This window comes from Dromiciops gliroides, chromosome 6 (assembly GCF_019393635.1).
Source record: "Dromiciops gliroides isolate mDroGli1 chromosome 6, mDroGli1.pri, whole genome shotgun sequence".
In the NCBI taxonomy this organism is placed as follows: domain Eukaryota; kingdom Metazoa; phylum Chordata; class Mammalia; order Microbiotheria; family Microbiotheriidae; genus Dromiciops; species Dromiciops gliroides.
Genome location: NC_057866.1, coordinates 112427962 through 112671754, shown reverse-complemented (window position 1 = coordinate 112671754; position 243793 = coordinate 112427962). Strand labels below are relative to the sequence as shown.

At 39.2% G+C, this 243793-nt stretch overlaps 4 protein-coding genes across 10 annotated transcripts; 2 read left to right on the top strand and 2 right to left on the bottom strand.

Moving 5' to 3' along the window:
- Positions 1–1609: 1609 nt before the first annotated feature.
- On the bottom strand, positions 1610–80591 carry FAM114A1 (family with sequence similarity 114 member A1). Of its 2 annotated transcripts, XM_043969507.1 has the most exons (15): positions 80506–80551; positions 79788–79878; positions 65729–66090; positions 57579–57666; positions 38253–38366; positions 36403–36506; positions 30664–30798; positions 26287–26439; positions 21164–21287; positions 15791–15873; positions 13285–13443; positions 11643–11782; positions 8880–8952; positions 5047–5100; positions 1610–2387 (listed from the first exon to the last, which is right to left on the bottom strand). In XM_043969507.1, the coding sequence occupies exons 3-15, from the start codon at positions 66080–66082 to the stop codon at positions 2286–2288; spliced, it is 1683 nt and encodes a 560-aa protein (XP_043825442.1). In that variant the 5' UTR covers positions 66083–66090; positions 79788–79878; positions 80506–80551; the 3' UTR covers positions 1610–2285. The 2 variants fall into 2 exon arrangements, with proteins under 2 accessions (XP_043825442.1, XP_043825443.1); XM_043969508.1 differs by lacking the exon at positions 79788–79878 and having other exon boundaries at positions 80506–80591.
- Positions 80592–86659: 6068 nt separating this feature from the next.
- On the top strand, positions 86660–94518 carry TLR6 (toll like receptor 6). The gene is made up of 2 exons (XM_043971447.1): positions 86660–86778; positions 91583–94518. The coding sequence occupies exon 2, from the start codon at positions 91614–91616 to the stop codon at positions 94041–94043; it is 2430 nt and encodes an 809-aa protein (XP_043827382.1). The 5' UTR covers positions 86660–86778; positions 91583–91613; the 3' UTR covers positions 94044–94518.
- A 21717-nt stretch (positions 94519–116235) lies between these two features.
- TLR10 (toll like receptor 10) lies at positions 116236–126189 on the top strand. Its single transcript, XM_043969680.1, has 2 exons — positions 116236–116340; positions 123600–126189. Exon 2 carries the CDS (start codon positions 123660–123662, stop codon positions 126072–126074), a length of 2415 nt encoding a protein of 804 aa, XP_043825615.1. The 5' UTR covers positions 116236–116340; positions 123600–123659; the 3' UTR covers positions 126075–126189.
- Positions 126190–158803: 32614 nt separating this feature from the next.
- KLF3 (Kruppel like factor 3) lies at positions 158804–197124 on the bottom strand. Of its 6 annotated transcripts, none has more exons than XM_043971313.1 (6): positions 196960–197124; positions 180750–180842; positions 167192–167687; positions 166159–166312; positions 160556–160716; positions 158804–159362 (listed from the first exon to the last, which is right to left on the bottom strand). In XM_043971313.1, exons 1-6 carry the CDS (start codon positions 197050–197052, stop codon positions 159181–159183), a joined length of 1179 nt encoding a protein of 392 aa, XP_043827248.1. In that variant the 5' UTR covers positions 197053–197124; the 3' UTR covers positions 158804–159180. The 6 variants fall into 6 exon arrangements, with proteins under 6 accessions (XP_043827248.1, XP_043827252.1, XP_043827250.1 ...); XM_043971317.1 differs by lacking the exon at positions 196960–197124 and adding an exon at positions 196739–196864; XM_043971315.1 differs by lacking the exon at positions 196960–197124 and adding an exon at positions 196039–196543.
- Between the last annotated feature and the right edge of the window lie 46669 nt (positions 197125–243793).

The following is a 243793-nucleotide window of genomic DNA, read 5'->3' as shown; positions in this document are numbered from 1 at the left end:
CCCACAGTGAAACAGGTTTTTCAGACCCTTTAGCAAAGTTTCTTTATAGTCTCCTCTTTGGAGCTTCCCAGGCCATCATGGCCTTGATACAGGAAATTCTGAGGAATAGGACACTACACGATGGGGGTGTAAGGATGGGAGTTTGTGTGGGATGGAGATACCCTACCAGAGAGATAAAGAAAGGTATGTATGGTACAAAGGACTATGGAGCTCTGAGAACATTTTGTAAATCAGCTGGCCTTATGTGGTACTGAAGGAATTCACTGGACAAATCTTATGATCATCCTTTCTGGATTTTCAATAGAGCCCAAGAGGGAAGACAGTAGACAGAATATACAGTCACTATTGACTTTGAAGGCGATAGGTTCATAGGTGTGAGCAGCCATTTGCAGTGATGACCTATGAAGGTTTCCCAACATGTTTAAATGATATTTTATTTTTCCCCAATTACATGTAAAAATGATTTTAAACATTCATTTTTGTTTTGTTTTTTTCAGGGCAATGAGGGTTAAGTGACTTGCTAGTAAGTGTCCAGTGTCTGAGGTCAAATTTGAACTCAGATCCTCCTGAATGCAAGGCTGGTGCTTTATCTACTGCACCACCTAGCTGCCCTCTAATCATTCACTTTTTAAAAAAGTTTTAAGTTCCAAATTCTATCCTTCCCTCCCTTTTCCCCCTCCACCCTCCCTGAGACAGTAAGCAATCTGATACTGTTTCCTAAGGATTTTAATTATTATTCAAGTCATGTAGCATCATCTACACATATAAATGAATTCATAGATACTTAATAATACTTAGATAATTAAAATAAAACTTATTTTATAATAAAAAGACCATGATACTGATATTGATTCAATTCATTTTTATTATGCACCTTTTTTTTTAGGTCCTGTGTTAAGCTCTGGGGATAAAAAGCAAAATAAGCAAAATAAGACATAGTCCCTACCCTCAAGGAGCCTACAGTCTGGTAAAGCTATGTTGTCATGTACTTATCAAATCAATTCAGATTTATTCAGTTAAATAGCTGAATAGCTACAAATCTCTTCTTACATTAAAAAAATCATTTAATAGCACCAGGTTGATATTTTACATGTCAATTAGAAAAAATATATATAATGAAAAGAAACCAAGTATTAAAGACATTCTCTATTTTCCTTACTCTAATTTTTTTGTAGGAATACTGCTAATATATTTAGGCTCAATAAATTATAGATAAGTCAGATTGAAAGCTTTTTGCTTTATTGCACATCTGATTACATCTCAAGTACATGATTAGGCACAGTGTATATTGTCATAGAATTTTAAAACCAGGGATTTTTAGTCGGGGGCCTGTAAATTTTAAATTTTTTTTCGTACGGGGCAATGAGGGTTAAATGACTTGCCCAGGGTCACACAGCTAGTAAGTGTCAAGTGTCTGAGGCCGGATTTGAACTCAGGCCCTCCTGAATCCAGCATGGTGCTTTATCCACTGCACCACCTAGCTGCCCGAGAGCCTGTAAATTTTTTAAAAAATATTTTGATAACTGTGTTTCAATATAATTGGTTCCAATATATTTTATTTTGTGTATTTAAAAACATTCTGAGAATGGATCCATAAGCTTCACCAGACTGCTAGCAGAGTCCATGACACACACAAAAAAGGTTAAGAACCTATCATCTAGACTAACTGCCTTATTTTACAAATGGGAAACCTGAGATGTAGAGAAATTATTTAATAATTAATTAATTAATAACCCAAGGTTATTATAGGTCCCCTATATTTCAGTTTACTAGGTACTTTTTCCACTATACCATACTGCCTTACTATCTAAGATGAAAATTTCATAAGATTTGTGGGTTTTACATCACAATTTAGTATAAAATTTAAGTTAAATTTTTAGAAATTAATGCTTGAAGAGTGGGAATTTTGAAACTATCTGCATTCAGGATTTAAAGAATTCAAGATCCTGGGATCTCCTAACACACTGTGATTTACCAATTAAAGGACAGGAATTTTTTTGTGAACGGAAATAAAGTCAAGCCAACACTATTTTGAATATACTTGCTGTTTCAGTTTAAATTAATATGAAGAAAATATTACTATTTGCAAAAAAAAGCTGCTCTAACAACCATATACATTAAGAGAAATGTCTTTAAACATTTTCAGTACTGTCTGTGCAAAACTGCTGTAATGTCCTTCGATGGGCCTTCTGAGCCAGTTTTCTTTCAAGACACCCCCTTAACCACAAACACTATAAGGATGTGGCTGTGGCTTCCTTTTCCATGGTGATGGATTCTGGCAGCTGTCACTGCTCTTCTTTCAAACAATTGGTTTGGATATGTGAAATCTGCAGAACAGGAAGCAACAGCTGGAAAGCATCCTGGATGTATGTAGTACTATTGGCCCCCTAATGAGGGAGAGAAAAAAATGTGGTTGAAGAACTATTCTTAGAGTTGAGTGTTGGCATCATCCCTTTAAATTTGATAGCTTAACACCACCTCCTCCTCCCCCACATAATGCTTAATTCCATTTCCTCAATCATTTTGGAATATAAACAAAATCCAAGGACATCCTGTCAAACAGCCTCAACTCTTGATTATGAATTATCAGGCAGAAGGATTTCTACAAAATGGAACAATAATTAATATACGCTTCTGTGGTATAGTTAAAGAATTACACATTCACTAGCTTCTATACTTAACCTCTTCCTCCATCAATCCAGTTGTCTGGAAATCAAGGCAAGGAAGAAGTCTCACTTTGCCAGCAACAAAGCAGATATTTAACTTCTCTAAGGAGATCTGAAGCAAAGCACTTGAAGATCTTGGAAGTCCTGGGTAGTACTATCCTCTTCATCTGTGTCTACTCTGCTTTCAATTTGGATATATTATAGTTTTGCAAACCAGATTAATGTCCAGCGTTAGCCCAAGGAACACTTTATGGAGGGTCTTTTTTTTTTTTTTTTTGGCAGGGCAATGAGGGTTAAGTGACTTGCTCAGGGTCACCCAGGTAGTAAGTGTCAAGTGTCTGAGGCCGAATTTGAACTCAGGTCCTCCTGAATCCAGGGCTGGTGCTTTATCTACTGCGCCACTTAGCTGCCCCCATCTAAGGAACACTTTATGAAAAACAAACAAACAAACAAAGAAACCTAAATCAACCCCAAAATAAAACCCCTCCCAAACTCCAAATCTAAATGCTTGAAGTATGAATTCATCTTTGATTTTCTAACCCTTCCACCCCCCCCCCATTGATTTGTTATATCATAGTGTTGATGCCTTTGAGGAATAGAAAGTAGGGAAGATTTTATTAGTTTATATTACAAAACTAAAAGCTAACTTAGTTTAGGACATTAGCCACTTGCTAAAAATAACCTGCACTACACCTAATTGGCCAAAATATTGGCCACATTTCCCCCTCAAAACCCAAAGTTGGCCTTGAATTGGGCCTTTAGTGAAAGAATGACAATGCAAGTAACAAAGATGAAGCAAGCAGTGGGGACAAAATTAAATCAAACATTGCTATCTCAATTGGGGGAATAGTGTTTTAAATTTTTTTCCACGGGAAAGAAATATTTTAGTAGAGTAATTTTGCATGACTATTTTACACATCTTTCAAAGGGGTTCTCATATCAGGGGGGCACTATATTTGGGGAAAATTTAAATTCAGACCAATATAGTATATATAATTCTTGATGCTACTGTTCTGTATCTATCTGAGAACAACTCAGTCTTTTAGAATCATAGAAATATCCAAGCTGGAAAGGGCTTCCAAAGTCTGACATTTTACAGATGATAAGGACAATAATTAAGCAAGATCTCCAGGAAACATGGCTATGTATATGTAAGAAACTCCTGATTTGTGTTATGGCAATGAAAATATTCATAGTATGTAGTGTCAACCTATACATTCGGTGTTGCAGAAATTTGTATGTGTGTATATGTGTGCACATATGTATACACACTCATATATACAAAGTAAACACATACACACACACATATTTATAGATACACAGGTATGATATATTTCATAGATATTTCCTCAGTTGAATTATAATTGAATCGAGAGGCAAGTAAATTTAGTGAAAAGAAAGGTAAATTTGGTAGTCAGGGAACCTAAATTTAAATTCTGACTCCTCTACTTACTATACCCATGGGTTTAACCTCTCTGAGTTTTCTCATCTCTATGCTGGGGATAAGGATATCTGTATCAGCAACTTCAAAGAGTAGTTCAGGAAACTTAAATTCACTATATAAATGTGAAGTATTATCTTGTTAATGTCCTGTAGCTCTAGGCACTTGCCTATATAATAGACCAGATTTTCCTCATTAAAACCTCATTGATTCCTTTTACCTACCACAGATACAAAACAGTATGCAGGCAGAGTATTTCCAGAACTCTCTAGAACCCAGCACCATGAATGAGGAAAGGCTGCTATATTTCCTTTATCTTCTCACACACCGCAGCTCCTAGCAAGGTCACAGGTGACATTGGGGTTACCTTAGTTTAATGATTCTGCTACAGGAGATGACAGTTTGGGTCAGGGAAAAGCACGTCTCCTGAGTTTTGTGTTATAGATGAGAAAGCCTGGCTACTGTATCCTCTTTTTAAGCCAAAAGGCACCTATCACATCCGCCAACCTGGACTGGACCTCATTGGCCAAGAAGACCCAGCGGATGTGAAGAGGCAAAAGGTTCAGATTTTCATGGGACCAATTTCATGTTTTAGACTGCCACAGAAACCAGTAATTACAGTGTTAAAATTGGTGTCAAACTTTATATCAGCACATCCAGAACTATTTGATAAGCCTAAGGCAACAGTTTCAGAAATAACATGCAAGGTTAGCATTTCTCTTTGCACTCAGAAATCCTTGGAAATTTAGGTATTGTTGATTTACTTCAGGGTTTCCAGCTAGTTGCTGTACACCAAAAAAAGGGCTGTTGTTGAGATAGTGAAGAATCACAGTAACACTTTCTTCTTAAGAGAAAGCCATGGAAAATGTATCCTCCATAGCTGCTTCTTTTCAAAGGCACAGTTATCAAGCAATCTCCAGGTGACAGTTAAAAGCTTACCTCTAACAAAACACTATTGATCATTGGGTTAAGGACCTCGGCCTTCTGGTTGCTCTGTGAAATCAAAACACAAATCAGGTAGAGTGAAGTTTATACTGCAGGCTCAAACACATTGATATTAATGAGTAGAAATGCATTTGCTTTGTTAAGGGATTATTTGTGAACCATGGATTGGTGAATTAGGAACAAGAGAGGTCCTGAGACATCACAGGAAAATATTCTAATGCTTTCCATCTGCCTGATATCTTGAAAAAAAATCCTGGGTTAAGAATCAGAACATCTAGAATCTAGTCCCAGTTTAGTCACTAACTACTTATGTGACCTCAGGTAAGACACAACATCCCTGGGCTTTACTTCCCTAATCTGTAAAAATGGGGCTACAAATGAATGATCCATCTATTTTAGAGGCTTGTTGCAATGCTCAATTGAGAAATATAATGGCATGTTGAAGACAATACATGATCTTAAGTTGATATTCTTCTTAGTCCTGATGTCATGATTTTAAATTATTTCCATTATAGACCTTCAAAATATACATCATTTACACACTAACATGCAATTTGACTCAGGCCAGCAAACATTAGTCTTTACATTCTCACTTATAACGTGAGGTGCTAATGGTGGGTGATATAGTAAATGAATAATTAATTCAGTAAATATTTATGGAATATATACTATGTGTGAGGATCCATGCAAGATACAACATGTATGTAAAATTATACAAGATACAGAATCTGCCCTCAAGACATTTACAATTTAGTTGAAGAATTTCTAAACTAGTAAGCAAATACTTGTTGGATGACTAATGGTTGACAGTATCCCTAATGTTTATGTGAATTGGAAGGTAATACTAATATCTTTAGAGGCATGTTGTTATACTCAAATAAAAACCATTGCTTTCTGTGACAAGTCAAATGTCAAATTATATTGCTTTGATTGTGAAAAAGGTGGGTAATAGAATATAGAATAGGGATAGGGGCAGGGCCTGTGATGTGACTAGAATAGGAAATTCTTTTCATAGAAAAACTTCCTCTACCAATACAAGTCACCATCTTCTCTGCAATTTATAGTCTCAGAGAGTTTCCTAGAGTGCCAAGAGGTAAAGTTACTCCCCAAAGGTAACAGAGCTAGTATGTGTCAGAGATAGGACTTGAACCCAGGTCCACATGAACAATTAATGGAAAAAAGGAAATGGTTGGACATTTTCTCCCTCTTCTTGTACTTACCACCTTTGTTTATGAAGCCAAATTAGAGCTGCTGAATTAGAATGTGCACTTCAAGGAATTAAAACATGAGCATACTTGTGAGGGGTGGGTCATAACCTTAAGTAATGATGGCTATAGGATCTTAAAGTGGGAAGGGACCTCAGGGGTTACCCAGCTCATTTCTTACATATGAGAAAACTGAGGCAGGTTAAGTGACTTGTGCAAGATCACAAAGGTAACAAGTATGAGAAACAGGAATTGAACCCAGGTCATCTGGATCCAGTGTAAGTGTGCTCTTTCCACTGTACCATGAAATATCAATAGATCTCTGTTAAGATAGTGACTTTCTTCTAAAGAGCCTAAAGCACTTTCACTTGTCATCTGATCTGTCTTTACAATGGCATAGTATTTATGAAGTAGCTATTATTTTTTCCATGGTGTGTGTGTGTGTGGGGGGTCTGGACTCATAATTTCATTGGCACAGGGAATTTCTAGATGAGAAAATTGCCTCTACTAATGCAGATTGACACTTGCTCTACAATTTATAGTCTAGAAGAGCTGTCCAGGGTACTGAAAGGTTAAGTGACTTGACCAGAGTCACATATATGTTTCACAGGTTGGACTTGAACTCATGCTTTCCAGGCTCCAAGGTCAGCTCTCTGTCCACTACACCACAGTGTGGTTCAGTGGAAAGAGAGGTGGTTTATGTTAGAGGACCTAGGTTTAAATTTTTTTGCTGCCTATGTGACCTTGGACAAGTCTCTTTTCTTCTTTGGACCTCAGTTTCCTTATCTGTAAAATGAGGGGGTTGGACTAAGTAGCCTATAAGGTTCTGTTGACCTTTGAAACTATTCCATCATATGGAAACAGGATGTTAGGTCCCCTAAGTTATATAGATATTGGTGAGGCTGGGATTATAATAAGGATTTTCCCTCCCTCCAATCCGGTACTTGCTATCCATTATCATGGCACTATACAAAAAAAGGGAAAATAACCCAAAGGGCTGGTTTTTCTCACTGCATCTAAGATGATAGTCACAAAATTTGCCCCAACACAAGTAGCTTCACAAGCAGCCAGTTATAATTATTCTAATATAGGCAAAAGAATATACACTGCATATTATTTCTAGGGACACAAAAATAGATTCTGGGGAGAAACTCTTTTGAAATGTAATCCTTATTGTCAGTAATCAGAGAATCCATTATGATATTTGCTCTCAGTTTATCTGATTATCAATAAAATGTTGAAATATAATCAAAATGAGGGTAATAAAATGACATTGATTTCGAGAATATATAGGCAATCTGAAAGGAGTCTGGAGAGCAATATAAACCCATTAACTTCTCGTTATGAATAATGGCTGTGTTTGAAGAGCTAGAAAAAAAACTCACAGAAATGATAACTTAAAATTCCTGAATAATGGCTTTACAACAGAAGTGCCATTATACCACAAGATGGTACTTTCATTGTAAATAATATTTTAGATTTTTTCCTTACTTAAAATATAAAAACAACAAAAAACTCCACCATCTTTTGCTGAAACCTCATTGTCCTAGAATATTTCTAATGAACATTTTATTATAGGTATGGGAAAATTTATAAAACATTTAAATTTATGCATATAAAATACATATTCTATGAATCTATTATAACTATCCCTCCCCAAAAGCATACAAGCTCCTCAGAGACAAAAACTCTTTCACTTTTGTATTTGTAATCTCCAAGGCCTACTATAGTTCCTACTACATTGTAAGCATTTAATAAATGCCTGTTGACTGGGTGTTATGATGGCTAGGGAACTACAGAAGATGATAAATGAGCATTTGCCTAGAGGACTGTGAAATAATTTGCATAAAGTCATTAATAAACTAGGAAATATGAAGAATTGGTGTAAATAAAGAAACCAAACCAAGCATGACTCTAAAGTATTGGGGTATTCCCCCCCCCCCCCGTGGCTTGTAAACTGGCTCTGAAGGCCAATCCAAAGCAGAAGAAACAGCATAAAACATAGCAAAGGGAAGTATTCGAGTAAAGTAAAAAGTAAATGACATTAAAGAGGGATCCATGGACCTTAGATCATAAATATCCTTATTTTGCAGATGAGGAAACTGAGGCTTTGTGAGGTTAAATGATGCGCCCAATCAAACAACTAGCAACAATAGTGGCCAAGTCAGAACCAGAATTCCGGTCTCCTGACTCCTAATTCATTTCTTCTTATTTCCATGTCGTCTGGGAAAGAAATAAATTTGAAAACAAAACAAAACAGAAAAACACCCTGGGTTCAGAGCCCAGTCCTGACATTTACCTATTATGGGAATGACTTTAGGGAACACAGTTAATCTCTCTAAGCCTACTTTTCTTCATCTGCAAAGGGGGAATAATATGACTTGGAGTACTTATGTTGCAGGGTTGTTGTGAAGAAAACATTGTGGAAACCTTATAATGTAATACAAATGTGAATGATTATTACCTCCTACACTACCAGTATGTTATCTTTGCAGAGATGTTTTTCTAAGCTGCATTTTAGGGGTGTTATTTGGTTAAATCTTGTTGAAGACATAAATTTCAATATTGCAATCCCACCACTCTTCTCATTCCCTAAAATAAATAAATAAATATTATACTCACCCCAGTGGTGGTTAAAAAGTCAGAAAACTTCTTAGATAAGGAGGCAACTTCATTACACATTGCACTGGTTAATCTGAAGGAAAAACACGAGACCAATAGATTATTTTAAAGTTAATTTTTAAAAATAAACTGTTGAGTGAGATCAGACTCTTAAAATTTAATAGATTTGGGGCAGCTAGATGGTGCAGTAGATAGAGCACCGGCCCTGGAGTCAGGAGTACCTGAGTTCAAATCCGACCTCAGACACTTAACACTTACTAGCTGTGTGACCCTGGGCAAGTCACTTAACCCCAATTGCCTCACTTAAAAAAAATGTAATAGATTCGGTCTTGCCATTGGAGATATTTTTTCATTTCATGTTCTTTATAGAGTTCTGGCCAACTAGACAATGGGTTTACTATGCATTTTAGTTTATTTTAATATAAACATTATGAAAAATACATTTTGATTTGGATGCGTTTCCCCCATTTGAAATAGGGTAGAAGGTTGGCATATTCATTTGCTCATATTCTTTGGTATGGGGGTTAGAGTTTAGGGAGGAATAAAGGATTCCCTTTAAATACCATTTCTTATCATTCATAATTCGGATACACTTCTGACTTCTATAAAACATGAAAGCATTCCATAATTGATGTTTTCTTTTACTGTATATACCCCCATTTTTTTCTTTCAAAGAGACCTCATTCTAGGGAAATTGTCTCTACTGAGGGGAGATGGCCCCTGAGCACCATGTGCTAGGTGAGTCACATCACTGCCACCAACTTAACCACTACCTCTCATCAGGAACTAATGGATAGAGCCAAGGACCTGGAGGTTAAGAGCCCTAGGAAGAAGAGATACACTTTAAATTATTGGCCCTGCTTCTAGCCCAATCTCCATAGCCACAATCCAGGGAAGCAAACCCTTGGGAGAAGAGGAGAGCTATCCCCCACAGGGCAGGCAAGCCAGTTTGAGGCACCTTGAGGAGGAGAGAGAAATCCACATGTGCTAAAAAAGTCAAACCATCTGCCATCACCACTTTGACCAGTACTTCCTCTCACATCGGAGTGGAAATAGTCCAGGATACTGAGTACAAAGACCCAGAAAATAGCAGTGCCTCCATATTCTCTTTCCTTTCTGCCAACACCACCAGACTGGCTCCTGCATCTGTCATCCAGAGAAGCAAACCCTGTGAGTTGGCAACTGCTTCTGTATGTGCCATAGTGCTCAGGGGATATAGTTATGAAGACCCAGAAAAGAATATTCTAGCCCCAAAGTCCTTGATACTGTCAAATGGTTCAACATCAGAAACTGATATCGTTTAATTAATGGAAATGATACTAAGGAAATATGTTACCATCTGTTTTGCTACTGAAACCTAAGGACCACTGGGCCTTTCCATCTCACATGCTGCTGCAACCTCATATATGTGTTGCTTCCCCCATTAGAATGTGAAAATCTTGAGATCCAAGGCTGTCTTACTTTTTTATTTGTATCCTCAGCACTTAGCACAGTGCTTTACAAGAAGAACGGTAGAGTGCTGGCTGTGCACTTTCCTGGGGATCCATTCTGGCAAATGTAGCATTTGTAGAGGCTTTCCCATGCTCCTGAAGTATGTAAGTTGTTTTGTTTTTTGCAGGGCAATGAGGGTTAAGTGACTTGCCCAGGGTCACACAGCTAGTAAGTGTCAAGTGTCTGAGACCGGATTTGAACTCAGGTATTCCTGAATCCAGAGTTGGTGCTTTACTCACTGCACGACCTGGCTGCCCCTGAATTGTGTAAGTTAATTGCTATCACATAGGCAGCATCCACTAAGATTTTCAAGTAGAGGCTAGGAGACCAAGCCTTTGTCTCAGGGTAGTCTAAGTTGGAAGTTGGAAAGTATGGGGAATTTTCAACAAAGAGGAAAAGACAAAGTTGCCTTGAATAGGTCTCTTGGGACAAAGAACTATTTCATTTATTTTCTTTTTGTATCTTCAGTGCCTAGAACAGTACCTTGCACACAATAAGTGCTTAAAAATGATTGCTGACTTAATTCTACTATTATATACCCTAGGAGAACATAAAGATAAAGTCTGGGACTGTGTCCTCTCTTTATCTCCCATAACATAGCACATGAGACACTTAGTAAATGTTGTTGAGTTGAATTGAATTGTGAATGAAGTAAACTGCCTTGTTGAGTTGTAAAGGAGGGACAAGGGAAAAACTTTGAATGCTTCTCTCAGTCTAGCTTCAGACAATTTTTAGGTCCTTTTCTTTGGTTCCCAAGAATGTCTGTAACTAATGACTGGCCGAGGAAAACAGAATAAGGCTGACTCGTCAACCAAGAATCTGAGAATATGACTAGTGGAAACACTGTGAAAATCTGGGTGCCCTGGTAGATTTTGTCACTTCAGCTGTAAGACCAAATTAAGGAAGTCAGTTCTCAATTTGTGTGGTTAAAAACTTATTTACACTAAGAATGCATACATTTCAAAGCACTTGATCTTCTGAAACAATAAGTGGTGTAAGTATGGCCAAGGTCATATGTCTCCTAACACACTCCAGGTAATCTTGGTTTTGTAACTCCTAGAAAATAGCTATCACTTCTTATTTCCGTATTACTTCCATTATTTCCATAATGCATTTCCTATGGAATCACTGTAAGCATTTATTTTCATAGCAAAACAGATATTTGTTGATATAGGATCTTAATTTTTATGAACCCTGAGATGGAAGAAGATGGAAAAATAGTAAACTGTTATGGAAAACACTGAAATTTTTAAAAATGAAAGTTACATTTACTTTGTAAGAACTTTTGCTTGGTCCTGGGCTGGTTTTTCCACTTCTTGCCCATGAAGAATTAGTTCTGCAACCTTATGGAGTTGTTCAATACAACGTGCTGTTACTTCAGCAAGACTTTCAATTGATAACATGTACACTTCCTATAATGAAATAATAAACAAACAGCATAAATATTCATATGTAGAGTCTGAGAGGCTACTATTTATCTTGAGCCCAGGGAAAACACAAAATAAACTTTGATACTTCTGAATGATGAATTTCTAGAAGTGACTTAATATTATCTGTTATGGGGGGGGCAGCTAGGTGGCTCAGTGGATAGGGCACCGGCCCTGGATTTAGGAGGACCTGAGTTCAGGTCTAGTCTCAGACACTTACTAGCTGTGTGACCTTGGGCAAGTCACTTAACCCTCATTGCCCTGCAAAAAAACATATATCATCTGTTATGGCCTACTGAAATACCATGAGAAATTGTAAAAACTATTTACATGTAGAACTACCAATACTTTGAATTGGAGATATTGTCCTCAGTGTTGTCAAATTGAAAAATTATTTCTCCTTAAAATATTTATATTTCATGCCACCAAAATCTTTGGCACTGTCAAATGGTTCAACATCAGAAACTGATATGTTTTTAATCAGTGGAAATGACATTAAAGAATAGGCATTCCCATCTGCTTTGCTACTGTAACCATTTGACTTGCAGCTTCTTTCCATATGTTGTCTCCCTTCCCCTGCCCAGAATGTGAGCTCCCTGAACACAGGGATTGTCTTACTTGTCTACTTGTGTCCGCAGCACCTTAGCATAGTGATTCGCATGCAGTACAAATTAATAAATAAATGCTTTATCCATTCATTCACATTTCAATAGCTTTGAAAGCTCATGGGTGTGGGTACTTGCTTCTCTATGGATATTTCAATCCATCCACATATTTTCATCCTCTGCATCCATGTCCTCTTGTTAATATTTCATTGAATATATTATTGTCTCCAACATTTAAGTACAGTATTAAAAAATTATGGCACATAAGAAGGACATTGAAGACTATACTACATTATTTATAATATATAAAGACATGTGTGATGTTTTATAACGCTAAATTTATATATAAAATTGGACCTTTTCCTGAGGGTAAAGTTACTATGCCCTTAATAAAAAATGCTTTTCCTTTATAATTCTCATAAAACCAGGAAGAAACCATCAGACCTATAAAAATCTGCAAATTGACTTACCCTGAGAAAGTTATGTATTTATGAAATTATCACAAAGTTTCCTGGAATGGTGGAAAACCCAATGCTATCATAACTTAAAATAAGAAGTGTTGATTGTGAGAGTTGTTGTTTGGTTGTTTATTAATCATTTCTAACTCTTCATGACCCCATTTGGGGTTTCCTAGGCAAAGATACCGGAATGGTTTGCCATTTCCTCCTCCAGCTCATTTTGTGGCTTAGGAAACTGAGGCAAACAGGGTTAAGTGACTTGCCCAGGGTCACACAGCTAGTAAGTGTTTAAGGCGGGATTTGAACTCAGAAAGATAAGTCTTCCTGACTAAAGGCCTGGCATTTTATCCACTGTATGACCACCTAGATGGCCAATAAATTAACACAAAACAATTGTTCAAAGGATAGAAAAATTATTTTTTACCTCTACTGTCTTAGTTGTCTTTCCTTCTCCTTTATTTTCATCTTCAGGGACTTCAGGATTCTCTTCATCATCTAGAGGTTTCTCCACTGGCTGTTCCACCACATCAACTGATGTCATAGTTTGAGCTTCTTCTACCCAGTCATGAGCCTTTTTTCTAGCCTAGAACCACCCCCACCCAAAGAAATACATTCACAGTGTGAGAATGGAAGATAAGAAGTTGCTGTCGAATGCAAAAAGGTAGAGAAAAATCCAACCCCCTTGTCTAGAAATCAGGTTGTAACAAACCATTGGAGGGCACTCCTCAAGGGTGCACACACTGCGGGGGTGGGGTGGGGTGGGGAATTCTTTGGCCTCTTTAAAACACTCCTTTGAGACTTTGGAAGGAAAGCTTTCTTTCCTCTAAGGCTTCATTGTTCCCTAACTTTTCCATAGCATGTGTTAGTAAATAGTGTATATATTTGGAGAGGATACTATGTTTTTAAAAGCAATGGAAAAATTAAAGTTAAAAATTTTATGTATTTACATATTCATTCATTCATTTAATTATTCATTTAATAATTGATTGATTGATTTGTGGGACAATGAGGGTTAAGTGACTTGCCCAGGGTCACACAGCTAATAAAAGTCAAGTATCTGAAGCTGGGTTTGAACTCAGGTCCTCCTGAATCCAGGGACCGTGCTTTATCCACTGTGCCACCTAGCTGCCCCAAATTATATTTATTTTTAAAGAACTTTTGCTACCCTCTGGGTCAGCTCTTTGCTTCTTGCCCATGATGAAATAGTTCTGCTGCTTTGTGGAGTTGCTCAATATGATGTACAGAATGAAGAAAAGTAAAAGTATCAAAAGAAGGAAATCAGAATGGAAGAAGATGGTCTGGAGAGACCCAAGGACTCCCCAAAACCCCAATGGTTCCACTGACAGGACTGTGTGTGATTTTATCAGTTTAGGCAACTCCCAGTTTGGAAACTGCTCCCATTGAAGTAGTTAGTTAAGTCATCTGTGACTTAAGGTCTTAGAGAATTGCCTGTGGGTTCTCAGAATTTAAATGACTTGCTCATGGTCACTCATCTAGGATGTGCCAGGAGAAGAACCTAGGTTTTGCTGCCTCCAAGGCCAGTCCTCTATTAATAGTGCCATGTTGCTTCTATAACTAAGATAAAATAAAGTAAAAATGATAGGCACATCCAAAAAAAAAAAAGAAAAGAAAGAAAGTAAATATGGCTGTTTCCCACTTTTCTTGGCCAAGTAAGTATAAAAAAAAATTAGCCCTTCAAAAAATCAAGCAGAAACTTAGCTATGGTCATTACTGAAAAAAATTCTTTATTGGCTAGATCTCATAAAGCTACCAATGTTTCAAGAGCATAATAATATCCATCTAAGAAGATGAACGATGTCTCAGAGGCTATTGTACTCATGGACTTAAGAATTGTTACTGGAGTTCAAGTGATCTATGGGGTTAAATCATTCTTCTTTGCGATCTTGAGTCATCTAAACCATGCCTGGTTTTAGCTACTCCCTCCTTAACCCAACCCCAACCTTCTCTTTGGGTAGAGGACATAGATGGAGAAGGAAATTTCTAGGCTCTTTCAAGTCTTGGAGCGCCTAGAAATGATGCCTATTAGGATGAAGAAATCACTGATTTACCATCTTTCCCCACATTTTGCCTATTCCTCACTCAGTTGATTGAAGAAAGAAAGGAAGAAAGAAAGCAAAAGGAAAAGAAGGAAGGGAGAAAGAGAGAGGAGGGAGAAAGAGGAGGGAAGTAAGGAAGAAGGAAAGAAGAGAAGAAAAGACTTTGATACTTGAAAACAGGTGGTCTAGGCCAGAAGTGTCAAATAGCTACCTAGAATACTTCCCCCTCTATGAACCAGATTAAAATGTAATTGGAACACGATAGAATATAGGTAATGTTAATATGTAGTTTAATATGTAGTTTTCCAAGTCAATATGTTGCCAAGAGATCGCTAAGCAATACTTAGTGGCTCAGTTTCCATTTGAGTTTGACTTTATTGGCCTAGAACAGTAGTGCCGGATCTCTGTGGGCAGCATATTGACACAGAAAGCTATAAATTAAAATGATCTGTGTTGCACTGTATTCTTATTTATTTCCTTTAACATTTTAATTTGGTTCAGCTCGGGAGTTTTGTGGGCATTCAGGCCTCTATTTCAACACCTCCAATCTAGGCCAACTCTCTCATCTTTTCAGCAGTGAGGAAACAGAAGCTTATCTAGACTAAATGTTCCAGGTCATATAAAGAGTTAAAGGCAGTCAAGTCTCTGAATTCCCAGTCCAGTGCTCTTTCTAGAATACAAAGCAAACCCACAATATTTCATGATATGTTTTCCTATCTAAATAGTACCTGCTGAACTCAATAACCTGTACCACCCTCATATGATACAATTAGGCCCTACTTTTCTGTTCTGTTTTCATTTTTGTTTATTAAAGGATCTCTGGGATATAACTAAAGTAAGATTTCTATATGAAATGATTTTGATATGACCAACCTTATTGAGTTTGTCGGGAGTCGCTGCAACATGTAACTCAAAGAGAAGTTCCGTTAGCATGCTAACAAATTCTCCCTTTTCATCTACAAGTGCAAACGGAAAAAGACAGACATTAGAAACATAGCTTATTATTCTCTTTTCTGAGTACAGGGACTCCCTGTAACTTTATGTCAGGACAAAGCCGACTAAATTGGCCTCTGCAACAACTTTCCCTCCTGCTGCTGGGTGAATTTTTCCTCTTTTGACTTTGAAGTGAGCAAAGCAATTTTCCCAGTGGAACAGTAATGGATAGAAAATTATCACAGTTATGCTGCTGTTGGCTTTGCCTGTGGACTCTTCTAATAGCCTGGGAAATGTCCTTTTTCAGGGCTCTGTGACCTAGAAATGACTTAGTGGCACATTAGGACATGATTATAATCAGTCATATGGAGAAAGCCTAGGGATTCCTTTTAAGGTAATATTTGGTGCTCTCAAATCAAATGCTTTTTTCATAATCAACAAACAATAGATATCGTAGAAGCCTATATTGCTTCAATCTCTCTTCCAATTGTCTAATGTTAAGGCTGTGGTATACCATTGAATAATAGGATTTGGCAAAACCTGCCTGCTCTCTATTAATACTCTAATAAAGGATGTGCCTGCTAGGCATGTAGATGAATCTCAAACCAATTTAATGTGAATAGAAAAGTAGGCATATGGATCATTAGCTGTTGATAGTTTCTCAAAATGATCTATTTTACATTTTGTTTTACTCTCTATATCTTCTTTGGTCCTAAATTCTTCCCCTACCCATAAATCTGACAGATAAAAGATTCCATACTCCCTTAATTTGCTTATGGTATCATCCTTTATGTGTAAATCATGTACCCATTTTGACCTTATTTTAGTATACTGTGTGAGATGTGGGTCTATACCTAGTTTCTGCCATACTGTTTTCCAATTTTCCCAGCAGTTTTTGTTTCAAAAGCTAGGATCTTTGGGTTTATCATATACTAAACTACTATAGTCATTTACTATAGTCTAATTTGTACCTATTCTTTTCTACTGATCCACCTATCTATTTCTTAGCCAGTACCAGATTGTTTTGATAATTACTGCTTTATAATTCAGTTTAAGATCTGGTACTGCTAGACCATCTTCTTTTATGTTTTTTTTTTCTTTGATTCCCATGATATCCTTGAACTTTTGTTTTTCCAGATTAATTTTGTTATTATTTTTTCTAGGTCTATAAAATATTTTTGATAGTTTGATATAGCACTAAATAAATAAACTTAGGTAAGATTATCATTTTTATTATATTGGCTCAGCCTACCCATGAACAATTAATATTTTTTCAATTATTTAGATCTGTCTTTATCTGTGTGAGTAGTTCTGGTCTTATGGTTCCTGTGCTTGTCTTGGCAGGGTAGACTCCCAATATTTTATATTAGCCACAATTATTTTAAGTGGAATTTCTCTTTCTATCTGTACTTGCTGGGCTTTGTTAGTAACATATAGAAATGCTTATGATTTATATGGGTTTATTTTGTATCCTACAACTTTGCTAAAGTTGTTAATAATTTCAAGTAGCTTTTTAGTTGATTCTCTAGGATTTTCTAAGTATAATAACATCATCTTCAAAGACTGATAGTTTTGTTTCCTTATTACCTATTCTAATTCCTTTAATTTATTTTTCTTATCTTATTGCTATAGCTAACATTTCTAGTACAATATTAAATAAAGAGGTGATAATGGGCATCCTTGCTTCACCCCTGATTGATGGTTTCTCAATTACATTTTTCTTTCTTTTTTAGTTTTTTTTAAATCTTATTTTTAGTTGATGGAATAAAATAAGCATTTTCCATAACATAGCACAATAAAAAAGATGATTCACTATTAAGGGAATTAATATTTATATAGCACCTATTATGTATCAGTCACTGTGCTGAGTTTTTTACAAATATTATTTCACTTCATCTTTACCAACAACACTGCATGAAAGGGACTATTATTATCCCCATTTTACAATTGAGGAAACTGAGACAAATAGAGGTTAAGTGACTTGCCCAGGGGTCACACAGCTAGTAAGTGTCTAATACTGGATTTGAACTCTGGTCTTCCTGACTCCAGACCTATAGCTCTATCTACTGTGACACATACTATTTTTTAAAAACAATAAACATTTTTATTTAAAGTTTTGAGTTCCAAATTCTAGCCTTCCTTTCCTCCCTCCCCTCCCTGAGACAGTAAGCAATCAGATATAGGTTATATATGTTCAATTATGTAAAACATTACCATATTAGTAATTTTGTACAAGAAAACTTGAATAAAAGGAAAAAATTAAAGAAAGTGAAAAATAGCATGTTTCAGTCTGTGTTCAATCAATATCAGTTCTTTCTTTGGAGGTGGATAGTATGCTTCATCATTAGTCCTTTGGGATTATCTCAGATCATTGTATTTATGAGAATAGTTAAGTCATTCACAGTTTTTCATCAAACAATATTGTTGTCCCTGGCACAATGTTCTCCTGGTTCTGCTCACTTCACTATATATCAGTTCATAGAAGTCTTTCCAGGCTTTTCTGAAATCAACCTGCTTGTCATTTCTTATAGCACAATAATATTCCATCACCATCATATACCACAGCTTGTTTAGCTACTCCCCAATTAATGGGCATTCCTTTCATTTCCAATTCTTAGCCACCACAAAAAGAGCTGCTAGAAATATTTTTGGACAAATAGGTCTTTTTCTCTTTTGGGGGGATATAAACCCAGCAAGGATATTGCTGGATCAAAGGGTATTGTGCCACCTATTATTAACAAGGTCTATGACTTTTTCCATGTCTTTTGGTGTCTTCCCTTCCTTCAGATACTTAATGACTCAATCTCTTAATGCCTTCCTGATTATGTTTCTTCCTGCATGGATGTCCTATATATACAACTGGTTCAATCGGAATACTTTTCCAGTTTTTATTCCCATTAATACCATTCCTGCCTGCAATAGAATATTGAAGACTGTTAGGTTAAAATCCAAATGTACTGACTCTACTGTTTTTGATGGTGAAAACTGTTATCAAAGCCTTAGCAGATAATTTCCATTTTCCTTCTGTCATCTTCCTCTTTTACCCTTCAATGATGACATTGTTTTAGTTGGGTCTTTCATAAAGTTTTCTTTAAAGTAGTTTTGCCCTCCATAAACTATAACTAGTTTATGAGCTTGCTTCATAAAGTGACATTGCTTATTATTTTCCATTATCCTTTTTTGGGAGTGGGTGGGACAATGAGGGTTAAATGACTTGCCCAGGGTCACACAGCTACTAAGTGTCAAGTGTCTGAGGTCATATTTGAACTCCAGTCCTCCTGAATCCAGGGCTGGTACTTTATCCATTGTGCCACCTAGCTACCCAATTGTCCTTTTCTATGAGATTTGTCCAAAAAAAAATCTGATTGTAAACTGTTATTATTTTTGGCTGTTTCATTTCTTTCTGCTTGCCAATTATATCAAGTTCTTACCAACTAAGGTGCTTTTTAGGCTCTTTGGGTCCCTCCAAATGTCACTTCAGATGATCACCTCCTCCTTTATATTGTCTCCTCTCCAGACTTTCATGACATTGATTTCTCTTGGTTTTCCTCCTACCTGACTGACCACTCTTCATTTTCCTTTGCTGGTTCTTCTTAAAGGTCACATCTGCTAACAATAGGTGTCATCTACAGTTCTGTCCTGAGCATTCTTCTCTTTTCTCTTTTATACTATCTCATGTGGCAAGCTCATAAGAGGTGGAAGAACAAGGGAAGAAGGATCCAAGAGAAGAACACATTATTAAATCAAAACAGCTAATTATAGGGTTGAGAACTAGTTCCCCAAGAAAGTACTGAGGGGTAGAGAGATTGGAGCTCTTGATGAGAGTCAAGAATAGGTTTAGAAAGGGTGAGGCATAGGTAGAAATTGTTAGAAAGAGGTTATGGCTTGATAGCATAAGTAAATAGGTAGATAGAACGTCAGATTTTCTAATTAAGGAACTGGAACACTTATTGGTACCAGTGAGATTTAGCATGTAACCATCCCTATGTGAGGCCAAAGGAGAGTGAAAGAGTAGGTCGTGGGATTTATGGCAACTGAAGAATTGAAAGACAAAAGGGTTTGAGAGAGCATCAATGTGAATTTTAGAGAACCCTAACTTAAGGACAAGAGTTAGGGAAGAGAGAAAGGTGGTAAGCCAGGTGCTGAACTCCTTTGAGAAAAGAAGGAAACTGATCTCAAGGCCAATGTATAGACATCTGTCAATTAAGTCCTGTCAATTCTACCTAAACATTCCTCACATTGGAATATTGTAATAATACCCTAACTAGTCTCCTTCTTCCAGTTTCTCAAGTCGATCCATCTAGACATTCTTAACAAAGTAGCTTTCTTATAACAATGCTCCATCATATCATTTTCCTATTCAGAGTCCATTGCTAATCAAAAGTCCAAACATCATGACGTTCAGTGCCCTCTAACATCTTGCCCAATCTACCTTTCCATTCTTACTTCCCACTATTTCCCTTTATTCACCTAAATTCATTTACTCTCTATGTCTTGAAGAGGCCTTGTGCTTTTCATATATAAAAATCACAGACAGAATGTATAGAACTTAACATTTTATGAGCTATATGGATTAGTCTTTGATGATAGAATCAACTTTAGGCAATGGTAAGAGATCATACATTGTATTTACAGCATTAAAAATGAGAATATTCTGCTTCTAAATTAAACACCCATTCAAAAGAAACACCCATAGACTTACACTTCCACAAGAGAGGCAATGGGTTCTATTTTCATTAGATTATGAATTCCTTGAGGGCAGAGACTTTCTTTTTGCATCCTTTTGTATCCCCAAAGTTTTGCACAGTGTCTGGCACATAGTAGGCACTTAATAGTGTTTACTGACTGACTGGATGACTAATCTCCTTGATGCCTAAGTCTCTTCTGAGAAGTAGCACGGTTAAAGAGGCATTAATACTTTTAGGTCATTAGATGGCCTGCATCTCATACAGTGATAGAACCTTCATTAGTCTTGCATCTTTAAAAATCTAACAAAAAAACTCACCTAAAGAACATCCTAATGCTTAAATATATAACTTACATTTACACTATAAGAAAAATCCCCCAAAAGAAAGTACATCAAAAGACCTACCATTCCTAACACTAAGTCTCCTCTACTCCTTCCTGTAATACTCATACAAATACTGGAAGTTGGTCCATAAACAGTATCATGTTCTTAAGGTTCCATTTATGGTGCTCTTATTCTACTTCTATTATTTAACAAATTTGGAAGTTTTTTTTAAATAAAAATCAATTTTGCAAATGAATACAATAGCAGTATATCAGGTTGTAAGTCAGTGTTTTGCCCCTTACCCTTCTCTTCTTGATTTTCTTCACTCTGTGATTCCTTTGGTGTAAAGATGTCTTTAATGGAAATTAGGTCATTTTTTAAGATCTCCAGTTTCTCTCCATCAAGTGATGCTAAAAATGACTGAACCTGTAAACAAAAGGGTCAGCTTAATGTCCATCTACACCATTTCTCTTTATTAATAAGTATCAATTCCACTTTTCTTTATAAGCCTCATGTACCTGACCCTTAGTTATTGTCATCAAGTAATTTAGTTAGTGGGAGGAAGTTAGGATTTGGGGAACATGTTAGATAGTAAGTTAGGATTTTCAGCCATAGAGGCTACCATTTAATAAAACACTACCAATATAAATTCTTACTTTAATTTAGGAACTTAAAATACACTCTATCTTTTCTACAAAACTGGAAAGGGACAAGTCAACATAAGATCTAAAATGATTAATTCAAACACTTGACAGTAGCACATGAATTAATAATAAGGCATTTTTCCATCTTCCTCTTAGATATAAGTCTGATCCACATTTAAACATTTAATAAGTACCTATTTTACAACAAGAGAGGAACTGAGGAACTGTGAATAATGAAGCTTGAAAATAATCAGCAAGAAACACATTAACTGTTAGCTCTTCATCAGCTAGAATAAAATTTAATTGCAAGTCAATAGCTGAAAGCAAATCCGTACTTTGGGGTTTTTCTAACTCTTTTTTTTTTTTTGGATTAAAAGTCTTCATTTGTTTGTGCAAATGTCACTCATTTGTTTGCACAACTATCACTCATTTAGGCAAACTAGCATACATTTACATTACTGCCCATAAGTACAGCCACATTTTTAAAATGGTGTTGTAGGTTTTTGTTTTTGTTGTTGTTGTTTTATTTTTTTAAACATTTACTAAAATAAGTTTAAGACTAAGAGGCAGCAAGGTACAGTGGATAGAGAGCCTGTCTTGGAGTCAGGAAGACTCAGGTTCCATTCCTATTTCAAACATAGGCTGTCTGACCCCCACATTCTCATTTCAAACTTAAAAGACTTTTAGAAAGGTGTATTGGTTAAGATTAGGAGAATGGGGTGAATAGAGAAGGGAGGGACTTTTAGAGGGGAGGGTAAAAGAAGGAACAAGATGGTAAGGAGAGGAGATAAAGTAACAGGGATAGAATGAAAAGAGAGGCTGAGAAGGAAAATAGTAAAAATAAGATAGAGAGAAATTAATAAAAATTATATCTTTGAATGTGAATGGGATGAACTCACCCATAAAATGGAACAACTTGGCAGAATGGATTAAAAATCAGAATCCAACAATTTGTTGTTTATAAGAAACACATTTAAAAATGAAAGATACACACAGTTTAAAATGGTGGGTTGGAGTAGAATTCATTATTCTTCAGCTGATACAAAAAAGAGGGGTAGCAATTATGAACTCAGACAAAGTTATGGCTAAAATAGCTATAATTAAAAGAAACTACATTTTGATAAAGGTTATTTTAGTGTGCCAGTTTTGCTCAACTTGTTCATTTCATTTCAATTCAAGAAATATCAAGTTTCTACCATGTACAAGGTACTACTCTGTTAGGGAATGGGAAAACAAAGGAAAAAATAAGAATTTCTCTCCTCAAGGAGTTTACATTCTAAGTTTTGAGATGGATTTACCTCTTAGGATGGTATTAACTAGAATGCCACTCAAGTTTTATGCTCCCTGAACTAAACACTACTTTGTTTCAGTTCTTTGGATGTTTGTTGGGTGACAGGGATCTGACAACAGCTCCTTTAACTACTTTTCCTTTGTTGATTCAGGGTGTCAAATATAATTTATCTTTCTTTTTTATAGAGAATCTAAGTCAACAAGGAAAGTTAGAGTTGAAAGAGCGCTAGGGTTATAGTTAGACATAGTTAGAATACAGACTGTCAATAGCTAGGTTAAGTTACATGGAAACGTGAAAATTAGTATCTCTGAGCCTTATTTGCAAAATAGGAATAATAATAATATTTACACTATGTTCCTTATGGAATTGTGGCAGAGAAAACTTTTTATAAAGTTTAAAGTTTTATATCCATGAGCTATTATTATTCATTCATTTGACAAACACTTCTTTGGTGTTTACCATATACAATATACTATGGGTGAATATAAAGATAAGTTGTCATGGTTGCTAGTCGCAATAGAACATAAGCTCCTTGAAGGCAGGAATTATTTTTCATTTTGTCTTTGTATCCCCAGTACAGAGCATGATGACCAGCATATAGCGGCTGCTTAATAAATGTTTGTTGGATTGGTTTGGACTGAGGATCTTACAATAGAAAGTTGGTGATATTTATCTAAATCCAATTCATTCATCTATTTATTAACTTTTTCATTCATTCATTTGTGCAATAAATATTTCTTGAGGACTTACTATTTGCCTAACAAAAGCTAGGTGCTGTGGGGTACTCCTTACTCTTAAAAAATCTTACAGTTTAATTGGATAGACAGGGCAAACCACAAGAAAATTAAGTAACAGGAGTAAAATGATTATGTAAGGCACCATTTTAAGAGTTGTAATGAGGCAGTAGATGATTAAGTTATCCAATTAGTGGTACAGTTTTCTTTTACTGCTTAGGCTATTTCACCTATATTTCTAATTGTTTTAAGGTTTAGGATTCCAGGTAGTATTGGAATATTAGAATCATTTGTCTTAGAATCAACAATTATTGACGATTGCCAATGTATTTGGGGGTATTTCAGATTAAGCCTTGTAAATAAACTGTAAAATAACATGAATGAAGAGCAACACAACATTGAGAGGTTACAACTTATCAGTATAACATTTTACAAAATATAAATAGTAAATATACCTGCTTTAAAGAATCTTCCTCTTTTCACAGGAATGCTATAATGGGTACAAGTGTATAAGGTACAATGTGGTATGATAGGAAGAATGTCTAAGTATGGAGTTGGAATATCCTAACAATGTAACAGGAGGTGATGTGATACAGTAGAACAAATGTAAGAGGAGGTGATGTGATACAGTAGAAAGAGCACTGGTTCTGCTAAGAGGACCTGGGTCCGAATCTCACTTCTGACATTGTATGATCTTGGGCAAGCCACTTAACTTTCCTGGGCTTCTTCATCGGTAAAATGAAGGGGTTGGACTAAATGGCTTCTGAGGTCCCTGCCAGCTTTCTATGAGCCCAAGAGAAATTTTGTGTGTTGTGTTACAAAGCCCCTACCTGCCTGTGGTGCATACACCTCCAGTTAATGGAGTTATGGGCAGAGAGAGGAAAGAGCTCCAGAAAAAAGCTGTGTTTCATCAACTTAATCTCAGACCAGCTTCCCTAATAGGACTGTAATCTCTCACAATAATATATGTAAATATATTTTATATAACATGCATAAAAATATATATAAATACAAGTAAACCTTAAAGTGCTATATAAATACTAGCTATTAAAAAAAATTTTTACTATTAAACCAACATGGAATTTCTAGGTTCCTCTCTGTCACAAACCTTTATGGGGAGAAGAGCTCTAAATAAAAATGACAATAATATTGATTTAGAATCAAAAGACCTCAGTTCAAATGCTATATGCTAGCTATATTTTACCTTGGGTAAGTCAATTAACCTTTTTGGGCTTCAAAATTCTTATCTGTAAGATGAGTAGATTAAACTAGATGATCTCAGAGCTCCCTTTTAGCTCTAAGTCCTATGATGCCATTAAAATCTGGATGCTTTAGAGAGGCAATAAGTTGTGTGGGAGGGGGCAGCTAGGTGGCGTGGGCCCTGGATTCAGGAGGACCTAAGTTCACATCCAGCCTTAGACACTTGACACTTACTAGCTGTATGACCCTGGGCAAGTCACTTAACTCTCATTCACACACACACACACACACACACACACACACACACACACACACACAAAGTTATGTTGGAAAGGCCTTGCCTTAGAATGTGAGCTCCTTGAGGGCAGGGACCCTGTGTTTTGCTTTCTTTGTATCCCCAGTCCTTAATACAGTTCCTGGCATATGTTCAGTCATTCAGTCATGTCCAACTCCTTGTGACCCCTTGGACCATAATGGCACACCAATACTCTCCATGAGGTTTTCTTGGCAAAAATACTGGAGTAGTTTGCCATTTCTTTCTCCAGTGGATTATGGCAAATAGAGGTGAAGTGACTTGCTCAGGCTCACATAGCTAGTAAATATCTGAGTCTGCATTTGAACTCAGGCCTTCCCAACTTCAGGCCCAGCACTCTATCCACTGAAGCATCCAGCTATTTCTGCATGCCTGGCATACAGTAGGTGCTTAATAAATGATTATTGGATGAGCTTGTTGACTGACTGACTGAGCAGAATGGATACTTTAATGAAGATCAGTTCCCTTCAAGAATTGTAAATCCCTTTTCTTCCAGGTGCTAGACTGTATTTATTACCACAGCTGATAGCAGATAGCACTATCTAGTTCTTCATTAATAAGAGTTTTATTTTCCTGTGGCCAAAATGTTTGTAAGTAGGAGAATACTTGGCTCTCTTGTAGGATGAATTTGCCAAGTTTCTATTAGTTGGATAAATCAGAAATGTAACCTGGCCCTTCATGCCACAGGTATTTATTTTAACACAACCGTGATGCAAACACTGATACAATGTGTAAAACCAAATGTAGTCCCTTAGGATAAAACCTAAAAGGATGAGAACCTTCCCTGTTTTGCTGAGTGTCAAAACAAGAGCATAGGGAGCAGGGTAGTACTTCTGCAAACTGTCTCCAAGAGGGCCCTCCCTGCCTGCTTAAACCATGTGTCATCTCCCAGATAGCAAAGGCCTGATCCTTAAAGGATTGATCTTCCTCTGCTAAGCAGAGGGGGTCACACTTTTTGTAGCAACCCTTTTCCATTAAGTGCTGCTGGTCATGGCGACTTCTGCCCTGTTGCTGCTACTTTAGAGTCTGGATGTTGGGAGCAGAAGCAATAAAAATTGGAGAATATGGGTAAACTGTAAGTATTCATGGTTCATCATTGTCACTAACAAAGACAGTACCATAGAGACAGATGAGACTTTAAAAGAGAACTGATCCTGATGGTAGAAGTTCTGATATCCTTAATGTTTAAAGGAAGCATTTAAAGCAAGTATCATATTGAACATTTCCAGGATGAAATACATACCTTGATTTCACTTTCATTAGAGAGAATTTCTAGGGCTTCCAGGTGTGACAAACCTTGATATTCATCAAAAAGCATTCCATAGTGTGCTGTTCTTTCCGCTGTGAGCTGCTGAGCCAATCTCTGCTTCTCTTTTTCTTTTGCTTCCCTTAACATCTGCAGAAATATATAACATTTGCAAGCCCAACTGCTTATTTAAATACTCTCCATCCTCCTCTGATAGAAAAGAGAAATTTTAAACCACTGAACTTGCATTTGGAAAGATTAAAGTTTTAGTTACTCTGGCCTTTCTTAGAAGGCTTCCTTTTTGTTCTCCTCCTTAATAAAATATTTAGGTTGTGTTCTACTTTTGATTTTCCATGTGGCCACTTGCAAATGTCTTTATTTATTGATCCCATTTTAAAAAATGGTTTCGGCTACAACCTACAACTCTAATAAATGTTTTCATCACCAGGAATGGAATATAAATGAAAATCCTAGTTTGTAAATCTATTTCCTAGATTCTTAAAAGGTAGATTTTCTTCTCCAGAAATATGGCTGTGACTGAGTTCCTTTCTGTATTGGTGGATTTTGCTATTTTTTATTGATAACATTATCAAATAAAAAGACAATAAAATAGACACAAGGACAGCAGGCAGTTTCAATATGCTGCACTTGCTTTCTTTCCTTCTAAGCATGCTTTATTTGATTCCTCGTTAAATTTATGAGGGTATTAGGTTTATAGCTTTTATTCTTCTACCCATGACAGATAATATAAAAACACTGGGACCAAGCTCTGGCTCACACACAGATCATCAGGGGAAGAACTGTGCCTTCGTTGTTTATTTTATAACCACAAAATAAAAACCCCCCACAAAACCCTAATCAGCTTTATTCTCTTTTATGTACACAAGGTTAGTGGCCAGGACCCTCTGTGCATAGATTCTCTCTCCCATCTGTCTTTGAGACCAAATTGGTGCCAGCTTTTTTAATACTTTCCATCCAACCCAGTCTAGTTATTGCTGGGAATTCCTTTTAACTCCTTCAATATAATCTACTATGACTGATGAGCTCTGGGCCTGAGTTTGGAAAATGAACAAACAAAAAGGAAGATAAATGGCTGCCCAATTTTTCTAACCCCTCTATTGATTTCTACCTACCAAATTAAACTTTAGAGAATAGTAACCATAAGGGAAATGGGGGTTGAGGAGGAAAAGTCAACTGAAAGGGGGAAAATGAAGATCATAACTTGGGGATGGTTTGTACCACTCAGAAGTGAGATACTTCAGCTTTGATGAACCAATGAATCTGTGGACTTATCAGTGTGGGTATACCCCTCCAGCAATGTGTATCTTTCCAATCCATGCCTTCAGTTCCTGTTTCTACCCATATCCTTCCAAAGACAGATCTTACCAATATCCTTCCAAAAAAAATATCCACAAGGAGTCCATATAATGTGATGGGGTCCCTCCAGTAGTTTGGCATTGTATGCATATCAGTGAATTTCCAATTGATAGTGAAAGGATGTGAAAAGGCAGCTTTCAAAGGAAGATAAAACACAAGCTATCAAAAACGATTTGGAAAAAAATGCTCCCAAATCACCAATAATTAGAGAAATGCAACTCTGAGGCTCCACTTCATATTCACCAGAGTGGCAAATTTGACAGAAAAAGGAAAATGATAAGTGTTGGAGGGGCTATAGGGAAACAGGCAGATTAATGCACTATTGGTGGAGATATTAGGTTCAGCCATCCTGGAAAGCAATTGGAACTGTGCCCCAAAGTTATTCAACTGTTCATACCTTTTGACCCAGGGATCTATTAGGCTTATATAACAGAGGCATCAAAGACCATGGAAAATGACCCATAATGTCCAAAAATATTTAAATAGTTCTTTTTATGGTGGCAAAAACTAAAAACTAAGGGGAATCCATCAATCAGCAAGAGATAGAGAAATGCTTATTTCCGTCTAACCAAGGGAAACCATTGGCACTTTCTGGAAGTGTTTTTAAAAGACCAACATCTCTTCTTCTAGGATAATCTGTGTTAAATCCTACTATGAATCAATAGGACACACCATCCCAGGCTGCTTGAGCTGTATGATATTAATTGGACTCTAACCTTTTCTGTGTTAATTAAAACTGGAGAATGGCCAACATGTTTCCCTAGTATTAAAGATAGTGCCTGTAAGGCAAATTGTATATCCAGTCCCTTCCCATTTCTTTTACTTTAGGTTTATTGTCTGGTTCCCAACCACTGTTTTGAACTCCTGGCCAGTCTGTTTTGTCCCATCAAGTCTTTTGGTTATACTATTGATGGCTGCTGTTTACACTTTGCTTCTCTACTATTGCCTAACCCCTGCTGGTATAAGCAACTGCTTATCAATTGTCCCAGAAGCTGGATTTTTTACTCCCTGCCCCTATTCCTGGTCTTGCCTCTTATAAAAGCTAGGTTGGACTAGACAGTTACCAGAGAGGTTATACTTAAGTTCTACTACAAAAGAGTAGTTATGGCTGAAATAGATTTTGAGTTGTTGTTTGTAATTGTTCAGTCACTTCAGCTGCAACTGACTCTCTTTGACTCTGTTTGGGGTTTTCTTGGCAGAGATACTAGAGTGGTTTGCCATTTCCTTCTACAGTTTATTTTACAGATGAGGAAACTGAGATAAACAGGGTTAAGTGACTTCCCCAGGTTCATGCAGCTAGTACATGTCAGGCTGGATTTGAACTCAGGAAGACTCATCTTCCTGATTCCAGGACTGGAACTCTATCCACTGCACCATCTATCTGCCAAGATTTTTGAGGGTTGACTGCTAAGATGAAACCAATAAAAGCACTTAGAGAAAACAATTCTTATGGATTCCATTTATTGAATTGTGAAACTATATATTTATCTGCTAGTACTGGTACATACATGGAATGCATTATACCAGATGGTTCTTGTAACAAAACCATAAGTCCTAAGGGTAATATTTTTGATCTCAGGTAATTAACATCTTCAGCAGATGAGGCCCTCTCATTAGTTTACAAGTACAGTAATACCACTGGGAATGCTGACCTCCTGTCTAGATGATGGGCATGCTAATAAGATGAACATTGCTTCACAAGAGAAATGGATTGGGGAATTTACTATGTCTGCTCCAATGCAAATAAGCCAGTTTCTACTATGATTAACCAGCAAAGTGATGTGGTGTTTTGATTGTGATTACTGTCTCAATCTGCTGGATATATTTCTTATATATGGGAAAAGAAGTACCCCTTGAGTAGATATGGAATCCACCTCTTGGTTTTGTACTGGCTTACTGAATTGAAACTCCACTTCAATCACTAATAACACCACCAACCAAGCAACGGGCTTCAAGCACTAAGTTCAATGGACTGGAAGTAGAGATTGGAGCTTTGTGGTATTATATTATAGCTCATTTTCTGTCTTTAGTCAAATCATTGCAGTTTGGAGCTGGACTTGAATTCGGAAAGACCTTGGTTCATATGCCACCTCTGACATTTAGTAGTTATGGGACCAAGAGAAATTTACTAAGCCTGTTTCCTCATCTGTAAAGTGGAGATAATACCTGTAATAGCTATCTCCCAGAGTTGTTGTGAGGCTTGAGTGAGATTATATATCAGAAGTACTTTGTCCTTCAAATTGTTAAGGCATTATAGAAGGTGGCATCATCGCCATCATCACTACTCTCATTCCTGGAGTCCTCTCCAATAAAAGGGTAAATGATAATGTTAAGGATTAATGAAATAGTGTATGCAGAGTAGCCCTAGGCATTTGGATGTTGTACCTGTTACTATTGTTATTATTTACTAAAATAATAATTTCCCTCTGAGTTCATTGTTTCAGATGGAAATCTGACTCAGACATTTACAATCCTGTATTAACAGGAGCTAGATTGTGCAGTGGATATACCCGAGTACCAGATTCAGAGTCAGGAAGACCTAAAGTCAAGCTCTTTCACAGACACTTACTAGCTATGTGAGCCTGGGAAAGGTTCCTCAACTGTAAAAGGGGGCCTCTAATATTACCTAGTTTATAGACTATTGTGAGGGTCAAATGAAACAAAATATGTAAAGCATTTTTGCAAACTATGAAGTGTGGTATAGATGCTAGTAGTAGTAGTAGTAGTAGTAGTAGTAATAGTAAGGAGGTTGGACTGGATCAGAGGCTTTTAACCTTTTAATGTCATGGACCCCTTTGACAGTCTGGTTTTAAAGCCCATGAACCCTTTCTCAAATGCATAAAAAAACCACCGCACATAACAAAACATAAGGTAAACCAATGATATTATAATTCAGTTATTGAAATATTTTAAAAAACAATTTAATGGACTTCAGGTTAAAATCCTTGGAGTAAGGGGTCTCTAAAGTCCCTATCAGTTTTAAATCCATGATCCTACCTGAGATAAAGAAACTGTTCGTTCCATCAATATTTTGGTCCGCTTAAAACCCGGATCACTTTCTGCAAGGACATTCATGGTTTTCTTGCCGATAAATTCCAAAGCATCCAGGCCGCCACTTAAGACACTTTTGCCCTGCATAAGAGATGATGCAACAAGATTAGATTTTTACTCTATGTTGTCTCACAGGAGTGACAACTCAGTGTCAGTTACTGATCCTTAAATGTTAAACTCAATATAAATCCTCCACTTTGACTCATCACCAGGTTTATCACCCACCTAATTATCTCTTTTCCTAAGGGATCTCTATAAGCCATACTATGACTGTGTGGATAAAATAAAGAATAATGCTCAGTAAATATAAAAACATTACAGGTTAATTGTACTGGGTCCCTTTGTGTATTTAATACGTATTTATGATATGAAGCACTAGTAAGTCATAGGATTAATGACTTAGTAAAAAGAAAATTTGAACAAAAACAAAAGAATCATGTGGAGCAATCTATTAATATGTCACATATTCTTACCAATCTACTATAGTGTTCTCCAAACCATTACCCTAGGGTAAAAGACCCTCAGGCTATTTTTGATGGTCTTTATATGTCTCAGAAGTTAGCAGGGCCTGTGTGCAATTAGTATATTCATGAGCTAGCTTGAACATGCTGATTTCCAAGTGCTTTTGGGTTCAGAAGCCATCATTCTTTTGAATACAGTCTTCCCTATACAGTTCTAGCATTTTCTCTGGTAATTTCTTTTTGTTTTGTTTTGTTTTTTGTTTTTTTTGGTGAGGCAATAGGGCTTAAGTGACTTGCCCAGGGTCACACAGCTAGTAAGTGTCAAATGTCTGAGGCCAGATTTGAACTCAGGACCTCCTGAATCCAGGGCTGGTGCTCTATCCACTGTGCCACCTAGCTGCCCCATTCTCTGGTAATTTCATATTGAGTATCTTGAAGTTCTGTCTTCACCATCATTACCTTAAAGGTCAGCCAGGGAGCAGTCCATTCCTGGGGGTTGTATAACAACCCATAATAGGCCAGGACATCCATTAAAGTCTGTATTAGCCTTAACTGACTCAGCTAGGATGGTTGAGGTCAATTCCTGGAGGACTAGGCATACTTTAGGGCAGTTCTGATGGCCCGGTAATGTTGGAATCATTAGTTTGGGCTCAGAAATATCCAAGTTTCTCTTGGCTCCTGTACACTGCATGGCTGCCCCAGGCCTGTCTGTAAACGCTTATAGAAAACTTGAGCCCAGATTGATAGTGGACTGATCTATTCCTGGAGGTCTGAACTAGTCCCAAGGGAGTAAGCATAAAGTGCTATTAGGCACTCCTTTTCTATGCCCTTTCCATTAACTAAGATTGAAGCCATCTGGCCTGAGTTCTCTCAGAGTCCCCTCTTCCTTAAAACTTCCCTGTATCACATATTCTCTCCTACTTTCTTCTTGTCACAAAAGAGCCATTTTTATTCTTCAATAAAGCAAATTCTTCTATCTGTATCCTTAATCCCATTCCCTCTCGTTTCCTCCAGGACCTTATTCTAGCAGTCATTCCCTTTTGTCAGCATCTTCAATCTCTCCTCCATTGCTTCATTCCATGTTCAAGTTTTCCTACAGTTAAAAGAGGCTTCTTTAACCATCCTACCCTATCCAGTTACCATTTTATTTCACTTTTCTCTCTTACTGTTAAAACCTCTGGAATAAGTTGTCTAGATCTGATTCCTTTACTTTCTCACCACTCTACTCTTTCCCCAATCTTTTTGGGGAAATTCAGCTTTCACCTCAATCATTGTATTGAAAATGTTCACCAATGATTGCTAACTAACAAACCATTGGCTTCATCTTCTGTCACCTCTCAATCACATGATAATTGATACTCCTACCAGATAGTTCCTAATTCTTGGCTTTAGAGTCATATTCTCCAGGTTCTGCTATCTCTCTAAGCCTTTCTTGGTCTCTTTCACTGACTCCTCATCCTCTTGCTGACCATGTAAGGTAGATATTTCCCAATTTTTATCATTATTCTTCTCTTCATCACTGTATAATCTCCCTTAGCAATCTCATTTGTTTGAATATTGTCTTTCTCTGAGAAGGTGAGCTCCTTGGGGCAGCCAGGTGGTGCAATGGATAGAGCACTGGCCCTGGAGTTAGGAGAACTTGAGTTCAAATCCAACCTCAGATACTTGACACTTATTAGCTGTGTGACCCTGAGCAAGTCACTGAACCCCAATTGCCTCAAAAGGAAAAAAAAAGGTGAGCTCCTTGAGGAAAGGGAACACATTTTTGCCTTTCTTTTTATCCCTAGCACTTAACACAGTGCCTCAATAAGCACTTAATAAATTCTGGTTGACTGTCTCCAGCAGCTTCAAGTAAGTCCTCTATGCAGACAACTATGAAGTCAAGTCTCCATCACTGATGTCTCTTCTGAGTGCTACAACTGCATCTCTAGCAGTATTCAGGGCCATCCCACCAATACCTAAAGCTCAAAATATCCCAAACATAGCTTATTACTCTTCTCATTAAGTCTGTTCCTCCTTCTGAGTTCACTATTTTCTGCCAGCAGCCCATCATCTCTTTCCTATGTTTCTAACTTTGGAGTTATAGAGGGTTGATTAGGACAATTTGGACAATTTGAAAAGGGGCAAACATCCCCATCAATAAGACACTTTGATAGCAGCAAGACATTGATTGCCTCTCCCTATGGATGGCATGCATATGGCCACAAACACCTCCTTGAAAGCCTATTTAGGAGACTGTCTTGGTCCGGTGTATTTGTTGGCCCATGAGTGATGAGACCTCAGCATCTGGGGGTGGTTTGTTTGGGCCATGTTTTATGAATTGGGGCCAACCTTTTGTATATAATCTTTAGTCAGACTATGAGGAAGAGAGAGCACCCCAGCAAAGCTAAAAGTGGACTTGAATTAGCAAGGTATCCAGTTAGAAAAAGAGCTAAGGGTCCCCACCATGGGCCCCTAAGGGAAGATAGACTGTATTTCTTCCTGCTTCCCCCTACCCAGGATGTAAACTTCCTGAAGGCAGGGACTGTTTTATATTGAAATCTTCCCCCTCAGACATCACATAGCCCCCTGTTTTGCACCTATTTGATGTACTTACTGTGGAATGTTGTGTATTACTGTTAGCTTTGTGTTTTATCTATATACAGAAAGATGAGCTCAGTGACAACAAAGATCATGTCTCTGTCTCTGTCTCCCTGTTTCTCTGTCTCTCCTTTATATGCACCCCGCTGAGAAGCAGTATGGAATAGTGGTTAGAAAGTGTAACGATTGGAATGACACCACCTGCTGGAGACTTACTGTAGAAAAGCTCCTCCATGAAAGGAAGGTCTTTGAGGGCAAGGCCATGTGGCTTTTCTTTGGCGTCAGGAAGTGATGTTTGCTGGTGGGAGGAGGAAGGGGGATCTGGGCGCTCTGCCTCTTTCTCTTTTCCTGGGGACGCTGGTGGAGAAGGGAGCTAGAAATGCGCTCTCCCTTTAATAGATAGGAATCTAGGCCTTTTCTTCTCTCTTTACCAAATTCTTATTCTCCTTAATAAATGCTTAAAAGTCTAACTCTTGCTAAAGCTTATAATTTATTGGCGACCACTCATTAGATATTTTAGACAGTTTAGCTAGAATTTTAGCCCTTAACAAAAGCTTGCATTGGAATCAGTAATAACTGAGGTTCAAGTAATGGCTCTGATATGATCCTGAGCACGGCATGTAACCTCTTGATGACCTCGGCAGCTCTAAGAGTATAAACTGCACAGTAGTTCCCAATCTCTGTTGGAAGGAGTTCCCTCACTGGGAATTCCCTAAATTAATGAAATCATCTGTCTAGATAAAAAGAAAAAAAAAATCTTCAGAGCACCAAACAGACTCTGGCACCATGTTTTCACATTGTGTTGATTTGAGATTTGAATTGGAATAAAAGGGATTGGAGTGTGGGGGGGAACTTAGTAGACAAAAAGTTTTATTAAAACTCCTATCAAGACTCTTCCACAAATATAATCTCCAGAAGCATCCATGGCCCTGATGGCCCTGGTGATGGGGGCGGGGGGGGGGGGCGGGCAGCGCTTGTATATACCACTGGGGAGGAAAGCCTCAGTCCTGAACTAGGTTTTGTTTTGGGTATTTAAAAGTATAAGCAGTGGCCCCTCTCCTCAAGAAGCTGACAGTTTCCCTGGGGGAAAAATGGAGAATAACTAAGTGCTAAACAATATTTTGTTTTGGTTTGGTTTTTGCTAGACAATATTATAATGACTATAAGTGTAATAAGAATTCTGAGAAAAGGAAGGATGAGGATGGGGCTGGTATCATCATCAAAGACCTCTAGAACTGAAGTGGGGCTTTAAATGATAAGGAGGATTTAGCCAAATGGAAGGGTTGAAGAAGACACACCAGGTGTGGGGAACTGCATGAGCAAAAACACACTCTCTATTAATCAATAAATCCTGTTACTCCTAACTCCAAAATAGCACACATATCCAGCATCACCTCTCTCTATTCTCATTGCCCAGACCCTTATTACTTTTCTTTTATACCACGAAAATAATCCCTATCTATCTAGTCTCTTCTTGTTCCAATCCATCTTCCACCTTACTGCCATATTAATCTTCCTTAAGTCTGACCATGTGACTTTCCCACTCAAAACCTTCAGTGGGTCCCTTCTGCCAACCTGGCAGGCTTCTTTAAGAGGCAGTATGGCATAGTCAAGAGGGGCATGGCCTTGAACATATGTTGGTTGTGTGACCCTGGGCAAGTCACTTAACTTCTCAGTGCTTTAAGGAACTCTCTAATGTCAAATAGTGACAACCTGCATGAGTACGGAGGGTTCATTCATTGGGAGCATATATCCTATACCAATTAAATCATAGGTCCAGGCCCTATCCCTACTTGTATATATTGTCCATTCAACTCCCAATTTTCCAACTCAGGTTTGAAAGTGTCCATCCTAAAAGACAGACCATCTAAGAAAAAAAAAAGGCACCTCTCCTAACTGATAAGAATGACCCCTTTGGAGCCAACTCTTGCCTCATCCTAAGGCTTCCTCTTTACTTCTATAAACTGACTAATCTTGTGGTCTCTTTTTCTTCGTTATTTGTTTCTTCCATTTCTCTTAGCTTCTCCCTTCCTTGATATGTGTCAGTGCATGTGTATCACATGTATTTGGGTAATTTGGATGGAGGTTGTATTAAAGGGAAGGGGGAACCTATTTCCAGATTTCAGAGTACAAGTGGTTGTAAATGTGAGTGAAAAATTGTGAACTCAGGGCAGCTAGATAGCACAGTGGATAAAGCACTGGCCTTGGATTCAGGAGGACCTGAGTTCAAATCTAGCCTCAGACACTTGACACTAGCTATGTGACTTTGGGCAAGTGACTTAACCCTCATTGCCTCGGGGGAAAAAAGAAAAATTGTGAACTGAATGTTAGGAACCTCTCCCAACCCAGGGGGAAAAAACCACCATGGGATAAGCATAAGATTGAAGATAGATCATTTTTCAATCAGAACTTAAATGTTACCCCTAAGCTTATTCTTTCTTCCTGAATAAAGGTGATTTTTATTTTATTCCTATTATTTCTATATCAAGGTCATATTTTCTCTGAAGTTAAAATCATACAAAAAATATTTCCCACAGAGCTATGAGCAAGACCTTCTCTTCTTGGATGTCTCTGATCTAGGTCACAAGTAAATAGAAGTACTAAAAAAAGAACAGCAAGGTACAAAAGAAAACGTATGACTGACTGTGTTATGAACAACGGTGGTGATAGTTGATAGCATCCCTCGGGATCCTGATGGGGAAGAGGGCGGACCTTCTCCAGGGCTCTGATCTGTGCCAGCTTCTGTTACTAAAGAGAAAGAAAAAAAATGTTTTAGTGGATAGATCTAATGGTCTTAATGTGATATCCTCTTCATTATGAACATTAAATATTGAGAGATCTGTAAAGACAAGAAATTGACTAGAGTGCATTCAGAGAAGGGCAAAGGAATCAAGTCCATTCCATATGAGACTTGTTGAAGAGAAGACTCAGGGGAAACATGATAGCTGTCTTCAAGTATTTGAAGGGCCTTCATGGAGAAATAAGGTGAGGTTTATTGTGCTTGGTTTCTCAGAGCAGAAGTAGAAGCAAAGGGGCAGCTAGGTGGCACAGTGGATAGAGAACTGGCCCTGGATTCAGGATGACCTGAGTTCAAATCCTACCTCAGACACTTAACAATTGCTAGCTGTGTGACCCTGGGCAAGTCACTTAGCCCCAATTGCCTTACCAAAATAAATAAATAAATAAATAAATAAATAAACAAACAAACAAACAAACAAACAAACAAACAAACAAACAAACAAACAAATAAATAAATAAATAAATAAATAAATAAATAAAAATTTAAAAAGAAGTAGAAGCAAAGTGAGTAAATTGTTAAGAGGTACATTTTAGCTCTATGTATGAAAAACTTTCTAAACAATTAGAGCTGTCCCAAAGTGGAGTAAGCTCCATTGGGAAGTAGTGAGTTCCATACTACTGGAAGTGTTTAATTAGAGAATGGATGACCATTTGTCCAGAATAATGTAAGGGGGGGCGGTTCTTATTCAGGAACAGGCTGCATTAATTGGTCTCTGATATACCTTTCATTTCTGAGATTTTGCAATTCTTTGAATCACTCACCTAGTGAGGTAGCATAGTCACATTGTTACTGCATACTGAAGCCCTATTCCTCATACTTCTCATCTATAAACAAATTCTGGGATTTGCTTTACTCCTATAGACTTTGGGTTTCTACTGCTCTGTGGGTTCCTTGTCATTCTTGAAATTATGTTATCTATTCCCCAAATTCAACACTATCTCCTCGTCTTTACACATTTTTTTTTCTAACATGCCTGGAAGGCAATCCTTCCTCATCTTCACCTGTTAGAATCTTTCTTTTCTTATAAAGCAGCAGTCATCAAAACTATTTGATACTGGATAAGAAATAGCATCTTTATCTTCTTCAAGTCTCAAACCTGGTCTCACCCATGAATATTTAAGTAGATAGAGCCCTGGACCTGGAGTGAAGAGGACCTGAATTAAAATCTCACCTTAGACACTTACTAGCTGTGTGACTCTAGGTAAGTCACTTAACCCCAATTGCCTTAAACATCTGGGGCCATCTCCAGTCCTCCTGATATATATATATATATATATATGTCTTTGTTTGTTTTTGGTGGGGCAATGACGGTTAATTGACTTGCCCAGGGTCACACAGCTAGTGTCAAGTGTCTGAGGCTGGATTTGAATTCAGGTCCTCCTGAATCCAGGGCCAGTGCTTTATCCACTGCATCACCTAGCTGCCATGCTGATACATTGAATAGACCTCTTTCACTTAAATCCAATTCAGTGCAAACCATGACATCACCATAAAGTCATGGTTCTCTTTGAGAATGAAGGATAAAAGAAATGCTTATTCCATCCACTTCTCTGCTTTCTGAATTTCTTTCCCCAAAGGAGTTTTTTTTATACTTGAGGTGTATAATAAAGAAAAAAGTCCTTGCATACATAGTATTTATTAGTACTCCATTATCCCCCACCTCCCCCACCAAGATGAGTGCCAAGGTACCATACCTTGAAGCGTTTTGTTATCTGTATCCACTTGTTCACTTTCAGATAACCTAGAATTGGAATTATGGATCCTGAGGGTGGCTCCTGCTTTTTCTTTAACTGCTGTTAATCCTTGACCTGTCAGGAAATAAAAATATGATAGAGGTAGGAATTTAGATAGTTATGGTTTTATTAGAATGGGATTATTAGTATTGCAGATTTCAATACTGTACTCAAGGCTCTTTAATTTGATCAATATGAGTACTCCAGTGATGAAAACTGTGACCTCTACATGTCATAGTCAAAAGCTGTTGTAGCTGAAAAATTTATCACTCTATGTTGTTACAAAGTGAAAATGCATGTTCTAATTATAATAAAGAAAAGCTGCATGGTAGAGTGGATAGCTAGCCAGCCTTGGAGTCAAGAGGACTTGGGTTAAATCTGGCTCCTGACACATGTTAGCTGTGTATTCATGGGTAAATCATTTTATGGCTCAGTGCCCTAGAGGCAACCTTCAAAGATTCCAAAGAACAAATTCCTGATCCAGAATGGAGGAATTTTTCTACACTAGGAGCTCCCTACATTGAAGAACTCAGGGATATATTCAAACTAACAAGAGCCCCCAAAAGAAGAGTCTTTGATTAGCTGGAATTGGTTTTCTGCATTTAATTTTTTTGGAACAAGCAAATCATAAGAAAATAACTTAAAATGAGAAATTAAAACAGCATATTCCAAGGACTATGTTGTCATGATTTCAGATTCAATCCACTGTCCTATATTGTGGGGGAGGTGGTATTAAGTAGTGTTTTTCTAGCATTGGCAATATGGTGTAGTGGAATTCTTTCTACCCCATTTCCAAGAAGTAGTTATTTGTTCAATCACCATTTGATTCACCCCTATTGATGAAGAATACCTCCTAAGGCAGCCCATTTTATTTCCCATCATTCAAAAGATCCTTTTTGTATTTAGCTGAAATCTGCCACCTATGACTTCTAACCATTCATCCTAATTTTCCCTTTGGAGCTATGCAGAAAAAGTCTCTTTGAATACTTTAAACCCATCCCCATATGACATGGATTCCAGTGCCCCAACCATCCTGAGCACCAATGCCCAGGATACTGGTGATCAGTCTATGAATAGTAATTTTGTCTTTCTTTCATCTTCTCATAAGTTACAGACCTGTCTTCAGGAAAAGTCAGAAAAGAAAAAGGATGCTTAGCACAGTGCTTGGCACATTATAGGTGCTTAATGTTTATTGAATTGGGTTAGGTATAGTCAAACCTCCTTATGAGCTAGGTAAAGTGGGGGGCAAATTTACCAATACTGTTCAATTGTAGTAGAGAAGCAAGTATAACTTCAGAAAAAATAACTCTTTGTCATTTCAGCTTTTTTTTAAATCTAGAAAGTGAAGGTAACCAAGTAGATGAAAGGATGACAAGAAGACTAAGAAATGAATCAATTTGAAATCCTGTCAGATATACTAGACTGCAAAAGAAGTAACTAGCAATTATTAATATTCTATGACAGAATTCTCACTTTCTTTTTATGTATATAATATTCATCTCTCTCTCTCTCCTTCCCTCCCTCCCTCCCTCTCCCTCTCTCTCTCCTTTCTTCTCTCTTCTCCTCCCTCTCACTTTCTCTCTGTAACTGATACAAATGCCAGGAGCAATTTTTATAGAAAAGTGGTCACTGTTTCATTATGAATGCCTGGGTCTCCAGGTAAGAGTACTTTCCTCCCTACCTCCTCTTGTCTCAGTTATTTATAGAATGCTGAAAGGTATTAAGCAAAATCTTGAGGAAGAGTAAGTAGTATTGGCTATCATTCTAGTGTTCAAGAAATAATAACAAACACTTTGCATCCTCATACTTCCACCTGAACCTCCTTTTTTCTATTGAATCAACAGAGTAGAGGAAAGAAAGAAGACACATCCAACATCTGTCAATGTTCCTGTGTTCCCTTGTCATAAGATGACTAACTTCAATCATCATCAAATCATCCAGGTATGGTATAACAACCAATTAAAACCATAACTAGCTAGCCTAAGGCTGATTAAGATTAAGATTGATTGATTGGCTCAGTCAGTCAATGACACTGCAAACAATAAGGAATGAGTTTCTGGTTGGTTTTTTTTTTTTTGCAAATACATGGCATTTATGATTACTGCATGCAAAATATGGATTTTTATGTGTCCCTTTTTATGTAGCTATTTAGGGGACCATATCAGTATAAAATTCCTGTACATAGCCCTATTTTGATATTTTAACAAATCATTTCTAAGTATTAAGGTATTAATAGCATACTAAACAAAGGAAAGAATACTAGGAAATGACAATATGAATAACAAAACCAACATTTTATGTTTTTATGTCAGCTTCCATCAAAAAAATCTCTCCAAATCTTATTTGGTAACAAGTTACTTCCTTTTAGATTTGGACAAAAATCAAAAGGCAAGTTGATATTGAAGCCTGTTTGCTTTAGTTTCCTCATCTATAAAATGAAATGGAGAAAGAAATGGCAAACCACTCCACTATCTTTGCCAAGAAAACCCCAAATGGGGTCATAAAGAGATGGACATGATTGAAATGACTCAACAACTACAACAAAACTAAGTCTTGTGTGATAACAGTTTACTCCCTTTTAAGTTTAGACAAAAATCAAAAGGCAAGTTAGTAGTAAAGCCAGGAAGAAAATCTAACACATCCTGATGTCATGGTTCTCACCCTTCACTTACATGTTGGCCTGCCTTATTCAGTGTGTGGTCAAATCTGCGTTTAGAAGAGGAGCTGGCCAGTGGGAGCAACATTGGTTTCACATGAAATATCCTGTTAGAGACAGTGTAACAACTGCACACTGGGCAAAACCAACTTTAAGTTTAATGAAGAAATTTTATTTTGCAATTTTCCCCCCTCAGGGGACCCCATGTCAGGTGCCAACTTTGCTAGTCACTTTTCCAAAAGTTGTCTAAAAGTCCTGCCAACAGGAATTGATTACCAATGGATAACCTTAGATATAACCCTCAGTTTCCCACACAAACACAATAGATTACCATGACTAGAACAGATAGGAAGAGGGATTTTTTACTAGAGCCTGGATGATATCAGGACAAAGCTTCAACAAGCTAATTGTGGGATATTAATTTTTTATACATTAGCAATAATGCTAATGTTGAGAGGGAAAAGTCATAAGCTGTCACTGAATTTGAAAACTAAACTGTACTAGTCTCCTTCTCTTACTGAGTGCACAACCTATAATCAATAGCCCACAAACTAAAACAAAAGCTAAACATACCACAAATGAACCCCAAACCTAAATAGATGGACCTTAGTGATTACATTATTGTTCACCAATAGGATCTAAAACACACTCAGATCATAGCTATGCCCAAAATGATAAACTGAGTATAGGATATTCAGTTCAATTTACCTCAGCACTCATGTATTAAATGAAGAAGCCATGTAATGTAAAAAAAAAGAAAGAAAGAAAAAAAAGTAAGTTTTATTCAGTAGAAATCTTGGTATCTTGATAAATTTAATTAATATGGACATTCCTACTGGTACAGATTGCAATCCATTCGCACATTCCCATCTCATGCTACTCTTGTCCAAATCCTCCAATTACCCCTCCAGAAACATAACTCTAGGTCTTTTAACAGTCCATGGGTACTTGTGCAGCACACAGGCTTTCCATATGTTATCCTTTGTGCTTGATATGACTAGCCCACATCCTTTTCTAATCATACATTTCCTTAAGAATGGCATATATTGGGGGCAGGTAGGTGGCGCAGTGGATAGAGCACCAGCCCTGGATTCAGGAGGACCTGAGTTCAAATCCTGCCTCAGACACTTAACACTTACTAGCTATGTGACTCTGGGCAAGTCATTTAACCCCAATTGCCTCATCAAAAAAATTAAGAATGTCATATATTGGGGGCAGCTAGGTAGAGTAGTGGATAAAACATTGACCCTGGATTCAGGAGGACCTGAGTTCAAATCCGGTCTCAGACACTTGATACTTACTAGCTGTGTGACCCTGGGCAAGTCACTTAACCCTCATTGCCCCACCGAAAGAAAGAAAGAAAGAAAGAAAGAAAGAAAGAAAGAAAGAAAGAAAGAAAGAAAGAAAGAAAGAAAGAAAGAAAGAAAGAAAGAAAGAAAGAAAAGAATGTCATATTAATCTTGATCATGCAATGTTCCTACCACTATATATGTTGATATAAATTTCTGTGGTTACAGGGAAAGGATGTGAGCTATTAAGGGAGATTAGAGACTTTTGGGGGAAAGTGAATGGGAGAATATGGAACCAACCTACATGTTCCTTTCAGTGCTATCCAGGAGTTACATATTGGTAATATGCTATAGCTTATTGATATCCACTATGTATCTCTCCATTGCCCTTTAGGTTATGGGCATAACTTTGCTTCTTCAGAGATCATGGTATTCCAGATTCATGATCATAAAGCATCACTGAGATAATACTAAAGTGAAAAATATGGATTTTTTTTCTGTCCAGGAGAAATTTTACATCATGGCAAGGGTGGTACTATTTCTCGAATGCAATTCAGTCTACTATTTTCCTCCTATTCAATTTTGAAACTAATTCATCATCCAGATAATAAATAAATAAACAAATAAGGATAATTATAATATCTAACATTTGTATAGTGCCTGCTATGTGTCAGACACTGTGCTAAGTGCTTCACAATTATTATTATTTTTTATCCTCACAACCACCCTGGGAGGTAGATGCTATTATTATCCTCATTTTATAGATAAGGAACCTGAGGCAAACATGGATTAAGTGACTTGTCCAAGGTCACAGTGCTAGTAAGTGTCTGAGAATGGATTTGAACTTGGGTCCTCTTGACTCCAGGCCATGAGCTCTATCCACTGAGCCATCTAGCTGCCCCAGATGCAATGTCTGTTCAAAAAATATTTACTGAAAAAAAAAATTTACTGGTGGGGTAACACACAAGAGAAGTGGATTGGGGGTAAAGAAGAGAGCCAATGAGAATAGACCAACTTAAAAAAAGTTAAAGTTTAGTAACTAAAGGTGAGTAATACTGTTTACAAAAAATTATTAGAGACAGGTGAAGGAAAATATAAATTTAACTTTTATAACTTTAAATGTGAAGGGGGGACAGCTAGGTGACACAGTAGATAAAGCACTGGCCCTGGATTCAGGAGGACCTGAGTTCAAATCCAGCCTCAGACACTTGACACTTACTAGCTGTGTGACTCTGGGCAAGTTACTTAACCCTCATTGCCCTGCAAAAAAAAAAAGAAAGAAATGTAAATGGATGAAACAATCTAATACGTGACAAATTAGATAAAAAAAACCCAAAGCCCTATTTTGTTAGTTGTTGCTAACAAAATATATGTACTGATGACTAACTCAAAAAGATGCTTATCTAATTGGTTTATATGAATTTTTTCATCCATTTTGTCTTGGGTAAATTATTACACTCATTTCTGTTGTTTGGCCATGAATTGCATTGAGAACACCCTACAATATCTTACAGCTTTATACAATTAGCACAATGTTAACCACCAGCAGGAATATTAGGAACACTTTAGTATCTATAAAGTCAATTTGATGTCTGAAAGACAGCCTCCAAAATAGTGGAAAATGCCATTTGGAAACATATATGTCCCTGCTTTATGCTTTAATGTAAAAAAACCCCAAGATTACTGAAAAAAGTTATCTGTAGCTGCATCCATCAAGGAATATTGTTACCTTAACATTCATGGGAGCTACCTTAGTGGTGGCAGTATTCGTTCTTTTGAATCAAATGCTTTTTTGGTAATCATTAAACAATAAATGATAAAGGGTATTTTCCTATTGTATAAGAATGTGATCTAGTAAAGAAATATGTCTGCAAAAGGCTACTTACTCCCATTTCATATTATCATTAAGGATAACCTTAATATGTCCAAAAACAATTTTTAAAAAGTTTTACATAGCCAAAAAATATAAACAAGTAATATGCATAAGGAGTATCTGATGTCCTCTTTACTTCCTCATTTTGATAATACTACAATCTATTATTTGTTCCTGTTCTTTTATTATAACTGTGATATCCTGAAAATCATTCCATTACTACCTTCAAAACTAGATGGCCTCCAGCATAGATTTCTTTTGTATACTTGGTCTGCTGAAGCCATTCTTCTCAATTTCATCTTTTTAAATGATACTTAATTATATGGAATATTGGATATGGATATTCAGGAGCTGAGTCCAAATATGGGGGTTCCACTATCATTACTATTAAGAATAGAATCCTTTATAGAAATACAACCAAATCTGTTGCACTTCACATGTATTTGCTATCTTTCCACTTTTCATCTGTAAAGGTTCTCTGGGGTAATCTGCTTTAGCTGATCTCAAGCAAGCTTTATGCACTCATTTGCCACCCACATTCTCAAATGTTTTTCACTATTTTGTGATGATATAATGCTTATAGTCTTCTACTATCTTCTATTATGTTTAACAAATGAGGTTTTACTCTAAACTGGTCATTGCTTTGGCAGCGGTTTCTCTTCAGCTAGCAGAAATTAAGTACTTGCTAGATGAAGCAATTTCTGGGTTCTTTATGGCCGAAGGACTCAATACATTCAGCTTTGGAGCTACTATCTCTGGGGCCATGTTGTCTAGCTTAGTGAGTACACTAGCACTTGTGGACACGTCCACTTTATGGACATAGTCCCAGACTACAGACATACTTCGTATTCCATTTGACTGTCTAGCTTGACTATTTTCTTACCATCTATACCACAGCACTTGTGTAGCCCCTCACCTAATCCCTCCATCACTTTTTTTTCTACTTTTTTGCTCTGGGAACAGGGATCAAATTAATACTATGATTGCTTCTAGAGAGAATATGTCAATTGACTCTCCTGTGGCTCCACTCACTATCCCAGTGACTTCTTACACAAAAATACCCTTCTCTGGTCCGTATACACAAGAATATAAATTTCCTTGAGAGCAAGGACTTGCTCTTGAAGCCTAGGGTTTAGCACAGTACTTGTCACACAGTAAATACTTAATAAACACGTTTCTTTCTTTCATTTATTCATCCCTCATTATGGCAACTGCTCCTCCCTGGCTAAACTTTTTTTTTGAAGATGTTTACTTACAATTTTTTTTGGAAGCAGACCTATGTTTTCATTACTGGTAAAGGGACTCCTACAAATTTAGTTCAACAATTATTCTGCTTAGCTGTGTGACCCTGGGCAAGTCACTTAACTCCCATTGCCCCACAAAAACAAAACAAAAAACAATTACTCTGCTGTTTAGCTCCAGAGAGTTCTCTAGGGGCACTGAGTGACTAAGTGACTTTTTCAGGATCTTGAAGCCAATACATGTTTGAGTCAGTCTTTGAATCCAAGTCTTAATTCTGAAGCTAGCTCTTATATACCATGCTGCCTTTCTATACAAAAATTCTAAAGGCAGAAACATATGTCTACTCACAAAAAAGGCAACCAGCTGGTTCTCTGGATAGAGTGCTGGGCCTAAAGTTAGGAAGAACTGAGTTCAAATCTGGCCCCAAACACTTACTAGATGTATGACCTTGGGCCACTTAACTTCTATCTCCCTCGGTTTATTCAACTGTAAAAATGCAGATAATAATAACATAACACGTAGCGGGCAGCTAAGTAGCTCTGTGGATAGAGTGCCTAGAGTCAGGAAGATTCAATTTCCTGAGTTCAAATCTGGCCTCAGACACTTACCAGCTGTGTGAACCTGGGCAAATCAGTATTTCTGTCAAGAAAACCCCAAAAGGTATCACAAAGAATTGGACACAACTGAAATGACTGAACCTAACTCCCAGGGCTGTTATGAAGATAAAATGCAATATTTGGAAAGTGTATTATAAACCTTAAAGAACTAAATTGGAATAATAATAACACCTACCATCCAGGGTTTTCATAAGGATCAAATGGGATAATATGTATAAAAAGCATTTAGCACTGTGCATGGCTCATAGTAGGTGCTTAATAAATTCTTTCCTTCCTTTCTGGTATAAATCAACAGTGGCATAAACTTGACAATTTAGTTTAATTAAACTTAGTATAATTCCTTGCATTTCATTTTCCCTTGATTCATGTGAATTTTAATGGAATTCAATGGAAACAAGATTGGCCTCTTACCAGTGTGCCAGAAATATATTCTCTTTATGCAGTGCAGTAATTATCATTTTCTTGTTAGAGCACCTGTTTAAATACTAAATCTATATTCCAAATCATCTCAGATATTTTGCAAAAGGAAATTATCAGAATAGCTAATGAAATATTTTTTTAGCTAGATTACTGAGATATAGAATAACAGAATAATCTAATTTGAGGAACACTAAAGAGATCATACAGTTTATCCCTTCTTACCTCTAGGCAGTCCTAAAAAAAATTTGCATGATTATTTTGTTGTATATTTGGAAGGAATAGCAAGTTGTGCAGAGTGGATTTGCATTTTCATGTGCAATCATCTTTTTTATTGTACTATATTATAGAAATGTCTGTTTTATTTCATAAATTAAAAAAAATTTAAAAACCAACTACACCATTATAGAAAGGTGAGGTTTTCAGCTTATTAAAAAGAGAATTCTGTACTAATGCTGAGTAACCCATTCCAGTATTTAACTTCCTTGGCTGTCTTTATTTTTAAATCTCAATCCTTTAAGCCATGGGTACTTAGAATCACATAATATTAAAGCTGGAAGAAACTTTAGAGATGCCCTAGCTCAACTCCCTTTTCTTAGGGGAGAATAACTTGTTATGTTTTATGAAAAAATTGTTCCAAGTCACTGTGACTTTGGTCTGTCTCAAAGATGGGCACCTGAATCAGCACCATGCCACACATAGTAAGTGGCAAGAGAACTAGAACCCTGACGCGGTAGGTGAGAGAGAGGCAAAGTAATGATGTAAGGGGTGATATCAGGGATCAAAGAATGACCTTCAAGTCCCCTGGATCTCAAATAGCTCAAAACAAAACAAGATAAAAACCCTAACAGATACAATTATATGAGTGGAAATGATAGCTGCATTACAATTAGCAATGCAATAGCATCCGGGAGACTATGGATGGCGGAACCCTTCCATCTGAGGTGTAGCTAGCTCAGACTTCCTCTGTGTGTTGCTTCCTCCATTTGAATGAGAGCTGAATGAGAGAAGGGACTTTCTGTGCTTTCCTATTTCTATCCCCATTGCTTAACACAAGTACTCAATAAATGCTTTTTCCTTCATTAAGAGAGAATAGCTTATAGACTTTCAGAAAGTGCCTGGATAAATTGCTATTTTAAAAATCCTTTTGTTTCCAGAAGCAAATTTCATATGTGGTCAGTACTTAGGTATTATGACTACCACTGAGTAAAGAGATTACTGAAGTGTATTCACCGCTTAACTATGATCCCCATCATCGCTTTTTAGTGATTAATAAAATATGTTTTCCTGGAAAAAAGTCACATGAAATGTATTTTTATCTAATGGACTATTTTAGATACCTTATTAAATCTTCCCCCATTGGTGGGTTAGAGCTCTTAAAACTTTACTTAGAGTGACATCTAGTGTTTTTTAAATTAAGCAACTAAGCCTAAGGCCCTGTAGGGGCCATAGTGATTAAAAATCAGTGAATTATGTTATTTGTATACACATAGGTTTTCCCTCTACAAACTGTACTCCTGATGCTCCAAACTTTCTTCACCATGCCATGGAAACCTTTCACCCCAGAAGTTCATTTCATTCCTAGACCTCATGCATTGGAAGTACTCTCTAGCCCCCGTAGCCTTTCCCTCTGATTGGCTTGTTCTGTTCAGAACCTCCATTTTAAGGATGATACCAAAACCAATCATCTCTTCATTCCTCTCCAGACTATACTCTTGACTCTTCCAGATTTTCTACAAGGTACCTTCATCTTTTCATTCTTACTCCCCCCCTTTTTTTTAATGTATAAGGTATTTTATTTTTTCCATTACATGTAAAGATAGTTCTCAACTTTTGTTTATACAAGCTTTACAATTTCAGATTTTTCTCCCTCCCTCCCCTCCCTCCCCCCTCCCCTAGACAGCAGGTAATCTGATATAGGTTATATCTATATATCTCTATACATATAGATATAGATATAGATATATACACACACATATATATACACATAATAACATTAATCCTATTTCTGCATTAATCCTGTTACAAGAGAAAGAATCAGAGCAGTGATGCAAAACCTCAAAATAGAAAAAAATAACAACAGCACCCAAAACAAAAGAAATAATATGGTTCAATCAGCATCTATACTTCACAGTTCTTTCTTTCTTTTTTTTTCTTGGATTTGGAGATCCTCTTCTATCATGAGTTCCCTGGAACTCTTCTGTTCCATTGCATTGGTGAGAAGAATATAGTCCATCACAGTAGGTCAACTCTCAATGTTGATGATACTGTGTACAATGTTCTTCTGGTTCTGCTTATCTCACTCATCATCAGCTCACGTCTTACTCCCCTTTTAACTTTTTTTTAATGTGTTGCTTTTCCCATGTTCCTCCCCCCTATCTTTAGAAAGTAAGTTTCCTGAGGGCAAGAATTGTCTTTTTTTTCTACTTGTATTTGTATTTCCGGAACTTCTTAACAAACATTTATTAAGCACCTACTATGTTGCAGGAATTGTGCTAAGTACTGGGGATACAAAGGCAAAAACCAGTGTTTTTGAGTAACTCACAATCTAATGGGGGCAACTACATACAAACAAGAGATTTATAACACACACATGTATAGGTTATAGAATATATAAGGATAAAATGGAGATGATCAATATATAGGAAACATATATATATGTGCACATATATAAACACACACATGCATATATACATGCACATGTACATACACACATACATGCAGTGCACATACACAATGTACACACATGCACATATACACACATGCACACATACAAGATAATCAACAGAGAGAAGGAACTAGAATTAAGGGAAGGTGCCTGGCACACAGTACATATCTAAATGTTTGTTGCACATTATATTGCGACTGGGCTCAGACCCTTAGTAGCTGTGTGACCCTCAGCAAGTCACTTAAGTCACTTTGCCTCAGTTTCTCATCTATATATTCTTTTTTTTTCTTTTTTTGGTGAGGCATTTGGGGTTGAGTGACTTGCCCAGGGTCACACAGCTAGTAAGTGTCAAGTGTCTGAGGCTGAATTTGAACTCAGGTCCTCCCGAATCCAGGGCCAGTGCTCTATCCACTGCGCCACCTAGCTGCCCCCAGTTTCTCATCTATAAAATGAGCTAGAAAAGGAAATGGTAAACCACTCCAGTGTCTTTACAAGAAATGAAGAGTTGGATATGACTGAAATAAGTGAACAACAAAATATTATTACAAGTAGCATATGGAGTAGTCAGTGAACCAAAAGGAAGCACCTAATCAACTATAAAAAGTAGATGGAAAAAAAAAGGCCTCACTCAGAGGCCACCTAATCCAAATCTTTGCAGAACTTGCAGAATTTCCATCAGTAATATTTCTGCCAAGTGGTTACCTACATTCAACTTGAAAAACATCAACAATAAGGAACTAATTTAGCCTTTACTCTTTTTCACTCCTAAAAGTAATTCTCCTTGTCTCTAACCCTCAAACTGGAACTCTTCCACTATTAGACTGGTTCACTACTTGATTTTCCTACCAGGGAAATTTCTCCAGCTCTTTAAAAGCCCCCAGGGGTTTGTTTGATTAGCCAATGAGTTATTCTCTTCTTGACCCAATCAAAGAGGCTCAAAAGTGTTCATTTCTATTAAAACAAACAAACAAACAAACAAGCAAGCTAGGCATTGGGTTAGAAAACTAGTCTATTATAATATTGTTATAATGGAAACAATCAGATTTGATTTACATCTTATAATCCCTTTTTAAGTAACACATTAATACATGTAAAAACTCCCAGACTGTCCTTCAATATTTCAGCATCGTTCCATGTGGTTCGTGAGCAGTAAGGCCACAGTGGAAAGAAGAATGGATTTGGAGTCAGAGGATTTGAATTTGAATCTGGGCTCCTTTTACATGAGTCATTTTACCTTTCTGGGTTCAGTTCCATAAACTGTAAAACTAAAGGGTTAGACCAGATGACTTTTGAGCGCCTTCCCAATTCTGAATCTATAAATAAGCTTTTTACCCAAAACAACCCCCCAAAAGGAAAGAAAAATGTCTAATTTGGTGAGACTGGGAGAAGAGTACCTGTGTTAAGCCATTGACTCTCTAAGAGACAAACCCACAGACTAGAACCATTTTATTACTTGGACACTCAAATGTCATTTGTGCAGGTTCATGTAGCTATTGAAATTGGAATTCATAGTAAACATTCAGGCCAATACACAGTGTCTGTATATATTTTTCTGTGTTGCAAAGTTTCACTTTGATTGCTGGACTAATTATTCTCAAAATGCAGTATCAAAGATCCGGTCATCCACAGACAAGATCACAGAAAAGGGGCTGGATGAGGAAGTGGCCACAAAAGAGGCCAGGACAGTGGGAATGGCGTTCTGGAGGCCTGCCCAGCCCACAAACTTCACCAGCTTGCCAAGCTGGCCAAATGGGTCTGTGAGTCAAAGAAGGTTAAGAACTGTGGCTCTGTTGTGTTTATCGGGCTTGTAAGGGGTGCTCGCTGATAAGGACATTTCATGCTCTGTACCTTCCTTTAGCACAGGCATGGAAAGAATCTCAGGAAGAAGAAGCATTTTAGTGACTTTCCTTTGGGGAGAGGAAGAAAGAGGGATGGAGGAGGTAAATCAGGGAGGAGGAGGAGGAAGGGGGAATGTGAAAAGGGAACGGGGGGGGGGAGGGGGGGACATCTCTGTTCAAGGCTGGTCTCTTATACTAGCTGGGCATCCATTAGCAAGGCCTTAACCTCTCAGTGACCCAAACAACTTTCTAAAAATGTCCTCACAGGACATGTACTATCTGTATCAATGGAGTAATTTCTACACTGGGCTCTCCCCAATACCAGCAAAAGCACAGATCTGATAAAGACAAATAGCAAGGAAAGAAGGGAGGAAGGGAGAATGGGAAGAAGGGGAAAAGGTAAGGAGGAAATAAGGATGTGAGAATGGGAGGAAGGGAGAAAGGGAGGGGGAAAGAAAAAAGGGAGGAAGGGAAGGAAAGAAAGGGAGGGAGAAAGGAAAGGAGTAAGGGAGGGAGAAAGGGAGGGAGGGGAAGAAGGGGAGAGAAGGGAAGGAATGGAGAAAGGGAAGAAGGAAGGAAGGAAAGGAAAAAAGGAGGGAGGAAAGAAGAAATATGAAGTCCTTAGGTTCAATGACCCACTAAAGGAGAAGTATAAATAGGAAAGGGTGAGGATAAGGTTATGCCCATCAGACTTTCATTTCAATTTCTGGAGTAATGAGAAGAAAAAACCTTACTATCTTTTAAAAGACATTATCATTTTCACAATCAAAAGGGAAATGGTAAAGCAGACGGTAGCAGCTATCATGTGGTCTCAAGGGCAAGATCCTAGCCAGAGTTCTTCTGGATTAATTAACACACACACACACACACACACACACACAGACATGCATACAGAGTTTTGTTCACTGTGAGCCTCTGCAATCTGCAGAGTGGTGTGAGCTATAACACGATATGCTGAACATGATCTTTGTGGTGTATGAGAGACAGAAGTTCAATATTCACATGAAAAGTGATTATATGTGACAGAGAATGACATAAAACTACAGGTCCTATCCAGCTTCTTGAGTAGGGAAGCAAGTATCATCCCCCTTTCATGCTCTGTATCTGTTAGCAAAACACTGAGACCCTGGAGTAGGGCCAGTCTTTTCGTAGTAAAGTGCACCAGGCTAAGGTAAGGTGACAACAGGATACCCAAGAAGGGGCTGAATAGTAGAGCCAATAGAGGACAGTCCCAGTACCAGTTAGATATCACCAGCCTCCGTAAAGTTTTGAGAATGCCCCTGGAGAGGACAGAATGAAACAAGTACAAACTTGATACTTACCATGCAATGAAGCATAACTTTTGCTAGGCCCCGGAGGACAGAACTAATAGCAGAGAGGGAAAGGTGTGGAGAGCGAAATTTAGGCTTGATAAAGGAAAAACTATCTAACAATTACAACTATACAAAAGTTGAAGGGGCTGCCTCAGGAGGTTGTGACTTCTACACTTGAAGCAGTAAGGTTTCCCTGAGGGAGACACAGGAGGTAGTACATGCCAGGCAAGTCAAGCTACTACTACCACCTTGACCTTGACTACATCTCCCCTGACTCAAATGGGGGCAGCTCGGGACCCTGTACCCAAGAGCCTTGGGAAAAGGAGTGCTCCCCAAACCAGCAGACCTGCTTCTAGTCCAGCCCCCATTGAAGGGAGATATCAGTGTGGAGAGGGGCCTACCTCATCAGCACCAGAACAATTGCTCATCAGTTGCTATCAATGGGTAAACAGGTTCAGCAGCCCTGGGAATAGCAGTATCCTCCAGCCCACCATTCCTACTTTCAGCCCAGCCCTCACTGCTATCATCCAGGAAAGCAACTTCAGTGGAGAAGGGACCAGCCCTCCACACCTACTATCAACTAACTGCCACACACAAATCTGGTAAACTAGCCTTGCTGAAGCAACAAGGCACCCTGCGAGGAAGAGGCAGGAGGTAGCATGTACCTGGCACCAGAACCATGCAATTCCACTGTATCACTGAGACGGCTTCCTCAGGCTTCCTGTTAACTCCCCATGCCCTCTCTAAATGACTCTTTTCCAGAGATAGGTGACAACTTGGTTACTGATGCTTAGATAACTTCTGACTAAGTTACACTTGTGAGATGTCGAAACTTGGATCTACTTTGTATATGATGTAACAAGATGACTGCTGGAATGTAAGCAGACACCAAAAGGAGCCTCGAAGAGTCACAAGAGCTCTTGGTTACTTCTTCTACAGGGCAGTAGCCCTGTAAAGCCACCAAGAAGAAACTTAGAGCACAAGAGCAGTGCAGCCAAAACACCTCCAGAGTGAATATCATCAGAGACTGGTCAGTGCTCTTTATTCATTAGTGCTAAAGGAAATGCTATTCTTGCCTAAATACTTGCTCCTCTCTAAACCAAGTATGGGGAAACTGTCAGCATTCATCTGTAATGAATGACCCCAAGGATGTTCTTTGGTCTCTTCACCCATTCCTAACAGTGCTATAAGGTTCTAATCTAGCTATGTTGAGGACTGCCAGCACAGACAGCCAGGATTTTCACTGTTTCTATGTCCTGGCTGCAACTTCAGCTTAGGGGAAATGTAGATGCATTTCCTTAGAGCTTTCAACCACAGCTGCTGACTTGATGTCCCTGTTATGCTATTTCCCTCCATACTTTTAAGATGTGTTCTTTATTCTTTGCCTTCTCCATCAGAGGGTCTACTCAACTGAGGAAACTCTCTCCCTCTCCCCAAAATTGTTAACAATAAAAACAGCAGGGTGGATTGGAATGGGCGAATTTAATTCATGTGACCATTACATATACTACTGTGGGCAAGAATCCCTTAGAAGAAATAGAGTAGCCCTCATAGGCAACAAAAGGGTAAGAAAAGCTGGAGTATAATCTCAAAAATGACAGAATGATATTTGTTCAAATCTGAGGCAAATCATTCACCTTCACAGTAATACAAGTCTATGCTCTGATCACTGATGCCAAAGAGGCTAAAGTTGATCAGTTCTATGAAGCCCAAAAACATATTCTAGAAATAACACCATTAAAAGATGTCTCATTCATCAAAGGGGATTAGAATTCTAAAGAAGAAAATCAAGATAATTGGAATACAGGAAAGTTTGGCCTTGGAGTACAAAATGAAACAGGGCAGAAATTAATAGGTTTATCAAGACAACTCACTTGTCACAGAAAACACTCTTTTTCAACAACCCAAAAGGCAGCTCTACACCTGGACATCATACTATGGTCAATCTTGAAATAAGATTTATTATAATACTTTGCAGTTGAAGATAGGGAAGCTCTACACAGTAAGTTAAAACAAGACCTGGAGCTGATTGTAGCTCAGATCCTGAGTTTCTTGTTGCAAAATTCAGGCTTAAAGGAAGTAGGGAAAGCCATCAGACCACATAGGAATGACCTGAATAACATCCCTTATGAATATGAAGTGGTAAATAGATAGGTAGATCTGGTAGATAGAATGCCTGAAGAACTATAGGCAAAGGTTTGCAATATTGTGCAGGTTGTTTTTCAGTTTCAGTCATGTCCAACTCTTTGTGACCACATTTGGGGTTTTCTTAGCAGAGATACTGGAGTGGTTTGTCGTTTCCTTCTCGAGCTCATTTTACAGATGAAGAACTAAAGTGAACAGGGTTAAATGATTTGCCTGAGATCACACAGCTAGTAAGTGTCTGAAACCAGATTTGAACTCAGGAAGATGGTGACTTCAGACCTCACATTCTATCCATTGTGCGACCTAGCTGACCATTATATAGTAGGCAGTAACAAAAAACATTCCAAAGAAAAAGAAGAGAAAGAAAGTAAACTGGCAATCTGATGAGCTTTCACAAATAGCTGAGGAAAGAAAGAAAATGAAAAGTAAAGGAGAAAGGGAAAAATATACTCAACTGAATGCAGAATTGTTGAGAATAGCAAGAATACATAAGATTTTCTTAAATAAGGAATGCAAAGAAATAGAAAACAATAGAGTAGAAAAGGCACGAGATCTCTTCAAGAAAATTAGAGATCTCAAGGGAAAGTTTCATGAAAATGGGCATGATAAAAGACAAAAATGATAGGAATTTATCAAAAGTAAAAGAGATTAAGAAGAGGTGGCAAAAATATACAAAAGAACTACATAAGGGGGCAGCTAGGTGGTGCAGTGGGTAAAGCACTGGCCCTGGATTCAGGAGGACCTGAGTTCAAATCCAAACTCAGACACTTACTAGCTGTGTGACCCTGAGTAAGTCATTTAACTCTCCTTGCCCTGCAAAAAACAAACAAAAAAACCCCAAAAGAACTACACAAGAAAGATCTTAACATTGCCAATATCTATGATGTTATGGTTACTGATCTAGAGCCAGACATTCTGAAGAATGAAATCAAGTGGACCTTAGAAAGTATGGCTGACAATAAGGTTAGTGGAGATAACAAAATTCCAGCTGAGCTACTTAAAATCCAAAAACATAATGCTGTTCAAGTGCTGCATTCAATATGCCAGGAAATTTGGAAAACTCAATTTGGCCACCGGATTGGGAAGGGCAATGTCAAAGAATGTTCAAATAACTGAACAATTGCACTTATTTCATGCATCAGCAAGATTATGCTTAAGATTCTGTTACCTTGGCTTCAGTAACATATGAGCCAAGAATTATCAGAAGTACAGGCTGGTTTTCAAGGAGGCAGAAAAACTAGAGACCAAATTGCCAATGTTTGCTGGATTATGGAGAAAGCAAGGTAGTTCCAGAAAAACATTTACTTCTGCTTCATTGACTACACTAAAGCCTTTGACTGTATGAATCACAACAAAATGTGGCAAAGAGATGGGAGTACCAGATCATCTTGTCTCCTGAGGAGCTTCTATGCGGGTCAAGAACAATGGTTGGAATCAAACTTGAACAACTGATTGATTTGATATTGGGAAAGGAATACAATAACATATATTATCAGCTTATTTATTTAACTTGTATGTAGAGTACATTGTGCAAAATGCCAGATTGGACAAATCAAAAGCCAGAATTAAGGCTGCCAGGAGAAATATCAACAATCTTAGATATGCAGATAATACCACCCTGATGACAGAAAGTGAAGAATTAAGAAGCCTCCTGATGAGGGTGAAAGAGGAGAGTGTCAAAAGCTGGCTTGAAGCTTAATGTCAAAAAAACTAACATCATGGCAACTGATCCCATCACTTGCTAGCAAATAGAAGAAGAAATGAAAGCAGTGTCATATTTTATATTCTTGGGTTCAAAGATCACTGTAGACAGTGATTCTAGCCCTAAAATTAAAAGACACTTGCTTTTTGGAAGGAAAGCTATAACAAATCTGGACAGCATAATATAAAACAGAGACATCAACTCATCAACAAAGATCCATATAGTAAAAGCTATGGTTTTTCCAGTAGCAATAATATGGCTGTGAGAGCTGGACTATAAGGAAAGTTGAGCACAGCAGGATTATCACTTTCTAATTGTGGTGATTGAGGAAACTTTTAACAGTCCCTTGGAAAGCAAAGGGATCAAATCAGTCAATACTTCAAAAAAATTCAGATTAGTCATTGGAAGGTCAAATGCTAAAACTCAAGTTTAAGTACATTGGACCCATAATGATAAGACAGGACTCATTGTAAAAGACCCCAGTGTTGGGAAAGATTGAAGGCAAAAGGAGAAGGGGAAGGTAGAAGATGAGATAGATATTTAGCTTCATGGAGGCAAAGAACATGAGCTTGGAAAGACTTTGGCAGATGGTGAAGGATAGAAGAGCATAGTATGCTATGGTCCATGGTGTCATGAAAGGTCAGGCATGACTGAATGACTGAATAGCAAACAACATGGAGTAGTGGAAAGGACGCTGGCTATAGTTTAGAGAGACTTCAGTTTAAATTCTGTCTTTGACGTGTACTGGCCATATGGTCATGGATAGACAAGTCACTTAACATCCCTGTACTTCAGTTTCTTCATCTATAAAATGGGGATAATACCTACAGCATCTCCCTCACAGGATTGTTGTGAAGATAAACCAAGAAGTTTGTAAGCTTCAAATGCTATAGGATTATCAACTCTTATTTTACTCTCTGAGTCTCTTAAAAAGGTTGGTGGTTAGGTAGGTCGTTAATGGCAGCTCCTATTGACCTAAGAAGGCCAATGTTTGCTCCCCTTGTCTCTGGGCCATAAGGATACAGTGGCAAACACGCAAGACAAAGGTGCAGGCACTTTCCCCCAGGTAACACCATATGGGTTGTACCTGCTATATCATAAACCAAGCAAACACCTCCTGATGTGTCTAAAGCTGTTGGGGGTGGAGGCAGGGTGCAGGAGAATATTAGAGGGGAAAGGAAGAAGGATGAGTTGTCTTTGTCTGGGGCTCGATGAGTTGAGCTTGAAATGCCCTAAGGGAGAACAAATGACTCAGGGAATGCCATCTTGTATCTTCCCTATTCAGGTGAGCACCTCTGTGCCTTGGTTTAGTTTAATCCTCCTATTTGGAATACCTCCCCTTCTCCTGCTCTCTAATTTCTATTTGTGTACACTAAGGTCATAAATTTAAATAAATACTTAAGCTTTAAGGGTATATCACAAGAGGCAAAGGGTTGATGGAGATAATGCTTAACTCTACCAGCATATGGTACAGTCAATTTATCCAGTCCTATTAGAAAAGACTCCAGTGCATTGTATGATACTTACCAACTGTAGCAGATGCAGATGACAAAAGGGACTTTCCCCAGGATCCCCATCCTGTCCACCCACTTCCTTGAGAAGAAGAGTCCTCATCCTAATGGAGGACAAATTAATCACATTAGCCACCAGTTTATTTCCTCCAAAGAAAAAGAATAACAGCAAACCTTTAAAATGAAGATTATAAAAATCACTAACAGTTCTGATATAATGGTTTAAAGTTTAACAGGGTCATAAACGTACCCCAACACACTTTACAATGTGCACTTTGGTACCAAATCCAGACTGGTTGTATTAATGGTTTCTGAGAGCCAGATTAAAAAACAAACAAACTAACTAACTAACTAATTTATTGCTCCCTGTCTCCCAGTTCTCTGATTCTTTGGAATTTAATGGCAGGAAACATGAGGATTATGTGAAAGAAATAAGTGTCTTAAATAGGATGGAATGATCACTTAAAAATGTTTCCAACAACTTTATCCCTTGTAATATTTATAGAGCTGCATTTATATACCCCTCAAAATACAGTTAACCTTCAAATCTGCACCCAATGTGGGCATGAATACAAAATATCATAGGTAATCTGGGCAAGTGAATTAAAGGGAACCTTAATCAGTGAATTGAAGGGAACTTTGGCTATAGAAATGAAACAATGGAATATTCTTGTTGCCTGGATTTTTAACTAAAATTAAATTTTAATTAATCTTAATTAAAAGAAGGTAATCAAGAATTGGCTATGGGAAATATCAAACTCATTAACAATGACCCCCTACCCATATTTTCCCACCTTGACAATTTATCTTCTTAGTCTATTTCCATCATTTGCAGGCAGTTTTAAAAAATGTATATAATTGGGGGCAGCTAGATAGCACAAGGGGTAAAACACCAGCCCTGGATTCAGGAGGATCTGAGTTCAAACCCGACCTCAGACACTTGACACTTACTAGCTGTGTGACCCTGGGCAAGTCACTTAACCCTCATTGCCCTGCCCCACCCCCCAAATTTTTTTTAAAAATGTATGTAATTGAATTTATTTAGTCTTTTATCTTCACCTTATTCCCCTACAATAGAGTAATACATTATTTATACAATAATTTATTTTTGTTAAAGATACTCTCTTCCTTTCTCTATTTTGTATATTCATCTGGAGCTTACTGTGGTATATGATGTAAAATAGTGATCTATATCTGATTTTTACAATCTGCTTTCCAGTTTTCTAGTGGTTCTTGCCAAATAGTGAGTCATTCTCCCAGTACTTATGTTCTTGGATTTATCAAGCTAATTAACCATGAAAAGAGGAGTTAAAAAAATAAGGGAGGAAAATTAAAACATTTCTATAGATGTTATCATTTTTCTTTTTTTCTTCTTCTTTCTTTCTTTTTTTTGGGGGGGGGCAGGGCAATGAGGGTTAAGTGACTTGCCCAGGGTCACACAGCTAGTAAGTGTCAAGTGTCTGAAGCCGGATTTGAACTCAGGTCCTCCTGACTCCAGGGCAGGTGCTTTATCCATTGCACCACCTAGGTGCCTGAGGTTATAGTTTTTCTATATTTGTCCTGAGTAAATTTAAAATACCATCTGTCTGTAAACAAATATGATATTTTTACAACTAATAGGCTATAGAAATTGAAATACTGATTTATCATGTAAGAAAAAAGTGAGAAACATTTATAATGAGTAGGAGGGAAAAAGCTCATTACTTCTGAAAATGTAAAATGCAAGTAGAGTTTTTGGTTTATACTTTGATTTGACTCAACAGAACAATAGAATCTAGCAGCGATATTTTGCCATGGTAAGCACAGCTGAAAGTCTGATTAACAATATCCTTTCATTGGAACAAATCACTACTCAGGATCAGGGAGGACTAATATTGGCATGGGAGTAAGAGCTTTTGATTCAGACTGACAATATACTTAATATGATCTGACAGCTGGTAATTGACTAGCAAATGGAAATAAATGTTACCTGAATCTAGGGTTTGGTTGTTGTTGAGGTTTGTTTCCCCTTAAATAAAGGCTACTTATATTTTCTTGCTTAGAAAATTTTGATGGGCTATTCCTCCAGTTTTACTCATGGCTTCCTTCTCCTCCTATCCCAAACACAACCATTTTTAATGTTTAAAATATACCTGGATGGGGGGCAGCTAGGGGGTGCAGTGGATAAAGCACCGGCCCTGGATTCAGGAGTACCTGAGTTCAAATCCTGTCTCAGACACTTGACACTTACTAGCTGTGTGACCCTGGGCAAGTCACTTAACCCACATTGCCCCGCAAAACAAAAACAAAACAAAACATAAAATAAAATAAAATATACCTGGATGGCACAGTGGAAAAGATGCTGGATTTAGAATAAGGAGAACCCAGGATTAGAAACCAACACTTATTAGTTGGATAACTCTAGTTAAGTTACTTCTGAACCTTAGTTTCCTCCTTTTTCAAATGGGATAATGATACTTGTGCTTTTTAAATCACAGAGTTATTAAGCAAAAAGGATGTTCTAATCCTTAAAGCAGTGGAGAAATGTGAATTATTACTACTAGCATGAAGTATCTGGAGGTGTTTAATCTAGAGAAGTCTCAGGGAGAACATGATAGCAGTCTCCAAGCATTTGAAGGACTGTTACATGGGAGAGAGGTTAGATTTATTCAGAAAACTAAGAATCAAAAACTAAGAAGTTGCACCTTAGTGCAACTCTCTAAAAATTAGACTTGTTCAATGGCCTGGCTCCTGAGGGAGTGTATCTCTTTTACTAGAGTGGTTCAAATAGAAACATGCTAGTCATTGGTCAAAGATTCAATGCTGGGAATTCCTGTATCAAGCAAGGGATTGGACAAGATGACTTCTATGATCTCTCTGAACTCTAAGGATCTATTAATAATTCTAAATAAACATTTGTTCCTTTTGATTTTGAGGGGGAAATCCTGAGAACCTAAAAATGTTTTTTCTCTATAGTTCAATGAATCTTCAATCTGTTATGTATACTACCCAATTATTAGCACCTATATGTAAGCTTTGTCTACAGGTTCTAAAAAAGTGGAGCAGGGGGCATCTAGGTGGTGCAGTGGATAAAGCACCGGCCCTGAATTCAGGAGGACCTGAGTTCAAATCTGACCTCAGACACTTGACACTTACTAGCTGTGTGACTCTGGGCAAGTCACTTAACCCTCATTGCCCTGCAAAAAATAAAATAAAATAAAATAAAAAATAAAAAAGGGGCCAAAAAATGGAGGAGAGGTCAGAGAAGAGAATCAATGATAGGAGGGGCTTGTATTCTTCTTGGAAACTGGTCAGACTGGGAGAGGAGAGGGGAGACAAGTAGATAGAAACAGCCAAAATGACTGATTAGACCATATTATCAAAGGAATTCTACCAACACTTGCTTTTGTCCTACTACAACCTATTCATGATTGCTGTATGCAAATGTTGACCTTGTATTGACCTTAGGTCAATACATCTGTTCAAGCTGCAGCCAACCTTTGCCATAATCAGTATAAAACGTTAGGAACTCCACCCATAGTGCCCAGTTTTGGAGCCATAGCTGTGGATAGACCCGTCTTCCTGGACTAAGGTCATATAGGTAGCTTCACATTCCAGAACTAAAGGAAGGCAGTTGCCCAAGGTGCTTTGGTGAGGCACAAACAGGGATCACTTTGTCTTTTTGTATAAGCATGGTCTACTGGTGGTCTATATGCTATTTGTGAACCCTCTAGTTAGATTAGAGGTAGGTGTACCTATGTTTCTATTCCTTGAGAGCCATAACTAGACTATATCAATTCCATGTCTGTTTCTCCATTGTTACTGTGAGTAGAAATCCTTAGAAAATGCCAAGTGCCATATGCAGGATAATTGCAGTTTTATAAAGCACTTTCCTCACAATTTTGCAAAATAAGCCATTTTACTGATGAGGAACTGAAGTTCAACAATGCCAGTAAGACCAGTAATAATAATAGCTAATAATAATCACTAACATTTCTATAGTACTGCCTGTGTGCCAGGCACTGTGCTAAGTACTTTACATATTATCTCATTTGATCATCACAACAACCCTGGGAGATATGACCCCTATTTTACAGATGAAGAAACTGAGGCAAGCAGAGGTTAAGTGACTTCCCCAGTGTCACACAGCTAATAAATATCTGAGGTTAGATTTGAACTCAGGTCTTCCTGGCTTCACACCCAGTGCCACCTGCCTTTAACAAATATAAGAAATACAAAGGAATCTGCAGACTTATGCATTACTTTGTATTTCTTATATTTGTTTGATTGAACACATAAACACATCTTGCAAACCTTAAAGTGATATATAAATGTCTGCTGTTATATTCTTTGTGACAGATCATGACAAGGGGAAAGGGAAAGAGAAGTATCCTCAGTACAACCACAGCTGGAAAAAACCAACCACAGCTCTAAATTGAATGTGGGTGAGTTTCCATAGTGTTACTGTAAAAGTACTAAGTTTCAGCTATAATATGGGTTAAATTGGCATTTGAGGTCTAGACTGGGAAAGCCACATGTTGCAGTGCATAGAACATCAGACTTGAGCTGAGTCCAAATTGTGGCTCTAATATTTGCAAGCTGTATGACCTTAGGTAAATTACTGGATGTGTGTCTCTATTTCATCATTCAAAAGGAGGGACTTAGACCAGTGAGTCAAATGGAAATAGAAATGAATACCTCCAGGTGGATATTGACTTAGAAAACTATAAATGAACATTATCGATGTTGTATTGTATCTTTATTGCTACTATGAATGCCATTTGTTGCTATGGGAGAATTAATTCTGGATTTCAAACAATTAATTTATAAACAAACTCTTAGAAAACAGTTCATTTGCAAGTTTTGGAACACTCATATTTTAAGCAAAATTACATAAAGACCACACGTTTGTGAAAGTAGCAAAATGACCCAGGGAACATAATATCAAATGAAGTTAGAGACGTGATTTCCTTTTATTAATTCTACTATTAGCTACATGACCCAAGGAAAGATACTCTAATTGTCTTCGTTTATAAAATGAGAACAAATAAGTTTAACCTTGTGAAGGTGAAAAGAATACCAAGACAATGAGGTCCTTACATTCATATTACTGAACTTGTTTCCTCCTTTGGATCCAAGAGCATATGAACAAAAGTCTTCTAGGCTGGGGCATGGGAATGAGGAGGGTATGAAAGGAAAAATTTCTCTTAGTATTCATCTGTCCTGGGGCCAGCTAGGTGGTGCAGTGGATAAAGCACTGGCCCTGGATTTAGGAGGACCTGAGTTCAAATCAGGCCTCAGACACTTGACACTTGCTAGCTGTGTGACCCTGGGCAAGTCACTTAACTCTCATTGCCCCACCAAAAAAAAAAAAGGCATTAGCATTCATCTGCCCAGAATGGGTTGTTCACCCAAGGTTGTGAGGTTCCCTTCACTGGAAATATTGCATAGCATAGCATCATTAGATCTATAAGAGATCTTAGAGATGGAGATGATGACAATTGTGATAACTGGCATTTATCTAATACTTTAAGGTTTGTAAATGGCTTAAACATATTATCTTATTTTTTATGACAACAACCCTGGGTGTTAAGTGTTAGTATTATCTCCATTTTACAGACGAGGAAATTGAGACAGATATTAAGTGATTTGTCCAGGGTCATACAGCTAGAATAGTATTTGAGACAGGATTGGAACTCAGGTCTTTCTGCCTCCAGGTCCAGCTTTCTGTTCACTGCACTACCTAGCTGGTTTAACAAGATGCTTTTGTTTTAGATGCAGATGTTTTAGAGGATACTCAAGCCATACAAAAGAGGCAGAACTAGATGACCTCTAAGAGTATATTATTAAGGGGCAGCTAGGTGGTGCAGTGGATAAAGCACCGGCCCTGGATTCAGGAGAACCTGAGTTTAAATCTGACCTCAGATACTTAACACTTACTAGCTGTGTGACCCTGGGCAAGTCACTTAACCCTCATTGCCTTAAATCTTACCTGAGGTCGGGATAAGCCCCTCAGTCACAGCCAGCCAGCACAACTCTTGGTGGGCTGTACAATTCCAGTTCAAAGTAAGTAATGATAGAATGTTCTGGAGATCTAGGGTCTGGTAGTTGTGTAGCCAGAGGTCACTGACAAACACAGCTTATACACCTCCAAATAAAGATAAAACCCATTGTGTGACTTCCATGGAAATGTCAGTGATAAAATTCTATATAAAAATGTTAATATTTTCAAAGAAAAAAACATGTAAACATATTGTACATATTATACAATCCAATTGACTGTGGCCTATTTCCTAGCTATTCTGATAGGTTTTGAAATAAGGCAAATTCTCCTTCTGTAACTACTGAGAAAACAAAAAAGGAAAGAAAATGTTCATTTTCTATACACATTATTTTCTGATATGACTTAAGATACCTTTTTGTGGGTCAATGGTAAGAATGTTTTTCTTTTCTTCCCAGAGGCTAGACAATGGGTAAATAAAAGATAATAAATACATACTATTGTCAGGGATAGGATCTGTTTCTTCCAATCCACAAAAGCTTCTCCTCTACCAATGCAGATTACAAGCTCCCCCTCCAAATTGCTTTTATAATGTGTCTTCTCTGCAGCATTTGCCGCTGTTGAGTACCCTCTCCTAAATATTCCCTCTTCTATGAGTTTTTGTGACACTGCTATCTCTTGGTTCTTCTCCTAGCTCTCTGGCTGTGTTTTCTCAGTATCTTTTCCTGGATCATCATCCATGGCAGGCCCCCTAACTGAGGGGATCCTCGATGTTCTGTCTTGGGTCCTCTTTTCTTTCCCTCTATACTGTCTCACTTTGGTGATTTTATTAGCTTCTCTATGTTTTCTATGTAGATGACTCCCAGATATATCCATCCCTAGCCTCTCTCCTCAGCTCTGCTTTCACACCTAGGACTTCCTATGGGACATTTCAAATTGGATGCTTTATAGGAATCTCAAACTTGAGAAATCCAAAACAAAATTCACCATCTTTCTCCTCAAACCCATTTCTCTTCTGAACTTCCCTCTTTCTTTTTCAAGGTACCATTATTCTTCCAATGACCCAGGTATACAGCCTCAGAGTCAACCTTGACTCCTCATGCCTTCTCACTCCGTATATTCATTAAGTTCCCAAATTTTGAGGTTTCTAACGCTACATCTCTTGCACACATCTATATTTCCACTCATGTAGCAACTACCCTAGTTCAGACCCTCAGACCCTCTCACCTGGATTATTACAATGTTCTTCTAATTGGTCTTATGCCCTGTCTCTTCCCACTCCAAGTCATCTACATAGCTGCTAAAGTGAATTTCCCTAAACACAAGTCTGACTATATTTTCTATTCAAAAAATTTCAGTTGCTTCTTATTACCTCTGGGATCATTTATAAACTCCTCTGTTTGGTATTTAAACATCCTAGCATATTTTGCCTTCCCAGAATCATGACATATTACTTTCCTCCACAAATACCACAATCCAACCAAACTGACCTTGCTATTGCTCACATACTATATCCCATCTCCCATCTCAATGCCTTTGCATTGCCCCCATGGCTGGAATGCACTCCCTTGTCTCTTGGAATTCCTAGCTTCCTTCTAGGCTCAGTTTAAGCACTACCTTCTGCACAAGGCCTTTCCTTGTTCTCTCATCTGATAGGTTCTCCCCCAGGCTATCTTGTATCTCTGTGCAGCACATATTTTGTATATATCTATATGTGAATGTTGTCTCTCTCCACCCCCATTAGAATGCAAGCCCCTTGAGAAAAGGGACTATTTTGCTTTTGTCTCTATATCCTCAGAACCCAGGACAGCGTCTAGAGCTTAATAAATGCTTGTCAATTGATTGATGTCATGGACATATTGGCTTTTTGTGTACTGGAAAGAGGCTCTGTATGCTTGATTATAAGATGCAAATATATTGTTTTATTTACCCTTTCTCTAGTCACTTAAAAAAGCCCTTGAGTGTGTGTATGTGTGTGTGTGTGTGAATATATTATTTAAAGTAGTTGTTCTCTCGGGTTTTGTTTTCCAATAAAAAGGGTTGATTCTTTGAAGGCAAGGATAGCATTCTACACCATGTGAGTATATGTATGTATGTTATATCATCTACTGCTCCTAGCAGAGTGAGGAACAGAAAAATGTGTTATTTAGTAAAAATTTAAGTTGAATTATATAAATTCCACTTACCTGGTTGCTTTGCTCATTCAATAACACTTCAGATGCAGGGTCTGGCTCAAGACTTACAGACTCAATGCACTCAACAAGTACATCTTCTGTTATTCCCCCATTAGAAGGAGGTTCCTTTGCAACTGTGTCTTCTGCCAAGGGATTGGTATGATGCTGGGTACCAGCCACTTCTTCATCCTGTACTTTTATGGTTTTGTCTACCTCTTCTTTCAGTTCGATTGGTGGAGATTCATTCAAAATTTCAGGTGTTTCATGGTGTATTGCAGGATCTCCAAGTAAAGAATCCGTATCAGGGACCTTGCTTATTCCAGTTTTTTCTTCAGGTATTATAGTGTTACTTGTGTCTTCAGACATTTTTATTCCTGTTCAACATATAGATTTTTAAAAAATCATGTTAATTAATCTGTGATTGCAAAGTTTTTCATTGAAAATATCTAGCCATGTCTCTTTGTTGCAGACAAGTATACCCAGAAATAAAACCCAGAAATATCAAATGCCTTTCTACAAGTAAAAAAAAAGATCACTGGATCATGGGTTTAGCATTGAAAGGGACCTTAGATGCCATTAAGTCTAATCACCTCATTTGATAGATGAATAAACTGAAGCATAAGGCGGTAACTTGCCCCAGGTTACACAGTTAATAAGTATGTGAGGCAGGATTTAAATATAAGTCTTCCTTACTCCAAGGCCAAAGCCAAATCCATTACTTCATGCTGGCTCTCAAGGTTTCTATTATATAAGGTATAAAGATCTTGGAATTTTCATGGGGCTTTCTATTTGGTGTCAAGGAAAACATACTTGGAAACTGTCCGTTGAACTATATATGACTTGAACATATTAAACTAAGAGAATTATCTGTACTAATAAGTGGAAGAATCAACATAGATAAAAACCAAACAGACTGACACAAAATAACTTATATTAAGCTTTGAAATATAGTCAGAAGTAGTCACCTATTTGCTGTGACATAAACTTATACCAACCAATCCTCCCAAACTCATTCTTCTATTTGTAGTCTAAGATTTGACTGCGTAATGGCAAAGGAGGGAGGAGGAGGGAGAAATGAAAGGGACAGAGGGAAAAAAACAGTTCTTCAATTTTACCAATCCATAATTTTTTTTTTTTTTTTGCGGGGCAATGGGGGTTAAGTGACTTGCTCAGGGTCACACAGCTAGTAAGTGTCAAGTGTCTGAGGCCGGATTTGAACTCAGGTATTACTGAATCCAGGGCTGGTGCTTTATCCACTGCACCACCTAGCCACCCCCCATAATTTTTTTAAAGTCAGAAAATTCTACTTTTTGTGGTACACATACTTTTTGGGGTCATGTTAAGCTTCATATTACAGTGAGTAGTCAAAACCACTTGTATTCAATGACACACATAGGATGCATTTTTCAAATTTTGCCCAAGATACATAAATACCTTGGCCCTGCTCTGATCGGAGGTTTCTCCAAAAGGGGTTGATGTGGGGTAAATGAATTGTGGCAAGTATGGCACGTGCTCACTGACAATGTTTTAGATACAGAATCACAGGATGTGAGAGCTGAATGGGACTTTGGCAATCGCCCAGTCCAACACATATCTAAACGGGAATGTCCTCTACAATATATTGGGCAGGCAACAATGCAGCCCCTGCTAGAAGGTTCTCCTGGTAAGGGAGAAACCACTAATCCCATTGAAGCAACCAGTGCCACCTTTGGACAGCTCTATCAGGAAGCTTTTCTTTATATGAAGCCTAAATTCGCCTTACTGCAATCTCTACTCATTCCCACCTTTCCTTCCCTCCCGTTTTCTCTTCTGCAAGCATTCCAAATTCCTTCAATCCAACCTGATATTGAATGCTTTGTAATCTTCTTTCTATCTGGTCAGCCTCCTCTAGATGCTTTCCAGGTTATGGATACCCCTCCTAAAATGTGATACCTAAAACTGAACACAATACTTAGACGTTGTCCACTCAGGGCAGAGTGTAATGGAACCATCACCTCCTTCCTCATTTATGGATGTCAGGCCTCTCAGTGCAGCCTAAGATCACATTAGCATTTTGGGGGTGGGGTGGGGTAGGGGCTGCTATATCACTCTCCTTGGTCACAGGAATCATGAGATCCTGCAAGTACAAAGCGTTCTGGCTGTCCAGTGGAATGTGTTTCCAGGTTTCTAAGTTGGGGCTAAAGTGGAAAGAAATTAGATTAATCTCCCTGTTGTAGGCTAGGATGCTAGTACACCTCTGGCAGCTTGGATTAAGCCTGATCTCCAACCAAAAGCATCATGAGCCAGGATACTACAGAACAGACCTGGAGCAGTTTGAATTAATTCTGCACCAGGGAGATTGACCTGAAGCTCTTATGTGCACCCTTTGGACAAGGAGTCTATGAGGACAGCTCTTTGGCTAGAGCAGGGAGTTTCTGACACTCTTCCTTTCCTAACCCAACCTTGTTAAAGTCTATTTTTACATGAGGGTCTCCCAAAATATTTTTAGGAATTACTCCTACTAACCCTTGGGCTCTGAGTGGTCCATTGTATCAGGTGTGGAAACTCTTCCTATGATACCCCCATAAGTTAATCAGGATCCTTCCTAATATAGATGTCTCTGGCATAAAATGATAGGAATATTTATCTGACAATAATGTAGATAAGATTGAAGAGTGTCAGCAAGTAATTATTATTGAATGTCTACTATGTACAAGGACCCATATGTATGTTGCTTAAAGGTTTATGTGTGGGCTGAAGTGGGAAGTCTCCATACTGTTTTCTTACTTCATTTTCTATTTTAAAAACTATTATTTACTTTAAAGCATTATTTTCTTTTTAAATCTTGAGTTCCAAATTTTCTCCTTCCCCCCACAAGTCCACCTCCCTATACTGAAAAACAAGCAATATGATATCAGGTATACATGTGAAATCATGCAAAACGTTTCCATATTAGCCACATTGCAAAAAAGGCATAAAATAAAGAGTGAAAATTATACTTCAGTTTGCATGCAGAGTTCATCAGTTTTCTCTCTGGAGGTGGATAGCATTTTTTCATAATGAGTCCTTTGGAATTATATTAGATCCTTGTACTGATCAGAGTAGCAAAGTCTTTCACAGTTGAGCATCATTACAACATTGCTGTTGCTGTGCACAGTGATCTCCCAGCTCTTCTCATTTCACTTTGCATCAGTTCATATAGTTTTTGCCATATTTTTCTGAAACCACCTCATCATCATTTCTTATAGCACAATAGTATTCCATCATAATCATGTGCCACAACTCATTCAGCCATTCCCCAACTGATGAGCACAAAAAGAGCTGCTATAAACATTTTTGTATATATAGGTCCTTTTTTTCCTTTTCCTTTGATCTCTCTGGGATATAAACCTATAGTGTTATTTGTGGGTCAAAGGATATGCCTTTTGGGCATAATTCCGAATTGTTCTCCAAAATTTAGACTAGTTTGCTATTCCAACAATTCATCAGTGTCCCTATTTTTCCTCATAGCATTTGTCCTTTCTGATAGGTGTAAGATGATGCCTCAGAGTTGTTTTACTTTGTCTTTCTTTAATCAAGTGACATAGAGCATTTTTTCATATAATAGATAAGTTTGAGTTATCTTATGAAAACTGCCTGTTTATATCCTTTGACCATCTATCAATTAGGGAATGGCTCTCATTTTTATAAATTTCCCTCAGTTCTATACCCAGTATATATTTGAAAAATGAGGTCTTTTCAGAGAAACTTGCTGTAATTTTTATATTACTTTATTGTCTATGGTACTTTTAGCAAAATGTAGTTTCCCTGACTATCTCTTTTAATTAGGTCTGTTTTTACTTTTGCTTTGTCTGGGATCATTTTTGCTACCCCTGCCTTTTTTGGCCTCAGCTAAAACATATCAGATTTTGCTCTGGCCATTTATTTTAATTTTGTGTATGTATCTCTGTTTCAAGTGTGCCTCTTATAAACAATGTCTGCTTCCATTTTTATGGGTGAGTTTATTTCATTCATAATCACAGTTATGATTACTGTGTATTTCCCTCTATCCCATTTTCTTCTATTTCTTCTTCTCTCTCTCTTTATCCTATTCTATCCTTCCTCAAAATCTATTTGGTTTCTACCTACTTCTTACTCCACCCTCCTTTTTATCATCACTTTCCTTTCTCTTACCCCCTTCCCCTCCTATCTCCCTATTAGGTAAGATAAATTTCTATACACAACTGAGTATGTCCAGATATAAATATAATATAAATATATGTTCTGACTTCTTTGGACCAATTCTGATGAGAACGAGGTTCAAGCATTGTCAGCTACCCCTATTTCCCCCTCTACTATATAAGTTCTTCCTTGTGTGCCTCTTTTATGTGAGAAAAAATTCTCTATTCTACCTCTCCCTTCTTCCTTCTCCCAGTACATCCCTCTTTCTCCCACCTTCATTTTTTTTTTTTGGAGAGCATTCCAATATAATCAACTTACACCCATGCCCTCTGTCTATGTAAATTCCTTTGAACAGCCCTAATAATGATAAAAGTCTTAGGAGTTATATAAATCATTTTGACCTGTGGGAATGTGAACAGTTTAAGTCAATTAAATCCCTTATAATTTCTCTTTTTATGTTTCTCTTGGGTCTTGAATTTGAAGGTCAAATTTTCTATTTGATTCTGGTCTTTCATCAGGAATGCTTAAAAAACCCTCTATTTCATTTAATAGATTATACTTAGGGTGGGTGATTCTTGGTTGTAATCCTAGCTTCTTTGTTTTCTGGAATATCATATTCCAAGGACTGTTCTCCTTTAACATGTAAACCATTAAATATTGTGTGGTCCTGAGCATGGCTCCACAATATTTGAATTGTTTCTTTCTGACTGCTTTAAATATTTTTTCCTTGACTTGGGAGCTCTGGGATTTAACTATAATATTCCCAGGAATTTTCATTTTGGGATCTCTTTCAGGAGGTGATAGATTGATTCTTTCAATTTCTATTTTGTCCTCTGGATCTAAGATATTGGAGCAGTTTTCCTTTATAATTTCTTGAAATATGATGTCTAGGCTCCTTTTTTATCATGTTTTTCAGGTAATTCAGTAATTCTTTTTTTAATTCTTTTTTTTCTTTTTGAATAAAAGTATTTTATTATTTTCTAGTTACATGTAGAGATAGTTTTCAACATTTGTTTTTATAAGATTTCCAATTTCAAATTTTTCTCCCTCCCTCCCTTCCCTCCCCCCGCCCAAGTTAGCAGGTAATCTGATATATATATAATAACATTAAACATATTTCTGCATTAGTCATGCTATAAGAGAAGAATCAAAGCAAAAAGGAAAAACCTCAAAATAGAAAAACAACAGCACCAAAACCAAAAGAAATAGTATGGTTCAATCAGCATCCATATTCCACAGGTTTTTTTTTTCTGGATTTGGAGCTCCTTTTCCATCATGAGTCCTTTGGAACTTTCTTGTACTTTTGTATTGGGGAGAAGAATCTAGTCTATCACAGTTGATCAACACATAATGTTGATGATACTGTGTACAATGTTCTTCTGGTTCTGCTCATCTCACTCATCATCAGTTCATGCAAGTCCTTCCAGGTTTCTTTGAACTCCTCCTGCTCATCCTTTCTTACAGCACAATAGAATTCCATTACATTTATATACCACAACTTGTTCAGCCATTCTCCAATTGATGGACAGCCCCTCAATTTCCAGTTCTTTGCCACCACAAAAAGAACAGCTATAGATATTTTTGTACATGTGGGTCCTTTTCCCTTTTTTATGATCTCTTTGGGAAAAAGACCCAAAAGTGGTATTGCTGAGTCAAAGGGTATAAACAGCTTTGTAGCCCTTTGGGCATAGTTCCAAAATGCTCTCCAGAATGGTTGGTTCAGTTCACAGCTCCACCAACAATGCATTAGTGTTCCAATTTTTCCACAGCTTCTCCAACATTTATTATTTTCCTTTTTTGTAATTTTAGCCAATCTGATAGGTGTCAGGTGGTACCTCAGAGCCGTTTTAATTTGCATCTCTCTAATCAATAGTGATTTAGAGCATTTTTTCATATGGCAATAGATAGCTTTGATTTCGCCATCAGAAAACTGCCTGTTCATATCCTTTGACCATTTCTCAATTGGGGAATGACTTGGATTCTTATAAATTTGATTTAGTTCCCAATATATTTTTGGAATGAGGCCTTTATCAGAAGTACTGGCCATAAAAATTGTTTCCCAGCTTTCTGCCTCCCTTCTAATTTTGGGTGCATTGCTTCTGTTTGTACAAAAACTTTTAAATTTAATGTAATCAAAATCATCCATTTTGCATTTCATAATATTCTCTATCTCTTGTTTGGTCACAAACTGTTCTCCTTTCCAAAGATCTGAAAGGTAGACTATTCCTTCTTCTCCTAATTTACCTATGGTATCTCCTTTTATGTCTAAATCATGTACCCATTTTGGCCTTATTTTAGTATAAGGTGTAAGATGTTGGCCTATGCCTAATTTCTGCCATACTATCTTCCAGTTTTCCCAGCAGTTTTTGTCAAATACTAAATTACTATCCCAGAATCTGGAGTCTTTGGGTTTATCAAACAGTACATTACTAAAGTCATTTACTACTGTGTCTCCTGTGCCTAGCCTATTCCATTGATCTACCACTCTATTTCTTAGCCAGTACCAAATAGTTTTGATGACTGCCGCTTTATAGTAGACCTTCAGATTTGGTACAGCTAGCCCACCTTCCTGTGCATTTTTTTTTCATTATTTCCCTTGATATTCTTGACCTTTTGTTTTTCCAGATGAAATTTGTTATTATTTTTTCTAGCTCTATAAAATAATTTTTAGGTAGTCTGATTGGTATGGCAATTCAATAATTCTTAAGTTATTTCTCTTTGATTTATTTTCTAGGTCAGTTGTTTTTACAATAAGATAATTTGCATTTTCTTCTAAATTTTTATTCCTTTGATTTTGTTTTATTATTTTTGATGTCTCATGGAGTCATTAGCTTCTCATTGCCTAATTCCAACTTTTAAGGAATTATTTTCTTCAGTGAGCTTTTATACCTTTTTTTTTTAATTGACCAACTCTGCTTTTTAAGGAGTTCTTCAGTGAATTTTTGTGCCTCTTTTACCATTAGGCCAATTCTGCTTTTTGATGTGTTATTTTCTTTAGTATTTTATTGTCTCTTTTGCCAAGCTGTTAATTATCTTTTCATAATTTTCTTGCCTCATTCTCATCCTCCCCACCACCACCACCATTTTTCCTCTGCCACTCTTATTTGTTTCTTTAATTCTTCCAGGTATTCTTCCCGGGCTTGGGTCCAAATAGCATTTTTCTGAGGCTGATTGTAGCTGTTTTCACATTGCTGTCTTTTTCTGAGTTTTTGTCTTGTTTTCCCTGCCACCTTAGTAGCTTTTTATGATCAAGTTTTGTTGTTGTTTGCTTTTTGCTCATTTTCCCAGCCTAAAATTGGTCTCTGCTCACCTTGCAGTGGGGAAGCATTGTCCTAAGCTTCAGGGTTTTTCATGCTGCTCTTTTAAGAGCTAGTTCTGGGGGCAGCTAGATAGCAGTGGATAGAGCACTGGCCCTGAATTCAGGAGGACCTGAGTTCAAATCCGACCTTAGACACTTAACATTTACTAGCTGTGTGACCCTGGGCAAGTTATTTAAGCCCAATTGTCTCACCAAAAAAAAAAAAAGAGAGCTAGTTCTAGAGGTCTGCAAGTTTTTGGTGTTTCCAAGGTGCTGTGATATGGCAAGAGGTGTGGTCACAACTCTCCCTTTTTTGTACTCTGTTCCTTACCCAGAAAAGACCCCAGATCCCCTATAGCCACAAGCACAAGCTTGGAACTGTGTGTCAAGTCCCCTGCTCTCCTATGGCCACAAATGCTAGCATTCTTTTTTGTCTTAGAATGGAGACCAAGGCCTCTAATTCCTTGTGACTGACCACAAATGATCCTCTCTGCCCTGGAACTGGGACCCAGAACTGTATATGGGTGTTAGAGTTACCAATTGGTGCCAGCTGCATGCAGTGCCAGCAAAGGCCTGCAATCTACTTCTGATTAGTTGTCTGACCTCTTTACTTTCTCTGGGCTGAGAGCTCCCAAAGCTGCAGCTGTTGCTGCTGTGGTGCCAACTTCCAAGGCCCAACACAGTTGCTGCTGCCATGATCTGGGCTGGCTCCCATCCCAGTCACACAGACCTCTCTTGCTGACCTTCTAGGTTGGCTTAGGCTAGGGAAAATGTCTTGCCCTGATCTTTTTTTTGGCTCTGCCACTCCAAGATTTGAGGAGTTTTTAAAAAAAGATGTTTGGAGGGGGATGTTGGGAGGGTTCAGCTGGGTGGTTGGCTCTAATCTGTGATATCAGCACCACTATATTTCTTATTCCATTTCCAATGAAAGCATGGAGGATATTCTAAAAGCCAAATTTGCATCAGTCCTCAAGATACCATGAAATGCAGGGTTTGCAGGCACCTCCTATGAGCCATTACTTATATGCTTTCCTTGGCTACCAATGGAAATTCTAGAGCAAAAATTCAAAACAATCTTAAATAGTCAACACACTATTAACCATGTAGACAAGTATTTTTATAGGATTAGGTTTTTTGCCCATATATATAATTTCATAGGAGTAGGGAACTGCTACTGAGGAAACACTCTCTGCAAATATAGATGTAGTTTATAGTCTTAGAATATTGAAAGGGAAGGGAGGCACTACAAGATTACATGACCTATTTAGGGTCATACAACCAACTTGTATCACAAGTGAGAGCTGAACCCAGGTCTTTCTGACTCCAAGGTCTATTGTTTTTCTTTGTCTCTTTGTTTCTTTCTTGCAAGCCAGTGAGGGTTAAGTGACTTGCCCAAGATCACATAGCTAGTACATGTCAAGTGTCTGAATCCGGATTCGAGCTCAGATCCTCCTGAATCCAGGGCCAGTGCTTTATCTACTGAGCCACGTAGCTTCCCCCTCCAAGGTCTATTCTTTTTTTTTTTTTTTAGTGAGGCAATTGGTGTTAAGTGATTTGCCCAGGGTCACACAGCTAGTAAGTGTTAAGTGTCTGAAGCTAGATTTGAACTCGGGTCCTCCTGACTCCAGGGCCGGTGCTCTATCCACTGTACCACCTAGCTGCCCCAAGGCCTATTCTTGATCCACTACCCCATTGCCTCTTTTTTTTTTCTTATGGGGATAAAATAGATAAATCTATAGTTAATCCAAAGTCTCTTTTCAAACTAATAGTTGCAACTTTTCTCTTCCATCAATGTTTTTGACCAAAGCTAAAAAGTGACATGGACAGGTGATGTGATGTTGTGAATAGTAAAGTCCAAAAGTCAGGAGTTAAAATCCTCCCTTTAACACTTGATACCTGCATGACCTTGGGCAAGTCACTAAACCTTTGAGACTCAATTTTTCATCTATAAAATGGGAATAACAGTATCTTTAGTTTCTATTTCCCAGGGTTGTTGTGGGGCTCCAATGAGATTTATAAAAAAGCATGATGCAAATTTCTAGGTACCCTAAGAATGTAATTTTGCTCTCTTTCTCTGTTTCTGTTTCTCTGTGTTTCTCTCTGTATTCCCCCCCACACACACACACAATATATAAATGTCCAATAGCAATACAGATCTAGGGAAAGAGAGTGCCATATGGGAATTTGGTACTAAAAGACCAAATACTTCTGAGGTACATAAAAGCTTAAGAGATTGTTCCTCCTTCCTCTTTCCCCCACACTGTGCTAGTTTTAATTTGTTGCTAAACTATTAATACCTAGATTGATATTGATTGATGGTTTGGCCAGCAAAGGAAGGTTGGCATATGAGGGATATGAACTTAGAACTGACCCTTTCAGCATATGAAGGTCTGCTTTTCTCCAACCCAGCAAAAACAATTGCAAAAACAATTCTGAAAACTCAGATCGATACTTAAAATATCCTTTACTTCTACATAAGAAATGGCTACCAATGGAAATTCTAGAGGGATTGACAATAGAACTGAGAGGCTGACAGTTTATAGCTAGGGACAAAGCTTCCTCAAATGGTGAGCAATGTGATTATTTATTCTAACCCTGCAAGAGCAAAAGGTCTGGGCAATTGGATAGTCTGGCTCAGCATAACAGAGTTTGTTCCTTCAAATCTCAGCTCAAATATGACCTTCTATATTAGACCTTTCCTGATTCCCCCTAGAGATAGTGTTTCTCCCTTTCCTTCAAAATCGCCTTGTATTTACTTTGCATGAGAAGCAGCCATGTTTTGGGGAATAATGATCCAACCTTGGAGTCAGGAAACCTGGGTTCAAATCCTGCCTTTGGAATATAATCATCCTGTAACTCAGCAAGTCACTTAACCTATCAGTCCTCTAGGCAAACTTTGTATGACTATCAATTATAGATAAGGTGCCCTACCTGTGTTGGCAGAGGAAGTTGCCTTATCTGAGAGGTCTCTGTATCAATGAAATGACAGGTTCGGTCCTGGTCCTTTATTTACTTTGTATGTACTTAAATATATGGATAGATTGTTTCCCACAACACAGCATCAGGGGAAGCTAGGTGGTGCAGTGGATAAAGCACCAGCCCTGGATTCAGGAGTACCTGAGTTCAAATTTGGCCTCAGACACTTGACACTTACTAGCTGTGTGAGCCTGGGCAAGTCACTTAACCCCCATTGCCCCGCAAAAAAACAAAAACAAAACAAAACAAACAAACAAAAAATACAGCATCAGCTCTTTGGGGGCCAAAGATGGTTTCATTTTTTTACTTTGTATCCCTACTGCCTAGGATAGTATCTGGAACATAGCAGACACTTAGTAAATAATCTTTGATTAATTGAGTTTAGGTAAAGAAATCATTAGAGACACAGTATTGCATAGTGGATAGAGGATCAATTTTAGTGTCCAGAAGGCCTAGGTTCAAGTCTTCTGGCCACTTAAATTCTCAAGGGCTACTACATTCTTTAAGACTGACTTACAGAATTGCCCTGTTTCTACTCTGAGTTCCCTATACAGACGAAATGAAAGATCTAGACTAAAAAAAGGGAGGAAGGATTAAGAGTAAATTGTTCATGTTCATTTAATATAGATTGGTACTGTAGAAATTTATTTTGATTTGGGGACCCTACCTTTAGGCTGAGATTAGAAAGCCTTAGGCCCTCAGGGTCTCTTCTGTGTGGGAGGTGCTGGTGCCCCTCCCCCTCTGCTTCAGCTGAGCCAAAAATCCCCGTGGGCTGTCCAAGATACCAGGTCAAACAGCTGGGGGAAAAAAGCCCCCGACTTTCTCTGACCTGAGCGGATCTATCCAAGAGATCCTGGACTTGTCCAGGCCAGGCTCTGGTGTAGCCTGTGCTGAGGCACGGGATGCTCGAGCATCCCCCCAGCCCTAGCCACAGCCCTGACTGGTGGATTGGCTTGGTGTGTGGGAACAAAAAGCCCTGAGATTTGAGGGGAGATAGGAAATAAATATATATATATATATATATATATATATATATATATATATATAGAGAGAGAGAGAGAGAGAGAGAGAGAGAGAGAGAGAGAGAGAGAGAGAGAGAGAGAGAGAGAGAGAGACCTGGGGGTTAGACTCAAGGGGGCTGAGAAGAGGACTGGAGGCTAGCTGACAAGATTAGAGGGGCAGCAGATGAGAGACGGGGAGCTACAAGGACGCAGGAGAAGGCTAAAGGACTAGGAGCAGAGAAGAGAGGCCGAAGGACAAGACTGATGGAGCAGACAGACAGAACAGGAGGCAGTGGAGACAACAGAAGTGGTCAGCACAGGGTACAGGTTGGAAAAAGTGAAGTTTAAGAGGAGTTAGAAGAAAGTAGCTGAGCAAGTGAAAGTACCCTGAGGCAAGAGGTGGCTAAGGCCCTTATTGTATTAAAAAAGTTCCAGGCCCAGCGGGTGGAAAGAGACACAGTAGAAAGAGATGCACTGCAATGCAATCAGGTTGTACATTTTATTTCTCTGTATTCTTAATTTTAAATAGTATCTCATAAATAAACTCTGCTTTGATTATTTAGTTAAGAGGCTTCTTAATATTTTGCTTATCAATTTGGGAATGGAGCAGTGTGGTGGAACTTTATAAATGGCCCATGCTAAGTTAATAGCAGTCAGATAGCCAGTTAGTCAAAAGTCCCCAGATTAGTCCTCTAGTCAGCTTTAGCCCCCAAATTAGGCTAGTCATTCAAAATATTTTCACATTTGAATGGTGACCTCGGCAGGACTCACGGCCCAATTATAATTTTCCTAAACTTATCATTTTCCATATATATTATATTGTTTCATAAGTACAATTATATAATTTTCCCAGGTTAGTTATAGTTATTAATACTTAATTTTTACAGTACTAAGCATCACCCTTTAGGCATTAAGTAGTATTCCCCCAATTTTTATCAGTTTTATCATTTCTTTTACAAATTCCTAACTGTAGAACCAAATTTGCTACAGTAAGCATCTGATTATACTAGAACCTTAAGGGGGCAAGAAAGGAGAGGAAGCTACCTGATCCTTTCTCTTTCTCACCTGCAAGAAAGTACCAGTTCTGGGCAACTGGTATTAATCTTTAAACCAATTTTTACTTAACCTTTCCGGGGCCAATATAATACATGTAGGTACACACACATATGATTTTTAAAGACTGCATTAATTATGATAAAAAATACTGACACTTTCAAAAGAACCACAATTAAAATATAATGATGTTTTTGATGACAGTGGCTGCAGAAAAGCAACAAATGATATAGTGATGGCCTTATAAGGCATATAAGAAAGTGCCAATCCCTACCCTGCCTTTTAAATAGTAAGTCTCCCATTTGTTCCTTGATACTTGAAATTTTGCTGCTAGAAATTCATTCCATAGGCTTAAACTGTATACTTGGTACAGGGTTCTTAATTTTTGGGGGGGTATCATTGTACCTCTTTGGCATCTAGAGAAGTCTATGCAACCCTTTTCAGATCAAAGTTTTAAAACTCATATAATAAAATACCTAGGATGACAAAGGAGACTAATTATATTGAAATACAGTTATAATTGTTTAAAATCTACAGACCCCAGGTTAAAAACTCCAGCCTTAGTATGAATAAATTTATCAGAACTTTCCCTAAGAGCAGGTATTATTAGAAAAAAGAAGGTTGAGAGCATTGAGTGGAGGTTAGGGCAACTGAAGGATAAGCAGGATGATAGACAGGGGAATATATGAGTGCTAGATTTGTAGTCAGAGAATTTGGGTTCATGTTCTTAATTCTACCACTTAATACCTCTGTGACCTTTGGTAAGTTACTTATGCTTTCTGGGCCTCAGTTTCCTTTGTTTGTAAAAATGAGGTGGTTGGACTTTATAATCTCTAAAGTCTGTTCCAGTCTTAAATCTATGATCCTATGATACACGCAGGAGATACTAACAGCATTTTTTTTTTATTTTTCTTTTTTTGTGGGGCAATGAGGATTAAGCGACTTGACCAGGGTCACACAGCTAGTGAGTATTAAGTGTCTGAGGCCACATTTGAACTCAGGTCCTCCTGAATCCAGGGCCAGTCCCAACAGCATTTTTTTTTAAGATAAAGTTTGCCCAATCCAAAATCTTGTCTAGGACTGGCATAATATTCACACACATATACATACATACTTACCCATCATACACACAGACATATATACACATCTTTGGCATCTCTCGGCATTATCTGGCTAGGAATTTCCTATTTGAGGAGGGAGGTGGAAGACCAGCAGGGCATCAAGGAAATCCATGAAGAAGATTCTCCATGGAAATAGCCTCAGCAGCTTCCAGTATCCTAGAGAAGGAATGCAGCGGGAGCTGGCAGCAGGAAGGCCCTACCTGACCAAAACTTCCGGGAGAGAAAGACTTTCCAGAGAAAGGAACTTTAAATAGTTCCAAAGAAAGCCTTGCTCTAAAGACAACCGGAAATACTCCTCAGATCCCAGAGCAAATTTGATGAGAAGATGCGGGCTCTGCAAGGGGAGTGTCTGCCCTGGCAAAAAGGCGAGTCTTAGAGAAGAACCATGAGGTTGAAAAGCAGACAAAAGACCCCAAACTATGAGCGCAGAAGCCCGAAGGGAACGTGTCCCGGAGCGAAACCGGCTTAACTTTTCTTCCTACCTCTTCCCAGGCTCTCCGCTCCTCCTTTCCTCTCCTTCAGAAATCAAGGTGTCTTCGGCTCTACTAACACCTCCCGTCTCTCGCCTGCAAGCTAGAAGCGGGGAAACTTTGTAAAACTGCTCCCATAGAGACTCTCGAAATGGCGTGGACCGGTAGAGGCTGGGATGGACCTTGCAGACAAAACTAGTGGACGAAGGAGGTCCAGGGAGCATGTTGTGTCTGGGTACACACGTGTACACACACACACACACACACACACACACACACACGTTCCTTGAACTTTAAGGAATACGCCTCTGTCATCGCCTTTGCCTTCCTTTCCCCAGACCTTGATCTTAACCTCTCTCGAAAGTCTGAGTCTCCGCACCGTGGGAGCATCCCCGTTCTTGCCCGGTACCCTAGCCACCCCTCGTTAGGCGCAGCGATGGGACAGCAACACAGCAACGAGCTCCCTGCCTTTGGTGCCATGCCAGGGGCAGGCACCTGAAAGTAACAAATGGCAAAGTTTCGTACCCGGTTCGGTGCCAGAGCTTCTGCTGACACTGACCAGATACCCCACCCCTGGCCCTCCAACAGTCCCAGTGCGCCTGGGACGTGTCACCCAAGTTCCTGCAAAGGCCTGGAGCATTGGAGAATAGGGAAACGCGGGACAGTGACCTCCCCGCCGGGGGCGAGAGAAAGAAAAGGAAGAAAGAAAAGGGAGCTTGGGGCTCCTTACCGCTCGAGCCGGCTGAGCTGGTCCCCCGAGCGCCCCCTGGCCCTTCCCCGCCCCGCCACGTCGGCAGGGCCTTGGAGAAGCAGGGAGGACCCGGAGGGGGCGGGGCTGGGGCGGGAGCAGGGACGGACGGGGTCCGGCTGGGGCAACCGGCCCCGCCTCCCAGAAACCTTTAGCCTTCAATGAAAACCCTGCCCCGCCAGCGTAGGGAAGCCCTAATAAGCGGAGGTTAAAGAGCTGGAAGGGCCTTCAAATGCCATCTGGTTCAACCTCTTCCCAACCTCTTTGGAGCAAAGCTTCCGCCGCTGGAAGACTGCACTAAAGCCCTTATACTTTCGTTTAGTTGCTCTGACTCCGGATGAGGTTTGTTAGAACCCTGGAGTGTGGGAGGGACGGAGCCTCCCCTAGGAATGTGACCTCTGGAAGAATCCGTTCAGGACGTTCTTTTTTTTTCTTTCTTTCTTTCTTTTTTTTTTAGGGGGATTCATCCCTACTATCAAAGAGCGAGAGCTGGAAAGGACCCGAGAGAACTTTGTTCATTGTCTAGATGAGGAAATTAAGGCCCATGGAGGTTAGCTTGAATGAGGTCAAACCAGCTGACTATTGGGCAGAAGCCTAGGACTAGAACCTGACCCTCCTGCATTTCCAGCCGAGAGTTATTCACACTGTATCAACTTAGAATTGGAAAATTTGCCTACTAGTCTCGGTGACTCTTAGTTATCTTCTACTTGAACCTTTTCCCCCTGGGTTTGCTTCTTCCTTTCCTTGTGTAAATAATAATAATAATAATAATAATAATAATAATAATAATAATAATAATAATAATAATTTAAAAATGCCCAAATGGGTAGAGCACAGAAAAATTCTGCAGCCAATGCCACTGAGGATTGAGGGAATCCCACTTTGTTATTAAGCCTGATTTTGGTTGGGGACTGTCCCTCCAGGGCAGGAAAATGCTGTATTTTAGTCTCTGGATTTAAATCTTAGGAAACAAAAGGGAAATTTCTGTATATTTTAGAACCTCGTTACTACTTGTAGAAAAATAATGACTTTTTTTGTTTGTTAAATTCTGCTTATACTTAGAGCAATGTTCTGAAATCTGGCCCAGATATTTTTGTGAGAATATGAACCCCTTGAGGGCATGGGCTGTTGAATGTTTTTGTCTTTGTGATCTGAGCTCCTAGTACAGTGTCACTGTTGATAAACGCTTTCTGAACTTAATTAATTTTGTGATGTGACATCTCACAGGTTTAGTATGTTATAGTCACACCTGTTGTTTATCAAAGGTATTTGGTAAGGGCTATATTTGTTATTTGTTCAGGATAGTCCCATGGGTACTACAAGAGCATGACCAAGAATGATTTTGTTGTTGTTGTTGAGGATTTAAAATCTTTTCATATTTATGGCCAACTGTAAATTAGTGCCTTTTAATCAGAAAAGGAGTTGGAAAAAGAATGACCCACCCATTTGTCTTTGGGATTGGTCTGCTTGAGCTTAGTCTGGGTAAATTCTCCCTACCCATTGGCTAGCAGATCTATGAGGTTCAGGACCAGTGGTTTCTAGACTGTACTCTTGAAAGAATCAACTTATGATGGAATTTATTTTTTATTTTTTTTTTTTTTAGTGAGTCGATTGGTGTTAAATGAGTTGCCCAGGGTCACACAGCCAGTAACTGTTAAGTGTCTGAGGCCGGATTTGAACTCAGGTACTCCTGACTCCAGGGCCTGTGCTCTATCCACTGCGCCACCTAGCTGCCCCTACGATGGAATTTAAACTGTTTCTCTCCATCACCCCCCAATATGGCATGTTTCTTCTTTCCACAGTGTGCACCATCTCAGATTGTGTAAATTGCTATTTTCACCCAAACCTTGATTCCATCCTTCTAGCATCCAATTATATTATCAGAGGAAAACAATCTTTTTTTGGAAAGATATTAAAAAATAAAAGCCAATAAAAAACAACCTTTAGTGTCTGTTCATATTTTTACTTTCACATGCCTTTAGATTTCAAAATCTCATTTAATTCAGAATTAGACCATTTAATCAAAATTCTTTTCTATTGCCTGTACTTGATGCCTGCTATTTACATGGTGATCAAATTAAACCAAACTACCTCAAAAGTATTGCCCCTATTTCTTTTTTTTTTTTTTGCCCCTATTTCTTTACAGGAGTTTTGGTTTTTAGCGAGTTTCTAACATATACAGAATTGTCCCTTCTGTAGCACTAATTTTTCTTTTCAAGAAAAGTCCAGAGTCTGAAGAAATCTCACAAAGTTAAAGCATATACCACTTTCTCAAATGGATATACTTTGCCCTACAGATGCTAGCCTCTCTTAAGTCAGTCCTGATATGCCATGAAAGCTGCTAAAAAGGCCAAACTGTATTTCTTGCTGCCACCTGCAGAGAATTGAGAAGCCTCTTACATTTTTATGAGTAAGAATGAATAAGAGGAAGAAGCTGAGCCTTGGTCCTCCAAATAAATGAATAAGTGATGAAGCCCAGCTGCAGGGTATTATGTGTCTGTTTTCATTAGTGACCTTAGGCAAATCACTAAAAATTTTGTGTCTCTATAAAACTGGGAAAATACTGATTAATGAGATTGATTAGTGAATGATCACTCAACTAAAATATAAAATCCCATGTGCAGTAAAAGCTTTCATTGGAATGCTTATGATATTTTATTTCATTGAATTTTCAGGCACACTAGATGTTTCTTTTGATTTTGACCTTTGTTCATTTCAAATTCAACAAACATTCTTAATGGCCTAGTGTGTGTAGAGGCTCTGCTAAATAAGGTGTAGTTCCTGGCATGAAGGAACTTATAACTTAAATAGGGGAGGTAAGATGCATGTGATTTACTATAATACAAAATTATAGGTGGTACAAAATGTCATGTGAGATCAAAAGGAGAAAAGGTCCCTGCCAACTCAGGGAATCCTAGAAGACTTCTTGGAGGAGGTGTCATTTGACTCAGTCTTTAAGGGGTGGGGAGGACTTCAAAAGGCAGAAAATGGGTTGGGTACTCAAGACATATGAAATAATGTCAGCAAATGCATGGGAGGATGGTAAAGCATTGAGCATTTAGTGGAGGTAAAGTCTAAGTTATCTGGAACTAAGTATGTGACAGGAAAGAGTATGAGCTAAGACTGGAAAGCTAAGGTGCCATTAGATTGTGGAGGACTTTAAACATCAGTTTAAAGAGTCTAACATTTATTTAGGAGGCAATCTGGAGCCAATCGAGGGTATAGAGCAGACGAGTAACATGATCAGATCTCTGGATGAGAAAGAGAAATGTGACAGTAAGGTAAAGAATAAAAATCTTTTCACAGGATATGTTAGTCCTGAAAAGAACTGGTCCTTTCTTGGGGCCCACATGTACAAAAATATTTATAGCAGCTCTCTTTGTGGTGGCAAAGAATTGGAAATCGAGGGGATGCCCATCAATTGGGGAATGACTGAACAAGTTGTGGTGTATGAACGTATAGGAATACTATTATGCCATAAGAAATGATGAGCAGACAGATTTCAGACAAACCTGGAAAGATTTAAGTGGACTAATGCTGAGTGAAGTGAGCAGAACCATGGGAACATTGTACACAGTAACAGCAACATTGTTTGATGATCAACTGTGATAGACTTAGCTCTTCTCAGCAATACAATGATCTAAGACAATTCCAAAGGATTCATGATGGAAAATTCTCTCCATATCCATAATAAAGAACTGTGGAATCTGAATGCATATTGAACCATACTGTTTCTACTTTTTGGGGGGGGTTTCCCTTTTGTTCTGATTCTTCTTTTACAACATGACTAATGCAGAAATATGTTTAATGTGATTGTACACGTATAACCTATATTAGATTGCTTTCTGTCTTGAGGGGGGAAGGAAGGGAGGGAGGGAGAAAAATTTGGAACTCAAAATCTTATAAAAACAAATGTTAAAAACTATTTTTGCATGTAACTGGAAAGGAATAATAAAATACTTTTAAGATTGAAAAAAAGAACTGGTCCTTTCTTGAATGATTCAGGATTTTGCAGTACCTCGAGGCCATCATTATGAACTGGTTGTATAGAACTATAAATGTAAGTGCAGAAGGGATAAGAGATTAGAATAAAAATGCACAAATCTTTGGGAAAAATCCTGCAAGATACTTTTTAAAAAACTTGATATTGTTTTGTTATACTATGCCTCTGTCTCCTAAAAGGGGGGAGAGAGGAAATCTGGTTAATTAAAGGTTCTAGTAAATCAAAATTTTATTGAAATGCTAACAGCAGTAATAATATGGATAGGTCAATCTCCTACTCCAGGACACTGAAGCTGCCCAATATAAGACAATTTCAAATCCATTCTCCAACCTCTTTTAGCTAAATATTGCCCTAAGAAGATTTGCTTTGAGAAGTTGTGATTCTCTTCAGTGCTGGGTCAAATACAGTAGTTTAGTTTTGGGGAAGAATTTAAAAATGTAATCATTTAAAGTCTGCTTTTGTTTAGTAGGAACAAAGAGAGAATGGTATTTTCTTTTTGCCTGACACAAATTTCTATCCAAATTATCCATTTTAATTTTATAAGATCCATAGGATCGGATATTCAGAGCTAGAAGTAACCCTACAGGTCATCCAGTATGGTGGTATCAAACTTAAATAGAAACAGCTGCATGTTGATTTAGAAAACCACAAATTCACATGATGTTATATTGTAGTTTTATCTGTTTTATTAAACATTTCCCAGTTACATTTTAATGGGGTTCCCACTCAGCTACAAGTTTGATGCTTTTAACCTAGCCCAACTCCTTATTGTGCAGATGTAAGTAGTAAGGCCTGGAGAAGTGATACATTGCCCTCAAGGACACACAGGTGGTAAGGACCAAAGCGTGGATTCAGTTGTAGGACCCCTGACTCTAAAACCAGTTTCTTTCTCCCCCACTGCATTCCTCTAATAATAACAACAGCTTTCAGTTAAAGGAATTGGCTTAACAAATTCTGCAACCCATTTCCTGGTTATATATTTTGAACCACAGATTGTGTAATGAATACTTGAAATTTCAGCTAGAAGTGGTAAATATGAGGGTTTTACTGGAACTAACTCAAACTAACTAGAGAGAGCTGATTGTTCATTTTTCCATGAAAGTATTTCCACCTTGAAAATTGGCAAACACTACAAATCAGGGTTTGATTTATTAATTTACTGTCAAGACTTATGAAAGTGATGAAGAAAATATAAATAATGAATATCAAATGTAAAAGTATATGTTTTCCCCCTGCCCCATCCAGTTATTAAACATTTACCAGCACACTCCTGGCAAAAATCTCTTTACTCTTCTTTTTTCTTCAATTCTTCAGAGTAGCAGATTAAAATTTCTCCTTAGGTCTGAGAAGTCACAAAGTTCACCAGCCTCTTTTTCTTATTCTCTCTTATATGCTTTAACTAACTAGTTGAAAACACAAGGTTTTAGAGAAAAATTGTTGTACCTACTATTCAGAAAGATACAACAAGTTTTCCCTAATTAATCCATTGGAATCCCTGAAACAAGCAGGTTGTTATTATATTTCTGCAGCAAATAAGGTATTTAAATGACATTTGCTACCTCAAAAATATTAGTCTGTTGAGCAGAACCATGACCAATAATTCTTGTGTCATGGGCAAGCATCACAAAACAAGCTTGAAAGCTGTACAGATTTGGCTGGGTTAAGATCATGGTGAGAGACCTTGGACCTTAGAAGACAAGGCCTCATGTTGGGGAAAAAAAACACCTGGATATCATCCCAGGGTGGAGAAATAGGGACCACAGTTCAGCCATTGAGGGAAAGAACAGGGTAAAAACAGACCTGGGAGAAAGTCAACTAGAATGTGACCTGAAATGAATTATTCTTGCTAACTAGGTGGTAAACTCTGTTGTTTCTACCTGTTAAAAGAGCTCAAGTGTTATGTGTCCAATACGTTTTAGCACCATAGGGGGAAGCTCTGATTGCCTTCCCCTAGTTTTATGCCTGTACTATTGAGTAAGGGGCATGTATTGCTTCTAGATGAATGTAGGGAAAATTCATTTATAAGGTGTAGTTCCATTAATGTTCAATAGATGGCACAAAACCCTTCAAGGTCTTATTTTCTTACTTCCTGTATTTTGAACAGTCATCTTTATATTTTTTACGACAGTCAGAGGAAACTTCATTTCCTCTGAAGAGAAATCTGGATGAGTGGGGGCTCTTATATACCTTTTGTTCCAAATCAAAATGATGAAAGATGAAGAAAGAAGAGCTCAGAATTACACAGGAGACAAGTAGGTTTTCTTTACAGTGAGCATATTACTTGAATTTAGGAAATTCCGTTGCTTATAATCCTTTTCTCTGTAGTAAGAGAGAAGAGGAGGGTGTATGTAGTTGGGTGAGAAACTAAATGAACATTTGTTTGTTTTACTCCATAACATCATCCTTTCCCCTGGGCTTCTTAGTGCTGCCTTCTCTCACCTACTGTTGGTGTCCTCTTTCTTTATTCTATTTTCTTACATGATTTCTTAGAGTACATCGGTAATCCAGATATATAGCACTCATCACTTACTCCTTTGTGTGTCTTAGCTCCTCAAGTCAACTGTAAACTTCTTGTACAGCTTTGCAGTTGATACAGTTTGTAGTACTTTGCATGTGTTCAGTGCGGGCTTCTTTGTGGAACGTTTAATATAAATGAATGGTGGTTTCTCTTTTTTTTTTATTATGCCTCCTTTTTCTTCTTCTTGTTCTTTATCTTCTTCCTCTACTTAATTACTTTTTAGGCCTAAAAATTGTCCTTTTTTTTTTTTTTAATTTTTGTTTTTGGAGGGGCAATGAGGGTTAAGTGACTTGCCCAGGGTCACACAGCTAGTAACTGTCAAGTGTCTGAGGCTGGATTCGAACTCAGGTACTCCTGAATCCAAAGCCAGTGCTTTATCCACTGCGCCACCTAGCTGCCCCAAAAATTGTCCTTTTTTTTCTTTTTTCCCCCAATCTTTTCCCCCTCAATCTCCCTCTTGTTTTCTTCCTCTTTCCTTGTAGTTAAAGCTTTGATAGTTTATGCTCTCATTTTTTCCCCTTAGACTTCAGGAACTAATTGAATATGAACACATCCAAATGAACACCTGGGTTGACAAACCACATAGTACTAGGTGGATGCATGCGATCTTTCCTTAGAGAAGTCCAACCTTGTGTTCTGTGTCATCTACTAGGTCTAGGCAGGTAAGGAAGAGATATTCATGATGCTCCACAATGGAAATTAGACTCAAAAAGGTTTAGGGGGGCAGCTAGATGGCACAGTGGATAAAGCACCAGTCCTGGATTCATGAGGACCTGAGTTCAAATCCAACCTCAGACACTTGACACTTATTAGCTGTGTGACCCTGGGCAAATCACTTAACCCTCATTGCCCCACAAAAAAAAAAAGGTTTAGGGGACTGTCATTAAATACAAAGCTATCTATTATAACCAGATGAATAAAAATTCAAAAGGCAAGGTGGATCCATTGTCAGGATGCAAAGCAGAGGGTCCTACAACCAAGGAATCTGGTTGTCTTTGAGGGTTTCTGTCAGACTTTTCAATGAAAAAAAAAGTAGTGAGTTTTGGCTGGTGTCCAACATCAAAGAAGTGTGTTGGCAACAGAAATTGGGCCAGGATGGAAGCAAGACTTTCTAAGCCAAGATGACTGAGGACCTGTCTATGTTTCCCCATTTTAATTAACAATAACTGCTGGATTTCACCTTTGGTGTGTAAGATTTAAAATTGGATACTAGATAACCTCCCCTTTTAACCTTTCCCTTATTTATCTCCCAGACTAGTAAATGGAAGAAGCTTCTGATCTCTAGTTAGAGCTTTTATTATTTGGAAATTACAAGGTGATGTTGATTAGAGGGATAGGAAAATAGAAATACAAAACAAATAGTCTTAGGTGTAAGCTTAGTCTATATTCCGTATAAAACTCACCAAAAACCCAAGGCCACCTTTGAGGGGGAGAGCTGTGTCAAGCATGTGCTGCTACGGCGAGCCAGGCCGAGTAGAACTTCCGTCAGCGTCTGTGTGTGCAGCGCAACCATTGGACGAGGAGAGCGGATCAAAGACCTCACTTCCATTCTCTCCTTGCCTTTTAAGCTCGCACCCCGGAAGTGGAGTGCCTAGCAGATGGAGGTGGAGTGCACGGCCGTTGGTCATGGTCTCCTCCCCGAAAGGGTGGTCCTTCAAAAACTGGCGTCTTTCCATTATTGCTAACCGACTGTTAAAAACTTTCATTTTTTTACCACAGGTGCAATAGATCAGTGAAGGGAATCTCTGTTGCTTCCCATCTATGTGGGAACTTTTCAAGAAGAATACCATGGTTGTTAGACTTGTACTAACTAAAATTACTTTGGCAGCTATGGAGTGATAGGAGAGCGGTGAGGCTAGAGGCAGGGAGGTAGCAATCAAAGTCACCAAACTTCTTTTCTTTGAGTCCAACACTGTACTAATTTGGGTGCAGATGTGTGGCACCCATAATTGAATTGATCTGTGGTCTCATCTATGTGGGTACTCTCTCAAGTGGCACAGATTACAACTTATTCCTTCCCCTTCCTCAATCCTTATACTACCCATGTCCATGTCCTTCCACAAATGGACTGTGGCAGGGGGAGAAGGGGAAATAAGTCCATTGACCATGCTGAGAGATTTCTTCCCATTCTCTTGACATGGTAGTTTCATGACAGTGGAGTGTCCAGTCTATCCATTACTTACTCCCTGGTCTACACACATGACTAACTTCTGGTCTCCCCTGCTTATACATCATGTATGCCACAGGCTGTTCTTTATACAACTCCTCTTGCCCAATTCTTGCTTAGTAATATATCGCATCAGAATCACACCCTTGAATCGGCTTCTTGCCTTGCATGCTTCTTCTTTCTGTCTGTCTCCCTACACAGTGTTTCTACATCTGTGTTCCTTTCTGGATGTGTTGGTCTCTTCCTGGGTAAGTATCTGCACTGCAAGATTAGAGATAGGGAAGACATCCCCTAAAATACAAAAAGACCTATTTGTACAAAAATACTGATAACAACTCTTTTTGTGGTGGCTAAGAATTGGAAATCGAAGGGATGTCCATCAACTGGGGAATGGCTAAACAAGCTGTGGTTTATGATTGTGCTGGAATGTTATTGTACTATAAGAAATGACAAGCAGGACAACTTCAGAAAGTCCTGGAAAGACTTATACGAACTGATGTATAGTGAAGTGAGCAGAATCTGGAGAATATTGTGCATAGTGACAGTAATATTGTTTGATGAAGAACTGTGAATGGCTTAACTATTATCAGCAATATGAGCCAAGAAGATCCCAAAGGACTAATAATGAACCAATTCACCTCCTAAGAAGGAACTGGGGCAGCTAGGTGGCACAGTGTATAAAGCACTGGCCTTGGATTCAGGAGGACCTGAGTTCAAATCCAGCCTCAGACACTTGACACTTAACTAGCTGTGTGACCCTGGGCAAGTCACTTAACCCTCATTGCCCTGGAAAAAAAAAAGAAAGAAAGAACTGATGTTGATTAAACAGAGACTGAAGCATGCTATTTTTGCACTTTCCTTTTTTCTTTTATTCAAGTTTTCTTATACAAAAGGACTAATATAGTAATGTTTTACATAATTGCACATGTATAACCTATATCTGATTGCTTACCACCTCAGGGAGGGGGAAAGGGGATAGAGGGAAGGGAGGAGGTATAGAACTTGGAACCTAAAACTTTAAATAAAAATGTTTATTATAAAAAATATTAGAGATGGGGAAAATAAAAGAACAAGAGAGAATATACTTCTCCCTTTTTTCCCCACCCCCTGCTGCAGCCTTTTGGTACATGTGTGGGAGCCCTACACCACCAAGCTGCTCTCTGTATTGAAATGGCAGGTCTGGTAGATTCCAAATTGGGGTGGGGTGGGGCAATGAGGGTTAAGTGACTTACTCGAGGTCACACAGCTAGTAAGTGTCAAGTGTCTGAGGCTGGATTTTAACTCAGGTCCTCCTGAATCCAGGGCTGGTACTTTATCTACTGTGCCACCTAGAGGCCGCCCATAGATTCCATTTTTAAAGGCCACCATGGGCATCACCAATATTCAACTAGCTAGTAGCCAGCTGTCCTTTCCATTTTATCTTGGAATCTCCTTCATACTTTATGAGGGGATACCCAGGCTTAGATTGTACTTTGTTAACATGTTACCATCATGCTACTTCTGTTATTGAGATAAAGCAGTAGTAAATAAAATAGTAGTTATACCTGTAGTATCCACCTCACAGCATTGTTGTAAGGTAAGTACTCTAGGTATCATTATTTTATTTCACAGATGAGAAAACTAAGGTTCAGAGAGGTTAAATGTTTCACCTGTGTTCAAACAGTGTCAAAGATAGGATTTACAAACAAAACAAAACAAAACAAGATAGGATTTGCACCTAAGGCATATTGACTCAAAGATAAACTTCTTCTATGCAATGCTGCCTCTATAATTTATATATAAGGAAACTGAGGTACAGAGAAGTTAAATAATTTGTCTAAAATCATTTAATTAGAAAGTTATATGGAGTACTAGATATAAAATTTGCAGGCACCTGGGTACCTCTGACACTTGTTAGATGTGTAATTATGGGCAAGTCACCTGAGAAATAGTGTGGCAAAGAGAATAAGATGTAGACCTGGAATCAGGAAGATGTAGGTTTAAGTACCACATCAGACACTTACTAACTGTGTGACCCTAGGCTATTCACATAATCTCTCTAAGCCTCAGTTTCTTCATCTACAAAGTGAGGGGATTGGACAAGATGGTCTTTGAGATCCCCACCAGTGCTAAATCTATTATCCTCTGAAGCCACTTAGCCTCTCTCCACCTCAGTTTTTCTATACACAAAATAGGGATAGCAATACCTTTGCTTCTAACAAGGTTCCAGTGGGAATCAAATGAGCTATCATATTATTGTAAGAACTTTGGGGGCTTTAAATTGCCCTATAAACTTCAGCCATGTTGTATTGGGTGGGGTGGGAGTAACATCAGAACTTTATTATTATGTATTGGTATTCATTCAACAAATGTCATGTGGATTTTGTTCTAGAATTTGGACCTGTGTTAAGATGCTCTGAAGAATGACAGTGACCCTTAGGGATGTCCACTGCAACACTATGGCTAATCCCAGGCCATCAATCATCAGAATATTTCATTTTGTCCACATCTTTATGCTGATCCTTGGGAGTGGAATCCCATACTCTTTGGAAAATGAATTTGTGGGCAATTATTCAAACAGCTTTCTCAGTCATGTTCCAAGACTCCTATCATCAAAAACAACAGTCTTAGATCTTTCCCTAAATAATATAACTGGGCTTCAGATTAAGGACTTCAAATCTCTACCAAAGCTGAGAGTTTTAAAACTTTCTCATAATGAGATCCAGTATCTTGATATCAGTGTTTTCAAATTCAACCAGAATCTGGAATACTTGGATTTGTCCCACAACAAGTTATGGAAGATTTCTTGCCATCCTCTCATGAATCTCACATATTTAGACCTCTCGTTCAATGAATTTGAAGCCCTCCCCATCTGTGAGGAATTTGCCAACATGTCTCAACTAGATTTCCTGGGACTGAGTGCTACAAGAATACAAAAATCTGACTTACTACCAATTTGCCATTTGAATCTAAGTCATATCCTGCTAGACCTACAAAGATTTCATGAAAAAAAAGAGAAATTGGAGAGCCTTCCAGTTTTGAGCACAAAGATATTGCAAATTATCTTCCCTCCAAATAGAGCATTCTCTGTTCAATTAGATATGTCAGTGAACAATGTAAGAGAATTAGGACTAACTAATATTAATTTAGATGATGATAAATGTTCAATTTTCATTGATTTTTTATCAAAAGTCATGAATAATTTAAGATTTCTGAACCTTACACTCCACAATGTTGAAATTACTTGGAAATGCTTTGTGGGAATTCTTCAATTTCTTTGGCACAAACCCTTGGAATATCTCTTTATCTACAACTTAACATTGGTGGAAAAAATTAATGAAGAACCATTTATATATTATGAAACTTCTCTGAAAGGACTAAAAATAGAACTTCTTACCAACAAAGTTTATTTATTTTTACAAACATATTTGTATCAAATCTTTTCAGAAATGAACATAAAAATGTTAACAATGTCAGATACTGCTTTGTTATATATGCTTTGTCCTTCTAAGCCTAGTCCATTTCAGTATTTGGACTTTACTAACAATCTTTTCACAGACAACATTTTCCAAGGTTGTAGAAACTTAAGCCTCTTACAAACACTTATTTTACAAAAGAACAAATTGAAACACCTTTCCAATATAGTTCACATGACAGAGACAATGATGTCACTGAAACATCTGGATTTAAGCCAGAATTCCATCAGTTATAATGCAGATAATAGCAACTGCCATTGGGCTGAAAGTCTACTGGTCCTAAATTTGTCTTCCAATGAGCTCACAGACTCAGTCTTCAGATGTTTACCTCCCAGTATCACAGTGCTTGATCTCCACAGAAACAAAATCAGGAGCATCCCTAAAGAGATGTCTAGTCTGGAAACTTTGCAAGAACTAAATATTGCTTTTAATTCTTTATCCGATCTTCCAGGGTGCGATACCTTTAGTAGCCTTTCTAGATTGGTCATCCGATATAATTCAGTTTCCCGCCCATCGGCTCACTTCTTCAACAGCTGCCAGAATATTAAATCACTACACGCAGGAGACAACCCATTCCTGTGTACCTGTGAGCTAAGAGAATTTAGCAAAAATATGGCCACATTATCGAAGAGAGTGGTAAGTGGATGGCCATCCTCGTATAAGTGTGCCTTTCCAGATAGCTATAAGGGGACACAGTTAAAGGACTTTCACTTGTCTCCCTTATCATGTAATTTAGTTCTGTTGATTATCACTATCAGCATCACTGGGTTAGTTCTAATGATTGTTACAATCTTTTTGTGCATCCATTTTGACTTGCCATGGTATCTGAGGATGATATTTCAGTGGACTCAGACACGACGAAGAACTAGGAACATTAGCATAGACAAACTTGAAAGAACATTCCAGTTTCATGCTTTTATTTCATACAGTGAACTGGACTCTGGCTGGGTGAAGTATGAGCTGCTTCCAAAACTAGAGGACGAAGACATAAGGATTTGCCTTCATGAGAGAAACTTTGTCCCTGGAAAGAGTATTGTGGAAAACATTATAAACTGTATAGAGAAAAGTCACAAGTCCATCTTTATTTTGTCCCCCAACTTCATTCAGAGTGAATGGTGCCATTATGAGCTTTATTTTGCTCATCACAAACTTTTTCATGAAGGTTCTGATAACTTAATCCTCATTTTACTGGAGCCAATCTCACAGTACACCATTCCTGCCAAGTATCACAAGCTGAAAGCTCTCATGGCCCAGAGAACCTATTTGGAATGGCCCACAGAGAAGAGTAAGCAGGTGCTTTTTTGGGCTAACATCAGAGCAGCATTTAACATGAAATTAGCATTAGTTGAAGAAGATAATGACACTGAGATAAGATAATTTAAAATTTTTATTATTTTAAATCATTATAAATCAAATCTATTTTGTATCTACTGTGGTAAAAATTATTTGTGGTAAAAATTTTAACACGCCATATATTAGATTTGGCCCTCACACTATTTAATTGTGTTACTCACTTGGTGTTTGGGGGTCTATAGTAATATTATAGTTGATTTTATATTGTTTATTTGGTTTAATGAGATTGGACTGGACCTCGGATTTCAGAGAACTCCATCTACGAGTTAGCTGGGGGCACTTAGAAACTAAGCAAATGACTCATGGTCACACCCTATTTGTCAGAGTTGGGACTTGAAGCTAAGTCCTCCTGTCTCTGAAGCTCTCTATCTACTACATAATGTTCCCCCTGAAATTTCATTTAATACTTTAAAAAGTCTGTGGGTTTGATGGTGTGAGTACTATGTCTTCTGGTATAGATTCTAACTCTACCTTACTTTTTTTTTTTTTTTGTGGGGCAATGAGGGTTAAGTGACTTGCCCAGGGTCACACAGCTAGAATGTGTGAAGTGTCTGAGGCTGGATTTGAACTCAGGTCCTCCTGAATCCAGGGACAATGCCTTATCCACTGTGCCACCTAGCTGCCCCCTCTACCCTACTGTCTTAAGAGGTATGACTTCTCCATAGTTTTTTTTTTCATTTTGTTTTGTTTTTTGCAGGGTAATGAGGGTTAACCCCAATTGCCTCAAACATCTGGGCCATCTCCAGTCATCCTGATGTATATCTTTTTTGTTGTACTTGTTGTTTTGTTTTTTTGTTTTGTGGGGCATTGAGGGTTAAGTGACTTGCCCAAGGTCACACAACTAGTAAGTGTCAAGTGTCTGAGGCCAGATTTGAACTCAGGTTCTTCTGAATCCAGGGCCAGCTGATGTATTTCTTGCCACTGGAGGAGAGAGTGAGACTGGTGACTTTGCACAGTTGTCCCTCACTTAAATCCAATTTACTGCAAATCATGACATCAGCATGGTCCTCTTTGAGAATATAAGACAAACAATCTCTTTATGCCTCTGTCAATAGCAAATCAAATGAGATTGTGTGTATAGTAGTAGTAGTAGTTGTTGTAGGAGACAGAATTTGAATTCAGGTCTTCCTGATTCTAAGTCCTCCAGTGTGGCTAACTTCATTAATAATAAATATGCTTAAAAATATGAATAAGGAGGCAGTTCTGGTGCAGTGGAGAGAAGGAGACTTGCCCTTGGAGTCAAAAAGACACATACACACATATGTATATATGTGTTATATATAGTACATATATACTATATGTGTGTGTTCTATGGGTAGTTCCTACTTTCTTGTCATATTATATTCCTGCAAAGTCACCAGAAAACTAAACAGGAAACAAAATCGTTTTACTGTATTCATTCACCACTTTGGATAGAAAACTTAGAAGTATCCTCTTCTTTGTGAGTAGCCTCCTCACCTTTTTCATTGCTGCTAGATTGGACTTGTATATCTACAAAGAAAAATGTTGATAATGCTATCTTAGAATCACAGAATTTAAGGCTCAGAGTGGGCTTCAGATGTCACTGAATTAGACTCTTTAATGCATATCAGACTTGCTTTTATTACCTCCCTGGCTGCTGGTCAACCATTCTCTGCTTGGATGAAGAGAAATGAACTTAACACTCCCCAAAGCTGTCCACTCCATTTATGAACGCTATTCATTATTAGAAAATTCTTCCTTAGAAAATCCTTTTAGGCTAGTCATGTGTTGGGAGCGGGCAGTAAAGGAGGAGAATACAGCATATATGACATATGCAGAAAGAAATACAATGTTGTCTAAGGTAGGGAATGATTAGAGAAAAGAGGTACAGACTAAATGCTTTAGGAAGATGGAAGAAGAGATCAGCTTGGGGATCAGAGACTGGCGGATGCTTGGTGGGAAAAGAGGGAGTATCAAGTAAAAATTTCCCATTCCTCCTACTATTTCTTATCATCCTCCCACCCTCTAGGCACATTCTATTTTCTCTGGGTTCCTCATATAATATGGTGCCCCGAACTAAGCACAAACCTACAGGTAAGGTCTGATCAGTTCAGAATACCCTGGGACTATTGTTTATTGTCTTAGATCCTTAGTTCAAAAGAGATGCGAGATGCACAAATTTAGAGAATCCAACCCAAATGTTCATATGGATTATGTGTGCCTGACCTGTGGTAGAGCATTCCAAGCTCATAATGGTTTGATTAGCCACAGCCAGACACAGAGTAACTTGCACACTGTCGTGTTGTTCCTCTTCAAGAATGAAGGACAACAACAGCCAGTTCTGCTCTCTGTACTTCTATCAACACAGTCTAATAATATTAGTAAATACAATAGCTTATAGTTACAAAATGGTTTACACACTTTCACTGGATGGCATTTACAATTCCATTACACACTCATCAAATTTTCATTATATTAAACCATCAAATCTTTATATAGATATACATACACACATATACACATACACACACAGACATATATATACACACATATACACATACACATATATATATGTATATATATATATATATATATATATATATATATATATATGTATATATGAACTGCTAACCAAGCTAAATCTCTCCCAGTCTGTACTTGGGAAATTGATATTTTGAATCTGTGCTTAGGAAGGGCAGCTAGGTGGTACAGTAGATAAAGCTTTGGGCTTGGCATTAGGAAGATTCATCTTTGTGAGTTCAAATCTGGCCTTAAACCACTCTGACTATATGATCCTGGAGGCTTAACCCTGGTTGCCTCAGTTTCTTACACTGTAAAATGAGCTGGAGAAAGAAATGGCAAATTGCTCCAATGTCTTTGCCACAAAAACCCCAAATAGGGTCAGGAAGAATTAGATATGACTGAAAAATGACTCAACAACAAAAGGAATTTGCATTTATTCTTATTCATTCCAACACTTCATCTCATTAAATTTAATTCATTGATTCCATCCTCTCTGTTATAATCTTGATGTTATTATCTACCTTACTAGTCACACTTCCCAGTTTTTGTGGGATGAACTCCTTTATGCAAATTCCTTCATTCCTTCCTACAAAAGTACTGAGCAAGATGAATGAATGGATAGATGGATGAAAAAGTAGTCATTAGGTGCTGAGTATGTACAGAGGCTCAAAGGCTCAGGGGATAGAGTGTTGGGCCTAGAATCAGGAAGACATGAGTTCAAATCCAGCTGCAGACACTTATTAGTTGTGTGACCCTAAACAAGTCACTTAATCTCTGCCTTTATCCATTGGAAAAGACACTCCAGTATCTTTGCCAAGAAAACTCCGTGGACGATATTAGTGTGCTATGGTCCATGGGGTCACAAAGAGTAGGACATGACTGAACCACTAGACAAACAAACACACACACAAAAAATGTGCAGGACACTGTGCCAAGCTGTGTGACCCTGGGCAAGTCACTTAACCCTGTTTGCCTCTGTTTTCTCATCTGTAAAATGAGCTGGAGAAGGAAATGGCAAACCACTCCAGTACCTTTGCCAAGAAAGCCTTAAATGGTGTCACAGAGAGTCAGACACAACTCAAATGTGACCAAACAGCAATAAGAAATGGCTATATATGCACCTTCTTTTTTTTCTCTTTATTTTTTTTAAATTAATAAAGTATTTTATTTTTATTCCGTTACATGTAAAGATAGTTCTCATCTTTTGTTTATACAATATATGCACCTTCATCTTTGTGAGTTCAAATCTGGCCTTAAACCACTCTGACTATATGATCCTGGAGGCTTAACTCTGGTTGCCTCAGTTTCTTACTCTGTAAAATGAGCTGGAGAAAGAAATGGGAAAAAATCCTATATTGTCAGAAGTATGTTTCAAAAGAGAGGTAGCATGGTGGGAGGAATAGAGAACTCACTTCAGAATCAAGAAGATGTGGGTTCAAGTCCTGACTCTGATACATACTGTATGTGTGACCCTGGCCAAATCACTTAATCTCACATTGCCCTAGATAATTCTATAAGACTATAAATTACAGATCAGTCACAGATCTGCAATAATAGAGGGAATTTCCTTACCAATGAACTTATAGTTCCAAAAGCCCCCCCATTACTCCCAAATAATTTTCAGAAAAAAAATAAGATAGGAGGAGAATGTATTAAGGAGAGAGAATTTGCTGGTGAGAAGAAATGAGTTTAAACTACATCATGAATAATATATATTAGATATAATGAAGATTTGTCTTGACAGTAGAATAGATTAAGGGATGTTGTGAAAAGCTCTTTGTCATAAAAAAACAACCTAATTATGACAAGACCTTCCTTCTAAGTATGGTCCTGTCTAGATGGATAGATTAAATGTCTTTTCATGGTCTTTTCCCTATATTTTGGATTTAGTTTCCTTAATTTCATTGTTTTTCCCTCCAATCTCTTTAATTAAAAACAAATATTGCAGAACTTTGAGAAGCATAATGGTCTATTCAAAATAGCTTGACATTTGAAGATACTACTATTCTCCAGTCAACTACATAACCTATTTTAAAAAAATAAAATCTTCAGATAATCTGTACTTGGTTAATTCAGAATCCATTCCTACTATGAACTCCTGTGTTTAAATTAATGAGGCATTTGATACAAAAAAAAAAAGCTTTTCAGTCTGATATTTATACTTCCCCCCCCCCTTTTTGGGGTAATGAGGGTTAAGTGACTTGCCCAGGGTCACACAGCTAGTAAGTGTCAAGTGTCTGAGGCCAGATTTGAACTCAGGTCCTCCTGAATCTAGGGTCGGTGCTTTATCCAGTGCACCACCTAGCTGCCCCTTGTTATCTACACTATTTTTTAAAATTGCAAGCTAGAAAATTATCAACAGCATGAACAGTTTCATACACAAAGAAAACCATGTGTTTGGCTGAACTTCCTTAAGCTTTCCTCTGTATATTTTTAGATATTTCATTTATACTTTTTTTCCCTCTGCATATATCACTTCTCTCCTAATTACTACCCTCCCCTCCCCAAAGCCTTCCATTGTAAGAAATTAATATAATTTATAGCTTCTCTTTTTGTGGTGGCAAGGAATTGGAAATTGAGGGGTTGCTCATCAGTTGGGGAATGGCTGAACAAGTTGTGGTATATTAACGTAATGAATTCTACTGTGCTGCAAGAAATGATGAGCAGAAGTTCAAAGAAACCTGGAAGGACTTGTATGAACTGATGATGAGTGAGATGAGCAGAATCAGAACATTATACACAGTATCATCAACATTGTGTGTTGATTAACTGTGATGGACTGGATTCTTCTCACCAATACAATGGTACAAGAGAGTTCCAGGGGACTCATGATGGAAAAGGCTCTCCAAATCCAGAAAAAAATAACAACTATGGAATATGGATGCTGATTGAACCATACTATTTCTTTTGTTTTTGGTGCTGTTGTTTTTCTATTTTGAGGTTTTTCCTTATTGCTCTGATTCTTCTCTTATAACATGACTGATGCAGAAATATGTTTAATGTTGTTATGTATGTGTATGTGTGTATATATGTATATCTATAAGTGTATAGATATATGTATAGATATATAGAGATATATAACCTATATCAGATTGCCTGCTGTCTGGGGGAGGGGGGAGGGAGAGGAGGGAGGGAGAAAAATTTGAAATTGGAAATCTTATGTAAACAAATGCTGAAAGCTATCTCTACATGTAACTGGAAAATAATAAAATACTTTTATTTTAAAAAAAGAAATGAATATAGACCAACAAAACAAATTGGGGTTATGTTAATTGTATCTGAAAATCTGTCTCCTTCTGTACCCCCACAACCCCCCTGAAGAAGGAATTCTTCATCATTAGTCTTCTGGAGGCAAGATTAGATTGCTTAAAAAAAAAAAAAAAAAAAGATTAGGGGCAGCTAGGTGGCGCAGTGGATAGAGCACCGGCCCTGAATTCAGGAGTACCTGAGTTCAAATCCGGCCTCAGACACTTAACACTTACTAGCTGTGTGACCCTGGGCAAGTCACTTAAACCCAATTGCCTCACTAAAAAAAAAAAAAATTAAAAAAAAAAAGATTAGATTGCTTCAATCAGAGTTCTTAAGTTTCTCCAAGTTGTTTTCATTTATGATATTGTGGTCACTGTAGAAATCATTCTTCTTCTTCTGAACATGCTCCATCAGTTCATTTAAGTCTTCTCAGGATAAATCCAACTTGGTCATAGTATATATTTTTTAAATAGGTTGCAATAGACTCTTTGTCAATATTTTATACAATATTTTTGCATCCGTATTCATTAAAAATATTGACCTAATTCTCAAAACAGCCCATTTCACTTTGAGGCCAATTGTAATTGTTAGGAAGCTTTTCTTTACATTGAGCTGAATTCTGACTTTCTCCAACTTCTACCCATTGCTCCTGGTTCTGCCCTCTGGGGTCAGATTCAGGCCAGAACAGTCGAATATATCTCTTCTAGATTTTTGTGGTTTGGTCATTTGTCAGTCCTGTTCAACTCTTTATGACCCCATTTGGGGTTTCCTTGGCAAAGATACTGGGGCAGTTTGCCATTTCCTTCTCCAAATCATTTTAGAGATGAAGAAACTGAGGCAAACAGGGTTAAGTGACTTGCCCAGGGTCACATGGCTAGTAACTGGGGCCAGATTTGAACTCATGAAAATGAGTCTTCTTGACTCCAGGCCAGGCACTCTATCCACTGCACCACCTAGCTGCCCTCTCTTCCATATACATATTTTTTTAAAAATGCAAACGATTCACAGTTTTATTTAAATCATCTTTTTCTCTTCTACTTTTTTATGGAAATGTCCTCTTTTGGTGTTTGTAAAGTCAATTAACATTTATTAAATGCCCACTATGTGCCAGTACTGGGGCTATAAAAGAGGTATAAGACATCCCCTGACCCCAAGGAACTCCCAGTCTAATGCGGATAACAAGCAAACAAGTGCATATAAACAAGCCACATGCCGGAAAAATAGGGAATAATTAAAAGAATTAAGAGGGTTTGGGAAGTGCTTCCTGTAGAAGATAGGATTCTAGGTATGATTTGAAAGAAGTCAGGGAAACCAGGAGGTAAAGATGAGGGAGAGCACTCCAGGTATGAGATACAGCCAGAGAAAATGCCAATCACCCATTTTACAAAACAAGAAAATGAAGACCAGGGAGGTTAAATAATTTGCCCAAGGTCACAGTTAGTAATTATCAGAGGCCGGAATTGAACCTAAGTCCTCTGATTTCAGAGAATTGTCTCTATTATTTTTCTAAATTTAATTTTTAAAATTTTGAACTGAAACATGCCTAAAAGGCATTTACATATACACAGCAGAACACAAAAAGAGGTTTCTCTACAAAATTGTGAATCTCCATTTCATATCACTTAGATTTTTAAGTACATAATTCTATACATTACTTTTATAACTGTCTTGCTTAAGTTGCAAAATACAAAATAAACCCATGTAAATCACCAGCATTTCTAAATATTACCAACAAAGTCCAGCAACAAAAGATAGAGAAACTCCATTTAAAATAACTATAGACAATATAAAATAGTTGGGAGTGTACCTGCCAAGAAAAACCCAGGAACTGTATGAATACAACTATAAAACACTTCTCACACAAATAATGTCACATTTAAACAATTGGAAAAATATTAATTGCTCATGGGTGGGCTGAGCTAATATAACAAAAATGACAATCCTACCTAAATTAATCTATTTATTCAGTGCCATGTCAATCAAACTATCAAAAATTATTTTATAGATCTAGAAAAGATAACAAAATTCATGGAAGAACAAAAGCTCAAGGATATCAAGGGAATCAATGAAAGAAATACAAAAGAAGGTGGTCTATCCATACCAGATCTCAAACTATATTATAAAGCAATAATTATAAAAAAACAATCTGTTACTGGCTAAGAAATAGAGTGGTGGGTCAGTGGAATAGAATAAGTAAGAATTACACTACAGTCAATGACCATAGTAATCTAGTGTTTGATAAACCCAAAGATCCAAGCTTTTAGAACAAAAACTCATTATTTGACAAAAACTGTTAGGTAAACTGGGAAACAGTATGACAAAAGCTACATATAGACCAACATCTCACACTGTGTAACAAAATAAGGTCAAAATGGTTACATGATTTACACATAAAGGATGATACCATAAGCAAATTAAGAAAGCATGGGGGGCAGCTAGGTGGCGTAGTGGATAAAGCACCGGCCCTGAAGTCAGGAGTACCTGAGTTCAAATCCGGCCTCAGACACTTAACACTTGCTAGCTGTGTGACCCTCGGCAAGTCACTTAATCCCAATTGCCTCACCAAAAAAAAAAAAAAAAAAAAAAAAAAGCATGGAATAGTTTATCTGTCAGATTTGTGGACAGAAGAATTTGGGACCAAAGAAGATATAGAGAACATTACTGAATGTAAAATATCTAATCTGATTATATAAAATTAGAAAACTTTTTCACAAACAAAACTAATGCAATAAAAATTATAAGGAAAGCAGAAAACTGGGGAAAAAATTTTCAACAGGTATCTCTGATAAAGGCCTCATTTCTCAAATATATAAAGAACTGAGTCAAATTTATAAATGATCAAAGAATATGAACAGGCAGTTTTCAGACAAAGAAATCAAAGCTATCTATAGTCATATGAAAAAATGCTCTAAATCACTACTGATCAGAGAAATGCAAATTAAAACAACGCTGAAGTACCACCTCACACCTATCAGATTAGCTAATATGACAAAAAAGGAAAATGTTGGATGTTAGAGGGGATGTGGGAGAACTGGGACACTATTCCATTGTGAGTGGAGTTGTGAACTGGTCCAACCATTCTGGAGAACAATTTGGAAGCATGCCCAAAGGGCTATAAAACTGTGCATATGCTTTGATCCAGCAATACCACTGCTAGGTTTATATCCCAAAGACATCCCCCAAAAAAGAAAAAGACCTGTTTGTACAAAAATATTTACAGCAGCTCTTTTTGTGGTAGCTAAGAATTGGAAATCAAGGGAATGCCCATCAATTGGGGAACAGCTAAACAAGTGGTGGTGATGGAATGTTATTGTGCTATAAGAAATGACAAGCAGGATGATTTCAGAAAGGTTTGGAAAGACTTATATGAATTGATGTATAGTGAAGTGAGCAGAACCAAGAGAATATTGTGCACAGTGACAGTAATAATGTTTGATGAAGAACTGTGAATGGCTTAACTATTAACTATTCTTAACAATTCAAATGATCCAAGACAATCCCAAAGAAAGAATTGATATTGATTGAACACAGACTGAAGCATACTATTGTTCACTTTATTTCATTTGTTTCCTTTGATTCAAGTTTTATTATACAAAATCACTAATATGGAAATGTTTTACATAATTGCACATGTATAACCTATATCTGATTGCTTACTGCCTTTGGGAGGAGGGAGGGAAGGGAGGGAAAGAGGAATAGAATTTGGAACTCAAAACTTTAAATAAAAAATTTTTTTAAAAACCTTTTCTGGGGGCGGCTAGGTGGTGCAGTGGATAAAGCACCAGCCCTGGAGTCAGGAGTACCTGAGTTCAAATCCGGCCTCAGACACTTAACACTTACTAGCAGTGTGACCCTGGGCAAGTCACTTAACCCCAATTGCCTCACTAAAAAACAAAAACAAAACAAAACACCTTTTCTGCTTGTATGTATTGTACTTCCTTCTGAACTTCATCCTGTTCACTTCTGTGCATTAAAAAAAATATTTTGATAGCCCTCTTTTCGGGGGGGTGGAACTATTATTAGTTTGCTTTTCTCTCAACCCCCCATTAAAAAATAAGAGAAAGGAAAAAAATCATTGTTTAAAAATAAGCATAGTCAAACAAAATGAATCTCTACAGTGGCCATATCTAAAAATGTAGGTTTCTTTTTGCACCTTGAATCTATCACCTCTCTGTCAGGAGATGGATATTGATTGGGATTCACCACTGACCCTCTGGAGATATGGTTGATCATTGCATTAATCATAGTTCTTTAAACTTTTTTCACTGATTTTCTTGACAATGTTGTTGTCCTTGTGTGAATAGAGCTAGCTGATCTTTAAAGTCCTTTCTACTCTAAAATTCCATGATCTTATGAAATTGATTTCTATGGTATAATTCCAATACATTTCAGGAGATGGTACAAGAAAACAGATGACTCTGGTTCTCTTTAAAGTTAATGCAGGGAGCAGCTAGGTGGTGCAGTGGTTAAAGTACCAGCCCTGGGTTCAGGAGGACCTGAGTTCAAATTTGACCTCAGATATTTGACACTTACTAGCTGTGTGACCCTGGGCAAGTTACTTAACCCTCCTTGCCCTGCAAAAAAATAATTAATTTAAAGTTAACAAAGGCTTGGTTTTTGAGAAATGCTCAGATTCTTTTCTCATATCCTTAGACAACTCCAGGAAGAGAATGGTGACTTAGGTGGCTTTTGATGTGAACATCAAAAACTAATATAATATGGGGCAGCTAGGTGGTGCAGTGGATAAAGCACCAGTCCTGGGTTCAGGAGAACCTGATTTCAAATAAGGCCTCAGACACTTGACACTTACTAGCTGTGTGACCCTGGTCAAGTCACTTAGCCCCCATTGCCCTGCAAAACAAAAACAGAAACAAAAACAAAAAACTAATATAATAAATATTGTTGTCTATAAACAAGTAAGTCTAGGGGATCATGAAGGACAACAAAAATCTATGCTGGATTCAGAATCATCTCATATTTCTTCATAACCATTTTTGGAAGGAAAGCTGGGCTTTTGTTTGGCCTACTTACAAATATCCTTTTGACCACAAAACTCCTCCCCTTGCCTGACCTCATAATTCCTCCTCTCCTACACCTGCATTCATTCCTTTAGCTTTTCAGTTTCTTCTCTCTCCTTTTTTCTAATGCCATGTCATTGTTTATGTTGCCTGCTTGATTTTCTCACCTTTATATCTTAGTCATTCACCACTTTTTCTTTTTTCCTTTCACATTAAATTTTTCCCTCAGGGCCCATCCCAATTTTTTTTCCTTTTTTTCCTTTTTTTTTTTCTCTTTTCCTTTTGAATTCCTGCACCCTTTGTGGCCTCATCAATCGCCTCTCCCCATCCTCTTCACTCTCTTGTTTTTATTCTACTCACTCATTTTCTCCCTTCTTTTCTTTCCCTCCTCTAACCTCCTTCTTTGCTTCTTTCTCTAGAAAGGCTTTGAGTCACTTGCAAAGTGAGCAAACCTTGGCGATTTGGTGGTGAGTACAGTGGGATCTTTGGCAGAGATAGCAGGATTATCTTGGGGAACAGGAAAAGAATCAAGACCTAGGTAAAAGCCAAGGCAAGCGGAAGAGGGAGGAGGGAGGAAGAACAACTAATACTTGTGATTGCTGGGGAGACCTTCTTTGGGGGAAACAGTTTTTGTTCTGCTACTGTTATGGATAGTTACTTATTAGCTTAACTAAAACCTTTGATTTCAGTGCAAACTAAAGGTGTGAAAATATTTCTTGTGACTCTTCAAATTGTTAGACCTCTGTTTTGGGTCTCAGTTGTTAACTACAGTCATTTATTTGTTTGAACTGCTCTTCCCCTTTACTTTGGCATATTAGTGGCTTTAAGAAAATAAGAACCTATTTGAATTTAGCAAGTAGGTTAGAATTTCCCAGTCTTTGATCCCTTGGCTTTAGCCAGTACTTTCATACATTGATATAGGAAGTAAAGGCCTGAGATTATAGTTAACATTCGATTCAATAAATATTTAATAGAGCATGATGGCAAATACTCAAAAGCAGCTGTGATTTCACCATCATGGATATCCTTTCCAATTGCCCAGCCATACCTGTTCATTGCCTCCTATAAGTACAAACTCAAGAGATCCTTCCAACTATCAAGGGGCAATCCTTTCTTGATTTCTCTTGACATTATCAGGATGCTGGTGGAGACTCCAGGCTGTCTATCAGTTATCCTTTACTCATATGCTTGGAGAACATGTGCCTATATAGGAAGGAAGGAAGGTGTTATTTACTATTCCTTTTTTACAAATGAAGAAACTGAGGCTGGCAGAGGTTAAATGACTTGCCCAAGGGTCATACACTGCTAGTAAGTGTCTGAGGCTGGATTTGAACTCAGGTCTGGCAGACCTGAGGCCTACCACTCTATCTATTGTATGACAAAGGTACCTACTACACAGACACACAGACACACAGACACACACACATCTACATTTTTTTTCCCCCTGTATCTGTGGTTTTGTTGTTGTGGAGAGTTCTTGGTGAAGAACTTCCTCTATCAATGCAGATCAGTTTATGTGCCTGGGCACTGTGACAGTAAGTGACTGGCTCAGGGTCAGATAGCCAGTACATGTTAGAGACAGGACATGAACCTAAGACCTTCTGACTCTGGCCAGCTCTCTCTATTCACTATACCACACTGCCTCTCACACTGATTTCTTATACTATCTTATTTATAATATAAACACACACACACACACACACACACACACACACACACACACTTCCATTCCTCTCCTCATTGCTTGAGTGAAGTATAAATCTATCAGGGAGATTCAGTGTCTGACCACCATCTTTTCCCAGCTAGGTATTCCATAAAGAGACACTGAGTACTCTAAGTAAGTGAAGGGTGCATGATTCATGGCGTGGGGGAATGCAATAAAGGATAAAATAGGACGTCTACCTTTCAGGGGCTTATACAGGGTGAGCCAAAAGTCACAAAGGGATTTCAATATTTAATAATTCCTCTATTTTTTGTTTTTAATGTACAATACCATAGCATCATGTATAGCACATATAGGAAGTAAATTTACATTATATGGAAAAATAAAATCTTGTAAATGGCAAAAAATAAAGAAAAAAAATTTTTCAAAAAGTTTTTAAAAGATGGTGACTTTTGGCCTACCCTATATAACCCTGAGTAGGAAAATAAGATCTAAGTACCCTAAGGACATAACGATTTGTCCTGGTGGTAGTTTTTCTTGAACTTAAGGCCTTAGAGAGTAACCTGAGGCTCAAAAAAATTAAGTGACTTCTCCATAGTCTTATAACTAGTACTTACTACACTCAATCTACAATGCCTGACAACCTCTCTAACAATACAAGACAACAATGAAAAGTGCCGGGTGAGGGGAACAGACAACAACAGTAATATGAGGGTTCAGAAGAGGGATAGATCACTACAGGTTAGGTGGTAGGTCAAAAAAGTAGACTTCATCTGGCTTCTTAAGAAATTAATAGAGTTCTAAAACAATGTATTAGTTGTTGGAGGGGTTACAGGACAGGTATACTACTTTGTGGGGGGGGCGGGGAATCTGTGAATTGGTCTACTAGTTCTAGAAAACAATTGGGAATTATGTAAGGAAAGTATTTATATCCTTTGGCCCAATGATCCCACAACTGGGTTCATACCTCCAAGGAAATTATTGCTTGCAAGAAAAGGCCTATGTGTACAAAAATATTCATATTTATAATAGTAAAAATTTGGAAACAAACTTGCAAATGATTTGGGAATGGCTAAACAAACTGCTATGTATAAATGTTATTGCCCTATAAAAATGATGAATATGAAAATTTTAGAGAAACTTAGGAAAACCTGTATAAAATGATACAGAGTGAAGAAAGCAAAACCAAAACAATATACATAATAACTATAACAGTATAAATGAAGACAACTCTAGACGGTAACAGACAGGTAAAATACAGCAAACCAGGTTGGATCCAAATCATTTAAACGAAATCATGGGGCAGCTAGGTGGCACAGTGGTTAAAGCAGCAGTCCTGGATTCAGGAGGACCTAAGTTCAAATCTAGCCTCAGACACTTGACACTTACTAGCTGTGTGACCCTGGGCAAGTCACTTAACCCTCATTGCCCCGGAAAAAACAAAAAACAACAAAAAAGTAAACTAAATCACATGTTCCTCCCATCTGTTTAAAAAACCCTCTAAATCACAAAAGTAAAAATTGTCAGGCACTCTCGTTCATAACCACTTTCAGTTTTGCTTAACTGTTTCATGGAGTACATTTTGTAGGACAGCTTTGTTGGGATGGTATCTGATGAGTCAAAACTAAAACTGCCAATAAAAAAGATGTTGTATCAGTATGAAATTTGAATGTAGGATTGAAGTTCCATTTGACATTAGAATCTTAGGGTTTAGCAAATACAAAACAAGGGTGACTAGATTCTGTGATCTAATTGTAATCAAACAGGAAAGACAAAATGGAAGATAGGCACAAAGAGAAGACAGTTGGAACTCTTTGGTATCAGTCTGTTACTACCAACCAAGCAAGAAAGACTTATGAAAGGGTCTTTGAGGTATGAAAAAGAGAATAAGATGGAGTGGAGGGTTATTGAAGATACAGGAAACGGAATTCAAATCAGTTCCATCCAACAAACACCTACTATGTACAATTAATACTGTTAGGCTCTGGGACTAAAAGGACAAAAATGAAGTTCTTTGCCCTCAAATAACTTATATTTTAGTTGTGGGGAGATTAGGAGGAAGATAATATGATATAAAATAAATAATATACATGATATAATAAAATAAAAGTAAAACCAAAAGTAAATAAATGAACAAAAGTAAAACCAGTACCCACAACAAATTAATTCAGGGGAAGAGTACTCAAACAACTAGGGGTAAGGGGAGGGGGAGAAATCAAGAAAGACCCCATATAGGAAGTAACATTTTGGATTAGATTTGAAGGGAACTGTTGTTATTGTTCAGTTGTTTCAGTCATATCCAACTCTGTGACCCCTTTTGGGGTTTCCTTGGCAAAGATACTGGAGGAAACGAAGGCAAACAAGGTTGAGTGACTTGGTCACACAGCACTCTATCCATTTCACCACCTAGCTGACCTTGAAGGGGACTAGGGATTCTAAAAAGGAGAGGTGAGGAAGGAGATCGTTCTAGACTTGGAAGACAACCTAAACAAATGAACAGAAATGGGAGTCGGAGTGTTGTATATAGTAATGCATAAGGCAGAGAAATGTGTAATCAGTCTAGAGAGATAGGTTGGAGCCAGATCATGAAGGGATTTAAATGCCAAACAAGATTGTTTCTTATCCTAGAGGCAATAGGTAGTTTCCTGAATAAAGGAGTGGAAGGGAGAATGTTGTGCATGAGTAACAGTAAGTAGACTAATAATTTACTTTGCTATTCTGTAGCATCTTCAGGCCTTTTGGAACAGGGCAATGAAGCTACCAGTTGTCATCACCTCTTCAAAGACCAAGGGAAGTTACAAAAGTTTTACTCTTTCCCTTAATTCCCTTCTAGCAATGGGATACATATATTCTGTTCACTTTTCCCTCAACATTTCCTACATTGTTTCAAATATAAAGAAGGCAGTGGTTAGCTGGCAATAAACAAACATTTAGTTAGGGCAGAGACCCAAACCTCTGTCCAAATGTTAGGAATTTTTCTTACTTGGGATTCTGAGCTATTGTGATTCCATTAATAATTTTGTTATAAACTCCACAAAATAGAAGACAAATGGCCCTGAGGACTATTATGTTGTCCCCAGGCCCACAGAGATCTAATTGTTGTTATAGGCTGGGGTTGATTAAATCTCCAGTGGTTTATGAGAATGGAAAAGGTCAGGGGGAAGACATGCAAGGCCTGGTTTATGAGGCTTGGGTGGGATTTTGTTTTTCCTCTTCCAGCAGTGGGGAAGGAGCAGAAAGGATTGAATACTTTCCCTAATGCCATCCACATATGGAGGAGAGACTAGACTTGGGTTGTTTGGTCACCAAGCATGGGGAGCATGGGGTGAGGATGGGGGGAGGGAGAGTTTCAAAGCAACAACTTTAGGCTCAATGTCAGAAATACCTTCTTGACAATTAGAATTGTCCAAAAGCAGAATGCTCTGCCTTGAGAGTTTATAGTTCACCCTTCATGTAGGTCTTCATTCTGAGGTTGGATGATCATTTATCAGTGGTGTTATAGTGAGCATTACTTTTCAGTATTGGTTGAACTACATGGCCACTAAGAGCTCTTCCAATTCTGAAATTTTATGATTCTAAGATTCTATGAAGTGATGAGGGATTGAATGAGTTTGGTGGTCATGACAAAAAGAAGAGGATGGATGCAAGAAGTGTTGGAGGCAGAATCAAGTAGACTTATTCAACTGGTTGGATAAGGGGGAAAGGGGAAGGGAGAAAAGGTGATAAAGAAGAGAGAAGACTTAGGGATGAACCCAGGTTACTGGAAGGATAGTGGTATCCTATGTAGAAATAGGTAAGTTATGAAGAGAGGTGGTTTGGAAATATTGCGTTGCATTTTTGATGTGTTAAGTTTGAGATGCCTATGGGACATACTAATGAAGACAGCTAGCGAACAGTTGGTGATTTGGGACTAGAGCTGAGTAGAGAGACTAGGGTTGGATATGCTGGTTTGGATGCCCTTGGCATATTGATGATAATTCAACTCCAAAGAGTAAATGAGACCATAGAGTGTGGAGAGAGGAAAGAAGACCTGTTCTGTAGAAAACTGGATAAAGAGGTATGTTTGGGGTCTAAGCAGAAGGGGACAGGCTAACACTAAAGGGCAGATAAAAGCAAAGCTTTTAAAATTGTGAGTTGTGACCCCATATGGGGCTGTGTAATTAAACTCAGGGGTTGTGAAAAATTTTGTAACAGTAAAAGGTTATGGGGGACAGCTAGATGGCACAGTGGATAAAGCACTGGCTCTGGATTCAGGAGGACCTGAGTTCAAATCCGGCCTCAGACACTTGAGACTTACTAGTTGTGTGACCCTGGACAAGTCATTTAACCCATTGCCCCTCCCCCCATAAACCTGGGGTCATGTAAAAATTTCTCAGGTGAAAAGGGGTTGCTAGTTGAAAAAGTCTAAGAAGCCCTGAATAAGAGGGCTTGAGGTTTTTTTTTTTTAAATAGACTTATGGGTGGCCTAGATAACATATAGCTGATGGAGAGTGATGTGTGCTCTTGTGGTTTTTTTTTGGGGGGGGGGGGGGTGGTGAGGCAATTGGGGTTAAGTGACTTGCCCAGGGTCACACAGCTAGTAAGTGTTGTGTCTGAGGTTGGATTTGAACTCAGGTACTCCTAAATCCAGGGCCAGTGCTCTTTCTACTGTGCCACCTGGCTGCCCCGGCAACTGTGTTTTAAAACAAGGAGCATCACCTACTGATTGTCTGCAATGATCTGAGGATAAATTCTGTCACTGAAGATAAATGAAAGCCAATTCCAAGTCATGGAATAGTCAGAATCCATGAGGAAGAGAGTGTTACAAGTTGCCATTCAAAGCAGAAAAAAGATGGAACCATTAGAGGAAATTGAATAGTAGATGTAACAATTTGGAGGTTAAAGAGCTTAAGTTAAAGGCATAAGGAAACAAAGTGAATATTTTCACCTCAATGACATCTTGAGACCTGGTTCAAAGTCTTCCACTCCTTAAAACTTGTCCTCAAACTAGGGGATTTGAACATGCATATTTGGATGTTCCTACAAACACCCTGGCCTCCCACCTCATCCATCTTCTTAACTTCATGATCTACTTCTTCTACTTCAGTCATACAGAGACAGTGACACCCTTGATCTCAGTAGTACCTACAAATGTCCCATGTCCATAATCTAGAATTCTCCAATTCCTCTGACTATAACTTTGTATCATTCTCTCTTTCCCTATCTCCCTCTCCTTCTCACCTCTTTTAAACCTATTTTGTGTCCTGTGATTTTATAGTCTCTCTACTTCTACTCTTCTCAATCTCAATTCTATGGCTAACCAGTGAATTTTACACAGAACTCTACCCTCAAATTGTCTGAATTCCTTGTCTTATTCTCCTCACACCTTTACAATCTCCAACCCTCAAGTATTCCTACCATCTGCTTCCTCCACTTCTATTCACATGCTGCTGAATAGTGCTAGAGGAAGCCATGAAATTGGGTTCTGACTGGGTCCACTAATTACTATTATCGACTAATTACTTATCTCATCTCAAATGGGCCCTGATAACTTTTCCTAATTGTCTCTTTATGAAATTCTCCTAAAATTCTAAAATTCTTCTTCTCTCCTCAAGTTTCCCATACCATTCCCCCTACCCTTCAGGAGAAGATTTCATCTCACACTTGATGAAGAAAATAAAAACTTTTCATCTGGAGCACCTTCTTCTTCCCTTCTCTACATCTTTAAACCCTTTGACAGCAGCTTTTGCCATCTCCCCCTTTACTCCCATCTCTGATGAAGAAATAGTCCTTCCCTATACCAACCTTTCTATTTGTGCCCTTGATCTCATTGCCTCCCATCTCTTCAGGTAGATTGCCTCCATAATTGTTTTCCCTCTCTCTAATCTTTAATCTCTTCCTACAGACTGACTCCTTCCTTATCACCTACAAACATAAGCCGGGGTTGCCTTAGCCTTAAAAAACAAAGCCCCAAACTTGCTAAAAGCCTACCATCCTTCTCTCCTACAAGCTGTCATTCTGTCTCTCCTCCTTTTCATAGCTAGACTAGAAAAAACAGACTTTACACATTGCTTCCATTTCCTATCCTCTTATTCTTCAGACTCTTGAAATCTGACTTCAAACTAACTGAAGCCTCTTTACAAAGTTACCAACAATTTCTTAATTGTTAAATCTGATTGTCTTGTGTCATTCTTTTTTTTTTTTTTAAGTGAGGCAATTGGGGTTAAGTGACTCACCCAGGATCACACAGCTAGTGTCAACTGTCTGAGGCCAGATTTGAACTCAGGTCCTCCTGAATCCAGGGCTGGTGCTCTATCCACTGCGCCACCTAGCTGCCCCATCTTGTCTCATTCCTTATCCCCCTTGACCTCTTTGCTGTATTTGACACTGTTGACCACTCTCTCTTCCTGGTTCTCTCTCCTCTATGAGTTTTTGTGACTTCCCTCCTTGGTTTTCCTCCTTCCTGCCTGTCTGCTGCTTCTAGATCTGCTTTTCTGGACCTTTATCCATGCTTTAAGAGTTCCCAAGGCTCTGTCTTGAGCCCCCTTCTTTTTTCACTCTATACTTTGTCAGCTAGGGGGCAGCTGGGCTAACTGGCCCCAAAGTTGGGAGGACCTGAGTTCAAATCTGACCTCAGATACTTACTAGCTATGTGACTGTAGACAAATTACTTAACCTCGATCGCCTCAAACAGACAGGGCCATCTCCAGGTGTCCTAATGTATATCTTCCCACTGGACCCAGATGGCTCTAGAGAGAGTGAAGCTAGGGACTTTGCACAGCCTTGCCTCACTTCAATCCAATTCACTGCAAGTTATGACATCACCCCAATATCATAGTCCTCTTCAAGAATAAAGGACAGGGGGCAGCTAGGTGGCACAGTGGATAAAGCACTGGCCCTAGATTCATAAGTATCTGAGTTCAAATCTGGCCTCAGACATATATGACACTTACTAGCTGTGTGACCTTGGGCAAGTCACTTAACCCTCATTGCCCCACCAAAAAAAAAAAAGAAAGAAAGAAAAGAAAAGAATAAAGGACAAACAACACCTTTGTCAGTTGGTGATCACATCAACTCCCATAAGGTTCAATTATTATCTTTATATAGATGACTCCCAGATCTATATCAACAACCCTAGCTTCTTTACTGAGATCCAATCCCACATCACCAACTAACTGCCTATTGGACATTTCACACTGAATGACCAATAGGTAAACTGGGTTTGCTTCAGTTGGTTCAAATAGAGTTTCAAACTGGAATTCAGTATTTCAAAAACAGAACTCAGTATCTTTCCTTTGAACCTCCTCTTCTGAATCCCCTTATTTCTATCAAGGATACCACCATCCTTTCAGTCACCCAGATTTTTAACCTCTGCATCTTCCTCAGGTACTCCCTCTCCCTCACTTTACATATCTAGTTTCCAAATATTATCAATTCTGTCTCCACATTTCTCTCATCACAAATGCATTTACCATCCTAATTCAAGCAATTATCACCTCTCAGCTGTACTGATTGCATTAGTTTCCACATCATTCTCTTCAGATCACCCTTTATGCAACTATCCAAAGACATTCCTGTACCACAGGTGTGGCCATGTCACTTCCCTTCTCAAAAAGTCCCATTGTCTCTCTATTGCCACCTGGAAAAAAATACAGATTTTTTCAGTTTGACATTTAAAGCCCTTCACAAGACTTACTGCTCATTAAATTCTTTCACACTTTCTATGGTCCAGCCAAACTGGCCTTTTTGTTTTTCTCACACATGAGATTCCATTTCCCACCTCCATGCCTTTAGAGACGCCTTTCCTTATCCCTCAACATGACACTCCCCCCACCACCACCTCAGTTCCATCTCTAGTTTGCTTACAAGCTCAGCTTACACATGACAGTCTTGTTAAGCCTTTCCTGCTTCCCCTAATGCCAGTGCCTCCCCCTCCCAAATCAGTCCACATTTTGTATTTACTCTTATGTGTATGCATTATTTTTCCCAATGGAATGTATCTTCCTTCACTGAGAAGGAGGGGACTTTATTAAGTGCCTCCTATGTGCCAGGCACTATGTTTAGCACTTTACAAATAACAACTCATTTGAGAGCAGAGACTGTTTAATTTTTGTCTCTATAGCCCTTGGTGCCTAGCCCTGGCACTGTGTCTAACACATTGTAAGAACTTACTAAAGGGTTGTTGATTAATTGAAAGAGGAAGAAGGAACACAAAATGAAGGTATTTTTTAAAAAATTGAAAGTTTTCACATTCCTAAGGTGTGAGGTAAGGGAAGAGAGCTTCACCACTGTTATTGTCCAGTGAAGAAGAGCTATGGGAAATCTCCAATACTTAGACCTCTCCAAACATGGAACAGACTGCCTCAGAAAGTAGTGAGATCTCTGTCACTGGAGATGACTCAAGCCAAGTCTGCATGGCCAATTGTCAGTGATGTTGTAGAGACTGATTCTTATTTTAGGTCCAGATTGTATAACATAACCTTTGAGATCCTTTCCAACTCTTAAAGATTCTAGAGGTCCAAGGGAGAAGGTGAGTGCAGCAAAAGGTCATCTACTTGTTGGCATACTAGGTAAAAATATAGTATCTGGGGTTACATGTCAAATCTTAGCCATGCATATAATAATTTTTTTACACAGTTGGGGTTAATAAGACAGAAAAATAGTAAAATAATTACACAGACTAGTTCTGCTTTTGCCTATGCCCAACTCTTTCAGTTTTTATTTTGCTGTGTAGATTAATTAATGTGAACTATTCTTCATTGACAGGGTTAAAATAGGCTGAATTTAGCTGAGTTCAGAGAAATCAAAGGATATCAAGCTGCCATTTTTTGTGGTGGTTAAAAAATGCTAAACCAAGTAAGTGCCAATCAGTCAGAGAATGAACAAATGCTGCTTTATGAATGTTATAGAATAATTTTTTTGCCACAAGAAACAATAAATGGGTGAAATTCTGAGAAACTTGGGAAGGCTTATCTAAACTGATGCAGAATGAAGAAATCAGAACCCAGAAAACAATATAAACAATGACTACAAATGTGAAGGTAAATAATGCCAAAAGCATTAGAATTCAGATGAGTGGAATGACTAATCTTGATTCCAAGAAACTGACAATAAAATGTATTCCCCTCTCCACTATTCCATTCCTTTCAATAAAGAAATAGTGAATAGAGAATGTTGTATATAATCAGACATAATAGGTGATAAGCTAATAAGATTGTGCTTACCTGTTTCTCTGTTACAGGGAGGGTACAGTTCTAGGGTGGGGTGTGTGTGTGTATGTAGGGGAGAGGATTGGGAAGTGACGGTGATGTTAAAAAAATTTTAAATGAAGAGATTTTTAAAAAGTTGTTGGAAAGTCATTAACTGGCCTAAAGTATGCATTTTTGACACTAAAGTCTGATTGAATGTAATTATCCTCCCTCAGAGAACCAGTCCACAGCAAGCCGACTGTTACTTCTTATCTTTGTATATAGAGTTTATTTTTCTTCTTTCTACACAAGAAATTAGCCTCTCCTGTCACCCAAGAAAATACTCAAATTCTTGATCCAAGAAACAAATAAATTTCCTTCCCTGATTTGTGTTTTCTTCTTGTAATCCCTTAAAAAATGTAGTTTTACTTATAATGCCCAATACTTTGACCTGGACAGGGTCATTTTAAGATTTTATTCCTATTTGGACATGTGTTCAGCTGCCCCACCCATTCTGACTGCTTAAAAATATTTCCTAAAGGATACAGTAAAACTGAAGTTCAAGAATTCAGCATGTGCATCATGTAGAATACTGCAAATGACCAATAGATGGCTCTCTTTCCCTCAAAGGGCCAAGATTTCATCATAACTCTTGGTAGACTTTTGTTCTGCAGGAGCAAACTGGTCTTATTTTCACATACGGACCTGCTGCTTCTTCTGAGACAGTTGCAAACTTATGGGTAAGAATTCTTCATTTTACTTATTTGTCTACTAACATGGTTCTTAACCTGGGGTCCACAGAGTTCCAAGAGGATCTTTGGATAAATTTCAGGGTTGGGGGTAGGGGGTGACCTATGAATTTGGATGGGAAAAATAATTTCTACTTTTACTTTCACTAATCTTTAACTGGAATTGAGCATTTTCTTTAGAAAATAGACAGCAAACCACAGTTAGACTAAGCTTCACCAGATTGCCAAAGGGGTCCGTGGCACAAAAAAATAGATTAAGAAACCCTGACATAAAGATCTTAAATTGCTCAGGGCTTTCTGAACTGCATAATCTTGGCTCTAAGAGGGAAGAAATGTGAATTTTAAAACAAGATTTTACTATTCACTTTTTTTTCCTCTCATATTGATCCATGAGTGGTAAACTTGGATTTCTTAAAAATCGGTAAACTGAGGATTTCTTTAAAAAAAAAAAGTTCTAGATTAATGTAGGCTTGAATTAGAAACTGATTAAGTCTTAAATTAAATAAAACTTGAAATTAAAGAAATTAAATTTTAAATTAAATTAAGATATTTTACTGTTTTTTAGAAAAGGAAGTCAGAGTTCCGGCATTGGTGGTCAGTTTTACTGGTAGTCTCTCTTCTCTTACTTTTCCTGTTCTTAATTCAAAATTTATCATCATCATCTGTTTAATGCAGCTTTTTGCACTTTGGAACTTATCTGGTGCCATGTGACCCAATTAATATTATGTCTTTGTGCTTTGTTTTTTGGGTTTTTTTTTAAAGGGAGGAAAGCCTGATATTTTTAAAATGATGACTCTGATCTAGCCCATTATAATAGGAAATTAACTCCAGTATTATGAAAGATTATTAATATTTAACCAGGGGTAGACATCTAGTTCTCAAACAGTCTTTTCTCTTGGGAGAGCATGAAATACTCAAATTGAATTATGAGATGCTTATTCACTCCCTATGTTTTATGTTCATATTCATTTGATCCACATTTTGGTCATCTTGGAGGAAATTCCCAGCAAGTAATCTCCTTTTCCTAATACACACTGATAATTCCTCTGTGAATTACAGAGTTAGAGAGACCATGGAGATGTTAAGTGACCTGTCATGGTCATATAGTCAATATGTATCTGTAAGAAAATAATTATTAATAACTGAGATCTCTCTTTCTTAGTCCTTTTTCCACCCCCACCCCCACTCCAGAAAGTCTAGTTCTCCTTCAGAAACTTTATTGAATCTCTTGAGACATACCCAAGGGAACAAAAGGAATGAAGATAGCTTCTTTTGTCTAGATTATTGAAGGACTGATTGGAATAAACTGCACCTAGATAATGGACTTTGCCTTGAACAACTTGAGCAAGGTTTTGTTTTTGTTTTTTGGCATGCTCCCCCCCCCCCCATCCCTAGAGTTCATTTTAATGTAGACCACCTTCAAGTCTTAGCATAATGATGCTAATTAGATTTGTTTGATGTATAATGACCCAATTAGCTTTGATCAATGTATAATGACCCTACTCTATTTTTTTAAAAAGGATAAAAACCCTTGAAAAAACACCATACAGGGACATATGGGGCTTCTGGGGAATCTGAGTCTCCCCTGGTTCTCTGAAACCACTTGGTCTCTGTCTTACTCTCCTCCTCTCTCTTGGATCTCCTTGAGACCATGTGCTCTCTCCCTGGGAGACCACAAGGATCTCTTTGGGGTTTTTCTCCTGCTTAAGCTAACTGGCATGCTGAAGCTCTCTCTGCCTTCTTTACCATGGGGCCTGAGACTGTGAGAAGTTACTGGTCAATCCTTTACTGACTAATATTGATAAATTAACATATACTTACCCAAAATTGGTGTCTAAAGTAATTAATTTTCAACACAACATGTCCAAGGCAGGAGCTGAGCTCAGACATTCCAGGGACTTCCTCCACTATGCCCTACCACATCTATGTTCATATTTATTAAGGTTAGGGGCTGGATCTGTGATTTCACGGATATAGGGAACTTTCCCTATCACTGCAAGTTAGAACCCTCAGAGATTAAATGACTTGTCCAAGGTTACACAGGCAGTTTGTGTCAGAGGAAGGACTTGAATCCAGGTCTTGCTCATTTTTAAGACTAGCTTTCTATACACTATAGGGCAGTTAGGTCGTGCAGTGGTTAGAGTGCTCAACCTGAAATCAGAAAGACCCGAGTTCCAATGTGACCTCAGATACTTACCAGGTGTGTCACTCTGGGCAAGTCACTTAAGTCTGCTTGCCTCAGTTTCCTCATCTGTAAAATGAGCTGGAGAAAAGAAAGGGCAAACCATTCTAGTATCTTTACCAAGACAACCCCAAATTGGGTCACAAAGAGTCTGACACAACTGAACAACAACTCTATACATTACTCCACACTATTCCTCACATTCATATTTATAACTTAATTTTTCTCTAAATGACACCCTTCCAGATGGGCAAAGACCTTTGAAATCTACAACTACACACTGTAGATGCTCAATAATAAATGTTGATGAATAACATCACATCTTGATGATTGCTCTTTCTACAGTAGCTCCTATTATAGAAAACCTAACAATAATAATGCCCTCTATATAACATAGCACTCTGATACTCAGAATGAGGCATCTTTTATTTAAAAAAAAAAAAATCAATGAAACCGATTCTGCCTAATGAGAGATAATGTCAAAACAATCTGTGATGGCAAGAAGCCAGCAAAAACTATAGGGATGATATCTTTAAGGCATATAAATGCCACCATTTAAAAAAAAAAATCTGAGAGGCAACAGAACCTCAGATGAATGAATCATCATGCCTGAACTGAAAAATAAATATCCCATACTTTAACTTTCATTCCTTTTTCATAGCTACCACTCAAGTCTAAAACATTATCTAATCTTCTAACTCTTACATCTAGCACAGCACCTTTTGAATATAACAGTCAACTAATAAATATTTGCAAAATGACATTAGATTGAATTAAACTGTTCTCTTAGCTCTTTGTCTTCTGCCTTTCTAAATTTTTTCTGCATGTGGCTGCCAAATTAATCTTCCAAACATACTACTTCAATCAGGTTCCTCCTCCTTGCTCAAAAGTCAGACTACAAAAGCTCAAAATATGTCTTTATGGAAACTGAGATTGTTATTATACCTGAGTCTCTAAGAATGTGAGTGTAGCCTGGCTTGAGTACTCCTGGGATGTGCTTGCTAAATCCAAAGAATGGGCACCTGAAACCAAAAGTCATCAGAAAAATTGCTGAAGTTTGTAGCTAATAAGCTGTCAATGAGGTAGTAGAGATATTATCTCATTGGTGTTTTCAACACACCATCTCCTATCTGCATTCTTTCTCACACACAGCCTGTCCCCCCTCCTCCATGACTGGAATTTACTTTGCCTCCTATATTCCCTAGCTTCCTCAAGACTCAGGTCAGGAGTCTCTAATTGAACTCTAATCCATTTCAATAGTTTCTTTCTGTTCTCCCTAGCTATTAATGTGCTCTCTCTCCTTCCCCCCCCTCTCTCCCCTCCCCCCCCCAACTATCTGGTGTTTACTTCTCTGTGTGTATGTTGCATGATCCTAAACAAAATGAAAGCTTCTTCTTCTTTTTTTTTTTTGCTGGGCAATGGGGGTTAAGTGACTTGCCCAGGATCACACAGCTAATAAATGTCAAGTGTCTGAGGCCAGATTTGAACTCAGGTCCTTCTGAATCCAGGGCCGGTGTTCTATCCACTGCGCCACCCAGCTGCCCCCAAATGAAAGCTTCTTGAGAATGGATACCAACTTTTCTTTTGTCTCTGTATCCCCAAACACCTAGCACAATGCTATGCACATAGAAGTTTAGTTAATGTTTGGATTGAATTTATTGATGGATCATGCATGTGGGGACAGGACTAGGCTGATAGCTGATTTGAGTGTAACCAGTGTGATGTCTCCCCAAAGACATTTGCAGAGACCGAATTAGGAAGAATCCAATGACATCCTGTAAGGGGGAGGGGAAAAGATGTACATTTTGCCTTCTTAAAATGGCCTAAATTTTGGTTTAAGAACTAGTCACATTGGTAAACTCTTTGATGAGTTTGGATGTTTTTCCTCTAAAAACATTTTTATTTTCTGTGGCTGGTCCAGTCCATCCTTTCAGAGGAACAGAGCAATGGAAAAATATTTAAACCTAATATAAGCCATGGGAGGGGCAAGGTAACTAATCATAACTAGAGCATGAGATTCCAGGAGCCAAATTTCTCTATCTCCCTGAAATTAGCCTTGGGCATCCCAAATGAGTCACCCCTCCTCCAGTAACTGCCCTCCTCAAAACCACCCCAGGCATGTAAGCCTCCAGCACCACACCCAGCCCACACCCTGCTCAGCCAGGATGTGCACTAAGGGCCTCAGAAAAGCTGGAGCTTCCTTGGGGGCTGCCTGCCCTGGGGGCGCCAATGAATTCCCTTGGTGTGTGTGTGAGCATGGCCAGCCTGAGTTTCAGGAGGACAAAAAAGGATTATATAGCCTGGGGAGCAGACAGTGAAAAGGACATTATGGAGACAGAGAAGTGAAGAGAGATGGCTAGGAGGTCAGTTGATAATGAAAGCCCATCAGGGTCAAGTTCACAGGTCATATTTCTTGCTTATTTATACATTTATCTCTAAGTTTATTCAGTTAAATAAACTCTTTTTTGTTAAATTGAAAGAGACTTTTTAATCTTTTTCCTTATCAGGCTGGGAGAGGCAGTAGCAGAGGGAAAGCCTCCCAATTTGCTCTTCCCATATTAAATTAAAAGCAGTCAGATAGCCAGCTAATTTGAGTTATAAAAGTTCACAGATTAGGGCCCAGTTAATATAATTTTTACATGAATGGTGACCGTGGCAGGACTTACAGGCCAGTTATAATTTTTTAGCTGTTTATAATTTTTCAGATAGCTTACAGATACAAATTTCTCAGATTAGCTAAGCAAGTTAATAATATATTTTTACAGAACAGAACAGCTCTTCCAGTGGGTATGAATAAGACTTTATTTTCTCTTTCCTTTTATGTTCCAGAAACTTTTAGGTGGAGCAGTTAAGTTGGTGTCCCTTTGTTATAAATTGGGCTTTTCCTGTGAAAGATGAAATCCCTTAACAATGAACTATTGGTTAGAAAAAAAAATTAGTAAAAGGAGTGAAGAACAAAGACTGAGGACCCAGAGTGAGCTGAGGGTAGTCTTTGAGGAAGCTGCAGTGGGGAAATTCCAAACTTAAACTTCTACCCATAAAGGCATTGTGATGTCATGTCAGTTCATGGCAAATTTTTGTATCTGTTGTCTATGGTTTTACTCTGTCTTTGTAGCCTGCTAACTTTATGTCATCTGTTACCAACAATGGACCTAGCTTTGCTGTTTGTTTTCTTACCCCAAACTCAAGCTTTAAAAACCACTTTTATGTCTCTGTCTCTTTTTCTTTCCAGCCTCACCTCATTTCATTAGGGGTCTGTCATACTCATTTGCAGTTTTCTTTGGTTACCTGATCCTCCATGCTTGTTAGATCTCTTTTTTTCATTCTTAAGCTTTTTTACCCACCTTATTCATCTGAATTTAGTGGAGAGCTGACAAGGAAGCCACTTTGGTCTCCTTCAATACCAATCCCTCTTTCATAGGATCATAGATTTTGAGCTTGAGAAAGCATATAGTCCAACCCCCTCATTTTCTGGCCTTAGAGATTGCAAAAGCTTGTTAAAATCTATGTTTCTATCTGAGCCCATTAGCATGATTTAATGTTGGATATGGAATCAAGAAACTGGGGCCCAAAGAATTGAACTGACTTGTCCAAAATCACAGAGCTAGTGATGTCAGGAAAACAGGTTGAATGAAGTCATGTCCTGTAACTACAAATTGAGTGCTCTTTCTTGTGATCAATTGAGATAAGTCCTTTGGCTATCCTTACTTCATTATTCAGTATTTTCTGAGAATCTTCCTTTCTTTTTGATCTGTATTCTTAGAGCATGGATCACACCTACCTTTTTGATGAACTTTATGAAATCTCTTTTCCTAAAGTCCAGGGACTATGTCTAACTATTCCCCTCTCTGGCTGTCAAGGCTCTATGATGAATATAACTTTTTCCAAGGTACCAGTTCCTCTACTCCAATCATTCAATAAGCTCTCTTTCTTTGAAGTTGATGTCATCTGATGGTTCCAATCCTTGTCTCCACCATTCCACCACTGACTTTTGGCTTTTGTGACCCAGATAATTCCCAACTGTAGGTTTAGCCTGACCTTCTGCCATCTCTGCTACTGTTCCTGAATAATAGAGCAGTGAGTACCAGAGGAAATAGCAACCCCTTGCTCACTTGATCCACTACAATTGTACTGTATCCTGCACCTTGCACAATCCCTGACACAAAGTAGGTACTTAATAAACACTGGTTGATTCACTGATTGACTTCAGTAAGACCCACATTGCTTCATGACAATGTTTTCATTCATTCCTTATTTTTTCCTTATCAGATTTTCCTACAGTAATTGTCTCCAACATTCTTGTTTTCTGCTGCCTCCAACTCTAGCCCTAACTCTCTGTACTCTCAGCAAATCTCATCTCCTACTTTACCAAGAATATTAAAGCCATCCAATGGGAGCCCTTTCATTTCTTTTCCTCCTCATCTCAAAGTCTCCATCTTCCCTCTGGCCTTAGAGATTGCAAAACTTTGCTAAAATCAATGCTTCCATCTGGGTCCTTGATGCCCTAGGACCCTTCAGCATGGTTTAATATTGAACTTGGAATCAGAAAGATGTGTATTCTAATACCACTAACTTTGTGAAGATGGACAAGTCACTCAACTTTTAACTAGACAGTCAATTAGCATTTATTCAGCATTTACTATATGCCAGGTAATGTGCTAAGTGCTGTGTGGGTTCTCTTCCCATGATCCTTCACTACTTTTTTCCATTTCAGAAAAAAACTAGCATCTACGCCAACCTCACAGCCTGTCCCTCATGCCTGGAATGCTTTGCTGCCTAGCCTCTACCTCTTGACATCCGGGACTTAATTCACAACTCACATTTAACACTACCTTCTGCAGGAGGCCTTCCCTACCTCTCCTCACCCTCTGCCCCCAAACTCCCAGTCACATGAGTCTCCTTTAAGATTACCAGTCTTCTGCTCTGTATGTGTCTTGGGTGCACTTGTTTACATGTCTCCCCCGTCAGCATAGAAACTCCTTGAAGGTTCAGTCTATTCTTGTGTTCTATCTTTCTACGAGATGTAATTAGCCAAATAGCCAGCTAATGTTACAAATTGTTTTTCTAGGCTTTGATTCATCCTCATCTGTGACTTGAGAGAACCAGTGATAGCAATCAGAAGACTATAATGGGAATCATCAGAAACATTTACATTCTGTATTGTATTGATCTGCCTGTGCTATGTGGGGCTCTGCTACTGCCTGAAGAGAACGAATTAACTGCCAACTGTTCTCAGGACTATCTTAAAAATGCTTTGATGGATATGTCACCCCAAACTACCACAATGGATCTATCCAACAAATTCACGTGTCAGCCTCAGAACTTGGACCTTAGTCCTTTCTCTAAGCTCAGAGTTTTAATTCTCTCTCATAACAGAATCCATCACCTGGATATGAGCATCTTCCAGTTCAATAAGGAGTTAGAATACTTAGATTTGTCTTACAATAACCTGAAGAATATTTCTTGTTATTCACTTCTGGCCCTCAAACATTTAGATCTTTCTTTTAATGACTTTAACAATATTCCCATTTGTCAAGAGTTTGGTAGCATGTCACAACTGGAATTTTTAGGATTGAGCGGAGCACAGATACAAAAGTCAGATTTGCAGAAAGCGGCTCATTTGCACCTAAGCACTGTCTTCCTGGGCTTAAAGCACCTTTCTTTTTATGAGGAAGGCAGCTTACTCCTCTTAAACACCGAAAGACTTCATGTAGTCTTTCCAGAGAATGCTGAATATAGGGTTATTTTGCGTGATGGAATCCAGACTTCAAAAATCTTGGAAATGACCAATATCACTATGGATCAATTTACAAGCCATGAAAGTCAGAAGAATCCTCTTTTGGAGAGCCCCAAATACTCTAAAACTTCTCATCTGTTACTCAATAATGTAGATGGACCCTGGCAGGAGTTTTCCCAAACATTGCAGTTTGTTTGGCACTCATCAATTCAACAATTACAAATACAAAATTTGACCATTGGTGCCCAAAGTAAATTTAAACTCAAACCATTTAACTACTCTAATACCTCGATGAAAGCCCTAAAGATAGAGCATGTGACTGTTAAGATATTTTCCTTCCGACAGGATACCATCTACTTGTTCTTTACCAACATGGACATTGAAAACTTGACAATATCAGGTGGGGGGATGCCACATGTACTTTTTCCTCCTTATCCCACGAAATTTCAGCACTTGAATTTTGCCAACAATGCCTTAACAGATGAGTTATTTACAAACAATCCTCAGTTGCCATATTTGAAAACATTCATTTTGCAAAGGAACAAATTAGATACACTTTCCACAGTGTGTTCCTTTGCTAACAAAACATCCTTGGTACACTTAGATCTAAGTCAGAATCAACTACAGTATGCTGATGGAGAAGATTGCTACTGGCCAGAAACCCTCAGTATCATGAATTTGTCATCCAATAAATTTATTGGCTCTGTTTTCAAATGCATACCGAAGAGCATCCAAGTACTTGATCTGAATGATAATGACATTAGAACCATCCCCAGAGAAATTTCAAGTCTGAAAGCTTTACGGGAGCTAAATATTGCATCCAATTCTCTAACTGATCTTCCTGGGTGTGGTCATTTCCAAAGGCTTTCTGTGCTGAATATTGAAATGAATTCTATTATTAGCCCATCTCTTGATTTCTTCCAGACTTGTCAGGAAGTGCAATCACTAAAAGCAGGAGGCAACCCATTCAGATGTACCTGTGATTTAAGAAACTTCATCAACCTAGAAAAAAAATCCCAGGGCTTGATGATTGGATGGCCAGATGCATATACCTGTGAATATCCTCCAGACCTAAAGGGATTTCTATTAGGAAATGTTGATCTGCCAGAATTATCCTGTAATACACCTCTCTTGATTGCTGTCATTCTGATAGTTGCATTAATTTGGACAGTTGTCATAGCATTTCTCTGCATCCGCTTTGATTTGCTCTGGTACCTGAGGATGATAGCCCAGTGGACACAGACCCAGCATAGAGTTAGGCATGTGCCTCTAGAAGAACTCAAAAGAACAATCCAATTTCATGCTTTCATTTCATACAGTGAAGGGGATTCTCTCTGGGTAAAGAATGAGCTGATACCAAACCTAGAGAAAGAAGATAGGTCCATATCAATTTGTCTCCATGAGAGACACTTCATTCCTGGCAAGAGTATTGTTGAAAATATTATAAACTGTATTGAGAAAAGCTACAAATCTATCTTTGTCTTGTCCCCTAACTTTGTTCAGAGTGAATGGTGCCATTATGAACTTTACTTTGCTCATCACAAACTATTTCATGAAGGTTCTAATAATTTAATTCTCATATTACTGGAAGCAATTCCCCAGTACAGCATTCCTACCAGGTATCATAAGTTAAAAGATCTCATGGCACAAAGAACCTATTTGGAATGGCCCAAGGAGAAGAATAAACATGGACTTTTCTGGGCTAACCTTAGGGCTGCCATTAACATTAATTTATCAGAATCTGGAAAGATGAACAAATCACAGCCAATTTCAGAGTTACCAGAAGAGTCAAAAGCATCTTCATGAAAGAGAAAAAAGTCAACAGCTTGAAAAGTCAAATTGGCCAAATGGAAAAGGAGGTACAAAAGCTCTCTGATGAAAATAATTGCCTAAGAATTAGGATTGAACAAATGGAAGCCAGTGACTTTATGAGAAACCAAGACACAATAAAGCAAATCCAAATGAATAAAAAAAATAGAGGGTAATGTGAAATGCCTTCTGGGAAAAACTGCTGACCTGGAAAATAGGTCCAGGAGAGATCATTTGAAAATTATTGGTCTACCTGAAAACCATGATCAAGGAAAGATCTTAGACATCATCTTCCAAGATATTCTCAGGGAAAATTGCCCTGAAATTCTAGAAGAAGAAGCTAAAATAGAAATTGAAAGAATCCACCAATCACCTCCAGAAAGAGATCCCCAAAGGAAAACTCCTAGTAATATTATAGCCAAATTTCAGAGCTCTCAGGTCAAGGAGAAAATATTGCAAGCTACCAAAAAGAAAGAATTCAAGTACTGTGGAGCCCCAGTCAGGCTAGCACAAGATCTAGCAGCTTCTACATTAAAGGACCGGAAGGAATGGAATATGATATTCCAAAGGGCAAAGGAAATGGGATTACAACCAAGAATCACCTACCCAGCAAAATTCAGCATAATCTTTCAGGGGAAAAATGGGACTTTAATGAAAAAGAAGACTTTCAGATATTTATGATGAAAAGACCTGAACTCAATGGCAAATTTGACTTTCAAATACAAGATCCTAGAGAACCATAAAAAATTGGAGCTGGGGGACATACCTGGGGTTGTACAGTGGGTGACTGTCTTGTGTCTGAGGCTGGGTTTTGGCTGGGATCCCCCTGGGTCCAGGAGTGATGCTTTGTCCACTGTGTCACTTAGCTAGGTGATGATATCTTTAGGGTTAAATTGAGGGGTGAAGGGAATTCACTGGGGGAGGGGGAAGGGCAAAGGTGAAATCCTACGTGAAAGAAACAGGAAAAGGCTTATGGAGTGGGGGAAGAGATGGGAGAGAAGCAGGGCAGTAAATGAATTTTACACTCATCAGAAAAGTCTCAGACCTTAAACTCATCAGAGCTGCCTCAAGGAGGGACTAACAGACACACCCAACTGGGTGGAGTAATCTGTTTAATCTGGGCAGTAAATGAGCCTAACACTCATCAGAATTGGCTCAAAGACCTCAATCTCATAAGAATTGGCTCAAGGAGGAAACTCACTCAATTGGGTGGAGTAATCTTTCTAACCCTGCAGGAAAATAGGAGGGGAAGGGGATAAAGAGGGAGGGACAAAAGAAGGAAGGGCAGAGTGGGGGAGGGGACAGACAGAAGCAAATACCTTTGGAAGAGTGATAGGATGAAAGAAGATGGATAATAGAATAAATATCATGGGGAAGGGAATAGGATGGAAGGAAAACAGTTAACAATAGTAATCATGAAAAAGAGAATGGGGGAAAATTGTACAAAAAATATTTATAGCAACTCTTGGTGGAGGCTAAGAATTGAGAATCAAGGGAATGTCCATTAATTGAGGAATGATGGAAAAAGCTGTGCTATATTTTTGTAGTGAAGTGGTCTTGTGCTACAGGAAATGACAAACAGGATGATCCCAGAAAAACCTAGAAAGACTAATGAACGTTTATGTATAGTGAAGTGAGCAGAATGGGAGGACATTGTGCGTAATGACAGCAGTATTGTTCAATGAGCAATTGTGAATGACTTAACTACTCTCAGCAATGCAATGATTCAAGACAATCCCAAGGAACTAATGAGGAAGCTTACTATGCACCCCTATAGAAAGAACTGACAAAAAGAACACTTGTGGATTGTACATATATAACCTGGTTGTGATCTTGTGGAGGGAGGAGGAAAGGGAAGGAGGGAGGGAGAAAAAATTTGGAACTCTATATCTTATGAAAATGAATGTTGAAAACTACCCTTACATGTAACTGGAAAATAAAATAAATGTTTGTTGCTAAAATATTAATAAATGAATGAATGAATGAATGAATGAATAAAAGAAAAGACAAGAATGGGGGCAGCTAGGTGGTACAGTGGATAGAGCACTGGCCCTGGAGTCAAGAGGACCTGAGTTCAAATCTGACCTTGGACACTTACTAGTTGTATGACCCTGGGTAAGACAATAACTCCAATTGCCTCCCCCAAAAGAGAAAAAAATAAAGCAACTGGTCATCATTAGGAAGTTGGAGAACATCATAAAAGAAAAAGGAGGAAAGAAATTTACTTTGCTAGGACATCATAAAATTAAAAACCCTGTATATGTCATGTTTTTTCCAGAGGAGGAAGTTAAGCACTTGGAGAGTGTTTAAGCTTTATCAGGCTTAAGTTAAGTGTGATGATTAAAAAGGTTCAAGAGACATAGTGTCTGGATAATTTTAATCATTTTATTAATAAGGCCTGCAAGTTTATTAATAAAAGGATGGTTATCTGGAAAACTCTTAGACCAAAGACAATCAAAGAGACCTAGAAATCACCTAGTCTGACAGCTTCATTTTACAAGGCAGGAAACTGAGGCCCAGAGATAGAAAGTGACTTGCCCAAGGTCACAAGCAAAAACACTTGGGCTTTAAACACAAATGCCAAGTCTTCTAGTTCTTAAGTCCAATGCTCTTTCTTTTGGCTTTGCTGTTGATTTTTTTTAACTTTGTATCTCTAGCCCTCTTTTTGCCCTGGGTAGTTAGTTGCTTATTTCTGTAGTAGTAAGAACAAGCAAAATTGCCTAATACTCTAAAAAGGGAAAGTAGATGACTGGGTGGTGTAATTCTATCCTCTTTCCTTATTGTTTCACATCCTGTCAGAATCCATTTCCCATGGGGGTGGAAGAGGAGAAGCTTGCCTTATCCCTCACCCCAGAAACCATAAATTGGTGCTCTCGTGGCAGATAAAGCATATGTCCTGTTTAATCAAGCCTAAGTTTGGGTTTGTTTGAAGATGCCTGTTTTATGTGCATTCTTCCTTGACCCTTGGTAAACCAGTATCTACTCTGAGCCATATGTGTTCAGGCTTGGAAATGACCTTGTGAGTTTGAAAGGTTCTGAGCTACTGAGTCCTTTGGGCTGTAGCTGACTGGCAGCAAGGGGAGGTGTCCCCAGCAACTACACCAGCACTCTTAGAGAAAATGACAGGCCTATTTTGCCAGAAAATAGAGGAAGAATTATTTGGACAGTGCAGAAGCAAGGTGAAATGTAAAATACCTAATTCATAGTCCCACAAACTGATTCATGTTTAGATGAGATGTCTCCTGATAAATTGTAATAATAATTGTAAATTAAATGATAAATATGGTAATGTTTTACATAAACATACATGTATAACCCATATCTGTTTGCTGCCTCAGGGAAGGGGGAAGGAAGGGAGAGAAAGAGGGATAAAAATTGGAACCCCAAACTATAAATAAAAATGTTTATTATTTTAAAAATAATAATTGTAAGTTAAGTAAGTTAAGAATCCTGTTTTAAGTCATTCTGTTAATGTGTTTTTCAGTATTTCTTTTGGGTATGGGAAATAAATATGTGTTGCATAGGAAACAGGGACCACACTTGTGATTTCATTAGTATAGGAAACTTCCAGATGAAGGAAACTGTTTCTATCAATGCAAGTCCACATGCTCTCTGAAACATAATGTCTTAAATAATAGCCTAGAACACTTAGAGATTAAGTGATTTACCCAAGGTTACACAGCTGGGATGTATCAAATGCTAGACTTGAACTAAGGTTTTCCTGGCATCAAGTCTGACTCTCTATTCACTAACCCATGCTGCCTTTCATCTGCCTCATATCTTAATTATATTGTACATTGAGTATTTTTCTATGCTTTCCTTTGGAAAGACTCTAGAGATGAGCTACAACCTAAACTTTAAGTAAATTTGTCCTTGGGGTGCCAGGGTTAAGGTTTTATGAACTGAAGCATATAAGAAAAGGGAATCTAGCCCCATCTTATTAGAGGACAGACTTTCCCCTGACTGAACATGGTCCAAATCACATTCCTGGGTTCAGAGTTTAAATGAGAGAAAGAAATAAGGGCAGTGCCCAACCTCTTGGGTCCAGAAGTAGTTTCTAATGTTTTACACACACACATACACAAACATGTGTGTATATGTAGATAGATAAAGAATTCTAGAAATCATATGAGAATCTATATATACAGATACCTACATCTGCACACACATATACATATATGTGTGTTTGTATATATAAGCTTTATTGTATGGGTTGATGAAAGAAGTCATTAGCATGGGAATATTAAGGGGGCAATTGTCTAAATCCGGGAAAGATACCAACCCTTTCATTCAATGTTGTTTTTTTTTTTAAAGCACTGGAGATCTAAAGAAAGGCAAAAGAGATTCCCTGTTCTGAAGGAGCTCCCGGTCTAATTGGGACTACAACATGCAAATAACTACATACAAACAAGATGCATAAAGGATAAATTAGAAACAATCAACAGATGGGAAGGCATTAGACTTAAGGGAAGGGGACTGGAAAAGGCTTCCACCTATATGTCGTCATTACTGACTTTACCATATGCATATTAGCAGTAACAGAAGGGGCTAACCCTTGACATCATCTCCTATTTTCTCTTCTTTTAATTCAGTTTCTGGTGAGAAAATGACCCTTGCTCTAGCCAAGGTCAAAGCTTTCACATGAACCCTTGTTGTCATCTGCATAAACACACACACATATGCCTCCATCCCTAATCTCTTTCCTAGCTCTATCACTAGCTGCTTGATAAATTTCTCCACTTGGATGTGCCATAGGTATCTCAAACTCAGTATCTCAAAAATGCAGCCCTACCTCCAGCCTTCCCTAATTCTGTTAAGGGAACCACCATCTTCTAATCAACCGACCAACAAGCATTTATTAAGTACCTACTATGTGCTGAGCATTGTACAAGGCGTTGCAGATCCAACAAGAAAAAGGAAAAAATCCCTGTCCTCAAAGAGATTGTATTCTGTGATGGGAGACAACATAGGCATAAGTAAGTATATACAAATACACACCAAGGAGGTTATTAGCAGCTGGGGGCATCAGGTCAGTCAGTAAAGTCTTATTTTATTTTTTTATTTTTAGTCAGGCAATTGGGTTTAAGTGACTTGCCCAGGGTCACACAGCTAGTAAGTGTTAAGTGTCTGAGGCCGGATCTGAACTCAGGTACTCCTGAATCCAGGGCTAGTGCTCCATCCACTGCTGCCCTCAATAAAGTCTAATTAAGCATTTGCTGTGTGCCAAGCAGCATGCCCAATGGTGGGAATACAAAGAAATGCAAAAACACTGTCCCTGACTTCCAGAAGCTCACATTCTGGGAAGAAGGGGAATTATGCAAATAACTATTCCACACAAGAAGAGATGGAGGTCATCTTAGAGGGAAGGCTGGAAAGGCTTCATATAGAAAATGGTTCTTGAGCTGTGTTTTGTAAGAACAGGGGAGAAAGAACTACATCCCAGTGATGGGGATAGCCAGTAGAAAGGCACAAATGGAATGTTACATGTGAAGGACAAAGGAAGATAAGTTTGACTGGCCCAGAGAATGTGTGAGAGGAAGTAATTTAGAGTACAACTGGACCAGGTTGGGACCAGGTTATAATGGACTATAAGTACTAAAGTAGTTTATATTTGATCCTAAAACCAATAGAAAGACATTGGAGTTTACTTAGGGAGAGAGAGATAGATCATACCCGGGCATTAGGAAAATCCCTGTGGTAGTTGTGTGGACCATTGGAAGGGAAGAAATAAAGCCCTACGGAAGAGAGTTCAGGTGAAGCCTATTATGTTAGTCTAGGAGAGCTGTGATGAAGGCCTGAACTAAGTTAGTAGCTATGGAAATAGAGAGGAAGGAATGACTGTGAGTGATGTAGAAATAAAGTGAAAAGATTTGGCAGTTTGGAATGAGGGTGATTAAGGAGCCAAGGAAAATGCCAAGGTTATGAACCTGGGATTCACTGTGAATCTTTCAGTGAAGGATGGTTGTGCTCATCACAGAAATAGAGAAGTTAAGAAGAAGGGTGGGTTTAGTAGATGGGGAGGGAGGGAGAAAGAACTCATGAATTGTGTTTTGGGCATGTTGAGTGTGAGATGCCTCTAAGCACCCAGAATGTCCAATGGGCAGTTGGTGATAAGGGCCAGAGCTTAGGATAGTTGGATGTATAGACTGGGAACTATTTGCTTAGAGATGATCACTGAAACCATAGGAATTGATGAGGTTATTAGATGAGAGAGGGACTCAGGATGGGCTATTGAGATATAACCATGATTAAAGGACATGCCATGAATGAATATCTAACAAAGAAGACCAAGAAGAAGCAGTCAGATGGGTAGGAGGAAAAGTAGGAAAAAACAGTTTCAGTAAAACCCAGAGGGGAAAGAGTATCCTAGAGGGGATGGTGTTCAACACTGTCAAATATGATTGAAAAGTTAAGAATAATTAGAATTAGGAAAAGGACATTAGCTATGACAATTAAGAGACCACTTGTAATTTTTGAGAGTAATTTTAGTTCAGTGATGAGGTCAGAAGCCAGATGGCAAAGGGTTGAGAAACTAGCAAAAGGAGAAGTGTGTACAGACAGCTATTTTGGGGAATTTGGCTGTGAGAGCAGAGTACTTGCCACATAATGATCAGATAAATACTTGTTGACTGACTGAAAGAGAGGAGAGATATGGGTTGATTGCTAGTAAGAATGGTAGGATCTAGGGGCAGCTAGGTGGCACGGTGGATAGAGCACCAGCCCTGAAGTCAGGAGGACCTGAGTTCAAATTCAGCCTCAGACACTTAATGCTTACTACCAGGTATGTGACCCTGGGCAAGTCACTTAACCCCAATTGCGTCACCAAAAAAAAAAAAAAAAAAGAATGGTAGGGTCTACTGAGGGTTTTTTAAATAATGATCTAGGAGACTTGGGAGTATAGGCAGCAGGGAAGGAAGTAGACATAAAAAGCCTGAAGATTATATAGAGGAGATGATTGTGAGGGCATCATGCAAGACAAGATGGGAGCATAGGGCATTAAGTATATTATTAAAGCTTTGGTCTTATCTAAAATAAGGCTTACTTCCTTACCAGAGATGGAATTAAAGCAAGAGAGAATGTCAAATGAGGTCAAGGGGTCTGCTGGGTTCACAACCTTCTCAGAGTCACACTCAAGAGGTCCTTTCCTTCATTCCTCCCTAGTCAACTTTTGTCAGTTCTACTACCAGTAAACTCTCTGGTTCACAAATCTTCAGGGGCTCCCAACTACCTATAAGATAAAATACAAATCCCTTAGCATAGACTATAAAGCCCTCCACAACATGGCTCCAATCTACCTTTCCAGACTTATTCTACACTACTTCCCCTAACATACTTGGCATTTCGGCCAAAATCGCCTACTAGCTCTTCCTCAAACTTGGCACTTGCAGACTTCACATAGCCTCAACGCACATCTCTGGAAGCACTTCTTTCTCACTTTTTAGGAGAGAATCTTTAGTTTTCTTTAAGACTCAACTCAGAAGCCACTTCCTACATGAAGTTGCTCCTGGTTCTCCCATTGCTATTGTTCCTTCCCTCCTAAAATTACTCTGAACTTACTTTTGTACATCGTGGGTTCCCAAACTTGTTTGTTCATGGTGCAGGATACTTTGTTAGAGGAATTATGGCACACTAAATGTTTAAGTTGGCAGTGCTATAAAAAAGACAGGCTATTCAAGCATGCATAGTTTCCTTCCCTTTAGAGCCCCTTTTATTGAATTATTTAAGATGTTCAATATCTGCCATGTTTTGAGGTTAAGTATGTGCAATAGGCAAGTTTCATTTGTTTTATAAATAATGTACTTAACATATATTTGATGTGAAAGTAAAATTTGTATTTAGCAAAATTATTTCTATGTTCTTTTATCTGCAATAACATCAAATCCAGTTTCACAGTATGCCTAGTCAAACCACTCTTGTACTTGTTACATCTCTCTCCTCTTGTACCCCTATGAAGAATACAAGCTCCTTGAAGTCAGAAACTTTTTTTATTTTGTCTACTCCTAACATCTAGCCCAGTGCATTTCACCTAGTAGGCACTCAATAAGTTCTTGTCAGATTGAATTGGACTAGAAGATCTCTAATGTTCCTTTGACCTCTGAAATTCTCTGATTCTACAACCCCTATGCACCAAGAACAAAACCACATTACAGCCAAAACCTAATCTAACATGGTTACCTTAAAAACCTAAGTTAGTTCAAGCAGATCAACTAGATTTCTGTCTCTTTGTAGATCTCCTATTGGGTGGGGAAAAAATGTCTTCAGATAACGAAAATAGAACTCATACCCTATAGGAAAGTAACGGCATTGAAGCATGCCTTCCTGTCAGATGACTTCTCGAATTCTTAGGCTGGATGGTTCCTACTTCCTCCAAATTAAGCTCTCTTTGAAACCACCATTTTCTGTTCTACATTGGAACTTTCAAAACATTTGTAACTGCAATCCTCTGGTATTTCAAACTCAAAAAATTATTTTTTTACTAAGTTTTAATAGGAAGTCTCTTTTAAAAGGTCTCTATTTTCTTTCTTTTTTTGTTTTTTGGTGAGGCAATTGGGGTTAAGTGACTTGCCCAGGGTCACACAGCTAGTAAGTGTCAAGTGTCTGAGCCAGATTTGAACTCAGGTCCTCCTGAATCCAGGGCTGATGCTTTATCCACTGCACCGCCTAGCTGCCCCGGTCTCTATTTTCTATTAAATGTAACAGAATTGGGGGCAGCTAGAGCACCAGCCCTGGAGTCAGGAGGACCTGAGTTACACTTGACCCTTACTAGCTGTGTGACCCTAGGCAAGTCACTTAAGCTCACAAAAATAAAATAAATGTAACAATGAAAGGTATTAGTCCACCCATCACACCCTCAAGTCAGGAAACCAAAGTCAAGGTCATTCAGTATTTAGGGTCAATTCTCAGAAATCACAAGAGAATAGGAATGTTCAGATAAAACTGAGGTTGTTCCTAACCTTTCCCGCCCTTCCACTCTTCTACCGAAGTGGCATTAACATTGGATGTGAAGGGCTGGGAGGGGTGGGAATCCTATATAATTCTTGCCTTTGGAGGCTGAAACAATGAGCTAAAATCTGCGCTTGCCACGTTTCAGAAAAACAATTGAATTTCCATTTTATCCATCCCAGCTTCCACTTTGCCTAAAATTTGTGGGTAATGAGTGCCACCTTGTGGTAGCTCTAGCAACTAGCTTTCCTGAACAATTGTGGCCCTCGAAAAAAGGAGTAATTCACTCATCCGAGAGTAAAACCAGATGGTCATTGTACTAGGCCCTAAAAGTCAACAAGCTTAACCTTTCTTCTCCTCACAATGGAAACAGATTAGAGAATTATAGGCCCTCCACCAAGGATGCCTTCTTTCAGTCCTTTGAAGTTAACTAATAAGCTTAGCAACTGCCTCCGCTAAAAATTGTCACAGTCCAAAAGGATCTATTTCACCTTTGTATTGTGTCCCAAGAAAGTTATCGTGGCCTATACTTTGCAAGTGGTTGTACTCGAAGACAGACTATATAAACTGTAATAGAATTATAATCTCTGAGAGTTGAAGGGGGCTTTCCCACTATTTGGTCTAACTTCCTCACTTTACTGATCTGGAAACTATGGCCCAGAATGACTAAGTGACTTGCTTAAGACAAGGGTGGTTGACAAGAATATCCAAATAATCTGCAGGTTTCAGGAAACTCCCTCCACTATGGAAGATTGTGGCTTGTCAGTAACTTTATTAAATAAGTATTAGGGGAGTACTAAAGATACTTCTAGGTTTAGTGGCTTCTGGGCTAACAAGTGTCACAGCTAGAATTTGAATCCTGGTCTGGCTGATGGATCCAGGCCCAGTGCTCTCTCCATTTTCCCAAGTCACCCAAACTGACCAAATAATAGGGTGTGCCAAAAGTCTGAGCAGAGTTCAAAGCTATTATAATCTAACTGATGTTTTTGTTCATTTATATCTGACTCTACATGACCCTTCGAGCAAAGTCCATGGAATTTTCTTGGGAAAGATACGGGAGTGGTTAGCCATTTCCTTCTCCAGTGTGCCCCATTTTACAGATGAGGAAATGAGGCAAATATTTGTCTTGGGTCACACAGCTAGTAAGTGTCTGCAGCCAAATTTGAACTCAGATCTTCCTGCCTCCATGCCCATTGCTCTATCCACCACACCCCCTAGCTTCCCATTACAGCCGACTACCCTGTATATAAACTAGACAAATAAAATGTTTATAGGCAGTAACAGATGTGGCAAGTATTTGTATGCAGGGACAGAGTCCATGAAAAACAGCATTTTCTCAGGGGGTAGGAATTGGAGAATGATCACATCTCTTTCAGCTTTCCTGAGGAGCAAAGCATTTTATGCACAACATTGCTTACCAAGCCAAGCCAGGACCTCCTCAGAGAGAAGAGTCCAGAATAAAAAGGAGGGCATAGTTCCAAGCACAAGAATGGTGTCAAATACCAGACTTTCCCCTTCCCCACTAACTACCCCCAGACTCAAGATGGATCAAAGGATTATTTTGTCCCTATCTCTCACTGACCCAGGTAGTTGGGGTGATCCCCTGGGGCTAAGGAAAGTAGCAATCACATGAGCCTGTGCACTCAAATGTCTTGTTCTGGAGCCAGGATATACTTGGCTCAAGTAACACCCACATTATTTTTCTGGTGCTATAAAAGAATAGCTATTAGACACAGTGAAAGTGAGAGGGCTGAAGGGACAAGGAATTGTTCTTGCAGACTAATGAGTGAATAGAGAAATAAAACCATTTTTGGTGTACCGTGATTGGGAAAAACGACCAAGCCCAAACACTTAAAAACAAGTTAAACCAACAAATCATTCAGCAGGATTTTCAGCCCCCTTTCTCACTCCCCCTCCCCCACCCCACTCCTGATATTGACTTCCTTGCCATCCTTTAATTGTTCAGAGCTGTAACAGGAGGCCAATCAGGCAGAGAAGCCTTGGGAAGTATTGTGATGCGGTGGAAAGCTAGAGGTAGAGGTGGAGGACTTGGGTTTAAATTCCAAGTAGTAAGAACTCCTTTGTTTGATCTTGGTCAAACCACTTAACCTCAGTTTCCTCATTTATAAAATGGATAATAATAGCACCTACTTCTCAAGGTTGTTGAGAGGATAAAATGAGATATTAGTTGTAAAGAGCTTGGCCAACCTTCAAGCATTATATAAATGCTAGCTACTATTATTAGCCTCTCAATGTCTCAGTTTCCTCATCTGTAAAATGAGGGAGTGGATGACCTCTAAAATCTCTTCCAACTCTAAATTTATAATCATATGATCCTTTTTTTTTTTTTTTTAGTGAGGCAATTGGGGTTAAGTGACTTGCCCAGGGTCACACAGCTAGTAAGTGTTAAGTGTCTGAGGCCGGATTTGAACTCAGGTACTCCTGACTCCAGGACTGGTGCTTTATCCACTGCGCCACCTAGCCGCCCCTCATATGATCCTTTTGCATTAGAGGGGCATCAGGGTATGTGGAAGAAGAGGATATTTGTGTAAAAACAAAAAACCAAAACAAACTTCCTTCTTTGTGTGAAAGACCTTGGGTTAAAATTGGCTTTATATTGCATAAGACCCTAGCGTTCTATACAAGGTATGTAGAAGTTAGATTAGAAAATTTTGAATATAACAGTATTTTCTCCTTCAGAATGTTAAATTTGAAACTGTGTATGTATCCAAAAGTGCTTCTTTCAACAAGTAGAAAATTTGTTTTCTATTCTATCGTAAAATTTTTGGTTTGTATCCTATTCTATTAAAACAAATGAAAATAGAAATATATAATGAAAATAGAAAATAGAAAATAGAATTTATTTCCTCTATTTTGCTGCAAAATGTGTGAATATTTCCCAAGGTTCTGTCCTAGGCTTTTTCTCTTCTTTTTTTTTTTTTGGCAGGCAATGAGGGTTAAGTGATTTGCCCAAGTTCACACAGCTAGTAAGTGGCAAGTGTCTGAGGCTGAATTTGAACATAGGTCCTCCTTTATCCACTGCACCACCCAGCTGTCCTCTTCCCCTCTTCTTTCTTTCTTTCTTTCTTTCTTTCTTTCTTTCTTTCTTTCTTTCTTTCTTTCTTTCTTTCTTTCTTTCTTTCTTTCTTTCTTTCTTTCTTTCTTTCTTTCTTTCTTTCTTTCTTCTTTTTTTTGTGAGGCAATGAGGGTTATGTGACTTACCCAGGGTCACAGAGCCAGTAAGTATCAAGTGTCTGAGGTCAGATTTGAACTCACGTACTCCTGAATCCAGGGCCGGTGCTTTATTCCCCTCTTCTTTCTATGCCAGGAATTCCTAACTTGGGTTCTCCGGACCCTTATAAAGCCTGTAGATAGAGTTCATGGAGTTCATCAACTCAAATAGGAAAAAAGAATACATATTTATTTTCCCTTTACTTTGGTTTCCTTTGTATTTTTTTCCTACGTATTTTGTTTTATGCATTTGAAAAAACATTATTAGGGGCAGCTAGGTGGCGCAGGGGATAAAGCACTGGCCTTGGATTCAGGAGGACCTGAGTTCAAATTCAGCCTCAGACACTTGACACTAGCTGTGTGACCCTGGGCAAGTCACTTAACCCTCATTGCCCCACAAAACAAAAAACCAAAATATCATTTTGAGAAGGGACCCATGGATTCTACTGAACTGCCAAAGGTATCCATGAGACAAAAGAAGGTTAAGTAGTCCTGCTCTGTGTATTATCAGTGATCTCAGCTGCTCCCACCAATTCTTATCATCTCTGTGCAGACCTGCATCACCAGCTGTCTGGTAGTTTTAGCCACCTGGATGCTCCATCAGCATCTCAGACTCAATATGACAGAAACAGAATTCATTATCTCCTCCCCAAAGGTGCTCACCATCTATATTTTCCTATTTCTGTCAAACACACCATTCTCCTTTCAGTTACCCAGGTCCAAAACCTCAAAGAGATCCTTGAATCCTTCCCCCATCCTCCCACCCCCTGCAATCTCCCATATTCAATCAGTTAACACATATTTCCATTTTTCTACTTTTCCTGAAGTCTCTATACCCTGCTGCTATGCCTAGCTCTCCTTCCTCTTCTTCCTTCTTTTTCCATCTCTTAATCAAACCAATACTAACATTCCGGTAAAGGAGAAGGTAAAACAATTGCCTTCTGACTTCACTTACTGTCTTTGTGACTTTCCAGACCAACCCTCCCCCCTCCCCAACTACCAATCCCCTATATGTGTTCCCTGCTCATATTAAAATGTAGAGTCCTTGAGGGCAAGGACTGTTTCATGTTTTGTATTTAGTACTTAGCATAGTGCCTGGCCCATAGCACTTAATATGTACTTTTTCATTCATTCATTCATTCACTCATTCATTCATTCATACATTATCTCAAGTTGCCAATACCTTAGTTAAGAACCTTTCATCTCTTACCTGGACAGTTATTAGTCTCCCTGCTTCTGGGCTCTCCCTTTCTCCTCATAGCTGTCAAAGTAGTCTTTGTGAAAGATAGGTCTTACTATTCTACTCCCCACCATTGAAAAATATTCATTGGCTTCCTATTTCTTCAAATACGTAAATACGTATTCAAATACGTCTGGCATTTCAAGCCCTAGTAAGTATCTGAAGCCAGATTTGAACTCGGGAAGATGACTCTTCCTGACTCCAGACCCAGTACGGCGCCATCTAGCTGCTGACTTTTCTCCTGTCATTCCTATTTACATACTCTGCATTCTAACCAAATTGACCTACTGGCTATCCCCTGAACTCAGCTGTCATCTATTTCCCATCTCTGTGACGCAGACAGGGCCCTTATGCCCAGAAGGCACTACAGTTTGGCCTTAGCTCCTCAGAATACTAAACTTCCTTCAGTCATAATCTCAGGTGCTCCCTCCTGTATAAGTTTTTCCTGGTCCTTCTACCTTTCTCTGCTTTTCTGGTTATCTATTTCTGCCTTCTCAGATTGCTTTACACTTACACACATACACACACAGACACACACACATAGATAGACAGACACAGACAGACATACACACAAACACAGACACACACACACACACAAACACATTATCTCATTTGATTCTCACAACAACACTGAGTGTTATTGTTATCTTTATTTTACCTGTCCAGAGTCACACAGCCAGTAAGTGTCTGAGGCAGGATTTGAACTCAAGTCTTCTTGACTCCAGGCAGAGCACTCTATCCACTGTGCTGCTTAGCATGTGTGCATGTGTGTTTAAGAGTGTGTGCATGGGACAGCTAGGTGGCGCAGCGGATAGAGCACCTGCCCTGAATTCAGGAGGACCTGAGTTCAAATGCGGCCTCAGACACTCAATACTTACTAGCTGTGTGACCCTGGGCAAGTCACTTAATCCCAATTGCCTCACCAAAAAAAAAAAATAAAAAAAAATAGATAGATAAATAAATGAATAAATAAATAAATAGATAAATGAATGAATGAATAAATGAATAAATAAATAAATAAGTGAATGAATGAATAAATAAATAAATAGATAAATAAATAAATAAATAAATGAATGAATGAATGAATGAATGAATAAATAAATAAATAAATAAATAACTAAAAGTGTGTGCATACCCAAGTGTGTGTTATATCCCTACTGTAGACTATGTTTCTTAATGACACAGGCTGTTTTGATTTTGTCTTAGTAACTCCAGTGTCTAACATAGTGACTTGCACATAGTAGGAATTTAAATATTCATTGAGTTGAAAATTTCTCCAACTTTCTTGAGTCTCAGGGGTGTTCTATTCTCCTAGACTCCTGACCAGCTTTTATTGTTTCTATCACTATATTTTATTTTATTTTATTTTATTTTAGCGGGGCAATGACGGTTTGATGAGTAAAATTAAATGTGTGGTCACCTTATTCCTGTCCCAAGTGTAGGGAAAGCTAGCTAGGGTTTACTTATAAATTAGAAGCTTTAGCACCAGTTTTGGGGCAATAAGCATTTATTAAAGCATAGTAAAGAGAGGACACATGGAGTTCAGAAAGTTAAGAAACCTATCTACCCTAGAGGAGAGATAAGAATTCAGCCTGGCCTGCTTCTTCCAAGAGTCCTCTGCCACTAAGAGACTGTTTGAGCCATGAACTGAGAGAGCAAGCTTCCTCTCTGTCCCAAGGAGAGGCCATCCTTCCATCCTGCTTCAAGCTAATTGGCTAGCATCACCCAAATCCATTGATTCACTGGACTTGAGGGTGGTCCCATGTTGAGATCAGAATCCACAGTCTCTTCAGAGTCAGGCAGGCATAGTTTCAATTGAATTAACTTTATGTTAATCAGCAAAGTCAGTCAATCCAATCAAGCTGGAGGCGTTGGCAAAGGCCATTATTTTCTTACAAGGGTTAAGTGACTTGCCCAGGGTCACACAGCTAGTAAGTGTCAAGTATCTGAGGTCGAATTGGAACTCAGGTCCTCCTGAATCCAGGGCCAGTGCTTTATCCACTGCACCACCTAGCTGCACCCTCTATCACTATATTTTAGGCTAAAGAGTATCCTGCAACCAAACTAGTTTGTAAAATGCAGGCTTGAAGACATTTCTGATTTGTTTATTTTACAAATTCTGCTCAACATCTCTCATCAAATGGCTGATACAATCACACATGGAAGATGAGTTCACACATCACAGGGTATCTTGGTTGATAGAATATTGAGCTTTGCCAGTCTCTCATCTAATGTTGGGCAGCATTCTGCTGCTGAGTATTAGCTGTAACACATAATTCAATATATTCTATATAGACAGACACATTTATGTTATATATGTATATATACACACACGTTGTTGTTGTTGTTGTTGTTGAGTTATTTAAGTTCTGTCTGATTCTTCACAACCCCATTTGGGGTTTTCTTGGCAAAGATACTGGAGTGGTTTGCCACTTCCTTCTCCAGCTCTTTTTATAGATGAGGAAACTGAAACACACAGGGGTTAAGTGACTTGCCCAGGGATACATGGCTAGTAAAGTGTCTGAGGCCAGATTGAAACTCAGGAAGATGAGCCTTCCTGACTCCAGGCCCAACACTCTATCCACTACATCACAACAAATATTAAAGCTCACACAATGAAGAGGTTGTTTACACATGGTCAGGCTGAGCCTGTGAAGAAAAAAAATCTGGAGTTTCAAAGAAAGTACATTTAAAAACAGCTTCTATTGGGGGCAGCTAGGTGGCGCAGTGGATAGAGCACCGGCCCTTGATTCAGAAGGACCTGAGTTCAAATCTGACCTCAGACACTTGACACTTACTAGCTGTGTGACCCTGGGCAAGTCACTTAACCCCAATTGCCTCACCAAAAAAAAAAAAAAAAAGAAAGACAGAAAAACAGCTTCTATTGAATTGAAAAGTAATTAAGTTAGTAAATATTTCAGCTCTTTTTCAAGTGAATGATAATTTAAAAATTGGTTTTGGGGGCAGCTAGGTGGTGCAGTGGATAAAACACCGGCCCTGACTTACTAGCTGTGTGACCCTGGGCAAGTCACTTAACCCTCATTGCCCTGCAAAAAAAAAAAATTGGTTTTGAATTCAATAAAGATAGATTTTATTTACTTCTGCTACAGATCAACAAAAAATAAATTAGATTATGCCCATTTTGTTTATGCCCACCATGCCTATTCTTAAGGTGTTGGGTTTTTTAAATTTTATTTTAACCATCCTCACGAGGGACTCCCAGAATATTCAACAACTACTTAAAATAATATTTATTAGCCTCATGTGCCAAAAAGCACAAATTATCATTTGTTGGATTCAACAAATACTATTTTAAATTATTAACACCTACAAATGAAGCCAACAACTATTAATTTAGTTGGCAAATAAGTAGCTTAAGAATAAATCATTGTACATTACCCAGCTAATGGACATTAACTGTAATTCAAATCAGGTGTGACTAGAAAGTAGCATGACTGGTTTTTAAACAAACATACCAGAGCCTAGGCATCAAAATTGAGCCTTGAACCCCTTGAAATGATTGTAGTTACTCCTCCCAACACTGAGGTGAAATGACCTCCCCAGTTTCATATAGCTAATGAGTGACAGGTCCATGACTAAATCCCAGTTTTCTTAATTCCCAATCCAGAACTTTGTCACTTCAGTGTAGTTGCCCACTACTTTAAAACACATCCTTTTAAATGTCCTCAGAAGTGACATATTTTCATCTTTTGAGATAGATTTGTTTGTTAGACATTAACATCAATTTTAATAGCTTTTCCCATGGAGACTATAGTTTTTTTTAAACTATGTCTTTAAGAGAGATTTTAAAGGAGAGGCATTTTTACTATTTGTGGAGAGTTAATGATTGTGGCTGGAGAGAGACTATGTGAGGGTCTTAGAAAAAGTACCAAAAGAACTTCTTTCCTGAGAAGTTAGGTGAGTTAACTGTCAAGGGAAAAAAAAATGAAGACACATTTCTAGAAAGAGTTGATTTTGGCTTTTATTTTGTGGAGAAGGTATATCAAATATAATTTTTGAGAAACTTTGACTATTACTCTGAGAGAGCTGAATGATGGGACTTTATTTCCAAAGTGTAAGAGAAGTCAGTAGTTATAATTAATGACCAGAGATGAATATGACTGTTAGCTTTCTCACTGAGATCCACTGTTGAAATATTTTATAAGATCTTTGAATTATTTGTAACATTGTTAAGAAACTTTTTACCAGTAACAATGATGTTTACTTGAACTTGAGCCAAGGGTGTTTGAGAAGGAGTGAGGAAAAAGAGTGAATGGGTAGCAGGGTCAAAAGAATGTTTGTTTGTTTGTTTGTGTTTAGGCTAAGGGAGATCTGAGTGAAGGCAAAGAGATAGGAGATGGAACGCTCAGTTTGAAGACTAGATGGTAGGCCAGTTTGGCTAGAATGTAAAATGTGTTAAGGGCTGTTTTATTAAATAAGTCTGAAAACTAGGCTAGGACCAAATTGTAGAGGCCTTTAAATGCAGACAGAGAACTTTACATTTTATTCTAGAGGGAATAGAGATCCAATGAAAATCTTTTGAACCAGATAATGATAGATTCAGACCTCTGTCTTAGGAAGAATATTTTGGCAGCTCTATGGGGAAGGATGAATTAGAGAAGAGAGAGACTAGAAGCAGGAAAACCAATTAGTAGGCTCTTATAATAGTCTAGGTCTTGAGATGATTATAGACTTTAAAATAGCCTAGGTTTGTAATAGTAGAGGTGATAAATGCCTCAACTAAGGTGGGATCATGTGATCATAGACTCAGAGCTGGAAGATAACTTACAGGTCAATGAGTCCAACTCCCTCACTTTAATTTAAAGACAAGGAAACTGGGGCAGCTAGGTGATGCAGTGGATAAAGCACCAGCCCTGGATTCAGGAGGACCTGAGTTCAAATCCGGCCTTAGACACTTGACACTTACTAGCTGTGTGACCCTGGGCAAGTCACTTAATCTTCATTGCCCCCCCCGAAAAGTTTTTCTGTTACTAACTTTTTAAGTGGGTGAGTTTTCTTTATGGGGAAAAAAAAAGAATTAAGTTGCTTTTTTTACTTATGAGTAACTTGATTGACTTTTTTCCCCTCCTTCATATTAGTGATCCCTGGTAGAAAAAAAAATTCTCTACTATCAAAATAAATGCACATGAATTTAAGAACTTATGAGGACAAAAGTCAAGCTTGTCTAGGGACTACATAAAAATCAGCTCTGTTTTTCAAAATATATATCAATACTTTCCTAAGAATTGAGATTTAGTGTTTGAATAATAAATTATTAGCCTAGCTTCCTTATGTAGGGTAATAGCTGGACACAAGTCCAATTCCATTGGTTCCAGAGCCGATGCACTGGCCACCTGTAACACTTACAAAGTCTTTTCTGGTCAAGGTTTTTCTAGACCTTGAATGAGAGTAAATTCCAAAAAAAAGTATTTTGCAAATGATGTCCCAAATGCTATATTCAATCTATTTTTCTTAACATTTTTAGCAGGGATAGGGTATTAATCAAGGATTCTAGCAGGTCATTCATTTGTGGCTTATAAAAACAGTAACAGAGACACACCCATTTCTCTGTGGGGACTGTGCTTGGCATAGATTCTCATATATCCAATGAGCCTCTTTCTCAAACCTATGCTGCAGGATTCAAGCTTGTCTAAGCATGCAGAGACTCTATACAACTCCAAAAGGGGACAGCCATAGGGTTTTGCCCGCCATGTTTTGTCATACTCTCCAGAATGCATCAGACAGGGAAAAAAAGGGGGGGAGGGAACTCTTCATCTATTTTTATTATCATAGGACTCCATACATTATTTCCATTACCTTTTTCAAATTCTGGTGCTTTTCTTCTCCCAAACTATCATTTCTAGGAAATTAGTTTGGAGGAGCAACTCATACAGATCAAGCCCTGAATTTTGTTAGGAAATAAGCAGGGAGGCCAAAGGAGACAATGGAATTCAAGTACCGTAACTTGGTTGCAAAGGATTTTCTCTTTTTAGAGGAGGCACAGGCTATGGAGCAGCAGTTTCTTTGTTCCAAGTCTGCCACTCCATTCAAATGACCTTCCATTATACTTTTTTGACATTCAGAGTCCTGAATGACCTGAGCCCATATAATGAGAATTTAATGAGCTCCTTGTGTCCTTCCTAGTAATTCTGACAACCTCACCAACCCTCTTTACTCTTCTTTCCTTAGTTCTATATGTCAGCCTCCATTTCTGCTAAATGCTTTGGTGTGAGAAATAATGGAAATACAGTGTTAGAGATAGAAGGGGCCTTGTGGATCACTTAGTCCAACCTTTCATTTTCCAAATAAGGAAACCAAGGCCTAGAGAGCAGAAGTGATTTGTCTAAAGTTACAAAGTGAGTTAGCGTCAGAGCTAGACTCCCAGTTCAATGTTCTTTCCAACAAATCTAGCACAATATTGGATGAGAAGAGAGCAATATAAAACAATGCCAGCCTCCAGGGTAATAAGAAGAATAGTTTAATTTCTGAGTTATTCTGAGAATGGGCCACACGATCCAGGAAAGCATGTGTGCATTATGTAAGAATGCAATTCAACAAGCATTTTAGTGCCTCCTATGTTGCAGACACTGCGCTAGGCACTTGAGACAATGAAATCTGGGAATTAAATGCAAATCAACTTTTAACCCTTAACCATCTGGCCCTACCTTACATTTCTAGACTTATAGCATATTACTACCCTTACAAACTCAACATTCTAGTTAAACTGGCCTACTTGTCACCTCTCACAACACTCCATCTCTCGCCTTCCTCACTTTTGCAGAGACGGTGCCTTATGCCTGGAATGCCCTCACTCCTTACTTCTACCTCTTCAAAGCCTTAGCTTCCTTTAGAGTTTCTATGCTGATCTCCCCTATTTGCAAATTCACCCCCTCCCCGTTATTTTGTATTTACTGGTCTGTTTACATGTTGTTTTCTTCCAGTTGGATGTGAGCTTTCTGAAAGTTGGGACCGTTTTGTTTCCCTCTGTAACCCTAGCACCTAGCTCAGTGCCTGCCATTTGATGCTTGTTGGATGGATGGATGGATGGATGGATGGATGGATGGATGAATGAATGAATGAATGAATATGCCACACACTGGATGAGGCCCTCAGCAAAATCCTAGTGGAGACCACAATTGTAAGGAAAAGTCAGCTAGAACCAGCTAAGTAACATTGGCAAAGTTTGTACTTCAAAAAGAGATTGCAATCCTATTCTTCAGTATATGTCTCCTGAATAACTTTGATTCCTCAGTAATTAGGGGCATTTTACTTTCTCACAAACAAGTAGAGCCAGAGAACAGTGTTAGGATAAAATGAAAACTCATATAAAAATAAAATTGCTTTTTAAAAAACAGTTGTATCTGGTTGAAATACAGAAATTCTCTGCCATCTCATTTTCTTTTCTTTGTTATTTAACATTGTGATTAACTGACTGTGAAGTAGAGGTCAACTAAAGTTCAGAAGTTCCTTCATTCCTACCTACAACTTTTATTATGTTTATTGATTTGTGGGATATTTTCCCCCTGAATGTGCTCATCATCAAGGTCTCTCAGGATATGTACACAATGCACAACAATGGGGCCCTTTTCTGTCTTGCTTACCTTTCCTGTAAAGTCAGGGTGTGGCAAGAATGTTTCAGAGTGCGAGAAATTAGACAGGCACAGAATTGCTTAGGCACAAGGAAAGCAGGTACAGTCAGAGACAATTCTTCTCGTTCTGACTTCTAAAGACAAAAACAACCAAATCCCCAAGGCTGAAAGGCCTTGGAAATGAAAAGTTAAGTAAGTAGAGCTTAAAGAAAGAGCTATGGATTTGGGGGAGCAGGCCAGGCCTCTGGGTTTGAATCCTAGGCTTTGACACTTACTATCTGTGTGACCCTGGGCAAGTCACTTACCCTCATTGCCCTGCCAAAATATATATATATATATAGTCACAGAATTGTCACCTGTGCATATTCTGAATTGAGGGATTTTTGTTATTTTTCAGTTGTTTCCTTGTATCTGATTCTTCATGACCCTATTTGGGATTTTCTTGGCAAAGATACTGGAGCAATTTGCCATTTCCTTCTCCTGCTCATTTTACAAGTGAGGAAACTGAGGCAAACAGGGTTAAGTGACTTGCCCAGGGTTACACAGCTAAGTATCTGAGTTTGGATTTGAACTTAGGTTTTCCTGATTGTGGGCCCAGTGCTCTATCCACCTAGCTGCCCCTGAATTGAGGGTTGGATCCCTCTATTACCTGTCACCTTATACTTACAGGAATTTCACCAGCTCTCCCCTCCCCACCATCCCTCATGCTGTGCAGCAGTCAGAGTCCCCTTCACATACTTTAAGGAGTGAACCCCCATTGACTAGTCCCTCATACATATATATACAGAGCAAACCAGGGTGAAGAGATCTCTGGACTTGAAGTCAGGAGAGCCCTGGGCTTGAATCCTTCCAACCCTTGTTTGCTATGTGAACATAGACAAGTCTCAGTTTCTCTTCCTGCAAAAGGAGGATAATAACACCTATAGTTATTGTTGGCCCCTAAATGTTAGCTGCTATATGATATGGAACAAGAAGGGCTGGACTTAGAAACAGGTCAAACCAAAAAACAAAACAAAACAAAACAAAAAAACCCTTGGCTTGAATTCTTCCTTTGACACTTTTTCAAGACATGATTGGCCAAGTCACTCAACTCTTCAATCCTCAGTTTCCTCAGCTGCAAAATGAGGATAATAATATATTGATTATAATATAACATTAATATGATCTGCAAAACAAGGATAATACTACTTCCCTCACAAGGTTGTTGTGAAGATCAATGACTTAAAATCGATAAAATCTCTGCAAACGATAAAACCTTATATGGATCTTGAAGGCAGCTGCTAAAACACTAATCCTCTCTGGAAAAGTTATGTCCTTTATACCTTAGCTTGAATGACTTTGTCATCCAGCATTGAGGAGACAGGTTGATTTTGATGGGAGGAGAGGGGAAGAAAGAAAAGAAAAAGGGAAAGAGCTCAGTAGCTGGTAAGCTCCTCGAGGATAGAAACTGTGTCTTATTCAGCTTTGTGTCTCCATTTCCTGCACTCTCCCCACCCCCAGTACTTGTCATAGTACATCTCATGTAACAAGCACTTAGGGTATATGGATGATGAATGAATGAAACTGGCGATGCTTACTTAGCCCTGTTTGGGAACAGGGACATCCCTGACTGCAGGAGGGAATTCTGGGAACCTGAGTAGTAGTAGTAGTAGTAGTAGTAGTAGTAGTAGTAGTAGTAGTAGTAGTAGAAGAAGAAGAAGAAGAAGAAGAAGAAGATAGAGGAGAGGAAGAAGCATTTATGCAACACTTTAAGGTTTGCAGAGTGTTTTACATATGTTTTCTCATGTGACCCTCATAACAACCCTGGGAGGCAAATGTTATCCCCCATTTTACAGATGAGGAAACTGAGGCTGGGATGTTAAGTGACTTTACGCAGAGTCATGCAGCTAGTGAGGTGGTATAAGGGTACTGACTGTGGAAGATATGAGGGTGTCAAAAAAAAGAGACTTACAGAGTAGAGAGGGAAATGGAAGGCAAATTCTTTTTCTTTCTTTTCAGTTCTTTCTAGGGTGCTTGATGATTTCAAATTTATTTTACACACAGCTTATCTGTATGTAGTTGTTTGTACATCATCACTCCCATTAGACTGTGAGCTCCTTGAGAGCAAGGACTGTCTTTTACCTTTCTTTGTATCCCTAGTGCTTAGCACAGTGCTTGTCACAATAGTAGGTATTTAATGTTTATTGACTGACTGACTGCCTTCCTTGCAGGACAGTTCCAAGGACGAAATGAGTATGAAAACACTTTGGAGAAGTTAAAAGAGAGAGAGAGAGAGAGAGAGAGAGAGAGAGAGAGAGAGAGAGAGAGAGAGAGAGAGATGCAAACGCAATGTATCACTATTTCCCCCATCCTGTTATGCTTTGTACAATGTTAGATGAGATGTTGGCAAAGCACTTTAGTACAGTGCCTAGCACATAGTAGGTACTTAATAAATAAATCCTTGTTACTTTCTCTTCCCTTCTCTTGTCAAAAATTCTACCTAGGATATTTGGTATTCCTTGTCTGGCAATGATTTCTACTCATACCTGTCTTCCCCAAATACTCATGCCTCACTGGATCCATCCCTCCCAATGCCTTCCTAGTGTGACATGAGGCTCTTAGAATCAGAATTCTAGAACCTGGAAGGGACTTTAGAGGCAATCTAGTCCAGCCTAACCCATCCCATCTTATGGATAAGGAAACTGAGACCCAGAGAGAAAAATGATTTAGATGTCTCCAACTACATTGGGGCCCAAGGCAGGATGAGAAGAACCCCCCCCCCCCCCGGCCCAGGCTAGCACTTTTTCCTTTCAATAAAGGCCTCTGAGGATTGCCCTGTCAGCTCACATTTTGGACCCCACAGCCAGAAGTCCCAGAAACCTCCTAAGGCAAAGCACTGATGAAGTGGTGGATAGACGTGCGTTTTCAAAGGAAAGAAGCTTTAGAAAGTTTATGGGCAAAGACAAACACAGACGAGCATGTCATCTATCACCTACAATAATAGGAAAAAGCCATAATAAAGCATTTAAAGTTTAAAAATGTTTTCCTCATATGAGGGTGGTGATGCAAGTATTATTATCACCTCTTTATGGAGGAGGAATGCACATCTCAGAGATGTGTGGCACCTTGTGTCAGAACTGGAACCCAGGTCTCATGACTTTAACCTCAGTGTCATAACTACTACAACATAAGTGCTGTTATGGTCCATTCTGTGTTTCGTGGCTTCTAGTTTAGAGGATCAGGTACCATCTCCTAACAATTATCTATTATTTTTAGGGAGGCAGCATTGATATGCAGTAGAAATAAGCATTGCCTCTGGAGTCGATGGTCCCAGTTTCAAATCCTGCCTCTCATCATTGCTACTTGTATAATTTTGGACAAATCATTTATTTTCCCTGGACCCCAAGGGATCTGTTCTTGGCCCTGTGCTTTTGATGACTTGGACAAAGGTAGGGGGGGTATAGCTAACATGTTGGAATGCTGAACCAGTACCCAAAATTTATCAACAGGTTAGCATTTTAAGATCAATCTAATTAGTTGAAATTGAGATAAATTTAAATTCTTATGCTTGGATAATATGAATAAAATAAAATAATTTTTAAAAATTTAAAAATTTCTTATGCTTGGGTTCATAAATCAAGTCCACAGGTATAAAATGGAAAAGGTCTGGCCAGCCAGTAATCTGTGTAAAAAAGACCTTGGAATGTTCGTGGATCACAGTTGTTGTTCCTCTTTGTCCTTTGTTTTTGAATAGAACCAATGACATCATAGGGCGATGTCTTGCATCATGTGTGAATTAGATTTAAGTGAGGCAGTTGCACAAAGTCATCAGCCTCCATCTCTCTTCCAGAATCATTGAAGTCCAGTGGCAGGACAAAAGTCAGGTGATGGCCCTGGATACTGTGGATGACCTTGGTATCTTGATGCCTGACTAAGCTCTAAACACTCCACAGCCCCTGCTTTGGCCACCTTCATGGACTTTGGAACAAATTGTTCTCATCTGCCCATTCCTCTGAAGGAAGTCTTCACGTACTTGGGGTAGACATCCCCTAACCCTCAACCTTGTTTAGCCTGTCTGCCAAGAGTTTACTGAGCTGCACTTGCTACAGCTTCTTGGAGCCACACACAGGTGAGAGCTGGATTCCAGGTAGACAACAAAGGTGGATGAACAGCTTTGCAAAGGGCTTGGCAAGCCCTCCTTGATCACCCCATACTCCCCTCATTGTCTGCAAGCTCTATTTGAATGAAGAGTGTGACAGAGCAGCTAAGAAAGCTAATGCAATTTATATAATATGCAGAGCCTAAACACAAGGTATTCATCTAGGACTTAGGAGATGATAGTCCCACCATATTTTGTCTTGGGAAGGCCACATGTGGAATATTATATTCAGTTATGGGTGGCACATTTTGGGAAAAGCATCAATAAAATGGAAGGCATTCAGAAGATGGCGACCAAGGTGCTGAAGAGCCTAGAAAGCATGGCCTAGGAGGATTGAATAGGGGTAGGGAGGGGAGGGGAGGGGGAAGAGTAGACCTAGGCAAGACACCATGTTTGCTGCAAGTTTTGGAAGAGGTATCAGACTTGTTCTGCCTTTCCCCCACAGAGCTGAGCTAGGAGCAATGGGTAGAAGTTGTGAGGATGGAAATTTAGCCTCAACGTCAGGGAGATGTACCCCAGGGGCATCGACTGCCTTAGGAGGCAGTGGGCATCTCTTCACTTGAGATCTTCAATCAAACATTAGTGGTCACCTATACTGTAGAAGAGATTCTAATTCAGTACCCTTGTTCTAGGAGCAGCTAGGTGGAGCCACAGTGCATAGAGTCCTGGGCCTGAAGTCAGGAAGATTCTTGTTCCTGAGTTCAAATATGGCCTCAGACACTCAGTTTCCTCATCTGTCAAATGAGCTGGAAAAGGAAAAGACAAACCACTCTACTATCTTTGACAAGAAAACCCCAAATGGAGGCACAAAGAGTCAGAAACAACTGAACAACAAAGGCAACATTCTTGTTCTAGAACATTGAACAGATGGCTTCTGAGGGCATGGGATGGAAAGGACCTCTGAGGGCTCTAATCCAATTCCTACATTTTACAGATGAGGGAACTAAGGTCTGTGGAGGTTGGATGACTTGCCCAAGATCACAGAGGTAAAAAGGGCCAGAGGTGGTGTCTGAAGTGCCGTCTTGATTCCAGACCCGTGATTGTACCAGCTTCTTCCGACTTTTTTTTTTGAGACTCTGGGATTCTAGACAAATAATAAACAAGCAAACAAACACCCATGAATAGATTCATTGATTTAGTAGTAATGGGAATTTCAGAAGCCTGTTTTTCCTATGCAGTCTCATCCAGGGCCTTATGAATTGTATTTAATCTTTTTTTTTTTTGGTGAGGCAATTGGAGTTAAGTGACTTGCCCAGGGTCACACAGCTAGTAAGTGTTAAGTGTCTGAGGCCAGATTTAAACTCAGGTCCTCCTGACTCCAGGGCCAGAGCTTTAACCACTGTGCCACCTAGCTGCCCTCCCCTCCCTTTTTTTTTTTTAAGGGAGACATTCCACCCTATTTAGAGAGCTTTTGAGGAGCTCAAAGAACAGCTCATTGTATCATTTATCTGTACCAAATTCTTGAAGAGGAAGCAATGCATGCATTTTACAGCCTTGAGAAATCTCTAAGCCAAGGTTAGATAGCTAGTCACTGGCCAAGGAAACAGATCCTCAAGATCAGAATCTGGAGCTTCTAGAGCATTCCTCAGTGTTTGCTCTTTCCCATGGGTATAACTAGTAAGGATGGGAAAGAGGCAGATGTCCTTTGCTAGTAAACTTCCTGGGAAAACCGTGAAATGATAGGATGCAATTAGATGGTGCAATGGGTTGTCAGGAACACCTGAATTCAAATCCCACCTGTGACATGTGCTCGTGGTGTATCTGGTCACTTAACCTCTGTCTGCCTCAGTGTCCTCCTCGGTAAGATGGGTATAATAATAGCACCTATTTCCCAAGGTTGTTTTGAGGATCAAATGAAGTAATATTTGTAAAGTGCATTGCAAACCTTAAATAAATGTTAGCCATTATTATTCTTTTCATTTTATCTTATATTTTGAAATGCCGTTAGTGTTATATTGAGCCTAGACATCAACATGAAGAATAAGATTATACTTCCAGGTAGTTCTGTAAGTCCATCAGGATCCTGTCTGTTCTCCTTCCTATGAAGTTTCCCCCACCCCAACCCACTTTCCCATATAATTAGAGCACTACTTCTTCCTGCTTGATTACACTGCTTTTTCTTAGATTAATCCATAGTTTGTCTTCCTCCCTTCCTTCTTTCCTCTCTCCCTTTCTGCCATTCCAAGGTTGTATCAGATGGTACCCATTTGTCCCTCTTCAAATATTTGGGGTGGGGTGGGGTGGTGCAGCTAGGTGGTGCAGTGGATAAAGTACTGGCCCTGGATTCAGGAGCACGAGTTCAAATCTGGCCTCAGACATTTGACACTTAGCTGTGTGACCCTGGGCAAGTCAGTTAACCGTCATTGCCACCTGCCCCCAAATCAAAAAACAAATATTTTGAGGATTGCACTGTATACTTTATATATAAATATGCCTCTGCCACTCTGGTCTTCATCCGCACTGGAAACTTGGAATCTACCACTCTTTCCTGCCACTAGCTCTAAACCAATGTACTACCTACATTGACAACCCCCCCCCCCCATCCTGCTCTCCTTTATGTATTTATTTATGTTCTTCAACTAGAACATAAACTCCCCAAGGGCAGCTCTTGCTTGTACTTATAGTCTCAGGGTTTAACTCAGTGGATGGCATGTAGCAAATGCTTCAGTAACAGAATGTGTTTTCGACTGTTTACCACTATTCTTATTTATTATTTTTTTGTGGGGCATTGAGGGTTAAGTGACTTGCCCAGGGTCACAGAGCTAGTGTCAAGTATCTGAGGCTGGATTTGAACTCAGGTCCTCCTGAATCCAGGGCTGGCTGTTTTATCCACTATACCACCTAGCTGCCCCCTACCACCATTCTTGATGTACATCTTTTGAGGACAGGCTCTACCAGTGATCTGCAATTTACAGAATATGCTCACATGTCTGTTATAACACTCAGTAACAGGGTGAAAACTGCATCCCTGCCCAAGAAACAATCTCTTTCCCCTCCACTGTAAGCAGTAAGCCATGCCACCCACTCCTTTTTCTTCCTTGCCCTAGCACAAAAGCAGATCTGCTGTGTGTGAAATTCACAGTGGTGCTCATCTGAAGACTATGCCTCATACCTTCCCAGCAGCATCCTTTTCTTCTTGACCCTATGGGTTCTGACCCATTTGTCTTACTTTTATACCTCCCACTTACCTTGAATGTATGGCTGTAGCAAAAATTTCAATGAGTTCATTTTTAAAAAATCCTACTTCTTTTCAGATATGTAGCTTCAAGTGAAGTTAAGTAGGTTAAGCTTCTTAAAGGAACAGTATCTTAGTTCCAATTAATAAGATTAAAAAACATTTTAGTTCAAAAAACAATACAAAGTTACTCATTTAACATTACCAGCACCTTCCCAGGCTGCCAATTGTATCTGGCCTGAAAAGGGTCTCTCTGGGAGCAGGATTAGAGTATGCTGACACAATATTCTGAAGAACATTTGGTATCCCAACACAACCACAGGAGTTTAAGCAGAAAAGAAACCAAAGTCCACAGTCACACAGGCAGTCAAGAAGCATGCCAAGATCTTTTACCTAAAGGCAGCTAGGTGCAACAGTGGTGTTACAATGCTGGGCCGGGTCAGGAAGGTCTAAGCTTAGAACCAGCCACAGATGCTTACTAGCTGTAACCCTAGGCAGATCACTTAACCTGTTTGCCTCAGTTTCCTCAACTCTAAAACAGGGATAATACCACCTAACTTCCAAGGTGGTTGAGGACCAAATGAGATATTTGTGAAACACCTGGCACCTAACAGATGCTATAGTAATTGTAGCTATTATTACTTATAAAACTTTCTACTATCTCACCATTTTGTTGCCTTTCCCTACCTAGGTAACTAGTTGTGTAAGCTAAGGAAAATCTCCAGCAGTGCACCAATTTTTTTTCTCCTTTAAGGAAGTGTCTTTTATCCCCTCTGATCTTTGTGGGTCATGTAATAATCATGTGATCACACTTAATATTCAGATGGTTTTATTAACAAGTTTATAATACATATATTGCATATGGTATATAGTATATGAGGACTGTACAGTACAAATTTATGTTCACAGTTTGACATGACAAAATGTCATTACTGAATTCCCATTGGACTACCAAAGTACAAACAGTGAAGGTACATTAAACATTCACATCTTTAGTAAGAAAGATTACCAAAATGTTTCAGTATTTGCAAGGTATACTAATGCATGCTAAAAACCTTTTACCCATTCAGTCTTATTAGCTTATAAAATATATTACACTTTATTAAAAATTTCTGCATAGTTTACACAAGTATTAAAGTAATGTAAATGTAATAATCCTGCAATATTGGCAGGTATGGTTTAAGAGATGCTAAGCAGAAAGATTATTTTGACCCTCTAACATTAAGTACATAAATAGCAAAAAAAAAAGTGCTAGTATTTGTAAAACATAACATTGTTGTAGCCCTTGTTTTAATGTGTGTGAAATGGCTTTATTTTAGAAAGAATTTTCAGTCATTTTAGAAGTTGTTAACCTTGACTGGGAGGAGAAAGACAACATATTCTGACCAACTTTATGTACTCCAGGGATTAATCGAGAACTATGGTATATTTTTCAAACAAACCAAATCTCTGCCAAGCCTGTTTCCTTTGATGAGATTGTCTTTAAAAATAAACTGATCACCAATGACACACGGCTATACAGTATCAGCAAAAACCATCTAGAATTCCTTGTTAGTGCAATACTGATAGTGCAGATGAGTGTTTCATTTAAAAAAATATACGTCTAGTTCTACCATGAATCTGTTTCAAGGCTCTAGAGAACCTTCTGCTAATTTAGCATCTCCTTAGTTGCATGTAGTAGCTATTGCTAATACATTCCCCAACCCAAAAGTCCATTAGAAAGTTAATGCCCATTGAAGATGTAGATTCACATTTTAAAACTCTAATATAAGACAGATTTATTGTCAATTTCCTGACTTCTTCCCCATGACACTTAAGTTTTAATATGAGAAATCCTATAGCAAATGGAATTAAAAAAAATTCCATGTGTACAATTATATAGTCGATTAAGGATGTTGTTACTAAAACCACCATTGAGAATGATAGGGTATATAACAAAAATATGTTCAAGGGCATTTCAAGATTATGCTGCATTTGAGTCCTTCCACAATAAACAGCTAAAAATTGCTAAGAGACTAGAATTTTCATCTATGACAGTAAAATACAATATATTTATAAAGGAAAATTTGGTAAAAGGCCAAATATTAAACTAAAGATACAGAGAGTAACATGAGAACACATCATCACGTCTCAGGGTTGCTTTCCTTTTGAAGTTGATTGTTGATGGCTCTTTATTACTAAAACAAACCGATACTAAGCAGATTAAAAGCATTGGCGATTACCTTTGAAAGCTTGTGTTCACTATTTCTAACATAATTGAAGTACGCCAAATATGCAAACCACAAATTTCAACGCACCCCATTCTATCATACAGACCCATACAAGTAATAAAATCATACAGGTTACTTTTTTGAGGGTAGAATGACACAAATTATCTTCATTTGGTCAGATATGCTCTTTCTATTCCATTCCATCTTCATTCTTGAGGATGTAACTGAAATTCGAGCTGGTGTTCTAGCATGAATGTGCTATCACCCACATGTCAACACACCTCTTCCAAGGTTTTTTTTTTTTTGGTGGTGGTGGTGGTGGTTGGGGGGGCCCGAAGGAGAAACCAAATTGTGAATTTTTTAATCCATACATAAACTGAATCAAATTCTGCATTACTTAGGTGGAAAAAACCAAAATAATTCAGATAAACCAAGATAATATATTCATTCCCAAAACATCTTATCAATTGACCAAAATGTAGTAATCTTACTCTTAAATGATGCTGGAGAAATTGGGCACAGATTTGAAAAATATACAACTATTCCATATTTGGATTTCCTGCCATCGCAATCGGCTGTCCCATGTAACTCATCCAGGATTCAAAAGATGATGCAATCTTCAAGATGGCCGATCACACAAGGCCTCTTTTGGTCATTGTGGAACCCAAGTTACACTTGTCTTTTTTTTTCAACATTAGAAGTTGAATGGTACCGAGGGATAGTTAAACCTTTCCCATGCTCCTCTCCTCTCCCTACTTCTGCCAAAGAACAGCAACATTATTTGATCATAGGTGCCCATTTTTAGTCCTGGTTGCCCCCATTTGCTAAGAACACAATGTTTGTACTCCCAAATATCTCAGAATCGTGACAGTATTGCTCAAAAGCCAGCTTTTGAGGAAGAACTTCCTCACGGGATCAGAGCTGCTTATTTCGATCCCAATCCAAATAGGGGTCATGACTTTGGTACATTCATCCCAGTTTTAGCATACCTAGTATGGATGGAGTCTTGCCAGTTCCAATGATCATTGTGTTGGAAATCTCCAAAGCATGCTACTCACTAATGAAGGGGAATAATTGTGAATCGACACACATCAATCCCTGAATGGTGGTTTGCTAAATTATTTGGAAATCTGTTACAGAAGTATGGTGTGTGTGTGTGTGTGTGTGTGTGTGTGTGTGTGTGTGTGCGCTTTGTATTAACTAATTATATTTACGAAGTGTCACTTAGAGGTCTTAAATTGAATGAGTCTACCAAAGCATTAACAGATGCTTCTTATAAACAGAGATGAGAGCCAGGTTAGCACATTATAGCTCTTGCAGAATCCAATTTCTGCATAAAAGTGTGTGGGTAACCTATTAGGTTATGGGAATATCGTTTTTAATATTTTGTTCTTTAAAAACTATGTGCAGATACAAGAAGATGCCTTCTGGAACCCAAGGAAGTATTTTTTGTGGTGTTACCCTGATCAACTCTTCAATTATTTATCTGTATGGCCGCACAGGTGACCCAATGATAAAGAACTTAGGACCCAATGATAAAGAACTTAGGGAGGTGGTTTGTGCTTTATCATGGCATGAGTGCGTACAGGCAGGCACAGAACATGGTATGTCGGAAAACCCCAGGGGTGAGGGTGAGGGAGTGGGAGAGCATTTTCATTCACCTTTGCTATCAGAGCAAACATAAGAGTCAACGAAAACGCTTTCCAGGACACATCAGCCCATGCCAGAAGCATGCTTATGTTGGTGTGTCTGATTCTGGGCATTTGAAGCACTTCAAATAAACGAGTCAGAGAGGCAGTCTTAATACCAAGTTATCTGGACCTTCTAGTCTCCCCTCGATCCCTGATCCTCCTCACCTTCTCCTTGACCCCACTTTACAGTGGACACAGAGGGTATTCACTCTAGGGCTTGATGCCCCAGACTGGCTCATCTGCCCAGTTTTAAACACTCTACTGGGCTGAATACAGGAGGCTGAGACAATGAATACTGTCAAAGAAAATAATTTAGATGAGGCGATAAATCCAACTTCTGACAAAAGTTGAGAATAATGAAGAGTTGACTGTATTAGCATCTCATCTTGCAACAGTTCTAGTTAACCCATGTTGTTGGGAAGGTTCCACTCTTTTCGACGTTGAGCATAAAACAAGATTCTAGGGCACATACGCACAAAGATCTCTGGCAAGAACTAGCAGTCTGGATATTGAATTTCTAATACATTTACTGGTTTGTCAATATATGATGACTGAATACATGGAGAAACCAACAAATGGCTATGTTAATTTACACATTCCCTTATTCGCAGTACATTAAACATGTCTATAGGAAGGGTTTGCTTAGCATCCCCAGGAAAAAAAAAAAAGTGTTCACATTCTTTAGGTCTGACCCGTGGTAAGGAAAAAAGAGGGTTACATACCATCTATTACTGACCATATGGAAGTTTTGAATGGTATAAACTCAGTGATTCAGACCAGCTGAATCAAAATTAAAATGTACGTGTAAAAAAATGAGTTAGAGAAAGGGAGGGAGACGGCAAGAAGTGGGAGAGAAGGGAGTTGTTGATCCAGGAGCCGGATGCATTCAGACTAGCATGTGGCGCTTCCTATGTAGAGCAAGGTGATCAGAGCGAGAGAAGCTTCGGTCACAGTCCGGGCATTGGAAAGGCTTGATCCCAGTATGCTTTCGAAAATGCCTTGTTAGTTCATCAGACCGAGCAAACTTCCACGTACATCCCTCCCACGTGCATTTGTAGGGTTTTTCTCCTGCAAAAGAAAAAAGAGAGAACACGACTATTTTTTTAAAAGAAAAAAAAATATACAAAATCAACAACAGAGCCAAATATAGCTGAACGCTGCGTCTGTGAGGTTCGGTGAATATTGCTTCCAGGCCATTTCCCCTGTAGAGTATTTTAAAACACAGTTCCTTAGAAGGATGGGCAAATGGATTTGTTCTCTAATGTTTAACTGAATCTGTGCCAAGAAATGGAATTTTTCAAGTTATTGCTAAAGCAAAGGGCAGGACTGAATTCTGTCCTGGGGGCATTACAAGATGCAGCAGGTTTGGGGTTTATCCTCGCCAGGAAGTGTGAATATTTGCTACAATTGATAAATACACTTGATTCAGACTCTTCAGCGTATTTGAGAGCCAATGTGGTGTGGCAGAAAGAGCATTGGATTTAGCATCAGAAAAACCTGGGTTCAAATATGTGGTACCTAGTATTTCCTGTGGCCTGTCTAATCTTAGACAAATTCACAACCTCTTTGGGCTTCAGCTCCCTTATCTGCAAAGATAAGGAGGGCAGGGGAGGGGATTGGATTAAATTATCTCTTAGGTCCTGGTTCCAAGACTAAAACTCTATGTTCCTAGATTCACTGTATTTACCATCACTGTTTTGAGAAATGCCAAAACAGATGGACTTTTCCAGGTCTGGATCATTAGATAAACCAAATTTCTTATCAATCTCAAGGATTCATCAAAAACTCAAAACGTTTCCTTTGCTAATTTTGAAGTGACAGACCTTTTATGCCTGATGTAGTACCTTAAATCAAGAAGGTGCTTTATCCACTGTGCCACCTAGCTGCCCCATTGCTATTATTTTTATGTTTAATTATTTTGATAGATCTTTCAAGGTCAATAGGTCCAGAGCTCCAGTTTGAAATGATGCCTTTAGATTATTACTATCATCACTTTCCCCCCAAAGCTCAAACAAGAAGCTAAAAATTGTATCTGGGTCACTCTGGTCAAGTCCTTCTTCAAAGGAAAATAAAGGGCAGCTAGATGGCGCAGTGGATAAAGCACCAGCCCTGGATTCAGGAGGACCTGAGTTCAAATCCGGCCTCAGACACTTGACACTTACTAGCTGTGTGACCTTGGGAAAGTCACTTAACCCCTCCTGCCCTGCAAAAAAAAACCCCAACCCCCCCCCCAAAAAAAACAACTCTGTGCACATTAGTACCTGTATGTGTTCTTCTGTGGGCTTTCAAGTGAGAGCTCTTAGTGTAGACTTTGTTGCATCCCTCATAATCGCATCTGTGTATCCTGCGTTTTCTTTGCGTATCTGGAGACTCCACAGGTAAAGGTCTCTTTCCAGGCTGTACTATGACTGAAGGGTGGTTCCTGTTAAAAGTTAATTTAAAAAAAATCTTAAAATTCCATACAAGTCTAACCTTCGGTTCTTCTATCAAAACAGTATTTCTATGCCAATCTTGGCTAATTAGCATCAGCAATCATCACCTTTTGTTTAGTTCTGTCCACTTACAGTCACTGAAGCAAAATTATTAGATACTTTTCATAAGCTGCCTAGAGTTTAGCTTAGTTGTGTTAATAAAACCATAGGCTAAATTCTCGTCTCAGGCAACTATCCTTTAAGATCTGCCTTGGGGAGGGGGATGGGGAGCAGTTCTCTAATAAAAGAAAATTTGCTTTTAATTTTTAAATAATAGCTTTTCTGTATCATCAAAGTAATCATTCCTTTGTCTCCGAGAAGGCAAGGCTTTATGGTCAACTGCCACTCCTTGTAGAGAGTAGCTGAGAATTTCCTGTTTGGTGTTGGCAGGCGGGTGTGGTCTCCCTTTTACCCCAGGCATCAACTCCTAAAAGTAGAGTTCAGGCGGCCATCACGCCCACAGGATGTCTGAAGTTGGCTTTCCACCTTCACAAAGAGCACATGCTGGCTTTTAACCCCACAGGTACATATATTCCTGTGAATACGTACCTCTTAAATGGGACTCTGAAGTAACATCATTAATGGTACTCATTACTAAAGGCTGCTGGTCAAGGATTTTTGGTTTTCATTTTTTGCATCTCTACCACTATACACATAGTAGGTGCTTATAAGAGCTCAAATGAGATAACTGTGAGAAAAGTGCTCTGTAAACTCTAAAACACCATATAACCAGCAGCTATTTATTATTCAATAGGAATAGGAAGGGAAGTTTCCCCCTGCTGCTTAAGAAAAAGCTGAAATCCAGCTTGGCAACTCAGCTAACTTTAAAAAATGTATTTTTTCTAAGGATGGGAGATTAATCCAGAGTTCATATATGTACACTTGATACTTTTAAAACTTTTAATTAAAAGATCACATGCTCATCCAGCATCTGGCTCTAATGTCAATGAAAACCCTTTTCCATTTTTATATCTGACAACACAGACACTGAAATGTGAACAAGTCTCAACTTGTCCCTAGCAGAATTAGTTTTTACCTTTTATGCTTTTGTGTTTACAGAATGGAAAAAAAGAAATAGTTACAAAACTGGGGGGGAGAGGAGAAATAAGGTCCTTAACTAAAGTGGAGACCCCTGGGGATGACTTCTGATCTCATCCCTTGGGAGTCTCTTTCATTCCCTCTAGCTCACGTTGGTAGCTGTCTTATGCACCTTTTACATTACAGACATTTGTTCTGTATCTTATTTTCCCTACTAGACTCTAAGATCCTTGAGGGCAGGGATCATGTTTTATCTATCTTCCTTACTTTCTGAGAACCTGGAGTAAGTAGGTATTTAACAAATGTTTAAGAAATGAATCAGGGAGCAGCTAGGTGGCACAGTCGATAAAGCACCAGCCCTGGAGTCAGGAGGACCTGAGTTAAAATTCAGCTTCAGACACTTGACACTTACTAGCTGTGTGACCCTCCTCACTTCCCCGTTAAAAAAAAAAGAAAAAAAAAGAAGAGCTCAGGAATACACTAGGTTAGAGTTACAACTGGAGACAATATTCTACAAGAAAAGATCAGAGTATACATGAGAATTACCTAAGGAAGGAGCAAGAACGAAAGAGGAAAGGAAACTGGAGGAATTTCGAATCAATATTTATTAAGCTTCTACCACATTGTGTGGAAAATGCAATGACTGTTCATGCATAAAGAGATGAGAAATGAGAAACCAAGATATATAAAAAAAACAGAAACACTTCCACTCCAATGACATAATTTTTCCTCTATGCTTACTTAGAGCAAGGCTTTATAGAGGAAAATGTTGGCACCTCTTAAAAATCAATAGCTGGGGGTGGGGTGGCAGCTAAGTGGCGCAGTGGATAAAGTACCAGCCCTGGATTCAGGAGGACCTGAGTTCAAATCAGTGTACAGATAACATGTGAACTAGTATGGACAACTGAGGTAAACCTTTTAAGGTTTCCTTTTGTGGGGGGAACTTTTCAGCTTTTCTGATGTTTTCTACTTTAACACAATACTTCAATCTCTATTAAGACAAAAAGAAAAGCCAATAACCTTCAGGGAAGTTTCTTTTTTTTTTTTTTTTTGACGGGGGGGGGGGGGGGGGGGAGAGGAAGAGAGGCAATTTTAAGTGACTTGCCCAGGGTCACACAGCTAGTAAGTGTCAAGCATCTGAGGCCGGATTTGAACTCAGGTACTCCTGAATCCAGGGCTGGTACTCTATCCACTGCACCACCTAGTTGCCTCAGTTGTGTGTCTTTAATTTCATGAATCAATATTTAAATATTTCACATCTATAGGCTAATTAGTACCTATTCTTAGTATTTTTGTGTACCTCAGATTCAGTAATTCAGATTCTTTCCTCACTAAATTTTTAGTAGCTACTTTTATGCTCTGCGGGCAGTCCGATATTCCTTACCCCCTTTTAAAGCTAGCAATGTACTACTGGTACATTTTTAAAACTGTTTTGAGAAAAAAACCCTCAAGAATATTTTAAGGGTATGCCAAAATCTTAGATGAGAATCACTGTCTGAGTTGGTATTTCCAGTCCAGAAGTACAGGGACCTACTTAACAGTAAGAAGGTACTCCTTCAAATTCACACTTACTACAAGCTGTGCTTCCGAGATGAGTGAGGGTCTGGTGGGCTCCCTTCTCACTCTAAGAGTCGCATTCTTAAGATGGGATCTTGGGGCAGCTAGATGGCACAGTGGATAGAGCAACGGTCCTGGAGTCAGGAGTACCTGAGTTCAAATCTGGCCTCAGACACTTAACACTTATTACCTGTGTGACCCTGGACAAGTCACTTAACCCCAACTGCCTTACTTAAAAAAAAAAAAAAAAAAAAAGATGGGATCTTGGGATAATTGTTGAAAAGTTGGCAATCTTTAAGCTCTGTATCAGGATAAATGTCCTAACTGAGTTTTCTAAGTTGGCTTTACTTAAGTTTGCTAGACTATAAAAAAGTAAAAAAATGTAAGACATCCCCATCCTCTAAAACCTTTCCTTCCAAATATGGATGTGTATGTATAAAAACGAACTCTCACACAAAAAGTATCTTCACATAATACTTGAGTACAGTTTAAAAAAACCCCAAACCTTAAACATTCTGAAACATGCTATGTCAGCATCAAAGAAATTAGTTTTGAAGTCTTATTCAGTGCCTCCAGAGAAAGGAATACATAATGGAAAGATCACTGGAACGGTTTGAAGCAATGCTATTAAGCTATAGGCTGAGGCGTACAAGTGATTCTTTCCTGGCTAGCTGATTTACAATGTGGGACACCACTGGTTATGTTCCAAGACATGACTTAATCACATCTGTGTGTGTGTGAACATTTCTCCAGGAGCACACTGGCCGAGTGGTGGAAGACTTATTTGTTAAGTTTTTGGGAGTGTATCACAAAGTAATACAAAGTATAACAACTACTCATTTATATAGTGCTTCAACCAGTATTTAAGTTAAGTTTTTGATAGTGTTAAAACTCAGTATTTTATCACTAGGAAGTAATAAATATATAGTATAACAATCTCTCACGTATAGAGCACTTTTAAGGTTTGCAAATATTTTAGTGAATGGATCACTGAAAGACACTCAGGTTTTTGCTATCAGTTACAATAATAAAAATTAGCATAGGTTAGAGATCTTAAAGAACAGAAATAAAAAGTTTTACAAGTTGTGGTGTAGTTGGAATTAGGAGAAGCCAGCTCTGCAATTTACTTCCTGAGTGATGAAATCACTTAAGACAACTGAACTCTGGTATTCCTCAATAAAACAAGGGATTTTTAACCAAGTGGTCTCTTAAGTCCATTCAACTTTAAATATGAGATCCTGAAAGTATGGGGTGCTTTTTTCAAAATAGCCCTTTAAAATTAAAAATCATAATAATCACTATCTGGGAATAGCGTTGCACTTGCTTTTAATCATCATGGACTTCTTCTGGAAGTCTGGTGAAACATATGGACCCTTTCTCAAAAAAAAAAAAAAGTTTTTGCATAAAACACCCCAAAAATTATTCTCTCCTCCCTGATGAATTTCTGTTTATACAACCAAAATAAGAAAGCTGAGGCTTATCCTGTCTGTAACGATCAAAGCACAATTTATTATGAATATGACTGACAATATTAGATTTACTAGGAAATACTGTGGTCTTGAGTCTGAAAAACTCTGGTGTTAAAAATGGAAAATAAGGCTCTCTTTGCTCTGAGAAATGGCTTTAATAAAAAGGAAAGCATGTCTTTTTGTGGTGGCAAAGAATTGGAAATTGAGGGGATGCCCATCAATTGGGGAATGACTGAACAAGTATATGAATGTCATGGAATATTATTGTACTGTAAGAAACAATAAGCAGGCAGATTTCAGAAAAACCTGGAAAAACTTACATGATGCTGAGTGAAATGAGCAGAACCAGGTGAACATTGTACATAGCATCAAAAACACTGTGTGATGATCAACTGTGATAGTCTTAGCTCTTCTCAGCAATACAATGATCCAAGACAATTCCAAAGGACTCATGATGGAAAATGCTCTCCACATCCAGAAAAAAGGACTGTGGAATCTGGATGCAGATTGAACCATACTGTTTCTACTTTTTTTTGAGGTTTTTCCCTTTTGTTCTGATTCTTCTTTCACAACACGACTAATGCAGAAATATGTTTAATGTGATTGTACATATATTGCTTGTTGTCTTGGGGAGGGGAAAAAATTTGGAACTAGAAACCTTAAAAAGCAAATGTTGAAAACTCTCTACATGTAACTGGAAAATAATAAAATACTTTTATGATTTAAAAAAAAGGAGAGCATGAAACGGAAAAGGAGATAGATATAGGCAGACAAAGGTGGAAAGGATGTTGGAGGCTGCAATTTTGTTCCTCTAGTACAAAGTTAGATGAGCTGCAACCCCATATGGGGTCATGTAACTGAATGTGGTTGTGAAAAATTCAGCAACAGTAAAAGGTCAGTAAACCTATTTTATATGCCTATATATCCGGGGTCCCATAAAAATTTCTTCAGCAAAAACAGTAGCAAGTGGAAAAATTTTAAGAAGCCCCACTCTATGTAGTAAAAACTATACATTGAACTTAATTACGTAACCCTGGATGGCCCAAAGAGCAATGCATTACAATGGGGTTAAAAAGGCAAAAGATGGAAAGTTTGTAGTGGAAATCCCTTCAGGTTCTTTGATTTGTAACTGTTGTCATTATTTAGTTAGCCTATGTGTAGAATTCCTTTAATTTGTAGTCAGACACAAGACACCTTCCACACTAACCCATTCCTGGCTATAGTACGCATCATCATGTTACGGTTGATTGGTCCTGCCGCTACCGTGTCCTCTGCCACCTGATGGCAAATGGTTTTGTGCAAATGACAGGAAGCTCCAAATATACTTACTCTTGCAACATTGCAACTTGTGGAGGGGATACTGAGTTCATTAGGGGGGGTGACATTTCTTCAGGATAATAATCTGTCCTCTGTGGTTCAATCCCAGGCTCTACTTTTATTTTTTTCTGTAAAATAGGCTTCTCATATGATTCAATTACAGGTACTGTAAAAAGAGAAAGTGAATTCAATTTTAAGTGCCCTTGTTGAAAAATGACTGCAATTCACCAATCTCACAGCGAAAACACTTTTTGAATAGCCACTCTCTCCAACGATCTACCTGTCTATCACAAAAATGACAGAAAGAATGAGGCACTGGCTAAAATCTCACTGAAACAACTAATTATTTTGCCAGAAAGAAGCATCCAAGAAGAGAAATTCTTCTGAAATTCTAGTCCTGGCATGATTCTCTACCTTGGTTTTTAAAATATCCCCCCTACCTTCAAGCCTCCTGCCACTGACCACATGAATAAAGGATGTAAACATGTGCATAGTTATTCTTACAATTCCCTACTTTTGAAAGGTATTGGGGGCAGCTAGGTGGTGCAGTGGATAAAGCACTGGCCCTGGATTCAGGAGGATCTGAGTTCAAATTTGACCCCAGACACTTGACGCTTACTAGCTGTGTGACCCTGGGCAAGTCACTTAACCCTCACTGCCCCACCAAAAAAAAGAAAGAAAGGTATTTACTAAGTGACTACTGGCTTTATATTAAATGCCTATAGGCACATGGAGCTGTCCCCTAAGCATTCTAGAGAGCAATTCATAGCCATGATTCCCAATAATCTCAGAAATTCCATCTTCTACAGCATTTGAAGTCATGTTGATGTGTTTTATTAGGCTTTCCACCATCAACACTTTAACAAAGATATTCTTTATACATCTCAGGTGAAGTTGACCATCAACATCATTTATTGCTTCAACTCTTCCTGGCTCCTTTACTTCCTCATCCAGAATTTCTTTCTCAGATGTGCACCTCAAGTCTACGAGTTATCAGCCGGGAAGGACCTACACAGGATCCTCCTAGCTCTGGAGCAGGTCTTACCTTGCATGCTACTTGTATTTTCCAATTCATCTGCTAGAACAGTAGAAACCATCAGAGGCTGCTGAAGGTGACTTGCGTACATGAAAGGAACAGGTTGCACAACAACCGGCTGAATAACTGGAAGGATTCCAGGGCTTCGAATTCCGTGTCTAGAAAGAGCCGCCATCACTGGCGGGATTGACAACGGCACGCTGAAGGGCTGTACACCAGGTGGAGGCGGTGTGAACTTTTTCATAGGTGGGCTAGGCGAAGGCAGAGTTAGTCCAGGTGAGGCTCGCCTATGAGAAGTCTGAAATTTCAGTGGGGAAGGTGAACTTCCGGCTGAAGGTGGGGAACTTCGCTTGTTCACTGTGAGATCAACTGGTTCCATCTGGATTCCATTAGAACTAAGGCCTTCCGGGGTCGGATAGAATTTATTGTGTAACATGTTCGGTGCAGAATAAATGACACTGTACTTGTTTGACTTCATATGTTCCATGAAATTAGATGGATATGACTATTGAGGGAGAAAAAAGAACAGTGTAAACAAAACATTTATGCATATCGGAAAACCTATTAGGAAAAAAAATACTGATTAAAAAAACAAACAAGTTTATGGGGCAGCTAGGTGGCGCAGTGGATAGAGCACCAGCCCTGGAGTCAGGAGTACCTGAGTTCAAAATCCAGCTTCAGACACTTAACATTTAGTAGCTGTGTGACCCTGGGCAAGTCACTTAATCCCAATTGCCTAAAAAAACCCCCAAAAAAAACCCCAAACCAAGTTTGACAGTTTTAAATTTGGTACTACACCCCAAAGTTGCTAAATTGTATAAACCTTTGACCCATGCAGTACTATATCCCAGAGGAAAAGGATTTGTTTACAGCAACCAATCCACAAAATGGAAACTGACGTGGTGCTAACTTATTGGAGAGGGGCTAAATATATTGTGATATATGAATGTAATGGACCCTTTGTTTTGTCCTAAGTAACGATGAAATGAACAGTTTGGGAAGGAAGTGAAGGGAAGACATCTATCATCTGATGCAGATGAAGTGAGCAGAACTAGGAGAACAATTTAAATTTCATGAAAAACAACTTTGAAAGACTTTAGAACTCTGATTAATGCAATGATAAACCCTGAGTCCAGAGAACTGAAGATGAATCACACCACCCGCCTCCTGCCAGAGATGTGAGGGACTTAAAATCCAGGATATGACCTGGCCAATGTGGGAATTTGTTTTGCTGGACTGTGCACTTTTGCTGTGAGTGTTTTTGTTTGGTTTTGTTATGTTTAATGGAGTTGAGGGGAAAGCAGTGAGAGGGAGAAAATTCAAAAAGAAAAAAAAAAGTTTTAAGTGCTTCAGTGCCCACAAATAACTACATAAACACACTATCCTAAGATACACTTTTTGAGTGAGGTCAACAAAAATTAGAAGGCCAAAGAAGTATGGACAACATGATTATCCTTTGCAGATTCCCCTATTTCTAATTAAGTTGAGCAGCCTAGTGCTGAAGAAACAAGATGGCACAGGAGATAAAGTACTGAGCCTGGAGAGAAGATCTGAGTTCAAATCCAGATTCAGACACTTATGAGTTGATAATGATGATAGTAATTGTTATTACTAATGTGAAACTGGACAATTTCCCTTAACCCTCTCTTTGCTTAAGCTTCACCTTATGAAATAGGGATAAGAGCACCTACCTCCAAGGGCTGTTGTAAGGATCAAATGAGATAATCTATGTAAAGCAGTCTTGATTTTAGCATCTGACAAAAATCACTTAAGGTCTATCTTGTGGATAAAATGGAAAAATGTAGGCTAGACTTAAATGAATTCTGAGTAGGAGGAAGAACTGCAGCCAAAGAGTACTGAGTAACCTCAGGATGATGGAGGGTATTCTAGTTATCTGTTCTTGACTCTGTCCAGGTTCAACATTTTTAACAACTACCAGGATCAAGATATGGAAGATCTACTTATTAAATATGTAAATGAAACAAAATTGGACATGACAGCTCAACATGAAGCAATAGCATGATGCAACTATTAAAAAAAAAAGGAAAAGAAAAGGAAAAAAGGTAACGCAATCATAGGCTACGTGAATATTGGTAGGGTGTCCAAACTATGGGAGGTATAGTCTGACACCCATAATGCTGTAATTAATTCTGGGCGCTACATTTTCAGAACACTGACAAACTGGAATACAATGAGGAGGGTAAACTATTCTGTGTGGCTTCAAAAGACAGAACGAGGTCCGATGACTCCACATACACATATAACAGGAAGGCAGATTCTGTTTCAATATAAGTTAAGAACATTCTAATAACCAGAGCACAAATGATGCAGAATCATGGAACATTAGAACTGAAAGGGACTGTAAAATCCAAGTCCAATTTCCAGTTTTATGGGTGAGGAAAATGAGTCTCAGGGCCGTTCAGTAGCCTGCTCTCAGGTCTGTGGACTTGCAATCCCGGGCTCTTTCCCCAGCATCAGATTGCCGTCCTATCCCTAGAAATAGTAATCAAACAGAAGCTGGCTGACCATATCTATGTATAATGTACATATGCATGTGTCCACTTCATGGCAACCAATATTTTCATGGCACTTGTCTTATCACTGTCAGTAATAATAACACCTGGGGGCAGCTAGGTGGTGCAGTAGATAAAGCACCAGCCCTGGATTCAGGAGGACCTGAGTTCAAATCTGGTCTCAGACACTTGATGCTTATTAGCTGTGTGACCTTGGGCAAGTCATTTAACCTTCACTGCCCTGTGCAAAAAAAAAAATACATTAAGTAATAATAACAGCTAGCCTTTATGTGGCTATTTAGGGTTTGCAAAGTGTTCTCATTTGAGGATGGATGGCTGTTCCCAAGAGCATGCATGCGTGCGTGCGTGTGTCTCTCTATAAAACCATGAGTGTATAAATGATATGACTGCGTTACACAGCGGCATACATCTATGTACTTTTCATTTAAAATGTACAATTTTCTTGCAAAACTCACATAATAATCTACCCAGCCAGTCTAATTGCGTCATCCAGACTTGAGTAGGACAGTACCATGTATGCATTTCTGATGTTAATTCTTCAATTCTGCTTTTATTCTCACAGTCCATACCAATCTACCTTATAGTCTAGGCTCCCAAAGAGCTGAGCTTCACACTCAAACACACACATAAGTATTTTTGGACGAGGGAACCCACTCCTCTATTCCCAGAATGAATTTTAACATGTTAACTCCTTAGCTGCGCTAGTGGGAGAGAGAAGGTTTAAAGAACATCAAAGTGTGGACTGTCTAGTTTCAGGTGGTGAGGAAAGTCAGGTCTTGGCAGCTAATCTATTAGTAGATAAGAGTGTTTAACAAATGACTACAGCTGCATATAATGCTATAAGTTAGCTCTCCCAGCCTAAAGCAGTTGCCACACCCATAGCATAGGCAAGTTCCTTAATTATAGACCTGGTTCTTAAAAGAGTTTCAGAGTAATCTAATTTTGGTGTAGTTCAGACTCTTCAGAAAGACAAAGGACCATCCAGTTGTCCTGGTGTACTGAGTTTAGGTGTACCCCATGTTGTCAGACAAGAATCAGAGAATTCTGGTATTTGAAACCAGCCCATCTCTTCCACTTACTAGTTGTGTGACCTTAGACCAGCCAATTAACTTGTTTGGGTCTCAATCTCTTCATCCAAACCAATGCAGGTGTTGGCCTAGATGACTGACCAACCCCTAAATGGAGGGATCTTGTGAAATCAGGCTCATTGCCATGAAGTTGGATATTCTTATGGGAGAGGGGATAAAAACACTTTTAAACAAAACTGAAAGAAGGCAAATTTTCAAAAATGACCCTGCCTTGTTGGTTTACGCCCTTTCCAATTCAAAATAAGTAAGATGCAATGAGAGCCAGCCTTGAAGCTAGGGAGACCTAGGTTCATGTTCCTGCCTCTCTCATATATTGAGTGATCCTCAATAAGTCTTTGCTTTTCAGGGCTCTAGGCAATTCACTGAGCTGTAGAGAAGGGGCCTAACCGCAATGGTTGAAGGAATTTCCCATACCAATGAAATAAATCATAGGTCCAGCCATAGGCAATGTGGAAAACCAACCTTAAAACGCACAAATTTCCATTTTAAAAATCAGCTACATGCTTCAAGGGTCTATGATTTTGCAGGTGTGGATGCTCCCTCCACCTTGTAAATCTCTGTGACTCGGTAGGGTAGGTAGTCATCAAGAACATTCATGCTGGTTTTTGGCTAAGCCAGTCCTCCAACAGCCGACACAAGGCCTCCATCACTGGCACAGACCTGAAGTCTTTCCAGCTTGGTAGGGCCTGTTAGAGCCTGTATTCAAACGTCAACCTTTGAGAACACAGGGTCACCTCCAGGCCACAAGGATGCAGGAGGACTTCTGTGGCGGCCGCTATGATTTATACAGAACCCCCCATCCCACCCCCAAAGATATTATAGGACCAAGATCCTAGTATCATAATAGAAGGCATGAAGCCAAAATTGGCACCAGGTTCACTGCAAAGTCAACAAAAGAATATAATAATAAGGAATGTACGGTGAGGGTTTAAGCTTATGACACTGCAATTAAAAACAGAACAATGGGAACCAAAACACAAGTTTTCATCAATCTGAGGTCTCACTAAAGACAAAAGATTTTGCTTGGATCATAAACTTTTACAAAAATGAAGAACAATTTCTAATTGTTTTGATTCAACGTTGCCCTCCTGTTTTCAACTCTGTCCTTAATAAAATTGCAAGTATCTAGAACCTCAAATTAAGTGGAATCCCCCCCCCTTTATGTGGCCCAAAGGAAAAGCAACAGTAGATTAAAAAAAAAAAAACACAAAACACCCCCCCAATCTAATTTTAATTTATATCTTTAGAGATATCCCTTTTGTATCTAAAGGAAGACCCCCATTCTGAGTATTGAATTCCATTTGGTCTACTGCTTAAATGTGTTAGACAGTGCTGGGTCTGGCGTTAGGAAGAGTTCAAATCTGACCTCTAACACTTACTAGCTGTGACCCTGGGCAAGTCAATTAACCCTGTTTGCCTCAATTCCTCATCTGTATAAAATGAACTGGAGAAGGAAAGGGCAAACCAATTCAGGATCTTTACCAAGAAAACCCCAAACGGGGTCAGGAAGACGACAGAAACAACTGAACAACTAAGTCACAAAAACATATATCTGAAGAAAATTTTTAATAAAAGGTTGAGACTAAAAGGGTTTCTGTTTAACTCTCAATAAAGGCAGGAAATTAAAATCATCCAGATCAACCCATTCCTTGAGTATTTTGGTCAATCCAAATATGGAAATGGCTTTACAAAGGACTCTACTCACAGGATTTAGAACTAAAATAATCTCTTAAAAAGGAACCTTCTGGAGGCAGCTAGGTGATGCAGTGGATAAAGCACCGGCCCTGAATTCAGGAGTACCTGAGTTCAAATCCGACCTCAGCCACTTGACACATAGTAGCTGTGTGACCCTGGGCAAGTCACCTAACTCCCATTGCCTCACAAAAAAACAAAAACAAAAAGGGACCTTCGTAATTTAATTCCCCTCATTTTATAGACTGTGGAAACCCAGGTCCAGAGAGCAATTTGCCAAGATCCTACAAGTAGTAAACTTCTAGCCTTGGAGAGTCAGTCTAGAGAACCAGGCTCACACAGTCCTGTGTAAGTCAAAGGCAAGCACTGAACTCAGAGGCCTTCCTGGCTCCAAGGATGGCAATCCATCCAGTATGTGGCAGCTAGGTGCAGAGGATAGAGCCTAGGGCCTGGAGTCAGGAAGACTTGAGCTGTGTGGCCCTGGGCAAGTCACCTAGCTGCTGCTACTTGCCTCAGCTTTTTCATCTGTAAAATGGATAATAATGACAGCTACCTCCCAGGGTTGTTGTGAGGACCAAATGAGATAATAATTGTAAAGGGCTTAGCACAGCGCCTGGCATAGAGTAAGCCCTATATAAATGTTAGTCACCATCACCCTGCCTGTTATGATGAAAGATGAAAGACTTCATTAATCCTCTGGAGGTACCAATCCATAAGAATGACTATAGCACACACACACACATATATGTGTACCATACATACATAGAATACCTAATAAACACACAGAGAATACCTAATATACATTTATATATGCTCACATGCATGTCTGTGTGTATACACACACACACACAAAATGCTAAAGCACAAAAACATCATGAAAATGTTTCTAATTTATTCAAATCAATGATTTTTTTTCCTACTTGAGACTAATTAGGAGTCTAATAGAGTGACAGAAATCAGAAATACCTGCCAACCTGTGAAGTTCATATGGTACTGCCTTCCCTACATGTCTGTAGAAGCCTTGGATGGGCAGCCAAGAAGCCGGGGCATAGGATAAGCTCTGTGGGTCCTCTGCAGCATCCTAAGCTGATGGACTTCCTTGTGGCTCCTCGTGTTACTGCCAGGCAAATAGGACACTCTTTGGTCGTACTTATTGGCTTCCACTATCCAATGTGGCAAGTTTCAGGGAACTGGGAATTTCGGCTAGGGAGGATTTTCAAATTTAATAACATTCTCACATTTTTCAAACAATACACTATTAAGGGAGAAAAAAAACCCCTAAGAGTAAGCTTCATAAGCATCACAGGAAGTATCTTGGCTTGCATATTGGTTTCAAATAAATGTCCTCTTCTCTTTCTACAACTCGTTTTCTCCCTTGATTACTGGGAACCATTTTGTGACACTGGGGGTCACATGGACAAATCAGTAACTTTAAGACTTCTATTTTATTTCACATATGATTTAGCTACACAGGGGGAGGTAGGTGGCGCAGTGGATAAAGCACCGGCCCTGGATCCAGGAGGACCTGAGTTCAAATCCGGCCTCAGACACTTAATACTTACTAGCTGTGTGACCCTAGGCAAGTCACTTAACCCCAATTGCCTCACCCCATCCCCCCAAATTTTAGCTACACAGGTCTGTGTACATGACTAATTATTTCAAGTCTTATTGCACCACAAAAGGCAAGCAATTGTCATTAATAAAACTGTCTTGCTAAAGAATGTTGCTGAGATGTTTACCTGGACCTTATAAAAGATGCATTTCTTTTAATTATTTAGGTGGAGCTAATAAGCAATTATAATTAGCTTGGTTTTACACCACCACTTAGTATTAATATTATAGAGAATTCTCTATGTGCAATAGAGTTCTCCCTACTGTATGACTGATAAAAAGTTCAGAGGGCGTGTGCCTTGGGCGTGTACCCTGATCACCTGAGAAGCATCCTTATAGTTGATTGCCTACCCAACTTGAAACACTCCCTTTAGAACAAAGTCAGGCAAATTGCCATGAGGGTACTGGCTCAGAAAGAAATCAAATTAAAAGCAGGAATGTTACTAAAAAGTGAAAAAGAACTAGCATTTATCCCTGGCTACTAACAGCCATAAAATATATCACTGATACAATATTTGAAAGGGGAGGGAAAAAAGAGCAGGCCTTTAAAAAAAATTAGTTTGCTCAAAACTTTTTTAAAAGGAAAACAGTACAAAGGAACCTTCTCATGCCCTCCACTGACCAAACTAAATAAGATGGCATGCAGCAAGAACAAAAAAAACCTCATATTAAGGAAAAAAATGGGGGCTGCTAGGTGGTACAGTGGATAGGGCACCGGCCCTGGATTCAGGAGGATCTGAATTCAAATCTGGCCTCAGACATTTGATACTTCCTAGCTGTGTGACCCTCACTGCCTGCAAAAAAAAAAAAAAAAAAAACCAAAAAACCAAAACCCTTCACTTTAGTTACAACATGCATCCAAGTATTAGTTTTGGGTTTAACTGTTACAATTAAGGTCAAAAGTCTGTTTTATCCTAATTCCTATGCATGTCTTTTAAAAAATCCCTTAAACGGGGAAGATGCCTAAGATTTTAAAATATGAAGGCTTTCCCCCCATCTGCAAGACCAGTCACGACCCTCCCTTACTTAAGATCCCACATAGTACTTTGTTCCATAACTGTTTATAATGATCATGTCACACATTGCAGATGTCTGTGGTTATGCTCTTTAAAGCATATCAATGCTCAGCAGTGTCTGGCACATAGTAGGTGCTTAATATAGGCTAACTAATTGATTACAACCAGAGCATCCCTCTCCATACTTCCAGACAGTTCATGGGGGTGGGGGGCGGGGGGGGGGGGGGGAGAGAAGGGGGGGTGTCTCAAAAAGTGACCCAGAAAAAACCCAACCAAGTTAATCCCAGAAACAGAGAAAGAAAAATGCCAACAAAACATGTATATCACTTAATGTTTGTCTTTTTGAATTAGTAAAAACTGACATAAAAAAAAAGAAGCTAGCAACAGATCTCTGCCTCAGTTTGCCTCACCTAGTCTGTTTCTTTGTCAAATGAGGGTGGTGGGATGACAACCTCTAAGGTCCTTCACAATTTTCATCTATGACCCCATGTTACTTAAGAGGTCCTTTCTTTGTTAGAGCTAAAACACCAACTGGAAACTGTAATGGATAGTAGGGATGTCCCCAGCAATGTCCAAGGTGAAACAGGAGTAAGATAGAGGGGGCATGGCGTGCTGAATAAAGTACTAGACTTGAACTGGAGATCTGGGTTCAAATCCTGTATATGTGACAAACTCCCTAAGCACAAGCTTCCTTATCTATAAAAATGAGGCTAATGGAGAAACACTTAGCTCCCAGGGTGACTGTGAAGATAAAATGAATATACAAAAAGAGCTTGACAAGTTTTAAAGGGCCACATAAACATGACTGATTATCAAGCTTGTCCACTAGTACCATAATGCCAATAAAAAGTATGGAAGTCTCAGAATCATAATGTTAACTTTTTTTGGGGGGGTGAGGCAATTGGGGTTAAGTGACTTGCCCAGGGTCACACAGCTAGTAACTGTCAAGCATCTGAGGCCAGATTTGAACTCAGGTACTCCTGACTCCAGGGCTGATGCTCTATCCACTGCGACCTGTAATGTTAACTTTTACTTTTAATATTTAATTGTCATTACAAGAATGAAAAGTCAAGACTATCAGAGGACCAAAGTTCAAATCTCAGGTCCGCTTGCTGACTGTTACCTAACTGTGTAACCTTTGACAATTTACTTAATCTCTCCAGGCCTCAGTTTCTTCACTTGTAAAATATGGGGAGTTAAGTAGGGGTTCTTAACCCACGGACCATGAATGTTTTTTTAAAAATATGTTGTTAAAATGCATTGCATTCTCATTGCATTCCTTTGTCATCCTACTAAAAACCATTCTGAGAAGGGATTCACAGATATTACTGTGTTGCCAATCTATGGCACAAATACTGATTTGAGAAGGCCAGATCTATATGGCCATCTTCAGCTCTAAATGCACTATCCTTTGTTAAATATCCCCAATGGCAGTTGAGCTTGCATGGCTCCTCTCAAAGGCTCCTCACTTTCTTTCTCACAGTACAACTTCTCTGCTGGGAGGAGGAATTGCAGCCCCCTAGACGGTGAAGCTGACAACAAAGAAAAGGTCCTGGGCGGTTGGGGGCACCTGGACCTGCCGTCCCAGCCTTGGGATTATTCTTCTCCTTTCTTTTCTTTTTCCAAGGCTCCCAGCAGAAGTGATGGCTAACTGCAAGCTGGGGAATTCCAACTCTCTGTGGGGAAGAGGGCTCAGAGAGGTAAAAGAAAACTTGGTGCCTCTCATTTTACAGAAGGAAAATGAATATTAGAGAGGCTAAGTGACTTAGCCCAAGATATTTGAAAATATTTTTATTTGTATTTAAAAAAACAAGTTTATGGTCCTCAAAAGTTAAGATCAAGCCCCATATCTTACAGGTGAAGAAACTGATTAAGTGAATTGCTGAAGGTTATACAGAATAGCAGAGGCAGGACTGAAATCCAACTGGGGGGGAGGGGGGGCAATTTCACTCATTCAGTTGTCCACCCAAGAAAGGGGTGGACTTTTTTCATATAACCACTTGCAACTGAGAAACATAAAGAGGCATCACCTCTTAACAAATTTGAAATATGTTGTAATAGTAATGGACCATTTCCATCCTTTTTACTTATATCTGAAAAAGATTTAGCCCAGAAGAACCAAAATTATGAGACTGCTTTTAACAGCCTACACAGGATCCCTGCCAAAGATATTCACTGGTTGGTTTAAAACAACCACATCAACACCCATACTCTGAAATTTCATAGTAAATGCTATTCTCCCTCCTCCACTTTTTACTAATAAAAGTGCACTTTTTGATTCAGAATAAGGAATAAGAAGTGAGTGCAACTATTATGCTAGATAGCACAGGATTCCAGTTATCAAAGGAATCTTGGAGGCCAGGGTGGAGTTCCCATACCAGGAAGGTGTGGTTTATTTATAAACAAACAGAATGTAGGAAGAGCAAATGTCACACCCTTCTAGGTAAACTCCACTAGAGAAAAAGGTCTCTTTTTACCAGACTCACCAACTTCATATAAAATTTCTCTGTTAGAAAAGAGTAGAGAAAAGCAATAAATATTTTAGTTCTAGGAGAGGCTTGTTGGGTCAGAGGGATTCTTTCTTTATTATCATAAAAGAAACAAGACTTCAGATATCATTCTCCAGGAGAACTCCATAAAAAAGAACTTATTTAATACTTTTTTCTCCCTTTCCACCTCCTTCAATTTCAGTAACATTCCTCCAGGGCTTTGTTTTAGTTACAATGGAACCCCAGGGGCACCCATTCCACTCTCAATTTGGCAGGTTTTATAGAATCCTTTAACTTTGTCCCAGTTCACAGAGCTCAGGGTGGCATAAAAGGGTAGTAGTATTCTATTATAAAGCCAAAAATTTTATTTTTCTCTCCTAACTCTTGAGGTTGAAACCACAAGAAAAACTGATTAAATAAGTACCTACTGGACCAGGGTTTTTTGTTTTGTTTTGTTTTTTAAATGTGTGTTTCATTCTGCTCCTAAGACAAAGAGTCAAATCAGAAGAGAACAAGCTTGTTATTTGAAACTGGGGATGGTCATTCTGGGCACATAATTGAGTAACCACCTTCAGCACAAACTTCCTAAATTCACATTTCTGTTGAATAAGCAAGAATGAAGACTCTGTGGACACTGTAAGGTCACAGAGATCAAAGTTAAATCTCACTGTCTAGGGGCAGCTAGGTGGTGCAGTAGATAAAGCACTGGCCCTGGAGTCAAGAGGACCCGAGTTCAAATGCGGCCTCAGACACTTAGCACTTACTAGCTGTGTGACCCTGGGCAAGTCACTTAACCCCAATTGCCTGCCCCCCTCCCAAAGATAGGGCCTTAAAACTCACTGTCTTCTACCCATAAAAGGAATATCCCTATTTTAGAGAGATGTTCAATCCCTATTCCCTTAAGAATTCTAATATACGTTCATTTTTATTGTATCTAAACAGTTGCCCTGAAATTTTAAACATTCCAAATCTATTTCTTGGTAAAACAAAAACACATATGGAAAGGAACCTGGTTTCATTTATGAGCACAAGTTAGGATGTTAAAGAAACCAGTAACAACTTCAATTCATCTTATTTTCAATTTTTTCATTAGGTGAATATTCTTGCTCTCAATTATCATATTAATTTAGCAATGCAGGTCTTTGTTTTTGCTCTAATTTAGACCCCTGAGACCTATTTCCATGCTTGATTTTTTTTTTTTTGGTGGGGCAATGGGGGTTAAGTGACTTGCCCAGGGTCACACAGCTAGTAAGTGTCAAGTGTCTGAGGCCGCATTTGAACTTGGGTCCTCTTGACTCCAGGGCCAGTGCTTTATCTACTGCACCAACCTAGCTGCCCTATGCTTGATTTTCAAAGCCCTTGGAAGCACTCTGGATAAAATCCATCATTTGATAGTTCTGCATCATTTACAAAATCATATTTTCTGGTACTGAAAAGTTATTTGTGTCTTAATGTAGTACATCACACATTTAGAGATTGTCAGCATGTCTGGGGAAATTTTAAACCTTGATTTTCTCTAGTGTTATTCAAAAGCTCAGAGAGAAGATCCTTCAAGAGTTGGAGAAAGAAAAGTGGAAGTGTTAAGTAGAATAACTTTTTCTACAAATGCTAAACAATTCTAAGAGTCTCCATTTAAATATTAATTTTCATTGCTAGTTTCCCTGAACCTGTTTCAATAATAAAGTATTATTTCTTCCAAGACAATTATTGCTTTATGCTTAATTGCAGGCAATCGTATTAAATTTCCCTGGGCTACTTTATGAAGATTTTCTACCAAAAATGACAAATAGTCATATATATCCATGGCAACTCAGTTTCTGTAGCCTCAGAGTGACCCCGTGTGTCTTGTATAATAAACACTTTTGGCAGGAATAACCATGGCCAATACATAAAGATGATCTAATTTTAAAAGCTTCTCATTACCAGCCTTTGGTCCAAGTTTTTCCCCTTGTGAATATTTTCTAAGCACATGGAAGTAAAGGAAGGAGGGAGAACAAGAGAGAGTTAAGATTTGTTATTTAACATTGACTAATAAGTTGGATCCTCCCAAAGCTCAACTACTCCCCCTTCTTTGAAGTCCGAGACCTTTGCCTTGTTAACTCATTCAGGTTACTCTAAGGCCAAATAGCTAATCAGACAAATGACTGGCAGCCAAAGCCGCCTAAAATTTTCTAAAGGTATTTATGACAACAAAGACATTCAACTTGGTGGACCAGAGTCTACAGATATTAATTCTGTATTAGGTGTTACAAGGAACAAATGAACAACAATAAGAGCTTGGATTGATATAGCGCTTTATGGTTAACAAAGTACTCTTTTTACAACAACCCTGTGCAAGTGTCAACATCCCAATTTTGCAGATGGAAAAAATGAGGCAAAGTCATTCATTGAGTTGCTCAAGGTTACTCCACTAGAAATCCTTGCTGTCACAAGGTTAGTACCATGCACAAAGCCAAGGTGTCCTGGCCTGTCTTTCCTCCTTCCACTTTTTCTTCAACAGTTACAGCTGCATAGGCTTCTGAACTGATCTGTTGTTTTAAGCTAGGCATTTTATAATTAACCCCTTTTTACATTTAAAGGAGAAACAAAAAACAGAAGTGCTAGTTGCAAAGTACTATCTATAAGTCACTACCAGATTTTCCCTACTATGTAGTGTCTAAAAGAAGACAAGTCTTGAGTCCATCCACAGTCACATCTACCTTGCTATCTATGGAAGCTTATTACCCACTTTTCACTACCAGTTGTAATGAGAGGCAGCATAGTATAGAGAACTACCCCTGAAATCAGAGAGATCTGGGTTCAGGACCCACCTTTGACCTATATTGGCTGTGTTGCCCTGGGCAAGTCACTTAACTTCTCAGGTCTCTAGGCAACCAGCTATAAATTACAGAGAAGGTGACTACCTGAATCAGTAGAGGGACTTTGCCCACTTGGGAGTTCTTTACAACAATGAAGTCACAGGGCCAGTCCTATTACCAGTTATCCAAGTATTTATCTGAGTTAGCCCTGGTGGCTTTGGGAAACTTTCTACCCACAAAAAAACTCAGGTAGCTACCAATAATTTAAAGCAGGAACATAACAAGAGCCCTTTTGTAACAGAATTAGGAAAGTGAAGCTTTCATCTCTGAAGGCCTTACCACCGAGACAGGATCCATCTCTTGCTTAACAGGGACAGGGTCAAACATCAGCATTCTTTTAGTTAGATCCTCTAAGTTGCTCTTGTGTTTCGTCTAGAAAACAAAAAGATATACGGCTGAAAGCTAAATTGATTTCAAACATAAACTGGCACCCCCAAATGAAAATGAAAATATACCCCCCCAAAAAATATATACACTACTAGGAATGTCTGGAATTTGCTTCCTTTACTTAAGAAAGATGCCATTTTAGATAATCAAAACCAGACTGTAAGGTCAACCAGTATTTCCTTCAGTGAAAACATATAACACCCCTTCTCTTTCCCACCCCAATCCTCAAAGTGCGTTTGCAGCCACTTCTGAAAAGACAAGGCGGCCTAGCTTTTTCTTATTACAGATAAAGACCTAATCTTAAAGCATTTTATGCCAACAAAGAGATTCTTAGTCTGGGTCTATATGCAAAATGAAGCTCACAGGATATCTTGATGCATCACATCACTTTAGATACAGGAACTACTACAGAATTGGAATTATCTGGAATACTGGTGTAGGCAAAGGTGAACTTTGTCCTGGGGCTCACACCCTGTATGAGGTCCAAGTCTTACACATGCATGTGAAATAGACCGAATTTATATACCATCTCCAACAGCCCCAGAAGAAAGAATTCTGAGGTTAGCAATCAGGAGCCCCAATGGAAGAGCTAGTTTGACTTCAGTATGATCTCCCTTGTAAAACAAGGTTCCCACTTGCGCCCTAGCTCACAGGGCTGTTGCTAAGGATTAAATTAGATAATGGATATAAAAGTTCACACCTCAATCAGTCCCTCAGCAAGATGGTAAATTTTACTTTAATGGCGAAATTAGCAAGTAACTAGGCCTTCAATCCCAGGTACTTGAGAGCAAAGTTGGCCCTAAATAATTGGGAAACATGGATCAGTAGAGAAGGCCCTGGATTTGGAGCCAAGACATGATCAAATTCTACCTTTCCCATTTATTCTAATCTGAATGACCTTGGGGCAAGTTAATCAGTCTCTCTGGGACTCATCCATAAAATAAGGGAGATGGATTAGATGATCTCTAAAAGTTCTTTTACTATCTAGAATCTAGAATCCTTAGGAGTTTATATTAAAAAGAAGGCAATTCCTTCAACTCATCTTGTACCTTTCTATTACATCTAATTTCCAATACTGTAGGTATCCCACTACCTACCTACCTACCTACACACACACACACACACACACACACACACACACACACACACACTATCTCTCAAATGCGCACAGAATAAATAGACACCTTGGTTTGCTTTTCCAGCCCCTCCATAATCCATCCAGCCAGTCTTATCTCCATTACTCACCTTCAAGAACCCTCCACTCCAGCCAAACTAGTTTACTCACTATCTCCCTAAAACCTGTCTTGCCTTTCCTATCCTCAGTCCTTTTGCCCACAACTATTTTTGCTTCTAGAAACCTCCCTATTCTTCTTCTTTTTTTTTTTTTTTTGCGAGGCAATTGGGGTTAAGCGACTTGCCCAGGGTCACGCAGCTAGTAAGTGTTAAGTGTCTGAGGTCGGATTTGAACTCTGGTACTCCTGACTCCAGGGCCGGTGCTCTATCCACTGCGCCATCTAGCTGCCCCCCTATTCTTCTTAATAATACCAATACTTCAAATCCCACATGAGAACCCATCTCCTCTAGAAGAACTTGAACTTCCCCACCCCAAATGGATAATTCATTTCTCTGCTCCTCTAGAAATTACTCTCCATGGAAATGATTGATTAAATAGCACACACAGCCTGAAATTTCTCCTGTTTTCTTGAATCATTATTTAAACTTCCAATTTAACTGCTGTCTTATCTTTACAACTAAAAGTTAAGCCCTTTAAGTGTGGTAATATACTTAATAAATCTACCTCAATACCTAGACTTAATAAACATTTTCTGCTTCAGCTGATGCTTTTATTTAGTATTAATATTATAGTTCCATGGCAGAAATTAACCAACTTTTCAGAAATATATGCACAGTAAAATACCGTGCCTTCAGGATACTGGTCTATGCCATCACAACCGAGTTCTTTATACTGGAGAGGCTGATGTTCTACTCATGCTGAAGCATTATCCCAGCTCATATCTATCATGTTTAACAAAAAGGCCCAAGTGTGTTATCTGCCTTACTCCATGCATAAACCCAACAGCATTTTGTTAGAAATTAGTTTTTTTTCCCTGTAAAACTAATATAATTTTTAAAGCAGACTGTTACAGGATATAAATACATCAAGACATATATATTTACTGATGGAATATTTAAAAAAAAAAAGACCAGGGAACAGGGGAGAAGTCAAGGGATAATGGTCAAACAGAACATCTGCATCTATCATGAATAAAAAGAAATACAGGGGCAGCTAGGTGGCGCAGTGGATAGAGCACCGGCCCTGGAGTCAGGAGTACCTGAGTTCAGATCCAGCCTCAGACACCTAACACTTACTAGCTGTGTGACCCTGGGCAAGTCACTTAACCCCTCACTAAAAAAAAAAAGAAAAGAAAAGAAAAGAAAAGAAAAGAAAAGAAAAGAAAAGAAAAGAAAAGAAAAGAAAAAAAAAGAAATACAGGAATTATTAACAATTTATAAAGAATCAATCTCTGACTTGGTTTGGAATTTTTAGAAACAACATTAACCTTTTAACTAAAGTTCTCTTGGCCCCAAAGAGTTGATGGACTTCTCCCCAAAGTGTCTAGCCTATATCTCAGAAGTAATTTAGGCACTGGAAGAGCCTGGGTTGTTTATGTAACATGGTTTTAAATAAGGCTTGTGTGGTGTAGTGCCCTAGGGTTGTTTTATTAAATGGAATGCTAATCTTCCTGTGTAAGACCTTATAACCAGTTGCCTTTCCTCTTATTTCCAGTAGGTGGCAGGCTATATCCATATATACATCATGTTGTACATCAAGTAAGGTTGATTTATGTAGGGGAATTTTAAATCACTTAACTTTAGTTGTTATAGACTCCATTAATGAGGTCACCGGAGATATGTAATATGCCTCCAAGTGTATATAATGCTGTTTCCCCCCTTATGAAAGCTTCCTAATCAGTTACACTTGTGTTTTAACTTTAATCAATTTATCCACAACCAAACCACAAAGTAAAAAAAAAAAAAAAATTTTAGGACAAAAAAAAAAAAACCCTCCCCTAATTTACAGGGATTTAAAAAGTTGAATATAATTTACACTTTAAGCTTTCAAGGAGAAAGGAGTCTAAAGTGAAAATTTAGGCCAAGAAACACTAAGGTAACAGGAAAATAGAAACAAATGTTTGTTTCCTTTTTCAACAATTTGAGGAAGCCTGGGGAAAGGGAAAAGGGGTTAAAAAAAATCCGATGAATCCTATTATTCCCCCCACCACCCCCACCAAAAGGGGGAAAGGTAGCTTTGGAACTCCCTTTATCTTTATCAAGTTCTTATCTTTCAAAGTTTTCAAGGCAAGAGCCAGTGTTTTGCTAAAAATTGAGTAAAATGCTTGTTACCCATTCAGTGAACTTTTAGAAACGGGACAATTCACATTATCTTGTCTCCAATTCCTTTCCAAGACTCCAAAGTGGCTACAGAAGTTCAAAGTACAAGGCAGCCTCCAGTTTATGAAAGGATTGTACTCCAAGATTTTAGAAGTCAGCTTTTTGGAAGTCAAAAATGCACTTTCCCAAAGAAAAAAATGTTATAATTTTCTCATTAGGTCCTCAGAAAGCCTGCATAACCCACAGCGTTCTGAGAGCAGGGGGCCACATTTGGTGAAGAAGTGGGAGGTGGTTTTTTTGTAATTCTCTGCCTCCTGGTGTCTGGTCTTCCTCTCCAGACCACGTGCCCTCCCACTGCCCCTGGCCTTAAGTCTTCTTCCTACAGCAGAATCCCACAAAGACACAGACGGCCCTCTCCCAACCCAGACACCCACCGTATGCTGCAGAATTATTTCCCCCTTTTAGTCAAAACCCATTCTTCCACAAGTACAGCTGGTCTTAACTAGGTATTAGGAAGAAAGCAATTTGAATGAACCAATATGTAAATGGATAGAAGAGCCTTTAATCTTCCTAGTCCAGTTATAAATTTTAAAAGAGGATGTTAATATAGCAAATAAAAAAACAAGTTAGGGTTACAAAATCAAAACAAATTCTGCCAATGTAGGGGAAGGTATTCTTGAGCAAGAGAATCACCAGCAAGGTCGGCCAGTTTCATATTAGCCTCCCCCCCCAACCTCCCCCCAATATGTCCCCCACTTACTTGACTGCCAAAGACTGTAAAAGGTCCAAGTTTTCTTCACTCTAGTTCCCACGAGAGTAGGATCTCCCATCCCAAACATCATCTTAAATGAGGCCCCATTCTCACCAATATTACAATGGAAAAAAAGAGCCTATAGCAACTTGGAAATTAACTTTACTTTGGTGACTTACTGTCTTCAGAAACCACAAGCCTGGACTGTTTGCATGAAACTAAAAACCATATGGAACATTTTGGGAGTCTACTCCTCATAAATTAAACCAGTTCTTTTTGCATTAAAATGTCTTAAATGGAGAGAATAGTTAATTATCTAGTTTCAGATTAGATACAATGATCCACACTAAGCAAACTTTCCCATCCTGTCTCCTTTCTGTTGCCCTCTCTCTCCTTTCGAACAAGCCACCCAATTTTACTTTCCGGGCTCCCACCCATTTTGCTACACCCAATGGATCCGGGCCAAAGCAGTCCAACTTGTCCAAACAGGACATGGCTTTTGATAAGATTCTGCCCACACCCTGTACTTCGGAAAGACAAGTGAAGCAATTGATTTTGCATGTAAATAAGGACAGGTGCAAAGGTAAAGTCCAAGCAAAATCCCTCCCCATTTCTAGACCTAAGTCTCAGAAAAGGAAAGAAAAATCCACACACAGAACTCCTTTATCAAAGGTCAACTCTCAAATTCAATGCCACCTTGTTAGTAGCAATCCACACCTTAAAGAAACTTTAGTGAGCACTAATCATTTTCCCTACTAAGGTTACATGCTGGTTTTCTTTAAGTTGTTGGACAATTTTGCCTTTTAGGTTCCAGGGAAGCTAAGATTAACTACCTATCATTTGTAGCCTGCTTTATATAAACCCTTTCCTCTGACTGTATCTCACAGGGCTTACAGTGAGAGTTAATTATTCTCTTCTGTAAAGTATTATATAATCAATTCTAGAAGGCTCACAGCAACCCTTCAGCAGACCACATCATTCCTCATCTTTCCCTGGTGTATTTCATTTCTCATCTTTGCCTACCACATCTCACTTGAACTGAAGTCCCACCCTGCTCCACCCTGCAGGGGACCCCACCCAGTGTCCCACCCTGCTGGGAGTGGGAGGATGGGAGGGCCTAATTGGCTTCAGTCAGTAGCCAGTTCCTGGAAATTCCGGCCTGAACAGGGATAGCTGGCAACCTTGTAAATAACCAAAATATATCATCTGGGACTGTGGTAATTTATTGAAGGCTCCTGAAAATTAAAAAAAACAACATCCAATGGCTTAAGTTTATTTGACTTATGACCAAAAGCAAGGGTCTATTTTTTATAATTGCCCCTACCCTCTAAGAAACACCGTAAAGCTTAAAATAAAAACAGGATATAAAAACAAAAACATAAATTTCAGTCTGTCTCTAAATTAATCCCTTATCTTTCCCCTCTTCCTCATCTCCGTCCTCCAGTTTCCCTCTTTTTTCATCAATATCACACAATTCTCCCAATTACCCAGGCTGGAAACCGTGGGGACATCCTTAACTCTTCCCCTAGGGTTCTCCCCTTCCCTTCTACCCCAAAAAGAACCAACCAGGCCTTCACAATTCTTCCTTTGTCTTTCCATTTCTAAAGCCAAAAACCTAATCCAAGACCATATTACCTCGAGCTGAGATCAGTGCCACCCGATTATAGCCTCTCCCACAAGTAGCCATCTTGCCCTAATCATGTAAGATAGAACATGATCAAAGGTCATTGTGTTCAAAAACCTTTTACCAATTTACCTCCTCTCCCTTCCTCTCACATTTAGAATGTGCATAGCAATGCACAATGAGTTTGATATTAGGCAAAGCTAGAATGGCAGAAATATTTGAAAAAAAAATTGAATTTTCAAGCAAAGGAGTGACATGACCAAATCTACACACACAGTAATGATAATGGAATGTCAGAAGTGAAAAAGAACTTAAATATTTTGTTTTCCCCACCATCCAACTCTCTTTCCTACTTTGATGGTGTCTGAAGGTTTCCAAAATGCTTTCCTTACAAATACCTTGGGAGGTACATAGGCTATGTAGTATTAGTCCCTATTTTTACAGTCAACAAGCACTTATTAAACCAAGTGTGCCTTAGGATAATTTGAGCTGAGGCTCCAACCCCCTCATAAAAAACTGGTCAAGTCCAGAACTCAGGAAAAAGGAATGGAGAAGAGGGCAGCTAGGTGGGGAAGTGGATAAAGCACCGGCACTGGATTCAGGAGGACCTGAGTTCAAATCCAGCCTCAGACATGTGACACTTACTAGCTGTGTGACCCTGGGCAAGTCACTTAACCCTCATTCCCCCACCAAAAAAAAAAGGGGGGGGGGCAGAATGGAGAAGAGATGATCTGTTTGATCATCAGGCCATACAATACAGGGTTGTTGTTGGTGTTGTGGGGGAAAAACGTGCTCTACAAACTTCAGAGTTCATAAAATGTGAATCATTATTTGGAAATTATTAGAATGGTCCAGGTAATAAAACTCAACAAATATTTAGTATGCATCTTCTATATAGATGACTGTCAGGTACCTGAGATGCAAAAGCAAAGACAATGGTCAAAGTTCTCAAGGAGCTTATGTTCAAAGGATGGGGGTGGGGCAACAAATGACACAGGTAAGTTTATGAGGGAGACAGAAAGTTTAGGTAAAACAGTTTCAGCCCTCACAGGTTACATATAGCCCAGTGGACCCAGGAGCTCCTCTGTAGAAAACTAAAACTCCATCCCCTATTCCCCCAATCAATCAGGTCCAGTAGATTTCTTGATCATCTCCTAAATTGTTAATGCCTTGAAGGCCAGACCAAGTGATAATACATTTCATATTTCATTCCGTTCTTTTGTGGGTTTTGTTGCTCCAGGAATTGTCCTATGGCATTATTTGGAGGTTTTTTTGGAGCGATGTAGTGGTGAGTTCTGAGAGCTTACTGACTTTCCTCTGACATCTTGGCTCCGCCCCGGAAAAAAGTGATAATACATTTCAGCAACTTCTTTGCACAGACCCATCATCTTACATTTAGAAGAAACCAATCAAAATTCTTGAGGAGAAAGTTATTACCACTAACTTTAGCATACCTCATCCACCTATATCATCATCATCATCATGTTTGTTAAAGCTCCCTCCCCCAAGTACCATTCAAAGGAAGTTTGAAGCCATTCTCTAAAGGTATAAGATCTACAAGGAGTAAATGTGAGAAAATTGACAGAAAAAATGGGCAAATAGATATAAAGCCAATCCAATGAGGAAAGAAAGATAAGAATGGTGACTTCTAGAGGCTTTTCAATGTTATCATCTTAACCAAAAAGAACTGAATCAGTACACTTCTCTTCTCCAAGGACGGGGGAATGGCCCTTTCTAAAAAATGTAATCAGGTACACTTGTAGGACTAGCATCCACAGCTCCTAGGTCCACCTATCCCTCTGAGGACATGTAGGAATTTAATATTAATGAAGCCCCTAAAATAATTCCAGGGAGCACACACACACATAAAGGGGAAAAAAGATATATGGATGACTTTGGGCTTAAGCTTAAGTTGGAGGGGCAGCTAGGTGGTACAGTGGATAAAGCACCAGCCCTGGATTCAGGAGGATCTGAGTTCAAATCCATCCTCTGACACTTGACACTTACTAGCTGTGTGACTCTAGGCAAGTCACTTAACCCCCACTGCCCCACCCAAAAAGAAAAAAAAAAAGAAAAGCTCAAGTTGGGCAGTGCCCCAATGCCACCCCTCCCCCAAAGCAGTTAATTACAGCCCCAGTCCCACCATTCTTGGATTAATAAGCAAAAGAAACAATCTAGGGACCCAGACTTCAAACTATCTATTATTCTGCCTTTCTGACACACCTGTACTTTTGTCCATAAAAATCCAAGAGAAAAATTGGCAGCTTTATCTAAGTCAATACGGAAATCCTCACTCTAATTCTCTGAAGTTAGAAGGGTCAGGCACTTTTCATCCCCATTTTAGAAATGAGGAAATAAGAGGGACAGAGGTGGAAAGACTTGCCCAAGATCAAACAGCTTGTCTGAACTGCAGCCAGGACTAGATTATTTTAGATCCTTCTATGTAATGAGGATCTTGCAAGCCCATGCTGTGGCCCTGTTTTTTAGGTGAAATCATCCTCTAAAGAGGCTCTTTTTGAGCACTTCAGTAATGACACCTCGCTGGATGGGGTCCAAGAAAAACTTGCCTTCCTCTGAACTCTGTTCTTTATCAGTATCATAGCAAAGTTCCAGGGCAAGAAATCAGATTGTAAATGCCTTTTTCAGGTCTGATCCCTGAAGAACTTCACACATCTCAACCTTACACGTAATAGGTCACTCCTGAATGAAATGAACCTGAAAATAGACTCCCCACCCCAATCTGGTTATGAAGGGTATATCGATAAGCCTACATTCCTGTTGCTTGATGAAGAAAGCTTTCTAGTGTCCTTTTGTAAGATAGAGATTATGTCTAGTCTAAAATGATTAAAATTAGAATTTCATTTAATTAATAAATTATTTTTACTATTACTAAAGATCATCCTGAACGACTAACAGGAACAAAGTTAGAGAAAAGGTTCTAGATTATATAACATATGGCCTTCACTTTTTAGAATGTTTTCATAAAGTAGTATTGGAAAGAGGAGCTTTGGGGAGTGTCAGGATGCAAAATACTGAAACAGATAAGGGAACTGAGTTAAGGAACAGTAGTTAGGAAAAGGAATAAAGATTAGGAGCAGGAAAGGGGGAAAAAACCCCTTTATTTACAAACAGCTCTTTTTTGTGTAGAATGTACTGAGCTAAATGACTGACTCACTGATGTTCTGAGGTCAGTCTGGTTCTGACTAAATTCCTTAGATTTAGGTCTAGACTGGCCCCAAGTCATCCCTGGGGACATCTCAGGCGTGCCAAAGATTGTCAACAATCTCAAGGGTGTTCCAGAACCAACCTAGGTCCCTCTAGATCCTTCAAAAGAGGATGGGGGGGGGGGGCGCAGCTAGGTGGCGCAGTGGCCCTGGATTCTGAAGGAACTGAGTTCAAATGTGACCTCAGAGACTTGACACTTACTAGCTGTGTGACCCTGGGCAAGTTACTTAATCCTCATTGCCCCGAAAAAAAAAAAAAAAAAGATGATTCACATTCCCCTCTCTCTAATCCTGGCTTAGACCCAGGGATTTGGCTGGAATGGGCCAGCCTGAAACATGTAAATGGTTTAATGCTCAATTAATTTACTACATTTTACTACTGTCTCTCATCCTTTCTTTTTCTTTGGAGGTGGGAAAGATGATGGTAAAAGATGGGACAGAAAGAAAAATTAAAGAATGAGGTAATACTTTGCTTGAGTATGCAATTGGGGGGTGTGGGGTGTAGGGTGTGGGGGTGGAAGCTTCCCTGCCTTGTCCTGTTTTTTAAATATCAGTTTAATCTAGGACATAAAATTTTCACCTGAATTATAAATATACTGATAACTTCAAAACTGCACAGAAATATGTCACATTTTCTAGCGTTTATGTAAGACTGGTTAAAAATCAATACATTCTTTTATATATATAAGATTTGTACAGCACTGTGTCTCCTTTATTTTAATAACCACTAGACTCCAAGGAAGGAGGAGAATGGAGGAGGGAAAAAGCAGTGGCTACCTTCCTTAGACAATACCCTGCCTTATCAGGGCAGACTGCTGTCTGGTTTCCTGTCTCTGCACTGGAGAGGAGAAACAAAGTCTAGTAAAGTGAACAGATCAGACTTCTAAAAGCAAGTATGCTGAATACTCTAATAATCCTCTCATGCACATAACTTTAAAATTAATTTGGTATGGAATCACATAGATAAATAAACCAGGTCTCAAGTTTTAAGGAAGAAATCTTGGGAAATAAAGGAGCTGAATGTCTGGGTCAATTTCAACCCCTCTTAAAAGAAAAATACCAAAATAATGCCATTTCCTAGTTTTTAAGGATGAATTTGCCTTTTTTTTAAACTTGCTCAAAACTGGGTCACCCATGAATAGCATCTAGGAAAGCTGCAGAACAAACAATTCAACTTGTTAATTTTATAGAAAGATGGGGGTTTAGAGATAGAAAGGAGGTGGGAGATAAGTATCCAAGGGGATTTCACTGGGGGAGAAAAAAGATGAATGGAAAAATGATTGAGTAAATGTGGATTTTTCTCAAGAGCCTGTTGTTCTCCAGCATACCAATGTTTGCTAGTAATTAGAATGACTGTGTACCAGACATCACTAAAATTTCCCCCCATTATTTTTGAGTTTATCATTTAGAAGTTTGCTAAAGTTTTTATCTTGCTGGTTATCTATTATGTTACCTCTAAACCCAAAGATCATTATTAGAACCCCTAAAAGGAAACAATAATTAGGGAAACCTATTCTGGAAGGGTTAAACTTCTGTCTGAAATCATGTCTGCCAAATACCATATTTTGGACTGGAAGCAAGCAGCTTTAGAATGAAAACACAAGTTTTCATTTTAAGGGCTCACTGCCCAAAGGATGGCTTAATTTCTAATGCTTGCTTTCATTCGCCCAAAAAGAGAGCATAATTTTAGACAGTTTCCAAAATCACATTTTCTGCTGAAGAAAAGCTTACTTTTTACTCAACATACTAGTTTCTAACATCTTTCTTACATTTAAGTCATAAAATGAAGATGAGATGGAAAACGTACTGTTTAAAAGCAGTCTCCTAGATTGTCACAGGTATTAATGAGATTTTTCTGATACTGAATATAAATGATAGAAAATGATTTTCTATAAAACTTTATGGATGAATACTACTACACAGAAGGATCTAATCTCATATTATAATTCTCTCCTACTGAAAGAAAATTTAAGACCCACTTAAAGGTTAACAGTCATAAAAACTTACCAAAAATTAAATTATTTCTCTTCCAACCAAAATCTTTCCTTTTAAAAATTAGTTTCTGTAGAGGTAAGAGGAAAATAATTTGTAAATGTACATTTTTTTTAAAAAGGCTAAACTGAAGTGTTAAGCTGCAAATAATGTAGAAAAAAATCCATGGAATTATATATAAAAGTGGTAAATGCTCCAAATAGCAAGATTCTCCTTATGAAGTTCTTAAATGGACCAAGAGTTTGCAAAGCATCATGAATAAGTTTCTCTATTTCCAGCTTTCCTTTTCTTCTCCTTTTCCACTTTTAATCCTTTTCTGAAGTCAGACTCAGAATAATAAAAAATCTTGACATTCCCTTAAAAAATTTATCTTGGTTTTTCTTCAGTCATGCAATACAATTAAAGAAAAAAAAAGATGTATTCTTCAAATGCAAGTAGAGAATTCAAGATGGCCAAGAGCACTTGAACCCTCCAATCAAAGAGTAACCACCTATGTCTGAATAGTATATCTTGTGTTCAAACTGAACAAAGTAGACCATTTTTTTCCCAGATGAGTCTTCTGTCCATCATTTGCACAAAACTATACAGGGTTAATCTCAATCCAAAAGTGCTATCTTCAGGGTAGATAGAACACATTTCTCAAAACAAAAACTGCCCCATGAAAAAACAAACCCAAAAAATCCCTTTCAGAAACCTCCCCAAATAATGCATATGTATCAAAAATCATAATTTGGGATTAAAATAAAAGTGGAAAATTTATCCACACATATAAACACAATGAAGTGAAGGGTGTGTGTAAAAAGGTTAACTGACTTCTCATTATGACATAAGACAGGCATCTTAAGCAATCATGAGTGTGTGGAGACATGATAACTCCCTGGGTGGGGATTGGGAGTTAAGGGGCAGGGACAAGGGGCCTGGTCTGGGCTACTGATCTACCAGAAAACAGCCTGAAACAGGAAAGAGCACACATATGCCACTAGGAATGTATGACGCAAACCCCAGCCTTGAAACAAAGAACAGGAAACAGCTCTGCTGGCTGTGCTGGAGAGAAAGCACAGAGAAACATTTAGCCGGCCCTCCCTGACCCTATATTCATGAGCAGCTGGAGTTTTTAAAACAACAACAGGGGGTGGAGGTGTTTGTTCGATGGGTGTGAATAACAACACCAGCCTATACATGGGACCTACCCTATTTACAAATATAAGCAACCACATACAGTAAACATCATAAGTGAACATTCAGATAGGAGAGACCATCATAATTAACACCAGCCTTCCCTCCGTTGATTTCTTTTGTCCCTTTCTCCTTCCTCTCAAGGAGCAAGTACCAAGGGGTGCACGGGATTTCTCAATCCAATTACCCATTACTTTTATTATGGCTCCAAACAGGTTTATTTGTGGTTGGGGTTTTTTTTTTGGGGGGGGGGGAGGCAAAGACTGAACAAATCAGTGAAAAACAGCATTACTATAATCACAACGGGATCACAGTTACTAAAATACTCATCAAATCAGGTTCATTCATTCATTCATTCATTCATAGTTCTGAATTGCCAAAGCAAAAAAAAAAGGTAGGAAGCTCAGAACAACCCTAAATTTCACTGTATTAAGTCACATACACACATAAACACACACATAATACCTGGGATTTTATTAGTAGAGATGTTATGTAATTGGTTAGATGATACTAAATTTACTGGAAAAATGGTGATTTAAAAAATTTTTTTAACTAATATGACCCTCCCACCCTCACATTACCTTTCTTTACTTCAATTATTCCTTTGTTGCTTCTTGGAAATATCTGACTCTGCTTTCTTTAGTTAGACATTTAGGAAGCCATGTGTGGAGAGGAAATGAAAAGTCCCAAAAAATGGCATCATTGTGACCATAGTAACCAAAAACACTGATCTAGATTTAGAAACTTTCCAAATTACAAACAAAGTAGATAATTTCTATATAGATTGCCATATTGTTATTTTGCTATTTGCCCTAATATCTGGATTTTGTTATATTATTCTCAAATTGTGGTTTTTATATACTTGTTTTCCTTTATTCAAAGGAAGTCAAACATACACAAAATGATTTACATTTTACAGTACATCTTTGTGGACCACATTACAGAAGAATATATTTGATGTACAAATATTTTGCAGAATAAAAGCATCCTAGCTTGGAAAATGTGTAAATTTGGTACTCAAAAACTTTAAGGGAATTTTTAAAAATCTCTTCAGGTTTTTACAACTACTAAAGTCAGCAAATATTATCTAGGTTTCAAATAGTCACCCAAGAAACGTGTCCCTCCAAAAAAAAAAATCCCCCCACAAAACAAGCCTGCCCCCCCAACTACTGAACTGAACTCTCAATACTTTAGGGATGTGTTAATACTTTCAGACTAACCCCCCCTCCCCCCCAATCTTTCATAGGGGTAGGCAGGTAGGTAATCAAATCCAGATGTTATTCACCAATATGTAAAACACTAACAACATGTCATTACTATTTTGTGGGAAAACCTGTTAGGAGCAGTAGTTCTATTCATCTGATAATGCAGAATATATAGGGCAGCTAAATCTAAATGAAATCAAAGTACATTTTTCACCAAGATTAAAAAAAAAGTTGAGGGGGGGTTACCGAATGGTGCAAAGAAAACCCTTTAGACTAATAACGAATATAACAAAGTACATGAGGTGGAGAACAGGAGTTAAAATTTGAATTCCCAAGAAATTCCATCCAAAGGGACCAGTTGAATCTGAGGTAAGGTAATGCCTGACCGCTGCTCCAATCAATATCCAAGGTTTCCTTTCCAGTTACCCTGAAAGTGAGCTACTTCTTCAAAAGCTAAGTCTCTTTCTCATTTTCTCCAACTAGCGTGGAGGAGTCACAATTAAAAAAAAAATTGTAGTAGGGATTAAAGAGAAATCCTATTTTCCCTGTCCTATATGAAGTCATGGGGGGGGGGGGTACCTCTAATATATGCATTTATATAATACTATAGAAGCTTATGATGGCCACACACATGCAATACACAGATTTCAGTCCCTGAAAATACTCTGAAATTTTAGGTGGTACTTTCTAGGAGTCATTAGGCGCCCCCCCACCCCATCCCCCAGCGCCAAGAGTGTCCACAAAGCGCACGATGCAAAGGCAGGCACTGCGGCAGCTTCTCCACGCAGGATACAGCAAGCTCCACGGAAGACAATCCAAAGCACATCAAAGTCGTCGTCGCCCCCCCCCCCCCCACTAGCTGGGTTTCGAGAAGCGGGACGAGCGCCTGCCAATTCCAACCCCCTCCTCCCCTCGATTTTCCCCCCTCCCCCAGCCGTCCCGGGTTCCGCGTCCTGGAAAAGTGCTCAGGAGTCCCCCACCAAGTTCCTTCTCGTCTCTCTCTAAGCAGAGGCAAAGCCCGGAGGAAAACTTCCGACACTGTCCGAGGCAGCCAACCCGGCGAGGGAGGCAGGGAGAAAGGGGGAGGGGGTCTGTGAAGGGGAGATGGGGGGAGGAGCAGGAGGGAGAGGGAGGGGGCGCGCGCGCGCGTGTGTGTATATGTGTATGTGTGTGTGTGTGTGTGTGTGTGTGTGTGTGTGTGTGTCCAGTCTACCTTCCTTGAAACAAGGTTGGAACACAAGCACAGAGATTTCGGCTCGGGAGAGAGGAAGAAACGAGGAAGGCAGGGCCGGGATGGGGGGGGGGGGGCGGTAGTTAAAGACCACACAGGTGTAAGTAACATCTTGGGTTCCCTCCTCCCGGCTCCTTCCAACTGCGCCCCCTCCCCCCCACTTCCCACATTAAGCAAGGTCCCTCTCATCAACTTCAGCACCATCTCTTCTCTCCCCCCAGGACCCCTTCCCCGCCCCCTCTCCCCCCCAAAGCGCGCACACCACCCGCTCCACCGCAGCGGGGTAAACCCCCGGATTTGCACGGTCTCTCTCACCAATCCCACACTTTCGACCACGAAACCAGGGGCCCTATCCTCTCCCTCCAATATAATTATCTGTTGCACTTTTCACTGGAGCTTAAAAAAAAATTGCAACCCCCCCCCCCTCCTCTCTCCAGACACATCCACGAAGGGGGAGATGCACAGCGAGCGAGAAGCGCGCAGCTCCGTGGGTCGGTCTGGAGGAATACTGTCTCTATAATTGTGTATGTATACGTGCATACATAAATACATATATATGTATATGTATAGTCAGGGAAAACTTACTTTGAGCGCCGTAGTGCTGAGCGCAGCAGGCAGGATATAAAAGCCCAGGATCAGGGTTTCCTTTAATCCCCCAAATGCAACAGTGTCAGCGGAAAAGTCCTGCGACCACGCACGCCGCCAAGGATGGGCAGGAGGAGGGGGGGGGAATCGAACGGGGTCAGGAGGCAGGCGCGGGGGGCGGCGGGCCCCGTCTGCGGCGGGGATGGCGGTGGATGCGCGGCTCGGGCTCGGGCTCGGGCTCGGGCTCGGGCTCCGGCTCCGTCTCGGCTCGGCGCGCTGCGTGCAGGGCTCTCGCTGCTCGCTCTCCCTCTCCCCGCGGCGCTCAGTCTCCCTGGCTCCTGGCACCAAGTCCGGGGCCGTCACATGACGCCGGCGCCGCTCGCTCTGCGAGCCTCCCAGGGCTGGCCGGGTAAGTAGAGGCTGGGACCTCGGGTGGGAGGGTCAGGGAGGGGGAGAGAGGGAGCCGCCGCCGCAGCCCGGGCAGGGCGGGGCGGGGTCCCCACCCACTAGGGTGGAGGCAGCGGCGGCGGCGGCGGCCGAGAGGGGTCGGACGAGTCACTCACACAAACACGCACGGACTCCCTCCGCCCCTCCCTGCCACCCCGCCCTTCCCTCCTCCTCCTCTCCCCCTCCCCCTCCTCCTCCCTGCCACCCCGCCCTCTCCTCCTCCCCCTTCCCAGTCACCCAGGGACAGACTTACAGACACTCATTATTATCCGGAGCCGGGGTTCCGCCCCAGATGCCAAACTTGCCCTTCCCTGCGCTGCTGCTGCCGTCGCCGCTGCTGCCGGGGGCCGCGGGGCATTAGGCGTGCGTCCGGCACCGCGCTCCGAAGGATCCCCCTCCCTCCTTTACCTCCCCTCCATGCACACACCCACACCCCCACCCAGCCTTCCCCTCACCCCACCCCGCCTCCCAAACCTGCTGCTGCAACACCGCCCAGGGCCCAAGGGGAAGGAAGGGTGGTGCTGCCCGTTCCGAGGCGTAATGGGGCTGCTGCTGCTGCTGCAGCATAGCTTCCAAAAAACACACAGAGGTTGTGGGACATGGGGCTGTCTAGAAGAATAAATCATATGTCGCCCGATGGGAGGGGTGGTCCGGGCGGAGAGCAAAGGGCCGAGCCCTGTGGCTAATTCGGGCCCCTCCTTGGGATGATGAAGAAATTAAATTTTAAAAAACCTGTAAAAAGAGCCCAGGGGGGCGCGCAAGTGGATAGAGGAAAATTCATCTGGAAGAGAAGGTTGGGGAGAGGGGGGAATAAGATTTGACCTAACCAAATCTAAGGAAACTCAAGAGTTTCAGGTTAATACAACATCCTGTTTGCAAGCTGCCTTTGTGCACTGGGGCTCTGGGAAAACTCTGCTCTGTCCCAGTGAATGAGGAAGGGATGGGGGAGGGGGAGGGGGAGGACTGGTGACCGCCCGGCCCTCGAGTCCCTGTTTTGCAGCTTTTCTGTCTCCCTTCCCCCCACCTACCTCCAGGGGTTTCTCTTTCAAGAGCATTGGAGACCCTTAGGCAAAGCATCTTTGAGTTCAGCTCTGGAGTCGAAGATAAAAATCCTCTGTGATAGTTAATCAGTACCTTTTTCTTCCTGCTACACGTTAGCCTGAAAACTTTCCCAAAAGTGGGTTCAGGTTCACCCCCTTATAAAACGCGAACTCTTGTAAGTTTGGTAAGCTGGGGTGGGGGTGGGGGGTGGGGTGGGGGGCGGGAGGTTAGCCTCCGCACCATTTCATCTCCTGCCACTCCAGTGGGAAGAGACCATGCCCTGAGTGTACTTTATTCAGCTTGCTTCACCATGTGAGTTCCAAGGATGGCTGCAGATACTGGCTCTATTTTATTCGGAGTCGGCCTGGAGAGTAGCTTGCTTGTATATTTAATGCCTTTTGATTTTCTTTTAAAACAGTATTAGCGTAATAAAGAATGCAATAAAAAGAACAAAGGACAAATTGGTTCAATTGTTTTAGTACTGTGTAATATTTGAAAACACCCCTGCTTCCATCTATGGCTTTTTTATTGATTCAAGATGTTTTAAAAGGCCTTTAAGTTCACCCGTATTCTGCTCCTTCCTCTGGGCCCAATACTACTTAACACGTAGAAATATATTATGAACCTAGTCCTGGAGCTATACGCTATTCTAACAATAGAGGATCATCTTAGCATAGTGAAATTTTATAAGTATCTTGTAACATATTAGAAATTACACTTAAAGACACAAAAATTACTGAGTCAGTGTTACAGCATGGTAGAGATTTTGTAGGCATACCTCTGAAATTTGCATACCTATAACTCTTATCTTTGAAATCTGTCCATAAAATATGTATAACCTATGACATTTAAAACTTAAATTAGTCTTTTGGTTGGGTAAAAGACAAATCCAAAGTAAAAACCAAGTTCCCACAAAAATGCATGCAATTGATTTACAAACCTGTAAACTTGACTTAGAAAATGTGGGGTCTAGTCATTAAGTAATTTAGGGCAAGTCAATTACCTTTCTTAAGCCCAAATTTCCTTATCTATAAAACAAGGATAATAATATTTACCCTCTTTACCTAACTCACAGGATTAAAAGAAACCACTTTATAAAATGTGAAGTGCTATGTAAATGTGGGCAATAAATATTATTTAAATGCTGGGCATTATTATTATTAGCTCAAATCCATTGAATATTGGTGACTGTTAGATTGATGGAGTTTATTTGCATTATGTATTTACTCATGGGATAATTCAAGGTAGGCTTAGAGTTGGAAACTTTTGTCTATAAAAATCTCATTTCTGTTGCTCATAAGGGTGAACGGACCAGAACTAGTCAAGAGGCATTTATTAAGTGCCTTCTGTATAGATGTATTGATTGAAAGCATGATCCAAGAAAAGTAGAGATGAAATTCAAATAGGAAAGAGGGTGAATTTGGAGACCAACCTCTGGAAATGAATTCATGATTTAGCAATGAATATTTATTTAGCACCCACTCCATCCAAGGTAGTATGGAAATAAAAGAAATACAAGTCATAGTACCTACCTTCCAAGAGACTTACAATTTAGTTGGGTCAACAAGAAAACTGCTAAGGGCTCTTGGAGATTTATGACCTTTGCACAAGGCTGGTATATGAATGACACGGACAATAAATGTTTAAAAAAGTTCTGAAAGGAGAAAATCTCTGTGGGCTTGGATGGATAGGGAAGGCTTCATAGAAAAGACGATGTAGGCTTTGAAGGATGCATAGAGCTTGAGAGAAATGGGAAAGGGAGTGGAGGTGGGCACGGAGCTAAACTGACCTAAAGTAGTAGAAGAGGAAATAATGAAGCATATTTAAAGAAAGCTGTGACCTAACCTAGTAAGAGAAGAAGGTTATGTTTGGGGGAATTGTGACTGTAGGTTGAAGCCAAATTGTTTTGTATTTCCTTCTCTGTGTAACTTTTATCTTGCAAGTAAACTCCTTAAGAATGCTTCTATTTTGCCTTGGTATCCCCAGGGCTTAAGGATGCATCTCATTGCACATATTAGGAATTTAATTAACAAATGGTTGAGTTTAATTGAATTGAAAGTTTAAGATGCATCTGGTGGGGATAGAAGGGAGGGGGAGTTTACCAGAGGAGCTTACGGTACAACCCCTGCCCTCAAAGACCTTGCCATCCTGTTGAAAAGACTAGAAACTAAACATGAAACAATTAAAGAACGACTAAATAAAAAAGCATATAATGAAACGCTAAATTAAATGTGCTCTAGGTTTGCAACCCATTGCTCCTATTGGCACAGACAGGCATTCACAATGGTGTTAGTGAAGAGTGGCCCACCCTCCTTACATTCAACCAATCCAATGGGAGCTCTAAACACCTGGACTTTTGTCCTAGTATACCCAAGATCACACTTTGGCTGAAAGGCTTGAGGTAGGCAGACAAAGGAATATATGCACAAAGGTAGCAGCAGCCACACCTTCTCTTTCCCTCCTTTCCCCCTCTGACCTCCACCCTGCCCCACCCTGCTTAATGAGTGAGGGAGAAAAGGAAGGACTCCTTTGGACTGCTGACTTCACTCCCTAGAAGAGATAATAAATACTGTTCCAGTATCTCTGTGTGTGTGCCACACAGTATAAAATTTCGCAAAGTGGCTTTTTACCTGGCCCAAACCTTCAGAAGCCCCCTAACCATGTATCCTGGGAAGGGGAGGGGGAAAGAGCATACTGCCTTTGAATCTGGGTTCCTCTACTTTCCGTAAATAAAGATGTGTTTACTTTAAAACCCTCTTTAAAAAAAAAAAGAAAGAAAAATGCAAACCACTGCAGACAAAGCTTTAGTTCCTTCTTCTCAAGAAGCAGAAATACACTTCCTTGAGCACAAGGTCCATTTCTGCCTCTTTGTTTGGCCTTTCACCAGGATCTGGTGATTAAATGTAAGACTGGAGTGTACCTATGGCTGTGAACTGAGTGAGGAATTGCCTTTCAGTTGACACAGTAGACAGTCTTCATAAGTGTTAAGGTCCTTAAATTTTTAAATCGGGAATATGTTTATTTGTCATCATTCTTTTTTGTTTCCCAACATCTCTTAACACAGCAGGGCCAGTTGTTTTTGAGAATGCCTATCACTTCCCACCTTCCTTTCCCATGAGTACCCTGCTTTCCCCCCTCCCCCTGACTCCCAAACAAGCCCATTCCCTGCTCTATTTCACTGTTTTGTTTCTCATGATGAACTTCATTAGAATTTGCTTTATTTAGAGATCCAATATGGCAACAATCATGATGTAGTCAACATTTTATCCAATGATCCATCCAAATATCTTCTAATGTGTACTCCTTATATACACATTTTTGTTTCCAGTCTCGGATCTATTATATGATTGCAGCTACATGTCACAGTCGATGGAAAGCAAGAGCTGGAGGCAGGAAGACCTGAGTTCAGATCCTGCCTCACACACTAGGCATGTGACACTAGACATGTCACTTGACCTATCTTAGCTTCAGTTTTCTCATCTGCAAAATAGGAATAAATGATACCACTACCCCAAAGTTTTGTGGAGAAGATTAAATGAGATAATATATGCAAAGCATTTTGTAAACTTTAAAGCACTATAAAAACAATATACTAGCTATTGTTGTTCTAGAGGTGTAAAATTTCTGGAGATTTTGAAACCATGGAGAGAAGCTTTTTCCCTCCTTCCGGTAAAACAGAAACCCCAGCTTCCCTTTCCCTTAGGGATCTAGAATATAATCCTCTAGGCAGAAAATTCTAAGCTAAGGTTGAAGTGTCTCCAAAGGGAATTTTGTGCTTTGTGTTGCTAGAGTCAACCCCCTTCTGATCAGACTTGTACAGGCCTCAGTGATAATGGAAGTCACAACTCAGGTTCCTCCCACAATGTCATGCTTTGTTCCTTGCTGCTTCTCCATCTTCAGGGACAGATGCTTGCCATTCATTTCTTAATGAGGCTTGTTTCAGGAACATGAACACCAGAATCACAGAATTTCAGAATTAGAATGGAATTTCACCAGCCATCTGGTCCAACTGATACCCAAAGGAATCCTCACTTTAACACCCTTAAGTGGTGATCTAACCTCTGCAATGAGGGGTGAGTTCACTAACTCTCCAGGTGGCTCATTCCACTTTCAGAGAACCCTAAGTGTAAGGAAGAACTTTGTCTTATCAAGAGTAAACTTGTCTCATTGAAACTGGCACCATTGCTCTTGGTTCTGTCCTCCAGAGCCCACTGGTACTAGTTTAATCCCTCTTCCCACATTACAATCCTTCAATTACTTGAACAAAGTCCCTCCCTTAGATCTTTTCTTCTCCAGGCTAAACATCTCCAAATACTTTACTGTGTCCTCATAGGACAAGAATTGAAGGCCCCTCAATATTGAAGTTGCTCTGGTTGGCTTATTATCAAAGTCTTTCTTAAACTGTGCTGTCCAGAACTGAACACAACAATACCCTATATATAGTCTAGTGACAACTCTGGAGGACTGTATTTTTGTTTTTCTAAATGAAGAATACAAAGGGGACATCACCTCTTTATACCTGTAATCGATTTCTTTCATCAGCCCTGGGTCCAGACTGCCTACCCATGGCCTTTTCATTCTCGAGACTTCCCAGGGAGGCTTCCATCAGCTCCATATTCAGACCGTCCACGTGTGTCTTTTGTTTTTGCCCCGGGGCCTTCTCCAATGCTCTGTAGTGCTTTCTGGAATCAGACCCAACCAAAATTGACTGACGTTCCTGTTCTGCATACCTCCAGGGATCCCTTCACCAGTCCTGTCTGCTGTGAATCCAGCCTCCTAAGCTTCACTCACAGATCACATCACCAGTTCCCCAGAGGAAGGGCCTTGAAAAATCTAATTAACTTACTCTTTCAATGGACCTCAACAGATCCTCAAATGATCATTAGCTCTCAAGCCATTGATATTCTACCTGGACATATTCCTCAGTTGTTAGCATGTTCCCACCCTCTCCTTCCAGGTGATTCTGAACTCCTCCATTATCACTATACAAATCCTATTCCCACCCCTATACCTCCACTGAACATCCCTTAACTTCCATCCCCTTCAACCATACTTCCCATATGTCTCAGCATAGATCATACTGGCCCCTTCCACTCTGCTCTCTCTGCACTCTGCTCCATAGTTAACGGACTTTTTCATCTTAAATTTTTTCCTTTAGCATTTCTATTTTCTGGCACTCCCTGAGACCTTGCTTTGTCCCAATGATACTGCATCCCTGGTCATGCTTTCAAGACCTAGCACTCATGTTCCAATTTACTGGGCATGGTGGGGTCATCAAAATGCTTTTTGGTCTCCATTGTCACTTCCAGACTCTTCCTTTATCACCATTCCCCAACAACCTCTCTTCCTTTTGAGATTCCGTCAATCCAAACTTATCACCCAATAAAGATTCTGGTAGCTGTTATGGAAAGAATCCTAGAATATATTCTTTCCTCAATGAAATTATGGCAGTCTCACAGTCTTTTTATCCATCCTAACCTCTGCCTTCATATTGGATATTTTCAATACGTTGATACTCCTTCAAATATCTTAACTTCAAAGTTCTTCAATTTACTCAATTCCTGACTTACTCCTTAACTATACACAAAGGATGATCATACTATCATGCACAAGTATTCTATTTTCATGTTCATGAGTACCAAAATTCTTCTTTTAATCATAAAAGTATTTTATTATTTCCCAGTTACATATAAAAATAATTTTCAACATTTGTTTTCATAAGATTTTTAGTTCCAGATTTTTCTCCCTCCTTCCCTTCCCTCGCCAATCCCCAAGAGAGAAAGCAGTCTGATATAGGTTATATATGTACAATCGCATTAAACGTATTTCTGCGTTAGTCATATTGTGAAAGAAGAATCAGAACAAAAGGGAAAAACCTCAAAAAAGAAAAAAACACACACAAAAAAAGTAGAAATAGTATAGTTCAATCTGCATTCAGAATCCACAGTTCTCTTTTCTGGATGTGGAGACCATTTTCCATCATGAGTCCTTTGGAGTTGTCTAGGATCGTTGTATTGCTGAGAAGAGCTAAGTCTATCACAGTTGGTCATCACACAATGTGAGCACCAAAAATTCTTGTATTTGATAATAATCAAGACCATTCGCTGAGAGTTTCCTGTTCTTCTCCTCTTCCTCATCTCATGTCAGTCAGATGTCTTACCCCACTACATTCCTCTCCCCTTACAAAGGGAGGTAGGTAACACAGTGGATAGAGTACTAAATTTGGAGTCAGGAGGACCTAGGTTCAAATTCAGTCTCATACACTTTATAGCTACGTGACTCCTACCAAGCCATTTAACCTTTGTCTGTCTCCAGTTTCCTTATCTGGAAAATGGGGATAAGAATAGCACCTACCGGGGCAGTTAGATGGCGCAGTGGATAGAGCACAGGCCCTGGTGTTAGGAGTACCTGAGTTCAAATCCGGCCTCAGACATTTAACATTTACTAGCTGTGTGACCCTGGGCAAGTCACTTAACCCCAATTGCCTCACTTAAAAAAAAAAAAAAAGAATAGCACCTACCTCCCAGGGTTGTTGTGAGAATATAATGAGATGATATTTCTAAAGTGCTGAATAAATGGTAACTCTTTGTAGTCTGGCTTCTGACCCCATCATTCAACTGTAACTTCTCTTTATGAAATCACCAATAATCTCTCAATTGCCAAATCTCATGGCCTTCTATCAATGCTAATCTTTCTTGCCCTTTCTTCAGCTCTGACACACTATTGATCCCCTCCTCCTGGATACTCTCTTCCCTCTAGATTTTTTTCAACATTTCTTTCCCCTGGTTCTCCTCTTGCCTATCTGAATATTCTTTTTCAGTCACCTTGTTAGTCCTTCCATCAGGGTACACCTACTAACTATGAGTGTCTCCCAAGAGTCTGTCCTGGGTCTTCTTATCTTTGCCCTTGATACTGTTTTACTTGGTAATCTCATGAGCTCCGATGGATTCTGTTATCATCTCCAAGCAGATGATTCTCAAATCAATCACCAACTATTTATTGGACATTTTGAACTGAATGCCCTTTAGACATCTCAAATTCAGTATGCCCAAAACAGAACTCATTATCTTGCTCCCTAAACTCTCCCCTCTTCAAAACTTTCCTATTGCTATTGAGAGTGCCACCATTCTTTTTGCAGTAAGCATATTATTACTTTATTAATGTAATACATACCAGTAAAGTATTGACCATGTGGCAGTTGGCATGAGCAGGAGAAAAGCCCCAGACCTATACTGTCTCTCAGAGAGATAGCATGTGGTCCCAAGGAGAGTTCAGAAGACCTACAAAACCTACAGTGTCCTAAGAGGAAGAGCCCACACCAAGAGACCAAGGCAAGAGAAAGTGACCCTGGCGTGGCCAAGGGGTTTTGTCCTCTAGAGGCAGGTCATTATACATTGATCAAAGCTCATTGGTTGGCATCATTCAGCTCCATTGATTGATGTGACTTGAGAGTGGTCTAAATTAAAATTAACTCTATAGATGAGATCCAGGAAGAGTATGCAAAAGGCCCTTGCTGAAGGGCAAAGGTGAGGTCCATTATCTAGTCTGAGCTAGACAAAATAATCTATCTCCATTTCCAGGGGAACCCTGGGCTTGTCCAGACAAGAGCTGAACTTTCTGGAATTGGGGAGGGGGGGGAAGGACTGAAGCTGATCTATGGGTGCCCCCAAGAAATCCATTATTAATAATTATTTTCTCGGGCAGCTAGGTGGCACAGTGGATAAAGCAACGGCCCTGGATTCAGGAGTACCTGAGTTCAAATCCGGCCTCAGACCCTTGACACTTAGTAGCTGTGTGACCCTGGGCAAGTCACTTAACCCCCATTGCCCTGGGGAAAAAAAATTAATTTTCTCACAATTCCCCCATCACATTTGTTGAGAAATTACTGTTTCCTCAATGAATCAAATTAGTATTACAAATATATTTTACAAAGGGTTCTTAACTATGGTGCTTATGATGGTTAACAATATGAAGGGAAAAAAGAAAAAAAAATTCAGCAATGCATTGACAGAACTAAAGGGGGCAGTCCCCTTTAGGAGGTGGATCTTATAAATAGTGTACGCAGCAGAGAAAAGGGAAACAAAAAGGGAAATGTCCATTTAAGTCTCGAAGTCTCATCTACAGATGATTCTTGGGACATCATTTTTTTGAGGAGGCAGGGTAGGGCAATGGGGGTTAAGTGACTTGCCCAGGATCACACAGCTAGTAAGTGTCAAGTGTCTGAGGTGGGATTTGAACTCAGGTCCTCTGGATTCCAGGGCCAGCACCCTATCCACTTGAGCCACCTAGCTGCTCCCTTGGGACATCATCTTGATGCAGCTCTATATTCCAGTGTGATCTCAGGTATAATCCCAGAGTAGTCTTTTCTCAGGTTCTTTAGATCCTCTTCCTCAGCTGAGAATTTCCTACAGAACTGATATTAACACAACTTTAAATAACTTTGCCAATAACTAAATCAAATAACAAAAGTTAGCTCAAACTATTATGTCTAATGACATTTAGAATCTTTTTTTTTTTTTTTGCAGGGCAATGAGGGTTAAGTGACTTGCCCAGGGTCACACAGCTAGTAAGTGTCAAGTGTCTGAGGCCAGATTTGAACTCAGGTCCTCCTGAATCCAGGGCCAGTGCTCTATCCACTGCACCACCTAGCTGCCCTTGGAATTTAGAATCTTTTAGAGATTTCACAATTATATGTTATCCAGTTGTTACTTTTACTTATGAAACTCAGATACAAACAAACAAAAAATTTAGAACCCCCAATTTTTTTTATACTTAGCATTATTTCTTTGTGTGTGTGTGTGTGTGTGGGGGCAATTGGGGTTAAGTGACTTGCCTAGGGTCACACAACCAGTAATTGTTAAGTGTCTGAGGCCAGATTTGAACTCAGGTCCTCCTGAATCCAAGGCCGGTGCTCTTATCTACTGCACCATCTAGCTGCCCCTACTTAGCATTATTTCAATCCTCCATCTGGAGGAAGGGATTTCCATTAAAGAATTTCAGACTCCTATTTATAAGATGTACTTCAGTACAAGTTGCTAGATTAACTTCAGTTGTAATAAAAGGTTCAGGGGTGATAAACAAAAATTTCTTAAGTAATTAATTTTACAACAGTGCATATCAAGTAAGTTCTAAAAACATTTTCAGCTTCTCCCATATCTAAATGAAGAATGCCTAACAAAAGTAGATGTCTCTTTAAGGCATTTACTTGCAAAAGAGTTCACAAGTTATGCTGATATACCCTTTTTAAATACAGGACTGAGATAATTGTGATATTTTAACTAAGAAGAGGATTCATATAATGTTTTCACTGTTTGCATCATTTGACTAATTATCCTCATGCCATTATGAGAAATTAAAGAATCTAACAGAGCTGGTAACAGATGTCAAGGCCAAATCCATTATTGTGTCTATTGTATGACCTCAAAAGAATAGAGAAATAAACTATACAGTAAAGGTAGATAAATAGTTCCCAACTTCATGACAATTCCAGGCAAAAGTTATGCAGACAGCCAGGAGTATTGGAGCAGGCTCAGAATCAGCTAGATGGGATATATGTCCACTCCATGTATCCTATATGTGTGGTTGGCTTTTTCCTGTCCCCAAGTGTAGGGAAAATTAGCTAAGGTTTACTTATAAATTAGAAACTTTAGCACCAAGTTTTGGCATTAAGCATTTATTAGTGAAGAAGAGAACACCTGGGTCAGAAAGCCAAGAAAAGACCTATCTAGCCTAGCACCCTCAATTTCACCCACCACCAGGTTGTTTGAGCAACAAACTGCTCTCTCTTAAAGCTCTTCCTGCATCCCTGGAAGAGGCATTCCTTACACACTGCTTCAAGCTAATTAGTTAGCATCACCCAAATCCACTGGGCTTGAGGGTGGTCCTGAGTTGAGGTGAGCTGAGAACAATACTCTCTTCAGAGTCAGGCAGGTGTGGCTTCAATTGAATTAACTTTAAGTGGGTTAATCAGTGAAGTCAGTCACTCTCAGTCAATCCAATCAATCCAAATCAATCTGAGGCCTTTGGGCATTTGTAGCTCACCCAGGCCAGGTAGCTTGAATTTATCAAACATAACTGGGGAGGGGGCAGAGCCAAGATGGCAGAGAAAAGGCAGGGGTTCTCCCAAATTCCCCTCCAAACAATTTTCAATGACTCCTCAAAACAAATTGTGGAGCAGCAGAACCCACAAAAGAATGGGGTAAAACAATTTTCCAACCCAAGAAAATCAGGAAAAGGATGTAGCACCAGGGTGAAAGTAGAGAACAGTCTATCTCAAGTGACACACTTGGCAAGCCAGGACCAGGCCTTGGGGGCAACTGAATCAGCAGAGCAGCTTCTGGAGCCTTGAGCCCACAGATAGTAAGGAGTGTGTAATTTAAAATTCTAAATGTGGGTTCTAATCTGTCCCCCCAGTTTTGGGGGGAAACTGACTATAATCACTGATAAATGAGTTTAGGTTTTTTAAGGGTTTATTGAAAAAATAGTCAAAGAAAGAAAGATTGAGAACAGATTTCCTATAACCTGGCAAATCTAGCCTTCCTAATCTCCCCCTTCAGAAGTTCTCTGTCACCCACCGATGTCTCGAAGCCAAAGAGGAAGAACTCTCTCCCCAGTATCCACTTCCTGCTTCATGTTCCCCTCCCAGGAATGGGAAGTTCTTCAAGCTGATTGGCTAGTGTCATTCAAATTCATTGGTTTACTGGACCTGAAGGTGGTCTCGATGTAAAGTTCAAAGTTTTTTGTTTTGTTGTTGTTGTTGTTGTTTTGGTTGGGCAATGAGGGTTAAGTGACTTGCCCAAGGTCACACAGCTAGTAAGTGTTAAATGTCTTAGGCCAGATTTGAACTCAGGTCCTCCTGACTCTAGGGCCGGTGCTCTATCCACTGCCCCACCTAGCTGCCCCTAAATTCAAAGTTTTTAGCTTCTGAGAACAATTACTTTCTTAAGTACCCTTAAGTACCAGTCAGATGTGCTTATAATCTAGTTAACTGGAAGTAAGCCAGTAATCCAGTCATCAGTCAGTCTCCTTATCCAATTCAGTCAGTTTAAACCAATCTCCAGGTGGGCTCCTGAGTATCTGCTAAATTTCATCTATCACATTCTATTATCTTGACACAGGGGGTTGGACAACTAATCAGAAGGAGATGACAGGGATTCCTGATTCTCACTGGATGCAAGACTCTGTTGCACTGTTCATATACATAGCTGGAGTACAGTCCAAAATGAAAACTCCTAAGAATATTATAGCCAAGTTCCAGAGCTTCTAGGTCAAGGAGAAAATATTGTTAAGTGGTCAGAAAGAAACAATTAAAATATCATGGAACCACAGTCAGGATAACACAATATTTAGCAGCTTCTACATTAAAGGATCAGAGGGCTTGGAATAATATTGCAGAGGGAAAAGGAGCTAGGATTACTACCAAGAATTGCCTACCCAACAAAACTGAGTATAATCCTTCAGGGGGAAAAATGGATATTCAGTGAGCTAGAGGACTTTCAGAGCTGAATAGAAAATTTGATTTTCAAATACAAGATTCAAGAGAAACAGGAAAAGGGAAACAGGAAAGAGAGATCATAAGGGACTCAATACAGCTAAACTGTTTACCTTTCTACATGGGAAGATGATACTTTGTAACTCCTAAAAACTTTCTCATTATTAGGTCAGTTAGAAGGGCTATGTATAGACAAAGGATATGGGTGTGAGTTGAACATGATGGTATGATAGCTAAAAAAATAAAATTAAGGGGTGCGAAAGAGAAATACACTGGGAGAAAGGGGAAGAGAGAAGTAGAATAGGGCAATTTATCTCACATAAAGAGACATGAAAGAGTTTTTACAGTGGAGAAAAATATGGAGGCAGTAGAGAGGAGCGATTGAACTTTACTCTCTTTGGAATTGGCTCAAAAAGGAAATGATATACATACTCAGCTACGTATAGAAATCTGTCTTACTGGGGCAGCTAGATGGCACAGTGGAAAAAGCACTGGCCCTGGATTCAGGAAGACCTGAGTTCAAATCTGGCCTCAGACACTGGACATTTACTAGCTGTGTGACCCTGGGCCACTCACTTAACCCTCATTGCCCTGCAAAAACAAACAAACCAACAAACAAAATCTGTCTTATCTTATAGGAAAAAGGAAGGGGAAGGGAATAAGGGAAGAGGGGGGATGATATATGGGAGAACAGATTTGGGGAGGTGGTGATCAAAAGCAAAATACTTTTAAGGATGGACAGGGTTAAAAGAGAGAAAGAGTAGGATAAATGGGGGAAATAGGATGGAGGGGAAATATATAGTAATTATAACTGAAAAAATTTTACACAAGTTTCTGTGATAAAGGTCTCATTTCTCAAATATATAGAGAATTGAATCACATTTATAAAACATAAGAGCCATTCCCCAATTGATAAATGATCAAAGGATATGAACAGTTTTCAGATGAAGAAATTAAAGGTATCTATAGTCATATGAAAAAAAATTCCCTAAATCACTATTGATTAGAGAAATGCAAATTAAAACAATTCTGAGGTACCACCCCACACCTATCTGATTTGCTAATATGGCAGAAAAGGAAAATGACAAATGTTGGAGGGGATGCGGGAAATTTGAGACACTAATGTCTCAATGCATTGTTGGTGGAGTTGTGAACTGATTCATCCATTCTGGAGAACAATTTGGATCAATGCCCAAAGAACCATAAAATCTGCATACACTCTGACTTAGCAATACCAATACTAGGTTTGTATCTCAAAGAGATTAAAAAACAAAAAGGAATAGGCCCTTTACCTACAAAAATATTTATGGAAGCTCTTTTTGTGGTGGCAAAGAATTGGAAATTTAGGGCATGCCCATCAATTGAGAAATGGCTGAACAAGTTGTAGTATATTGTGTTGGAAAGCTATGATGCTATAAGAAATGACAAGCAAGATGCTCTCAGAAAAACCTGAAAAGACTTACATGAACTGATGTCACCTCTATTATTTAATATTGTACTAAAAATGTTAGCTATAGCAATAAGAGAAGAAAAAGGAATTAAAGGAATAGGCAAGGAAGAAACAAAACGAGGCATACTTTTTAAACTTTATTTCTCTTTGGGGTTTTTTGGGGGGAGGAGGGTGTTTTCTTTTGCAACATTACTAATATGGAATTATGTTTTGCATGACTGTAAATGTACAACTATATGAAATAGCTTGCTTTCTCAAGGATGGGAAGGAGATTGAGGGAGGGAGAGAATTTGGAACTCAAAATTTTTTAAAAGAATGTTAAAAATTGTTTTTACATGTAATTGGGGAAAAATATTAAATTTTTAAAATGACAGTACTCTCTCATTACCTCCTTAATTGGGTATCAACACTGTTAGCCATTTTTGTTCTGTCATTTACAGTGCAAAGGTCATCCTTGTTTACAGAGAAAACAGAAGTAGCATAAGAATTAAGCAACTCTGTTTTCTCTTTGTTATCAGTCATCACCATCCCATCCACCTCCAGCAAGGCACCTATCCTTTCTATGATTTTCCTTCTCTCCCCTATGTAGAGTTTTTTAAAAATACTTTTGGTGTTGTCCTTGGCTTTCCTTGACAACTTCAGCTCATCTTTTGTTTTAAAATAGTGTCTCCTGGCACTATTTTACCAGGTCTGTGTCATACTTTTCTCTTCATAATCTATTGCCTAGCCTTATTTCCATCTTTTGGAAGCTTTCCCTGGGTGACTTCCTGGTAGAATTTAAGTCCATAGAATGCTATCCACTTTCCCCAAAACTAGTATGCATGTCAGACTGTCTGATTTTCTCTCTCTTTCCCTACTACTCTCTAGAAGAAGGTGATCACTCTCTCAAAGTTGCCATCATTTACATTCCAGCAACCAGTCCTGTCCTTTAAGTGATCTAGAATATAATTAAGTGATCTTGAATATAATTTTCTTTTGATGTTTCCTTCACCTCTTAAAAGATGAAATTATCAATAAGGCAAGTCACTAAGTTGCTAGTTGCTCTGTTTTTGGCAAGGAAAGAGAACATCCAGCAGATGTCTGGAGAATTGAGGTCTCCTACCACTACTTCATTGTGCCTCTAGGCTTGTAATCTATTTCCCCAACTCACCTGTTTCCTCTTCTTGTCCAGGTGGTTTGTAATATATTCCAGTGGGAAAAAAAATCACTTCTGCTTCTCCTCCATTTATTATCATCTAAATTCTTCTCATCATATTTTCCCCACCTCTGCTTTCTAGATTTATGTGCATGAATATCCCTTCTTAATATACGATTTTACTGTACCCTATTTTTTGCCCATCTTAGTTCTTTGGAGTAAGGCATACCCATAAAGACTATAGTCTAGTCATAGCTTTCATCTCATCAGTGACATAACTGAACTATGAAATAAAATTTACCTTCTTGCATTAGGACCTCTGGTTCTTCTTCCTTGTCCTCTAAACTTAAGTTTGTCTATTGTTTTATAAACTTATATTTGTGTTTTGAGTATGGGAGTTTTTCTCATATCTCATTTTTTTGGATGTCATCTCTTGGGAACATCAAGGTGTCTCAAATGCTGTCATTCTTTGTTGGTATGATCTGTGGTATCTAACTTGGTAGAGATTAAGGCCTTTTAAAAATTAGATTTTTCAAGTCATCAGCAAAAACATTCTTACCAAACTTTGTTGAGTCCAATCCAAACTTTGCTAGGAGTCTGGTCATTCTTCCTCTTTTCTTAAGGAGTCTGGGTTTAGGAACTCTGTGTGCTCCAATACAAATCCCTTACTCTCCTAGTATCATCATCCAGAGTATTTGCCTTAGCAAGGCATAAATCAAGACAGCTTCCTTTAACTTCTACCATATGCAAATATCAGTCAGAATCTTTTGCACTTCAGGAACTCAGGCAGGGGGTTGTTTGACTCTAAACACTTCTTTTGAGGGGAATTTTTTATTTTTTGCTCTTGTGTTTTAGCTAGCTATATGTTTTTGTTTTCATATTTTTTACTTTTTTTTTTTTGGTGGGTTTGGACAGATCCTTGTAAATACCAAGGAAAGAGTGAGCTTAGAAAATATTATACAGTTATGTTTTGAGGGTGAATGTAAGCTGCAGGGCCACCCAGTTATGGGATGTTTAAACTGTCACTAAGAATAGTGATTTAGTTTTTTGTGAGAGGTAAACTACTTGTTACTCTGAGTAGCCTGGAAAACCTAACATAGCTAAAGTATTAGACTTTTGATCTATGCTTAACATCTTTCCATGGAAGATATAGCCATCTGTCTTGATGAGGATGGTTGATTGAGTCCCAGTTGGAGTAACACCTGAACCCTACCCTTCACTTGTCCTACAAAAGGGGAGACAGAGACTGGAGATTAGAGAAAATTGAACTGAGTTTAGCATAGCAAGAGGCCAGAGTTGAAAGAGAGCTTCATACAAAATAGACTTGAGCTCCTGGGGGAGGGGAAGCCAGTAGCTTGATCTCAGATATAACAGTAGACAGAGGCAACAGTGGAGAGGTGGCAACTACTGGATTTAGCCTTCTGTGTAGCAAAGGGGAGATGTCTTTGACAACACTGAGTTCTTAGACCCTCAACCTCTCCCCCCCCCACCCCAGTTGCATAATATTTCTCCTAAGTTTCCTGTTTTGTATACTAAATTTAAGAGTATGGTTTATTCATATAATTATTTCACATCTAGTAATTGAATTTACTTGTAAATGTTTTTATTTTTTATTGTAAATGGAACTAACTAAACTTTTAAGGAATCCATTGTCTCTTGTTTTTTGCCTGTTTATGAGAAACAGGCAGAGACTTGAAAGCATAAGAAACCATCAATGTTACAATAAAACCAAGAAAGTTAGTCTGATTTATGGTCACAGCACCCCGTTCATTGTCAAGCTGTACAGAAAGCATTCATTTTTCTGAAAAGGAGCTAAGGAACAAAAGTAAGAGAAAACCAAAATTCACTGAATTAAACTTTAGCCACATGAAACTTCACCTAATATCACATTTAGCTTCAGTTTCCTCTTTTGTAAAATGGTGATAATGATGTCACCTACCTCACAGGGTTGTTATGAGGACCAAAAGAGATAGCATATATAAAGTGTCTTGTAAACTTTAAAGCAATACATAAATGCTAGCTATGTTATTATTGTTGTTGGTGTTGTTATTTAATGATATCTTTGAATTTAAGACTTGAAGAGACCTTGGTAAGACAACTTCCTCATTTTACAGATGACTGAAAGTGAGGGTACAAAGTAACTTGCCCCAGATTGCAAAGGTAATAAAGTTGCAGGGCCAAAATGCTGATCTGAGTAGAAACCATTTAGAATCGTGGAAACCAATAGTTAGAAGTCAAATATAGAGCACAGAACCATTTCTTTCACATACTCTAGAAAATAGAGTAATTTGAAGTTGGGCAAGAAACAAAATGATTCTCACAAGCTATGTTGAACAAAGTCTTTGCCACTTGGCTATGGGAGAGATAGGTTTGTCATCCCTAAACCAAACAACAGGAAATGTTCTTTACCCTACACAATTTCAAGGTTACTTCTTTTGTAATTCAGTCAAATGCAGTGGAAGTGCCACTATTGTGACTTATATTTCTGCCTTTGAATTCATGAGAATTGACTGACAAAATTCTGTTTCTCAATAAAACCTTTGATTTTACTTCCTTTGGTACTTTTGACTGGAAATACAGTTGGATTCTCAAAAGCAGTTGCTTTGATATGTATCATTTGGTAAGGAATATCTGAAAAAAACTATTTGATTCATTTTTCTGAGACTCACAGAAGAGGGAGAGAGGAGATTAATCAAACTACTTGTTTTACAGATGAGGAAATGGATGCTCGGTAAGATGACTTTCTAGTACTACACAGTAGCAATTAGTATAATTTCACAAAAGTACCCCCCAATTGCATTGTTTTTAGAAATCATTCATCATACTTTTCCCCCAAATTTTTCCAATTTAAACAAAAGGAGTCCTTGAGAGAACAAAGGGAAAACAATTGTTTGCCCCCATTTTAAAAAACTTTTTGGGGGGCTTTCTACTTTGTCCTAACTCCCTTATTTCACAAGTTTCTTAAGAACAGAGACATTATCTTCTACCTTATAAGACTATAGAACTTAGCATAGCCTTCGATGCTATATAACTTGTTGTTCAGTCATTTCAGTTGTGTCTGACTCTGTGACCTCATTTGGAGTTTTCTTGGCAAAGATACTGGAGTGGTTTGCCACTTCTTTCTTAAGCTCATTTTACAGATGAAGAAACTAAGGCAAATAGGGTTAAATGATTCTGCCAGGGTCACACAGTTAATAAGTGTCTGAGGCTGGATTGGAACTCAAGTCTTCCAGATCCCAGGCCTAGCACTTAATCATGGTACTACCTACCTGCCCCCAATAACCACTCTATATAATAGACACTTAGTAAATATCTCTTCTCCCCCCCCCTCCCTCCCTCTAAAAACCACTCATTTCCTTGACAACATAAATCATTTTTCTTCCTGTTGTGTTTCTTTATTCATACTAGGGGTGTTTATAGCCATGGACGGTGCTTATTGGTCTGGTATTTGTTTATATTTTCATTAAATATCATATTACACGTCTGGGGGCCGGGTGATAGGGATGAGGTAAAGGTGATGGTCTGAGAGAGAAGGCATAGGTATGGAGTGGGCTGAGAAATAGAATGTAGACCTCAACACTGGCAAAATAAATAAATGGAATTTAAGTTCCTCCTGTGTTCCAAGCACTGTGCAGGCTTGGGGATACAAAAAGAAGCAAAAGACAGTCCTGCCCTCAAGGAGTTCACAATCTAATTGGGAGTGGGGGTGGGGCAAGTTCTATGCAGGATAAATAGGAAATAAATAAGTGAGGGAAGGCATGAGGATGAGGGGTTGGGAAAAGCTTCCTGTAGAAGATGACTCTTAGGTGGGGCTTTCAGGAAGCCAGGGAAGGCAGTAGGTGGGGATGAAGAAGGCATGAGGGACAGCCCGAGAACATGCCCAAAGCTGGAGCCTTGAGATGGAATGTCTTGGTGGAGGCCAGTGTCACTGTATCAAAGAATATATGGCATTGAGTAAGGGGTAGCAAGACTGGAAAGGTAGAGGGGGAACTAGGTCATAAAGGACTTTGAATGCCAGAGGATTTTGTGTTTGATCCTGGAGGTAATGCAGAGCCCCTGGAATTTATTGAGTTTGGAGGGTCATGTGGTCAGACCTGCACTTTAGGAAAATCACTTTGGTGACTGAATGAAATATTGGAACAGGGAGAGACTTGAGGCTGACTTGCCCACTAGTAGGCTGTTTCAATAGTCCAGGTGGAAGTTGATGAGGGCCTATGTCAGAGTAGTGTCAGTGGAGAGAAGAAGGACGTCTGTTGAATAAGCCATTCAAGAGATGTTGCAAAGGTGAAATGGGCCTTGGCAAAAGATTGGATATGGAGGCTGAGAGATAGTGAGGAGTCAAGGATGACCCCCAGGTTGTGTACCTGAGAGACTGGGAGGATGGTGTTTGCCCTCTATAGTCATGGGGAAGTGAGGAGTGGAGAAGGGGTTAGGAGGAAAGATAATGAGTTCAGTTCAGTTGAAGATGTCTACTGGGCGTCCACTTCAATATAACTGAAAGGCAGTTGGAGATGAGAGTGAGAGATTAGGGAAGGATAAGTAGATTTAAGTATCTTTAGCATAGATGTGGTTATTAAATTCCTGAGGATCCAGCTGAGGAGACTGAGAAGGAGTGGTCAGATAGGGAGGAAGAGAACCCAGAGAGAGTGGTGTCCTAAAAACCTAGAGAAAAGAGAATATCCAAGAGACATCTGTCAACAGTATCAAAGGCTGCAGAGAGGTTGAGAAGGATTGAGAAATGGCCAATGGATGTGGCAACCAAGAGATTTTTGCTAATTTTGGAGAGAGCAGTTTTGGTAGAATAATGAGGTTGTATGGACTTAAGAAATGAGTAAGAAGGAGGAACCTAGGGGCAGCTAGGTGGCACAGTGGATAAAGCACTGGTCTTGGATTCAGGATGACTTGAGTTCAAATCCATCCTCAGACACTTGACACTTAATTAGCTGTGTGACCCTGGGCAAGTCACTTAACCCTCATTGCCCTGAAAAAAAAAAAAGGAGGAACCTATTGTAGATGGCCTTTTCAAGCTTAGCCACAAGGGCAGAAGAGATATAGGACAACAGCTAGTGGGGATGGAAGGACCAAGTGAGAATTTTTCAGGATGAGGAAGACATGGGCATGTTTGTATTTAGTAGGGAAGGAGCCAGTAGACAGAGATTAAAAATAAGTGATAGAGTAGAGATGACAGAGAGGCCAGTCTATTGAAGGAGACGAGACTGGATGGAATGGGATTGCATGAGCAGGTAAAGGAATTAACTGATAATGAGTAAAGCTACCTCATTATGTGAGACAGGGGTGAAGGAGACATATGAGTTGTGTGAGATGGGGAAGTCGGGGGAAAAGGGAGCTCACAGTTATTGGCTTCCATTTTTTCTATAAAATATGAGGCAAGATTCTCAGCTAAGAGGGTGAGAGAAGCAAGTGCTATAGGAAGTTCGAGGAGGGATGAAAAGGTTTGGAAGAGCTACTATGGAGAGTGGGATAGCAAATATGGTAAGATTGCCTAGTAGCAGTGAGGGCCCATTTATGTATGTGTAACATAAATTTGCAGTGGACCCAGTAAGAATGGTTTCATCAAAAGCTCACCTATCAGAGCCTTCTTTACTAGGATCATCACCTCTACTTTTTCCCTACTGGTAACCTAGACTCTACCCTGGGTCTCTTGGTTTTGGTAGGTGGGCTTTTACCTTATCTTGTTGGGCTCAGTCTTCCAAGCCACTTCCTTGCTCTTGTAGAAGGCCCATTGGAAGGTTATTGGGGGGCAGCTAGGTGGTACAGTGGATAAAACTCTAGCCCTGGATTCAGGAGGACCTGAGTTCAAATCTGGCCTCAGACACTTGACACTTACTAGCTGAATGACCCTGGGCAAGTCACTTAACCCTCATTGCCCTGCAAAAAAAAAAAAAGGAAGGTTATTGGAGGACAATTAAGGTTATTAAAGTTGAAGCATAAGAAGAATGACCATACCACATAGTAATTATTTTATCACAGTAAGAAACAACCAGCCTTGATGATAAAATACCAGAAGCCAGTTGTCAACCCAGTGATAGCAATGGGAGTTGTGATGTTTAAAATCTAAATTGTGTGATTGCCTTAAATTAGAAGCTTTAGCACCAGTCTTTGGGCATTAAACATTTATTAAAGCATACAGGTATTCACGTAGAGTTCAGAAAGTTAAGAAAAGGGCAGCTAGGTGGCTCAGTGGATAGAGCACTGGCCCTGGATTCAGGAGGACCTGAGTTCAAATCCGGCCTCAGACACTTAACACTTACTAGCTATGTGACCTTGGGCAAGTCACTTAACCCTCATTGCCCAACCAAAACCCAAAACCAAAACAAAACAGAAAGTTAAGTAAAGGCCTATCTAGCCTAGAGTTCCAGCCTGGTCTGGTTCTTCCTCAAGTCCTCCACCATGAGCCTGCTTCAATCATGAACTCTCCAGCAAAGTGATTGTGGAAGCTTTTTATAGGTCCGGAGCATGGGCAGTCCTTACACACTGCTTCAAGCTGTCATCCAAATCCATCGGTCACTGGACTTGAAAGTGGTCTCCAGTTAAGTTCAAAGTCTAGCTTCTGAGAACAATACCTTCTTAAGGGCTAGCCAGGTGTGATTATGATCTAGTTAATTTGAAGTAGGCTAATCAGCAGTCAATCACTCTCATTTAATTCAATCAGTTTAGAATAATCTCCAGGTGGGCCTTTGAGTATCTGCTAAATCCCATTATTTGATCACAGAGTAGAGGAGAGGACAGAAATAAGAAATTTTGTAGAAAAACTTCATGGCGATGGTAGGTGAGGGAAAATATCAAATCATATCAAGGTTTTCTATATGTGACATTGGGTGAATTGTGGTGTCACTGACAGAAATGGGGAAACCATGAAGAGAAATATGTTTATGGGAAAATTGTCATTCCAATTTAGTATATGTTGGTTTTGAATGATCAGAGGGCATTTAGGCTGAGATGGTTGGAGATTCAGGTGTGGCATTTGGGATAGAAGTCAGGGTTGAAGATAGAGATTTGGGAATATTAATTTAAGGGATGGGAATGATGTGTGTGTGTGTAAGATTGTGAAAGGAGAGAGTGCTGAGAGGCAAGAAGGTCAAGGAGAAGACATTGGGAAACAGCATCGGATTTGGAGTCGGAAGACCTGGGATCATGCCCTGACTCTGCCCTTGACACCTGTATGTCCTGGGGCAAGGACACTTCACCTCCCCAGCCTGAATTTCTTCCTTTGTAAAAGAAGGGGTTGGATTGGATGACCTTTCCCATTCATGATAGCTCGAAATCTATGTTCCTATGACCCAACTTAAAGGATTTGGGAGAGAATGAGGAACTGTTGTTTAGAGAGGTGGGAGAATATAGTCTCTAAAACCATGGGAAGAGAGAATATTCAATAGGAGGAAATGGCCAACAGCATCAAATGTTGCAGAAAGGTCAAGGAGGATGAGAATTTTAAAAAAATCAGTTCCCTGCGCCCCACACATTACAGTTGGGGATTACAAAGGAAGTTATTGATCACCTTTGAGAGAACTATTTCAGCAAAGGAGTGGTGATGGAGGCTAGATTACAAGGGGCTGAGGAGTGAGTCAGTGATAAGAAAGCATCATTAAATGTAGACTAATTTTTCAAGAAGCTTGTAGATAAAAAGAGAAGGGTTGAGAGAGAACTTTTTGAAAAAGCATTTTTTTAATCACAAAAGTATTTTGTTATTTTCTAGTTACATGTAAAGATAGTTTTCAGAATTTGTTTTCATAAGATTTTGAGTTCCAAATTGTTCTCCCTCCCTCCTTTCCCTCCCCCTTCCCCAAGACAGCAAGCAATCTCATATAGGTTATATATGTACAATCACATTAAACATGTTTCTGCATTAATCATGTTAGAAAAAGCATTTTTAAAGCCTTGGGAGACCTGAGCAAGTTTGTAGGCAGATGAGGAAAAACACAGTTGAAGGGCAGCCATTGAAAATGCTTGCGAGAGCATGGTTCTGGTTGAAGCAAAAGGGATGGGATATGGAGTATAGGTAGAAGGATTAGCCTTTGGCTAGGAGCAGTAACATTTCTTATGAGTCAGAAGGGAAGGATAAGAAAATGGGTGAAGATATTGGTGAGTTTTTCTGTATGGAGAAGGGGAGTTGAGAGCTCTGGTTGTATATCCTGGATCTTTGAAAAGGAGGTTAAGCCATCTTCAGTAAATATGGGAGTTAGAGAAGTAGATAGGACTTCGGAAAAAAAAAATGCTGTAGGGGATTAGATAAGGACCCTACTTAGCTACATCTTTTCCTTTGCTATAGTTTCAGAGGACAAGGTGCCAGTTCTTGCCAAATCTAGCTCTTCTACTGGTGCCTTTGGTTCTAATCCCTCTTATCTCCTTCAGGAGGTTGTACACCTGTACTCTACTATCATTTTGTCTAACTCTTATCTTTAATCCAGCTATCAGCTCTTTCCTGGCTGCCCCCAAATATGCACAGATCTCCCCATCCTTAAACACCACCAACAAAATCTTTCCTTTATCTTACCATTTCCTAAAGCTATCATCCCATAACATCTCTCCTCTTGCTAATTAACTCCTAGAAATATTCTGCATTCATTGCCTTTCTTCCTTCTATGTACTCATTTCTTCTTTCTACCTGCTCACTCCCCAGTGTCTTACAGTCTGGCTCCTGACCAAACCACTCTACTGAAACTACTCTTTCAAATGCTATCTGTGATCTCTTAAGCACCAACTCCACTGGTCTTTTCTTATTCCTCATCCTGCGTGTCCTATCTGCAGCTTTTGCCATTGCTGAACATGCTCCCTTCTTCTGGCTACTCTCTCCTTTCTTGAATTCCATGCTGCTGCTCACCCCTTATTCTCCTCCCACCCATGTGCCCACGCTTTCTTAATCTCCTTTGCTAGTTCATCAGCTCACTAAATGGTGGTATCCTCTAAGAATCTACCCAAGGTCTTTTTTCTTTTCTCTTTACATTCCCTTCTTTCATTATCTTCTTTATTCCCATTGAGTTTAATTACCATCTCTACAGAGATTTCCAAATCTACAGTATATATCCTGCCCAGATCTTTCTCCTGGATTCTAGGCCTTACAGTTGTCTACTGGGCATTTCAACTTGGATTGACCTGCCAGCAACTCAAACTCATCGTGTCCTAAACAGAACTTTTAATTTTTCTTTCTAAAACTACCCCACATGCAAACTTTTCCCCCCTTAATGGCATCAGCATCATCTCAATTGCCCAAGCTTGTAACTTCAAAGTCATCTTTGTCTTTTCTTTCTCTTGTTCTCCACATCAGTTACCAAAACTTGACAATTTTAATTCTACAAGCCTAGTTCATGTCCTTGTCACCTGCCATCTGAACTATATTAATAGGTCCTTCTTCCACTCTTGCTCTTCTCTAATCCACCATCCACACAGCTGTCAAAATAATCTTGAAGCACAGATCTCTATTACTATCATGGGTCTATTATCACTACCCAGCCTAGAAACTTTCAGTGAGTCTCTATTGCCTCCAAAGTAAAATACAGACTTCATTTAGTACCTTCCACAATCTGGCTTCAGCCTTCTTTTCAGCCTTTTTTCACATTATTTCTCTCCACATTCTGACCACACTACCCATTTGTAACATACTATTTTGAATCTGACACACTATCCTCCACTGGCATATCCACACAGACCATTCTCCCTAGAATACAGTTCCTTTTGACTTCTTTCGAGGGTCAGCTGAAGGGGCCACCTACTTGTATAGCCTTCTTTGATCCCCAGATGAAAGTGTTCTCTCCCTCTTCGAACAGTGCTAGGGCACTTTGTCAAGATCTTTTCTTTGCCCTCTCACTCCCTATTTTATGTTTGGGATCATTAGATAACGCATCAAGAATTGGAAGAGACCTCAGAGACCAACCTAGTCCAATCCCTTCATTTTACAGGTAAGGACATTGATGTCTAGGGAGGTTAAGTGACTTGGAAGGGTCATACAGGTAGTGATTACCAGTGCTGGAATTTGACTTTAGAGTCTGACTCCAGAAGCAGGTTTCCCCTCCCCACCCCCAACACTTCACCTTGCTATATGCCTGTTACATTCTCTTCTTTTCCTTCCATCTTATCGTTTGGGGCAGAAGCTATTTAGTTTTGTTGACATACCACAGCATCTAGCATAGTGCCTTATGAATGGGAGTAATTGAATATTTGTAGAATGTAATTGAAAAAAGTTATATGCTTTATTCAAAACAACTTTATTCAGAGATCAGTTTCCTGAAGAAACAATCTAAGTGGAGGTTCTATTCATGGATACACTATATAGTAAGGGAAAAATGGTTACAATGCAATTTGAGGTCAAACAATTTCCATCAAAGGTGACTGATAGGATTTATGCTTGGCTATGTATAACAAGAAATAGAACAGCGCAGTAGAAAGAACAGTAGAGTGAAACATTCATTCATTTGATAATCAGTCATTAAGTTTTTACTATGTGCCAAATCACTTAAAGTTATGATACCTGGATTCCCAGTCCCAGTTTTACTACGAGGTTGTTGTTGTTTTTTTGTTTGTTTTTTAGTGAGGCAATTGGGGTTAAGTGACTTACCCAGGGTCACACAGCTAGTAAGTGTTAAGTGCCTGAGGCCAGATTTGAACTCAGTACTCCTGACTCCAGGGCCAGTGCTCTATCCACTGCGCCACCTAGCTGCCCCTGTTGTTGTTTTTTTAAATTTTAAATAAATTAAATTTTTCATTACATTTTAAGTTCTGAACTATCTCCTTCCCTCCCAAGCTAGAGAGGCCAACATCACACACACACACACACATATGAATAGATATATGTATACTTCTTTTTACAAATACATATATATATATATATATACACACACACACACTTCTGTTTATCAGTTCTTTATCTGAAGGTGGATAGCATCTTCCTTCAATGGCCTTTTGTAGTTGATTTGAATACTTTTAATACTCAATAGCTTAGTTGTACTTATTCTTCAAATTCTCATAGTTATTCTTCAAACAATATTGCTGTTACTGTATACAATGTTCTCTTGGTTCTGCTCATTTCACTCTTCATTATTTCATTCAAGTTTTTCCTTGTTTTTCAAAAACCAACCTGCTTATCACTTCTTATAGCACAATAGTGTCCTATCACAATCACATACCACAACTTGATCAGCTATTCCCCATTTGATGGACATCCCATCAATTTCCAGTTTTTTGCCACCAGAAGGAGAGCCACTACAAATATTTTAGAACATATCAGTTCTTTTCTCTGATCACCTTGGGAAACAAACCTAATAGGGATATTGCTGGATTAAAGGGTATACAAGTTTTTATAACTCTTTGGGCATAATTCCAGATTGTTCTCCAAAATGTTTGGATCAGTTCACAGTTTCACCAACAGTGTATTAGTATTCCATTTTTTCCACATTCCCTCCCACTTTTGTTATTTGCTCCTTTTATCATTTTAGCTAATTTGATGTGTGAGAAACCCATTGGGTTTCCATTTGGATTCTAATTCCAGCTCTGCTGAACAATGTGGTTTTGCTGCAATTACTATTCCCTTGGCTTTCAGTTTCTTCATCTGTAAAATGAGGAAGATTAAGGTAGATGATTTTTGAAGTCCTTTTTAGCTGTAAGAGACTGATTCCAAGGTAATATATGAACATTTTTATTACCTCTGCTAAACTCTAACTAGATGAGAAAATGTATTTGTTTAAAACAACAGAAAAACAGCATTCATAAAACTTTTAAAAATGTGATAATAAGAACATTTCATTTTTCTATTTTTATTTGTTATTTAGCTGTTTTACCTTTTGGGGGTTTTTTTGGCAAAGACCCTGGAGTAGTTTGCCATTTCCTTCATTTTACAGATGAGGAAAAACTAAGACAAACAGGGTCAAGTGACTTGCCCAGGGTCGGAAAGCTAGTGAGTGTCTGGGGCCAGATTTGAACTCAAGATGAGTCTTGACTTCAGGCCTGGCAGTCTCTCTAATGTGCCACCTAGCTGCCTCACCTTAAGGGCATTGAAATAAACCAAGAGAAAAATTTCTCTTCCCCTGGTAGCTCTGGTGCCAGCAGTTTTTTAGCTCAGCTTCAATGTTGGAATGAAATGAGGCATTTACAAGTTGTTGAATATTTAACAAACCCAACATAGCAAGAATATGAAACAGCTAAAGTGACACATAGCTTTTCCAGTCATGATCCCCTTCGTCTCTGTATGGAAACATGTCTAGTGATTAGAGCAGGATACAGTGAATAGATATATGTATAGACATGGTGACTTGCATGGTCTTCAGAAATCTACCAAGTCCCCATACTGTCTATGACTGGAACTTTTTATGCCTTTTGAGTGACCAGGAGGTTGCTCAGGGAAGCTGGGGTCAGTTAAGTCCTAGTGTCAGCTTTGTCTTCTTTTAGGAAAGCTAATCTCTGTCCAAGGAGGAAGGACTGGGCCTTCAAATGTTTGGGGTGAGGGAATAGGCACTGGATCAGGGAAATGCTGGTAAATATTAGTCTTATCACATACCATCCCTTGGTAGTAAGGTCCAAAGGATTTTCTGTTTATAATGCTTTTATTGTACAGTACTAAGGGGGAAAAGGGGAAAAGAGGAAAAAAGAAAACAGTTATAGTCTCCTCCCCTAGGAGTTATCACAAGGAAGGAAAAAAAAATTAGGACAAATTTGGATGAGAACAAAAGCTAGAGACCCTAAGCTTTTCCTTCCTCCTTCAGAAGGACCAAGCCAAGTCTCAATGGTCTTGTCCACATGGTGGGTGATTCCAAACCTTTGTAGTTCATGGTGGGTACCTTAGTGCAAAGCGGTGAAGATGAACCAGAGCAACATCAGGAACATCAGAGCCACAACACAGATGATGACGTTTCTAGTACAGTCACAGATTTCAATTCCCCATGTGAGGTGCTGATGATGAGTAAGGCGAGGGCCACAGCCCAGAAACTTCTGGCACCGTCAGCAGTTCTTCATTATGGATCAGGGTCATCTGTAATAAAGTGGCTGGGAGGTCATGCCTCTTGACCCAGATCTCCCTCTCCAACTATTGCCACTCAGTATTCTCTGGGCCACCTATCAAATCCTCCCCCTCTCCCCATCAAGATACAAAATCTTTGCCCCTTTAGAGGTCTCTGTGGGGAGGGAGGCTGTCTCCTTCTTCCATCGGACCTAAATAAGGATTTTCCCTCATTGCCATCCAGTGATCCAGAATTTCAACCAAGTCAGCAAAGGGATCTTCTGTCGCCCCAGTAAATATGCGTACACACCATAGTTAGAGCAATGTTTCACCTTCTTCATGCTATCAGAAAGCAAGGCTCCTTCCAACAATACTACCCCTTGTTCCCCCAAGTCCTTTCTGAAAAAGGTGGTCAGACCACTCCAAAGGAAAAGAAGCTTTCCAATTGAGGCATAACTGGCCTATATCTCCAGGGTATATGGAATCCTCTGAGGGACCAAGGAACTCAAAGCCAAGGTAACTCTGCACTGGAGAAGGAATAAGAAAGAGATGTAGAGGATCAGCAGGAATTATGTCCAAAAAAGCAGTTTATTTTTATCAGGCAAGTCTTCCTCAAGGCTGGATTACAGAAACCACTGGACCAGACAGCCTTTCCCCTTTCCAGGGTATCATTGATTTGTCATAGACACAGCTTCAGGGAGGTCGGACACCTGACTTTGGCAGATGTATAACAGTGAAACTGTCTATTTACAAGGGCAAAACTCTTGCCCTAAGATGAGAGAATGCCAATTTGCCATTTGGGAACAGATTGAGGACCATTTGGGTTAGGTGGGTATTCTGACTGGCACGAGGAGCCCAGTTGAGCAGGTATAGCTGCCATGTCCTTAGTTATGGAGATCACGTGGCCCCTTGCCCAACACCACATGACATCACCATCCCAATGTCCAAATTGGCAATAGATTCATTCCCCAACCTCTGTTGTTCTTGTAATGTCTCTAACTTAGTTATTAGTTAAAACATTTATTAAGTGCCTAAGATGTGTCAGACATTGTGATAAATGCTGTGGATACAAGTACAAAAGAAGACAGTTCTTACCCTCAGGAAGCTTATAATCCAAAGGGAGAAGACGGCACTCAAAAGGAAGCTGAAAGGTAGTGGGGAGAGGCAGGAAAAGTACCCTGTGCAAGAGCATGATGGAATCCAGTCTAAAGATGTGGGTCCAGTGGGAAAGGAAAAGATGGATATCTTGGAAGCCCCCTATAAAATGGAAGCTTTGGGGAGAATTCTTTGTTCAACCCTCCAATCAGAGAGGTAGAGGATCCTAAGGAGACTGATGAGCGGTGAGTATCAAGACTGGTGCAAGGATTTAGTATGTATTGTCTCTGATGGGTGCTGACTTGCCCAACAAACAACTGTATGCATCAGGAAGCATCAAAAAAATTCCTCCTTTGGTCCTGACTCCAAAGGGGAGAACCTTTGATTGTCCAGTACTATGCTCTCCAGGCCCCAGACCACTTGGCCAGACCCATGGTCATCACCCAGGAATTCGTGTAAATGAATATCTTTGAAGATTCACTCATTAAGATCTCATTGCTGTCTCACATCCTCATTATACAGTCTGAAACTCAAACTGCTGGAAGGACTTTCCATTCTCTAAGGTATCCACATTAGTGACTTCTACATCAAGTTGCATATGCTTCTCTTAAAGGAAATGGACCCTAGGCTTCAATTAGGTGACATTCATCAGGAGCCAGGTCCTTATAGGTCAGGCCCCATGTGAAGGAATCGATTCCAGGGTTTGGATTGGAGGAATACCTTAGTCTCTGGCATATTCACCACTTGCTTGTGAAGGGCACTATAATTGGAGAGACCCAGGTAAGGATGATTTTGAATGTGTCATTTCCATTTAGCAATAGTAGCTTCCTATGCTCAACCCATCTTGTTAAAGGGATTACCTTGCATAACCCAACCTACAATAGGCAACTCTGGTCAAAGGATGATTGTTTGAACCTGTGTCATCTGTTCAGTAACAGGAAATGGTGGTCTGTCGAGTGGCTGCTTTGGGGAACTTGGAACTCTGGAAACGTAAGTCAATTATTCTACTTCTTGGTGCCTGCCAAAGATTCTACTCAGCTTGGGCTTTATGGACAGAAACTTCCAGAAATTTATAAAGTCTTAAGGGCCCAAGGGAAGAGACTGCTGATCAGCCTGATTTCTGTTTTCCAGGGCTATAGACTAGGCTCTGTTTGAAAGGAGAAGACTTGCAAGTAACTTAATCAATGGGGGCCATCAAGATACCCAGGTAAGGAAATGTGAGTTCTCTAAAACCTGAGGAATTCGGTAAGCATCTGTGCTTCCTTCTTATATGGTAGGGAAGCGAGTAGCTTATTCTGGATTGTCTGGTTTCCTCCAGATTTTCTCCAACCATGGTATTACTCAAAACTGGGCTGAACATGCTGGACCCTAGATTTTCTTAAGATAGATTTCCAGTCCCTTGTCCCTCACATGGGCCACCATCTGATCTAGGGCTTCTGCCATCATGGCGTCATCTGACTTGGTCAGGATTATGTCACCAATGTAGTGATGCACATTGATGTGTGAAGGAAGGGAGGCCTCTTTCATGTTTCTGACCACCATAATGTAGCAATATAATAGGAAGAATTCAGGTAGTCCTGGGGAAGGATGGTGAAGCTATACTGGACTCTTTCCCAAGTGAAAGCAAGCTATTCTTGATTAGTCTCAGGCATAGGAGTGGGGGGTGGGGCATTGGCAAAGTTGATAACACCATACCACTCACCCTGACTTTTACAACATCGGTGAGGTCAGGAACATATGTTATAGGCATGACAACTTTGTTTAACTCCCTATAGTCCAATGTAAACCTCCAGGTTCCATCTTCCTTTCTCATAGGCTACATAGGGTTGTTGTATTACAGTACTCCAGCTTCCTTCATCTCCTTCACCAGAAAAGAAATATCTTCTACCTTCTTGGGGACTCAACATTATACGGTGCTAACTGCATGGAATGGTTTGGATAACTCTAAGGGTTTCCATTTGGCCCTATCCATTGTAACAAGCCTAGAGGTTGAAGAAAGATATTGAGCCCATAATACCCCTTCCCTCCACTGTCTGCCCTCTGTGGCCTTCTCTAAACAATCCAAATGGGGCAGAGGCTTCAGAGGATAAAACAGGCTTGGATGGGGATGAAGGCCTCCTAGTGCCCTGGTGCTGAATTCCTCTGTAAAGCTCTACTACCACCCCCATGGATTGGTCATCAATTGCTTTCTTATCAAAACAACTCCGTGTTTCAGGAGCCACACCCAAAGCTCCCCCTGGGAGAAGGTGTCATTGCCATCTGCTCAGCTAACAGGGCGGTAGCCTCTGTGATTCCTCCCTCCATTTCCAGAGTGCCTATTCCCACTGGCAGCTGTATTTGCCCAAGCCACAAATGTCCCAGCCTCCTGCTCAAATTTCACCAATTGACCATTTGGGTAGGGCTCCACCCGGAAGGTGGGATCTTATTGCCCCTGAGACAGTCTCCACATAGGGTGTTACAGGCTGTGGAGGAGGGTGCATAAATCTGATCCATCACACCCAATTCCTTTAGGAACTTCACTCTTTACTTTGCAGATGTCCACTGGGGTGTTGACTGAAATGGGAATTCGTATTTAATGAAGCCAGTTGTACATAACTCCCCATTGCAGCCATTTCAAAAAAAGGGACAAAACCCAATCCCTGTCTGGGTGCTCTAGTTAATTTAGTTGACTCCCCATCAGTTTCCATGATATATATTCTCAGGGAGCTTCTCAGCCTCTGGAAGTCAGCTGCAGAGAGCCTCTCCGCATGGGCTCCATTAGAATATGCCTTCAGGAACTTAGCAGGTTTATGGCTGAACTTCTCAGACATCAATCCAGCTCCTAAATGGAAGTCAGCCTACCTTCTGCTCCCTCTGGAGCAGGGAGTCACCCTCTTCCCAGAAGCAGTGACAGGATCAACCTGAAAAGTTTCTAGTGTCTATGAGAGTTTCTAAATCCTTAGCCCCTATCTGCTTTCCTTCTGGCTCATGACTCTGCAGGAACTGGAATCTTTGGGGAAGATACTACAGGGTGGGTTCCAGGCTGGAGCCCATTAGTTTCCATCTCTTCAGAAGAAATTCTTATACTTGTGCAGCCACCAGCTCAACTAGCTGTCCTTGGTTTTCATTGTGCAGGACTTGAAAATGAAAGTCTGATCCCCCCAAAGAAAAAAAGACCTTTTTGTACAAAAATATTTATAGCAGCTTTTTTTGTGGCAGCTAAGAACTGGAAATCAAAGGACTGCCCATCCATTGGGGAATGGCTAAACAAGCTGTGGTATATGATGGGGATGGAATATTACTGTGCTATAAGAAATGACAAGCAGGGTGATTTCAGAAAGGCTTGGAAAGACTTGTATGAAGTGATGTATAGTGAAGTGAGCAAAACCTAGAGAACATGTGCACAGTGGCAGCAATATTGTTTGATGAAGAACTGTGAATGACTTAACTATTCTCAATAATACAATGATCCAAGACAATCCCAAAGGGCTATTGATAAAACATACTATCTACCTCCAAAGAAAGAACTGATATTGATGGAACAGACTGAAGCATGCTATTTTTCACTTTCATTTTTTCTTTTAATCAAGTTTTCTTGTACAAAATGACAAATATGGTAATGTTTTACATAATCATACAAGTATAACCCATATCTGCTTGCTGCCTCAGGGACGGGGAGGGGAGGGAGCAAAGGAGGGATAAAAATTGGAACCCGAAACTATAAATAAAAATGTTTTAAAAAACAAAAAAGAAAACACAGGTCTGTCTTTAGCAGTTGATTGGGCCATTCCAGTTGACTTTTAATCTTATTAAATCAGATGGCAGTCCAATTTATGCACAATACTCAACAACAACCAAAAAATATTGGACTTGGCATTTCTTCACCTTCCTAGATAGCTTCCTCCAGTTACTGAGTTGCCTGCCTACTGAGCCAAAACTATTACTTGAGGAGTGGAAGTATGTCTGTTCCTTATCCCCTAGAGATTTATCCCCATACTGAATCAGAAGGATTCCTGAGATCAGCCAGTATACTGTGTCTTGACATCTGATCACCCTCCAGTTTGCAACTCTCCCCTCAACTCAACCACAATGTCAGCCTGGAGTCATCTTGATCTTCCAACTCAAATGTTAAAGACAGCTCTAATACCAGTACAGTACTCTCTTAATTCAGGTTCAATGTTGGGATAAAATGAAGCACTCACAAATCATTGAATAGTTAACAAAGGAGTTTACTTTGCCCTAATACAGCAAGGACACGCAATGAGGATACAGTGGCTTCTCAGCCCTTTGTCTCCAAATGGAAATATTTCTGGTCATCAAGGCAGGATAGAACATAGAACATGTTGACTTGTGTGGTCTTCAGAACTCCACCAAGTCAAGGGGCTTTGACTATCCTTAGCTTGAGTTTTTTATGCCTGTAGGTGACCTTTAGCTGCTGGAGAAGCTGGGACCATCAGTCAGTCAGTCAATAAACATTGAATTAAGCACCTCCCATGCCTGATGATGTATTCAGTGCTAGGGATAGAGAAAAATCAAAAGACAACCCCTGCTCTCAAGGAGTTCACAATCAAATGGAGGAGACAATAAGTAAATGAATATGTACAAATAAGCTATATACAGATAAATAGGAAATAAGAAAAGGAAGGCACTGGAATTATAGAGGGATGGGGAAATGTTTCCTGTAGAAAACAGGATTTTAGTTGGGACTTTAACAAAGCCAGGGAAGACAGTAGGCAGAGATGAGGAGGGAGGATGTTCCTGGCATGGAAGACAGCCAGAAGAAATGTCCAGAACTGAGAAGTGGAGATCCTGGTTCATGGAACAGCTTTGAGGTCAGTGTCAATAAGATATATGGTGGCTGGAAAGACTTTAAATGTCAGGGGCAGCTAGGTGGCACAGTAGATAGAGCACTGGCCCTGGATTCAGAAGGACCTGAGTTCAAATACGGCCTCAGACATTTGACACTTACTAGCCGTGTGACCCTGGGCAAGTCACTTAACCCCAATTGCCTCACCAAAAAATAAATAAATAAACAAAATTTTAAAAAAAGAAAGGGGGAGCAGCTAGGTGGCACAGTGGATAAAGCACCGGCCCTGAATTCAGGAGTACCTGAGTTCAAATCCGGTCTCAGACACTTGACACTTACTAGCTGTGTGACCCTGGGCAAGTTACTTAACCCTCATTGCCCCACCGAAAGAAAGAAAGAAAGAAAGACTTTAAATGTCAAACAGAGGATTCAGAATTTGCTCCTTATTATATATTATATTATTGAGTAGGGCGGATCATACAGTTGGACTTGCCCTTTAGGGAAAATCACTTTGCTGGCTGAATGGAAGATGAATTAGAATGGGGAAAGCTTGAGACAGTCAGATCCACCAATAGGCTATTGTAATAGTCCAAGTATGAGGTGATGAGGTGATAGCATCAGAGGGAGAGAAGGGGGCAGATTTAATAGATGTTGCAAAAATGAAATGGACCAACCTTGGCAACAGATTAGATATAGGTGGTAAGAAATAGAGAGGAGTCAAGGATGACACTGAGGCTGGGAGCCTGAGTGACATGGCAGATGGTGTCATCTACCATAATAGAGAAGGTGGGAGACAGGGAGGATTTAAGGGGAAAGATAGAGTTCAGTTTTAGACAGGTTGAGTTTAAGATGTTTACCAGACAAGCAGTTTAAGATTGACAGTTGGAGATGTGAGGTCAGCCCAGAGGTTAGGGCAGGATAGCTAGATTCAAGAAACATTAACCTAGAGATCATGAAAGAACTGATGAGATCATCAAGTGAAGTGGTATAGAGGGAGATCAGGATAGACCCCCATGTGGCACCTGCAGTTGTAGGGCATGATCTGGATGAGGATCCAGTGAAAGAAACTGAGAAGGAGCTGTTAGATAGGTAGGAGGGGAGTGTGGTGTCCCAAAAACCTAGAGAGGAGAATATCAAGGTGGAGAGGGTAGTCAACAGTAGATGTCTATTACACGTCTACTGTAGATTGCCTTCTCAAGTTTAGCACAAAGGGCAGAAGAAATGTATAGCAGGCAGGGCTTCTTAAACTTTTTCCATTCGGGACCCCTTTTCATCTGAGAAATTTTTATGTGACCCCGGATATATAGGTATGTAAAATAGGTATATAGAACCATTTACTCTTTTTTTTTTTTTTTGGTGAGGCAATTGGGGTTAAGTGACTTGCCCAGGGTCACACAGCTAGTAAGTGTCAAGGGTCTGAGGCCGGATTTGAACTCAGGTCCTCCTGAATCCAGGGCCAGTGCCCTATCTGCTACGCCACCTAGCTGCCCCTGAACCATTTACTCTTGCCAAATTTTTCATGACCCCCCACATTCAGTTAAATGGCCTCATATGTGTTCTTGACCCATAGTTTAAGAAGCTAGAATGTATAGGATGATCATATCGTCCCAGAGACAGCTTTTTATTCTTTTAGGGAAAGCTAATTCCTGTCAGAGGAGGAAAGGAGGGGCTTGGACCTCCTTATATGGTGGTTGGGAGAAAAGAAGCTACATCAGGTAAATATTAGTAAATACTAGTCCTATCTCACCTGGGGTGCTCTTCATGCTCAGGTTTGCTTCTAGTTCTGTCTGCCCTTGCTCATGATCAATATCCTTTCCCCAGGATGTGATTGCCTGGAAGTTTTCTTGTTATGGTTGACTGGCTTGACTAGGGGAATACCCCTCAAGGCCAGCATTTTTAATTCTTCCCAGCAGCAATATAAAGTAAATCATGCATTTCATCAACAATACATCACCCTAGCAGAGCTCTCTTTTATTTTATTTTTTAAAAGAACCTGTGATTTGTGGGACTTCCAGGGACGGAACTCTCTCAACGACTATGAGTCATTTTTTACAACACAACTTAGAGCCCTACAGGGTATCCTGGAGCACTTTGAGGTTGTGATGTGCCCTAGGTTACACGGGCAACAAGAATAACAAAAATAGCAAGCACTCATTCCTAGGGATTGTGCTAAACACTGGGAAGTCAGAGAAAGGCAAACTCAGTCCCTTTCCTCAAGAAGCACACTTCCTACTGGGGGATTCAGCATGTAAATAACTTGATGCAAAGAGTATTTGTACAGAGTAGATGGGAGGCTCATCTCTGAGGGAAGGCACTGCAATGCAAAAGGGGTATAGGAACTCACAGACAGAAAAATGAGAAAGGGAAGTCAAAGTAGGGGTGAGATTCGAGCTGTCTTGAAAGAAGCCAGGAAGACTACAAGGTAGAAGTCAGTGAACAGAACATTCCCCTAGACATGGGGACAGCCAGTACAATAGCATAGAGATGGGATATGTTTGAGGAACTGCAAGGGGATCATTGAGTACATGGAGGGGAGTGATGGGTAAGAATATTGAAAATGGAGGAAGGGGGGCAGCTAGGTGGCATGGTGGATAAAGCACCGGCCCTGAATTCAGGAGGACCTGAGTTCAAATCCGGCCTCAGACACTTGGCACTTACTAGCTGTGTGACCCTGGGCAAGTCACTTAACCCCCATGGTCCCGCAAAAAAAAAAGAAAAGAAAAGAAAATGGAGGAAGGGGCTGGCTTATGAAGAGCTTTAAGTGATGAAGAGAAGAATTTCTATTTGATCCTGAAATTAATAGGGAGCCAGCCATTAGAGCTCATTGAAGAGCTGGGAGAGGAATGCCATGCTCGGGCCTAAGAATTTGAATGCCATTAGGTGTCAGAGGCAGATTTCAAGCCCAGGTTTTCCTAATTCTCAGGCCAGATCTCCAACCATTAACCCTGCCTCTCCATATAACTACAAGTAGAAATCTCTATTATCAATGAAAATAGTAAAAGTTATGCCCAAGGTTCTAAAAACCTTCATTATACTTCAGTGAACTTGTGATCTTATCAATGTGAGTATTCCCTCCAGTAGGGAGGTATTATAACCCCTTCCATGCCTTCTATTCCTGGGCAACTCTTCCAATAAGTTTATTCAGAATTTATATGCTGGGGTCCTTCTTCTTGCTTTCTTGACCTCAAATGGTCCCTATTGGAGCATGCTAGCTATCTATTATGCATTTCTTTCACTATAGGCTTAGCTTATTTCCTTTTCTGTTTGTTTTTCTTTGATGGAGTCTTTTACATGGTGTCTTGTATGCCAGTTTTGCCATTGGTGATATGCTACAGCCTACTCATGAACATCATGAATCTTTCCATTGCCCCTAGGGTAACAGGGAATTTTAATCCCTTGGAGGCTGTGGTATTTTCCATAACTCACAGCTACATGTGAGTCAATCAACAGTTATTTATTAAGCATTTACTCCAAGCCAAGACACTAGTCAACTAGGTAAATGTTGGAGGTCCAAAGACAAATCCGAAACAATTCCTGCTTTCAAGGAGCTATTTCCATCTTGCCTCAATTCCCACTTCTAAGTGTATTTCCCCTCAAAGAAGCTGGATTGCTTTGTCTTCTCCCTGCTAGTTCAGTCTTATTGTGCTCCATGTTTTGTTGGCATCTCAAACCTTACTCAACCTGAATTAAGACACAAGCACATTTTGTCGTTGTCGTCAGACATCTCGTCTGACTCTTTGTGACCCCATGGATCATAGCAAGCCAGGCCCTTCTATCCTCTACTTTCTCTTGAAGTTTGTCATATTCATAGTTTTCATGACACTATCTATTCATCTCATCCTTTGCCATCCCCTTTCCCTTTTGCCTTAAATCTTTCCTAATATCAGGGTTTTTTTCCAATGAGTCCTGTCTTCTTATCATGTGGCCCAAGTATTTAACCTTCAGCTTCAGTATTTGACTTTTCAGTGAATAGTCTGAATTGGTTTCTTTAAGTATTGACTGATTTGATCTCTTTGCTATCCAAGGGACTCTCAAAAGTCCTTTCCAGCAACACAATTTGAAAGTGTCAATTCTGCAGTGCTCAGCTTTCCTTATAGCTCAACTCTCACAGCCATACATTGTTACTGGAAAAATCATAGCTTTGACCATATGGACCTTTGTTGGCAAGGGATTTATTATCTCTGCTTTTTAGGATGCTGTCCAGATTTGCCATAGCTTTCCTTCCAAGGAACAAGAGCCTTTTAATTTCATGGCTGCAGGTTCTGTCTGCAATAATCATTGAGCCCAAGAATATAAAATCTGACACTGCTTCCATTTTTTTCTACCTCTATTTGCCAGAAAGTGATGGGACTAGTTTCCAAGAACTTAGTTTGTTTTTTTAAGCTTCAAGCCAGCCTTTACACTCACCTCTTTCACCCTCATCAAGGATTTTCTTAATTTTTCCTTACTTTCTGCCATCAGAGTGATATTGTCTGCATATCTGCAATTGTTGATATTTCTGCTGGCAACCTTAATTCTGGCTTTTGATTCATCCATCATATGATATACCCTTCATATAAGTTAAATAAACAATATACAGCCCCATTGTACTCTTTTCCTGATCTTAAACCCATCAGTTGTTCAATATTCAGCTCTAACTTTTGTTTCTTGACCTGCATACAGGTTCCTTGGGAAAAAAATAAAATGATCTGGTACTCCCATCTCTTTGATAACTTTCCACATTTTATTGTGATCCACATGGTCAAAAGGCTTTAGTGTAGATAGTGGAGCAGAAATAGATATTTTTCTGGAACTTCTTTGCTTTCTCCATAATCTAGTGAGTGTTGGCAATTTGGTCTCTAGTTCCTCTGTGTCTTCAGACTCTCCTTTCATTACCAGACACATCTGCAGCTGAGCTTCCTGTCGGTTTTGGCGCAGCTGCTTCATTAGTGCTCGTACTTCATCAGTACCATTCATTCTCCATTCTTCCCCAGTAGCAAATTGGACACTTCTCCTTTATCGTTTTAATACTGTCCGTGGGGTTTTCTCGGCAAAGATACTAGAGTGGTTTGCTATTTTCTTCAGTGCATCACCTTTTGTCAGAACTCTCCACTATGACCTGTCTATTTTGGGTAAGCTTGTATGGCATGGATCATAGTTTTATTGAGCTACAGCAAGGCGTCTATCTATCTATCATCTCTATCCATTCATCCACTATCCTATCCTATCCTATCCTGTCCTATCCTGTCCTGCCCTGTCCTGTCCTGTCCTGTCCTGTCCTGTCCTGCCCTGCCCTGCCCTGTCCTGTCCTGTCCTGTCCTGTCCTGTCCTGTCCCGTCCCGTCCCATCCCATCCCATCCCATCCCATCCTATCCTATCCTATCCATTTATCTATCTATAGTAGACCTTTGTTTCCCTATCTGACTCTCGTGGCATATCAAAGGAACTGGAAAGGACATTAGAAATCATCTAGTCCAACCCTCTCATTTTACAGAGAAGGAAATCACTGAGGCCTAGGGATGTGATTTGCCCTTGGTCACAAAAGTAGGTAGTAACATAAGGTGGATTTGAATCTAAGTGCTCTGACTCCCGAGTCCAGGGCTCTCTTCATACCATAAACAGACACTGTTATCAAGAAAATGAATACAGACAAAAACCAGCCTAAGAATATTAGAACAGTTGAAGAATAGCTAAACAAGCTGTAATATATTATTGTAACGGAATAATATTGTGTTATAAGAAATGACAAACAGGATAACTTCAGAAAAACCTGGAAGGACTTACATGAACTGATGCAAAGGGAAGTGAGCAGAACCAGGAGAACGTTGTACACAGTACAGCAATGTTGTATGATGAAGAACTATGAATAACAGTTATTCTCAGCAACATATTGATCCAAGGCAATCCCAAAGGACTAATGATGAAGTATACTATATGCCTCCAAAGAAAGAATTGATATTGATTGAATACAGACTGAAGTGTACTATTTATCATTTTCTTTCTTTTATTTTTTTTTCTTGTACAAAATGACTAATATGGAAATGTTTTACATGATATGAGAAAATAATAGGGTTTGGGGAATGCCCAAAGCCCATCTCCCCCCAGGGGATTTATTGGATTAAGATTGATTGGACTGGGGCAGCTAGGTGGTGCAGTAGATGGAGCACCAGCCCTGGCCTCAGACACTTAACACTTACTAGCTGTGTGACCCTAGGCAAGTCACTTAACCCCAATTGCCTCACACACACAAAAAAAGATTAATTGGACTGACTTCACTGATTAACTCACTTAAAGTTAATTCAATTAAAACCACACCTGCCTGGCCCTCAAAAGGGTGTGTTCTCAGAGGGTATGAACTCTGACCTCAACACAGGACCACCCTCAAGTCCAGTAAACCAATAGATTTACATGATGCTAGCCAATTAGCTCCGGATCCAGAAAAAGTTTCCACACACAGTTACTCTCAGTTAGGCTCTCTGAGGCACTAGTGATGGCAGAGGACTTGGAGGAAGTACTAATTTTACTAATATTTAATATACTTTAATAAATGTCTAATGTCCCCAAACTGGTGCTAAAGCTTCTAATTTATAAGTAACAACTATATTAGGAACCCCAGCTAATTTTTCCCAAACTTGGGACAGAAATAAGGCAAACACACATATAGTTTTACATGCCACAATGATCACACATATGTAACCTATATCTTAATTACTTACTTTCTCAGGGAGAGAAGAAGGGAAGGGAAAAAGAAGGGAGAGAGAGAGTTTAGCAGTCAAAACTTTTTAAAAACCTAACATTTTTTTTCAATCTTAAAAGTATTTTATTTTCCAGTTACATGTAAAGATCATTTTCAACATTTGTTTTTATAAGATTTGGATTTCCAAATCTTTTCTCCCTCCTTTCCCTCCCCAAGACGGAAAGCAATTTGATATAGGTTATATATGTACAATCACATTAAACATATTTCTGCATTAGTCATGTTGTGAAAGAAGAATCAGAACAAAAGGGAAAAATCTCTACCACCACCACCCCCCCAAAGTAGAAAAAGAATGTTTCAATCTGCATTCAGATTCCACAGTTCTTTTTTTCTGGATGTGGAGAATATTTTCCATCATGAGCCCTTTGGAATTGTCTTGGATCATTGTATTGCTGAGAAGAGCTAAGTCTATCACAGTTGATCAAACAATGTTGCTGTTACTGTGTACAATGTTCTCCTGGTTCTGCTCACTTCACTCAGCATCTGTCTACCTAAGGCTTTCCAGGTTTTTCTGAAATCTGCCTGCTCATCATTTCTTATAGCACAATAGTATTCCATGACATTCATATACCACAACTTGTTCAGCCATTCCCCAATTCGTGGGCATCCTCTCAATTTCCAATTCTTTGCCACCACAAAGAGAGCTGCTAGGAATATTTTTGCACATGTGGGTTCACTCAAAATTTTTTTTAAATGTTAAAACATTGTTTTAACATGTAGTTGGGGAAAAATAAATATTTTATATATATACATATATACATACACACATTCACACACACACATATATATTTAAAAGATCACAGAAAAAAAGAGAATATTAGAACAGCAACATAATAGCAAGTGTGGTAAAAACACAAACCTAGCTTCTAAGAATGTGAGAGGCAGGACTAGGCTGAGCAGTGTGAGTGACTCTGCTTTAGTTCATCAGATCTCTCCCCTGGGACTTATACTATTAAATGTTTTTTTCCTGGGTTTGCCATTCTATGGAAACTTCATTCCTAATGCCTCAGCTTCCTATGAGGGCTGTAGGATGAGGAAAGATGGTGGAATGAGATGGAAAGAATACAGTCCAAAATCCTAGTCCTGGAATTCAGGGTCTTTGACAAAATAACCCTCAACCCTCATTTTCAATTTTTTTTTCTCCTCTCATTACTTCCCCATATGAATCTTTTGTTGTAGCCAGAATATTAATCTCATTGTCTCTGGAAGGTATCATGAACATTCCCACTCCTGCATTGCCCCCAGCCACATTTCCTGCTTCATCTCCTTCACTGATCTAAAACAAAATAACTACAAAATATTTGTTAAGCACTTGCTGCTTAGGGAGCACTGTGCTAGATGCTTGGGGAGATATTGATTTTAGTTAAGACATAGTCTTAGCCCTTTACATTCTCATAAGATGCTATCAGCATTAGCCAAAAACAGGATAGTAGATTGTAAGTACATTAGAAAGTTATAAATAGTCAGGAAAGATGGAAACAGTTCTCTTGGGGGCCCTGGTAGAATTGGGCACTCCCAAACTGGTAAAAGCCATTGATTTTGTTTGTTTGTTTGTTTGTTTGTTTGCAGGGCAATGGGGGTTAAGTGACTTGCCCAGGGTCACACAACTAGTAAGTATCAAGTGGCTGAGGCCGGATTTGAACTCAGGTCCTCCTGAATCCAGGGCTGGTGCTTTATCCACTGCACCACCTAGCCGCCCCCAAAAGCCATTGATTTTTTTTTTTCTTTTCTTTTCTTTTTTTTTTTTTTTGCTGGGCAATTGGGGTTAAGTGACTTGCCCATGGTCACACAGCTAGCAAGTGTCAAGTGTCTGAGGCCGGATTTGAACTCAGGTACTCCTGAATCAAGGGCCGGTGCTCTATCCACTGCGCCACCCAGCTGCCCCAGCCATTGATTTTTATACACTTCTTATCTGGGTCTGGCAGGCATTGAGGGGAGAGATCAAGGAGTCTGGGCCTAGAGACTGACCTGGACTTCAGGGTGGGGAGCTGGACCATTAATGCCTAGTTAATAGCCAAACTCTCCTGTGGGAAAAGAGGCTTTCAGCCAACTATTGCTGAAAACCTTATTTTGACAGGGTGATTTGAAATTCCTCTGGGCTTTTTCAGATTCTTAGTTTGTAGGAAGTCCTTAGAGTCTGACGCTGTGGTTAGTACAGGGAATGCAAATACCAGCAAGACAGTCCCTGCCCTCAAGAAGCTTACATTCTGATGCAGGAAGGCTGCACATAAAAGGGAGTGTATGTGTGTGTGGTGGTTGTGGGGGAAGCTGGAGGGGAGTTGGATATGCTAAAATATTTATAGCAGCATTCTGGAGTAGCAAAGAAGTGAAAACGAAGTGGCAATAGTCTACACTATTGTTACAACAATGTTAATGAAATACCATTAAAGGTCAGTGGGACTCTGATTGACAAGGAAAAAAAAAACAACTGAAGGTTTTTTAGAAGGCTAGAAGAACAAAGTCCATGCTGGAACTTTCTCCTCACCATCTCATGACCTCCCTGGCTTCCTATAAGTCTCAATTCCTCTTTATTCTAGAGCATTCCTTCTGTTAATTATTTCCTATTTATCCTCTAGGGTATATAGCTTGTCTCTGCATATTCGTTTATATGTTATCGCCTTTGTTAAGGAGGACATCTACTCTCTTGAGGGCAGGGGCTGTCTTTTTTTGTATCCCCAGAGTTTAGTACAGTGCCTGGCGCATAGAAGGTGCTTAATAAATATTGATTGATTCAACTCCACTCCCCCCCCCCACCCCCATACACATAGCAGAGAAGTGGAGGCCTACTAGGGAAAGAAAACTATGTGATGGAGTCTTTATATTAGATATTTTTGCTTAATTGTTTTTTCTTTGTAACAGGAGAGGATTTGTTCTAGAGAAGTACAGGAAATGACTGTGATGTAAAGAAAAATGAAAGATATCAATAAAACATATTTTAAGAGTAAATAAATCCTATGAACTTGTTTTCCACATCTTCACTGATTCTTTGAATAAAGTTGGTGCTCACTTAAATGTTCATGATCAGAGCTGTAACTGGCTAAAAGGGGTAGTCATGGTGGTGGGGGTGGTGTTGGGGGTGGTGTGAGTGGCCACAGTACAGACTTATTGAGGGAATAGTCCCACCAGCAGGGAATGGTCCGTCCTCCAGAGATTCTAATCTTTGTTCCTCTAGAGGGTTGAAGGGAAATGGTTATAGGCAAGGGTGGTTGTACTGTGTAGCATGCAGCAGAGTGCCACAAGGTGGTGAAGTACTCATAGTAGAATGTTGCTCAGTCTCCCCTCCCCAACACATGTTGATGCCCTTAGGCAAAGTCCTTTAGGTCGTAAATTCTGTTGCTGACTATTTTAAGACTTACTAAACACCCAACTTGGAATTATTTTCACTCTCCTTCTCATCCTCTTCCTTTCCTGTTCATGATGCTGGTCAGAGCTAGAGATAGTCTGAATGGTGACATTACAAATGTATGTTATCCAATCTCAATTGGGTTCTCACTGCAGCAAGGCAATTCTTTCACTCCTCCCTAATTGATTGTGCAAACCACTCTCTGCAAAGGTTGTTCAAAACCTTTTCTTTTTTCCTTAAACTTCCCACATTCAACCTTCTCCCACCCCCATCACAGCTGAAGACCACGTTTCTCACTTGACTAAGAAAATAGAGGTATTCAGTGTGAGCTCCCTCTTTGGACATCATTTCCCATACTGTCTTCCTTTACTTCAAAGAAAGAAGAGATGACTCTTCTCAAACAAGACAAATTCTTCTGTATGTACCCTTGTACCCATCTCCTCTTGTGGTCCCCAGTAGTTTGCCTCTACTATTATTCCCCCTCCCTTCATCTTCAGTGTTTCCCTGTATACCAGCTAGTTTCTTACTTGTTGCCTACAGACATGGACACATCTCCCCTATTTACCATCCCTTCTCTTGCCTATAAACTATTGCCCTGTATCTCTCCTGTCTTCCACAGCCAAATTCCTTGAATAAAATGTCTATTCTCATTGTCTTTACTTCTTGTCTTTTCACTATCTTCTTAAGCCGCAACATTCTGTCTTCTGACCTCATCACTTATCTGGTATTGTCCTTTCCAAAGTCACCCAGTGATCTCTTAAGTGCCAATCCTTTTCTTAGTCATCAATCTTCTTGATCTCTCTTCAGCATTTAACATTATTGACCATTCTTTCCTCCTGGATGCCTTCTCATCTCTGGGATTTTTGTAACACAGTTCTCTATAGGTTCTCCTTCAATCCGTGTGACCACTTTTCATCTGCAATACACCCTTTAAAGTATGAGTATTTTGTCCTAATAGTCTGTTCTGTTTCCATCTACACTCTCTCTGTTGGTGAGCTTGTCAGCTCCAGTGGGTTTAATTATCACCTTTATACTGATGACTCTCAGATCTTTATATCTAGGCCTTTATATTTAGTCACCTTCCAGAGCTGCAGTCTCTCAACACCAACAGCTTCTTGGACATTTCAGACTGGATGTATAATAGACAACTCAAGGTCATGTCCAAATTGAACTTATTACCTTCTTTTCCCTTTCCCTTCTGAACTTCCTAATTTCTGTCTACCATCTTTTCACTCACCCATTTTTACAAACTTGGTACCATCTTTGACTCCTTGCTCTTACTCACATATCCACTTAGTTACCAAATCTTGTAATGTTTACCCCCACAGGATCTCTTGAATCCCACACCTCCTCTCATCCAACCTTTTTCTCTCTACTTATAGATATTAACCTAGTTCAATCCCTTATTATCTCTTGCCTGGACTATTACAATGTCTTCTTAATTGGTTTACCCACCTCAGTTCTCTGTCTTCCCCAATCTATCCTTAATACAACTGCTAAGAAGATGTCAATGACCTTACTCAACCGCACTCAACTCTGTAGCTCCCTACTACCTCCAGGATCAAATATAAACTCTTTGATTAGTTATTTAAAACCCTTCACAATCTGGTTCCAATCTGCCTTCTTAGCTTTAGTGAATTTTACTTTTTTTACTGTCATCTAGCATACATACTTTCATCCAAACAAACTAAAATTCTTGATGTTTTTCACACATAGCCCTCCATGTCCCATATCCATCTCTTTGCTTTTTGTCCATGTCTTTCCATAAATCCTCCACAAAAGATCCACCCAATATTTGGATGCCTTCCTCCAAACTATTTTAATATTTCAAAGGTATCAGTTCAATACTTTGACTGCTCAAATGTATCATTTATTCCTGCTGCATTGTGAAATGGGTAGTGCAAATACTATTAGTCTATTTAACAAATGAGGAAATTGAGATTCCTAGAGAGGAAGTGACTTCCCCAAGGTCACCCAGTGTGAGCAAGACTTGAATAGCATAGGTTGTGGTCTTGGAGTTAGCAGCAGCCCTTGAAGTGCCCAGGGACTATAAAGGGACTGAATACCTTGTCAGAAAGAGATTACAGGGGACTCCTGTGCTAGCACTGGGCACAGGATTAGGTGCCAATTAGCAGCTCATCACCTATTACCCACTTCCAGGTTGCAATTCCAGGAAGGAGAGGAGCAGTTGTGGTCTTGGGAGCAGGAACCCTGCTTGGGTAAGGACTAGCATGAAGACCGGGAGGGCAGTGATCAGAATTGTCCCCAGGTCATATAGCCTTGGAAGCACTGAAAAGTTACAGGCTCCCAGACCTAGCTGAGAAAATGGCAGGACATAAAAATCAGAAAACTAGATGAGACATCCCCTTGCCCCGAGAGGTAAGCAGAACCCAATTTTAGCATGAAGTTCAAAGTCAAGGAATAGGCTGGAAGGATGAGCAAGCAATAACAAAAAAGAACTCACTCATGAAAAGGTATTATGGTGACAGGAAAGCTCAAAACACAGACTTGTAAGATAATCATTTGAAAACATCTACAAGCAAAACCTCAAATAAAAATGCAGGTTGGATATAAGCCCAACATGAATTCTTAGAAAAGCTAAAGAAAGAGATTTTTTTAAAAAATGATTTTTTAAAATTAGAGTAAAAATTGGTAAGAGAAATGAGAGCAATGCAAGAACATTCTGAAAAGAGAATTGACAGCTTGGTAAAAGAGGCACAAAAATATGGAAGAAAATATCACCTTACTACCTCACACCTATCAGATTGGCTAATATGACAAAAAAGGAAAATAACAAATGTTGAAGAAGCTGTGGAAAAATTGGAACATTGTTGGTAGAGCTGTGAAGTGATCCAACCATTCTGGAGAGCAATTTGGAACTATACCCAAAAGGCTATGGGACTGTTCATACCCTTTGACCCAGTGGTACCACTGCTAGGTCTGTATCGCAAAGAGGCCATAGAAAAGGGAAAAGGACCCACACGAACAAAAATATGTATAGCAGCTCTCTTTGTGGTGGCAAAGAACTGGAAATTGAGGGAATGACCATCAATAGGGGAATGGCTAAACAAACTGTGGTATATGAATATAATGGAATACTATTGTGCTGTAAGAAACGATGAGCAGGAGGAGTTCAGAGAAACCTGGAAGGACTTATATGAACTGATACTGACTGAGAGGAGCAGAACCAGGAGAACATTGTACACAGTAACAGCAACGTTGTGTTGCTCTTGGCTCTTCTCAGTAGTGCAACAATCCAAAACAGTTTCAAAGAACTCATGATAG

Excerpts from the sequence above, each read along its gene's own strand:
- FAM114A1 (XM_043969508.1), bottom strand. The coding sequence starts at position 66,082 with ATGTCTGAAGACACAAGTAACACTATAATACCTGAAGAAAAAACTGGA. Across the intron at positions 38,367-57,578 it reads ATCTGCATCTGCTACAGTTG|GTCAAGGATTAACAGCAGTT; the intron begins GTAAGTATCATA and ends ATTTCCTGACAG. Across the intron at positions 13,444-15,790 it reads CTCCCGACAAACTCAATAAG|GCTAGAAAAAAGGCTCATGA; the intron begins GTTGGTCATATC and ends GGGTGGTTCTAG.
- TLR6 (XM_043971447.1), top strand. The coding sequence starts at position 91,614 with ATGACAGTGACCCTTAGGGATGTCCACTGCAACACTATGGCTAATCCC.
- TLR10 (XM_043969680.1), top strand. The coding sequence starts at position 123,660 with ATGGGAATCATCAGAAACATTTACATTCTGTATTGTATTGATCTGCCT.
- KLF3 (XM_043971313.1), bottom strand. The coding sequence starts at position 197,052 with ATGCTGCAGCAGCAGCAGCAGCCCCATTACGCCTCGGAACGGGCAGCA. Across the intron at positions 167,688-180,749 it reads AGATGGATCCTGTCTCGGTG|TCATATCCATCTAATTTCAT; the intron begins GTAAGGCCTTCA and ends CTCCCTCAATAG. Across the intron at positions 160,717-166,158 it reads CAAGTTGCAATGTTGCAAGA|GAACCACCCTTCAGTCATAG; the intron begins GTAAGTATATTT and ends AACTTTTAACAG.